This window comes from Tenebrio molitor, chromosome 4, assembly GCF_963966145.1.
Source record: "Tenebrio molitor chromosome 4, icTenMoli1.1, whole genome shotgun sequence".
Lineage (NCBI taxonomy): Eukaryota > Metazoa > Arthropoda > Insecta > Coleoptera > Tenebrionidae > Tenebrio > Tenebrio molitor.
The window spans coordinates 7,766,313-8,053,915 of record NC_091049.1 but is presented as its reverse complement, the minus strand read 5'-3'; the positions used below and the strand labels follow the sequence as shown (position 1 = coordinate 8,053,915).

Here is a 287,603-nt window from a genome sequence, read left to right as displayed (position 1 = left end):
AAAAATACTCAAAATTCCTTGAAATTATCCCAAACACAAATAAATAAAAAAGCCGGATTCCGAATCATTCTCCAATTCCCGCAAAGGTACTTTTGGGGAATTTGTGTTCCTCAAAAGTTCCTTTACGTGATATGCGTTTTAGGAGTATGTTCAATTGGAAATGATGTTACAGACTATGCTGGCCTTTCTGAACTTTTTTAAAAAGACCTAATTATTTTGAAGTCAAAGTTAACATTGAATTGTTATCAACAGGAATCCCGCTGCAACCCCACTCGTAAAAATGTAAAATATGAAACGGAATCGGATGACCCCTCTAGTATTTGGTGAAATATTTTTATAACCGATTTTACTTGATTGGTGATTAAAAAATACTCAAAATTCCTTGAAATTATCCCAAACACAAATAAATAAAAAAGCCGGATTCCGAATCATTCTCCAATTCCCGCAAAGGTACTTTTGGGGAATTTGTGTTCCTCAAAAGTTCCTTTACGTGATATGCGTTTTAGGAGTATGTTCAATTGGAAATGATGTTACAGACTATGCTGGCCTTTCTGAACTTTTTTAAAAAGACCTAATTATTTTGAAGTCAAAGTTAACATTGAATTGTTATCAACAGGAATCCCGCTGCAACCCCACTCGTAAAAATGTAAAATATGAAACGGAATCGGATGACCCCTCTAGTATTTGGTGAAATATTTTTATAACCGATTTTACTTGATTGGTGATTAAAAAATAGTCAAAATTTCTTAAAATTATCCCAAAAACAAATAAATAAAAAAGCCGGATTCCGAATCATTCTTCAATTCCCGCAAAGGTACTTTTGGGGAATTCGTGTTCCTCAAAAGTACCTTTACGTGATATCAATTTTAAGGTTACGTTCTATTTAAAATGATGTTACAGACAATGCTGGCTTTTCTGAACCGTTTTAAAAAGACCTAATTATTTTGAAGACAAGTTTGTCATTAAATTATTATCAATAGGAATCCCACTGCAACCTCATTCGTAAAAATGTAAAATATGAAACGGAACCGGGTGACCCCTCTAGTTTTTGGCGAAATATTTTTATAACCGATTTTACTTGATTTGTGATTAAAAAATACTCAAAATTCCTTGAAATTATCCCAAAAACAAATAAATAAAAAAGCCGGATTCCGAATCATTCTCCAATTCGCGCAAAGGTACTTTTGGGGAATTCGTGTTCCTCAAAAGTACCTTTACGTGATATCAATTTTAAGGTTATGTTCTATTGGAAATTGTGTAACAGACTATGCTGGCCTTTCTGAACCTTTTTAAAAAGACCTAGTTATTTTGAAGTCAAAGTTAACATTGAATTGTTATCAACAGGAATCCCGCTGCAACCCCACTCCTAAAAATGTAAAATATGAGACGGAATCGGGTGACCCCTCTAGTATTTGGCGAAATATTTTTACAACCGATTTTACTTGATTGATGATTAAAAAATACTCAAAATTCCTTGAAATTATCCCAATCACAAACGAACAAACAAGCCGGATTCCGGATCATTCTTCAATTCCCGCAAAGGTACTTTTGGGGAATTCGTGTTCCTCAAAAGTACCTTTACGTGATATCAATTTTAAGGTTACGTTCTATTTAAAATAATGTTACAGACAATGCTGGCCCTTCTGAGCCTTTTTAAAAAGACCTAATTATTTTGAAGACAAAGTCGTCATTAAATTATTATCAATAGGAATCCCGCTGCAACCCCATTCGTAAATATGTAAAATATGAAACGGAATCGGATGACCCCTCTAGTTTTTGGCGAAATATTTTTATAACCGATATTACTTGATTGGTGATTAAAAAATACTCAAAATTCCTTGAAATTATCCCAAACACAAATAAATAAAAAAGCCGGATTCCGAATCATTCTCCAATTCCCGCAAAGGTACTTTTGGGGAATTGGTGTTCCTCAAAAGTACCTTTACGTGATATGCGATTTAGGAGTATGTTCAATTGGAAATGATGTTACAGACTATGCTGGCCTTTCTGAACCTTTTTAAAAAGACCTAATTATTTTGAAGTCAAAGTTAACATTGAATTGTTATCAACAGGAATCCTGCTGCAACCCCACTCTTAAAAATGTAAAATATGAGACGGAATCGGGTGACCCCTCTAGTATTTGGCGAAATATTTTTACAACCGATTTTACTTGATTTGTGATTAAAAAATACTCAAAACTTCTTGAAATTATCCCAAACACAAATAAATAAAAAAGCCGGATTCCGAATCATTCTCCAATTCCCGCAAAGGTACTTTTGGGGAATTCGTGTTCCTCAAAAGTACCTTTACGTGATATGCGTTTTAGGAGTATGTTCAATTGGAAGTGATGTTACAGATTATCCTGGCCCTTCTGAGCCTTTTTAAAAAGACCTAATTATTTTGAAGACAAAGTCGTCATTAAATTATTATCAATAGGAATCCCGCTGCAACCCCATTCGTAAATATGTAAAATATGAAACGGAATCGGATGACCCCTCTAGTTTTTGGCGAAATATTTTTATAACCGATATTACTTGATTGGTGATTAAAAAATACTCAAAATTCCTTGAAATTATCGCAAAAACAAATAAATAAAAAAGCCGGATTCCGGATCATTCTCCAATTCCCGCAAAGGTACTTTTGGGGAATTTGTGTTCCTCAAAAGTACCTTTACGTGATATGCCTTTTAGGAGTATGTTCAATTGGAAATGATGTTACAGACTATGCTGGCCTTTCTGAACCTTTTTAAAAAGCCCTAATTATTTTGAAGTCAAAGTTAACATTGAATTGTTATCAAAAGGAATCCTGCTGCAACCCCACTCTAAAAAATGTAAAATATGAGACGGAATCGGGTGACCCCTCTAGTATTTGGCGAAATATTTTTATAACCGATTTTACTTGATTGATGATTAAAAAATACTCAAAATTCCTTGAAATTATCCCAATCACAAACGAATAAACAAGCCGGATTCCGAATCATTCTTCAATTCCCGCAAAGTTACTTTTGGGGAATTCGTGTTCCTCAAAAGTACCTTTACGTGATATCAATTTTAAGGTTACGTTCTATTTAAAATGATGTTACAGACAATGCTGGCTTTTCTGAACCGTTTTAAAAAGACCTAATTATTTTGAAGACAAGTTTGTCATTAAATTATTATCAATAGGAATCCCACTGCAACCTCATTCGTAAAAATGTAAAATATGAAACGGAACCGGGTGACCCCTCTAGTTTTTGGCGAAATATTTTTATAACCGATTTTACTTGATTGTTGATTAAAAAATACTCAAAATTCCTTGAAATTATCCCAATCACAAACGAATAAACAAGCCGGATTCCGAATCATTCTTCAATTCCTGCAAAGGTACTTTTAGGGAATTCGTGTTCCTCAAAAGTACCTTTACGTGATATCAATTTTAAGGTTACGTTCTATTTAAAATGATGTTACAGGCAATGCTGGCTTTTCTGAACCTTTTTAAAAAACCTAATTATTTTGAAGACAAGTTTGTCATTAAATTATTATCAATAGGAATCCCGCTGCAACCCCATTCGTAAAAATGTAAAATATGAAACGGAATCGGGTGACCCCTCTAGTATTTGGCGAAATATTTTTATAACCGATTTTACATGATTGGTGATTAAAAAATACTCAAAATTCCCTGAAATTATCCCAAAAACAAATAAATAAAAAAGCCGGATTCCGAATCATTCTCCAATTCCCGCAAAGGTACTTTTGGGGAATTTGTGTTCCTCAAAAGTACCTTTACGTGATATGCGTTTTAGGAGTATGTTCAATTGGAAATGATGTTACAAATTATCCTGGCCCTTCTGAGCCTTTTTAAAAAGACCTAATTATTTTGAAGTCAAAGTTAACATTGAATTGTTATCAACAGGAATCCTGCTGCAACCCCACTCTTAAAAATGTAAAATATGAGACGGAATCGGGTGACCCCTCTAGTATTTGGCGAAATATTTTTACAACCGATTTTACTTGATTGGTGATTAAAAAATACTCAAAATTCCTTGAAATTATCCCAAACACAAATAAATAAAAAAGCCGGATTCCGAATCATTCTCCAATTCCCGCAAAGGTACTTTTGGGGAATTCGTGTTCCTCAAAAGTACCTTTACGTGATATGCGTTTTAGGAGTATGTTCAATTGGAAACGATGTTACAGATTATCCTGGCCCTTCTGAGTCTTTTTAAAAAGACCTAATTATTTTGAAGTCAAAGTTAACATTGAATTGTTATCAACAGGAATCCTGCTGCAACCCCACTCTTAAAAATGTAAAATATGAGACGGAATCGGGTGACCCCTCTTGTATTTGGCGAAATATTTTTATAACCGAGTTTACTTGATTGGTGATTAAAAAATACTCAAAATTCCTTGAAATTATGCCAAACACAAATAAATAAAAAAGCCGGATTCCGAATCATTCTCCAATTCCCGCAAAGGTACTTTTGGGGAATTCGTGTTCCTCAAAAGTACCTTTACGTGATATGCGTTTTAGGAGTATGTTCAATTGGAAATGATGTTACAGATTATCCTGGCCCTTCTGAGCCTTTTTAAAAAGACCTAATTATTTTGAAGACAAAGTCGTCATTAAATTATTATCAATAGGAATCCCGCTGCAACCCCATTCGTAAATATGTAAAATATGAAACGGAATCGGATGACCCCTCTAGTTTTTGGCGAAATATTTTTATAACCGATTTTACTTGATTGCTGATTAAAAAATACTCAAAATTCCTTGAAATTATCCCAAAAACAAATAAATAAAAAAGCCGGATTCCGAATCATTCTCCAATTCCCGCAAAGGTACTTTTGGGGAATTTGTGTTCCTCAAAAGTACCTTTACGTGATATGCCTTTTAGGAGTATGTTCAATTGGAAATGATGTTACAGACTATGCTGGCCTTTCTGAACCTTTTTAAAAAGACCTAATTATTTTGAAGTCAAAGTTAACATTTAATTGTTATCAACAGGAATCCTGCTGCAACCCCACTCTTAAAAATGTAAAATATGAGACGGAATCGGGTGACCCCTCTAGTATTTGGCGAAATATTTTTACAACCGATTTTACTTGATTGGTGATTAAAAAATGCTCAAAATTCCTTGAAATTATCCCAAACACAAATAAATAAAAAAGCCGGATTCCGAATCATTCTCCAATTCCCGCAAAGGTACTTTTGGGGAATTCGTGTTCCTCAAAAGTACCTTTACGTGATATGCGTTTTAGGAGTATGTTCAATTGGAAACGATGTTACAGATTATCCTGGCCCTTCTGAGCCTTTTTAAAAAGACCTAATTATTTTGAAGACAAAGTTGTCATTAAATTATTATCCATAGGAATCCCGCTGCAACCCCATTCGTAAATATGTGAAATATGAAACGGAATCGGATGACCCCTCTAGTTTTTGGCGAAATATTTTTATAACCGATTTTACTTGATTGATGATTAAAAAATACTCAAAATTCCTTGAAATTATCCCAAACACAAATAAATAAAAAAGCCGGATTCCGAATCATTCCCCAATTCCCGCAAAGGTACTTTTGGGGAATTTGTGTTCCTCAAAAGTACCTTTACGTGATATGCGTTTTAGGAGTATGTTCAATTGGAAATGATGTTACAGATTATCCTGGCCCTTCTGAGCCTTTTTAAAAAGACCTAATTATTTTGAAGACAAAGTCAAATCCCGCTGCAACCCCATTCGTAAATATGTAAATTATGAAACGGAATCGGATGACCCCTCTATTTTTTTGGCGAAATATTTTTATAACCGATTTTACTTGATTGGTGATTAAAAAATACTCAAAATTCCTTGAAATTATCCCAAACACAAATAAATAAAAAAGCCGGATTCCGAATCATTCTCCAATTCCCGCAAAGGTACTTTTGGGGAATTTGTGTTCCTCAAAAGTTCCTTTACGTGATATGCGTTTTAGGAGTATGTTCAATTGGAAATGATGTTACAGACTATGCTGGCGTTTCTGAACTTTTTTAAAAAGACCTAATTATTTTGAAGTCAAAGTTAACATTGAATTGTTATCAACAGGAATCCTGCTGCAACCCCACTCTTAAAAATGTAAAATATGAGACGGAATCGGGTGACCCCTCTAGTATTTGGCGAAATATTTTTACAACCGATTTTACTTGATTGGTGATTAAAAAATACTCAAAATTCCTTGAAATTATCCCAAACACAAATAAATAAAAAAGCCGGATTCCGAATCATTCTCCAATTCCCGCAAAGGTACTTTTGGGGAATTTGTGTTCCTCAAAAGTACCTTTACGTGATATGCGTTTTAGGAGTATGTTCAATTGGAAATGATGTTACAGATTATCCTGGCCCTTCTGAGCCTTTTTAAAAAGACCTAATTATTTTGAAGACAAAGTCGTCATTAAATTATTATCAATAGGAATCCCGCTGCAACCCCATTCGTAAATATGTAAAATATGAAACGGAATCGGATGACCCCTCTAGTTTTTGGCGAAATATTTTTATAACCGATATTACTTGATTGGTGATTAAAAAATACTCAAAATTCCTTGAAATTATCGCAAAAACAAATAAATAAAAAAGCCGGATTCCGGATCATTCTCCAATTCCCGCAAAGGTACTTTTGTGGAATTTGTGTTCCTCAAAAGTACCTTTACGTGATATGCCTTTTAGGAGTATGTTCAATTGGAAATGATGTTACAGACTATGCTGGCCTTTCTGAACCTTTTTAAAAAGCCCTAATTATTTTGAAGTCAAAGTTAACATTGAATTGTTATCAACAGGAATCCTGCTGCAACCCCACTCTAAAAAATGTAAAATATGAGACGGAATCGGGTGACCCCTCTAGTATTTGGCGAAATATTTTTATAACCGATTTTACTTGATTGATGATTAAAAAATACTCAAAATTCCTTGAAATTATCCCAATCACAAACGAATAAACAAGCCGGATTCCGAATCATTCTTCAATTCCCGCAAAGTTACTTTTGGGGAATTCGTGTTCCTCAAAAGTACCTTTACGTGATATCAATTTTAAGGTTACGTTCTATTTAAAATGATGTTACAGACAATGCTGGCTTTTCTGAACCGTTTTAAAAAGACCTAATTATTTTGAAGACAAGTTTGTCATTAAATTATTATCAATAGGAATCCCACTGCAACCTCATTCGTAAAAATGTAAAATATGAAACGGAACCGGGTGACCCCTCTAGTTTTTGGCGAAATATTTTTATAACCGATTTTACTTGATTGTTGATTAAAAAATACTCAAAATTCCTTGAAATTATCCCAATCACAAACGAATAAACAAGCCGGATTCCGAATCATTCTTCAATTACTGCAAAGGTACTTTTAGGGAATTCGTGTTCCTCAAAAGTACCTTTACGTGATATCAATTTTAAGGTTACGTTCTATTTAAAATGATGTTACAGGCAATGCTGGCTTTTCTGAACCTTTTTAAAAAACCTAATTATTTTGAAGACAAGTTTGTCATTAAATTATTATCAATAGGAATCCCGCTGCAACCCCATTCGTAAAAATGTAAAATATGAAACGGAATCGGGTGACCCCTCTAGTATTTGGCGAAATATTTTTATAACCGATTTTACATGATTGGTGATTAAAAAATACTCAAAATTCCCTGAAATTATCCCAAAAACAAATAAATAAAAAAGCCGGATTCCGAATCATTCTCCAATTCCCGCAAAGGTACTTTTGGGGAATTTGTGTTCCTCAAAAGTACCTTTACGTGATATGCGTTTTAGGAGTATGTTCAATTGGAAATGATGTTACAAATTATCCTGGCCCTTCTGAGCCTTTTTAAAAAGACCTAATTATTTTGAAGTCAAAGTTAACATTGAATTGTTATCAACAGGAATCCTGCTGCAACCCCACTCTTAAAAATGTAAAATATGAGACGGAATCGGGTGACCCCTCTAGTATTTGGCGAAATATTTTTACAACCGATTTTACTTGATTGGTGATTAAAAAATACTCAAAATTCCTTGAAATTATCCCAAACACAAATAAATAAAAAAGCCGGATTCCGAATCATTCTCCAATTCCCGCAAAGGTACTTTTGGGGAATTCGTGTTCCTCAAAAGTACCTTTACGTGATATGCGTTTTAGGAGTATGTTCAATTGGAAACGATGTTACAGATTATCCTGGCCCTTCTGAGTCTTTTTAAAAAGACCTAATTATTTTGAAGTCAAAGTTAACATTGAATTGTTATCAACAGGAATCCTGCTGCAACCCCACTCTTAAAAATGTAAAATATGAGACGGAATCGGGTGACCCCTCTTGTATTTGGCGAAATATTTTTATAACCGAGTTTACTTGATTGGTGATTAAAAAATACTCAAAATTCCTTGAAATTATGCCAAACACAAATAAATAAAAAAGCCGGATTCCGAATCATTCTCCAATTCCCGCAAAGGTACTTTTGGGGAATTCGTGTTCCTCAAAAGTACCTTTACGTGATATGCGTTTTAGGAGTATGTTCAATTGGAAATGATGTTACAGATTATCCTGGCCCTTCTGAGCCTTTTTAAAAAGACCTAATTATTTTGAAGACAAAGTCGTCATTAAATTATTATCAATAGGAATCCCGCTGCAACCCCATTCGTAAATATGTAAAATATGAAACGGAATCGGATGACCCCTCTAGTTTTTGGCGAAATATTTTTATAACCGATTTTACTTGATTGCTGATTAAAAAATACTCAAAATTCCTTGAAATTATCCCAAAAACAAATAAATAAAAAAGCCGGATTCCGAATCATTCTCCAATTCCCGCAAAGGTACTTTTGGGGAATTTGTGTTCCTCAAAAGTACCTTTACGTGATATGCCTTTTAGGAGTATGTTCAATTGGAAATGATGTTACAGACTATGCTGGCCTTTCTGAACCTTTTTAAAAAGACCTAATTATTTTGAAGTCAAAGTTAACATTGAATTGTTATCAACAGGAATCCTGCTGCAACCCCACTCTAAAAAATGTAAAATATGAGACGGAATCGGGTGACCCCTCTAGTATTTGGCGAAATATTTTTATAACCGATTTTACTTGATTGATGATTAAAAAATACTCAAAATTCCTTGAAATTATCCCAATCACAAACGAATAAACAAGCCGGATTCCGAATCATTCTTCAATTCCCGCAAAGTTACTTTTGGGGAATTCGTGTTCCTCAAAAGTACCTTTACGTGATATCAATTTTAAGGTTACGTTCTATTTAAAATGATGTTACAGACAATGCTGGCTTTTCTGAACCGTTTTAAAAAGACCTAATTATTTTGAAGACAAGTTTGTCATTAAATTATTATCAATAGGAATCCCACTGCAACCTCATTCGTAAAAATGTAAAATATGAAACGGAACCGGGTGACCCCTCTAGTTTTTGGCGAAATATTTTTATAACCGATTTTACTTGATTGTTGATTAAAAAATACTCAAAATTCCTTGAAATTATCCCAATCACAAACGAATAAACAAGCCGGATTCCGAATCATTCTTCAATTCCTGCAAAGGTACTTTTAGGGAATTCGTGTTCCTCAAAAGTACCTTTACGTGATATCAATTTTAAGGTTACGTTCTATTTAAAATGATGTTACAGGCAATGCTGGCTTTTCTGAACCTTTTTAAAAAACCTAATTATTTTGAAGACAAGTTTGTCATTAAATTATTATCAATAGGAATCCCGCTGCAACCCCATTCGTAAAAATGTAAAATATGAAACGGAATCGGGTGACCCCTCTAGTATTTGGCGAAATATTTTTATAACCGATTTTACATGATTGGTGATTAAAAAATACTCAAAATTCCCTGAAATTATCCCAAAAACAAATAAATAAAAAAGCCGGATTCCGAATCATTCTCCAATTCCCGCAAAGGTACTTTTGGGGAATTTGTGTTCCTCAAAAGTACCTTTACGTGATATGCGTTTTAGGAGTATGTTCAATTGGAAATGATGTTACAAATTATCCTGGCCCTTCTGAGCCTTTTTAAAAAGACCTAATTATTTTGAAGTCAAAGTTAACATTGAATTGTTATCAACAGGAATCCTGCTGCAACCCCACTCTTAAAAATGTAAAATATGAGACGGAATCGGGTGACCCCTCTAGTATTTGGCGAAATATTTTTACAACCGATTTTACTTGATTGGTGATTAAAAAATACTCAAAATTCCTTGAAATTATCCCAAACACAAATAAATAAAAAAGCCGGATTCCGAATCATTCTCCAATTCCCGCAAAGGTACTTTTGGGGAATTCGTGTTCCTCAAAAGTACCTTTACGTGATATGCGTTTTAGGAGTATGTTCAATTGGAAACGATGTTACAGATTATCCTGGCCCTTCTGAGTCTTTTTAAAAAGACCTAATTATTTTGAAGTCAAAGTTAACATTGAATTGTTATCAACAGGAATCCTGCTGCAACCCCACTCTTAAAAATGTAAAATATGAGACGGAATCGGGTGACCCCTCTTGTATTTGGCGAAATATTTTTATAACCGAGTTTACTTGATTGGTGATTAAAAAATACTCAAAATTCCTTGAAATTATGCCAAACACAAATAAATAAAAAAGCCGGATTCCGAATCATTCTCCAATTCCCGCAAAGGTACTTTTGGGGAATTCGTGTTCCTCAAAAGTACCTTTACGTGATATGCGTTTTAGGAGTATGTTCAATTGGAAATGATGTTACAGATTATCCTGGCCCTTCTGAGCCTTTTTAAAAAGACCTAATTATTTTGAAGACAAAGTCGTCATTAAATTATTATCAATAGGAATCCCGCTGCAACCCCATTCGTAAATATGTAAAATATGAAACGGAATCGGATGACCCCTCTAGTTTTTGGCGAAATATTTTTATAACCGATTTTACTTGATTGCTGATTAAAAAATACTCAAAATTCCTTGAAATTATCCCAAAAACAAATAAATAAAAAAGCCGGATTCCGAATCATTCTCCAATTCCCGCAAAGGTACTTTTGGGGAATTTGTGTTCCTCAAAAGTACCTTTACGTGATATGCCTTTTAGGAGTATGTTCAATTGGAAATGATGTTACAGACTATGCTGGCCTTTCTGAACCTTTTTAAAAAGACCTAATTATTTTGAAGTCAAAGTTAACATTTAATTGTTATCAACAGGAATCCTGCTGCAACCCCACTCTTAAAAATGTAAAATATGAGACGGAATCGGGTGACCCCTCTAGTATTTGGCGAAATATTTTTACAACCGATTTTACTTGATTGGTGATTAAAAAATGCTCAAAATTCCTTGAAATTATCCCAAACACAAATAAATAAAAAAGCCGGATTCCGAATCATTCTCCAATTCCCGCAAAGGTACTTTTGGGGAATTCGTGTTCCTCAAAAGTACCTTTACGTGATATGCGTTTTAGGAGTATGTTCAATTGGAAACGATGTTACAGATTATCCTGGCCCTTCTGAGCCTTTTTAAAAAGACCTAATTATTTTGAAGACAAAGTTGTCATTAAATTATTATCCATAGGAATCCCGCTGCAACCCCATTCGTAAATATGTGAAATATGAAACGGAATCGGATGACCCCTCTAGTTTTTGGCGAAATATTTTTATAACCGATTTTACTTGATTGATGATTAAAAAATACTCAAAATTCCTTGAAATTATCCCAAACACAAATAAATAAAAAAGCCGGATTCCGAATCATTCTCCAATTCCCGCAAAGGTACTTTTGGGGAATTTGTGTTCCTCAAAAGTACCTTTACGTGATATGCGTTTTAGGAGTATGTTCAATTGGAAATGATGTTACAGATTATCCTGGCCCTTCTGAGCCTTTTTAAAAAGACCTAATTATTTTGAAGACAAAGTCAAATCCCGCTGCAACCCCATTCGTAAATATGTAAATTATGAAACGGAATCGGATGACCCCTCTATTTTTTTGGCGAAATATTTTTATAACCGATTTTACTTGATTGGTGATTAAAAAATACTCAAAATTCCTTGAAATTATCCCAAACACAAATAAATAAAAAAGCCGGATTCCGAATCATTCTCCAATTCCCGCAAAGGTACTTTTGGGGAATTTGTGTTCCTCAAAAGTTCCTTTACGTGATATGCGTTTTAGGAGTATGTTCAATTGGAAATGATGTTACAGACTATGCTGGCGTTTCTGAACTTTTTTAAAAAGACCTAATTATTTTGAAGTCAAAGTTAACATTGAATTGTTATCAACAGGAATCCTGCTGCAACCCCACTCTTAAAAATGTAAAATATGAGACGGAATCGGGTGACCCCTCTAGTATTTGGCGAAATATTTTTACAACCGATTTTACTTGATTGGTGATTAAAAAATACTCAAAATTCCTTGAAATTATCCCAAACACAAATAAATAAAAAAGCCGGATTCCGAATCATTCTCCAATTCCCGCAAAGGTACTTTTGGGGAATTTGTGTTCCTCAAAAGTACCTTTACGTGATATGCGTTTTAGGAGTATGTTCAATTGGAAATGATGTTACAGATTATCCTGGCCCTTCTGAGCCTTTTTAAAAAGACCTAATTATTTAGAAGACAAATTTGTCACTAAATTATTACCAATAGGAATCCCGCTGCAACCCCACTCGTAAAAATGTAAAATATGAAACGGAATCGGATGACCCCTCTAGTATTTGGTGAAATATTTTTATAACCGATTTTACTTGATTGGTGATTAAAAAATACTCAAAATTTCTTAAAATTATCCCATTCACAAACGAATAAAAAAGTCGGATTCCGAATCATTCTTCAATTCCCGCAAAGGTACTTTTGGGGAATTCGTGTTCCACAAAAGTACCTTTACGTGATATCAATTTTAAGGTTACGTTCTATTTAAAATGATGTTACAGGCAATGCTGGTTTTTCTGAGCCTTTTTAAAAAGACCTAATTATTTTGAAGACAAGTTTGTCATTAAATTATTATCAATAGGAATCCCACTGCAACCTCATTCGTAAAAATGTAATATATGAAACGGAATTGGGTGACCCCTCTAGTATTTGGCGAAATATTTTTATAACCGATTTTACTTGATTTGTGATTAAAAAATACTCAAAATTCCTTGAAATTATCCCAAAAACAAATAAATAAAAAAGCCGGATTCCGAATCATTCTCCAATTCGCGCAAAGGTACTTTTGGGGAATTCGTGTTCCTCAAAAGTACCTTTACGTGATATCAATTTTAAGGTTATGTTCTATTGGAAATTGTGTAACAGACTATGCTGGCCTTTCTGAACCTTTTTAAAAAGATCTAGTTATTTTGAAGTCAAAGTTAACATTGAATTGTTATCAACAGGAATCCTGCTGCAACCCCACTCCTAAAAATGTAAAATATGAGACGGAATCGGGTGACCCCTCTAGTATTTGGCGAAATATTTTTACAACCGATTTTACTTGATTGATGATTAAAAAATACTCAAAATTCCTTGAAATTATCCCAATCACAAACGAACAAACAAGCCGGATTCCGGATCATTCTTCAATTCCCGCAAAGGTACTTTTGGGGAATTCGTGTTCCTCAAAAGTACCTTTACGTGATATCAATTTTAAGTTTACGTTCTATTTAAAATAATGTTACAGACAATGCTGGCCCTTCTGAGCCTTTTTAAAAAGACCTAATTATTTTGAAGACAAAGTCGTCATTAAATTATTATCAATAGGAATCCCGCTGCAACCCCATTCGTAAATATGTAAAATATGAAACGGAATCGGATGACCCCTCTAGTTTTTGGCGAAATATTTTTATAACCGATATTACTTGATTGGTGATTAAAAAATACTCAAAATTCCTTGAAATTATCCCAAAAACAAATAAATAAAAAAGCCGGATTCCGGATCATTCTCCAATTCCCGCAAAGGTACTTTTGGGGAATTTGTGTTCCTCAAAAGTACCTTTACGTGATATGCCTTTTAGGAGTATGTTCAATTGGAAATGATGTTACAGACTATGCTGGCCTTTCTGAACCTTTTTAAAAAGCCCAAATTATTTTGAAGTCGAAGTTAACATTGAATTGTTATCAACAGGAATCCTGCTGCAACCCCACTCTTAAAAATGTAAAATATGAGACGGAATCGGGTGACCCCTCTAGTATTTGGCGAAATATTTTTATAACCGATTTTACTTGATTGGTGTTTAAAAAATACTCAAAATTCCTTGAAATTATCCCAATCACAAACGAATAAACAAGCCGGATTCCGAATCATTCTTCAATTCCTGCAAAGGTACTTTTAGGGAATTCGTGTTCCTCAAAAGTACCTTTACGTGATATCAATTTTAAGGTTACGTTCTATTTAAAATGATGTTACAGGCAATGCTGGCTTTTCTGAACCTTTTTAAAAAAACCTAATTATTTTGAAGACAAGTTTGTCATTAAATTATTATCAATAGGAATCCCGCTGCAACCCCATTCGTAAAAATGTAAAATATGAAACGGAATCGGGTGACCCCTCTAGTATTTGGCGAAATATTTTTATAACCGATTTTACTTGATTGGTGATTAAAAAATACTCAAAATTCCCTAAAATTATCCCAAAAACAAATAAATAAAAAAGCCGGATTCCGAATCATTCTCCAATTCCCGCAAAGGTACTTTTGGGGAATTTGTGTTCCTCAAAAGTACCTTTACGTGATATGCGTTTTAGGAGTATGTTCAATTGGAAATGATGTTACAAATTATCCTGGCCCTTCTGAGCCTTTTTAAAAAGACCTAATTATTTTGAAGTCAAAGTTAACATTGAATTGTTATCAACAGGAATCCTGCTGCAACCCCACACTTAAAAATGTAAAATATGAGACGGAATCGGGTGACCCCTCTAGTATTTGGCGAAATATTTTTACAACCGATTTTACTTGATTGGTGATTAAAAAATACTCAAAATTCCTTGAAATTATCCCAAACACAAATAAATAAAAAAGCCGGATTCCGAATCATTCTCCAATTCCCGCAAAGGTACTTTTGGGGAATTTGTGTTCCTCAAAAGTACCTTTACGTGATATGCGTTTTAGGAGTATGTTCAATTGGAAATGATGTTACAGATTATCCTGGCCCTTCTGAGCCTTTTTAAAAAGACCTAATTATTTTGAAGACAAATTTGTCATTAAATTATTACCAATAGGAATCCCGCTGCAACCCCACTCGTAAAAATGTAAAATATGAAACGGAATCGGATGACCCCACTAGTATTTGGCGAAATATTTTTACAACCCATTTTTCTTGATTGATGATTAAAAAATACTCAAAATTCCTTGAAATTCTCCCAATCACAAACGAATAAGGAAGCCGGATTCCGAATTTTTTTCAATTCCCGCAAAGGTACTTTTGGGGAATTCGTGTTCCTCAAAAGTACCTTTACGTGATATTAATTTTAAGGTTATGTTCTATTGGAAATGATGTTACAGACAATGCTGGTTTTTCTGAGCCTTTTTAAAAAGACCTAATTATTTTGAAGACAAGTTTGTCATTAAATTATTATCAATAGGAATCCCACTGCAACCTCATTCGTAAAAATGTAAAATATGAAACGGAATTGGGTGACCCCTCTAGTATTTGGCGAAATATTTTTATAACCGATTTTACTTGATTTGTGATTAAAAAATACTCAAAATTCCTTGAAATTATCCCAAACACAAATAAATAAAAAAGCCGGATTCCGAATCATTCTCCAATTCCCGCAAAGGTACTTTTGGGGAATTTGTGTTCCTCAAAAGTACCTTTACGTGATATGCGTTTTAGGAGTATGTTCAATTGGAAATGATGTTACAGACTATGCTGGCCTTTCTGAACCTTTTTAAAAAGACCTAATTATTTTGAAGTCAAAGTTAACATTGAATTGTTATCAACAGGAATCCTGCTGCAACCCCACTCCTAAAAATGTAAAATATGAAACGGAATCGGGTGACCCCACTAGTATTTGGCGAAATATTTTTACAACCCATTTTTCTTGATTGATGATTAAAAAATACTCAAAATTCCTTGAAATTGTCCCAATCACAAACGAATAAAGAAGCCGGATTCCGAATCATTTTTCAATTCCCGCAAAGGTACTTTTGGGGAATTCGTGTTCCTCAAAAGTACCTTTACGTGATATTAATTTTAAGGTTATGTTCTATTGGAAATGATGTTACAGACAATGCTGCCCTTTCTGAGCCTTTTTAAAAAGACCTAATTATTTTGTAGACAAAGTTGTCATTAAATGACAATAGGAATCCCGCTGCAACCCCATTCGTAAAAATGTAAAATATGAAACGGAATCGAGTTACCCCTCTAGTATGTGGCGAAATATTTTTATAACCGATTTTACTTGATTGGTGTTTAAAAAATACTCAAAATCCCTTAAAATTATCCCAGTCGCAAACGAATAAACAAGCCGGATTCCGAATCATTCTTCAATTCCCGCAAAGGTACTTTTAGGGAATTCGTGTTCCTCAAAAGTACCTTTCCGTGATATCAATTTTAAGGTTATGTTCTATTGGAATTGATGTTACAGACAATGCTGGCCTTTCTGAGCCTTTTTAAAAAGAACTAATTATTTTGAAGACAAAGTTGTCATTCAATGACAATAGGAATCCCGCTGCAACCCCGTTCGTAAAAATGTAAAATATGAAACAGAATCGAGTTACCCCTCTAGTATTTGGCGAAATATTTTTACAACCGATTTTACTTGATTGGTGATTAAAAAATTCTCAAAATTCCTTGAAATTATCCCAAACACAAATAAATAAAAAAGCCGGATTCCGAATCATTCTCCAATTCCCGCAAAGGTACTTTTGGGGAATTTGTGTTCCTCAAAAGTACCTTTACGTGATATGCGTTTTAGGAGTATGTTACATTGGAAATGATGTTACAGACTATGCTGGCCTTTCTGAACTTTTTTAAAAAGACCTAATTATTTTGAAGTCAAAGTTAACATTGAATTGTTATCAACAGGAATCCTGCTGCAACCCCACTCTTAAAAATGTAAAATATGAGACGGAATCGGGTGACCCCTCTAGTATTTAGCGAAATATTTTTACAACCGATTTTACTTGATTGGTGATTAAAAAATACTCAAAATTCCTTGAAATTATCCCAAACACAAATAAATAAAAAAGCCGGATTCCGAATCATTCTCCAATTCCCGCAAAGGTACTTTTGGGGAATTCGTGTTCCTCAAAAGTACCTTTACGTGATATGCGTTTTAGGAGTATGTTCAATTGGAAATGATGTTACAGATTATCCTGGCCCTTCTGAGCCTTTTTAAAAAGACCTAATTATTTTGAAGACAAATTTGTCATTAAATTATTACCAATAGGAATCCCGCTGCAACCCCACTCGTAAAAATGTAAAATATGAAACGGAATCGAGTTACCCCTCTAGTATGTGGCGAAATATTTTTATAACCGATTTTACTTGATTGGTGTTTAAAAAATACTCAAAATCCCTTAAAATTATCCCAGTCGCAAACGAATAAACAAGCCGGATTCCGAATCATTCTTCAATTCCCGCAAAGGTACTTTTGGGGAATTCGTGTTCCTCAAAAGTACCTTTACGTGATATCAATTTTAAGGTTACGTTCTATTGGAAATGATGTTACAGACAATGCTGGCCTTTCTGAGCCTTTTTAAAAAGAACTAATTATTTTGAAGACAAAGTTGTCATTCAATGACAATAGGAATCCCGCTGCAACCCCGTTCGTAAAAATGTAAAATATGAAACAGAATCGAGTTACCCCTCTAGTATTTGGCGAAATATTTTTATAACCGATTTTACTTGATTGGTGATTAAAAAAATTTTAAAATTCCTTGAAATTATCCCAATCACAAACGAATAAACAAGCCGGATTCCGAATCATTCTTCAATTCACACAAAGGTACTTTTAGGGAATTCGTGTTCCTCAAAAGTACCTTTACGTGATATCAATTTTAAGGTTATGTTCTATTTAAAATGATGTTAAAGACAATGCTGGCTGTTCTGAGCCTTTTTAAAAAGACCTAATTATTTTGAAGACAAGTTTGTCACTAAATTATTATCAATAGGAATTCCGCTGCAACCCCATTCGTAAAAATGTAAAATATGAAACGGAATCGTGTGACCCCTCTAGTATTTGGCGAAATATTTTTACAACCGATTTTACTTGATTGGTGATTAAAAAATACTCAAAATTCTTTGAAATTATCTCAATCAGAAACGAATAAAAAGCCGGATTCCGGATCATTCTTCAATTCCCGCAAAGGTACTTTTGGGGAATTCGTGTTCTTCAAAAGTACCTTTACGTGATATCACTTTTAAGGTTATGTTCTATTGGAAATGATGTTACAGAGAATGCTGGCATTTCTGAGCTTTCTAAAAAAAGCCTAATATATTGTAATTAGCATGTACAACATCTCTTCGGTGCAGGCGACTTTTTTTTTTTTTTTTCATTGTGTGGATGACAGACAATACTTTTTTTTTTCTTTATCCTCGAACGCTACACTTCCGGATTTGCAATTTTTCAAGTTCGTACATTGTCAAAGTGAAATCCGTTAATTCAGTAATTGAATACATAGGATGCTGCAGTTCCGGATATTTTAATCATTTTACGGAAATATTCAATAAAATTCTGGAAGTACCGCGTTCACGAAGACAAAGTTAACATAAAATTATTGTCAACAAGAATTTCGCTGAAACCCAATCTTAAAATTATTAAATATGAAAGAAAATCGGGTGACCCCTAATTTAAAATATCCTTTTCAGACGACCACTGTGAAATATGACACACTTCACACGGTTTCTCCTTAGTGAAAATTTAAAATTGCAAACGATTTCAACACGAACACGAACGAACAGCCTAACCGTGTACAATGAAAAATTTGAGAAATCTGATTGGCCGGCAGCTGTGTGTTTTTATATTGTACACGGGCCGATGATTAACGATGTCTATCTCCCCGCAACGGCATAATTATTTTGTCCGCAGCTCTGTCGAATGATATTTGAAGTTTGAAGGGATGCCTAATATTAGCGTTTTTTTTTTGTGGTCGTCGGAAAAATATCGTGTATACCACATGTTGAAAATTCGATTTCACACTCGTTTGCTTAAGCCACGCGCCTACGGCTTGTGGCTCAATTCTGCAAACTCGTGTGAAATCTTTCATTTTCAACTCTTGATATACAATATACTATTCAATGGTTAATTATAAGAGAATGCATGTTTTTTGTAACAGCTATTGGCTCCCATTTGCTATTTAAATTCTTTAAAATGAGGGTTGCCAATTGCTTCCTAATGACATTTTAAGGTCAACTTTCTCATTAAAATATGTCTTCTAGAAAATAGAATTTGATCTGTCCGAAGATTGTTTTTCAAAAATTGTTTGTTTGCATTTTTTCGAAATTAATCCACCTTTTATGGGCGCACTATACATCCAACGATACTTTCTACATCTAGGGGTTGCGCAACAAATTTCGAAAATATAATTTTATGTAAAATTTAATATTTTATAAATTGACGGGGGATGGGGTGTGGAACGTGTGCGGTGGAAGTCCTAAAATACTTTTCATTTTGTTCATGTCATCTCCAATTAAACAGTTTATAAGCGTAGTACAAAAATAAATCAAAAATGCTACATCAACGGGAGTGGTAAGAAAAGCGTAAACATCGGGAAAGGCTCCATTTCAAGCGTTCCCACAGCGAAACAAAAAAATCGCGCGGGAAAGTTTTACAACTTCGGCGAAAACTGATCGTTTGATTTAATGACGCCGGCTATACAATATGTACTTATCAGGCCTGGAATGAAGATTACGTTTTTAAGATAAACAGAAAACACGATCTTAATATTACTTGAAGAGCCAATTCTATGCACTAATATTTTTGTCGAATTAATTTAATTAAAAATAAATAAATTAATCCAAACACATTAAAACACAATCTTGTCCGGGTTAATTATACAACTAGTAATACTTCTTATAATAATGAATTAATAATTAATTGAGAACGAAAGACCAACAATTCCACAATTTCAGAAGAATTGGGATAATATCAATACCAAACGAATAATTGCCAATGACTTAAACTTTAAATCACCTAGAGACTTGGCTCGTTATAAAGGCGGCCTTACACCAAGGCAACAATTGGCGACATGTTGCCTGCAACATTTTCTATTAATCTTGCCGGTGATTACTAAAAAATGTTGCGGGCAACATGTTGCCAATTGTTGCCTTGGTTTAAGGCCGCCTTTAGGCTTTGCAATGCCGAAAATCTTGGTTACATGCAATACCTTCTCCTAATATTGGTACTCTTTTAGATAACACTTCCTTCCAAGTTTGTATTCGTTTAATATTGGGTTGTAATCTTTGTACACCTCATATTTGCAAATGCACGAAAGTTGACTAAATTGGCATCCACGGTCTAAGTTGATCAAAAAGCAGTGGTAGATTTTCCTGACACACTGAAATTAATTCTATTATCAACCGAGCTTTGACTTCTATTCATGTTAATTCAACTTTAGAACCAAACGGACTGTCTCGGGATGACGGAAAACGCCCAGATGGGATTAAAGGTTTGGGACGTTACTGTTGTAGATACACTTGCAGATAGTTACGTTTTGAAAACTTCTGAAGTTTGCAAACGCAAACATAGCAAATATAGTTCAATTATTTCATCAAATTATGTATTTAAAGGTTTAGCCTTTGAAACCTTAGACCCTTGGTGCAAAGAAGCCATCGATTTCATTAATGTCATCGGAATCCGCAAAGGTACTTTTGGGGAATTCGTATTCTTCAAAAGTACCTTTACGAGATATCAATTTTAAGGTTATGTTCTATTGGAAATGATGTTACAGAGTATGTTGGCCTTTCTGAACCTTTTTATAAAGACCTAATTATCTTGAAGACAAAGTTGACATTAAATTATTATCAACAGGAATCCCGCTTCAACCTCTCTAGTATTTGACGAAGTATTGCTTACAACCGATCCTACTTGATTAGTGATTAAAAAATACTAAAAATCCCTTGAAATTATCCCAATCACAAACAAATAAATCATTCTTCAGTTCTCGCAAAGGTACTTTTGGGGAATTCGTGTTCTTCAAAAGTACCTTTACGTGATATCAAATTTGAGGTTATGTTCTATTGGAAATGATGTTACATAGTATGTTGCCCTTTGTGAGCCTTTTTAAAAAGACCTAATTATCTTGAAGACAAAGTTGACATTAAATTATTATCAAAATTAATCCCGCTACAGCCCCATTCTTAAAAATGAATGAATGAAAGGGAATCTGACTGGAATAGCATAAACATAACCGGCATAACCAAAAATCTATTTAATGTCATCTCAAGTTAAAAAATCCGGTCAGTGCCAATTACGAGACAAAAAACCACCAGTACTTTTCAACTGTTTCATTGCCAACAGACTAAGAGGTCGATTTCAAGTTGACTTGCAACTTGTATTGTCATGGTAACGGCACAAAATTGCAAATTTGAGAAAGATGACGCATATTAGTAATTAATGTGTACGACAAAGATAGCTACACATTTGCGCTGCACCACCTATTTGACACCCTGACTTGAAATCGGGCTCTCAGTCATTGTTCATCACGTGAAAATAGAAATTGATCTGTCCGAAGATGATTTTTTTTACAAATTGTTTGTTTGCATTTTATCGAATTTAATCCACGGTTTATGGGTGCACTTTACATCGAAAGGAGTCCAGGGGTTCTTACTGTACATTATATAAAATAACACCGAGACTTTTTAATAAAAAAATAAAATAAAAATAACACCCTGTATAAAATAACACACCGATACGTTTTAATTGTTATTATTTAAATAAAACAAAATGCAAATTTTATTTTCAGTAAACAATCAACTGCTTGTAAGAAATACTGCTCAAAACCTAAAAAATTAACATTTATTTCGTCTGAGTACAAGCTCGTTCCTAAAAATCTTGCCCGACTTACTCCTCCTTACAACACCTAATTAGGCCCCACATTTTAAACATAGGCTACATTAAATTTCGATTCTAAATCTATAAATAGTTCATTCTCTCGAAACCAGGGTCAAGCACCGATCAGGTGTTCAACATCGCCGTCCTTGCAATGGCTCGCAAGGTACTTTTGGGGAATTCGTGTTCCTCAAAAGTACCTTCACGTGATATGCGTTTTAGGAGTATGTTCAATTGGAAATGATGTTACAGACTGTGCTGGCCTTTTTGATCCTTTTTAAAAATACCTAATTATCTTGAAGACAAAGTTGACATTAAATTACTATCAACAGGAATCCCGCTGCAATCTCATTCTTACAAGTGTTAAATATGAAAGGGAATCGGGTGACCCCTCTAGTATTTGGCGACAATTTTTTACAACTGATATTACTTGATTAGTGATAAAAAACACTAAAAATGCTTGAAGTTATCCCAATCACAAACGAATAAATAAGCTGGATTCCGAATCATTCTTCAATTCTCGCAAAGGTACTTTTGGGGAACTTACGTTCTTCAAAAGTACCTTTACGTGATATCAATTTTATCGTAATCACAAACGAACAAAAAAGCCGGATTCCGAATCATTCTTCAATTCTCGCAAAGGTACTTTTGGGGAATTCGTGTTTTTCAAAAGTACCTTTACGTGGTGTCAATTTTGAGGTTATATAAGTATGTTCTACTGGAAATGATGTTACAGAGTAGGTATGTCCGCCTCTCTGAGTTTTTTATAAAGACCTAATTATTTTGAATACCAAGTTGACATTAAATTATTATCAACAGGAATGCCGCTGCAACCCCATTCTTAAAAATATTAAATATGACAGGGAATCGGGTGACCCTCTAGTATTTGGGAAATGTTTTTTACAACGGATGTTAATTGATTAGTGAAAAGAAAAATACTTGAAATTATCCCAATCACAAACGAATTTATGTTCTTCAAAAGTACCTTTACGTCATATCAATTTTGAGGTTATATAGGTATGTTCTACTGGAAATGATGTTACAGAGTATGACGGCCTCTCTGAGCCTTTTTAAAAAGACCTAATTATCTTGAAGGCAAAGTTGACATTAAATTATTATCAACAGGAATCCCGCAGTAACCCCATTTAAAAAAAATATTAAATATGAAATGGAATCGAGTGACTCTTCTAGTATTTGGCGAAATATTTTTTACATCCGATTTTACTTCATTAGTGATTATTAAACAGTACTAAAAATACTTGCAATTGTCCAAATCACAAACGAATTAAAAAGCACTGATTCCGAATATACCTTCGATTCTCGTAAAGGTACTTTTGGGGAATTCGTGTTCTTCAAAAGTATCTTTACGTGATATCAATTTTTTAAGGTTATGTTCTATTCGAAATGATGTTACATAAACATGAATTTATATTATTAAAAAAACAAATCTTGAAGACAAAATTGACCCTAAAATGATATTAGAAACTAGAAATTATAAATAGAAAATGGAGTCGACTAACCTTTCGTTTAAAAAGTCTTTTCAAAGTTTTTGATTCAAATCTTTTTTGTAAGTATAGACCACCTGGAGTCTCCTTGACATAGATTAAAGATTGCAAAAGTGGATAAAGTGTCTCTCAATAATTGAAATTTATTTTAATTCTTTACTTGCATTTTTTATTTTCTTAACAGTTTTCACAAAAATAATTTTTAATTTTACAAAATTTACAAAAGGAGTAGTTTTTCAAATGGTTGAACGCAAAACGACAAAAAAATATCCTTTCCCGTAAGGGAACAGAAACTCCTTGAAAGTATCATTAGATACAGTCAATGAAGATTATGTACCTAATGAAACTTTCAGGGAGTTTCTGTTTCTCAAAAGTGCCAATTCGTATGTAGAGGGTTGCGGCACAGATTAGTAAGGCAGTTATGAGGAAAACAAAATTTTTGATTAGCCATTAATGTTGTGACAGTTTTTAAGATGATTGCATCATTTTAAAAAACTTCTACGAGATTTTGGATTTTGAAAAAAAAAGTGGAGGGTGAAACTTGAAAAAAAGTTACTGTTTGTTCGTCATCTGAAATTAGACAGTTAAGGTTTGTAGTATTTTCCTTTTTTGTACATAAAAAAGTTTGGGGGTTGAAAGGGGGTGGGAGGGTATTTTCTTGTCACACTGTTAACATTAAAACTAAGAATTCTTAGTGTGAACAATCAATGCTAAAAACAAAAAAATTATGGAAGCAAATTTACAAAAGGGGGTAGTTTTTCAAAGGGTTGAGCGTAAAACAACAAAAAAATATAATTGCCCTTGGTAATAGAGTTTATGTATCTAATGATACTTTCAAGGAGTTACGGTTTCTCAAAAGTACCAATTCGTGTGTAGGGGGTTGCGGCACAGATTTGTAAATAAGCCAGTTATGAGCAAAACAAAATTTTTGATTAGCCATTAATGTTGTGACAGTTTTTAAGATGATCGCATCATTTTAAAAAACTTCTACGAGATTTTGGATTTTGAAAAAAAAAGTGGAGGGTGAAACTTGAAAAAAAGTTACTGTTTGTTCGTCATCTGAAATTAGACAGTTAAGGTTTGTAGTATTTTCCTTTTTTGTACATAAAAAAGTTTGTGGGTTGAAAGGGGGTGGGAGGGTATTTTCTTGTCACACTGTTAACATTAAAACTAAGAATTCTTAGTGTGAACAATCAATGCTAAAAACAAAAAAATTATGGGAGCAAATTTACAAAAGGGGGTAGTTTTTCAAAGGGTTGAGCGTAAAACAACAAAAAAATATAATTGCCCTTGATAATAGAGTTTATGTATCTAATGATACTTTCAAGGAGTTACGGTTTCTCAAAAGTACCAATTCGTGTGTAGGGGGTTGCGGCACAGATTTGTAAATAAGCCAGTTATGAGCAAAACAAAATTTTTGATTAGCCATTAGTCGTGTTGTGACAGTTTTTAAGATCATCACAACACTTTAAAAAACTTTTACGACATTTAGGAATTGTGAAAGTTAACGCAGGGGGTGAAAATAAAAAAAAATACCGTTGATCATTATCCGAAATTAGACAGTTAACGTTTGTGGTATTTTGCTTTCACAAACATAAAGAAAGGTTGAAGGGTAACTTCTTATCAAAATTGTTAACATTAGAACTAAAAATTCTTGGGGTTAACGAAAAATATTGCAAAAAAATATTGATTATTCATTGGATTTATTTCACAAAAAGAGGTAGTTGTACAAATTGTTGATTAAAACGGGATGAAGGATATGATTGATCATGTGGAAGAACTTATTTAAAGGCAGATTTTTATTATGCCAAAATAAGAATAATAATAATAATTTATAAACATTTTGTCAATTAAAATAAGGGTTGAAAACCAATTTTATGGCAATGAAATAGCTGTCCAAATTTGAAAATAATTTCGTAATGTATTTCACCACCTAGGGGACAATAGCCAAGTTAAACTCATTACAGTGTCGATACAGTGTTAGTTCATGTAGTGGGCAGCACATACCAATGAGATCTTGATACCTCAAAGGTACCTTTCCGTTGCATGGAATTTCGAGGAGCTCCTCGAAATTCCCAAATTCTCCTCGAAAGTACCATTCCGTGCTACAAATCTCCTCAAAAGTATCTTTCCCCATACATATATATATATATATATATATAGGGCCCGGATTTTAGGCAATTAAAAAGTCGGAAATAGGTGCCTAAAATAGTCCCTTAAACTACTGCAAATAGTCCCTTAAAAACTGAAAATAAGCCATACTAGGTCCTTAAAGTTGTGGTTAATTAAATTAAAAAATGTGTTTTTAAAGTTTTAAGTAGGTACACACAACAAGATATTTACTAATTATTTTTTATTAATTAATATACAATACTACAAGTTTGTTAGTTATTTACATTGTTACGTATTTACATTGCATACAAGATATTGCTCTAAATTTTCTACTTTAAAACATTGTCGGTTATCCACCAAAATGGACTTATATTTTGAAAAACTTCTTTCTACCTCGCAAGAGGTAATGGGCGCAAATTTGTAATAAATTTCTTCCATTTTGGTGTCATGTTCCGGCACATCTTCACCTCTAAAAATTCTTGCCAATTCTAGAAGAAATTTGTATCCAGGATTTTTTTCAGTAACATCTTCAAGTTTTTTTAATGCTACTGCTGCTACAGGGCCTGGAGATTTTTTTAGGGAGGTAAATACGTTTTCAACAATTTTGATTGAATCGGTTAAAGGTAACCCATTTTTTTCCAATTGAGTAATACTTTCGCAGATTATTTTAAAATTACTGCGAACATAAATTAATTGGTTTTTTATTCCGGGTTTCTTCATTATAGACTGTGCTTTTTGAATAGCAACAGCAGAACTTCCATCAAAGGACATGACAACCTGTGAGTAGTTAAAAACAGTTTAACAATCAATTAATTTGCTTATCTTTTATATACTTACTTCTTTAATGGAATCAAAGTGTTCGCTGTAAAACATAGCAGCCTGAAGCCATGTTCCCCATCGTGTTAAAATTGGCTGTGGAGGCAGTGGCATTTCTTTTAGTTTTTCTTTGTACATTTCAACTCTCAAAGGTGCCTTAACGAAAATTTTTTTCACGTTCGAAATTAAATTATCCACATCTTCATATTGATAGCGAATTTTTTCAGCCACTAGATTTAAAGCATGCGCTAAGCATGTGACATGCACAATTTTTGGATAAAACACCTTAAGGTGTCTACCAGATTTTATCATATATGGTGCTCCATCCGTTACAAACAAAAGAAACTTTTCAGCAACAACTCTGGTACTCCACAAGATTTCTACGCATAGAAATTTTAAATCAAAATAAATTTAAAAAAGTGAAAAACCCTTACCTAAAGATTGATTTACGAATCTAGCTATTGTCTCATGATTTGTTCTTTCTAATTGTTTAGACGCCAAAAGATAAGATTTTCCAGGTTCATCTTCTGAAAGTTTCCCAACCAGACAATTCGCCACATATCGCCCAAGTGCATCTGTTGTTTCGTCAACTGAAACCCATATGTTAAAAGGATCCAGCTCATTCCGAATGCGGTCAATAGTCTAAAAGTGAAAATAATTTTAAATTAAATATTAAAAGATAGTATGTTCATACATCTTTGTAGCATTTTGGTAAATAATTTTTCCGTAAAGTAGACTCATCCGGAATTTTTCTACCACAATATTTTGTCAGAAAATTCTGAAACGCAGGATTTTGTAGTTTGTGCCATGGTATATTGGCAGCTAAAAAGACGTTACAAAGTTCCATATTGAATGTACTATTTGCCGATTCCTCCAAGTTCTGTGTCAGCAACGTTTGCCGAAGCGGTGTCATAATGTTCTCTTTATGGATGGCCGTTTGCTCATGCTGTTGCAAGTGACATTTTTTTTCGCATATAAACTACAAAAAATAAAATTTTCAAATAAGTAAAAAATATAAAATGACATATTTTTAATTATGCTTAACTTACCAGTTTACCACAAGCTTTACAAAACATTTCTCGGGTTGATTTTATTTCATATAAATCTTTCTTGCTTGTCCACTGTAATATTTTTTCGCGTAAACTAATTTTTTGTTTCGGCATTATGTTCACTTTAAACAGGTTCACAAGAAACACGACCACTGCACGGAGATAAAGTAAACGAGAAATGACAAATTTGTAATGCTTATATTTACGTCTCCCACCAAATTTCAGAGGAGATGGTTAATTTTATATTTCTTAAATTTTTAGAAAATGACACCCTTAAGGTTTCTCTTATTGTTTCACTTCGGGATTTTAATTTTCGTTTTTATGGCAAGGACCATTTTATAAACGTTAAAGCTTCTAACAATACCTAAGTATCAGAAAACATTAGACCGCGTATACCTGCACCCCTTCGAACAGAGGCAAACAGATAAACTCTGTAATTTATGCCAGTCCAGTCTAATGGTTTGTGGTACTTAGGTATTGTCGGAGTATTTACCGCTGACATCATGGTCCCAACCGTAAAAGCGAAAAAGTAATTCCTGTATTGTACTGCACTTTGTACATTTCAGTAATTACATCTCCTTAAATTTTAAAATCATAAAGCATTGTAAATTTTATTGAGGTACCACTTTTACATTTTCAATACCGTAAACTTCCCAGAATTCGAAAATTGGGAAAAAACCGCAAAAATGAAATTGATTTTTGGTCATTTTAGGCATGTTCAGGCAGTTAAAAGGTAAAATAGGTATTTAAAGGGCATTTTAGGCCGAATAGGTAGAATCAAATATGGCTCTAATTACTCTAATTAAGCCAGAAATCATTTATAGACAAGTTTCATACATGTGCCTTAAAAAATAAAAATAGTCCATTTTGCCTAAAATCCGGGCCCTATATATATATATATATACAGGGTGGTCCCGATATAACCTGCCAAAAAAATTCTGGGTCATTAGAAGGATCTAACAAGTCCAAAAAACCCCCCTTCATTAGGTCCAAAATAATGGGGATAAATTAACCCCTATCCACACCCATTCGACGCTGCTGACCACAAAAATACGTACCTACTCAGGAATTAATTGTTGGTGTTTGTAAGGATGACAGTATCTAAGCAACATAGGTACCTGAATCGTTTATGACAAATCTCAAATCTGACAAACTAAATCAAATTAATGACATTTATTGAAAACGCTGTACACTGTGTGCGCTAATTCACCAGCTTATTTAGGTACAAAAGCTGATTTTGTAGACTGCGATGAATGAGTAATAAATAAAGTGGTGTTCCTCAATGTGTAAATAAATGTAGAGGTAGTGTGTGCAAAATTGTGGAAGAACTGTGTAATAAGAGTATCGTGTTAATTGTGGTGAAATAGCCAAAATAATGTATTGAATAAATTTATTTACACTTTTCATATTCGTACTTTCAACTCTAACTAGAATATCTACTAACTAATGAAAGGTAAACTAGACTAGAAACATTATTTTATAACAAATGTTTTGTGTGCCTTCCGTTGGCATTTAAGCACATTTGAGTACGCTGGTACCAATTTTTATAAACAGAATTCAGCATTTCTGGGTTTTTACGAATCTGGTTCGCGGCGTTTGTTACGCGTTTCTGGAGTTGGCCTTTTGTATTTATTTCAACTTCGTATACCAAATCTTTCGTGTGGTCCCAAAAATTAAAATTCAGAGGGGTTAAATGGAGGATCGGGGACGCCATCGTATTGGAATCAGTCAGAACCAATCTCACATAAATGCAGATGTAGCTCCACAAAAGTACAACGAAACGGAAGGACTCCTTCAGGAAAACGCTCGCCGTATGGTCGCCTTGCCGGTCTTGAATTACCACGTGTTTCGCCATAGAGTAAATGCAAATCGGCGTATTCTTGTTCTGTGAATTTCATAACTTTTTGAAGGATTCGCAAATTTTAAATTAAACTTGACAAATGTCATAGGTGTTACAGGTAGCGTTGCTAAAGAAATTGCAGCCAAGTAACCAGAATTACCTTTTTAAAACCTATTAACTCATTAGCGTACAGCAAATTTTGACCAAATTTTCAATTATTTTTATCTCGAAAACGAAAAGACTTTTATTAGAAACTTTTTTTGTGCATGAGTTCTACTCATCGTCACCTATTACTGGATTTCTTCTGGCAGGTTATATCGGGACCACCCTGTATATATATGTATATATAAGCGATTATTCGATGCCGAATTTACGCTACTCCTATGGTGGAGTTTTTCGATTCTGTTTTTCCTGCGGTGAATCACTCCGCCTTGTTCTTCTCTCTTGTTATCGTTAGATTCTGCCTTGCTCCCTGGCTGCTCGTATGTTTTTTTCCCAGCTCTTCCTATCTTGAATCTTGATTCTCCAGTCCTCTATTCCTATCCTTCTAATGTCCTCGTGTATCTGGTCTTCCCACCTTATCCTTGGTCTGCCTCTTGGTCTTCCTTCTACTGGTCTCCAATTTAGGGTTTTTCTTAGTATGTGTTGTGTATCCCTCCTTTGTACGTGTCCGAACCACCGTAGCCTTTGTGCTTTCACAAATCCTACAATATCTTCTCCCTCGATTATGTCCCTTATTTCATGATTCATTAGTATCCTGTATTCCCCTTCTTCTGTTCTTCTTGGCCCTGCAATTTTTCTGAGTACCTTTCTTTCAAATATCCCGAGGTTCTCTTCGTCTGTATTAGTGAGTCGCATTGTTTCCGCTGCATAAGTCGCTACAGGTCTAATTGCTGCCTTATAGATTTTTATCTTTGTTGCTCTGCTAATGTGATGGTCCGTTAGGTATCTGTGATATTTCCAGTAAGCCTTGTTCGCTGCTTGTATTCGCTCTTTGATTTCGGCGCTTCGTTCATTTTTTTCGTTCACGTTCACTCCCAGGTATTTAAAATTTTCTACTTTTTTAAACGTGTAACTCCCTAGGTTTGTTTCTTTAATATGGTCTGTCTTTCTTCTCGAGATTATCATGTATTTAGTCTTATCTTGGTTGAGTTGTAGACCTCTTTTTTCTGTTTCTGTAACTAGCTTTTGCAGCGCCGCTCCCAGACTCTTTTTATCTCTTGTTATAAGTGCTATGTCATCTGCGTAAGCTATTACTTGAGTTGCACTCACCGTAATAGCTCTGTCCAGTCCTGCAGCCTTTGTTGCACCATCGAGTGCGATGTTGAAGAGCGTTGTGGACAGTGCGTCTCCTTGCCTGACTCCTCTTTCTATGTTTATTTCGTTTGTTACACCCTCTGTTGTAGATATTCTTGCTTTTGAGTTGTCCATCGTCATTTTCGTTAGTTTGATTAGTTTCTCCGGTATTTTCATTTGTTGCATTTGCTCTACTAGACTGCGCCTGTTTATGTTGTCGAAGGCTTGTTTGAAGTCTATAAATAATATATGTAACTCTATGTCGTATTCGTAGCTCTTCTCTATTATTTGTGACATAACGTGTATTGCGTCTATGGTTGATTTGCCTTTTCTGAATCCATTCTGATATTCTCCTAGTTTTGTTTCTGTGTGTTCTGCCAGTCTCTTCCTGATAATCGATGTTAGTATTTTGTATGTTGTGTTGAGTAACATGATTCCTCTGTAGTTGTTACATTGTGTAGGATCTCCTTTCTTAAGTAGTGGAATGAGTAGTCCTGTTCTCCATTCTTCTGACATTGTCTCGCTCTGCCATACCGCCACTAGTATTCTATAAACTCTGCTCAGCAGTTCGTGCCCTCCTTGCTTGATTAATTCATTACTAATTTGGTCCGGCCCTGCTGCCTTCTTTGTCTTAAGCTGTGCGATGATCTCCATGTATTCGTCATAAGACGGCGCGTCGTCCTCGTTGTTACTGTCTTCCATTTCCACTTTTTCTTTTTTTCTCCCTGTAATTTCTTTTTCTTCCCTAAAAAGTTCCGTGTAATATGTTTGCCATCTTTTGTTACCTATTCTTTGTGTCTTTTTACTCGTCGAGTTCCAGTGTTTTATCAGTTTATACAGTTTCCTGCTGTCCCTATTGTTGACTTCCACCTCCTGCATAAGCTCCCCAATCCAACTTTCTTTTTTGTGTTTGCAATATTTGGTCGCCTCTTTTCTTTTTTCTTTGTAGTTCTCTAAGTCTTTTAGGTTTCCCGTCTTTAACCATCTGTTTCTGGCTTGGTTCTTCGCCTCCGTTCTTTTTTCGCACTCCTCGTCGAACCATTCCTTTCTTTTTCTTGTTGTTCTTCGTCCAAGCACTGTTTCTGCCGTGTCTATTATGCTTTCTTTTAGGTTCTTCCACTCTTCATCGATGTCTACTTCTTCTTCTCGTGTTTCTAATTTTTTTCTCATCTCTTTTTTGTACTCATCGTTGTGTCTCGTGTGGTTTAGTTTCTCTACGTCCCATCCATTTTTCCTACTGCCTCCTGTTTGTTTGACCACCTTCATCCTCATTTTGGCGACAACCAAGAGATGATCTGAGTCGACATTTGCCCCTCTGTATGTCCTAACATCTTGTATTATTCTTTTCCACTTTTTGGAGATTAGCATGTGGTCTATTTGGTTTCCCTCTGTCCCCCCTGGAATCATCAATGTTTCTTGTGCTCTCTTTTATGTCTGTATTGCGTGCTAACAATGAATGTGTTTGTTGCTGCCGCTAGGTCGCAAATCTTCGCTCCGTTGTCGTTAGTGGTGTCGTGGATTGTCTCTTTCCCTGCTACACCTTCATTGCGTTCCTCCTTCCCTATCTTCGCATTGAAGTCCCCCACTATCATTAAGATGTCGTTTCTTTTTACTTTCTCACATACTTTTTCCAGTTTGTCGTAAAATTTAGTTTTTTCTTCTTCCTTGCTATTCTCTGTTGGCGCATAAGCGTTTATTATTGTTATGTTTGCTTGCTTGTTTTCAATTCTGATCCACGATATTCTTCCATCCACCGCTTCATATTGCATTATCTTGTTTCTTATCCCCCTCCTACTAAAAATGCTGTTCCGTTCTTCCCTTGCTTTTTCTCCCCAGCGTAATATAGTGTGTAGTTGGTTTTGTCTATCTTTCCCTTTCCTGACCATCTTGTTTCCTGTATTGCTAGTATTTCGATTTTGTATCTTCTCATTTCTCTCGCTGTTTCGGACATCTTCCCTGGCGGTAACATTGTTCTTACGTTCCATGTTTATTCGGTTTTTTTGCTCGTTTGCCCGGGTTCGTCGGTTCAGTTTGTTCCTCACGTTTCGTTTGCGTCGTCCTTTCCTTTTGCCTTGTCGTCTTTGTTGTGCCTCCTGTATCGCTTCTCAGTTTTTTGGAGCCTTAATTTCTCCTACTTTCATGAGCTTTTGCTCCTTTTTGTTCCATTTCCAGCTCCTACCGTCAATTTCCACTCCCTGATACTTTACTCTTACTGTGGCTCCATTAATTCTTTCTTTCTTGGCGAAGTCTCTGATCTTTTTCTGAATCTCTCTCTCCGTTAATGTTAATGCGGAATCAATGTAAATCTCTTTTCCTCTAAGTTTTCCTTTTGTCTTTAGGACCATTAATTTTTCATTCCAATTATTCATTTCCACGTTATACCTATCTTGCCCTATCTTGTACACCTTCTTTACTTTCACGTTTAGGCTCAACTCTTTGTTTATCTTTTTTTCCATTGTGTTTCTCAGTAGCTCTTCGTCTTCTGTTTCCATCCGCATTCCTGTCACTATCAAGTTGTTGCGTATCTTGTCCTTTTCGAGTTTTTCTATCTTTTCTTCTGTTTTCGTGATCTTTTCTTCCAGGTCCAGCTTTTCCTTCTCCCAGTTCACCTGCATGGTTCTTACATCCTCTCTGAGGCTCTTCATTTCTTTGTTGTTTTGACTGATGTCGTTTCTCATTTCCTTTACTTCTCTGCTCAACTCCAGCAGTATTTGCTTGATTTCCTCCATGTTTCGGTCCTCTGTTTTTTCTTGTTTTAGCTGTGTTCTGCCCACTTGGGTACCTCCTCGGAATAGTTTCTGTTCTGTTTCTGGTGAAGAGTCGTGATCCGGTTTGTTTCTTTTGTTATTATTCATTAACTTAACTCGATTACACTTTAACCCGTCTGTATTCTGTGTTGCCTACTGGTTTTGTTTATCTTCGTTTTTGCAGACTTTTCTTACCGCGGAGCGATAAGCGCCTCCTTATCGCGGAGCGATAACAGCCTCCTCCGTTTCTGTCTCTCTGCGAGTCGGCTCTTTTTTCCACGATGTTCTAATTTATATGGCTTCTTTTGACTTGCGACTTACGGTTTTTGGTTCTGCGGTGTATCTTGGTCTTCTCCTGACCAGTTACCTGGTTTATTCTTCGTGAGTAACTTGTTTTCCTCGTAAAATCACGGAGCGGTGCACACTCATCCACTCTGTACTACGACTACGATGTAAACTAAAGTCCATTCACGTTGGATTTTCTCTGCCAAATTGTTGTCACGTTGCAAGCCTGTGTCTCCTTTCCTAGTAAATTTTACATTATCGTGTTTTATTCGTGATAGAGCGATTGAGAGCGATTTGACGTCTTTAATTTTGAATGTTAGTTTGACGTGTGAAATAAAGTCACAGATTTTTTAATAAAATTCTATTCCTGGGTGATTTTACCATGGCGAAAAGAAAAAAGGTTGATTTTAAAATTGCGTTAACCTTCCACAACTGACGTAATGTGACGAAACCCGCAAGCTAATACGGACTCAAGAAAAAATAGCTTCAATTCGAAAATTAATTAGTCAGAATCCTTTAATATTTAATGTATTGTATGTATTAACATGATTATAATCTATTTACGACCTTTATTGAGCAGTTTTAACAATACAACGTTATTTTAAAGGTAATGTGTACATCGAAAAAACTTAAATTAGAAAAAAATCATTAAAAATCAAAATACACCTTTCTTTTGTGGTATGCAATTGTAACAATACATTCTTGAAACGTCACAACCACAATCAAAACGTATAAGTGTCTCTGAATAACTGAAATTTTATTGCCAAATTTGTTCCATCATTTAGATGCATTCCTTACTGCCATCGCTTCCAATGAAAGAAACTTCACACAATTTTCTATTGGGTTCATTTTCTATAACTTATTCTGGTTCCTCATCAGTCATCACTGTAGTCATTAAGGGTTTTTTCACTTAATCAACAGCGCAAGCAGAAAAATACAACACCAGTAGGTAGGAGTTAGGTACCTATTGTATGTTCCTAATCCTATCATACCGATTAACAACTGACACTATTTTTAGTGCAAATGATAACAAAATGGATGTATTATTACCTACTGTTATCCTCTAAAAACAATATTTGAAAAATGACTGTTTCTTTGCTGACAGCGAATAACATAACCTCTACAGTCTACGAATGACTTGGTTACTTTATCAGCCCGTATTGGTGACATACACAGCTAAAGCATTTTTGAAGTAAAAATCACACCGCCATAATATTGAATTATTTGACCTTGACTAGGAAAATCCAACGTGAATGGACTTTATGCTTGTTTATTATTTTATAATAAGCTATACAGTGTTTTCGATACCTGCGTGGCCAAAACGCACTGTGGCAGCAGCAAATCTTTTCCCCCGTGGTTTACAGCAAATATTATAAAAATGATAAAATGTAAATGGCAACTGTGGCGTAGCTATAAAAAAAATCGGTCAATCACTAACTATAATAAATTCAAAACAATTAGGGCTGAAGTAAAAAAGAAAGTCAATGCCGCTCACATTGACTATCTCAAAAAAGTTGAAAACGATATAAAGATGGATCCAAAAAAATTTTGGAGCTTTCTAAGTAATATAAAAGGTACCTCTGGTATTCCCAGTCAATTGATCTTTAACGGTGAAACACTCTCTACACCAATCAAAATTGTTGATGCCTTTGCTGATCATTTCAATGTAAATTATATCAAATCTAATTCAAGTCCTAGTCTAACTGATAACTTAATTTATCACATTATCTCTTTTGGCTCAGTTTCCGAAGATCAGGTCCTCTCTGCTTTAAAGAAAATTAAACCGAAATCAACAACTGGTCCTGATGGCATTCCGGCTTTTCTGCTGCCCAATTGTGCCGCTACACTTGCATTTCCTCTCTCAGTCATTTTTAACCTTGCACTAAAAACAAGTGACTTTCCTTCAACATGGAAAAATTCATATATAACCCCAGTTCATAAAAAGGGTGATAAGTATGACGTTAGTAACTACAGACCAATTTCACTTATCTGCAATTTTGCCAAAACATTTGACTTCATTCTGCATGAGTATTTATTTACTAAAGTATGTAACCATTTATCCAACTGTCAACATGGTTTCTTTCTGAAACGCTCTACAATCTCGAATCTTTGCTGCTTTACCCAGTTTTCAGCTGAGTGTATTGATGAAAGAAAACAGGTTGATGTGATCTATACGGATTTCTCAAAAGCCTTTGACAGATTAGATCACAATATTCTTCTCTCTAAATTACACAGTTTTGGGTTTTCTGCTTCTTTGTTAACTTTTTTTAAGTCTTACCTAACTGGAAGGAAGCAGTATGTTTTCTATAAGGGATTCAAATCTAAAGAAATTATTCCAACTTCAGGTGTTCCTCAAGGATCTGTATTGGGACCCCTCTTTTTTTCGATTTTCATCAATGATATAGTCAATGGCTTATCATCTTTGAAACTGCTATTTGCTGACGATTTTAAGTTGTACCGTGAAATCTCTACCATTAGTGACTGTGTGCTTATTCAAGATGACTTACTCAAACTCAGTCGATGGTGTCATGAAAATAAATTACATCTAAATCTGAACAAGTGTACTGTAATGTCCATTACACACAAAATCAACATCATTGAGTTTGAGTATAGAATTAATAACGTGAAATTAGCAAGAGTTCAATCGGTTGTTGATTTAGGTATTACGTTTGACAACAAATTGTCCTTTGTTCCACATATAAACGTTGTCGTTGCACAAGCATTTCAGGCACTTGGCTTTATTATAAGGTGTTCCATGCACTTCAGAAATATTGACACATTAAAACTCTTATATTGTGCATATGTAAGATCAAAACTTGAGTATGGCAGCATCATTTGGGATCCAAGTTATCAGAGATATGTGGATAAAGTCGAAACTATTCAGCGTCGTTTTCTCAAATTCTTAGCATTCAAGACTGATGGTATCTATCCTGAGAGAGGTTATTCTCAACAGAACTTACTCAAAAGATTTGACTTTCTAGACCTTCAGACCAGGAGAAGAAATTTTTCAATGAATTTAAAAAAAAAATTGATCAAATACAAAATTGACTGTCCTGACTTGCTGAGTCAGATTTCTCTTCATGTGCCTAACAAAGGAACTCGCCAGTCGAGAACTTTTTACATATCCACACCCAGAACGAATGTTTTGAAGTTTTCACCTTTACATCAAATGTGCACTTATTATAATGAGTCACAAGACAATGATATTTTCAAGTGATTGCTGAACGCCGTAAAGTTTCCTGCCCCGTAATTGGATTCGTCTGTCGGGCAGTGTATAATAATAATAATAATAATAATAATAATAAATATATTTCAATTCCTATCTGTGTTAAAAGATTTCCAGTGTGAGGTTTATATTAAAATACACACTGCTAACCGTTTTGTAAAAAAAGTACGTAAAGACATAGCTGAGATGCAAAAATTAGTGAACACTAAAATTGCTGCTTGTTATGTACATAATGTTATTACTAAATTCGAATTTATAGAACGTGTATCTTGTAAATTTCAACCACATTAACTTTTCTTGTGAAATTGTTGTATCTTGTCCAGAACCAACAGGTAAAATCCGATCCCCTGGGTAATTAGATAAGTCAGGTAGCGTGGTCCAACCCGTATATGCACTTAATCCCATACCCTTCAGAATACTTAGAAAACACAGGTAACGTGGTCCAACTCACATACGCCCGACCACCTTTCATCTGAAGGAATAGGCGAGCTCGTTTTATTAAATTTTCCCTTGCCAGTCTAAGCATGGACGTAGACGAGTTCCTCCCAGCGGTCAGTTTACACCACAGATGGTCGGTACTTAGCTGTTATCTGTAGACGAGTTGCTCCCGCTTTTTGTAGAAGGATTAAGGAAGGCGGCAGGTATATTTCTACATTTTTGAGTGCAAGATAAACGAATATTTACTAAATATTAAAATAAAATGTTTATTCTCAGGAATATTATTACAACATAGCTTTATTATGATAAGAAATTATTTGTACAGAATTTATTCTAGGGAGTATTCCATTTTCATAATTTTCTATTAATTTTTGTAATGTCTCCTTTTTGTTTCTTACGTCGTTTCCCAAGTTTTTCATTCCTCTGTTTGCAGATTGAATTTTGCTATACGTATATGTTTGAAAACTAACAAGTACATCTAAAAAAGCAAACATGGAAGCATGACTAGAATAATATTATTTTATAAATGTGCAGATGATAATTACCGCCCCTGCAATGCAGTCTAATCCCCAACCCTCCGCTACCTGCATCCAAGATTACGATATTTTCGGTACCGGGAGGAACTCGTCTCCGTCGCTAAGCATATTAGGAACAACAATAGCCAGTGTTTCGTGAATTTGGTCATTTAGTTCTTCTAAAATATTGATAGGTTCGCGGTAAATATAGTTCTTCAAATATACTTCTTCTATCGTCGTCATCAAAGGACTGAAAAACAGCATCTTCAGTCTCTGGCGTTCTAACTTCTCGCGGGGGACCATCAATTTCTTGTCAGGTAGGCAGCAAGGACCCAGTGTCTCGAGCACGGTACACCAACCGTAGAAATACGTTATAATTTGGACGTGGAAAACGTATTGCATATTCCCTTGCATCCTCACGTGCATTGCGCCGGCACTCTTCATAAATTATGAGCATTTCGGCATACTCTGCAGCTGTATACATGATTTCAATACGAAGTTTGACACTTTCGAATCAAATTATAACTTGACGTTGTCAAAATCTTCACAGTTGCCCAAACATTTACTTGAAATTCCATACCATTCTTACTAGAATTATGTTGCTAGGCAATTCAAACCGTTGGTTAAATTTACGTGAAATTCAAATTAACAGTGTCCTTCTGATTGGTCAACTTTAATTATTCGTTACAAAAAATCGATTATACTTTGTCCATTTTTTTAAACGCTATTGCTTTCAGTTATCACCAAGGAAAACGCACTGTAAGTTTGATCCGCGAGTTCTGGGACACCCTGTATATACAGGGTGTTTTCGAAGTTGAGGGGTTCCTCGCAACATGAGATACTATACATTATTCTTAAGAATTTTAGCCTAAATCTTCTTAGTAAAATGTTTGTATTAACGGAGATAATTGATTGTATATTTTTATTGTTTTCTAAAATTTTGAGTCCGGTCCTGTCTATTTCTCCGCAAGTAATAATTAAATGTATACATATAAATCATAAACAATGGACTTCTTCAAGTGGAGTTACATAAGGCAGAGTGCCTAAAATACTTGCAGCATTTCCACGTTGGACCTAACGTTTCGAAAGCTAATGCTTTAAAAATATAATTTGCAGACTTTAAATTTTTATATTTGTCATGTTTTCGTTTACTTGCTTCTTCGGCAGCTGATCCTGCAATTATGGAAGTTTTTCTTATGTAAGAATCAGCTAAAGTGTCAACACATGTTACATCCCATATTAGGCGTTGACCTTTACTCCATGGAATGAGTGTAGCACCATCAGGTCTTTTACCATCGTCTCTCAAGAGGCCACATGGTTCAAGAGAGGAGGAAATGTGGATAGAACTTAAGGCTCGCTGGATAATTTGATTTAAATCTGAATGTCTTGAAAATCTGCCCTTATTTTTAGCACAACTAAGTCCGTGACGGCCATCATTTGAAACTGTAAAGCCGCAGTGGCAAGTATGTTTCTCAAAAATTTCAACACCAAAGCGATTTGCTACACATATTTGTAAAATCTTGTTATCCATAAATGTACCGATGTTTCTGGAGGGAAAGGCATGAAGCCAAGCATTAGATTCCTTTCTTTGTGCGGCAAGAAAACGAGCTGAACCAATTTTATCACAAAGATTAATTTCATTGGCGATGATTCTTGTTGTATTGATTATATCCCAGCCTTTTTGTAAAAATGTTTCCGTTGGAAATGTTTTACCATTTAATTCAATCCATAATCCAATAGCTTCTTCAGCAAAATGAACACTAACCTTTTTGTCCGTTTTTGGTAATATTTGAAAGACTAGGTCGTGAACACCATGTATTGAACCAAGGAAGGCTGGGAGAGAGATATCTTGAATTTTCCTAATACCGAGACCACCATTTGAAATAGGAAGGGAAGCAAGAGTCCATTGATTTTCATTAAACTTTATGTTTAAAAATTTTTGTAAACTGTTACGAATAGCATTGTCTATTGATTTAATACAATTGGGAAATTTCCAAAAGGTAGATGTTCTAAGTAAAAAATTTAATCTTGGAACAAAGAGACAATTTTTTACCAAAAAATGTGTGTGAGTTTAAATTTTCTTGTTCTATATTTTTCAAAAGAAGAAAAACTTTTTCAATTTTCTTTTTGGCAATGAAATCAAAACCATCTTCAAAAATTGGGCTTCCAAGTAATTCTAAATTATTTTTGTTTACTACTAGAATTTCTGATGTTAGCGATTTGAATTTTCTTAAGACATCTTCATCAACAGTATCAGAACAAAAAAAAAGTTCACATTTATTTGGGTTAATATGTAGACCTACTTCCTTGGCCGTGTTGATAATTCTTTTAAAATTTTCAAAAACAATATCAGGAACGTCAGCTATTGTTGCGTCATCTAGATACCAGACGTTTAATTCAGTTGTAATTGATTCAACGATAGGATGAACTGTTAAGCTGAAGGCCATTGGTCCGCAAGGATCTCCTTGTTGGCATCCAACTACTGAAGGTATTATATAGTTTCCAAAGAAAAGGTGTGAAGGTTCTCTATAGCACTGATTCAAAAAAGGAAATAATGAAGGAGTTTTATCCTTTACTTGTTGCAACATACTATCTCTTTCGATAGAGTTAAAGGCATTTGAGAAGTCAATTTTTAAAAGTATTTTTCCAAAATTTTCTGGGTTATGAACATATGTCCTGACAGAATGAATACAGCTTTCACAACCAAGTTTTGTAGCAACTCCAAGTTGATTTGGTGTCAAATAAGAATGTAGATCGCTCTGCAGTTTATAACATCCAATTTTTGCTGCAAGTCTTCGAAAAATGTTACCAATGGCAATAGGGCGAATACCACCATCTTTCTTCTTTAAAGCACAAAGAGAAGCACCGAAGATGAAAGGACACATTTCATTAATTATTTTTCCTGATAATAGAAAGTTACAGAGCAAGGTAATTGAAGATAATGCTCTTTGTCCGGCTTCACCAGCAGAGACAGATATCATATCTTTTAAGAACTGCGGTCTAAAACCATCTATGCCTGCAGCCGACCCACAAGGAAATGAATTAATGGCCTTTTTGACTTCAATTTCATTGACATTTAATATCTGGCAATCAGTAAGGTTTATATTTGGAAATATTAATTTTCGTGACGGTTGTGGATGTTTAGATTTAAGAATTTCCAAGGTTTCATCATCAAATGTCGCTAAAGTGTCGTTAGAGCTGAGTAATCGAACAGAGCCTTTAACATCAAAATCATTCATTTTAGCTTCTATAATTTTTGAAAGAGAAGGTTTGTTAATTTTTTTCTTACCATTTTCTTGCAAATTAAAATTTATCACATTTTCTTTTATAACCGATGTGAGAGATTTTTTTAACGATTTTTCGGAGATATTGAAAACTTTATATGAAAACAGAAGAAGATTAGACCAGGCTGTAATGGAATTTGAATCTAGACACTCTTTAATAATTCTGCAAAGCTTGACCGCTGCAGAATAACGTGCACCTTTCGGGATTCTACGTATGGTTTTAATATGAGATTTTGCATTCGCTAAATTTTCTTTCAGGAGAATTAAAAGTTGTTTACCTTCATAAATCTTCGAATGATCATTTATATTAAGGATTTGAGGGTGTTTCTTCAATATTTCTTCGGGTGATCTTTTGATATCTTCAAATTTATTATTGCCTGTCGAAAAGTATTTTTGAGCTCTATGTATTCTTCCATTATGAATTTTAAGACCTTTTTCACTCTTGAAAGATTTGTCACATTGAGAACATACTTTTTCGAAAGTGTTTTCCTTAACATTTCCAGAAGATACATATTCTTTTGAAGGTCCTGCTTCTATCGAATCTTTTTCGGAAATTTTAAATGATGATATTTTTTCCGCAAATTTTCCACTTGATGGGTATTTTAAAGGTAAATATTCGTCTTCGGAAAAATCAGTGTCTGACATTGACTAGATTAATAACTGACATGGCCCAGGATGGTGTTTTTCTGGAAATCGCTCTGCGTACTCTCTGGACGCCTCAGCTGCATTCTGAATAACGTGAAAACATTGCCCATACATTAGCAACATATCTGTGAGCTCATTATTTTCGTAATGATAAAGCCATTCCGACTAATTAGATGACAACTCTGACAGTATTTTTGATTAAAGTCCACGCTCATTTGCTTTTTTTTTGTCAATTCTAATTTCTAACAAATCAGCGCAAATTTGAACAGGACCGGTTTTAAAATTTTCAAAAAAATTAATTTATTGTATCTTCATTGCCGTACACATTTTACTAAGGTGATTTTGGCTAAAACTCTTTAGAACAACGCATACTATCACATGTTAAAAGGAACGCCTCAACTTCAAAAACACCCTGTATATTATATATATTAATTAAGCGCAGCGCAGTTCAGATTTAGTAGGCCATGGGTATTTCAAAGCCAGTCGATTAATAAAGTACCGACACGATTTGACGTTTACATAAAAGGCAACCGTAACAATATTTTCGCTACAAGAGGCGCTGATATCGCTATTTTGACTGGCTTTGGTGAACATTTGTTCACCAAAGTCCATGGATTTATTAGTAATAATTAGTAATTTATTAGTAATAATTAGTAATTTATTACTAATAAATCCATGCCAAAGCCAGACAAAATAGCGATATCAGCGCCTCTTGTAGAGAAAAAATCGTTACAGTCTTGTAAAACTGGAAAATATGTAACTATATTTAATACATTATTTACATAAAACAATGGAAAAGGAAGAAAACTCGAAAGTAACGTAATTTTAAACAGCATAAAGGAGTGATAACTAAAGAACATACCTAAATGGGTGGATAGGTAGGTAGGTATGTAGGTACCTCTTTGGTAGATACGTAGTGTTATAATTTTAAAACCTTTCCACTTATGGGTTTATTAGCAATTGATTTTCTTTTTATGGAATCAGTTTTTTGTGAACAACTATTATTTAAAAGTGGTTTCATCAATAATTCTATAATAACTTTACAAATTTTGTCTTTATGTGTGTTACAGATAAAGAGGGAATTACGAATTCAATGTGGAAGTAAAATTGTTACGAGTTATCGGTGGACATAAAAAACTGGGACAACATGACAATTGTATAAAGTCAAAAATCACAAATATACATTGCGTAAATGTGGCTTTTTACAAATAAGGTTATAAAATTTATGACATGCTAATGACATATTGTCAGAAACATCAAGTTAGAGTTCAGTTCTTTGATCCGATCTACCATCTCTTAGCTTCAAAGGGTTTCAACGCCCATCTCTGGCTACATTGCACTCCTGTAGTGGTTATGGACGACCATTTTATTAACAGGTTAATGGGACGAAATGTCAGCACCTTCTCTGGTTAGTGGTTAACGAAAATAAGGAAATAGCAGCACGTTTATTGTAACGTTATAAAAAAATAAAACAAGAAAAGACTAGTATTTTGTCATCTCCCCGTTATTATCAATAACACTTTGTAGCCGACGAGGCATAGAAGTAACCAAATTTGTGATATATTCTGGCGTTATTACGTGCCATGCTTCAATAATTTTTTGTTGTAGTTCCTCCGCATTTTGGGGACGGAAATCATTTTTATACATGAATTTTGTCATATATCCCCAAACTTGTTCTATCGGATTTAAATCCGGACTTTTGGAAGGCCATGGTAAAACGTTTACTCTTTGAGCTTCTAAATATTCCCTAACCGCTCTTGCTCGATGAACAGGACAATTATCCTAAAATTTTAGCAATTTATAACATTGAAAAATAAATGATAAATAAAAATTACATGTTGAAATATAAAGTTTTGTTGGCCAAATACAGGTAAGACAGATGGAAGCATAACTTCTTCCAACAGTCTGCGATAGGTAAATAGCACTATTTAATCTCTCCTCCACTATCACACATACTCCAGGACCTCTGCTGCTGATCCATCCCCATATATTTAACGAAAAGCGACCACTTCTATCATAATTTTTAACATATTGTTCATTATATCGAGTTCCTGGCGGTCTGTATACTCGGATACGTCCATTAGTCGTCACTTTTGGACGAGCCGAACCTGGTCTTCTTGCAATTTTCCCATATTCTGCAATTCGTTGCTTTGCTAGTAAGACAGTATTCTTGCTAATACCTAATTCATGGGCAATAGCTCGCATAGATACGCCATCTCGGAGGCGTTGTGCAATAGTCTGCTTTTGCACGTCTGTTAAATTAGACATTTTTTAAATTTGACAAGAGTTAATTTTAAATATTGACTGTTTTTATTTTGAGTGACAGTTCAAAAGTCTGATACACAATAAGTAAATTTTGGATGTCCCAAGTTTTAATGTCCACCGATAGTACCTACACGTATTTTTTTTTATATTGTCTAAAGGCATAGCATAGAGTGCTGAATGCACTCAAATTTGAAAACATTCCTTTAGGAATTTAGTAGGTTTAACACACTGTTTGCTTGGAAAAATTCAGTAGTTAGTTGATCGAAAGCTCATTTTCCTGGTATGAGTGTACAAAAGTGTGTTTGTCATTCTTCGCGTTTATGTGTAAGTGATGCCTCCTAAGTTTTGCCAAAGCAATGTGAAGATTTGGCTCTTGAGGTTGAGATACCCGCTTTTGAATTCAAACTAACCGCCAATAAAAGCTACGGTAGTACCGGGTACCGTCAGCGACCGCTAGGCGCGGGGGTGAAAGTCGACTGGGGATGAACGGCCATGTTTTTTTTTTGGAAACACTTTGGTCCCGACTGCAGAGTAGTACAGAAGTACGGTGTATTTGTCTGTTTTCAAATTGTACGATTTTAGTTTTTTTTTAATTATTGAACTGTGCTAAATGTTGCTGTCCAGCTTCTGTTTTTGGACTAGGTATGTGTTTGGGGTACTAAAATTATCACTGTTTCGCGCGAAATGTTCAAAAATAATAAAGCCCCTGGAGAGAACGGAATAACGGCAGAAATGCTAAAAGTGGGGGGGCAAAACCTGGAAGAAAATATAGTCAAGTTAATAAACAAAGCTTGGGATGAGGAAACAATACTCCAAAGATGGAAAGAAACACTAATATGTCCTCTACATAAGAAAGGAGATAGGTCCAATTGTGAGAACTACAGAGGTATAGCTTTGATGGATACTATATAATTGATTTCATTCATATAAATGTTCATCAAGTGAGCTGTGCATTTGTAAAAGCATCTTTAATTTAGTTACATTACAAAAGTCACATTTATGAAGGTCATGTCCAATAAATCTTTACTTGGTAAAAATACAAAGACAAAAACAAATAAGAATTACTTTAATTTAATCAGTAAAAAGACGTAACATTGCTTTTGAAATCAGCAATGTTAAAATGGACAAAAACTGAAAAATTAATCAAATCGGGTTCGCGCAGAGCAAGCAACTTTGAAAGTCAAAGTCACTAGCTTTAGCTTTAATACCAACAGAAAATCAGATTTTCATGGCTTGCTTAGATGCACATTTATATGAAATTGAGTATATATAAAATAATGGCGGTATCAATAAAAAGTAGAGTAAACGAGGTCGTGGAAAGGAAAATAGGACAGTATCAATGCGGATTCCGCAAGAATAGATCGGTAATGGACCAAGTGTTTGTGCTAAAACAAATTATGGACAACAGCATAGACCAGAACTTGCCTCTTTACATGCTTTTCATAGATTTCAAGCAAGCATACGACACAATAAAAAGAGAAAAAGTGTATGAAGCAATGAGACAGATGGGTATAGGGGAAAAACTTATAAGACTGGTGAAAATGACTCTAAAAGAGACAGAATACAAAGTACTGGCCAATGGACAACTATCTGGAAAATTTAAAGTCAAGAGAGGCCTAAGACAGGGGGACCCACTATCAACAGTGCTGTTTAATGTAACATTGGATACAGCAGTAAAAGAAAGTGAAATACGGGGGAATGGTCTGATATATAATCAGTTAGTACAGGTGATGGCATATGCTGACGACATTGTCGTAATACTCACGAGAACAAAAAACAACCTAGTGCAAGTACTAAGTAAGCTAGAAAAGGCAGCAAGAGACAAGGGATTAAGTTTAACAATAATAAGACACAAATGGGTCGCACGTGGGTTCGTGATATTTTCGCCATGTTTTACAAAATCCACAATTATCTCTACCATCCCCATTACGCTTTTAACACTTATAAGCTTGCGAAGAAGCGTAAGGCAGCTTGGTTCTAGCTTTGGAAATTTTATAAAATTGTACGGATCACGTTTTCTTTTTGTTGTCAAATCAGGTTCCTGGGCAGTCTGTTATTGTCATTTCAAAAAGTGTCAATGTAAATGCACCTTTACCGTCATTATGATTGATATTTTCAAAAAAACTGTTAAATTAACTTAAGCTTGGTTATGAGTAGCTAAGGTATGGTTTAGAAATTTTGACAACTGAATGACACATCTGTCCAGTTTTCCGTGTCCCCAATAGTACACAACACGGCTTCATTTTTTTACAAATTGTCCAAAAGTACTTAAAAATTGAACACAAAATCTACTTGTATTTTTCCACTATCCACTAAATTGCGTCATGCGTTGCAACACTTTTCTGGGAATTACTAGGAAAGTGAATGCGATTGGGGATTTATCCAGGATGACCAACCATAGGAATTACTAAATTGTGTTGGTAGTAGCAAATTTTTTAATTTCATTTTTTTTAAAGTCACTAGATATCTAGTGACTTTAATTTTTTTCTGATCTGAGCGCCATCTTTAGTGGCCGAAAAATATTAAACTTGATTCAAGGTCGTCTAATACATAGACTAGAGATATATAGTCTAATAGAGTGCCCTACCCCTGAGTTCTGTGAGTTCCGTTGCGTTGCGTTGACAGTTGACACACGCGTTGGCTTGTGTTGTTATTAATTTATTAGTGTTTGTTAAATCAAATTGTTTTTAGGGGGTAAGTAATATGTCTTGATATTAATTAAATGTTATAAGTAAAATATAATTCGTCTGCTTTCCGTTCATTTTCAACGGTTTTGTCGAAAATTAAAGTAAACGAAATAACTGAACAGCCACGTGGTACATTGTTATCGTTTTCCAATGTCGTAAAAGAAAAACGTTGCTTTCACGTCCAAAACAATAGTAATTAATAGAATAATTATATTTTTCTACTTTGCGTTCGTACTGATGCTATTACGATACAGTTTTGCGTATCGTAATAGGAAAAGGCGTGATATAATAATAATACTAAAAACAGTGAAATTTAATTTTTTTAATGTTGACGGATACTGTGGTGTCGCGGCCTTTAAAATATGTTGCCAACTGGAGCTAAATTCCCCAGATTTTCAATTTTTTTTTTCATTGAAAAAGTGGCAAAGTAGAAAAAATACTGTATGACATCTCGTTTATAAGGCATTTTATCGCACTTACTCCTTTAGGGCACTCCTCGCTACGCTCGTCGTGCTCTAAACCCGTGCGTGCGATAAAATGCTTCTTATAAGACTCGTATCATAATATACTATTTTGTATTTAAAAATTAAAACAAGGGTGCAAAATCTAAAAAATAACATAAAAAACTTGTTTTATAAGGGCATTGGCGCACTCGTTCCATACAAAACTCCCCTACGGGTCGTTTTCTACACCTAGAACTCGTGCGCCAAATCAACCCTTATAAAACTCGTTCTTTAATATACTATTATTATATTATTACTGTCAAGTTGTAACATGTGTTGAATTGAACCTAAAATTAATTATAGGTTAGGCAATTTTCTGAATTTATGTTTTTGTAAAGGTTTTTTAATATCCCAGAGGAAATATCAACTTAAAGCTGACTCGTACTGTAAGTTGTTTCCGTTAGTTTGCTAGTTTCATAACCCAGAAAAGTTGTCCAAATCACACAATAATACTTGGCTGCAGCTATTTTTTATACTTAGAAGTAAGAGAATAATCTCATTTATCGGAAAAAGGGCATAACCCATATTCAATTTATAAAATTTTCCTCGATAACTACTATCGGCAACGCTGTCTAGTGTAAAATTTGGTGAGATTTGTAATTTTGAGGTTAAATGTCTATTAAGTGTCTTGTTTTTCTGGGCATGTTTAAGTAAAAATAATAAGGATCAATAAATAAATGAAACGTGCTGCTAATAAAACAATATAAACGAAATTCAAAGCAATTGAATTTCATTTTCAATCAAATAAATGTCATAATTTAGGTATAGTTAACCAACATATTTAGTATGAAAAAATATCTGCTTGGGGTTTTTTAAATTTTACCAACCAAAAGCAACAGGTGGTGGTTTTTTGATTTTTGAATGGACTTTAGTTTATTATTCGACTTCGCACTTGTCATCTAGTAATTTCTCACTAGATTTCTCCTCCAAAAAGAAGAAATTACACTGGTATATACCGGGTAATCAAGAAGGACTGTTTAAGTTGGCAGTACAATTAAGAATTTTTTTTAATTCAGTTATTTATAACACTGCAACTGGATATGTTTTGTTGGTTTACTTGACAAATATCTGATATAGGTATAGCATTAACAACGACAAGCCACCAACAACCGGAAGTTACTCCTGTTATACGATTTAAAATACGATCCAGTGTTACCAACTTAAACAGTCCTTCTTGATCACCCCGTATAATCTGTTTCAAAATTAAAAATCCACCAACAGTGCATTCTACCTCGAAAATACAACCGACAACGTCGCCAACTTTTTGTTTTTAGTGTGTCTGCAAGTATCAGAAAAAAGTGGGGTTATTAAATCAAACTGTTGGACAGTCGTTTTGGTCTTAGTTCATCGTGTTTTTTATTCTCATTTTATTATTTCACTCAAAAAGTATGATATGGTAGCTAAAACCTTTTTGTACTTAATAATTATTTTGTGTTTCGTAAATAAACTCAACAGTTCAATGTCAAATTTTGGCGGGAGGTTGACCCAACCCAAAAAAATTAAACTTTTTCTAGGGATTTCTTTTTTTCTGCCAACATAATTCAACAGGTGGTGGATTTTTGATTTTGAAACAGATTATATGTGATTATCATAGCCACACAAAACATACTCAGCTTATTTCATAAAACTATTTCAGATTACCAATTTATTAAACTCAACTTAACAGTAAAGTAGTATTTTGACAGTATAAGTAGCTTGGATAGAAAAAAAATCTCTCACAGTTAGTTGCATTCTAAAAAATTAATATGTAGGTATAATAGCTCCAAAAATTAAAAAACCACCACCTGTTGAATTATGTTGGTGAAAACAAAAAAATCCCCAAAAATTATTTAATGGTTTAGGTTGGTATTGACTGTGTGCATCATTTGAATTTGCAAATTTTATAGTCCAGTGTTTCTCAAATTAAATAATTTTTTTCTTAAATTATTTTGTAAACTCAAACCAGACAAATCAAATGAAATGATAATTCATTTTACCTTCTTCTTTTGAACTGACATATTTGTCACTAGAAAAATTACTAAACAGTGTTGTTAAATTTTCATGCTGTGATGCCGCTTGTGGTTTTTTTTTAATTTTTGGAGCCATTATAAATAGTCTAATTAATATAGAGTTTCAATCACAGAACTAATAATGACAAGTTTGTAATAACGTTATTTAAAAATAATTTGCCAAATAGCTCTGTTGGTGATTTTATACAAATGACCTCGAGCACGACTAAAAAAGTTTTTTTTTTTAAGGACAATTTGTTTTGATTAGGGTATCAACGAGCTCTCTGTTTACGTTGTCATCATCGATTAAATTACTATCATAAAAACATCTCTTTACCACAATTGGATTTATGCGGACTAAAAATATTGTTTATCCACAATTACCTTATAATTGAAGTTTTATCCACACTTATGAACCGTATAAAGTAACACTTTATCTACTAGTGGAATAATGAAATCACTTTATTCCACTAGTGGAATAATGAAAAAATACAATCTTAAATCAATCGCATTCTATTTATTATTAATATTGACATTAACATTTACATTAATAGACATTTCGTTTTTTGTTTTATCATATTTCACTTCGTTTCCATTAATAGCTTGTAGTTGTTATCGGTTCCAGAACGAATAGTAGTTGTAGGAACAATGGACGTCTCTAGTAAGGAACGACTAGTACCAGGAGATCCTTGGATTTTCCTTGAGATATCAAGCTTATTAGATACAGAATCTTCGATATAAGTTTCTGCTATGGCGGAGCTCCTCCACCCACCATGTCGTTTAATTGTTGTAAGATTAGCACCTCCATTGGCCAGTAAAGTTGTTGAAGTGCGCCTCATACAATGGCCGGTATAAGCTTCTGCGTTCGCCAGATTCAAAAACGAAGCAACTATTGAAGGAACTTTCGATAAAGTGTTAATTCCAACAGGTTGCGATGTACAATTTTGCTTAGCGTATCGTAAAAAGAATCTCTCAATGGATAACTTCTTCGGACGTAAGGACATGTATTTCCTACACTTCTCCACAGTGTTGATAGAAAATCCTTCTTCTAGAATTGTGAATTTTCGTGAAACGCCCGTCTTGGTATCTGGTATCGAAACAATCAGGTATGCGCCCCTGTCTTCTACATCACTGATTTTCAAATTTGTCAGCTCACAGCATCGACAGGCACCAGACACCCCCATTATTAATGCAACCTAACATATTCCAAAATTTATTATCACTACAATGTCTATGTAATGACAGAGATTACCTTGATCATCAAATATTCTTTATCGCAAGCCCTTGTCAAAAACTCTTCCACGTGTGTTCTTTCCAATACTTCAGCTTTCTTCGGCTTGTATCCTCTTGACTGATTCTTCAGATAGGCCATGAGCTTACTATATTTTCCAATGTCTATGTTTTTATAGACCTTTATATCGGCCTTCAGCATCGAGTACTTCGACCACATGGATGAAATTGCATACCTCTTCTTCAAATTTAAGAAATACGATAGCAGAACTTCCTCATTTATTGTCATTACCCACCCCCCGTTCTTCTTTCCAATCATTAAATTCTGAAAATACTTTTTCATAATGTTCCCTGGACTTCGCAGGCAATAACTGGCGAGTCGCTTCTTCAGCTTCCTCAAGAATTGTCTCAGGAACAGGATCACTTTCTTCCATTTTCATCAACTTGCACAGCGTTTTGTACAAATGGAGTCATAAACAATCAAAAATAAATAGCGACTATTCAACACCTCCCATGTTTTTTAGTTAATTTCAATGATTTTTGAGGTGACATCCGCTGTCAGAGTGTAATGTCAAATCATTTTTTGATGACATGAGATGAAATTTTGGCGATTCTGATTTTAAATCGCTGTAATTGTGGATAAAACGTTATATTGCATTCGTGTTTTAGTCGCATTTTATCCACTTAAGAATTTAAACGCTCGTGCGTTCGCACTCGCGGTTAAAAATTCTTGCGTGGATAAAATGCTATCTAAAACACTTACACAATAAATAAAATAAATCATATTCAACACTCAATTATAAAAGAAAATTTAGAAAAGCAATTTTATTTAAGAATTAAATCTATTTTAAAATCAAAATTAAACGGTAATAATTTAATTAAAGCAGTTAATACATATGCTCTTCCATTACTGACCTATTCTTTCGGTGTTATAAAATGGTCCAAAACTAATTTACAGAACATAAACATTAAAACTAGAGTTCTTTTTACCAAATTTAGTAAACACCATCCTAAATCTGCTATTGAAAGATTTAATTTACCACGCGAAAACGGTGGTAGGGGTTTTTCAAATCTAGAAATACTGCTAAAAAATCAAATTGCTTCACTAAAAAATTATTTCCTTAATAGAGCTCGTGATAACACCCTTTTCAATGCTTTGGTTTCAGCCGATAAAGGCTACACACCTTTAAATTTAAGTGATAATATAATTTCAGACATTGTTAAGCCAAATATAGCACAATAGCACAATAGCAAATTTAAAACAGAAGTCTTTACATGGGAGATACTTTAAAGAACTGGAACAACCAGAAGTTAATATTCAGGCCTCTCATGCATGGCTTAAGAAATCAAACATTCACCCTGAGACGGAAGGTTTTATATTTGCAATAAAAGATCGTGTAATAAATACAAGAAATTATAAAAAAAGGCTATATTCTGTCTCGTGATTCGGAAGTCACGTTAAGCCATTGGTCCCGGTCTACTGAGTTGGTCATCATGCCCCTCATAGATTTGTAAACCAGTCCTAGACTGTGTAACAAATTTTTTGTTTAGAAAAAATTTCGATTTTACCACTTGTAATTTCAGCAACGGGAATAGTACCGCCATGACCAACTTCATTAAACTATGTTATGGCCATTCCAATTCCATTAAAATGGGCTTCGTATGAAGTATGTCATGGATAGTGATGAAATGGTGCCATCTGTTTGTTAGACATCAAGGTAAAATTGCCGTCAAATTTGAAATTTTGTCAATCAAAAAACTCTGAAAATGCTCATTAAATGCATTATATGTGGTAATTCTGAAAAACCTTTATTTCAATTTCCCAGCGACAGTGGAGTTAGAGCTAAATCGTTTGAGGTTCTTCGGGAAATTTGTGGTACTAGAAAAGAAATTCGTTAACATAGTTCAAGATATCTAGAAAGAATGGTATGTCAACTTATACCTGCAACCATGCAACTACGTGATTCAAAAACGAACGCCAGATGTGACATTTCGGGGACTGTCACTGAACTGTCAAATGTCAAGTGGAACGATAAGAAAGTTAAATAAAATGTTATTTTTTAATAACAATTGATACAATGAGTAAAGTTAAACAAGTTTTGCAAGCTTTGCCTCTTTTTGGCAAGAAAAACACATTCTTGTGATTAAAAACTACATGATTATTGCTTTCGTCAATGGTTTTTCATGTTCAGAATCAGAACATCCCACAGGACTATGAATTTAGTGTTGGTGGATTTTGAACAATAATTTTGTCCGCGCAAAGTTCCACCACCAAATGTCATATCTCAGCGCGGGTTTATTCTGCCAAAGCCCCAGTGTAGTTTTAAATTTTGTCAGTGCATACGTCCCTAGAAGGACACACAAAGGGATGAGACTTACAAGGATCTGGTATGTTAAAATAACGGGATGTTTTCTGTGGAAGGACCCGCACCCAAATGGGGCGTAGGAATGGCATTAGGTGCTAAGGTTCTTCGAATTAAATTTCACTTTAAAATGCTACCATTAATGTATCGGTCACTAATGTAGTTCCACAGGCTTTACTCCACACTTGGAGCTTTTCTAAGTTCTGTAAAGGAGAATTTTTAAAAAATTGGCTTGGTGTTGTCAGAGTGCTGTCAGTTTGACAGTCCCTCGCTACTATGGCGACACCTGGCGACCTGGCACCGGTTTTGAACGGCAAAATGGCGTCGAGTTGCTATACCATTCTTTCTAGATATCTTGACATAGTTTAATGAAGGTGGTCATGTGATGGAGATGAATTGGCGATATCTAGTGAAATTTAGAATAACCACACATTTAAAAAGTTAAATATCAGGTTATGTTATATGCCATTTCATTGTCAAGAACTGTCAGTTTATACTTTTATGACACTATGGCAGGAACATGAAAAATTAGTTAGCGTCTTAGAACCTCGAATTCTGTAATTCTTGCATCGTTTTACTCCGAAATGATCAAGTTCCACGACGAAATTCCCATTCGGAGCGGTTTTGCTGTGATCTTTCATACTTGCTTGTGTAAAAACCTATTTAGAGGAAAGTTAGCGTCTTAAAACCTCGATTTCTGTAATTCTTGCATCGTTTTACTCCGGAATGTTCAAGTTCCACGACGAAATTCCGATTCGGCGTTAGTTTGCTGTGATTAGTCTATGTCTGTGATCCTTCACACTTGCGTGCGTAAAAACGCATTTAGAGGAAAGTTAGCGTCTTAGAACCTCGAATTCTGTAATGCTTGCATCGTTTTACTCCGAAATTATCAAGTTCCACGACGAAAACGTATAAACTGACCGTTTTTGACAATGAAATAGCATATAACATAACCTGATATTTAACTTTTTAAATGTGTGGTTATTCTAAATTTCACTAGATATCGCCACTTCATCTCCATCACAAGGTTGGTAGAACTGACTAATTTGTATAATAGGTTGCCTCGTTTCCATTTAAAGCAATAGTCTGAATTTTTTCCCCCCGCAAAAGTTACTCGTGACGTCACAGTGTACTAAACTTTTACTACAGAGTCTGTCGATCATGCATTAGGTGTTCCTTCGCTAGAATAAATCCCAAAAAGCCACCCAATAAACTCCACGGAGCTTATAAACCTTAGGTTCTATTCGAACACCCAAAATTTCTGGGTTGATTTTACGTCACGAGTTACTTTCCCCCCCGCCCCGCAATTTTCAACGAGGCAACCTATTATACAAATTAGTCAGTTCTACCAACCTTGCTCCATCATCATAGATAAAATAAAATACTATAGAATGAAAAGTTCCTAATAAATTTTTGGAAAATCGTTTAGCGCACCCTCACCAAGAGGGCGCAAATGTTTTAAAAAGTCAAAACTTTAAAATCAAAGTAATCTCAATAATCTAAAAATCAGTCAAAGCAGTGTCAATCTTTATGTCACTATCTTGTAATTCAAAATGAGGCTGTGTCACGTTCACAAATAATGTAGTACCGCTGCTAAGATTGCTAAATTTGTTGTTGAGAAAATCAAGCAAAATTTATATAGAAAACAATCAACAAATTGAAAGAAAAATAATACTTCAAGACCAAGAGATTACACCATTATTTGATACACCCATCTTATTAAAGGAATTAGAAATTATAGGATAACAAAAGATTTGGTTTGGGAAGTAAACGAAGAAATTTTAAGTGTGAAATTGGACCATATAGTGAAGGTTTATCTTTATGATTCAGCGTGGGGCGAATTAAGAGCCCTCCACAGAATTACGGACATGCAGATAAGATCTAAAGATGTCCTATGCAACTCAAGTTTTGAGTCGTCATAATCATGATTAATTCAACTATCACGCTATTAGTTAACTGTGGTAATTTCTAATAACATTGTTGTTAATAATCTAATATATATTTTAACTAACAGGTAGAACAAACCTAAATGATGAAGACTTGGGAACTGCAAAAACAATAACTTTTTTGACAAACTCTTTGATAATAATCTGGAGGGAGGGACATTTCGCCCACGTTGCGAGAAACCTCTTGCTTGTGGAGTTTACAAAAATCCGGGGCAAACAAAATTTTGGCAAGAAGCAGTCCTACACTTACGCAATATGTACCTACTTTGGAAAAATTTTTGAATTAAAAAACAGCACTTCCTTCCATAAAAAAAATTTAATGAAAACATTGGAAGGATTTTTGGATGTATACTAAAATTTAGCAGAAAGTGGCAAGTGTGAGTTTTTTAGAGTTTGTAAAAAATTTTAATAAGTTCATAATATTTTCAAAATTATATTCAGTAACATAATTTCGGCTGATAATATTAAAAGCAAAATTTTAACGGTAATTCAAACAAAAGTACCTAATGTTAATTTTTCGTTCACTTAAAAATAAAATTGAAGATGAAATTACTGGTAAAATAATTCATTTAACCACATTTACATTAAGGGGTAAAATTTAATTTTAAGTGGTCAGATACGAGAACGGTAACATTTAGGAATAATATTTATAAAAATGAAGCACAACTGTATCAAAAACGGTTGAAAATAAAATATCGAAAGTATTGCTGGCGTTTTAATTTGTTGTGAAAATTTGCGATGATAAAAAAAATCAAAGGAAAGGTAAACTCATCCAGTAGGCTGTGATTTTGCACCCTCACCAGGATAAGAGATGGCGGTAAACGCTTTGTGCCCAAAAAATGTATAGGGAGTTTGCGTTCTATATGTTCTTATTTTGTCTATGTCCATCATCGACTTGTCATTTGGTTTAATTTTTTTCGACATTTGGGATGGCCATAACATAGTTTAATGAAGTTGGTCATGGTACCGCAATCTCTTTTTAAAAATTTAAAAATTCTGGATTTAGATAACACATTGGTAGTTGAAATTCAAAAAGGTATATTATTATACTCATGTCACATCGTGAGGAAGTTCCTTAACATTGACACAGAACATAATACACAACAAAGTCAAAATGCGGAGGCGAGACGCCGGTAATTATGTTGATAAGCACTGCACTATTACTTGATAGTAATATCCGTAATAGTGTATGTACTCCGGCAAAATTGCCGTGCCGCCGGGTGGAGGTGGGATAGTATCACTATTATTACCGATTCGATTCTTTGCTATAAAACTATTATACTTACTATATGGTCTTCGGTTAACTTGGTAATTGGTATAATATTCTGCTACAATTTTGTTCTCTTTAGTATTGGTCATTTTTAAATTTATTTAAAAATAGTAGTTTATTTAACGAGTTCGTGTGTAAATTGGGCTTTTTTTGGCATGAGTGGGTCAGTTTAAAACGCGAGTGAAACGAGCGTTTTAAAGGCCCACGAGTGCCAAAAAAGACCCAATTTACAAACGAACGAGTTGAATACAACGTTTTTTTGTTCGACGAGCCCCTTAAAGGCTCCAAATCGCTTAAAATCTTTAAAATTAGCTTGACGTTTCGTTTTGACAAGTTGTCAAATTTATCAAAATCCGTTCACACAGGAGAAAATTGTCAAATTCTGACAGTGTCGAACAAAAAAATTATTAATCATTAAATATAATGTGCCATTGATGTTACAAAGATTAGTACCCGATGGAATAATTTCCATAGATTGGGCGACTCTGTTATGTTTAGTTTAGTACTTATGGTAAAGAGTTAATGATTTTTAAAATGTTGACAAACGAAATCACAATCGGAAAAATCTTCAAAACTCGCAGTTAATACATTTTGTCGATTTTGACTAATTTATCACTTCATCGACAAAATATAATTATTTTTTATTTTATTTGTAAAAACAAAAGGTAATATAAGTCATGATATTATATTTAATTATGATTTTATGCCAATTTTCTCTGAGGAAGGAATTCCTTGTGTTGAAAACGTGAAAACAATTATAAAGAGAATTATCAATTCCTAAAGCTTGTTTTAAATTTGTATTATTGATAGGTAATCTATTCATAAGCCAGATTGCGGACTCTAATTATTCCATGTTCAGTACCGTTGATGTATTCGTATACAAGTACATAAAAAAGCTTCACCGGGGTTGTGGATGCTGGAAAGGTGTTTTTATTGTTATGCTTTTATATGTTGTTATTTGGCGTTTTTTTTTTCATGTGTTGATGTAAATTTCGTATTATGCTGTTTTATTATTTTTAATCTGTTATACATACACTATGCAGTTTATATTGGGACTTGTGTAAGCCAATTATGGCATGACATTAATAAATGTTGATTTTATTTCATTTCATACTTCCCTGACCTTGTGCTTATTAAAAAAATAATACATTTTTTGTATTATGTTTAGGTCTCCAGATTGTTTTACATTATTCTTATTGTTTCTAGCCGATGAGTTATCATCTAGAAAAACGAGCAAGAATGGAAGGAGGAAGTGCAAATGAGGTACAAAGAAAGGCAAGTTTAATAAATGTAGTCTCATACCTGTTTATGTAGCATTTCTGTTCTTGCATAGTTATGTGATATATGTTTTTATCTTTTCAGAGCACATCACCAAAGGAAATATGTATTTTGTCCACACAATCATTTAGTAAAATCATACACGTTGCTGCCTTTGTGGATAAGACGCTATTTATTAAAGCCTTTCTTGAAGCAGATGATGAAGTTGTGGAGTACTTTGTTGGTCCGAAATGAATGAGGCGGCTTGATGCGTGATTTGAGATTAATGTAACAACAATAACAAGTAACGATAACAAAAGATAACAAAATGGTGAACGGCGTGGTTGTTGGTGCCATGGTTGAAGCTGATCGGCGAGAGAGCGAGTCTACGGGATGCGACGTCTTTTATCGCTTCGGTTTGGCTCCCCCTGGTGTCGACACGTACGTGTTGTGGTGCGTCGATAGAGGTCGCCACAGTACTCCCCCCTCAGTGGCTGCGTTCTCTCGAAGATGTGAAGTTGAGCGTCGCGACGGCTGCATCGTGAGGGGACGCAGTCACGAAAGCAGATTGAGGATTTCGTTGGCAGGCGTGTGCGAAGTGGTTCAGGCCCTGGTCGTTGACGAAGCTGAGGGACATGCCGAACCCGCGTGTGCGAAGTGGTTCAGGCCCTGCTTGTTGCGAGACGGAGGGACGTGCCGAACCCGGTGTTGATGGTTTTGTTGGCAGGCGTCTGCGAAATGGTTCAGGCCCTGGTCGTTGACGAAGCGGAGGGACGTGCCGAACCCACGTGTGCGAAGTGGTTCAGGCCCTGCTTGTTGCGAGACGGAGGGACGTGCCGAACCAGGAGATGCAGCGAGCTCCCAAGGTTGATGCGACGGAGGTTGCGTCGATGTTGCTGTGATTCGGCCATACGAAACGATCTGAAACAAACTTAGCAATGGCGCGAATGCGTGGATGAGGTTGTGTTGTCGTTGGCGATGACTCGGTCGTCGGCTTCTTGCTCGATGTTGCGGGCGCGAAAGTCGATGGCCAAGGAGATGCTTCCGGAGCATGAGACGGCGTCGGCGGGAGCGTTCTCAGAGTTTGGTGCGTTTGTACCTGGCGTCTGCGATGGACTGGATTCCAGCGTGCCGGGAAGATGAAGGTGTCTGGTCGCGGTGTACACAGCGTGGTGCTCGCGGTCGTAGACACGGCTTGATGTCGGCGTCCATGTGGGTTGCAGTTGATGTGCCGAGGCGATGGTTGCTTGGTTTGGTTAGCACGTGGCTCGTGCAAAATGTGTTGGCGAGCGCGTTGCTCGTGCCGTTTGTGATGGCGAGCGCGTTGCTCGTGCTGCATGTGTTGGCGAGCGCGTTGCTCGTGCTGAATGTGCTGGCGAGCGCGTTGCTCGTGCTGAATGTGTTGGCGAGCGCGTTGCTCGAGCCGTTTGTGATGGCGAGCGCGTGGCTAGTGCTGATTGTGGTGGCGAGCGCGTGCTCTGCCGTTTGTGATGAGCGGTGGGTACGATGGTCGGTGAGGTCGACGATGTCGTTCCCGTCGCTGTGGTGGTCGTAGCGATTTGTCTGGCGGAGGCTTGCATCCTGCTTGTTGAGATTCGGTGACCCGGGTACTCCACTTCCGACTCACCGAAACGTGGGGTTCACTGCCACGATGAGGGCTCGTGGTCGAGTGGAAGCCGTCTCCAGCGGTCGCACGTGTTGGTTTGCTCTTCGCCGACCGGTGCCATTGTCTGATGTTGTACTCACCAACTTGTGGGGTGCACGTGGTGCTGATTGTTTGCTCCGGATCGTCGGGGGTCAGAAGTTTGTTTTGTTGCTTGCCTCGTGGTCTTCCGGATCGTCGGGGGTGGAAGTTGTTGCCTCGTGGTCTTCCGGATCGTCGGGGTCACCAATTGTGGAGTACTTTGTTGGTCCGGAATGAATGAGGCGGCTTGATGCGTGATTTGAGATTAATGTAACAACAATAACAAGTAACGATAACAAAAGATAACAAAATGGTGAACGGCGTGATTGGTGGTGCCGTGGTTGAAGCTGATCGGCGAGAGAGCGAGTCTAAGGGATGCGACGTCTTTTATCGCTTCGGTTTGGCTCCCCCTGGTGTCGACACGTACGTGTTGTGGTGCGTCGATAGAGGTCGCCACAAAGTGATAGTAGCTTTGGCGCCTCGCCGCTTTGGGAAATCAACAAACATGGACATGGTGAAAGAATTCCTATCAGGGAACAAAAAACTCTTCCAAGACAATCAGTTAAAAATATGGAAAGAGGAAAGGTTTTTTTTTGATAAGTACTGCCAAGAGAATCCTGTCATATACGTGGACTTTAAAAATATCTCTGGTATAACTGAAGATGAACTCCTTCAATCATTAAAGCATCTCATTTGCTGTGCATTTAATGAACATCAATATCTTATAAAAAATATCGATGGAAAATATTCTTGGTCAGATACGAAATTGGAGGTTCTGGGCCCTATTAAAATATATGAGAATTATTGGAGTAATTACAAAAATCTTGATGAAGATGAGGTGATTAAAGGATTGAAGCGCTTATCTCGCTGTTTACATGTGTACCATAACAAACCCGTTTATGTATTAATCGATGAATTCGATTTTCCTATCATGGACATCATCTTCTGGGATTCAACTTCAAAGAATGATGTTCTGGACGAAACCATCGAAGTTATCGGTCGCATCATGTCCATTACGTTCAAAAACAACGAACATATCAAGAAAGGCTTAATAAATGCCTGTGTCCGCGTCGCAGAAGTTTTATCTGGCGACGCGAACAACATCCAGTATTATCAGTTTTTGAGAAAACCTAGTTTTGCTCCTTATTTTGGATTTACAGATACAGAAATGAAGAGTCTGCTTGAAAAAGAAGAATTTACTACTTTTAATAATGACCAAGTAAAAAAGTGGTACAATGGTTATAAAATAGTGGATTGAGGGGACTATGCCATTTATAGCTGTTAAATTACTGGGTTGACTCGGACAGCATCACTCACCTAAAACATCTGTTTGGACATTATCTCATTCGTGAATTCATTGAAGATCTTATTGATGGAGAAGAGATCGAAATAAAGGCCATTCGAAACTTTGCGAAAGAAAACATAATTGCCTTACTAAACTTGGTTCATCAAGAACTTAAATCTATACATAGGTCAGATGTACATTTTTTCCTCCAATTTTTGACCGAAAATGGATACTTGAATGTTTTACGCACTAGCCCTGGGAATCAAAGAATCACCATTCGGATTCCAAATCGAGAAATTAGGACGTTGTTTCAGGAAAAATGTTATGATGTAGAACTGTTTTCAAAGAAACACCAGCTTTTAAATGGAAATATTAAGGGTTATTTGGCTGCATTAGAATCAGTGCTAACAAGAGAAGACAAAAATGTATTTACTGAATATGCAAAGGCTGTCTCTAAATTGTTTGATGGAGCCATAATGCCCCAAAACTCTTTGTTTTGGCATATAATGTTAAATTTTATATAGTTCGCAGTGAACTAAGCATCTCCCGAAGAAAATCTAAAGGAAGACCGCCTCATCTTGATTTGCTTATGATTTTGAATGAAGCTGGCTTGATTGTGGAATTAAAATTTGCCGACCAATCATCAGTGGCCGCTCTTTCTCAAATTAGAACGCGACAGTTTGAATCAAGCTTCGACAACTACAAAAATGTCACAAAGAAAATTCTTGAAGGGAGAGATAGTCTGACTTACACTATTGGCGATTCACCTCCCGAAACTGTTACCAGCCATGAATAGACTTTTGATGGCACAGACGTCTTTTTTTATTTGTATTGCCATTGTATTACCGTTGTTAAATGAATACAATAATTTTAATGGTGTTTTTAGCGTTTAAATTTTTATAAACACAATAGAACTGCATGAGTCTGTGTTGTGAATTTAGCTTTAGGCAACTTTGGGAGTTTCTGGTGTTCCCTAAGTTGGTGGTAAGGTTATTTTTAATATCATAGATAGTGGGTGAAGAGAATTTTATGGATTTAGAGGAATCTTTCGGTTTGTTCGTATTAGGATAATTAATTTTTATTTTTATGGTTTAAATAGAATTATTTATTTTATATATTTTTTTCTTTTTAGGTTTGTTTATTTTTTATTAATTTAGATCGCTTAATTTAGAGCGTAGTACTGAAGATACCAAAGTAATTTTTAATTTCTAAATATTTGTAATTTTTCTTAACTATAAAAATTAGAAATACATATAATCATCTGCTTTTTTTAAGTTGGAGGCTTAATTTTAAAATATTTCTTTAATTGGGATTTTTCCAGTTTTTTTTTATCATTAACAGTGATATACTCGTATATATTTTCACAATAAAAAAAACTACCGATAAGCATTGATATATACCTACATATCTCACATAATAAGCTGATGGGTTTTAAGGTTTTTATGTGGTTTGCCGTTGTTCAGAAATGAAAAATCATTTAGGGATCTCTGGAATTGAGGGCTTTTTTTTTACAAGATTTTGAGTTTTCATGAACGAATTTCGTAATATTCATTTGCTGCGCATTCGAATCCTGATAGAGCGCAAAATCTTTTTCATAGCTATAGAATATTTTCTTATGATTAGTCGCAGACAGGAGTCTACTTCAGCGTGCGAAGCACTAGTCCACTTCGTGGACGCTGACGCCACAGAGCTCTGCATTGCTTTAATCGACCTTCGGTCCTCAGCTGGTTTCACCAGATTGTATGATTTTTAGGTTTGTATAGTTATAAACAAAAACAATATACACAATCGTAGATTGTAATACCTGGTCCAGAAATAAAAAAGCCATTTTGGGAATTTAAAAACAAGAGCTTTTATTTGTTTAATATTATTACCGGTCGCCACTCCGACCGGTGAATTTTTTGCATGTGCTTTCTCCAGAAGTAAAAATCCATTTTGGGGTGTCTCAAAACAAGGAATGCTGTAAGGTTTTTTTGGGTGCTTTGAATGTAATTATGTTTGATTTTGGATGATTTTCAACAGTTTTCCCATGTGCCCATTTTCTGGTGGTCTATTGAGTTTCGAGTATTTTTGGGAGCATAAAAAATTATGATTTTTGAAGGAATTTCATAATATTAGTTTGTAAGGCGCCAAATATACCTCTTTGATTTGGTGTTGTTTTTCTCTTTTTTTTTGTCCAGAAATAAATAGTTATTTTTATATTAAGTGCGTGAAGAGAGTGTTTTTTGTGCATGAAAAGGTCTTTTACGCCGAGACGAAGGTCGAGGCAATATAAGCCTTTGAATGCACAAAAACATCTTCACGCACGAAATATAAACAATATTTTTTCTATAATTGATTCAAAAAATTGAAATTAAAAATTCAAATTTTTGAAGGAACTCTGAAGTTTCAATGCAGTGACCATGTTGCTAGGTAACTAATAAAATACAGTGCGTGAAGTGAAACACAGAAATAGTCGTGTGCGTGAAATCGCATTTCACACACTGTTTTGTATGGTTTCTATGGTTTCGATCTTACTAACAATGCAAAAAGAAATACACGTTAGAAAATGACCCACTTCAGGCACCGATAACTATGCGTGAATTTCAATTTTTTGAATCAATAATAGAAAAAAACATTTATAAGGCTAAGGATTAATTAGCCTTAGCTACTCCAGCCTCCAGCACTCCACTAAACTAACCAAATTGGTTATAAAATCTCAATTGATAAATATAACCTCAAAATAATTACGCATAGTATAAGAAACATTATTTATTCTTTGAAGGTAGAGAAGGTAAGGTAGGTGAATTTGGTATTTTTTAAAAGCGCAAGTCAAGAGAAAGACAATAAAACCACTTTTATTCGATTTTGTTATTTACTTGATTTACTGGTTAATTAACATGTTAAAAATCCGGTAAATTAAGTAAATTATATAATTTACCGGTAAATTTACAACACTAGTCAAAATAATGAAATAATTTAATTTGTGTTTTTTCAAATTTCTGAATCTCCTATTATTCTTTTAAAGTTTTCGTAGTAGGTACCTATTTAATGTCGTGTTAATGTTGTGTAGATGTTAGTCGGGTGTGGTGTTTAGTTTATTTATAAGTGGTATTTGGTTAAGTGCATTGTGAAAACTTGCGGAAGAAGAAGTAATGTTAATGTTACTTTTCAAATTTTTCCAAAGACACCTACTTGATGAAAAAGCTTGTATTTTGCTTTGTATTTTAATAATTTCATTTTTTAATATATTTTTTTAGATGGAATATAATGTTTTATTTCTTTTAATATTGTTTTAAACTTCATTTTGTAAAAAATTTGTAACATGTGTTTTGATTAATCCATGATTTTTGTGATTAACACATGTTGCAGATTTTTTACAAAAAATTAAGAAATTTGCGAAAGTGATGAAATCCAACATTTGAATTTCCCGCAATGCGATACAACTAGCGCTTGTGCGGCATTACCCTGAACCTTAAAGTACAAATTGTGGTGGGGACGCTAGAGTCGCCAATCTATAGCTATATATATATATTTATAATCTATGGGCCCACAGGAACGGCCGCTGTGTCAACACTGTCAACCTATGGTCACAGAATAGAATCAATCAGAAGGCAAAGTCGGCAAAATCGCCTTTGATCTCAGTCAGCCAGCGGCAGCCATTATTATAGAGTAGAATATCAGGTCCGCATTTACAACATGTGAGCCCGAGGTTCAGATCCGGACTTGCATAAATTGTTTTGAGTTATTTGTGCGAAAAGTACATCGAATTACAGCGATAGTTTGCACTAGAGCAAAACGGTCGTCAAGAAATTACCTTAGATACCAGTTCAATGCAAATGTCATGACTGTCAACCACACACAAAATTACGTTTATTTGTACTTACCATGTAAATTTTTCTCAGGAAATAGTCTGCCAAAATTCCTCTCGTGCATGTAAAATTGTCTCATAATTTCCTCTCGTGCGCTTCGCGCACTCGACAAAATTAAATTATCGACAATTTGACATGCACTCGGGATATTATTGTGATAGGCGCTTATAAAAAAGTTTTTCCAGAAATGTTACAAAGTACGGAGTCGAATATGAATATAATTAATTCAATTCAAGAAGTATCAAGGATCACACAAATGGAATAGAACGAGGTTTTAATTATTAATAAAAAATAGAAAATAAATAAATAATACTTAACAACGTAATATTTTGTCATCCATATGTGACAATTTCAGTAAAGCATAATTTAGAGTATTTTTTTATGTGACAGAAAAATTACGTTCAAAAGTTAATGAAAGTATACCTACATAATAGTAGTTTCTTACCTTGCTCGATTATGTTCTTTTGGAAAAGTGAAGAAAGCCAAATTACAGTTGTAGGCTTTGTTTTCAAATTTTTTTGCCGTACAAACCATGCCACCTTTGAGCTTACTCATCTTAATATTATTCATCTATCGCCACCACTGGTAGAAAACCAATTGCGTCAACCGCGGTTATGATACGCTACTGACTTCTACTCTGAACTTATGGCCGCTTCATCTGCGCGGCTTAGATGCGCGGACTTTTCCCGCCCAAGAGAGTTTGTCTTCTGATTGATTCTATTCTGTGCTATGGTGTCAACTCTCAACTGTGTATATTATGTGGTCTACGCAACGGAACCACAACCGACAAGTAAAAATCCAAACTGAATTATCGACCGAAAAAGCGTCACGCTCGATCCTGTAGATGGCGCTAACCATATTATCGTTCACGGCCAACTTCATCTAGCTTCCGCTGCGCTCCATACGGCCGTAACATTATGCCAATTTTCACGCAATTTTCATTGTTGAAATTGATTCTACTAACCTCAAAAAATCGTTTGGTAACTAGCCCCAACTAGCGGAGAAAAAATGTTAATAACAATGATTGACGTTTCCTTCAAAAGTGTCATGAAGTTTCAAAAAGATATGAAAATCAAACGAAAATATGTAATAGTCTTGTAAAACTGGAAAATACATAACTATCCCTCCGCCACCCGGCGGCACGGCAATTTTGCCGGAGTACATACACTATTACGGATATTACTATCAAGTAATTGTGCAGTGCTTATCAACATAATTACCGGCGTCTCGCCTCCGCATTTTGACTTTGTTGTGTATTATGTTCTGTGTCAATGTTAAGGAATTTCCTCACGATATGACATGAGTACAATTATATACCTTTTCCGACGACCACTATGCAATGTGGCACATTTCACACAGTTTTCCCTTAGTGAAAATTTAAAATTGCAAACGATTTCAACACGAACACGAACGAACAGCCTAACCGTGTACAATGAAAAATTTGAGAAATCTGATTGGCCGACAGCTGTGCGTTTTTATATTGTAGGTACACGGGCCGATGATTAACGATGTCTATCTCCGCGCAACGGCATAATTATTTTGTCCGCAGCTCTGTCGAATAATATTTGAAGTTTGAAGGGACGCCGAATATTAGCGTTTTTTTTTTGTGGTCGTCGGAAAAATATCGTGTATACCACGTGTTGAAAATTCGATTTCACACTCGTTTGCTTAAGCCACGCGCCTACGGCTTGTGGCTCAATTCTGCAAACTCGTGTGAAATCTTTCATTTTCAACTCTTGATATACAATATACTATTTTGAATTTCAACTACCAATGTGTTCCCTAAATCCAGAATTTTTAAATTTTTAAAAAGAGATTGCGGTACTATTCCCGTTGCTGAAATTGTAAGTGGTAAAATAGAAATTTTTTCTAAACTCCAAAGATTTCTCATAGCAACGGAGAGCTCTAAATATTTATTAATTTTTGTGTTATATGTCTGTGTTATATTATGGGAATTTGGAACAGCTATATCTAAAAGATATCCTTGCTTTTGTTGTTTATTTAAAATAATAATGTCTAGTCATTTTCCAAACAACTTTCTGGTTTATAAATATAATGTGGTTGTGTATCCTTTAATAAGTTGAATTTAACAGCTAAATTCATGTGTATAATTTTAGCGAATATATCATGACGTTTTTTATATTCGTTTTGAGCCAAAACGGTGAAAGAAGAAATGATGTGTTCAATGGTTTCCCCTTCAGTTCCGCAAATTCTACATTTATCGATGATCGACTGTAAACTAACTAGGTATATTTAATATGTACATTATTTACATAAAACAATGGAAAAGGAACAAAACTCGAAAGTAACTTAATTTTAAACAGCATAAAGGAGTGATAACTAAAGGACATACCTAAATGTGTGGATAGGTATGTAGGTATGTAGGTACAGTTGCGGCCGTTGAAAACTCAGACACTTTGACAACGCCAAATTTTCGGCTTTGTAAATGGGATTGAAAGTGACGTTACTCAAAATGTCACTCAAACATTATCCACATTAATTTCTCTCGCAATGGCTCTTATACTCACACCGTCCCTCAGTCAAACACATTTTTGCAAATCAGATAATTGCGGTATTTCAAAAGTTATAAGGCATTCACGATCTTTTTGGGACCGAGTTGGCTATGACCATCTAGTGATTTTGTTGGCAGTACCTCGGTGATAACTAAATCCCCTAAAGGAAATTGACACTTTTTGTGTTAGGTTAGGTTGTTTTCTGTTTAAGGTTATATTTTCTGAGTAGGTAGGGGAATGCCGGGCAAAACGGGGTACTTAAGGTTTAAGTGACTGTCAAATTTACAATTAACGACTTAAAAGACTTGAATCAATTTGAACAAATGTATTACCTATTCAAGATTACATGTAGAAACACAAAAATAAAATAAAATCACATTCTGAGAAAATGTGGACTAATTCACTCATATGTGCTGTTTGCCCCATTTTGCCCGCCAGCGAGGGCAAAATGGGGTGATACAGTGGCTACACTTCATTCGCAAAATTTACAAACATGTATGGCCTCATCATCTTCACTTTCGGGCCCAGCACAGGAATTATGAGCCCATTTGTGACATACAAAGCAGGAAATCCAACCTTCCGTTGAATTAGAGTATAAGTGTAGCAAGTAAAGACACTCACAATCACTTAAGTCTCCGTTAGAGCTGTCATCGCTGTCTTCTTTTGCAGTTCTCTTCTTCTTCTTTTGTACTTATTTTTTCGTAGCTTTCTTTGAAGTGTTCTCTAAAGAAAACAATTTCTTTTTTCCCTTGACATGGATTTCATTTTCAAAATGGGGCCCCATTTTACCCGCACCCCAAGCTCCCCGTTTTGCCCGAAGTGCACATTTTACAGGTTATATTTTATTTAAACGAAACGATAAGTTTTACACTAACAACAACTACTACAATATGTACAGTGGGGAGCACGGAATTTCGCACACCAATTTGTATGCCATTAAAAAAAAACTATCTAGTCTAAGCTTTATTGTCATTATAATCAATCATGATATACGTGATCATGACTGATGTTTCACCTAAACTGTCACGAAACTGCCGCCAGTACCTCATTTTAATAAAATTATGTCAGTGAAAGGTCCAATGTGTGCGAAATTCCGTGCTCGCCACTGTACTCTAAATATTCTAATTGAGCGTTACAATACAGTAATCATTATTATAATAAGAAAAACACTCTTACTTTGTTCTACAAACAGCAAGAAAAATTACACTAGTTTCGCCGCCGAAGAGTGTGTCACCATGAAATCAAATTTCTACTTACGTCAGCGTCTTCCCGCTTTATGGAATCAAGGAAGAGATTAAAAAAGTACGATTCCTGAAATGCCATATAGATGGTGCCACAAATAAGAAAATGCATGGCCTACTAAATCTGAACTGCGCTACGCTTATTACGGCCGTAACAAACTAGCTGAATGATTGATTCGGCTAACCTCAAAAAATCTACCCTTAACTAGCGCCATCTCTTTAAAGATATTAAACTACAAATCAACTAAATTGCCACAATAATTTATGTTTCCTTGAATTTCATCAAGGTTGAAGTACTAACATGGGAAAATAGTGCGTTGCATGTGGAGAAAATAACAACAGTTATTTTCAAATTCCCAGCAACCTCCAAACCAAATCCAAAATTGATAAAATTATAAAAAAAAACTAAATGAAACATTTCACTGTAATACATGTTTCTTCTTTATTATCTACAGCAACTCCAGGACCCTTGTTACGATTAGTTTGGCTTCAAGACCGTGGGGTCTGTAAATTTGTGGGGCTTTTAAAAGACTTGGCTAATATTGCCACACAAGTTTTATCATATTTAATTCCAAAAAATCCTTGTCAACCACTGGTTACTACTTTGCATCCACATTTAATACAGAATTCCATATTTACCTGTGATAAACACAAAGATAAAATTTGTAAAGTTATTATCCAATTAGTAATTAAACCAATTTTAAACATTTGTTTATAAAAAAAAACAGATTACATAAAAACGAAATCCATTCAGAATAAACTCACAAGTAGGAAGGTTCTAAAATTATAAACTTACGAGAAAGGTATTGTCTTCCTGCAGATAGATAGTTTTACTTTTAATTTTTCTACTGTGCTCTATCCATTTCAGATTTTGCAATTCCATTTTATATATAAATATTATGTTTCATAATTTGATTATTGTAATTATTAGGTATTCTTACGTTCATGAAACGTATTCGTGAAAATTTATTTCGCGTCAAAATGACAAAATAGAAAGTGTTAACCTAACAAAATAAACACGTTACGTGATTGTGATTGGATAATTTCAATTCAAATTACATTTTTCTTTTCTATTTCGCTAACAGATGGAGTTGGTTAAGGGTGAATTCAAGGTTGGTACAACTGACTAATTTGTATAATAGGTTGCCTCGTTTCCATTTAAAGCAATAGTCTGAATTTTTTCCCCCTGCAAAAGTTACTCGTGACGTCACAGTGTACTAAACTTTTACTACAGAGTCTGCGATCATGCATTAGGTGTTCCTTCGCTAGAATAAATCCCAAAAAGCCACCCAATAAACTCCACGGAGCTTATAAACCTTAGGTTCTATTCGAACACCCAAAATTTCTGGGTTGATTTTACGTCACGAGTTACTTTCCCCCCCGCCCCGCAATTTTCAACGAGGCAACCTATTATACAAATTAGTCAGTTCTACCAACCTTGGGTGAATTTTTTGAGGTTAGCGGAATCAATTGCTCCATTGAAAATCCGAGCTTTGTTACGGCCGTAATAAGCGCAGCGCAGTTCAGATTTAGTAGGCCATGGAAAATGAGCATAGACAACACAGTAAACCTATATTAAAATAATAAATATGGCAACGCGGTGGCAAGAAAATGTCGAACAGACACTGACAGAAAAAAAAATTGCATGCGTTGCATCACTGAGTCAGTTAGTCCAACATGAAAAGAAAAAATCATAGCCAACTCGGTCCCAAAAAGATCGTGAATGCCTAATACGCGCGATTCTGCTCTACTATGTCAAATACTGACACTGACTTTATAATCCTTGATGAAAATCCTGTTTGCGCTAATCAAATTTCGGAATTTATACAGAGTGTTTGAATCTTTCCTGTCTGAGATTTCAACGGCCGCAACTGTACCTCTTTGGTAGATACGTAGTATTATAATTTTAAAACCTTTCCACTTATGGGTTTATTAGCAATTGATTTTCTTTTTATGGAATCAGTTTTTTGTGAACAACTATTATTTAAAAGTGGTTTCATCAATAATTCTATAATAACTTTACAAATGTTGTCTTTATGTGTGTTACAGATAAAGAGGGAATTACGAATTCAATGTGGAAGTAAAATTGTTACGAGTTGTTTGCAAATATTTTCTTGGGCCAAATATCATAACATTTCTGTGGTGGCAATATTTGCCAATTCTTTAAAAAAACTTACAAACTGATAATTTGGATAAGTCAAACCGCTACGATTTTGAACATTAATTGAACGTAAAAGAGGATCAGGGGTTGAAAAAGACAATATAGGAGAGAGACAACTGTCGCAGTTATGACCAAAAGTTGGCCAGTGACTGCACCGGGCTCTCAGGGGGTTTTCGGGGCATAGGGTGTGGGTTCAAAAAAATGAAAAATGGGCGCCAGGCAACTTGCTTTTGAGCTTGTTTCAAACTTGTCCAGTTGCCGGAACAAGTGCTCTGATTTTACCCGTCTAGGAAGATAAAATTAAAATTGGTTTATTCGGTCTAAAGCGGAAATCTCACACAAAAATGTTGTGCCGTTTTAGCACTGGTTCACACGAGTGTGATAGCGGTTCGCATGTAACCAAATGAAGAAATATGAAATATGCGGAACCAGTACTTTTAGATGATCTTAGAAATTATGTGGTCTTAACCAGAAAAGCTTTTCGTTTTACAAATGACCGAAATTAACTTAAATTAACAAGATGTTCTAAGACGAGTAATGAATGGTTTTAAAATTATTGAAAGGAGACCCTCCCGAACCTTCAACTTCCTCCTGTAAATGCGAATGAAATGAACCCAAGGTCGAGGCTTAGATTTCAGCTTGACGAGAAATGAAAATTGATTCCTACAGGAAGGGGTGAAGTCGGTTAAGCTCCAAAATTGAAATTGATTGCAAAAAAAACGTTGACAAAAATTCTTACAGTTTTTTAAATACAAAAACATTTTCAACAAGTGCAGAAATTGTTTAACTGAGAAGCGGGAAATTCGAGGCGCTCAAAAATTTGAAATTGTCCGCTATAAAAGTGTGGCGACTTATCTTATGTCAGGTGGTTGCGTGTCCTCGAAGTGCGTTATTTCGGCTTGCGGTACGGTTCTTTACATGAAGGCGTCACGGCGTGACCTTGATGGATTCTTTATTCGAACGGTGTGTGGTCTGGCGATGACCACCCTAAAGAACGACGACTGGCCCTAAGGAACAATGGGGCTCTCGACGACCCTAACGAACGATGTGGCTCTCGACCACCCTAACGAACGATGTGGCTCTCGACCACCCTAACGAACGATGTGGCTCTCGACCACCCTAACGAACGACCCCTAACGAATTGACGTAATTACCTTTCCGCTGAAAGGGGTTGCTCCACGATAAATCGAAGGAGGACCTCCCGGTACCTACTCCTTCACGGTACAGTAACGGTAATTGGCTCGAACTACCCCTAATAGACGAAAGTTAGTGAAGTGAATTCGCTAATGAACGATAATTACCTCTATCTCGCTAGACGACGAGGGGTTTCTCGACCACGGTAAACGGTAACGGTAGCGGTACGGTAACTTTCGGGCTCCTCGACGGCCCCGAAGGCTGGCAGCGCCGGACGATAAGCGCCATGGCGTTCGGCAATCCGCCCTCGGGGATGATTGCGGATCCCGAACGCCACGCACGTGATTCGCAGCTCGCGACTTGCGGCACAGCCGCCCGCTCGGCGGTCGCCGACCGAGTCCCCTGATTTCCGCTCGCGATCGGTTTTTTTGGTTACCCCCGTTTCTAGGAGAGCTCACACGAAAGATCTCGACCTTATTCCGTTGGGCGATAAGGCGTTCCGGTAATTGTACTAACAGCGCATCCCGATGACTACTTCCGGCGGTACTACACTTGCGCGCTAAATGACAGATGGTCGATCATGGCGCCGGTTTGTTTACGTTGGAAATCACCGATCGGAAAATTCAGATGTTGAAGCGGTAACGTGTCGGTGAGTCCGCGGGTAATTCACGATAGACGTTGCTTCCAGAATTTGATTCAAAAACGATATCCGCAGATGATCCCGATGCGCTTAGGACCCGCCGAGATACGACTACGCTTGCGACACCAGGCGCGGCATCACAGCGTGATCCTGACGTGTCCTCACAAAACGGACCATAAGCGAACGACGATATAAAACTGGAAGAACGACGATACGGCTGGCACCAAGACTCTACAAAAAAAAACTCTCAAAAATGAAACCGCGTAAGAAACAAACGAAAACCGAAAGTGAAACTGAAAGTGAACCGATAAACAAAAAATGAACCCTGAACCGATAAACTAAAATTTGTTCTGATTGACGACACAAACAAAATTGAATGATCTCGAAATGAGCGTCCCGAAAAAGGTTACGGCAGTGTGGGCGCGTCGCGACGTCATGTGCCTTGCGTTATCTTGCTAGTTCCTGATTTTCGAACAGCGATCTTATTGTCCCGCGAGCATAAGTAGGACCTCTTGGCCTCCTACCCCGGCCAAAACGAATAGTGGCAATTTGACCTGCTACACAGTGAAATATTTCATTTAATGTTTTTACAATATACCCTGCTATGGAAGCAACAGAAGCTGCATATATGGTGTTACTGCTATTAAAAATAATAATTGGTTTGTTCGATACCTCCCTAGAAAGTGGGTCTGTATCCATGGTTACCAGTGAGTGAAGGTTCCACTTTCGCTCACGCACTTTCGGTCACGCATAATTGAAATTCGATTTTATGAAAAAGAATTTGTATGTAAAAAGTTCGTTGTACTTCTTTTTAGTTATTTTTAATTTGTACTTCGGTACATTTGAATTTGGCGCGCGCGACATGTGACGACAAAGATGGCGGCGTGTCGTTGTTAGCCTGTAACAAGAGAGGGGACCAACCTTCGAGATTGTTCGAAACGAAAGAAAGCGAGTAATAGCTTTAATGCCGTTTCTCTTGTTACAGGTAAGATTGTTTTATATTGTAAATAAATTTGGTGATGGGTAGATTAAGAAAAATTGTTAGGTATCAATAAAAAACTCTTGTTACAGGAGAAACACAATATAGTTTTTATTCGCACTTCACGAAGACCCAGAAAACATTATATGTATATTGAAAATAATTACATACGAATAATAACTAAACGTTATTCACGTGGAGTTGAACATTTCATGGTCAATAACTATTACTTAAATTTCGAAGTTTCTCCAACAGTCGAAAGAGTAGTATCAAGTCCGGTTCACATTTTTCCGTCAAACTGACAAAAAAACACGGTTTCCCCATCAACCCATAAAGATTTATGTTAAAAATTCTGCAACAGATGGGGCTAGTTACCAAACGATTTTTTTTAGGTTAGCTGAATCAACTTTAGACCCTTATTGGGACGGCCGTATGGAGCGCAGCGGAAGCTAGATGAAGTTAGCCATGTATCGTTTATTGCTTTATGGCCCATTGAACCCATTAAATTTTATTACAAAAATGTGTAAGCTTTTTAATATCACAAAATAAAAAAACTCAAATTTAGTAAGTTGTGTTACAAAAACAAATTATACTTAAAACAAATTTTTACGTTCACATCGTTACTTAGGTCTACCCGAGGGTCTACCTAATAATATTTTTAGACAATGTAAAATCGTAACGATTAGGATGTGAATGAAGTTGTGATAACATTATGTCTAGTATTCAATTAGATATGCAAACTAAAAAAAATCAACTAAAAATCTAAAAGTATTGTTAATAATGTAGGTCGACCTTTCATAATAAACTCACACTGGACTTTAAAAAAGCTTTAATAAAAAAATACAAATAATTCTAGACGGTTTTTCATGAAGACAACTAGGTAACAATAATGATTAATGACATTGTTAGTTGCCTACCGTTGAATACTACAATAAGAATAAGAACAATTTCTATAACGGAAAAAAAATGTTTTTATAGTAAATCCGTTTTTTTAAACAGGTAGGCCGATGTGTGAGCGTATTTTTGAAGGATGTTTATAGACCATACCAACGCTCGACCATCGACCGTCTTCTGTTTAATAAAAACGCTCAAAAGTCAAAATGCGTTATTCGTTATTAAATTTAAGCGCTGGTCGAGCGTATTACGTGCGTGTTTATCTTTAAGAAATAAATTTAGATACAATAATTGTTATGTACACCATAATTAAGTTTCATTTTTTTAATCAATACGAAAATTATCATAGACAATACAAAAAAAAATAAAAAACGACTGTATAAAATCCATTATAGGCTTGTTGGTAAGATATTCGCGTTGAATCCAAGTCGTCTCGGGTTCGAATTACTGCGAGAATCGCCCTCAAATGTCAAATGATTTATATTGACAAATCACAACTCCGAATTGTTTGAATAGCAACCAATCACAATTTAATTAAGCGGAAATTTTCCCTAGGGAAAATTTCCGATATAATTGACCTAGGGAAAAAATTTTCGGGCGATTCTCTTCCGAATATACCTCGGGACAGATATATATCGCCAGAAATTTTTTCTTGCAGTCCAACACTCGTGTTTGTCGCTCAAAATTACCCTCGGGCTGGCGCCCTCGTGTAATTTTCTTGCTGCAAACACTCGTGTGTGAGGACTGCTCGAAAAAATTTCCGGCAATATATCTGTCCCTTGGTATATTATATATGAGAATTGCCCTCAAATGTCACATGATTTATATTGACAAATCACAACTCCGAATTGTTTGAATAGCAACCAATCACAATTTAATTAAGCGGAAATTTTCCGATATAATTTACCTAGGGAAAAGTTTTTTCGGGCAATTCTTTTCCGAATATACCTCGGGATAGATATATATCGCCAGAAATTTTTTCTTGCAGTCCAACACTCGTGTTTGTCGCTCAAAATTACCCTCGGGCTGGCGCCCTCGTGTAATTTTCTTGCGACAAACACTCGTGTGTCAGGACTGCTCGAAAAAATTTCCGGCAATATATCTGTCCCTTGGTATATTACGAGGGCAATTTTTTATGTAATCTACCTAGCAATGAATATGAAAAGTTAAAATAAAAATGGTCATTCTGTTAAATAGCTGTGACAAAAATTGTAAATTAAATGGAAAGTACTGTATTCAAGAATTTAAATATATTCAATGAAGAATATCCAAAATTCCGAAAAAAGTTTTCAAGCCTTATTCAACAAGTTAATAAATTAAAAATTATTATTTTTGTTCTTATACAGAGTGTCCCCCAAAAAAAAGACGAGTCCATAGCTCCCTTATTTATCGGAGGATTTTAATTATCTATACACCAAATTAAAGGGTTATTAATAGGCTACAAAACGGCTTAATAAATTCACGTATAGCTCCAAGGGCTTCAAGACTAAACTGTCAAAATATTTTTTTTCAAATGGCATTACATACCTTTTTTTAGTAATTCTGATAGAGATTTTAATTCTGAAAACAACAATGTATCAGAAGTATAACTTCACATAAAAAAAAATAACACTAACTTTTGAAACAAATGACGAGCACCAAGCGAAAAGATATCAAAATGGATTGCGTTACAATGTAATAACCAAATTAAGGTAGCTGGAAAAACAAATGACAAATAATAACATGTGGGATTGCGCAGATATGCCGCCAATGTTTAGCGCAAAATGGAATATAGACGATAGTAGCCTTTTTCTACATTTTTTTTGTGAATTTTTGGTATTTAAATGTATACTTGTGATACACTGTTGTTTTCAGAATAAAAACCTCTATCAGAATTACTAAAAAAAATATGTAATCCCATTTAAAAAAAAAATATTTTGACAGTTTACCCTTGAAACCCATGGGGCTATACTTGAATTTATTAGGCCATTGTGTAGCCTATTAACAACCATTTAATTTGGTGTAATGATAATTAAAATCTTCCGATAAATAACGGAGTTATGGACTCGTCTTCTTTTTTGGGGACACTCTGTATGTATTATGGTAATTGTTATTATTGTTTTCTTAATTTATTACTTCAACACTAATAAAAAATAGCGATTTATTCAACAATTTCCAGAAACTAATACGTGCCCATAAGCTAATGTATCTGTAGAATTAGGTAAAAGGTATCTTTTTTCATCTTTCCAACTTAGAGACTTTTTCTTTACTTCTTCAGTAAATAAATATCGACCAGCAAATGAAGAAATGGGAACATAATCAATACAAATGTTGAATTCCATTCATTTTTACCCAAATGAATACAGAATGAAACCAAAAAAAAGTCAAATTTTTGAACTTAAATAAAATTAAAATTAAAATAAATTAAATGATTTTTGTTTCAATTTCTAATAACGGGTACTTCGTCTTAGTACCTGTATAGCTTATCGAATACGACGTGGGATACTTCGAATTAAGTTCTCAATCTCCTCCTGGGGATCCGTTGCCACAAAATAGGGAGCAACTCACTTAATTCCCGAATATTCTCTGGATAAGACAAATGGTCGGTCAGACCTCAGACCGTTTCCAAGAAGATTCCATTCCAAGGCGTGTTCAATGGGGTTGAGGTCCGGAGATCGTGCAGGTAGCTAAAAATGTTGAATTCCGTGCAAATCTATCGTTTCCAAAACCTATTGTGTTCTGTGCGGACGAGCGTTATCGTCCACATATACGAAGTTTTTACGAATAGCAGCTTGAAATTGTGGCAAAATATTGTCAACAATATCGTTACCATACATGTTTTCCGTCATAGTCCTTCGGCAAACATAGAGATCAGTGCGCCCTCCAACACAGACGCCTACATACACCATACGAGACCCATCCCGAAAAGGTGCTCTAGTTTCCATAAATCGTTGTATACTCCGTACTCTGATAGATTGCACGTTTTTTGACAGAATACAGACACAGAAACTGGTTTGGCGGGAATTAATCTGCAGGGATACAACGGTTTTCTGCATAACGTGAAACAATTGAGATGGAGAGTTTAGTATTTTTCACTGCTTTATGTTTTGGAACTAGAATTTAAAAACGTGCAATCTATCACCGTACGGAGTATACCTAAATACCGTTCATTTGATCTCCCCCAACCTCGTCAGTGACGGCTCGTGTTCCGCGAATATGGGTCGGCCGAACATGGGTAGATCGGTAAAGCTCTAGGAGGCACTCGAACTGCGCACAGAACAGATAGTCAGGTTATCAGAAGGGTTATCAGTACTTATGCAGGTATACTTACTAAATAGATGGTTTTGTTGTTTCCTTCGCCGTTGCCTCCTGTGGATTTTGCCTATCCCTCTACGATTTTGCCACAGGATAGCGACAAAGAGACGCCAAATGTCGGGATTTTCCCAATTATTTGAGCGGCAATCGAAGTATTATGAATATTATTATGAATTTCCAAAAACTATCTGGGGGTCAAAAGATTAAAATAGTTGTTCATTGAGCATTCAGATAGGAGAACCGAGAAGGGCGATGGCCAATAATCATTTTCAGAAAACGTTTACTGGGGGCTGGAAGGAGTGGTAAGAAGTTGAGAAAAAATTATAAATAAGTGAGTTATAAGTAACCAAGTTATTTGTGAATATTGAAATAAATAATTTGATTTGTGAGGGAAAACGAATTTTAATCAATGGTTACTTGACCATCTCTCTAATCCTTTTGGATACTGAGCGCAGTTCAGGTGTTTGTAAAGAGTCAGTCCAGGTAGAAAACAAACAATGTGTAAAGTCCTCGTCGAAAAATAGTCAATTTTGACTTAAATTGTAAATCATTTTACAATAGGAGAGAAAATCGTCTTATAACTACCATAAATAATTCCATAAATAAATAGGGGCTGTTACTTTACCTGATGTTTGCTCTTCCTTGAGTCGGCACTGCACAACAAAGGGGCAATAAAGTTAGAGGGTATTATGGTAGTTATAAGACGGTTTGCTATCCTATTGTGAAATGATTTACAATTTAAGTCAAAATTGACTATTTCTAGACGAGGACTTTATGTTCTTTAGATATTTCGTGTTTAACTAAAGCGCGATGAATTTCTTTTAAATTGTCGTACCCTACCGAATTGTAAGGATTTTTATTTACCGAAAAGAGTACACAATAGGGCAGTCCAAGAACCAAGACTATATGCTCCGCACGTTCAAAATGGCCGATGGGAGGCAAACATTGTCCTGTGTTTCATTTGTTTACGTTGAACCGAACGGTGTGGAGCGAGTTTTTTAAAAATTGTGCTTTTTTCTGAGCATTTAATCTAAGTAGCAAGGTTTATTTAGCTCTAGTAAATAAGTACCATCAGTATTATTACAGATTGATTTTGTGTGGATTCTGTTATTTCTTGGATCTTTTCCAACATTCTACAGAAGTACGTGATCGGTACAATTTCTCTTGAAATTGTGCATTTTCTGAATATTTATTACGGTAAGTATAGTCCAATTTTTACCCTTTTGCGATGACGTCATTATCTAGTAACTTTACGTATGTTTGAGCTAGGATCAGAAACAAATTTGAACTGATCATAAATAACTATAAATGTGTCAAATTTGTTGACAATTGCTTCGAAAGGTTATGTTTGTAATCAATATAATATGTGAAAGAAATTAAAAATTGTCAAATTGACAGAAGCATAAAATAACCTCAAAGTGACCATCAATAAATAAACGTGCTTTTTTTTGTTTTTTTTTTTTTTTCTGTTTCTGTCGTTTCAATAAAGAGAAAGCGAGGAAGGAAATCGTGACGTCACCTCAAAAGGGTAAAAATTGGACTATAGCAAGGTTTACTTATTGATTAAGCTGTAGTAGCAAGGTTTATTTGGCTTTAGTAAATAAGTCCCAGTATTATTACAGATATGTAGATTTCGTGGGATTTTGGTATTTTCTCTCAACCATACAATGAGCGACTATTTTAAGTCAGTTGTGGTTGAACACCCTGATGTTGCTGAACGATACCAAGAGAAAATTTCAAAAATAAATGGTATCGTTCCATTTTCTGTGAAAGATTCAGAACTAACGTACAAACCAGAGACTTTTCCACCTGTAGCAAACATGGACATTGTTAGTTATTTGGTACTGACTACAAGTTTTTATACTAGCTGTCAAATGAAAGCATACAAAAGTTTAAACGCTTTTAAAAGTTTTCAAGCTGGATTTGTGCATAATTGTGGTGCAATAAAAATGAATGACTACATTGTAGTCGTAGGACGTGTAAGTTTTTTGTTCTTATTTCATGTTATTGTTTTTGTTTTATATACTTTAGGTCAAACATTCACGAAGAATGAATGAACGCCCACTTCTAGTGTGGATTTTATGCCGAGATGATGCCAGCTTCAGCTTTCCTACAAAATATTCAATTGAAGTCCTTATTTCTATATAATACCAATACAAATTACTTGATATAAAATGTTTAGAACACAAACGGGCATTTTTTACCATTTCTTCACTGAAATCTTTACGTCTGATAGCGTTTATCCATTTTTGTCGTCTAAGAGCGGAAAGTTCATTTAGCTTCACTTTATGTTTAAAGTGCAAAATTGATGGTATGCGATAAAATTGGACATTATCGCGGTTACTTCTACTAGCACAATTTACCACACAACAGAAATGAGGCATATTTCAGCAGTACAAACGTTTATTTTTTGATTTTTTTAACCGGCTTGTATCCTAAACACACGATCCATCAGCCTCCCAGCGGCCATATTGATTTTACTTTGACAGCTCGTTGGACTGCCCTATACCAGCAAAACAATTTATTACGAACCTGGCTGCGCGTTAACCATATATGTTTCTGGTACAGAGTTTTAGAAAACGCGCGATTATGACCACTTTTCGATTGTATTAAATCAATTTCTTCACAAATATTTTGTCATCATAAGACAATGTATGAAATTTATTTACCAATAAATAGTTAACCAAATCGGCATTGGTACTCACTACATCTTTTACATTTGCCGTTGTCGGTGTCTTTACCTACTTACCACTTACGGCCGGTTTCATAATGTATTTTTTCTACTTTGCGTTCGTACTGATGCTATTACGATACTGTTTTGCGTATCGTAATAGGAAAAGGCATGATATATGTAATAGTAAAACTTAAAATAGTGAAATTTAATTTTTTAATTTTGACGGATACTGTGGTATCGCGGCAGACCGCAGACGTGACCTTGGGTGGAATCCTTCAACTTTAACGGTTTTAAATTTTAAATTATTTTCTTTCATTGAAAAAGTGGAAAAGTACCTAGAAAAAAATACTGTATGACATCTCGTTTATAAGGCATTTTATCGCACTTACTCCTTTTAGGGCACTCCTCGCAAGCTCGTCGTGCTCTAAAACCGTGCGTGCGATAAAATGCTTCTTATAAGACTCGTATCATAATATTCTATTAAAAGCGGTTTTAAATTTAAAACTACCTTTAACTAAAAATTGTGTTTCATATTCATTAACGGTGTCTTTAAATCCTTAAAACCCCCTTTAACTTTAAAAGCTCGTTGTCGGTCTTTTATCTCGTTAAAGGTGGATTTAAATGGGGATCATAACCTCAATTATTAGGCATTCACGTTCTTTTTGGGACCGAGTTGGCTATGATTTTTTCTTTTCATGTTGGACTAACTGATTCAGTGATGCAACGGATGCAATTTTTTTTCTGTCAGTGTCTGTTCGACATTTTCTTGCCACCGGATTGGTCATTTTAATATTCGTAAGAAACTAAATGATTTGTTAAGCGTGTAAAAATAATTTAAATTTCCGTCAAAGGAACAGTCAAAATTGCCAAAATAATTTTATTACGATAAAAAATGTCTATTAAACGATTTAATTTAATTAAAAAAGGACAGACCATATTTAAGAGATCCGGCAACAATGTACCTATTCAGAAAATATAACCCTAAATTGAGAACAACCTAACCTAACACAAAAAGTGTCAATTTCCTTTAGGGAATTTAGTTATCACCGAGGTACTGCCAACAAAATCACTAGATGGTGTAGCAGGTCAAAGTGCCACTATTCGTTTTGGCCGGGGTAGGAGGCCAAGAGGTCCTACTTATGCTCGCGGGACAATAAGATCGCTGTTCGAAGATCAGGAACAAGCAACACAACGCACGGCATATGACGTCGCGACGCGCCCACCCTGCCGTAACCTTTTTTGGGGACGCTCATTTCGAAATAATTCAGTTTGTTTGTGCCGTCAGTCAATTCATTTTGAGTTTATCGGTTCAGGGTTCATTTTTGTTTATCGGATCACTTTCAGTTTTATTTCGGTTTTGCTTTCAGTTTCACTTTCGGTTTTCGTTTTTTCCTGTCGCGTTTCATTTACAGTCCATTTTGTAGAGTCTGGGTGCCAGCCGTATCGTCGTTCTTCCAGTTTCGTACCGTCGTTCGCAGGTGGTCCGTTTTGTGGGGACACGTCAGGATCACGCTGTGATGCCGCGCCTGGTGTCGCCAGCGTAGTAGTATCTCGGCGGGCCCCAAGCGCATCGGGATCATCTGCGGATATCGTTTTTGGGATCGAATTCTGGAAGCAACATCTATCGTGTGTTACGCGTGGACTCACCGACACATTACCGCTTCGACATCCGGATTTTTCGATCGGTGAAGTCCAACGTAAACAAACCGGCGCCATGTTCGACCATCTGTCATTTAGCGTGCAAGTGTAGGATCGCCGGAAGTTGTCATCAAGATGCGCGGTCAGTACAATAACCGGGACGCCTTATCGCCCAACGGAATAAGGTCCAGATCTTTCGGGTTGATCTCCTAGAGCCGGGGGTAGCCAAAAAAAAAAAAACCGATCGCGAGCGGAAATTAAAGGGACTCGGTCGGCGACCGCCGAGCGGGCGGCAGGTGCCGCAAGTCGCGAGCTGCGAATCACGTGCGTGGCGTTCGGGATCCGCAATCATCCCTGTGGGTGGATTGCCGAACGCCATGGCGCTTATCGTCCGGCGCTGCCAGCCTTCGGGGCCGTCGAGGAGCCCGAAGATTTACCGTTTTACCGTTTACCGTTTTGCCGTGGTCGAGAAACCCCTCGTCATCTAGCGAGATAGAGGTAATTATCCTTCATTAGCGAATTCACTTCACTAATTTTCGTCCGTTAGGGGTAGTTCGAGCCAGATTACCGTTACCGTACCGCGAAGGAGAACCGGAAAGTCCTCCTTCGAATTATCGAGAAGCAACCCCTTTCAGCGGAAAGGTAATTACCGAATCGATTGAGTTCCGCAACACTAACGACAATTCGTTAGGGGTTGTTCTTTAGGGTCAGCCGGACCAGGAACGTTGTTCTTTAGGGTCAGCCGGACCAGTCATCGTTATTTGGGGCGATAGTTCGGACCAGGAACGTTATTCTTTAGGGTCATTCGTCGCCGCGTCGCTTTTAGGGTGATTGTTCACCAGGACTATCGTTATATGGGGTGATCGTCGCCACATCGTTCGTCAGAGTGGTCGTCGCCAGACCGCAAACCGTCCATTAAGGTCATCGGACCACGTACCGTTTCACCAAGGACTAAAGAAAATCGTCAAGGTCACACCACGTTACCGGCGTAAGATAAGTCGCACAATTTAATTGCGGATTTGCGAAAAATCAAAGAACGCCTCAAATATCCCGCTTCTCAATATTTAGAACCGTTTCAATTTGTAAAAATCTCGCATTTCAATAATTTCAAATTTTTAGAAAGACTTCACAAAGCTCAAGTTTTCAAATTTCACATTTCAATTATTAGTAGCGGTTCCTCTACTTCCAGTAAATTTGCAATTTTTTCAATTATAGAATCGATGTTAAATTAACGTTGTAAATTTATGAAAGCAGAAGACTGCGCTTCATTCTTGTTTCACGCATGCAACAGATTTTCCTTTCGTTTTTTTTTCATCGGAGTTGTATTAATTTTAAGTTTATTCACAAATAAGTTACAAGGTCACCTGTAAAGGAAAGCTTTCTTGATAAGACCAGAATAAGGTATTGAATAAGATCATTAATGTGAACTGGTTCGAAATTTCAATTAACAAAATTACGTAGAGTAACGTTGCCAATTCCACGGACCAGTGCACACTTAAGTAAGCATTTCGAATTTCCTGGACTGTTGGACAAAAATTGAATAAACCAATTATTTAATTCGCAAGGAATTAAGTTCTTTCGTATTGACTCCGAAGCATCCGAGAAACTGAGCACTTGTCCCGGCAGCTGGACAAGCTTAACAACCAGCTCAAGACAATAGCTGCCTGGCGCCCATTTTTTTATAATCCGAACCCACGCCCTATGCCCCGAAAACCCCCTGAGAGCCCGGAGCTGTCACTGGCCACTTTTTGGTCACACAAATTTTGGCGCCCAACGTGGGGCCCGATTTCCCGACTTTTTGGAGCAACCACAAATTTTCGTTTATCGCTCATCTTCATTTTCGCGAAATTTGTAAACCAATTTGGGCCTCGAGGGCTCGCTTGCATTTGACAGCCACAAATTTTGACGCTTGGATTTTCGAGGGCCTGTCAAGTCAATCGAGCCGCCACAAATTTTGACGCGATTTGTTAGGGGTGTGATTTGTCAACTTTGTAGCAGTCACAAATTTTGACGATTTTGCTTCCTCGTTTGAATTCCGCAAATTTGGTCAGTTTGGCTCATTCAGCTTTGTTTATCGTGTTTGTGACTCAACTACAGATTTGGCAAGATCACAGATTTTTCATTGTTCAACAATCGGAGCTTTGGGTTTGGGTTTCAGAGAAATTTCAGTTTTCAATTTTTTTACCGTGTAAGAGAAGCAGGAATTTTGCAGAGAAAATTAGCGGATTGTATTCAGTCTTATCTCGTGTCTTCACAGATAAGAAATTTTTTGAGAACGTTATCGCGCTGCGAAACACTTTTTCGGGTGACATGTTTGTTTGAGTTCCATCCTTGTCGCACAATCGGAGAAACGGTGGACATTTCGCCAATGTCAAGGTCAGACACTCGAAGACCTCCAAGTGTCTCTATGAGCGATTTTTTTGCGGATGACGTTCCGTGGAATCGTGGAAAACGCTTCGTCGCATTTTCACTTTCCGTTTTCGAGCGCTGCAGCGAAAATTGCGTTGCATTTTTTTTCGTCGAATTTTTTGAAATGATCGAGACCAAAAATTTTACCGTGGAGTTTGTTCAGGAAAAGTTTATTTGAAAAACCCCATTTGTGACATATCCCGAATTCGACTTACATCATACCGCAGTACTCAAGTACTAATTGACATTGAGATTCAGTTTTCAATCGTTTGATACGCGCAGATATCAACTAGCCATTTTGTGGCGGAATCAAAACTTTTCCATTGAACAAATTTTGACGTTTTTGAGAAGACTTCATCTTCGTTTTGTGTAAAAAGAAAAAGGCAACCGCGTTACCTTTTCTTTTTTCTTTTTGAGGAGGGGGGTAGTGTAGCAGGTCAAAGTGCCACTATTCGTTTTGGCCGGGGTAGGAGGCCAAGAGGTCCTACTTATGCTCGCGGGACAATAAGATCGCTGTTCGAAGATCAGGAACAAGCAACACAACGCACGGCATATGACGTCGCGACGCGCCCACCCTGCCGTAACCTTTTTTGGGGACGCTCATTTCGAAATAATTCAGTTTGTTTGTGCCGTCAGTCAATTCATTTTGAGTTTATCGGTTCAGGGTTCATTTTTGTTTATCGGATCACTTTCAGTTTTATTTCGGTTTTGCTTTCAGTTTCACTTTCGGTTTTCGTTTTTTCCTGTCGCGTTTCATTTACAGTCCATTTTGTAGAGTCTGGGTGCCAGCCGTATCGTCGTTCTTCCAGTTTCGTACCGTCGTTCGCAGGTGGTCCGTTTTGTGGGGACACGTCAGGATCACGCTGTGATGCCGCGCCTGGTGTCGCCAGCGTAGTAGTATCTCGGCGGGCCCCAAGCGCATCGGGATCATCTGCGGATATCGTTTTTGGGATCGAATTCTGGAAGCAACATCTATCGTGTGTTACGCGTGGACTCACCGACACATTACCGCTTCGACATCCGGATTTTTCGATCGGTGAAGTCCAACGTAAACAAACCGGCGCCATGTTCGACCATCTGTCATTTAGCGTGCAAGTGTAGGATCGCCGGAAGTTGTCATCAAGATGCGCGGTCAGTACAATAACCGGGACGCCTTATCGCCCAACGGAATAAGGTCCAGATCTTTCGGGTTGATCTCCTAGAGCCGGGGGTAGCCAAAAAAAAAAAAACCGATCGCGAGCGGAAATTAAAGGGACTCGGTCGGCGACCGCCGAGCGGGCGGCAGGTGCCGCAAGTCGCGAGCTGCGAATCACGTGCGTGGCGTTCGGGATCCGCAATCATCCCTGTGGGTGGATTGCCGAACGCCATGGCGCTTATCGTCCGGCGCTGCCAGCCTTCGGGGCCGTCGAGGAGCCCGAAGATTTACCGTTTTACCGTTTACCGTTTTGCCGTGGTCGAGAAACCCCTCGTCATCTAGCGAGATAGAGGTAATTATCCTTCATTAGCGAATTCACTTCACTAATTTTCGTCCGTTAGGGGTAGTTCGAGCCAGATTACCGTTACCGTACCGCGAAGGAGAACCGGAAAGTCCTCCTTCGAATTATCGAGAAGCAACCCCTTTCAGCGGAAAGGTAATTACCGAATCGATTGAGTTCCGCAACACTAACGACAATTCGTTAGGGGTTGTTCTTTAGGGTCAGCCGGACCAGGAACGTTGTTCTTTAGGGTCAGCCGGACCAGTCATCGTTATTTGGGGCGATAGTTCGGACCAGGAACGTTATTCTTTAGGGTCATTCGTCGCCGCGTCGCTTTTAGGGTGATTGTTCACCAGGACTATCGTTATATGGGGTGATCGTCGCCACATCGTTCGTCAGAGTGGTCGTCGCCAGACCGCAAACCGTCCATTAAGGTCATCGGACCACGTACCGTTTCACCAAGGACTAAAGAAAATCGTCAAGGTCACACCACGTTACCGGCGTAAGATAAGTCGCACAATTTAATTGCGGATTTGCGAAAAATCAAAGAACGCCTCAAATATCCCGCTTCTCAATATTTAGAACCGTTTCAATTTGTAAAAATCTCGCATTTCAATAATTTCAAATTTTTAGAAAGACTTCACAAAGCTCAAGTTTTCAAATTTCACATTTCAATTATTAGTAGCGGTTCCTCTACTTCCAGTAAATTTGCAATTTTTTCAATTATAGAATCGATGTTAAATTAACGTTGTAAATTTATGAAAGCAGAAGACTGCGCTTCATTCTTGTTTCACGCATGCAACAGATTTTCCTTTCGTTTTTTTTTCATCGGAGTTGTATTAATTTTAAGTTTATTCACAAATAAGTTACAAGGTCACCTGTAAAGGAAAGCTTTCTTGATAAGACCAGAATAAGGTATTGAATAAGATCATTAATGTGAACTGGTTCGAAATTTCAATTAACAAAATTACGTAGAGTAACGTTGCCAATTCCACGGACCAGTGCACACTTAAGTAAGCATTTCGAATTTCCTGGACTGTTGGACAAAAATTGAATAAACCAATTATTTAATTCGCAAGGAATTAAGTTCTTTCGTATTGACTCCGAAGCATCCGAGAAACTGAGCACTTGTCCCGGCAGCTGGACAAGCTTAACAACCAGCTCAAGACAATAGCTGCCTGGCGCCCATTTTTTTATAATCCGAACCCACGCCCTATGCCCCGAAAACCCCCTGAGAGCCCGGAGCTGTCACTGGCCACTTTTTGGTCATAATGGTCATAGCCAACTCGGTCCCAAAAAGATCGTGAATGCCTTATACATGACAAGTGACATTTCGCTAGTATGTACATTGCAACAAATTGCTGCTTTTTTTGTGAATTAGTAGGTACCCAATAATTCAATTGATTATAAATCAACATTTCGGAAACTTATAGGTCCTATTTAGAAAATAAAGATATTCCATGAATTCATTAGTTTTTATTGCTCAATTGTTTTCTTGCTAATTGAATCTGTAAGTCTAATATTTTTCCTTTCATGTTCTTCTCTTTTCTCTTTAAGTGTAGGATGTTATTTTATACAACTTTTGTTTTAGATTTATAAAATTATTCCTTCACTTGAAAGGTTGGATTTGGCTTTTTTGTTCGCAATCTTTTATTAATCGGATGTTTTAATTTGGCGCTGCTCCACTAGCAAAATGTAAAATTCAGACTGTAAACAAAAATTAAAATACTCGAAATATATTTCAAAGTCCGAGGGAAACAGTTGCGAGTTACCAAAACTTTCAAACGTTTACTGTAAAATTCCCTAGGAAAATGACCACGTAAACACGGTGGATGATTCGTTTTCGAACTAATGCAAATTTTAACTAATGTTTCGATATTCCGCGTTTATGAAATGCAGTCTCCTTTATTTTAGCTTTAATGTCGCATTTACCTTAAAGGCGCATTTTAATAAAGGAGACTTTAGGGTCGGATTATGAAACCGGCCGTTACACTCACAATTTAAATAATACCATAGTAATTAATAACAGATTAAACGCACAAAACAGAAACAAAAGACGATACATTAAACGGTTAGGAGCAGACGAGCATTTGAAATAGACTATTTCTTTAAGTGAATGCCCAGTAGCAAACTCCGCCTATTTTCATACAACTCATAAAGTATCAATTCTATTATGACTAACACAGTCGGCAAAAACACAATGTTTAACTGCACCGTAATACTTTGCCTTAACTTTACCCATTTTAAACAGTTTTGAAGACTTTATTATCATTATTTTTATTATTAATATTGTGAGGTTAGGTCACAAGCTGATATGTATCTGACAGGAGTTGTATGAAAAATGGCGCATGCGTGTTCTAAACCTGCGCCGTGAAATACCCTATTAAGGAATTAAACTACGCAAACGCAAACTCTTGACTCCTTCTGGCAAACTCTAAAGTCCCTAGATATATATATATATCTAGGGACTTTAGCAAACTCAGTCTAGCAGCGCTGCAGGCTGGAGCGGTCACCGGCCAAATTAACTCTGGCCGGGTTTCTGTGAAACGAGCTAAGCTATCCGTTACAACCATATAACTATAAAAAAGAGATATAATGCGCCTTGTGCCCAATTTTTCTTGCCAACATTATGAGACAAAAAACATATCGCTGTACTGCACTACTCATGCGCATTTGTGGGCAATCTCAAAGAGTAAGATCACACTTGTGTTTTGTTTCACTTAGATGGCTATAACTTAAATTATTTTCTTGCTCATGCGCATTTGTGGACAGTCTCAAAGAGTGAGATGACACTTGTGTTTTGTTTCACTTAGATGGCAAGACCGCAAGACTTTCTACGCATAGGGAAGGTATAGTTTATTTTTTAATCAAAGAACCACAACACCGCAATTCACACCCAAAATAGAGCTGACAACATTGTACACTTTTGACATAGGGTGAAAAATCTCATCATATAAAAATTGAGGTTATTAGAGATATTAGTAGCGCAGCATGTTAATAAAGTTAATAACGACTAATAACAACTAATTTGAGAGTTTAATAAATGTCTTACTTTGCTAAGCATGTTTAATAACACGTTTAAACTTTAGCTGCGAGTTTGCGTACTTTCAAGGACATTAAAAATGACAGACATTGGCTGGTATAGCCAATAGATATCATTAAATTCCCTAAATTTAGTAAAATTTTATATTTACAAACCTAAATCAACAGGTCGTGGTTCTTTGATTAAAAAATAGACTATAGCTAAGGCGCATTATATTTCTTTATAATTATATGGTTACAACAACATAAGTTAAGATTGGTGAGACGAGACAGCTGGACGTATTTCTGAATGTATTCATCGTTTCAAAACCGCACTCTGTGTTGCACTCGGCAAATCCGTCACTGGCCGAATCAGAGCCGAACGTAGAGGGAGCCGAATGATTTCTTCGAATGCGCTTAAAAATATTTCTCATATACATCGTAAATGTATTTATTATTTAATAAACATTTGCCGCAGGAGCCTAGGAAGGGCTTTGTCTATTATTGTCAATATGTGTACATATTTACAGAAGATACCGTACACAGTACAATGTAATTAGGTACGAGACAGACATGTAAATTGTAATTTAAGTTGTTATTTGGGTTTGAAGAAAAATAACGTAAACATTTTTTTATCAGAAAATATGAAAATAAAATTCGTAATTTTGTGTGGTACGGCCCGGCCGACTCTGCCGCCCCTAACGAGCCGTCACTGAACCTCGTACAGGACCACTATCGCTATGAAGACCAAATCGTGATTAATCTCCAACCAGAACAAAGTCCCATTCCACTACCCAATTTTTATGTTTTCTTGTCCACTCTAAACACGCTGCATGATCAGCTAGTGTTAATAGAGGTGCTATGTATGGACAAAAATTGTCTAAACCAAATCCTTTTGATCGATTTCTTACTGTTTGAACGTGAATTGTTGGTCCACCAGCATGTCGCAAGGCATTTCATACTTGTAACGCTCGATAGAAAGGATGCCTTCTCTTGTTAGAAGCAGATAACGATCGTGTGGAGCTGTTGTACTTCGCAGTCTTTCACTTCTGGGCCGTTATCTACCAGAATTTGTCTCAGCAAACCGATTCCACAGTTTACTTACAATACTCTGGCTAACCCCAAAATTTTGGGCTACTTCTGCTTGGCGGGACCGTCTTCAAGCATTCCAATAGCCCTATTCACTTCAAATTCACTTAAATGCAATCTTCTTTCCATATTTGGCAAAAACAATACGGTACAACCGTACAGTACACACAAATTGAGATAAATGATTATTCTGTTAAGATCAACATTTTATCGAAAAAGAATTCAGTAAAAAGTGTAACAAAAAAAGAAGTTCTTTTACGCAGATTTGGTACAGAAAACTACCATGATGACGTTGTTATGATTTTTTTTTAATTTTTCTCAATATTTGCTTGAAGGATATATTTCAAATTTTACGCGCGCTAGGTACTACTTTCTCTGCGTAGAATTTAGTGATTTTTATGTCAACCAATCTCTCGCTGGACAAACTATACCAACTTTTTTCATTCGTTGTTTAGCTAAACTCCATCCATTTTCAATATACACAACTAAATCTAGTGATTTTAGTAACTTTTGTGGTGTAATAGGATACAACTTTTTTCTACTGTAAACGCAATGTCAGATAATAATTCAGGTTAGGTATGTATATTTTGAAGGTTATAATGTACGATTATTGTCATTTTTTACAAATCTCTAATCGAGTCCCGCAATCAAGCAAAGTAAACTAGTTTTGAATATTTTACTTAAAATATGGTATTCTACAGGTTAATATTAAATACCGGCATTGAAACCAACAAGTAGGTAACGAAAAGATTTCAGAGCAGGACACAGAGTGGAAGCATGATACATTCAAAATTAATAGTGCTCAGGAGCAGACCCTCTCAAGTCAAGCCTGAAGACCGGCGGTCTTGTAATTAAAAAAAGCGCACAACGGCGCAAATATTTCTTCACTGTTCCATCGTGCGTCGTTTCCATTCTGTGCCTGTGCCCCCGATCCACAAATTACTCCGTATTTTTCCTTCAGATATCTGTAGGAGACTGAAGCTAACATTTTAAATAGATCAATTTAAATTAAAAGTGGATTTATCACCTTACGGCAAAAATTTCCTCAACCATTCGGTAAACTGGCATCTTCCCCAAATTTGGACCATTTACTTCCCAAATGTTTTTAAAACACCGGTGAACACTTTGTTTTATTTCTAAAGTGAAGCATTTTCTCTTTAAAACCCTGCCTGTGGCCTCCATGATATCGCTACTTGATCGTATTTTTTTCAATAATTATAATGTGACAGTGTCAAATATTTTGACAAATTCAAAACGTCCGCTTTGAATGTTCAATATTAGAAAAAATAAAACACTTTCATTGCAATACAAAAAAAAAAAAAATCCCTAACAGTAATGTACAGCGTGATCAACAATGACTGAGTCTGTTGGCAATGAAACAATTGAAAAATATTGGCGTTTTTCTGTTTCGTAATTGGCACTGACCGGATGTTTTAAGTTGACACGACATTTAAAAAAAATTAGGTTATGTCGGGTATGTTTATGCTACCGCCGCGCCGTCTTGATGGTTTAATGCCTGTGATCTCCACGGCGCCACTTTAGGGGGGAATGTCATTAAATAATCATAACCTCACAAACAAATGTAATGAATTCAGTGAAGTTGTCAAAGTGCAATGTCAAGAGCCTCACAGTTTAAAAGTAACTTTAATAACAAAAATGTTATTAATTTAGTTGATGCTACTTCTGCTTGGTGTTTCTGGTTTTTAGTATTTTGCTGTTAGTGTTTAAAGTGGCTTTTTTATCATATTAGAACTGATATTGCGGTAAATGCAGCAACAACAAGTTCCGTTAGTTGTAAACCTATTTCTGGAATAATATTAAAATTATAATCTCAATCTTGGATTTGCAGTGGGTACATTATTTCCTAAACGGGTCATTTCAGATGAAGATGGGTCCATAACAAAACAATTATATTTGCTTAATTAATCCGTGCCATTCTTGGTGGACATGAGTGGTAAGTATACTTTAAGTTTTGTACAGTTTTGAATGTAATTATATAATTTTGGACAATTATTATTCTATGAATTTGTACTCGCCACTGACCAAGATATTTTCAAAAAACGCGGCGCCGAAACTTTGTCCCTTCCGCAAAACCAAACCAATGGACCAGTGCGCAACATCTTGCTTCTGCCAATTTAGAATATCCAAAATGTAATTACAATTAAAGTAAAGTATCATTTATCACGGGACAACTACGTATGACTGCATGCATCATGCAGATACATGAGTGTGGAGTGTGGACTGCATGTCTAAATTGTCACGATGCACATGACGTTGTCACACATTTGATAGCATGACAGTTAGTTGCTAACAGCAACCCCCGAAAACAACCCCAAATGTGAGAATCATGAGAACAATAGGATTTTTCGCTCTATGCCCAGGCCGCTATAGACACTCGGACTATCTAGCAGGTCGTGATTTAAACCAACCTGAATTAACCCAAGATACCTACCTTGTCCGTGTTAACCCACATAAGTCGTCTTCTAATTCTCACAAATAGTAAATATAATTTCCAACATAAAAACACATGCCCTTTCAAACGGTAAAGTCAAATTTCCATGTTCCCTTATTATTTTTTCGACCTACCCTCACCCTCTTCCACCCCCCGTGATCCGATTGACACCAAAAGCTTTTCAACTCGAGAGACCATGGGTAAGTTTGTGTTGGTCAAATTTGAAAGCAATCGGTCAAAGCGTTTTTGAGTAATCGTGGGAGAACGAAAAGTGGGACAGACAGACATCATTCTAAAAACTTCATAAACGTGTTCAGGGGACCTCAAAACGCAAAGATCTGATGAAATTAGTAATTCGAAATTTTGGACCGATCACAATAACTTACCCACCTTTGGTCGGGTAAGTTAAAAATGGAAAAATCCCAATTAAAGAAATATTTTAAAATTAAGCCTATGATTATATTTCTAATTTTTATAGTTGAGAAAAATTAAAAATCTTTAGAAATTAAAAACCACTTTGGTATCTTCAGTACTACGCTCTAAATTAAGCAATCTAAATTAATAAAAAATAAACAAACCAAAAAAGAAAAAAATAATTCTATTTAAACCATAAAAATAAAAATTAATTATCCTAATACGAACAAACCGAAAGATTCCTCTAAATCCATAAAATTCTCTTCACCCACTATCTATGATATTAAAAATAACCTTACCACGAACTAAAGGAACACCAGAAACTCCCAAAGTTGCCTAAAGCTAAATTCACAACACAGACTCATGCAGTTCTATTGTTTATAAAAATTGAAACGCTAAAAAACACCATTAAAATTATTGTATTCATTTAACAACGGTAATACAATGACAATACAAATAAAAAAAGACGTCTGTGCCATCAAAAGTCTATTCATGGCTGGTAACAGTTTCTGGAGGTGAATCGCCAATAGTGTAAGTCAGACTAACTTTCCCTTCTTTAGTCATATGCAAACCCATAAGAATTTTCTTTGTGACATTTTTGTAGTTGTCGAAGCTTGATTCATACTGTCGCGTTCTAATTTGAGAAAGAGCGGCCGCTGATGATTGGTCAGCAAATTTTAATTCCACAATCAAGCCAGCTTCATTCAAAATCATAAGCAAATCAAGATGAGGCGGTCTTCCTTTAGATTTTCTTCGGGAGATGCTTAGTTCACTGCGAACTATATAAAATTTAACATTATATGCCAAAACAAAGAGAATACAATAAAATTCGTCCTCGTTTTGGGGCATTATGGCTCCATCAAACAATTTAGAGACAGCCTTTGCATATTCAGTAAATACATTTTTGTCTTCTCTTGTTAGCACTGATTCTAATGCAGCCAAATAACCCTCAATATTTTCATCTAAAAGCTGGTGTTTCTTTGAAAACAATTCTACATCATAACATTTTTCCTGAAACAACGTCCTAATTTCTTGATTTGGAATCCGAATGGTGATTCTTCGATTCTCAGGGCTAGTGCGTAAAACATTCAAGTATCCATTTTCGGTCAACAATTGGAGGAAAAGATGTGCATCTGACATATGTATAGATTTAAGTTCTTGATGAACCAAGTTTAGTAAGGCAATTATGTTTTCTTTCGAAAATTTTTGAATGGCCTTTATTTCGATCTCTTCTCCATCAATAAGATCTTCAATCAATTCACGAATCCAATAATGTCCAAACAGATGTTTTAGGTGAGTGATGCTGTCCGAGTCAACCCAGTAATTGTCAAAGCATGGTTTCTTCATTTCGTGACTTGTGCTCAAATATTTTAAAACTGAATAACAGCTATAAATGGCGTAGTCCCCTTCATCATCCACTAATTTATAACCATTGTACCACTTTTTTACTTGGTCATTATTAAAAGCAACAAATTCTTCTTTTTCAAACAGACTCTTCACTTCTATATCTGTAAATCCAAAATAAGGAGAAAAACTGGGGTCACTCAAAAACTGATAATACTCGATGTTGTTCGCGTCGCTAGATAAAACTTGTTCTGCGACGGGGACACAGGCATTTATTAACCCTCTGTTGAGATGTTCGTTGTTTTTGAACGTAATGGACATGATGCGACCGATAACATAGATGGTTTCGTCCAGAACATCATTCTTTGAAGTTGATTGCTTGACGATGATGTTCATGAAAGGAGAATCGAATTCATCGATTAATACATAAACGAGTTTGTTATGGTACACATGTAAACAGCGAGATAAGAGCTTCAATCCCTGAATCACATTATTTCGACTTAAATTTTCAAAATTATTCCAATACTTCTCAAATAATTCAATAGGGCCCACCACCTCCAATTTCGTATCTGACCAAGAATATTTTCCATCGATCTTTTTCACAAGATACTGATGTTCATTAAATGCACAGTAAATGAGATGCTTTAATGATTGAAGGAGTTCATCTTCAGTTATACCAGAGATATTTTTAAAGTCCACGTATATGACAGGATTCTCTTGGCAGTACTTATCAAAAAAAAACCTTTTCTCTTTCCATATTTTTAACTGATTGTCTTGGAAGAGTTTTTTGTTCCCTGTTAGGAATTCTTTCACCATGTCCATGTTTGTTGATTTCCCAAAGCGGCGAGGCGCCAAAGCTACTACCACTTTATCTGCTTCAAGAAAGGCTTTAATAAATAGCGTCTTATCCACAAAGGCAGCAACGTGTATGATTTCACTAAATGATTGTGTGGACAAATTACATATTTTCTTTGGTGATGTGCTCTGAAAAGATAAAAACATATATCACATAACCATGCAAGAACAGAAATGCTACATAAACAGGTATGAGACTACATTTATTAAACTTGCCTTTCTTTGTACCTCATTTGCACTTCCTCCTTCCATTCTTGCTCGTTTTTCTAGATGATAACTCATCGGCTAGAAACAATAAGAATAATGTAAAACAATCTGGAGACCTAAACATAATACAAAAAATGTACAGTTGGTTGCAGAAAAAACGGAAAATGAAATTTTTTTTATAGTGTGAACAAAATCTGATGACATTGACAGTTTTCAAAAAATTAATGTAATTTTTTTTTTTACCACAATGCTTCATTTATCTGAAACAGACAGAGCTATCATCGCCGGCCATTTAGAAAATGATAGAAAAATTACGGATCTAGATGCAGAATTTGGAGTAGTAAAAAGTACAGTGACAAGAAATTCTAACCTCGCCGACCTGTCGACAGTTTTACATTAACAAAATTTTAAGGAAAAACGTCAACATAGTTTTTGACATTTTCCGTTTTTTTTTGCAACCAACTGTATTATTTTTTTAATAAGCACAAGGTCAGGGAAGTATGAAATAAAATCAACATTTATTAATGTCATGCCATTTTGGGCTTACATAAGTCCTAATATAAACTGTATAGTGTGGGTATAACAGCATAATACGTAATTTACATCAACACATGAACAAAAAAACGCCAAATAACAACAGACAAAAGCTTAACAATAAAAACACCTTTCCAGCATCCACAACCCCGGTGAAGCTTTTTTTATATACTTGTATACATCAACGGTACTGAACATGGAATAATTAGAGTCCGCAATCTGGCTTATGAATAGATTACCTATCAATAATACAAATTTAAAACAAGCTTTAGGAATTGATAATTCTCTTTATAATTGTTTTCACGTTTTTTTTTTTATTTTTTTTTCAACACAAGGAATTCCTTCCTCAGAGAAAATTGGCATAAAATCATAATTAAATTTAATAACCTTTTGTTTTTACAAATAAAGTGAAAAACATGTTATTCATATCATTTACTCCCTCATTACAATTATGTTTTTTTCTTATATTGTTTTTGCTTTTTTTTAGTAAATCAGGCATAATTTCTCGATTTATTAAATTAGAATAATTATATTTTGTCCATGAAGTGATAAATTAGTCAAAATCGACAAAATGGATTAACTGCCAGTTAATAATTGTCAGTTTTGAAGATTTTTCCGATTGTGATTTCGTTTGTCAACATTTTAAAAATCATTAACTCTTTACCATACTAAACTAAACATAACAGAGTCGCCCAATAACATCAATGGCACATTATATTTAATGATTAATATTTTTTTTTAATAAATTTAAAAATGACCAATACTAAAGAGAACAAAATTGTAGCAGAATATTATACACACTTTAAAAATAGTTACAAATCTTTTACTCAAGACTTATTTATTTGTATTTAATAAGAGAAAATTCACAATTAAGATCACGTGACGGCAATTTTAATTATACCATTATACTTTGTGCAGTAGCCCCTCTACCACCCACTGTTCCTAAACAAAATTAATAAAAGCTAGTGTTGTGAGGTCCGGTAATTGACTTAGTCAATGACCCATTTGACCGGTCAATAATTGTCAATGACTTGACGAATTTGACCAGTCATTTTTAAAATTTAAATTTCCCGCTTATAATGTTGAAGATTATAGGATATGATGACTGTTTGACTGATGAGATGAGGTTATGTTGGGTTGTCTGATTTCATTTACGTAGCTGCTGACAATGAAGAAATGGATTATGACAATAAATAAGTAAATTATGACAAAGAAAAATTTAAAACTTTAATAAAGAACATTGTGGAAAACGATTATTAAGCTTTTTATCTATTAGGAAGAAGTGGTTTTTGTTTTTCAATCGTTTGTGTGTCTTCTTAACAAGACACAATATATTTTTATTTTCATAAAATACTTACCTACTTTTTTAAATTCTAAACGAATGTTTAAGTATTTTAAAAGAAACTAAAAATCTGAAAATACACACACAGTTGTGTTGAAAGTTTTAAAGCGTTTTAAATTAACAAAAAGTTCAAGTTCAAGCAAATATGTTAAAGAAAAAACAAAGTAGAGGTAAAGTCAAAACGAAACATGACATCACGTGGTTTGCGCAGAAGACGAATGTAGATCAGTTGAATCCAGCTTACGTATATGACAGCGGCGGAGTCAAAAAATTTCTTTTGTTTACGCTATACAGAGTATGTTAAGAGAATGTTATGAAGATGAAGATAGTTTTTATTATTCTCTTAAAGGTTCTACAACAAAAGTAGATGACCTCGGTGTAGAATTTCTTTCATCAGATGGAGAAAATTGGGTTTTGGTTAAGTTTTTGCCCCTAAACTGACGACTGTATGATACGCCCCTGTCAGCGGTAAATTGGAGACCGCGCATCCTAAGCTCCGCCCTGTCATGTTTCGTTTTGACTTTAGCTTTGTAACTTCAAACAATTCAAACTCAACCTCACTTATACAATTTTATAACAATAATTTATCGATCAATAAATCTTATAAAATTATTTGGTATTAAAATAATCCTTGACATTGAAAGAATCATTTTGTGATGTTTAACTAGTTCCTACTTTTTGACCAATAATGACTGGTAATTGACCGATCAAGGACCGGTCAACTTTGACCAAAAATAAATGACCGGCCATTTATCCATCACTAATAAAAGCACCAAACACAAACTAAACCAGAGAAACAGATCAATTAACAAACGTATTGGAATCATATACATACATCACCATATCACCATTAATATCTGGCAACAATGCAGAGCATTACATCAACGGGGCTGCGCGTGTGAGATGCGCAGTTTGGGCGACGTAAACTACAAGATTACCCGATTTTAATAATTGTAACCAAGGTTTTAAGCTCTCTTTAATTTTAAACTACGACGGTGAGATTGGCCATTACAGTCCTTTTTTTTTCATAAACAGAAAAAATCAGAAAAAAATTTCGTTGTATGGCGTTAACAAGCGTTTATTGAAGAATTTTATGAACACGGTGTATTGCTCACCTCAAATTGGGGTACGCGGTACGTAATGTAGATCTAATTTCTTAATTTTCCATTTTAAAGCGATACGAACTACTTTTATACCCGATTTTGACACTGACAATTGTTTAGGTATAGTGAAATTTTTTTAATAAACAATTGTCAGTGTCAAAATGAAGTAAAAAACCATACTGTACCACCCTAAAATTTGGACATATGGACCAGCTGTATAACAATTTGACACCAAATCATGGTTAAGGTTATGTTCACTTCACTTCCCATACCTTTCTTCCGTGAATTCATTTTCAAAACAAATTTAATGAGAAATCAGGATAAACCTTTTCGAATTTGAAATAAACTCTCGCTCGTTAGGGCGCAGGCTCAGTTACATAAAAAAATGTTGACACTCAATGTGACCAATCGTATTATCATGAAAATCACAGTTTGGCTCATACCAACAAGACAACGTTTTGACAATTGTTTATTAAAAAAATTCAACTATATAATAGGTATATTATAATTCAGAATAAGTGGCATCGCGGTAGGCCTTGGAAATTCAAATTTACGTTGGCAGCAAGACCCTTGCTAATAATACCCTAGTTTCGATGCTGTTGGTAACCTTCGCTTTTAATTTGGCCTTGATATTATCATTGGAATCGTTTTGTGTTTATTTTCTTGTTATAAGTATTTGGAATTTCCTTCTTTCATTTATGAAAAATGTATTATTTGTCTGGAGGTTATCTCTGCTGTGGGTGAAAACCATGTCAAAATTATGTAATGCATAACCTCAGAATAAAGTAATGACGGTTTCACATGTTTACTAAATTTTTTGACATAATATAAAGCTCACTTTAGAGACTCAACGCCTACCGCGATGCCACTTATTCTGAATTATACTAGACTTTAATTTTCGACACAACCTTTGAAAATGAACGGAAAGCAGACAAATTATATTTTACTTATAACATTTAATAAATATCAAGACATTTACTTACCCGTTAAAAACAATTTGATGTACCAAACAGCAAACGCTATTAAAACATTAATAAATAACAACACACGCCACAGGCCGCTTGCTGCACAGAACGGCCCACACAGGGGGTATTCGCTCTTTAAAAAATATCGGGAGTAGGGATAATAGTTGAGAGTAATGCCGCTGAAGCGCTGGCAAGCAATAATAAATAAGGTTCTCGATGATAAATAAGGTAACGACAACGGTTGCGACGAATATTGCTATCTCACTTAATTTGGAGTTAATGTCTGAGTAGAGATCGGGTTCATGTCGGTAAAAACTCCACCACGTACACTATTCAAAAATTGTTTTTGCGACTCGTATTGCAATATTTGTAACTGCTTTCTGGTTTATTTACAAAATGCTCCAACAATTTAAATCGAATAAATTTTATCTATTTCATTCATTACCAAATTAATAACTAGTTAATGCACTGAAAAAAAAACATATGCACACCTCTAACTAATGTCAACAAAACTGAGAACTTCAAATCGCCCAAGGTTATTTTGTGCTGTGTCCAGTTTTCGATTTTAAAATTACGTTGATAGACATTTTCGTTATATTTTGTGTTCGTGTTCTTTCATAGTTAGTCGTTTTTGTTAAGAATTTGTTGTTTTAGTTTAATTTTGATATTTACATTTTCTTGCCATAGTTTGTAGATCCGTTTATTTTCAGTCTGTTAATTAGGTAAGCACTTGGTTCGTTTTGAGTTTTCATTGTTTTACGACAGTGATGTGCTTGCTCAGGTTGAAAATGGTCTGTACTTGCTGTGTACCAAAATGTACAAACACCACGCAAAAAGGATTCAAGCTCTTCAGAGTACCCACTGGTAAAATCATTAGGAGGCAGTATTAATACGTTTATTTTGTGATTAATACTGTTTTAGGTGCAACAAACTTGTTGAAGAGACAAAAATGGTTGAGTTTATTGGGCAGATCTAAAAGCTTCGTTAAAGGAATGAGAGTGTGTTGCGTATGTTAGTGAAATAAAGCACAACAATGTTTTAGCTAATTACCCATTTTTAGAAACACTTCTGTCAAAATGATTTTGAAGTGTGTCCACGACTTGGTTTAGGAAGGGAGGTAAGATTGAAGCCTGATGCTTTACCTCATTTATATTTAGGTATGAAAACCGAGGCTGTATGTAATTGCAATTCTGGTGAGTAAAATGTTACAATGGGTACTATTCCTACTACCAAACATGTTTTCTGTATTTCATTGTACGAAAATACTGCACATCTGGAGGATCCAACACTCTACACACACCTACATCACACCACTGATTACAAAAATACGTGCGAGAACTGTTATTTTTCCCTTAAGGTGTGTACAGACATCCAATAGAGCATCGTAACGTAACATCAACGCGTATCAAGTCTGGACGGCACTCAGTAACATTACAGGGTCGCATCAAAAAAAATGTTACGCACTCATGTTGCACCACATGTGTGCAAGTCTGGACTAAAGGGCGTAAGAAAGTAGCGTTTATAAGTCTAGGACTCTAGGGTCAGTCAGTAGTCAACGACTGATATGTTCGCGCCCATGATACGCGCTATGTTACTTAACCTCGAGAACACAGTATCTTCGAGGCGCAACAAAAAATTGTTACGTTACGATGTTTTGTTGCATGTCTGCATTCACCTTAAGATGAGTTTTATCCAACATTGGTACTGAATTAGTTTTAAGTGAGCATTTTAACATTACATATATATGTATATATATTATTACGATATGTACATATTGAAAACAATAAAAATAGTAGTTGAGTGAATGAATATCTTTGGTTGACGAGATTTTTCATTTCTTTATTTTTTGCCTAGATCCTCTGCAAGAAATTCAACCTACTCCTACTACAAGTTCTGTTGAATTCCCAAATTCCGCAACCACTATGCTGCCTAATTTTTTACCTGATAAACCTGACCCTGCAAATACTCCTTCCGATATTGGCAGTCCATCACCTCTCCCGACTAACACTAACGATGATGATATATTCAGACGCAATGCATACGTTAGGAGATTGGAAAAACAAGTAGCTAGGTACAAACGCAAAATTATTTTGTTGCGAAATCAAAACAAAAAGCTACGAACGGAACAAAATAAAATCAAAGAGAATCTACCTCTGCTTCTCAACGACGACCAAAAATGTTCTTTAAGTAGGCAAACTATGAGGGGTATCAAATGGTCCGATGCCACAATGATGAAAGCCTACAAGTTGCGACTAGCATGTGGTACAATTGGATATGACGTTCTCAGAGAAATCGGTCAACCTTTACCAACGCACCGTACTCTTCAAAGAAGGATAGAGCATCTGAAATTTTGCCCCGGGTTGCTTAATGAGGTATTAGCAGCTATGGAACCAAAAGTTGTGCTGATGGCTGCAGAAGAGAAACATTGTGCTATTTTAATTGACGAAATGGCAATAACGGCTAAATTAGACTTTGACCCCAGCACGAGCTCAATTCTAGGAAAACCAACGCTGCCTTCCTCGACTAAGCAGTATGAAGATATTGCCACACATGGATTAGTGTATATGCTAGCTGGTGTAACATCTAGGTGGAAGCAAGTTGTTGGCTACCATTTTACGGGCAAATCTTTCGATGCAAATAGTGTCAAAACCGATATTGATAGCCTTATTTCAAAGGCAGAGCACATGGGACTGCAGGTGGATGCTATAATAAGCGACATGGGTGGTCAAAATCAAGCCATCTGGAGGCTTTATAACATCCACGCTGGAAGACATGAGGTTATCAAAAATTCAACCCCGCACCCAGTTGACCCTTCCAGGAAATTATATTTTCACCCCGATCCCCCACATATTTTTAAAAATTTAAGAGGTCATTTAACAAATGGGCAACAAATCATTATTCCTGAATCATTTGTCGAAGCATATTGCCTACCAACAAACGTGGTCGACATAAGTCATATTAAATGTTTGTTGCACATAGATTATGGTGATTTAAAGCTTGCTCCATCATTGACAGAGTCTTGCGTTAAGCCGTCACATTTTGACAAAATGAAAGTTGGTCTGGCAGTAAGACTCCTGAATCACGATACAGCAGCTGCTCTGAGATACTGTGTGGAACGAGATCTACTCCACAAAGAAGCCATTACGACAGCATGGTTTTGCGAAACAATGCATACATGGTTTAAATTAGTGACTAGTCGTAGGAGAACTTTGGCGCTTGGGAGAGATAATGAAGTAAATTATACGAACGCTATAGAATTTTTACAACAGACAATTTACCTGTTTGAAAATATCAAGATTGGACCTCTAGGAGTGTGGAAACCAGTTCAAACGGGAGTACTTTTGGCATCCACCAATGCTATAGAATTGGCAAAATTTTACTTGGAAACAAAAAATTTTAATTTTCTATATTTAGGCCGTTTTACGCAAGATGCGTTAGAGAATCTATTTTCGATGGTAAGGTTCATTAACCCAGTTCCAAGCCCAAAGTTCTTTAAAATGGCTTTAAGAATCATCTCAGTAGCACAGTTTTTCAAACCGATCAGGTCAGGCAATTACGCTGCTGATGATTCTTCATATTTAATAGACTTTTTGAATACCAAACCCATTGAAAGAATCGAAGAGGAACCCATTCCGATAAATGACGAGGAAATAGAGGAAACTAGTGATGAAGAAATACAGAGCCTTTATTATTTAACAGGCAGAACCGTTCATCAGCTGATAGTGAATGCTGGTTTGGAATGTACAATCTGCTTAGAAAGTCTTAAAACTACATCCAGTGACCCTCAAATAGCAGAATTCAAAAGACTCACCGAACTAAAGGCACTATCTAATAAAATAACGTATCCCTCACGGTAATTATTTAATTTTTAATCACTCTACTATTAGGGATTATATTATACTTAATTTATTTTGCAGACAAGTGTTTGATTTGTTGCAAGGAGCAGAGCAACATTATAGAAAATTCAAACATGCGCTAATTAACAGGGCGACTGTCCTTAAAGCGATCAGTGACACCTACTTAAGTTTGAACACCCAAAACTTCCCTGCCTGCCATAACATAAGAGCAAAATTAGTCAATTTATATCTCAAGTCCAGAATTTATTTTACACTTAGGCGCTTAAATAAGAAATATGAGCAACAAGAAAATGAACCAAAATGTGGCAGCAAAAGTATTGGTATGCGCTTAGCTGTAAAACGCATATATTAAAATTAATGAAATAGGGGAATCACCCATTGAATGAATAATTTGAACAATTATGGATGACTCACACTTTGAACAGCAAAATTAGTATTTTTTTTAAACAATTATATTTAATACATATCTTACAAATACATTAAAAATTCTGAAATTTTACCCATTACACAACTAAACTAAATTTCAAAATAAATAAAAAACTTGAGCTTTTGGCGACAATTCGTCTTTAACCATACCATGTACTAGACTCATCGCCAAAAATAGTGACATATTTCTATGTGGTTTAAATAAAAAAGTTCTCTAATTTTATGAGGCAAATTGATAGTAATACAGAAGGGTGTCCCAGAACTCGCTCCCCAGAGAAAAGAGGAAAAATCTCCAAAAAAAATGGACAAATAAATAATCCAGAAGAAAAATGTTTCTAGCTTGAACGGTATTCAAGAAAAGAACCAATCAAAGCGTTTTAAGCCATCCAGGTGTATTTCCCGTAATTGTTGTTAGGTTGCATATTTTATTACGTTTTCAATAAACTGACCAACTATAAAACTTTTGGGAAACGTCAGTGTCAAAATTTCATTCAAATCCCGTCAGTACAGCCGTTGTAGTCAACCATGCTCTTTCATCATGTACTCTGCAGCGGATTATGTGGAAATATTGATAATTTACGGAAAATGTGGAGGGAATGCTAGAGAGACAGCAAGGGTTTATGCCCAACGTTTTCCTAACAGGAATCATCCCGACCACAAAACGAGTGTTATTGCACGAACAGTCGAGACAGATAAAATTCCTATGACTGTACGCACTGTTGAGAACGAATAGGCTATTTTAGATGCCTTTGAAGAAAATACCGAAAGCATTAAAGACGTTGATCAGGAATTGAATATTTTGAAAACTTCTGTAGTATATCTAGTGATGAAGACTGAACGACGACGTCCATACCATTATACGCGTGTGCAGCATTTGCAGGCAGAAGATTACCCTGCCAGACGGGAATTCTGTACGTGGCTTTTAAATCTAGAAGAAAACAATCCTAATTTTGTTTTACAGATTTTGTTTTCTGATGAATCAATTTTCGGCAGACGCGGATGTTAAAATGCGCATAATTGGCACATCTGGGTGGAAGAAAATCTACATGACCTATTTTCAAGAGCATTTCTGGAACGATTTTATATAAATTTGTGGGCTGGTCTATTAGGCAATCATGTGGTATGTCTTTAATAGAAATTACTTTACATGTCATCTAACTTCTCTCCTTAGATAGGACCTTTTGAATTTCCTGCATGGTTAGAGGAAGATATTTATGCAGAATTTTTGAATGCAGAACTTCCCAGTTTGCGTGAAGACATTCCACTTCTTTTTTGTGCTAACAACTGGTTTCAAATGACGGCGTACTACCACACTTCAGTTGACAAGTTTGAGAAATTTTGAATCAACAGTATGCTCATCGATGGATAGGTCATGGCGGTTCACGACACTGGCCTGCATGATCCCCCAATTTAAATCCTCTGGATTTCTTTCTTACAAATGTAGTATTTAGGAGCCATATCCCTACCGAAGAACAACTCAGGAGTTGCTTCCTCTTTTTTACTCCCTTTGTGTGGCTTTGTTGAAAACTTACTGAAAATCACATCATAATCATATTTAACAGTTCAGACTTACAGTGCTTCACTAACATGTAAACTACCCAAAAATCAATAGGGAATTCGATAATTTCCAGTTACTTCAGAATCAGTTCAATTAAAAATAATTGTACATAAGAGTTTTGAGAGTGAAACATCCCAGCTCAATACACAGACCCCCATTAGGTCTATCTATCTGCAACTGTGTCTTTACACCTGTAAGTGTTGCTGTATATTGGTCATAGTAAAAATATTTTAAGATAGTACTCACTATATTAGTTTCCTTTCCTTGTTCCAAACTAAAAAACCTAATTAGTAAGGTATATTTCTATCTCCACAAGCCTAAACTTGTTCAGTTTTGGAGGAACTTTGCATTTCACAGGTCTTAAAATTTACAGAAGAAACTCGTCACTTTATCGTTTTTCCTGTAACCAAATTTTTAGACTTAAAATTGTGTAAAAAGGTATAAGAAAATCCATAATGCGATTCCGACACAATTAAAAATTAATGTGTAATCATATTTTATTCTTACCTGAGACAGAATAATTACATCGTGGCGTATAAACTTAAGATGCAGTTTTTTCAGCTGCGCTATTGTTGAACAAGATGAACATGTGAACATTTCTTGCAAAAGTAAAGATGAAAGACTGTACGTTTTAGCTATTGCGATTTCAAATATTGCAGCATAAAAAATATTGCAGTAAATCAGAGATTAAATATATCGTGAATAAATCTGAATCTGTCATAGCTGTCAAGCTGTCTGAGACATACAATTTCAAGTTAGTTCTACTGGTTCTACAAAACTCCCTGACATATTCTATCTTTGTCACACTCACGGCATTTGTCGATATGTCCTCTCTTTTAATTTGGCGTCTCAAAAACGAACAATGAGTTGTCGCTACCTTATTTATCATCGAGAACCTTAATAATAAAGAGATGTAACATATTGCTGTCTCGTTACTCTCAATCGTTCAAAAGTTTTGTTGTTTGCGCATGTGTATTGTGATTGTGTAGCCATGGTAGCCAACGAACAGCCAGCGAAATTAACGAAAGCACGTGTCAAAATTAGTGTTATAAGGAAGATAATAATCCGGTTATTAACCGGTCAATTGTCCAGTTAATAACGTCAAGTAAATTATCGTTATTAACCAGTTGGTTATTTATTTCAAATTTGCCGCCCGCGCCAATAGTTGAAACTGTACTTTCTTGTTCTGACACTTCTGACTTGACAGTTGGACAGTTCCAGACACAGACCATCAACAGAATTTAAGACTTTCAAAACCCGTATAAAACATAGGAGACACTGACAACACTAGCGCTGCTCTAGCGTTAGGCCAAACTAAATTACCGAATTTACTCGTTAATCCGATCGGGAATTTCCGTTTAAAAAGAAGGTTGATTTGAATATTAATTAATAATGTCATCAGTAATTTTGAATTTTCTAATTTCTGTCAAGGTTTAGTCAATAAATTTTATAAATTGTTCTACAAAATAAATTACTCCAAACCAGTATCTTCAGATTATTTTTCGTTATGTTTTTATTTGGTAAGTTATCTTTTTCTTTTTGAAAAAGTACGAAATATGGTTTTTCAGATCACAATTTTTATTTTATTTATTTGGATATGGGAAAAATTAAACTTAAATTATGCTTTGTAAACAACAAGATCGGCGATTTTAAATTTCCAAAATTAGAAGAACAAAGGAAACGAAGGTAAATGTTGCACCACCCTTCAAAACAGATAATGCCTTTATTTGCCAGAAACATTTTACCAACAATTTCTTTACTCAAAAAACAAAACTCTATAAATACGCCCGGCCGTCGATTTTTCTTCGTGAAGACAAGCAAACTTCAACAAACAATGTTAGACCAGCTGAACAAATTGAAAATTCTACGATTACTGAAATTCCCACTGTAGAGAATCTAATCCTTCCTGTTATGCCCAAGGCCCAAAATAGACACCCAACAAAATCTTCTAGTGTGTTGCAAGTACTTAAATGCAAGAAAGTTAGTAGTCTTATCAGCGAAAAACAATTTCAAAATTAAAAAATCTTTTGCACGATTCTAAAATTATCTCCAGAAATTTTAAAAGTTAACGCAAAATCAAATTATTGAACTAGATCTACCCTTCAGTTCAGTTTCACTCGCCTTTTAAACTAGCCCACTCATGCCCAAAAAATCCCAATTTACACACAAACTCGTTTAATGAACTACTAATTTGTTGTATATGTTAGAATTTGTATTAAAATGTTTAATACTTAATTTGTCGTTTTTATTTTTTTTAAATAAGTATCAATTTAAATCAAATTGAAAAAAAAAATAGGCAACTAGGTATACAGAAACTAGTCAGATATGCAACTTGTTATACATTAGTTTGGCCTAACGCTCGGGCAGCGCCACTTGAGCGCGTCTCCGAAAATGTAATCCCATTTGACAGTCTTACTATAGTTTAATTGTCTGTGGTTCCAGATATAGTACCTTAATAACAAGTCGTGTCAATCGCTCAAAACTCTGCGTCCGGAAAAAAGTCAAAATATCGGTAGATGTCACCACCTCGCGCGTTATGGGAAACTGTAATAGTATTACAGAAATTACAGAAGGAAAAATTTATTCAAATTGTCAAAATTTAAATGTCTAGCTGTTTCTAGCGAATACAAATTGATATCACAAAATGATTTGCATTATTGTCATTGAAGTTCTTATTGTATTTATTATTTTGACAATCAATGACAATTGATACTTATTCGAGTTTCAAACCCTTTTTATGTCTAGCTGTTTCTCGCGAACACAAATTAATATTACAAAATGATTTGCACCGATTATGATTGAAGTTCTTATTGTATTTATTGTTATTTTGATAATCAATGACGAATTAATGGTTGACATTTATTCTAGTTGTAAACCTTCCGTAGTTATTACAGTTTCCATTCATTCGCGATCCAACTGATCCAAGTGCCTCTGGTGGCCATTTCACATCGAATGGCACGACTTGTTATTATCGGCGCGGACGACGCAAAATACAATCAGTTTAGATAATTCCGAGAAATGTTTTTCAAAGCAGGAGCAGGTTAGGAAATTTGTGTAGTTTGCACTGCAGCATCAGCATGCCACGACCTAATGGCCTTATTTGGAAATATTTCACCCCACATAGAAAAGGAAAGTACAAGTCTGGTGTTTGCAAATTTTGCGGCGATGCATACATTACTAATGCAACGCGAATGCGCAATCATATCACAAATAAATGCCAGAAAGTGCCAGATAATGTTAAGAAAATTGTTTCAAAATCAAAATTGCCTTTAGTTCCTGCTGTATCGGAACTGGAACCAACAAGACTGAGAGAACTGAGCTTGAATAATGCAAAGACTTATGGTGAAGAATATTCTGAAATTGAGCAGGAGGATGATGATAATATGACCCAGTCTGAAATTGATGGGGTAAATTTTATTTTGATTTTATTGTTTTAAATATAGATGATTTTATTATTTTAGTATTCATTAGCATCAACCTCGAAAAGCTCTGATTTGACAACTTTCTTGGATGTTTGTACCCCACAAGAAAAAGCAAAATTAGATGTTCTTTTCCATATTGTAGAAAATCATTATTGGATTGAGTTTTTCCGACATTTAAGACCAGCATACAAATTACCAAGTCGCCATTGCATTTCAAATCCACTACTTAATAAGGAATATGAACTCATGCAGGAGGAAGTCAACATAAAAATGCAAGCAGCTGATGCCTTAACCCTCGTATCTGATGGATGGACAGACAATACCGGAAATTCTATCATAAACGTCTTATTTTGCACACCAAAACCCTTCTTTTTTAAGTCTGTCACATCAAACTGTGAATCACATACTGGTGAATATATTTCAAATATTTTAATTGGTGCTATAGACTCTGTAGGACATAAAAAGATTTGTGCTGTTGTAACTGATAACGCAGCAAACATGAAAAATTCGTGGAAGATATTACAAGAAAAATATCCATACTTAATAATTTTTGGTTGCTTGGCCCATGGCATAAATTTGCTAATCAAAGATATTCTTGGTATCCATGGTTTTGAGATAATACTTAAAGATGTGAAAGATATAATAAAATTTTTCAAAAATAGACAACTACCAAGAGAAATGTTAAAACAAAATCAAATAGAAAATGGGGGAAAGCCAATTGCACTAAGTTTGGCTGTTGATACTTGATGGGGTTCCAATGCCAAAATGTTAGAATCTTTATTAAAATGCTGAAATCAAATTGAAGCTGTTACAGTTAATAAAGATATTACAATAATGCCCACAATTTTAAGAAGAACCATACTTGATGTCAATTTTTGGTTTTCAGTAGAAAATATTCAACAATTACTGAAAGTACCTTCGGATGTTATTACAAATTTGGAAGGAGACTCAGCTAATTTGAGTTGTGTACATGATACTTTGAATCAAATGGAGAAGGACCTAAGAGAACGAGTTCATTTTCTAGAAGAAAGTTATCAAGATCAAATAATGATTTTTTTGAAAAACAGGCGAGAATTTATTTCTCATCCATCGCAATTGGCAGCACGTTATTTAAATTGTAAGTTGCGGAAAAACCCACTTACTGAAGAAGAAGAAAATGAGGCAATTGATTTTATCATAGACTTGGGGCAAAAACTGAATTTAAATGTTGAAAAGCTCTATGCAGATATCGGGGAATATAACGCTAAAGTGTCGCTTTGGGGGAAAGACTCCCTAATGAAAGCAGCTGATTCAATGGACCCTACAACATGGTGGAAAGGTTTGTGTGGCAGAAGAGAACTATCAAAAATAGCAGTCATTTTGTTAAGCATTCCAGCTACAGCTGCAGCGAGCGAAAGAAATTGGAGCTGTTTTGGGAACATAAAAACTCAAAAAAGAAACCGACTTACAAAAGACACTCTAATGAAATTGGTATTTATAAAATTTAACTTGAATATTTGCAAAGACATGGTTAAGCTACACAGTGCAAAAGATAAGCGCTACAAGAAACAAACAATGGGCACTACTACCACAAATTCAAATACTACTACAACCGATACTGATACTACTGATAGCAACAGCAATGAAGTTTTGCATCATGATGAGACTGATGAAATTCAATCTATCGGTTCCACCGTTTCCACATCTGAAGTAGAAGAAATTTTCTTGCAATTTGATTCAGGGGCTTCAGATAGTGATGAATAACTAATAAGTTACCAAAGATTAAGTTTTCATTTATTTTATGCTTTATTGTTGTGTTTTTTGATGTTACAGTTTACAGTTCAATAGTTTATTTTTTTTTAACAATAAACATTTAATTTTTATAATTAGCCTATTAGTTCTGAGTTTCTGACAGCTGTATCTTCCTAACTTGTATTGTATAAGGCTAAGGATTAGCCGTAGCTACTCCAGCCTCCAGCACTCCACTAAACTAACCAAATTGGTTATAAAATCTCAATTGATAAATATAACCTCAAAATAATTACGCATAGTATAAGAAACATTATTTATTCTTTGAAGGTAGAGAAGGTAAGGTAGGTGAATTTGGTATTTTTTAAAAGCGCAAGTCAAGAGAAAGACAATAAAACCACTTTTATTCGATTTTGTTATTTACTTGATTTACTGGTTAATTAACATGTTAAAAATCCGGTAAATTAAGTAAATTATATAATTTACCGGTAAATTTACAACACGAGAATAGTTATTTAAGATATAAGTGTAAAAAGTTATTGCACGAACGGGTTTAAAATACGACCGAGGTACGAGGGAGTATTTTAAAGAATGTGAGTGCAACAAAGGAACTTTTCACACGTATGTCTTACAACATTTTATCTACGATCATAACCTTTTACTTTTAGTAATTATTTTATTTGTGATTTTTTAAATTGTGACAATGTGACAACTACATCAGCTTGCGTTGATCGCCACGTGCTACCTGCGTTGTTTAGCACCCAGTTTGTAAACAAAGTGTACGAATTTAAGACGCCATTTGTAAAGTGGAAACAAATTTTTGAAAAAATGTGTGAAAACAATGAAGAAAATATTCCCCCGGAAGTATTTGAAACTGCACGTAAAGCTACTTTAAATTTACTACCCCAAAAGTCTCGCCAACAGTACGAACTGGGGTGCGTTCAGAAATGTGCTGTGGGAATAGGTAATGGTAAGGTAATGGTACACCCAAGGATTATGACGTCATTGCCGAGATGTGCCGCGGCAACATCACATTTGTGAACGGTTTGTTGCAATTTTGTGGTACTGGTAGGAGTGGGAGTTGTTCTAGTCTATGGTTTGTGGTTATGTACAATTGTACATACGTATAAAATAAAATGTGGACATTGTCAATTGCGTTAGCTGCAGACTTTATTTTAAATTTAGCATTTGAAAGCGAAGAAGAAAGTAGTAATGATGATGAAGAAATAATAGCAACATTAGCAACTGTCATTGTGAGAAAAAAATACAAAACGAAACCTGCAAGAGTGCAGAACTATTTAGACACTGTGTCCAATTACAATGCAAAACAATTCCAGCAACACTTTCGTATTATTATTTTAAGTACTTAGTAACACAGTTCTTGACTTGTTTTTGTTCGTTATAAAATTTATTTTTTCCAACTTTATTTTTTTTTCTCAAAAATTTCCTTATGTAAGGTAACAAAATTTTTATACTGGCGTTTAGACAATTAAAAGGGCTATCAGAATTAAGAAAAAAAATTGGGGGTTTCCATTTAAAAAAACTATCGATGATGTCATAACTCGGAAACAAATGACTGCTTGGAATTTTATTTTGTATTAAAATATGTATTTTTATAAACTAAAATTGACCTGTCCAAAGATTTTTTTGAAAACATTTTGTTTCATTTTTAATGAATTTATTCCATACTTTTGCCGGTCACTGTATAAGCCTTTTAAAACAAATATAAACTGAAGAAAATTATATAAATCAAATAAACTTTTTAAAACAAATACATATTACATTATTTTACTCCGTTCAACCTATATAATCAGCAAATTGGCAATACATAGTCCTTAGCGACTTAGCCAGCCCCAGCTTATTATTGAGGCGCCAAAATGACGGTGAATTGACAGTTTATTATTATTATTGCGCATGTGCGGCAATTCTTCCCACACTCATGGAGCATGGTAACTTGGGAACACCGTCAGGCAATCACCCAAACAATTCTGAACGCATGACAGATGACCATGTCTGCATTACCGGCAATTTACGAACGGCGCATGGCGACCTAGGTGCACCTGGGTACGATTTCTGAACGCACCCCTGGTGTTCAAGAAGGAACAAGGTCGAAATGAATGTAACGGAAAATGTGTGTCTAGCTTATTTTGCTGACAGGGCTAAACATGTAAAACCATCAAGTCTTTGGTCGGAATACTCTATGGTAAAGTCTTCGCTGCTGATAAAAAAAAAACATCGACCTTAAACATTTTTTTAAATTAACTGCGTTTATGAAACGGCAATCGGCAGGCTATCAATGTAAGAAGTCTAAAGTATTCAGCAAGGACCAAATTTACAAATTTATTAATGAAGCACCAGACGAAACATACTTGATGATGAAGGTAAATAACTTCATTGTAATTATTTTCAATTAATTATAATATTCTAAAACTGCAGGTCGTGTCTATTTTTGGAATTGCAGGCGCGTGTAGAAGGGAAGAGTTTCTCAAGATGAGCACTAAAGATATAGAAGACACTGGTTCTATCTTAGTAGTGAAAATACGTGACACGAAAACCAATAAACCCCGAACTTTTGTCATTGATGGAAGAGATCATGACATCAAAAATATGGTTGAAATTTATAGAAGATATGTCTCCCTTAGACCTTCACATACAAAACATGAGCGATTATTTGTTTTTTATCGAAATGGAAAATGTTCCACCCAACCAGTCGGGATTTAATACCTTTGGAAAAATACCTAGTGACATTGCTAAATATCTTGGCTTGACAAATCCACATGAGTATAGTGGTCACACTTTTAGAAGGTAATTATTATAAACTCGTATATTATACACTCATATATTATTTACTATTATCAATAGATCCTCTGCCACCTTGTCCTTGTCGATGCTGGAGGAGACATATTATCTCTAAAGAGGCATGGAGGATGGAAGAGTACGACCGTGGCAGAGTCATATGTGGAGGAATCCATAGCAAATAAGATTTCCATTTCCAATAAAATTTTGGGGATAGGAGAAAATCAGCCTAGTACTTCTTCTACTACTCGTGCGGAAAATGAAATGGGTACATCTTCTCAACTGCCAAGCACTGCCAAATCCTCACAGCCTCAAGTACCAAACTCTTTACCGAAGATTATTGTTAAAAATTGCACCAACTGTAAAATGGATGTAAAGTCCATTCATTTTGTATTGAACTTTTCAAGGTCAAATAATTTTATTTTTTGACTCTGTAATTATGTTTTGTAAATAATGACATGCAGGTAAACACCGTAAACGTTGAATTGAGCATTGCTCAATCACATTATGTTGGTTAGATGCATGTCACTATTTACAAAACATAATTACAGAGCCAAAATTTAAATTATTTGACCTTGAAAAGTTCAATACAAAATGAATGGACTTTACATATAGGGAAGAATTAATTCTTTTAATAGTAAATATGTATCTATGTTTTGTTAATACCAACACTCTGTATATTAAATCACTGATCTCTAGAGGTCAGTGATATTAAATAAATATAAAAATCCACAGACAATTAAACTATAGTAAGACTGTCAAGTGGGATTACATTTTCGGGGACGCGCTCAAGTGGCGCTGCCCGAGCGTTAGGCCAAACTAATGTATAACAAGTTGCATATCTGACTTTCTGTATACCTAGTTGCCTATTTTTTTTTTAATTTGATTTAAATTGATACTTATTTAAAAAAAATAGAAACGACTAAATAAGTATTAAACATTTTAATACAAATTCTAACATATACAACAAATTAGTAGTTCATTAAACGAGTTTGTGTATAAATTGGGATTTTTTGGGCATGAGTGGGCTAGTTTAAGGCGAGTGAAACTGAATTGAAGGGTAGATCTAGTTCAATAATTTGATCTTGCGTTAACTTCTAAAATTTCTGGAGATAATTTTAGATTCGTGCAAAAGATTTTTTAATTTTGAAATTGTTTTTCGCTGATATCGGTCCATATAATAAATGTTTCTACCTTTTGAAGTACGACTACTAACTTTCTTGCATTCAAGTACTTGCAACACACTAGAAGATTTTGTTGGGTGTCTATTTTGGGCCTTGGGCATAACAGGAAGGATTAGATTCTGTACAGTGGGATTTTCAGTAATCCTAGAATTTTCTATTTGTTCAGCTGGTCTAACATTATTTATTGAAGTTTGTTTGTCTTCACGAAGAAAAATCGACGGCAGGGCGTATTTATGGAGTTTTGTTTTTTGAGTAAAGAAATTGTTGCTAAAATGTTTCTCGCAAATAAAGGCATTATCTGTTTTGAAGGGTGGTGCAACATTTACCTAAAGCTTCTATCCATCGTTTCCTTTGTTCTTCTAATTTTGGATATTTAAAATGTTTATGTTTATCGTACTTTTTCAAAAAGAAAAAGATAACTTACCAAATAAAGAGATAACGAAAAATTATCTCAAGAGACTGGTTTGGAGTAATTTATTTTGTAGAACAATTTATAAAATTTATTGACTAAACCTTGACAGAAATTAGAAAATTCAAAATTACTGATGACATTATTAATTAATATTCAAATCAATCTTCTTTTTAAACGGAAATTCCCGATCGGATTAACGAGTAAATTCGGTAATTTAGTTTGGCCTAACGCTAGAGCAGCGCTAGTGTTGTCAGTGTCTCCCATGTTTTATACGGGTTTTGAAAGTCTTAATTCTGTTGATGGTCTGTGTAAAAATCGTTATTACAGATTTCTTCTTTTTTGACATAATCGTGCACTAAAAATTTTATAACACTATTTTCTTGTTTGACATAATCGTGGACTAAAAGTTTTATGGCACGATTCCGTCAATTCACTAAACGTCAACTTTGGCAACGATTTTTAGTGCAAAAAGTGCCTACTTTTTACATGATCGTAGATAAATAAAACATTATATTCCATCTAAAAATAGTATATTATGATACAAGTTTATAAGGAAGCCTTTAAAGCACGCGCGACGAGTTTAAGAGCACGACGCGTAGCGGAGTGCTTTTAACGTCGCAAGTGCTTTAAAGGCCCTTATAAACGTGTATCATACGCTATTTTTTATTATACCTGGACTACAATCTGAAAATTATAATAAAAAAAGTAAATTGAAATACCTTTTTCGAAGTAATCTGTGTCATTAATCGTTGATATAGAAATGATCAATTGTTGTTGTTTCGTTGCTATCATAAATTTTCTATAAATGTTTATTTATCATTGTTCAAAATGTAGGTGAATTTGTTGTTACCTAAGCAACGTTTAAAGCTCGGCGTGCTTGAATCGCCTGTTTTCGCACGCTCAGGCGTGCTTAAAACGGCGATTCTGATGCAGGTATAATAAAAAATATATTAAAAAATGAAATTATTAAAATACAAAGCAAAATACAAGCTTTTTCATCAAGTAGGTGTAAAGCATGTCTTTGGAAAAATTTGAAAAGTAACATTAACATTACTTCTTCCGCAAGTTTTCACAATGCACTTAACCAAATACCACTTATAAATAAACTAAACACCACACCCGACTAACATCTACACAACGTTAACACTACATTAAATAGGTACCTACTACGAAAACTTTAAAAGAATAATAGGAGATTCAGAAATTTGAAAAAACAAGATAAATTATTTCATTATTTTGATTTTTGACACGTGCTTTCGTTAATTTCGCTGGCTGTTCGTTGGCTACCATGGCTACACAATCACAATACACATGCGCAAACAACAAAACTTTTGAACGATTGAGAGTAACGAGACAGCAATATGTTACATCTCTTTATTTTTATTATTAAGTTTATTATTGCTTGCCCCAGCGCTTCAGCGGCATTACTCTCAACTATTATCCCTACTCCCGATATTTTTTAAAGAGTAAATACCCCCTGGGATAAACACCGCTCGACATAACCTCACTTGAGTCGGTAAGGGATCACCAATTCCATAAATATCTCCATTTCAGCGATGTGTCAGTTTTAGGGCCCCCATTAATATGTTCCCTATTTTAAGAAACATAATAGGTGTGGTACAGAAATGCCCCCTTGTACTCAGCTTCGCCTCAAACTACCACATTTTATCACCAACAAACTTGTTACCAAATCGTCTTTTAGCACCAGTAGTGCACGATATAACCCCCAGTTGTGGTTTCAAAGTGAAGGGTAGAGTTAGGCGTAGATGTAAAGACTGTTACATGGTGATGCGCGAGCAGCGCATGTACGTGTTATGCAAAACCCATCCGAGGCACAAACAGATGACTTTAGCTAAAGATCCTAAGAACACCTGGATTTTATCTCACGCAACTCAAGGCAAAGTGCGTCCCTGGTGACATACAAAACACAAGCAAATTGAGGGGTGTTTTTTATTGGGACTATAGTTGTTGGTTGTTTGTAGAGTGGGCCATCTCGACATAAGTATTGTACAACATTATAAGCAAATAAAAATATGCTAATATACTGAAGATGTCGTTTATTATGTATAAAAAGGAGATGGCGTCTTCTCTGGCGTTGCGGGTCTTGTACTCTAGGTAGTTGTAGTTTATCATGACAAAGTGAAAGATCAGGGTTGAAAACGAGAGATAAACGGTTGCAGGGAGATAGTTACACTTTTCCCACACTATCGCGTACATGAATATTATCGATGCGACTAGAAGCAGCAACATGAGAAATACAGCGAAGAACAGGGTTTGGCGGCTGCGGCTGTGCACAGTGAAGGGGGTGAGACAAGCCATTTGAATCACGAATAACAAGGCGACGCCGCATTTTAAAGGGCAGCAACAGCAGCACCTTCTCAAACACATCGTCGTCGCAAGTTTCTGGAAGTTTATCCGTTTTATTCGGTACGTTTTTACTTTATTTACGAAATTTGTGAGGTGTTTCATGACAGTTTGAAAATGGCGCCGTTCCGCCATTTTAAACTGTCGATCACAGACTACTGCACGACTACTGTCGATCACAATCTAGGGATCACAGAACACCTAAGATAACGTAGTGCTCCGTGGTTGAATTGTTATTAGAGGTAAGTCAAATGTGTTGATATTTATTAAATGTTATAAGTAAAATTTAATTCCTCTGAGATTCTGTTCATTTTCAACGGTTGTGCCTAAAATTAAAATAAATCAAATAACTGAATCCTGACCCACGAACGTGGTACATTGTTATCGTTTTTCAATGTCGTAAAATACAGAAAATCATTGCTTTCACGTCCAAAACATGAATAACAAAACAATTAGAATAATTATATTTATTATAGGTACTATTACTGGGAAATTGTAACATGTGTTGCACTTAACCTAAAATTAGGTACAGGTTAGGCAATTTTTTGAATTTGTTTTTGTAAAGGTTTTTAAATATCAGAGGAAATATCTGCTTAAAGCTGACTCGTACTGTAAGTTGTTTCTATTCTTAGTTTGCTAGTATTAGTATAATAATCCAGAAAAGTTGTCCAAATCACACAATACTTGCCTGCAGCTATTTTTTTTATACTTGGACGTAAGTGAATAATCAAGGGCATACCTATACATATTCAGAATACCAATTCATTAAACTCAACTTGCTTGTTATAAAGTTAACAGTATTTTGACAGTATAAGTATAGTTGACTCAAGTTGCAAAAAACCACTTGTCATTTGCAACAGCATTTTTTTCATATTTTTGAACCAAATAGAGGCACAAAGGGACCAGAAAATCATAGTTTGGGTTGAATATTTTCCATATAAGTACAGTTTTAAAGTAATTTCAAATGACCAATGCCATAAAAGTGCTGTTGCAAATGCAAAGTGGTTTTTTGCAACTTGCGTCAACTTTAGCTAGGATACTTTAAGGCGCGTCCAGAGTATATAACAAAACATGTTATACATGTGTCCCAAAAATGGCGTACTAACTACTTACTACCGTATCGAGGATGTTGAAATGTACACGAAAAAAATATGGAAAAGATTTTTCAGACAAAAAAATTAATTTTTATTATTATTATTATTAATGGTAATACAATGTAAACAAAGATGTACTCGTACAACATTACCATGCAACGTTACCGTAGTGGATTTAAAATAATTTTTTCGATTTCCAAAGCTTCTAAATTCTCTATTATGCAGGATTAGATATTGGTAGTGAGTAATCTTGTACTTTGTGATAATATGTACGATTAGAAGTAGCTGTCATGACAATTTAATAAATATATTTTGAAATAATTTACCTGTTAAATGCCACTTTCAAAGACTTCTAAATCAGCAAATAAGTCCAATAGAATTTTTTTAACATTTTTCTGACGTTTACGGTACGGTCTCTTCTACACCGTAGTGCACCGTTAGTACGCCATTTTTGGGACACCTGTGTAGCAAAGTTATACAACTTGTTAGAAAAACGAAAGAAAAAATGTTATATAACGCAGTGTTTTATAACATTTTTCTTGTTTTATAACATGTTTTATGTTATCCATCAGTTGTCGGTAAAGATAAAACGATGTTTTAAAACACTGTTTTATAACATGTTCAGACTTGTCCACACTGGACAACATGTTATTGAAACATTTCTTCGGCGTTTGCGTCATTCTTATAAAGTTTTTGAAACTACCATCGCACTGAATTTCACCTGTTAATGGGTCCACATCATCTTTTGCAAGATCCCCCAAAAGATCTGTGCCACTATATCGTTTTCGCGCTGTTAAAGATGGTCGTACCCAAAATCTTCGTGTGGACTTAACGCGCGGTCTAGACAATAATATATAGGCTGCTTCTGCTGCCAAAATTGCATCCTCTGCATTTAGTGCTATTTTACGTACTGAGCTGCGGTACATTTTGTTATAAAAATCCTGTTATATAATTTAGATGCTCATGTAAGAAAACATAAAATTCTAACAAGTTACACAGCATAGTTTAGCATAGAATAGTATAAACACAACCTGCATAACCAAGAATGTTTTTAACGTCATCTCAAGTTAAAAAATCCGGTCATGCGTGGTCAGTGCCAATTACTAGACAAAAATCACCAGTACATACTTTCAATTGTTTCATTGCCAACAGACTAAGTCATTGTTGATCACGCTGTAGCATACTTTACAGGCAAATAAACTTGACCGTAGATAAACTTACTCATTCTATCAACACCACACAATTTCTCTCAAAGTTAGTTGCATTCCAAAATAAAAAATACTCCTATGTAAGTAATCTAATTAATTTATAGTTTCAATCACAGAACTAATAATGACAAGTTTTGAACAACGTTATTTAAAAATATTTTTGCTAAATTGCTCTGCTGGTGTTTTTATACGAATGACCTCGGGCACGACTGAAAAAGTTTTTTTTAGGACAATTTGTTTTGCTTAGAATATCAAAGATGAGTTTTCCGTTTATGTTGTCATCATCGACTAAATTATCATAAAAACATCTCTTTACCACAATTGAATTTATGCGGACTAAAAATATTGTTTATTACCGATTCTTTGCCATAAAAGTATTATACTATATGGTCTTTGGTTAACTTGGTAATATTTTTGACCATCTCTCTTAATTTCAGATTTTCGTTCTTGAGCTGGTCTATTTCTAATGATTTTATTTCGTATTTTTTTTATTTTTTCTTGGTTTATATTGTGTTCCAAAATATATTTTGAATAGTCATAAAATATTTCTTCTAACGTTACACAGGGTGTTAGGGAATGGTCTCTCAAGAATTTCAGGGTGAGTTTATCAGGGAAAATGTGGGCGAAAACCTTTATACGGCTTTTGGATAAATTAAACCGTTTTCTGAAAATAAAATTGTTCCCTGCTGTTTTGGGACTGCTGAAATATTGCTTTGTGCACGAAAAAAAATCTTATAAATTTCGACTTATAAATGATTGCTTGGTAACGATTCGAAATTTACTACTGTCAAAGTTTACATTTTAATTTGATCTAGAGATATTTTCATATTTGGTGGCGGAAACAAAAGACTGAGAAATGTCACAAATTTGTATTGTCAGTGTCAAATTTCTCAAAGACGTTCGTGATTTCAACAGAAATGCAGCAAATTGGCAATAAGAAAGTTATTAATCGTCGAACTAGAGAAATAATTTGTAATACGTTTGATTATATGATAATAACTTTTCCTTTTGAAGCACTGACAAAAACTGGTTTCCTTAGAATTTGTTTTTTCAATCTATTTAGCGAAAATTTAAATTTACGTAGACATTCCTTTTTACGGCGTTTATGAGAAATTTGACACTGACAATACATTTTTGTGACATTTCTCAGTCTTTTGTTTCCGCCACCAAATATGAAAATACTTCTATCTTTTATCCGTCGCCTGCGAAGACTACAATCGTTTACAATGCCCGAATATTCTATCGAGGAGTATGCAGATATGTATTTTGTGTATGGGAATATAGCGGAAAGGCTACTGTTGCTGTCCGAAGGTATGCTAATGCTTGTATTAGGGCAAACGGAGGACATTTTCAACATTTATTATGATTTTTTTCAATACAAATACAAATAATAGTAGTTTATTTGACGAGTTTGTGTGTAAATTGGGTCTTTTTTGGCACGTGTGGGCCATTTTAAAACGCGAGTGAAACGAGCGTTTTAAAGGCCCACGAGTGCCAAAAAAGGCCCAATTTACACACGAACGAGTTGAATACAACGTTTTTTGGTTCGACGAGCCCCTTAAAAGCTCCAAATCGTTTAAAATCTTTAAATTAGCTTGACGTTTCGTTTTGACAAGTTGTGACATTTATCAAAATCCGTTCACATAGGAGAAAATTCTCAAATTCTGACAGTGTCGAACCAAAAATAAAGTTACACCAAAATTAACGAATCTTATTAGTAGTATTAGGTGGTTAGTGCTCGATTTCAAATCCCTTTAGGGGTTGATCGAGATGTGGTATCACAAATAAAGCTGTAGAAATAATTTCAGTTTATTGCAGCAATAAAAAAGGACTTACTTCAAGGTTGCGGTGAATCTAGATAAATATTTCGAATGAATTATTGATTTTGACCTTAAAAAAATGCAATCCTGGTGGTTTTTGATGAGATATTATCCAAGGGAAGTATTCAAAACCGAAACGTCATTGTGACAATAGGTAGGTACTCGATAAAATCTGACAAAGGCATTGTTGTCTTTTAGTTGCTAAGCAATTAACTTTCATTTCAGAACTTTAACTATTTATTTAATTATTACAACAATAAAATGGTGCAAGAGCTCCCAAACAGTGAGGCACCATTTAATATTTTTATCTTTGAGAAAACCATTCATGTTGGGAAAAAGTGGTATTAAGGTTTTCTTCGACCATATTTTCCCTCAGAAACTCACCCTGACATTCTTGGGAGACCATTCCCTAACACCCTGTATAATATTCCCTAATTTCTTGAGCCGTTTTTGTATTTAATCAAATTATTAGGGATTTAAAATTACCAACGCTTAATAAGATCCATGTTGTTTTTTTTAAGTATTCGGTGAAACATGATAATATCTTTTGCTATTAAATTTTCATAATATGATAATTCATTTTTAATTTTATCGCAATTTATTATCTGATATTCTATTTTATAGTTTTCTAAAATTTTCTTTAAATCTTTCTTATATCTTCTTAAATTCAGCGATGGATGATCATCAGTCACTGGATTTTCACACCCTTTATGTATAAATTTTATCATTTCTTTTGTGATTAAAATCACGTTTTTTTATCTTTCTATAAATCCCATAAATTAAAACAAGTAATTTGTAATCAATATTTCTTTCTTTTTTTGCAAAAGAACCCATATTTATTAAAAATACGACCTCGTCTTGTAAGGGGTCTTTAGACTCGAATATTTATTATCTGACAGAGCAAGACTATCAATTTTCTCTCAAAACCAACACCTACGTCTTCACTTATAGCATTTTTGATTTTTCATAATCATAACCCAATATTGCTGCTACATCTTTACCTTTAAACTAGGGTGATTATCATTATCTAATATGAAAAATACAACAAATAATAGTATTATCTATAGTCCATTTTTTTATTATAGTCTGATGAGCTTAGTCCGAATCAAGAAGTCGACATGACCTGCGTCTGCTTTCGACATTTGACAGCAGTGCATGGTTCTACCAATATTTGAAAATTTATTTAGGCCACATGAGACAGATATTGTGTTCTTTCGTGCTTTCTTGGTTTTTCTGCAAATTTATTCCTCGGTTTTAATTTTGTCTTTCAAAAAACCGCTCCGTTCAGAACTCTTTTGATAACTATTTACATATCAACTAATAGGTCAGATATATTAAAAATTGTTGAAAACAGCACAAAACAACCACGTTTAGGCTGTCTTTCTTTCTTCCTAGATTTTGTTTCGACAACGCCATGAACACAGAACAACTCTCTATGAATTAGTTTACCCCCTTACCTGTTAACTTCCTGTCTTGCAAGTTTCCGCGCAATTCCAATATTATTTTTGCAATTTACAAATTCTGTAAATGAATCTGTCCACATGCTTTTCGTTGGCATTATACGGAGAACATTTCAAGCAAAATTAAACAAAATTATCACAAATAATGTGGTTAAAACGTAACCTAAAAATTTGACGTCGCTAATGTAATAAACGTACAACTCGTGTCTTGCTCGAATCACACATGCTAAAGCGAGATGCATAGTGGGACACGCTTAATACAATACGTACTATTGCGGGCAAAACAAGTGGGACATCAAATTTCTGTCAGTTTTGAAAAATTTGATGTAGTTCAAGCTTTATTGTCATTTTTTGACACTATTCCAATTGACAGTTTAAAAATTGATTTTATACTCCTATTTTCCTTTTCCAAATGCCCTCTTTTTTTGATAAAGGTATATTTTGATTGGAACTTTGCATTAAATAAATATTCACTACGTGCTTACTTACACTCATTCCCTACAACCTACAATACTTAATGACAACGTCAATCAATTCAAAGTAGGGTTAGAATCAGATAAGGTTTATTTCACATTAAAAGTCAAGACAATGACGTTGATGTCCCACTTTTTTTGCCCGCAATAGTACTATTGCGGGCAAAAAAAGTGGCACATCAACGTCATTGTCTCGTCTTTTAATGTGAAATAACCCTACTTTCAATTGATTGACGTTGTCATTACGTATTGTAGGTTGTAGGGAATCATTGTAAGTAAGCACGTAGTGAATATTTATTTAATGCAAAGTTCCAATCAAAATCTACCTTTATCAAAACAAGAGGGCATTTGGAAAAGGAAAATAGGAGTATAAAATAAATTTTTAAACTGTCAGCTGGAATAGTGTCAAAAAAATGACGATAAAGCTTGAACTACATTGAATTTTTCAAAACTGACAGAAATTTGATGTCCCACTTTTTTTGCCCGCAATAGTACAAGAATCCAATAATTTGTTTACATTATGTTGAAAAGAGATAGCAATATGACAGTTGTTCTGCTTTTTAATTGATACATCGGACTATAATTAAAAAATGGACTATATGTCAATAATTTAATTTATTTTTTATTATTGGGTGACAATATTTGTCTTCCTGGGTTATAGATACATACTTCAAAATAATCATATGTAGACTCCAGCCGTTTACTGAGGATACATTAGGTGGGGGAAACCTGCGCGGTCCAAATATTCCAGTGCCGTAGATAAACCAGTGCGTCCCATAGAAGTGGTTTATAGAAAAACATGTAATTAAACAATTTATACTAAGTTTGATGCACAATGAAGTATTGTATTCGTTGCTATTGATTTAAAAACGGGTGATATAAATAATAATTATTGTTTAGAACGTAAATTAATGAGTGTTAGCAGAAAAATAAAACAAATTGAATTCAAAATACGTACCTAGGGAGCATTTTCATTAAAAACTGAAAAAAGGGCATTTAATTTAAAGTTGTACATGTGGCAGCACATTGCCTATATACCCCCATAATACCAATTTCTTTTTCCAGATAGGTATCTGATATTACTGTCTACAGAATTATCCAATCACACCTGAGAGGCGAAATCCTTCAAGATTCCAAAACTGGCGCCAATCCTTTGATTTTGTAATTTCCTTATTCATTGATTAAAATTCTTTGAGTTTCCCTTGGGTTTTACCTTCCACCTTCCAGCAGGAACACTAACCACGACAGATAACCACGCTAAAAACCACTCACTCACATTTGTAGTGGTAGGACTCGCAGGCGTAAAATTTTTAGATTTCTATTGACATTTATATTAAATTATTAATTATTATATATATTAAGAATGCACGATGCGTCGACGAGATAAATAATTGCTAAATGTGTAGTTAGATCATTGATTTAACAATTTATCATACTTATTTTGACAGTGATTTGCTTTGACGTTTTAGGAACTAGAAAATGTCAAAATTTCAAATTTCTCACTAAAAGCCGTTTTACAACCAACCGAACCTGTTACACATTGCTAAATTTTAGGAAAAATCCAACAGGTGGTGTTTCAATAGAAATGGCAGAGCCTATAGTAGTTATTTACTTTTTTTTTAATCCACGACATAATCCGTTTTATTTCAATGCGAAAACTTAAGACATTACATTAACTACTATATTTATTTAAATTACGAATTCGATTTTTCTTTTCTTTTTCGCAAATACGAGTAGATACATATATCGATGATCTCATCAATGTCATAGATTGAAACATTAAAGTATATTCGAGATTAATTGTGTGGACGTTTTTGCAAAATGTTGGATAGATTATGAAAATTTTTTGAGTGATTTTTCGGTAGATTTTATGCGAATTCGGTAGATCTACCCAAAATTCGGTAGATCTGGGAACGCTGCGACTGTTCTTTTATCTCTTACATTTTCAAAGCTGTTTTAAAAACGCCTGTTTCTAGTTTTACGCTGAAAAGAGAAGCCGGAAACGCCCAGATAATAAATCTACCCCCTAATGATGATAGTACAATACACCACAAGTGTCTGCTGATCGGTTGTGACGGGCTTCGTTGGTGTTCTCCCAAGGACCCGGCGTTTCCGAAGAAAATTATTTGATTGAGACGTAAAAACGGACCGGGTAAAATAAGAATTTACTCGATTTGACGATTGTCGACCGTCCAAAAGGGTTATGGTCATGACCATTCTGACCATATGGGTGTATCCGCCACTGTTGTGGGTTCTTGTAAAAAAGCATCTATAGTCTATTTTTTCCTGGTAGGCGCGTGCGTGCGCATTTACAAAATCCTGCAACGAAATGCGACTTTCCTATTGGTTACTTTATTTTTCTACTTACACTAGAGAAATGTGCAATATTGCAGTGTTCTGTACTGTCAATCAGGTCCAAGCGGCCATTTTTGTTTCATCGTGTTTTGTGTCTGTTTTGTGTTGTGTCCGTTTATTTATTAAAAAAAAACAGTTCTTAGAGGTTAGGTTAAGAAGTTTTTGTATGTCAACAAGATGTCTCAATTTCGATCACCAAATAAACTGCGTAAGTTGGATTTATACTAACAGCAAGTAACATTTTTTTATTAATGAATATTTATAGCAAATTTCTCACAAGCCGAGAAAAAAATGATCGTTAAAATATTTCGTGGGATCTCCAAGGATTTTGCCGAGTTAACCAAGACGGCTCAAATGGAAAAAAACTGCAGATTATACTGGTATTGATTTCTGAGTTTTTTTTTTGTTGTATCACAGCTTAATTACTTTGTGTTGTAGGTTGTGGATTTAGAAACATTCAACGATACTTGGCGGAAGAAAAGAAGTGTGGGCAATTACAGGCACCGAAGAAACCTGATAGGAAATGTATGATTCAATTGGATGAACATCAAAAATATCTCATTTGAAAAACAGTGCACTCATTTTTCTCTGCAAACAGAATTCCTACAATTGATGCTGTGTACAGGGAAGTGCAAAACAATGAAGAAATTCCAAACATCAGTCGTTCTAAGCTTTATAATGTTTTACACGAATTAAAATTCAAGTAACTACATACATTGTTTTCAATTAACCGTAAACATTGAGTAGTAGAAAAAATACCCAATTCCTCTTGGAAGAAAGTAAATATTCAAAATTGGTTAAAATCAAAACAAATTGTTTTTGATAAAACCTTTGTAAAAGCAGAGTTACTGCAGTTGGTAAAAATTCACAAACTAATTTATAATAAGCATGTTGTGGATTTGTTAGCAGAAATGAAGTCTAGAATCACTGCCTATATGTATAAAATTAAGCCTTTTCCTTTTCTCTTGCAAGATACATGGTTATTATAAATGATTGTAGTTGAAGCAGGCCATGTCCATGTTATGAAATTTTTGCCAATTTCATATGAACTGTCAATTTTTGTCGATGTCACTTTTTTTTTTTAGGTGAAAAGTGCGGTGATGATTATTTTGTTTTAATTTTTTTTTTAAATTAACGATTGAATCCAAAAGTATCGAGTTGTTTTGTACCCAATTTAACTCCTGTATGTATAAAATAATAATAAAAAAATGTTGTACATACATATAATATTTGTTATCAATTTTTCCACGAGTTTATTCATAAAATTTTTTGTTTACATTTTACAAATTATACAAAAATTAAATCATAAACATGGGTTTTAATGTGCAACCACAAATACTGATCCCCTAGATAATATGCAACCAAAAATACTAACAATTCCTGCATCCTGCTAAAAATCTTAGCTATGTGATTCTACCTTTCGGAGATGCGCACGCACGCGCCTACCAGGAAAAAATATACTTTAGCACCATTTCTTCCGCTTCAGGTGTTCTTGCTGTACGTGGCACGCCAACAAGACCTTTTTTTTGCGGCATTAAAGATCCAGTTGTTCCAGCACGTGCGATCAAACGCAGAAATGCATTTGACGAAGGGTGATTCCGTTGGGGAAATCGTATGGCATACTGCCTCGTTCCCTCATTGGCATTTCTATTGCATTCGCCGTACATAATTACCATTTCAAGGTATTCATTAGGAGCAAACATTTTCACCAACACTATTTAGACCACGAGAATGGAAAAAACACTCTAAATAATAACGGACAAATACAAGTGACGTTTCTCGTGACAATTTATGTGACACTGACACTTGACTAGTTGACCAGATATTTTTTCAAAGAAACCCAAACTTTCAATTTTTGCGTTTAACTTGGCAACGTAACTTATACCTAAGAAATTAATTAGAAAATCCCTCACGATTGGCCAATTTAAAATGTTAATCATTTAAATTCTATTTGAGATCGAAATTATTTTCTTTCAAATACGCCATTATACTTCGCAGAAGAATCTGCAATCCTCGGCTCCTACACTTTTTCTGGGACACCCTGTATATACAGGGTCAAATTTACAGTGCGTTTTCCTTGGTGATAACTGAAAGCAATAGCGTTTAAAAAAAAGGACAGGGTATAATCGATTTTTTGTAATGAATAATTCAAGTTGACCAATCAGAAGGACGCTGTTAATTTGAATTTCACGAAAATTTAACCAAAGGTTTGAATTGCCTAGCAACATAATTCTAGTAAGAATGGTATGGAATTTCAAGTAAATGTTTGGGCAACTGTGAAGATTTTGACAACGTCAAGTTATAATTTGATTCGAAATTGTCAAACTTCGTATTGAAATCATGTATACAGCTGCAGAGTATGCCGAAATGCTCATAATTTATGGAGAGTGCCGGCGCAATGCACGTGAGGATGCAAGGGAATATGCAATACCTACGTTTTCCACGACGTTTGCCATATCCAAATTATAACGTATTTCTATGGTTGGTGTACCGTGCTCGAGACACTGGGTCCTTGGTGCCTACCTGACAAGAAATTGGTCCTCCCCCGCGAGAAGTTAGAACGCCAGAGACTAAAGATGCTGTTCTTCAGTCCTTTGATGACGACGGTAGAAGAAGTATATTTGAAAAACTATATTTACCGCGAACCTATCAATATTTTAGAAGAACTAAATGACCAAATTCACGAAACACTGGCTACTGTTATTCCTAATGTGCTTAGACTGGCAAGGGAAAATTTAATAAAACGAGCTCGCCTCTATTCCTTCAGATGAAAGGTGTTTACCTTGAGGGGAATTCGTATGCAGAATTAAAGGGCCTACGTCCAAGCCCAGGTATAAAATATTAGGTAGAATCTGGTAATTTTTTATTCATTATACAGACTGTCTATAAAAGAATGTGGGATCGCAGAGGGCTCTGGAATTTAAATTTGCCAACCCCTTCAAATTCGTCAACTACTAACCGCCAAATTGTCAAATATATTCACAGGCTGTCAACACGAAATCAACTTAACCTCATTTACGCTTCGAATCCCTGTTTTATTGTTTCTTGCGTTCCTGGTCTGCTTATTGTTTAAAAAAACTTTTTTCAAAGCTAGATAACTTCCGGTGGTGTTACAAAGGTATTGTCTTTAGGTATCTGTTTTTATATTGAAAATCAGAATAATTTTATAACCTCACAAATAGTTTAGAAGTAATTGCTAAAATAGTCTTCACGCTTGAACAAAATAAGTTTCTTATGATGTCTTATTACTGCAACTGTGTTAAAAGAGATGAGGAATGAACATACAGCGTTCAAGCTTGCAAAGAAGAATTTTTAGCTAAGTACCTGCACCAAAATGTTTTAGAAAAGTGCCTCACAGCTCACATACATACATCGAATTTTTAATCGTTTTGTTACTACCGGTAGTGTTGAAAAGGGGAAATAGTCAGGTCGTCCCAAGGTGATGGAAAATGTAGTTGAAAATATACGAGATCATTTAGAAGCACATCCGAGAACTTACCTACTATAGTCTATTTTTTCCTGGTAGGCGCGTGCGTGCGCATTTACAAAATCCTGCAACGAAATGCGACTTTCCTATTGGCTACTTTATTTTTCTACTTACACCAGAGAAATGTGCAATATTGCAGTGTTCTGTACTGTCAATCAGGGAATCAGGTCCAAGCTGCCATTTTTGTTTCATCGTGTCTTAATTTTCATTTGTGTGTGTTTTTTGTTTGTTTTGTGTTGTGTCCATTTATTTATTAAAAAAACAGTTCTTAGAGGTTAAGAAGTTCTTATATGTCAACAAGATGTCTCAATTTCGATCACCAAATCAACGGCGTAAGTTGGATTTATGCTAACAGCAAGTAACAGTTTTTTATTAATGCATATTTATAGCAAATTTCTCACAACCCGAGAAAGAAATGATCGTTAAAGTATTTCGTGGGATCTCCAAGGATTTTGCCGAGTTAACCAAGACGGCTCAAATGGAAAAAACTGCAAATTATACTGGTATTGTTTTCTGATTTTTTTTTTGTTGTATCACAGCTTAATTACTTTGTGTTGAAGGTTGTGGATTTAGAACCATTCAACGATACTTGGCGGAAGAAATGAAGTGTGGGCAATTACAGGCACCGAAGAAACCTGATAGGAAATGTATGATGAACATCAAAAATATTTCATTCGAAAAACAGTGCACTCATTTTTCTCTGCAAACAGAATTCCTACAATCGATGCTGTGTAAATTAAGCCTTTTCCTTTTCTCTTGCAAGATACATGGTTATTATAAATTATTGTAGTCGAAGCAGGCCATGTCCATGTTATGAAATTTTTGCCGCTTTCATGTGAACTGTCAATTTTTGTCGATGTCACTGTAATTATTTTTAGGTGAAAAGTGCGGTGATGATTATTTTATTTTATTTTATGTGAAATTAACGATTGAATCCAAAAGTATGGAGTTGTTTTGTACCCAATTTAACTCCTGTATGTATTAAATAAAAATAAAAAATGTACATTTAATATTTGTTATCAATTTTTCCACGAGTTTATTCATAAACTTTTTTGTTTACATTTTACAAATTATACAAAAATTAAATCATGAACATGAGTTTTAATGTGCAACCACAAATACTGACCCCCTAGATAATATGCAACCAAAAATACTAACAATTCCTGCATCCTGCTAAAAATCTTAGCTATGTGATTCTACCTTTCGGAGATGCGCACGCACGCGCCTACCAGGAAAAAATAGACTTTAGACTGTCTCATCAAATTGCAGTACTTACATGCCAGAAAGTTGTTAGAGGAGAACATGCATTTACATCCATACAACTATACAATAGCTCAGGTACAGGTCAATTTGAACACATGTTATAAATTATTCTTTTTATTTTGCATGTTTCTTATTTCATTTGTTGCATTCTACATCGTTTAGTTATAAAATTTGATCTTAAATTTTTACTAATAATGATGCTAAAATAAATAGGTTAGTTCAATCCAGTTTTGTCTTCTTTCTTTCAGAACTGCCACTATGCTTGATTTGTTGCTCAAAACCTACGTGTAACTCCAGCTTTTTTAGCAATGTCAAGAATGTTCCTAAAAGTCTTTTCTTTCATTTCGACGATGACTCGTCCCGGTCGTGTAGCTGCGATAATACGTTGCAGATGCAGAGTGTATGCACAGGAGTCAGGATAAATTTCTTGTGATTCCGATTCACTTCACAGGCACTGCATATTTCACTTTTTACTAAGATTTTTAAGGTAGTAATATGTATTACTCACTTGACGCTACGTCGCCATTTTACCTTCCATCAACAAAGGTTCAATTCATCATATCCCTCCCGTCAATTTCCCATACCCCTCAAGGTTACAATTGCTCTGGAAATTTTCGCTCATAACAAACCATATTTCATTCATTGTCGGAAGAAGAAACTTCTTGCGTTCCCTGATTTAGATTCTATACAATTATTCACCTGCCTTTGGCGCAATTATCCCATTTTTGGTTATTTCAAAAGTAGCTGTCACTTTTGACGTCTGTTTCGACAAGTTGACCAGATAAATATTGAAAATAGGCAGAATATAGCCTAAGGGAGTCCGTTTCGGCTCAGGGACGCGAGGGTCGCGGGTTCGATTCCGACCCAGGGCGAAATTTAAAATATTAATAATAAAAAAAAAGGGCTATATTCTGTCTCGTGATTCGGAAGTCACGTTAAGCCATTGGTCCCGGTCTATTGAGTTGGTCATCATGCCCCTCATAGATTTGTAAACCAGTCCTAGACTGTGTAACAAATTTTTTTTTTTTTATTATTATTCATCGAATTATACGTTGCTTGGCAATTGAGGGAAGGTACTCAATTTTCTCATAAAGGGAAAATTAGATCGAGCTCTATTGGTCAATTTGATTAATTCATAACTAAAAAGCTGTTGCACCCTGAATATTTTTCTAAACGTTTTTTAGCTTCATTACCATCAAGGAATATACAGTTTCAATTTGATCCGCGAGTTCTGGGACCCCCTGTATATATACCGGGTGTAGAATTGGCTTACGAGACATAGGATTTTACATGTAAAAGTAAAGAGTTTCAATTATTGGCTCCCCTAATAATTTTACGGCAAAATAGTTAAAATGAAAGTTGGAGAGAATTAAAATTGCTGTCTAATTTTAGTCTTACTTTTTTTCTAACATCTTGTGGTACTGAAAGAAAGGTAAGAAAAAAGTTGACACAAAACAGTAAAAAGTACTACTAAGCATGAAATTGTATTTATTTCTTTAAATGTTATTATGGAGGATATTTTTTAAGCAACTTCCAAGCAACATTTGCTTCAGGTTTTCCAGACCGATCAATTCCTGCCACAGAAACAATTGGAAGAATTTTAGAGAAGTTTGAGCATTTAATGGAAGATACCTTTTCATTCATCCTGTAGTCCTGTACGACTTCATTTGAAGGGCAAATTAAAAGACAATTAAATAATAGAGAAACCATCTGACAAATACATAGTATTTTAAAAGTCAAATTTCGTGGCTAGTGCTACTTTTTAGTATTTTTGTGTTAACTCTTTTCTTGCTTTTCTTTCAGTACCACAAGATGTTAGAAAAAAACAAAGAGTGGAATTAGACAGTATTTTTAATTCTCTCTAACTTTCATTTTAACTATTTTGGCATAAAATTATTAGGGGAGCCAATAATTGAAACTCTTTATTTTCACATGTAAAATCCTATGTCTCGTAAACCAATTCTACACCCGGTATATTAAATTCTAATATAATTGCTCTCTTTTCTCTTGAACCTACGTTGATATCTAGCTTTTCATTCATTTTATGTAGACTTTTTATAATACGTAGGTCTCATATTGCCTCGCATATTGCACTAGATCGCTTTTATTAGAAGTATTTTTTTTTCGACAATTAATTAATATATTTATAATCATTAAATTGATCACCTCCATATACAACACATATTTTTGAATCCTGAGGCTTCTCACAGTTTTACCTAAACAGGGACTGTGTGTTTTAGCACGCACTGTTTATGGATAATAAAAAAAAATGTAATAAATTAAATGTATCGCTTACATAACGATGACCAAGAAGCATGGCAAATGTTTCAAAAAAAATTGAACGATATGAGAAGCAAATCAAATATGTAATGACTTTGAACGATTAGTATTTAAAAATATGCATAATCAATTTAAAATGTATGGAAATAACGTATTAACCTTGGCAAAACTAGATTTCCTTAAAATTCGCTTTCCTAATCTTCAATCAAAAATGAACAGTTACAGAACTGAAACGTCTGTTTCGAAAAAATTAAAAGGTATCAAGAAAGCAGTAATGAAGAAAGAAATAAGTTTTGAAGATTACAAAAATTGCTTGTTTAATCAAAAAGAATACTTCCATAGACAGAAAGTGATCAGGAGTCATAAACATGATATATTTACTAAAGAAGTAAAGAAAAAGTCTCTAAGTTGGAAAGATGATAAAAGATACCTTTTACCTAATTCTACAGATACATTAGCTTATGGACACGTATTAGTTTATGGAAATTGTTGAATAAATCGCTATTTTTTATTAGTGTTGAAGTAATAAATTAAGAAAACAATAATAACAATTACCATAATACGTATAAGAACAAAAATAATAATTTTTAATTTATTAACTTGTTGAATAAGACTTGAAAACTTTTTTCGGAATTTTGGATATTCTTTATTGAATATATTTAAATTCTTGAATACAGTACTTTCCATTTAATTTACAATTTTTGAGTCTTTTCATTTATTGCTCTCATATTTTTAGTATGTCTTTCAAGTATTTTAAAAGTTCTTTTCTTTACATCATCGATGTTTGATGGTATTACTACTGTTTTGTTTCTTAATTCTGCTAGTTTTTTTAGGATCGTAATTATTGTAGTTATCTAATTTATATTCCAATTCATCTATTTTATTATTAGCGGACTCTAGTTCACAGTCAGTCATAATTAATTGTTCAAGGAATAAATTAGCTGTTTTTCTTCCAATATATTTATCTGCAACTTCTTGTTTGAAACCAACTATTTTTGCTCCATCTTCTAATCTGTCTATTTCAATAATAATAGGTTTTAAATCTTTTTTCCATTTTTCTTTCTCATCGTTGGGAATGTATGAAACTACAGTCCATTCCATTTAAGAATGCAGTAGATGTCGCTTCGAATGGAGAACGTTTCACACTAACGAACGCGGCAAATTTGAAAACATACATTCCAAGCAAAATTAACAAAAAAAAAGTCATAAAGGAACTTACGACAGTGGTATTCTAATAAAAAAAATTGTAGTTTAATGATCCGTTTGATACAAAAACTCGATCAATTTGACACTAATAACCAAAAAATCTATCAAATATCAAAATTTGACAGTAGTATCAAAAATCGAACGTTGCCTAGTGTAAACTTTTCTCTCATTTTGACCAATCAACAACGGGAAAATAGTCCCTATGCTATTCTACACTGCATACTTAAATGGAATGGACTGTAGTTTGTCCATTTATGACTGAAAAGTTTCTAAAGATTTACTAATTAATTTATCTGCTTCTTCATCTAAACTTATATTTTTACGACTACCTGCTGTATGTTCTACATTATCGAATATTTTTTTATTTTTTATTTTATTTTTTCTCTCTTGTTCCCAATTGTTCCGATTTGTTCTCTTTTGTTCTCGTTTTACATGCAATCTTAATTCCAACTGAATTTAGTCCCATATTTAGGGAATTTCTGGAAATATTTTTAGATCTGCAAAAACCTGTTTTTGTTAGTTTTTTATTTACGGTCGAGTTACTTCATTGATATTTTTTGGTATATTTAATTTTTCATCTTAAGTAAAAGATTTGTAACTATTTTTTTGTGCTGCCGTAGTTGCAATTGGCATTTTAAGTGGACGATTAGCGTGCGGCAATGGAAATGAAAAAACTCTAGTGCTGCAATGGACAAACAAGAAATCTAAGGCAAGAAAAAATAAACTAATTGTGGCAAATCAAGTCTTACTGAAAGACAATTATGTCTCTAATGTTATAAAACAAAAGGTGCTCCGTAAATATTTAAAAAATGCTAAAATGTGATAATTTTAGTTTTGGGTTTTTTTTAAATAAAAATTTCGGTTGGTGACCTTGCAAGCTATAAAGTTGCGTTTGAATTTGAAATTCGAGCACTGACAGATTGACATTTGACATATTTAGTGCTAAATTGAATACCAACATAATTTTGTTTATGTAATATTTATTATTTAATATTTATTATGTTAATGATTCAAAAATATGTTTTATTACAAAAGGCAGCACAAAAAATATTGTATGGTACTCTTGTGAAAACTCCATTGCTTTACTCACTCACATACAGCGCTCGACTGCGTCTCGCGCCATATTACCGTTCGTAAAGCAATGGATCGTTTTCAACACTTGTAACATAAATAACTATTAAATTGTTGTAGTTCAGATGGTTGTCTTGTTTTTAATGGTGTATAATATTCTACTACAATTTTGTTCTCTTTAGTATTGGTCATTTTTAAATTTATTAAAAAAAAAATATTAATCATTAAATATAGTGTGCCATTGATGTTACAAAGATTAGTACCCGATGGAGTAATTTCCATAGATTGGGCGACTCTGTTATGTTTAGTTTAGTATGGTAAAGGGTTAATGATTTTTAAAATGTTGACAAACGAAATCACAATCGGAAAAATCTTCAAAACTCGCAGTTAATACATTTTGTCGATTTTGACTAATTTATCACTTGATCGACAAAATATAATTATTCAAATTTAATAAATCGAGAAATTATGCATGATTTACTAAAAAAAAAAGCAAAAACAATATAAGAAAAAAACATAATTGTAATGAGGGAGTAAATGAAATGAATAACATGTTTTTTACTTTATTTGTAAAGACAAAAGGTAATATAAGTCATGATATTAAATTTAATTATGATTTTAAGCCAATTTTCTCTGAGGAAGAATTCCTTGTGTTGAAAACGTGAAAACAATTTCATTAATGATAAAGTTCATTATAAAGAGAATTAGCAATTCCTAAAGCTTGTTTCAAATTTGTATTATTGATAGGTAATCTATTCATAAGCCAGATTGCGGACTCTTAATTATTCCATGTTCAGTACCGTTGATGTATACAAGTATATAAAAAAGCTTCACCGGGGTTGTGGATGCTGGAAAGGTGTTTTTATTGTTATGCTTTTATCTGTTGTTATTTGGCGTTTTTTTTTTGTTGATGTGTTGATGTAAATTACGTATTATGCTGTTATACCCACACTATACAGTTTATATTAGGACTTATGTAAGCCCAAAATGGCATAAAATTAATAAATGTTGATTTTATTTCATACTTCCCTGATTTTGTGCTTATTAAAAAAATAATACAGTTGGTTGCAAAAAAAAAACGGAAAATGTCAAAAACTATGTTGACGTTTTTCCTTAAAATTTTGTTAATGTAAAACTGGCGACAGGTCGGCGAGGTTAGAATTTCTTGTCACTGTACTTTTTACCACTCCAAATTCTGCATCTAGATCCGTAATTTTTCTATCATTTTCTAAATGGCCGGCGATGATAGCTCTGTCTGTTTCAGATAAATGAAGCATTTTGGTAAAAAAAAAAATACATAAATTTTTTGAAAACTGTCAATGTCATCAGATTTTGTTCACACCATAAAGAAATTTATTTTCCGTTTTTTCTGTAACCAACTGTACATTTTTTGTATTATGTTTAGGTCTCCAGATTGTTTTACATTATTCTTATTGTTTCTAGCCGATGAGTTATCATCTAGAAAAACGAGCAAGAATGGAAGGAGGAAGTGCAAATGAGGTACAAAGAAAGGCAAGTTTAATAAATGTAATCTCATACCTGTTTATGTAGCATTTCTGTTCTTGCATAGTTATGTGATATATGTTTTTATCTTTTCAGAGCACATCACCAAAGAAAATATGTAGTTTGTCCACACAATCATTTAGTGAAATCATACACGTTGCTGCCTTTGTGGATAAGACGCTATTTATTAAAGACTTTCTTGAAGCAGATGATGAAGTGATAGTAGCTTTGGCGCCGCGCCGCTTTGGGAAATCAACAAACATGGACATGGTGAAAGAATTCCTAACAGGGAACAAAAAACTCTTCCAAGACAATCAGTTAAAAATATGGAAAGAGGAAAGGTTTTTTTTTGATAAGTACTGCCAAGAGAATCCTGTCATATACGTGGACTTTAAAAATATCACTGCTAGAACTACAGATGGACTCCTTCAATCATTAAAGAAGCTCATTCACTGGGCATTTAATGAACATCAGTATCTTATAAAAAAAATAGATGGAAAATATTCTTGGTCAGATACGAAATTGGAGGTTCTGGGCTCTATTGAAGAATTTGAGAAGTATTGGAAACCTTCTAAACATTTAAGTCGAGGTGATGTGATCGATGGATTGAAGCTCTTATCTCACTGTTTACATGTGTACCATAACAAACCCGTTTATGTATTAATCGATGAATTCGATTCTCCTATCATGTACATCATGTTCCGGTATTCAACTTCAAAGAATGATGTTCTGGACGAAACCATCGAAGTTATCGGTCGCATCATGTCCATTACGTTCAAAAACAACGAACATATCAAGAAAGGCTTAATAAATGCCTGTGTCCGCGTCGCAGAAGTTTTATCTGGCGACGCGAACAACATCCAGTATTATCAGTTTTTGAGAAAACCTAGATTTGCTCCTTATTTTGGATTTACAGATACAGAAGTGAAGAGTCTGCTTGAAAAAGAAGAATTTGCTCCTTTTAATAATGAGGACGTAAAAAAGTGGTACAATGGTTATAAATTAACGACTTCAGATGACTCCACCATTTATAGCTGTTTATCAGTTTTAAAATATTTGTGGACAAGTCACGGAATGAAGGAACCATGCTTTGAAGATTACTGGGTTGACTCGGGCAGCATCACTTACCTAGAACATCTGTTTGGACATTATCTGATTCATGAATTGATTGAAGATCTTATTGATGGAGAAGAGATCGAAATAAAGGCCATTCAAAAATTTGCGAAAGAAAACATAATTGCCTTACAAAACTTGATTCATCAAGAACTTAAATCTATAGATATGTCACATGCACATCTTTTCCTCCAATTTTTGACCGAAAATGGATACTTGAATGTTTTACGCACTAGCACTGAGAATGAAACAATCACCATTCGGATTCCAAATCACGAAATTAGGACGTTGTTGCGGGGAAAATGTTATGATGTAGGATTGTTTTCACAGAAACACCAGCTTTCAGGTAAAAATATTGAGGGTTATTTGGTTGCATTAGAATCAGTGCTAACAAGAGAAGACAAAAATGTATTTAAAGAATATGCAAAGGCTGTCTCTAAATTGTTTGATGGAGCCATAATGCCCCAAAACGAGGACGAATTTCATTGTATTCTCTTTGTTTTGACATATAATGTTAAAGATTATATAGTTCGCAGTGAACTAAGCATCTCCCGAACAAAACCTAAAGGAAGACCTCCTCATCTTGATTTGTTTATGATTTTGAATGAAGCTGGCTTGATTGTGGAATTAAAATCATCAGTGGCCGCTCTTTCTCAAATTAGAACGCGACAGTATGAATCAAGCTTCAACAACTACAAAAATGTCACAAAGAAAATTTTTATGGGTTTGCATATGACTAAAGAAGGGAAAGTTAGTCTGACTTACACTATTGGCGATTCACCTCCAGAAACTGTTACCAGCCATGAATAGACTCTTCATGGCACAGACGTCTTTTTTTATTTGTATTTCCATTGTATTACCGTTGTTAAATGAATACAATAATTTTAATGGTGTTTTTAGCGTTTAAATTTTTATAAACACAATAGAACTGCATGAGTCTGTGTTGTGAATTTAGCTTTAGGCAACTTTGGGAGTTTCTGGTGTTCCTTTAGTTCGTGGTAAGGTTATTTTTAATATCATAGTGGGTGAAGAGAATTTTATGGATTTAGAAGAATCTTTCGGTTTGTTCGTATTAGGATAATTAATTTTTATTTTTATGGTTTAAATAGATTTTTTTTTTCTATTTTGGTTTGTTTATTTTTTATTAATTTAGATCGCTTAATTTAGAGCGTACTACTGAAGATACCAAAGTAATTTTTAATTTCTAAATATTTTTAATTTTTCTCAACTATAAAAATTAGAAATATGATCATCTGCTTTTTTTAAGTTGGAGGCTTAATTTAAAAATATTTCTTTAATTGGGATTTTTCCATTTTTTTAACCATTAACAGTGATATATATATATATATATATATATATATATATATATATTCCCAGTGTACAAAGTGAGCCCCAGCTGTAGGTAAACTGCGTTTGAAGTGAGGTCCGGTACAAAGTGAGGACCAATATACGGTCCTCACTTTGACAATCCTGTGTAATTCAGTCTAGGCCCTCTCCCACCACTACATATGCAATATCTGTTGAAATTAGCTGGACCTCATTTTGATCATACCATGGTCCAAATTGTATATTATAGTTCAACACTTTTGTGAGTGGTGGCGCTCTCTGCGGTGTATAAATTCTAGACGAATACTTTTCAGATCGTGGTCATTAACAAGTGAGGTCCGATAATGTGGCAAACGCGCAAGGGGCTCACTTACCGCATAGTATATGTTCCAGACGGTGAATTGGCGGAAACGATTTCTTTATATTTATTTTTAAGCGTTCTTGTGTCACTACTCTGTTTCGATGCATGAATATTCATGAATCGCTGTACTCTTTATTTAGCAGTTTCGCTGTAAGGATCCGCGTAATAAATTGGCAATTTGCAAAATACTACATGGGTTTTAGGTTGTAATAAAAATATGAATTGTTTTATTAATTCCCTTTTTAATACATGATAAATATTGCAATTGCATACGGAATTTACAAATATTTATTATAAAAATTTTATTTACTTATTTTTATTATAAAAATGTGAATAACACTAAATTGTGTTAATTAATTATTTTATTATTAGTACACTGACCGCCACAAAAAGCGACTCATTATGACTTTAAATAAATAATCATGAAATGAATAATCATGAAAAACCCTTGGTCACGCCGCTAACACCGGAAAAATCGTTAATTTTCTCAGCCGTTGGGTCGGAAAAATAAATAACGTAACATACCTATTAGGTACAAAAAATAAATAACAATGTTATAACATCTGGTTTCGAAACCTAACTTTTTTCTGACTATAGCTAACGCTTTGAATGCATACCTATACGATGAAAATTGTTGAATTTTTATAGAGATTTAAATCCAATGAAACAATAAAGCAACACAAAAAAGTCAACAACAACCTAAACTCTTATGGCCGATTTCACCCACGTTCCTTAATTTTAAACTAAGCTTAGAAACGATTGTTGCTACAATTTTAATGATTGTAACCAAGTTTTTAAGCTCTCCTTAATTTTACACTACGACGGTGAGATTGGCCATTAATCTTTTAAATGTTCAGTGAGGTTTTAAAAATGTATTGTCATATATAATTTAGTCGAATTAAACAAGTCTCCAATTCAGGAAATGTACAATTCGTGCCTACAATTAATTTTTGCCGGAGAGATAGGGGAGGTGCGGGAGTCAAGAAAGACCAGAAGAAAGTCGGACAGGACGCACCCTTGATGCCGAAAGATAATCCCCGGAGTTGAACCGGGGAGATTGGTGCATGACGGATTTCCCCTCCACAGAAAAAACTATAGCCTGGGTAAATAAAACAACAGTTTTTTAACTAAAAGAATTGTCACATAATTTCATTAACTTAATAGGAATCGTTTTCACATAAAAACAATATGACAAGTTTCTTTAAATAAATTGTTACTTAATAAAGTTGAGAGATACCATTAGGAACATTACCTCAAACACTCAAACGTAATATAATATTATAATAAAAAGATTTTTTAAATAAACATAAGTGCAATAACTTCAGTTTATGCTTTTTTGTTGTAAGTGTTAACAATAAAAATTTTAATTTTTTCCCAGCTTTTGTTAGAAAAGAGCTCTCCATTTTGATTGATCAGTTCAAGAGTCTCGTTCTTTTTTGGCGGAATTTTCTTTAGCAAATGCTTTTTAAAGTAGGCTAGAGCTACTTCCTTTTGGGCTTCTGTCCAAGGTTGAAGAACTCGTTTAGGTTTTTTTGCAGATTTGCTTACGTAGGATACCCCCTAAAATAAAACAAATACATGAAATTTTATAATACCTAAGAGATTGTTAGAAATAGTAACCTCGTCACTTGAATTCTTATTTTTGTCAAGCTTAGGGCCCAACATATCTGAGTTTCCTTCCTTACTCCCTCCTGTATCATCGTGTTCATTAACAATTCTGCTAATATTGTCGTCATCGAAATCCCCATCATCTGAATCTTCATTTTCTGATGCATCCAAATTTATATTAATTTCATCCAAAGTTTTTCCTTTATATTTAGACGCCTCCCCTTTCTCGTTAAGTAAGAGTAACTTTGAGACTTTTGCCATTTGGTAAACATCATTTGGTAACCTATAATAGGTTTTATGGATTTCTGATGTGTGTCCCATGAAGGTGGCTAATTGTTCCAAATCTTGTGGCGATAAGTTAATTAATTGGGACATTGTCGCAAGATGTTTACGTAGTTTTGTCGATGTTAATGCTGCTGCATTTTTTACTCCAGCGGCTCTCACATGCTTGTAAATAGCTTTTGTTCCACTTATGCTTGTTGTAGATCTAATATTTGGAAATAAATGTGGATTTGATTTTTTGACAAAATTGTCTCGCAAATTAACTAATAGATCCGTATTGCTGACCATATCCTTTGTAAACAATACTGGAACTCCTCGACCTCGTTTTCCCCTAATGATGATTCTTTTGAAAGAATTCATCAATACTTTTTCACTTTCAGTAATGCACTTATCAAACTCACCACCGTTCGTGTTGTTAATATTGGTCGTGTAAGAAACTAAAGTCATTCTCTGCAGCTCACCGACTCTTCTCCTATTTAAAAGAAGCAGTTGAACATATGTTATTTCCAATAACTGTGTAAATGCCTTTCTGTCGTGTGGATTTTGTTCTAGAACACTTCTATATTTTAGGCCTTCCGAAAGTAAGTAACTTTTTAGAGTAGTCAGATCCTCCGCCAGTGGAATCAGAGAAGGCTTGTTCCACATTTTTTGCTGTAGATCATTATTTGCGATAGTGGAAACTTCATATCGCCATTCATTAATGATTAGTTCTTTTAAATTACTTAATCTGTTATTGATTTCACTGCCCAGAGTTCCCTTTTTAAGTGTCATATTATGTGCTACATCAATACAGTCTTTCAACTCGGTCCCCATGTGCAGCGCCAATGATGGGGCCCCGTAACTTTCCGTCTCCGGATTGAATCGGGCAATTTTTTAGTACTTTCTACAATAATATCAAAATTCGATGAATCCAAGGCACTTAACAAACTTTTGACTTTGACTTTTTTTTTTATTTCTATAAGTAAATGTGCCAGCTGTCGCATTTTTCTAGAAGCAACCATCCAGAATTGTTTTTCACGATGACTTTTTAGATATCGCCTTGCCACAGCACAAATCAGAGGATCTGTTTTTGCCACAAACGATATTTCGTCAGCACGCATCGTTGGAAAAATATCTTTCCGTAAAACGTCATTTTCTCTGTAGGTAGAAAAAAGAGATTGTCCCTCACTTTGGGCATTTACCCTTTCAGATTTATCATCGTTGTTAAGCGGACACCTTTTCATGTGTCTACATAGATACTTCTTTTTATAAAACCCCCTACAATATTTGCAAGGCAAATATGTGGATGGAGATGGTTTGTCTAAATTTTTATATGCTGGTTTTCTCACTGGTACTACATCTGCAGAGATTGTACTTTTCAAAAAATTTCCTCTATTTCGCAATTTTTGAAATAGTATTCTCCTACGCTTATCTTTTACATTCAACGCTAAAATTTCCTGAACTTCTATTTCTGATTGATGATGTCTTAAAACATGACGGGAAAATTTTAAAACGTCAAGATCGCAGAAATAACAGTGGTCCCTTTTATCCCAGACGCGCTTACGTTTTGTTACTGCGTCAAGTACCTTGAAAAAAAAAATTAAAAGCAGGATTTAAAAAATTACTATTCACCACTTTATTATCGACGTTCAAAATTTCACTTGCCTCTGTTGGATCATTACTCTGCATCTGCTGGAAAAATATACAGTTTAATTTGAAAGTAAGTGTTGAGTGTTTTCATAGTTAATAATTTACTATTGCTTTACCAAGTTTACTTGACAAATATTTAAGAAATGTTTAGTTTTGTACTGTTTTTAAGCCGTAAAAATATTCCAATAGAAAAACAAAAACATCACAAAATAAAAAATTATTATTTTTTTTAAACAACATTTCGTGTATTTTATTCTAAATAAGAGCGAAATTTGTCGTTGTAGTCTACTTGACGAATTGAATCACCTCACATAGAAAATACTCTGTGTCTGAAACCTTTTTTAATTACCAGCTTACCTTATTCAATTCTCCCTTGCTGCCTATGTTTTTCTTATTTTTCTCATGTGTGTCTGCATCTTTTAAAGAAAAAGGGCTCTCACTAATATCGATCTTATTCAATTTTCTCTTGCTGCCTATGTTTTTCTTATTTTTCTTATGTGTGTCGGCATCTTTTAAAGAAAAAGGGCTCTCACTAATATCGATCTTATTCAATTTTCTCTTGCTGCCTATGTTTTTCTTATTTTTCTTATGTGTGTCGGCATCTTTTAAAGAAAAAGGGCTCTCACTAATCTCGCTGTTATCCGAATCACTTTCGGAAATTTCTTCCGGCTTGTACTCATCACCACTATCTACGTATGGTTCCGAGTCCGATTCCACAACACTTGATGTGACAGTGTCTACATCTAAGTGAGAATATTCACTAGCGTCTGAATTGCAGAACAAGTTTCTTTTAGCACCGGTTGTAATAAAAAATCTCGTTATTGGTCTCTTTTCGGTTGATGTTACTTCACAGATTTGAACATTACTTTTTACTACATTAAATAACTGATGTTGAACTGAAAAAAATAGTTCTTTAATATCGTTGCGTTCATTTAAATTTATCCTCAAAGTTGGCGTTGGAGAGTCGATTGAGAACGCACCGCTCATGTAAAAGCATAGATTTAAACAGCTGATTTGTGATCATTTATCCGTATTTACAGTCGAGTCTTCAACGCCTACTTTGAGGATAAATTTAAATACACGCACGATACATCATATTCGTAAAAAGAACTTGGTTAGTTTATCGATAATTTGATCTTTTTAACAAGACGAAAATTGCTTACCTTGTAGAAGAAGATCAATTTCTGTCGCTTCTAAGCCTTTTGTTGTTTCATATTTAGGAATGTCTAACATTCTCCCTATTTCTTCATCTACTTTACTTTTAGCTTTTGCCATTGATAACATTCGCTCACTTCTTTTCATTCTAAAAAGGCAAAATCGAATCTTTTTAAAGTAAAAAGTGAATATATATCAATACATCAATCAATACAATGCCAATGCTAAAATGATGCTTGATTAATTATTCATTTAGTGATTTTTTTTTTTATATTGATCCTTTGTAAAAATTTACGAATTATGTTACACCCTGTATCCTATAAAATAAAGTAAGTAGCAAATACATTTATTCCAGCGGCCAAAAAATTGCAGAATAATATTCTTAATATTAAAACTTTTAATTTTACAACTTTTTGCAATCTGAGTCAGGCGTCATGTGAATTCTTACAAGTAATAAATCTCAGTCACAAATAAAAGTCAGATTGATTTGTTTGCACAACTCTCATCTATTATTCCCTGTTATCAAATGATTGCAAAAATTAATGTATCATCTAGGCTGGGAATCGTATTCGAATTATTCGAATAATCATATGTAGGTAATACGATGAGTAGTCACTGTTATGCCGAATATTTTTGCGGTGGTGCTACCTATGTCAACGGCGCTGTGATATGAATTCGACGAGTGCGCAGCACGAGCGCCGTTGATATGAGTAACACCACTGCAAAAATGATCTGCATCATATTGACTACGAATCGTATTTGGAGGACTATTTAATTAATCAAATTCCTCACCTTTTTTTTAGTTTTTTCAAATTGTACGTTTCAATTTGTTTGAAAATAATATTTGTGTTCATTTTTCGATGCAAAAAAAAAATTAATAAAGATTTTCATTTGTTTAAAATATTCAGTTATCACGTTTAGTGAGATACCAAGCATAATGGCAACCTCTTTGGATTTACCACACCTATCGATGTACACCGGCCTCTGCTTGCGCAGATCTTCAGCTACTTTGCTGGCAGACTTAGAGGCGGATATCACCACTATCAAACGACATGAGAGCTGGAAATCAATCGCGGTGGCTGAGGGGTATATACAAGACTCCGTTCAAAAGACAGCAAACCAGGTATGTACTACAAGCCGGGACTTCGACCAACAGTACAAACCAGACAAACCAAGGAACTATAAACTTAACGTCCAAAAGTTTTGGATGATTTGCCAATTTGTTTTATTGACTATAGTGAATTAGTGATGATAAAACTATTCCACATTCATAAATATATCTAGTTTTGAAAATAAATTACTTGTTGGCTTTTATTTGTATCTAACTTACACTTTTTGTACTGTCGCGAGCAAAAAAAACTGGTCGTCAAAGTCATGCTTTGACGCAAACGAAAATGGTCCATTGTAAAACGATCGGAACTGTCATAACTAGACTTAGGCGAAAAATAGTGAGAGCGTCAAGAATACCTCCCACCATCACGATCCAGTGCAGCGCGCTCGATCCACGGTTTACGCTCGCAGCGAAAAAGATAGCGGTGCGGCGCTGGAGCAGACTGGTGGGGGGCGCCAACTATTTTTCGCCTAAGTCTAGTCATAACCTATCATCATATTGTATTGATGTTAAGTGGCATTTTTGTCTCATTTTTCTGACACTTTGTTGACATAGGCATGATCAGACAGGGATTTTTTTTTAATTTGTGACAACCCAACCATAATTTTGAAATAACATTGACGATTAGAATTTCTTCTCGCGACAGTACTTATCGTAGACTTTTGTCACAACTGTCAAAAAAATGAACATGTTTTACTTCTGCCACGACGTTGACGTCCGAGAAGTTGATTTCTACTATAGTCGTTTTCAGTGACATCCGTGCTGTCAAAATGACAGTATGTTGGCATTACTTGCTGTTTCAGTTTAGTAATTTTGAATTTCCTAATTTGACAATTTACCTTCGCGCGGCAAATTCCCACAAATCAAAGAAAATATGTTGTCTGATTCAGATTCCGAGGATGACTTGGTTTAACCATGTTTTATACCATGTTGAAGATTGAGTTTTATTGTTTGTTGCTGCTGTTTTACAAAATATAAATTTTCTTATTACCATAACCTCAATGCTTTGTTTGACACTTTTTTAACTAGGATTTGCTTATACTTTGAATAAAGGTTATAAATTTGTGTGTACAATCTGCAGCAACATATTAAAAATGACACTGACAGCACGGATGTCATTGAAAACGACTATACCGATCGTGAAAAAAGTAAATTAAGGATAGATTGGATATTTCAAGGTCAAGTAATTTTATTTTTTGGTTATGTGGTTATGTCTTGTAAGTAGTGAGATGCGGGGAACCAACATAATGCAAATTTACCAATGCTCAATACCAAAATACAAGAAAGTCCCAGCCTTCATTAAAATACATCTGACGTTAAAAAATTCTAAGAAATCTCAGTTTTCTTAAGTTATTTACCTTGACGTACCTATTACTTACCTGAAGTATTCGACTTAGCCTTAGTACTTATTATTTGATAACCAATTATGTACTTACTTGCGTTTAATGTCAGTTGCCTCCAATAATGTTTTCACCAAATCTAACCCATCCAACCTACAACACTCACCGACAGCTTGACAACGTCGCACGGTCCTCTCTTTGATCATTTGATGAACATATACACAGAAATTGGTGCTCACAAGATACAGAGACTGAAACATAAATATACGGTGCTCACTTTGATAAGGGGACGGCGCAGACCTCACTTTAACACGATATACGCTAAAAAAATATTTCCGCCATCTACAAGTTTTTAAGTGTATACTCGCGGGGAATCTATGAAATGTAATGCAGGAAACTGCAATCAGGTACGCGCATCACTGTATATGTGTTCCTTCTGGTGGTCCTCACTTTATACGGGCTACGGTGGGTCCTCACATTGATAACTGGCCGTATATATATATATATATATATATATATTCACAATAAAAAAACTACTGATAAGCATTGATATATACATATCTATAGTGATGAAACGATTACGATTATGATTAATCGTAACCGCCGATTATCGCGAATTTTACGATTAATCGTAATCGCAGATTACGCATACGATTATTGTAGGACGAGTTCCTACAAGTTTAGTAATTATTGCGCAATGCAATCGACAGGCAAATGCAAGTAGCAGTGTGTTTTAAGAACAGTGAAGCGTTCTCAGTGAATTTAGTTAAGTTTGGTGGTTTTATTTACAATAAAATTGAAGAAAAAATATTTACAATGTCTGGAAAAGTAAAACGTACAGAAACTAGTGTAGGACAACGAAATATGAAACACATTTTTTTCCCCTGTTTTCGTCTTTTGCAAATGTCTAAGTCACGTCCAAAGGTTAGATGGATTTATAGACTTGTTTTGGACCTTCAGGAATTTCGATAAATAGTTGAAGACAAACAAAACAGTACCGAGACTTTATTTACAACCCTCTCGCACAACCCCGATAGTGCGAGAGGCCAGACCGTCACAAATCTGTCAGCGTCAGACCATGAGACCCATTTCGTGATTGTTGGATACTTATTATTAGGGTATTTAAAGGGCGGACTAGGTCAGTCGAAGACGAACTGTGACAGAGTGCAGAGCAAAGAATCCAATTAGAATATCTTATTAAAGTTTATGCAAAAGTGAGTTTGTGAAAGGTGTAGTTAATTTACACAAGGTGAGTGTATCACTGAGTAACCTGTTTCTGTTGGTGATGTGGTGAGTTTACCTATTTTAATAATTGATATTGATCATGATCATGGCCATAATTAAATACAACTAGCATGGTGAGTCTTTGAATGATTTATAATAATTAATTGAGAGTATTGAGAGTCGATGACTGAGATCAGGGCTGCTCGTGACTGCTAATTAATTGAGGGTCGCTGACTGAGATCAGGACCGCTCGTGATTAATAATTAATCGAGAGTCGCTGACAGGGATCAGGACTGCTCGTGAGTTATAATTAATTGAGATGATATTGTTTTCACCATCGAGGGTGATTATGTTTTTGATTTGATCAAAGTCATAACAGTTTGATGCAATTGCTAATTTTGATATGATTGAGCCCCGACATGTCGAGCTAATTAATTACACTGTCCAACCTTCCTTTGTTCCGGCAACTATACGCTAGCAGAGACCGTGGAGCTGCTAGCGGTGTGAAATTGATTGTGATTACATGGACTGCAGAGACCGGGGAGCTGTCAGTAGACGAATCGAGTGAGTCGCTGAGTGTTATCAGGGCTGCTCATTTGTTTATCGGGCGGGGCGAGTACTCGTACTCATTGCACAACTCCGTCGCGATTGGTGATCACAATTGATTGAGGGTCGCTGAGTGTTATCAGGGCGCCTCGTTTGATTGCAGTTGTTTATTGAGATGAGGACTGAGTCCTAGAGGGTTCTGTAGGAACCCTTCCCATTTCTCCTAATAACCCCGGACAGAGCTCAATAAGTTAATAATAATTGATAATGACATTAATAAAGCGGCCTGTAGATATTGCAAAGCTGTAATTTCTCTAGGAGGGAAAACGCAGCATCAAAAGGACTACCACTAATATGTGGGCCCACGTAAACGGTTCCACCCGGAAGTTCTAGAAAAAGTCACCCTTGGCGAGGAATGTTTGACAGATATGGAAGGCCCTTTTCCAGCGAAAAAACAAGCAACAATTACAGAAGTATTTTCACGATCTGCTTCATACAGCTCGGACCATCCTCGAGCAAAAGAGATAACAAAGTTAATTGTTGAAGAAATGTGCCTTGACATGGAACCCTTGGATCATGTAAATAAAAAAGGCTTATGAAAAACATTTGTCCCAAATATGAAATGGTATCAAGAATACATATAACACAATAGTAGTTTTTGTAATTTGCCTCCATTTTGATTCTCTAATAGACATATTAACGAACGCGACGTCATCATCTGGGATGTCCATATAGCCATTATTTCACGGAACATTTTACGAAAATTTTTAGGTTGGCAAAGCTTGATCCGTCATGCGTGTCAGTTAAAATTACAAAATGTAACAAAGAATTATTTATCAGGATTTATCAGGCAACAAATTCGCGACCGTATTTTTGGCAATTTCACGTACTTTTCAGCGGGCGTACATGAAAGATTATCTTCCATATTCGTGTTTTGTGACAGAATTTGGATAAAACAAAAGGCGACTTTGAAGACTTGATAAAATTTTCACTTTTAAAATTAAGACATTACCAACCGCCACAAAAATCCCTAAATCGAGGAAACTAAACATTTTTGTTTAAAAACATCTTAAAAAGGGCATATTACAAAAAATAGTATAAAAAACTCGTTTCATAAGACCTTGAAGCACTCATTCTTTAAAATAACTCGTGGCTAGGCCACTCGTTTTTTAATCTTGCATTCGTGCTTCAAGACTGGTCTTATGAAACTTGTCTTTTAATATACTATTATTTGACGAGTTTGTTTGTTAATTGGGCCTTTTTTGGCACGCGTGGCCCATTTTAAAACGCGAGTGATGTGCCGATTGTCATTTGTTTATAAAAAATCTAGGAGAAGATAAAAGTCAATTTGTGACGGGGTTCTTGGATTTTCTCTGGGGCTCGATGAGAAATCACTCACACACTTTATCGCAGAAATCGTATATTTACAATATGTACAAAGATGTAACGTACTAAACACTTTGGAACGGAGCAGCAGGTTCTCTTTCCAGGGAGTCGTCCACGCAAGGGAGCAACTGTGTCGGAGCGGAGAAACGCTGGTCACTTTTCTGTCCTAGGTAGTCGTCCTCACAAGGGAGCAACTGAGGACTATGGCAATTTACACAGGGGGGCGCTGCTGAGGCTTGAGGCCTTTTCAGCGCTGGGATTATTTTAATTACAGTGTTATGCTTAATATTAGACAGTGATTTGGGTACAATACAATATGAATACAGTAGAGCGGAAAAAACAAAGAAGAATACCTACAATGGAAGTTAAATAATGTTTTAATGGTAACAGTGAACTTATATACTAGGTGAGGCAGATGGGGCTGGGGGGTACAGATGGTGTCCTGGGCGTCCTTGAGGTTCCTGTGGATGGATGGTTCTGCTACTGGGTTGTTCTTTTTTCTTCTGGGTCCTGTTGTTCACGTATCTGGAATGGAGAAAGAAGAGCAGAAAGAGAACAAGGGAGGTTAGAAGGGCTTACCGGGGTAGATGTCCTGAATCCCGGTAGTCCTGGCGTCTTCGACGGCTACCGCATGGTCAAGGGGGTTGAGTCCACAAGCTCCTGGAGGTCGTCTGGTAGGTCGGTGTAGGCTGGTGAGAGGAGAGCTGTTGGCGGGTGTTTTAGCTTGCGCTTGGGAATTTTCGGGATTCTGTTGAGGAGGCGGCCGTCTCGTGACGGGTATTTAAACGAGGTGGACAGGGTTTGGATGGCGAGGGCGTTGTTGGAGTTTAGGGTGCGTGTCACGTAGCGGCTCTGGAGTTCTTTGAGGCGGGATTGTGTTGGTTTCCTGGTGGAAGTTGTCGGAGGGGAACCTGTCGGGGAGTCGAAAGATCCTGCGGAGATTTGGCGGAGGAGGGCCGGGTATAGGGTGGCGTAGATGGGGGCGCGGTATTCGATGACGGGACGGATGAAGGATTTGTAGGTGTGGTACAGGGTTTTCGGATCGCCCCCACGGATGCGCCCTCGAATTCTGTACAGGAGGTTGACGCCGAGGTAGCGGATGTGTTGAAGTTTGGGGATGGCCTGGTTGTTGAGTAGGAGATGGGGGGCTTGGTGGCGGGACCTGGCTCGGGAGTAGGACATTAAGATGGACTGGGATTTGAGAGGGTTTGGCTTGATTCTCCAGGTGTGTGTCCAGGTGGTGATGTCGTTCAGATGGCCCTGTAGGATCCTGGCGGCGATCGCGGGGTTTCTCTGGCTTGTCCACACGGCGGTGTCGTCGGCGAAGAGTCTGGTCTTCGTCCGGGGGGCATCTGTAACAGGAAAATCTCTGCAGTATACAATGTAGAGAAGGGGGGGAAAGGATGGAACCCTGAGGGACCCCTGCTTGAAGAACGATTGGGCGGGACTTGATGTTCTGGATTTTGACGCTGCAGGTCATCTAAAAGGAAGTGTGTTTTTAATGGGACGTGATCGGAAGTGACGGTTGTTCCTATGCTGCAATGGGGGTACAAGAAGGGGACGAAGTTTTCTGTTGAGAGGATGTGATCTGTGATGGAACAACCTGTGTGACTTAAAAAAGTGTGATCGGTGTTGTGCAGACGGCACAGCGGAAGAGTGGTTATAAGGGAGTTCAGTGACCTGCCGTTGGGGTTCGTTCGAGTGTCACCGCAGTCTGTGTGACGAGCGTTAAAATCTCCGAGGACGATTGCAAAGTTATGTTGGGCCGCGTAGCGAAGCAGATTAGCGGAAACTCTGTCTTGGGGGCGGTTGTAGTAGGAGATGATTAGGATGGACATGTTTTGGAGGTGGAGGTTGACTGCGACGGCTTCTAGATGGTTGAGGTGGTTAGGGAGTGTGTGGGACGTCGCGGATGACCACCGAGAAGGTGGGTTTTTTGGAGGCAGACGAGAGGCCGGCGGTTTTGCGGTTGATGGGGGCATAATTTATGGAGGTGCTGTTGGCGGCGACCTGAAGGGTCTTGAGAAAATTGGGGGCGCGGGGGGTGTTTGTGATTAGAGCGCGGTTTTGTTGTAATTGACTCGCAGCCGCACCGATTTTAGACCGAGAGTGGTGACTACAAAGTTGTAAAAGGCCTTCTGTTGGCTGGGATTTCTTTAACGGTATATTTATAATCGGGGGCGGGTTGACTAGTTTGGGTTCGCGGGGTGTTGCTTGTTGTGGATAATGCCGGGGATGAGGCCCTCGAGGATGAGGGTGATTCCTCGGGGGTTGGGGAGCGTTTAGTTTTAGTGGGTTTGGACTCACCGGATCGTTGAAGGGTCCTCGACCTGGTTGTGGGGGTTTTGGGGGCCTCAGCGGTGGTCCTCGGCTTAATCTCTTCGGATGTTTGGGGCACTTTGTTTGAGGTTGGTGAATCAATTAAAGTTACTTTAACTTTCTGTTTTCGGCGGCGCGAGGAGCTTCGAGCTTCCATGCTCGCCCGACACTATTACCGTAAGGACACTTCACTGCACTTTCACTCCGACACACGTCCGACACGTTCGGGTGTTCAAGGTAGAATGATTCTCTTCTCTGGGGTTGGAACTCATGGTCTTATACTTTTCCCGTCGGGAGGTCTCGGTTCTTGTCGGCCGGTACTGCTTGTTCCGGGGGTAGTTCAAGAGGGGGTGATGCGTGGGCCGGTGAGGGTGGCGCGACTGGAGCGCTACTCTGGTGGACGCTCGGATTATAAATTGAAATTAATACCTAATAACGAAGAGAAGTATATTTCCTTCAGTAAAATTTTAAGAATGGATGATAATGGATATATCGAATTGAGATTTATCGATTCATTTAGATTTTTAGCAAGTGGCCTAGACAATTTGTTATCTAATCTAGAATCAAGTCAATTGACATAAATAATTAAATACTTTTCAAATCATAAATTAGATATGTTATTTAGGAGAGAAAAAAGCAAGATAATTAGAAAAGGAATATATCCCTATGAATACATGGATTCTCTTGAGAAATTTTCTTCCATCAATAGATAAATTTTATTCTTCGCTCACAAAAGAAGGAATTTCTCAAGAAGAATTCAAACATGCAATGAAAGTATGGAAATATTTTTAAATTAAAAACTTGGGTGAATGGCATGATTTATACTTAAAACTAGATGTTTTGCTTTTAACTGATGTATTTGAAAATTTTAGGGATTTATGTTTGGAAAAGAGTTATGGACTGGATCCTGTTTGGTATTATATCCTGTGATTCAAAAAACCTGTCATCAAAGCGTGCCATGAAAAAAATTACGTAAACTCCATCCATTTTCAATATACACAACTAAATCTAGTGATTTTAGTAACTTTTGTGGTGTAATAGGATACAACTTTTTTCTACTGTAAATGCAATGTCAGATAATAATTCAGGTTATGTGTATTTTGAAGAGGTTATAATGTACGATTATTGTCATTTTTGACAAATCTCTAATCGAACCCCGCAATCCAAGCAAAGCAAACTAGTTTTGAATATTTTACTTAAAATATGGTATCTACAGGTTAATATTAAATACCGGCATTGAAACCAGCAAGTAGGTGTACCTTAATAAACATAATTAGATTTTAACGAAAAGATTTCAGAGCAGGACACAGAGGGGAAACATGATACATTCAAAATAAATAGTGCTCAGGAGCAAACCCTCTCAAGTCAAGCCTGAAGGCCGGCGGTCTTGTAATTAAAAAAAGCGCACAACGGCGCAAATATTTCTTCACTGTTCCATCGTGCGTCGTTTCCATTCTGTGCCTGTGCCCCCGATCCAGAAATTACCCCGTATTTTTCCTTCAGATATCTGTAGGAGATTGAAGCTAACATTTTAAACAGATCAATTTAAATTAAAAGTGGATTCATCAACTTTCGGCAAAAATTTACCCAACCATTCGGTAAACTGGCATCCTCCCCAAATTTGGACCATTCACGTCCCAAATGTTTTGAAAACACCGGTGAACGCTTTGTTTTATCTCTAAAGTGAGGCATTTTCTCTTTATAACCTTGACTGTGGCCTCCATGATATCGCTACTTAATCGTATTTTTTTCAATAATTATAATCTGGCAGTGTCAAATTTTTTGACAAATTCAAAACGTCCGTTTTGAATGTTCAATATTAGAAAAAATAAAACACTTTCATTGCAATACAAAAAAAGAAAATTCCCTAACAGTAATGTATATTGAAAATGGATGGAGTTTATGTCTAATCATAACGTTCGAACTTTGTTTAGGGACCCTAGAACTACGAACGCATTCTTGAATCTTGAACTACTGAGAACTCGGTAGGTAGTTAAAAAAAACAGATTTCAATTTAATAAAAGGGCTTTTCTATGGAAACAAATGTACTTCATTGATTTAATAGATATTTATACACCAAGTGAGTTAAACCAATGTTTATTCAAGAGAAGAATGTTTAGCTCAAGAGCGCGAAGCGCGAGTGAGCTAATTCTTCGAATGAATAAACATTCGTTTAACTCACGCGGTTTATACAATATTTTATTCAATTTTGCGACAGACACTTTCAATTCACGAATTATTATGAATTATGCAAAATACTGCAACAAAAATCAAGTCTGTGACAGTGGCAACACTTCCGTGACAACCATTTTGCTATAAACAATTATTTTTGTGTCAATAATTTTCGTGAAAAATGTCGGAGTCAGAAATATGCGACGAAACGAGATTTTTGTTCCGGAGCATGTAATGAATGAAGCACTAGAAGCAGTAGGCAAAGTAGTGCCAGTAAAATGTAAAATATTGTACGAAAAAGAGTATAATTGTTTGTGTAATTGGAGAAATAAGAAGAACGACCCCCCGGTCGACGTGAAGATAATTTTGGCTTATATTTCGGAGCGATCAAAAACTGTAAAATCGTCTTAATTGTGGTCATACCGTTCACAGCTGACGAAAATGTTATTGATTAAGGAAAATGTCGATATAAACAGGTTTGTGGATAATGTTTAACTATAGAATTTGTGCTAAATTAAGGTTTGTAGATTCCATCAAGTAGAAACATTTTTGAAGCAGCATTCTGTAGGACACAGGGCAAAGAAGTAGAAGGCTTTGACACGGGAAGAACAAGTTCTACATACATATACATACGAGTACATTATATATCTGTTTTTTAACAAAGAGTGAATTAAATTTTTTTTATCTAATCCCGTGGGATAAATGACACTTATCCCACTCATTTGAGTGGAATAAGGAACTTCATTACCGGACGCATTTCATTACTCCACTCAGTGGGATAAGTGAGCTTCATTACCCCACTCAGTGGGATAAGTATGTTATTATTCCACTGAGTGGTGTAATGAAACTGGCGGAAATAAATAAGATTTACCTTTTTTTTTTGATTCGGGGCGGTCTTAGATAAAATTTTGTACATAACACGTGGGCTAAAGCATATTACAGGAAACTCGTGTGATTACAGATTACACTCGAGTCCTGTAATATTGCTTTTATCCCACTAATTGTGTAAATAACTATTAAATCGCTAGTGAGTTAATTTTTTTTTAACTCACTCTACCGAATAAACAATTGTTTACCTTGGTTGTTATGAAGTTGATAAATACGGTTTAAAACGTCAGAATTGAATAAAAATAATTATTAATAACATTCATAAATAAAACTTAGATGATGTGTTATGTGACCACCACGTTCACGGGTTCACGCATGCATAACCTAACTTTTTTTTTAATGGTGTCAACAACATTTTCCAACATCGCAACATCCACAGCGAATTATTGATTCATTCAAGTTTGTTAGCTATGATTTGCCGAAGATCATCCATATCAACCACAGGTGCACTGAAAATTGAATGTATGGCTACAAAAAGAAGTCACATGGGGTTAGATCACAAAACGTGGGAGGCCACTCATGTGGCATATTTAAACTAATAAGGTGGTTGTCATAAAATTTCATTAAAACACGATTAAACACTGAAGAATGTTTTTTCCACTACATATTGCACTATTGTTATGAAAATTCTCCATAAACCACTAACAGAATTATTGTTGTGTTCAAAGTCGATCATTTGGATGTATAATTGTCCGTTTCCTCTAAGGTTATATTGGGGCCGTAGAATTATCCCCATTGTGTAAAAGTCGATTTGTCTACAATAGAAAACATTTTGTGGTTGTAAACAAGCAGGTAAACCCGGCTGGCTGTTTCGTTCAAAGTGGGACTGGGGCAAATTTGTCGAAATATGAATTCCAATTTATAAATTTTAGTTTGTAGAGATTATGTTGAAAAATAAGCTTGTTTTCTTGTTGTAGTGGTAATGTTTATGATTATTCTTGGAACCCGGGATTATCAGCTTTCTCTACTTGTGAGAGATGGCATTTTGTGATTACCTGTGGAGATAATTACTGTTAATAGGTCACCTCCCTTAGCCCCTTCTGTTTTTTTTCCAAGAAAACTTTCTCGAAATAATATTTAAATCCCAATATTTGCTTCAACCCTCTCATTTTGACTAAAAATTCTCTAGTGGTTGTTTGTGAGTGAATATATAAAAATTTGTGATGGAAGCAATATTTCGTCCTTGGGAGTGTGAAGCTAGTACCAGTGCTCCACCACAAGCTGCTGCCAATGTGGATCATGTTGAAGAAAATGATGGAAGAAAACGGGTTCATCTGCTTCCCGAATCTAAACAAATTGTTTACAACGTGTATGAAGGTCTAGTCGCAAGGGGGTGCTCTAATCCTATTAAGGAGACCAGCGAATTAACCAGGGTACCATATACTTCGGTTCAGAAGATAATAACAACTCCAAACTTTGAAAAAAAGGAGAGAAAGATCAAGAAGTTTCGGCGGATTAGCGAAAATCTAGGAGTGGAAATTAAAAATATTATTTATGAATCCTACAAGAATAATGTGGTTCCAACAACTAAAAATCTAATGGGAAAGCTTGAAGAGAAAGGATTTGAAATTCGTTACTGTGAAGACACATTTAGATTATATTTAAGAAGTATAGGATTTTTTTATCGGATGTTGGATCGACGTCTAGCAATTATGGAGACATCCCGCCTTAAAAAACTCAGATTTGAGTATATTCATCAAATTCGAAAATTTAGAGCAGAAGGCCGTTCCATAATTGTCCTGGATGAAACATGGTACGATTCCCACGACGTACTGAAAAAAGGCATTACCGATGGCTCCAGCAAGTGCGTCTTGAATACTCCTCCATCTCGTGGAAAACGAATTATAATTCTTGCTGCCGGAAGTGAAAATGGTTGGGTAGAAGGCTCGTTATTGTTATCTGCCAAAAATATCAAGGACTGCTCGGCCGACTATCACCAGGACATGGATGGGGCTCTTTTTGAAAGTTGGTTTCAAAACCAGTTGTTGCCAAACATACCGCAAAACTCAGTAATAGTAATGGACAATGCGAAGTACCACTCAAGGCATCTTATTAAAAAACCGTCGCAGGCAACGCGAAAAGATGAGATTTTAAATTTTATGGCAAGTCACAACATCGCAGTTCCACAGAAAAATACTAAAAAAGACTTACTGGAGATATTAAAAAACCATGACATTCCGCAACAGTACGTTGTGGATGAAACTGCAAAAGAGAGAGGACACACTGTTTTGAGACTACCGCCATACTATTGCGTGCTGAATCCAATAGAATTAATATGGAGTAGTTTGAAAAGAGGCATTCGGCAAAGTAACGTAGCCCCAAATTTAAGTGCAGCTGTTGTGGAGTTGATAAGACAGGAGGTGAAAAAGATTGACTCAAACCTCTGGAGAAATTGTTTTCGCCACGTAATCAACGTGGAAAATTTTTATTTGTCCCCCACAATGCCCGAATTAATCATAAATTTAGCTAAAGATAGTGACGACGACGAAACTTTATATTTTGAAAATAGTGATATTTTACATATAGGTATATGTATATAGACCTGTAAATATTTCTTTTTATAAAACTTTTTTTTTCCAAGCGTTTTCTTTAATTCTCCCTTAAACCCGCCCTTGTACATCCACCCCAACCGCTTTTAAAATTTGATTTATTGCAGCGGCGCGTGGCTTCTGAAACCCACACAAAAGGGCAGCTTATTAGGAGGTAACTACTTTTACGGCCCCAATACAACCTTAGAGGAAACGGACAATTACTTCATGGACTAGTTGTGGATGATAAGGATGTAAATGATCTTGATCTTGTTTCAGAATACGCTGACAAGTGGTATAGCCCATAGGACAGATTGAATTGTAAATTGAACTATTTCTATTTGTCTGTTCCTCAATTACTTGTCGTACTGTTTCACTGTTTTCTTCATTTCCCACCTTTGAACTCCCATTACCTTCTTTACGTCCTACACTTCCAGTTTCCTTGTAAAGTGCACAAGACGATGTACTTTTCTGTTAAATCTATCAAAATGTCGATCACTTCTACAAAAGTTTCCTGGAAATCTTCAAAAGCATTACGTGTTGAATAAACCCACTGCCCATCCATTTTTATGCCGTTTCTAAAATAAGTTTCCAACATTCAGCGTTTTTGGTGGTCGGTGAAAGCCATAACGTTCAAATTTTACAATAATAAATTAATAACCTATAAGATTCACAATCTTAAATCTGTCAGAATTGACGCAAGCTACGACATGCCTGTCATATCTATCTTTGTCTTCCATGACATACTTTGATGAAGGTTTTTTTGAATCACACGTTACAACTCCGGAGTTAGCTTGGGACTGTTTGCTCAAATATACTTCAGTGGAATTGGAATTATTAACTGATTATGAAATGTACCTATTTGTTTTTTGAAAACGGAATTAGAGGAGGTATTTCACAGTGTGGTAACAGGTATTCGCAAGCAGATGAAAATACTCAGATTATCTATACCGGGTGTCCACTCTCAAAGTCGAACATAGGCAATTAACACTGCATTCAGTTTATAGATATTATGCCATTATTTCGATACATCAATATTTTTAAGGAATTAAATTATAATATTAAAGTAATTAACAGTTTAAGCAGTTTTTGTTATAAATTCTTTGAAAAAATTACAATTACAATTAATTTGCTGAATTTAAATTTCCCTTTATTTCAAATGTTATTAAAAATTCCAGCCCAGATATGAATCTTTTGAGGATACCGAGTTCTAGTAGGAATATTTACTCGAAGGTTTTCTTGAGCCCAATATCGCGAGTTTGGTACATTTGGTTCGTTATTTAGTGTAAAAGTAGATTCGTCTGTGAAGCAAATTGTCGACAGAAAGCGACGATCATTAGCACGCTCCTGTATTTCATAACAGGTTTCACTCTTACTTTCTTCATCAACAGCAAAAATCTGTTGATGACACTGTGTCTTATAGGGATGATATTTGTACTTCCTGAGGATATTCAGTATCCGCGATTTACATAAACTTACTTCAAGAGAAATTTAATTGTATGGAGTATGTATTCATTTTTCCGTAAATAATTTTGACAGTAATTTACCAAAATTCACTGACTTAACTCAACAAATTACTAAATTTTTTGACAAATGCTGTCCAATTTGAAAATCATGGCATGTCATATTTAAAAATCGCCAAGTTTTAAATTAGTATTTTAAAATAAAAATAGCACCTTTAATCTTATTATTAGTATCATTTCAAGCGCAATAATTTTATCTTTCTATTGATACCATTACCTTACCTGTAAGTTCAATTGGCGAGCAGGAATCAGCAAAAACGTTCAATACAATGTTAATTGCCTATGTTTGAATTTGAGAATGCACAGACTATATAGATGCTAATAATTTATATAAAAGACTTTAAATGGTTGACTTGTGATGAAATTAAAAATGTTGACGGTATATTGTTATCAGATAGTGATACGGGTTATGTTTTAGAAGTTGATTTAGCATTCCCTGTAGACTTGGCTAGTCATAACAAATTCAATGACTTGCCTTTGACTCCGGAAAATAGAATTCCTCCGGGCGGAAAAGTAGAAAAACTGCTTTGTCATTTCTATGATAAGAAAAATTATATAATTCATTACAACTTTACAAAAGCTTAGGTATTAGAATAACAAAGGTTCACAGAGGTATAAAATTTACTGAGTCAAATTTCATAGCACCATATGTAAAATTTAATACTGAACACAGACAAACGGCAAAAAATGATTTTGAAAAAGATTTCTGGAAATTAATGGTTAATGCCCCATATGGTAAGTCTATGCAATCTGTCAGAAACCAACAAAATATTAAATTATATTGTGATGAAGAAAAATTACAAAAAGCGATAAACAAACCTAATTTTAAACACACAACTATAATTAGCAAGCACCTGGCAGCAGTTCATAATTATAAAACAAAGTATTGTTTAATAAACCAATTTACATTGGGCAAGCTGTACTAGATTTATCAAAATTGTTAATGTATAACTTCCATTACAATGTAATTAAAATAGTATAGTAGGTATGTTATGAGGAGCAAAAATGAAGTTTTATGTGCCGCGGCTGGTAGATTGGCTGCCGAACGCAGTGAGGCAGACAAACCAGCCAAAGCACATAAAACCATTTTTGCTCCGAATAACATATACTATGTATTTTTTCTTCAAACCTTCATAACAAATTATTTAAGACATGTTAAAAAACCTGGTAGGAATTTCAAATGATTTAGCTATAGTGAAATTTTTTTAATAAACAATTGTCAGTGTCAAAATGAAGTAAAAAACCATACTGTACCACCCTAAAATTTGGACATATGGACCAGCTGTATAACAATTTGACACCAAATCATGGTTAAGGTTATGTTCACTTCACTTCCCGTACTTTTCTTCCGTGAATTCATTTTCAAAACAAATTTAATGAGAAATCAGGAGAAACCTTTTCGAATTTGAAATACACTCTCGCTCGTTAGGGCGCAGGCTCAGTTACATAAAAAAATGTTGACACTCAATGTGACCAATCGTATTATCATGAAAATCACAGTTTGGCTCATACCAACAAGACAACGTTTTGACAATTGTTTATTAAAAAAATTCAACTATAGTTTACTTTACTGCCACTCGTCAGCGGAGATAATAACTTCACGGACGCCCTCAGCGGAGATAATAACTTTATCTGCGGCTCTCAGCGGGGATAATAACTTTATCTGCCGCTCGTTAGCTCGTTAGATGCCATGACAATGAAGTGACACTTTAGCATTATCAATGCAGCAAGATAATGTCACAATTTACGGACGTTTGAAGAAAAAAGAATTTAATAAAAGCATAAAACTTCTTTATGGAGATACCGATAGTTTTGTATATGAGATTAAAAAGGCAGATTTCTATGAATTTATGAAAAACAATTCCGACTGTTTTGATACATCTGATTATCCAAAGGATCATCCATTATATTCTGATAAAAATAAGAAAGTAATAGGAAAATTTAAAGATGAATTGAACCGTATTAAGATATTAGAGTACATAGGTTTAAGATCAAAAATGTACAGTTACAGAACCGAAAATTCTGTTTCGAAAAAATTAAAAGGTATCAAGAAAGCAGTATTGAAGAAAGAAATAAGTTTTGAAGATTACAAAAATTGCTTGTTTAATCAAAAAGAATACTTCCATAGACAGAAAGTGATCAGGAGTCATACCTAAACATGATATATTTACTGAAGAAGTAAAGAAAAAGTCTCTAAGTTGGAAAGATGATAAAAGATACCTTTTAATTCTACAGATACATTAGCTTATGGGCACGTATTAGTTTCTGGAAATTGTTGAATAAATCGCTATTTTTTTATTAGTGTTGAAATAATAAATTACCATAATACATATGTATAAGAACAAAAATAATAATTTTTAATTTATTAACTTGTTGAATAAGACTTGAAAACTTTTTTCGAAATTTTGGATATTCCTCATTGAATATACAGGGCAAGTCACATAAGGCTTATTTCTGAATTTATTTTGTACGCAACCAAAAATACCTACTAATGACGCTGACCACTTGATACCGTTTATAATATAATTTAATTTAGTAATCAACGTAGGTAGGTATGTAATTTGGCTAAAAATGTCAAAATGACGTTATCCTGTCCTGATTAATGAAATCAAAAATTAAATTCAGCAACTGTCATTTTGACATTTTTAGCCAAATTACATACCTACGTTGATTACTAAATTAAATCACATTATAAACGGTATCAAGTAGTCAGCGTCATTAGTATTTTTGGTTGCGTACAAAATAAATTCAGAAATAAGCCTTATGTGACTTGCCCTGTATTTAAATTCTTGAATATAACGTGCCTTCAAATAAATTTATATTTAGAGCAACCTATGGAAGTTAAATTGTTTGCAACATTTTTACAGCGTAGAAAATGACACAAGAATCGTCTGGTCTGACATTTAACGAAATAAAATTAGGTTAGAAAATATTTTTAATTTTTGTAGTGCATTCATCTCAGATAATTGAAATTCACATTAATAAATAATCCAAACATTATTCCAATCACAAATTATTTGTTAACTAATGGCTTTTCGCCAATATACGGAAGATGATGTTTCAGCTTTTTGAAATCTTTGTGAGGCAGTGTTGCAAATTTTAATTAATCTTCGGGAGAAAAATACCCCAAATTCGAACGTCGAATAAGATCGCAAAATTTCAAAAGCACCAAAGTCAAGTAACTGTTAACATAAAGAGAACAAGTAAATGGGATGTTACACGGTTAGTTCATATTCTCCGTTCGGTTTCAGTATTTATATTGAACGAAAATTGAAACTGAACATGGAACTAAACAGACAGTCTGAAAGTACCCACCTTAAGCAAATTGACAAATAGTTAGTCGTATCAATTCATTTATTTCTTTAAACCATAAAAGAGAACATAATATTAACAATGCTGTGAATAAGAATTGTAAATTAAGTATTGCACATAACCTCACACAATAGGAGATAACAATTTTATACATAAGTTAGAGTATGTGTTGAAAATGTGCACCCTGTTCTTGTAAACACAACCTAGTCCTTCATCTAATTGCATTAGTGACATTTTCTAAAACAATAGGTTCGATTCCGACCCAGGGCGAAATTAAAAAATGAAAAAAAAAAAAAAAGGCTATATTCTGTCTCGTGATTCGGAAGTCACGTTAAGCCATTGGTCCCGGTCTATTGAGTTGGTCATCCTGCCCCTCATAGATTTGTAAACCAGTCCTAGACTGTGTAACACATTTTTTTTTTATTTATTTTTTTTTTTATTAATTTCATTAATTTTCTGTTATCCTATTTCGTAGTCAAAATTTCATTTCTGTATCTTGCAGCATTGATATTTCCTAAAAAACATTGATTATTATTTAATTACTAAAACATTATTACAATTGTTACCTTCAAAAAAGATTGGACCAATAATTCTGGGTTGGCTAATAGCAGCCCAAATGCCTACTTTCTGGGGGTGGGTACTGGAGTGTTTCAATGAAAAAATGTGAATTTTCTGAACTCCACATTCTTGTATTTTGAGAGTTGACATATCCACTAAGTAGGCTTCATCAGTGTAAAAGATTTTATCAAGGTGAACATCTAAAGTATTCAGAAACCATTGACAATATTCTAATCTCTTGGGGGAGATCAGCTGGATGTAATTCTTGAACAGATGTGATGTGAGACCAACAGACACACCAAGTTGTTGTGATAAATGTTCAATTGAAGTGCCTGGGGCTTCTTCCATTGCTTAGTCTCGCCTCTTCAATCACTTCTGGAGTTCTTTTTTTTTGGCCTGCCGCTTCCAGGTTTTCATCCCACAGATCCATTTTCTTGGAAATTCTTTAAGGAAATGTTTAAAGTTTGTCGAAACTGCGTATATTCCACTGCAATGTCTGGGAATTCTTCTCCAAACTCTTCCATACATAACGCAAGGGAATACTGCCCAACTCCATCGATTTTCACACCATTTCCAAATAAGACATTACCATGAAGACTTTATGTTGTTCAGTGAAAGCCATTGTTCACAAAAATGTCGGAAAACAGTAAAACACTGACGCAGATTTCGTTTTAGTTCTGACAAGAACTGATTTTTTGTACGCAAGACGAGGAATAAAACGAATAAAATCACAAATACAGCTCAATCTGAAAACGGGAAAGAGAACGAATGTCAAATGTCAAAATTTTAATATGAAATTGAGAATAATTGGTTGCTTACGAAATTATCTCCACTGTTAACGGAATTAAAACGTCGTCAACGCCTACTCTAAATATAATTATTTTTGAAGGCACGATAGTACTTTCCATTTAATTTACAATTTTTGAGTCTTTTCATTTATTGCTCTCATATTTTTAGTATGTCTTTCAAATATTTTCAGAGTTCTTTTCTTTACATCATCAATGTTTGATGGTATTACTACTGTTTTGTTTCTTAATTCTGCTAGTTTCTTAGGAATTATTGTAGTTATCCTCTACGGTAGTTATCTAATTTATATTCCAATTCATCTATTTTATTATTAGCGGACTCTAGTTCACAGTCAGTCATAATTAATTGTTCAAGGAATAAATTAGCTGTTTTTCTTGCAATAAAGGGTGTTTTTTTTTAATTTGGCGTCGAAGTAGGCGTTGGAGAGTCGATTGAGATCGCACCACTCGTGTAAAAGCGTAAGATTTAAACAGCTGATCCGTGATCCGTGATCCGTAATAGTCAAGGACGATACATTAAGAAACGCAATGTGAGGATACATTAAGAAACGCAATGTGCCGTTTGGTGCCGACCAATAAACAAGAAAGGGCTTGTGCTATTTGAAACAAACATAGATTTCAATGTTTACAGTTAATTGAAAACAATGTATGTACTTAGTTGAATTTTAAATTTTAATTCGTGTAAAACATTATAAAGCTTAGAACGACTGATGTTTGGAATTTCTTCATTATTTCGCACTTCCCTGTACACAGCATCAATTGTAGGAATTCTGTTTGCAGAGGAAAATGAGTGCACTGTTTTTCGAATGAGATATTTTTGATGTTCATCCAACTGAATCATTTCCTATCATGGTGGTAAGAGTTTATTTTGTTTGTAAGTAGAATATAATATAACAGGGGGTCTGTGTTAAATTATAAATTTGTTAAACTAGTCCTAGACTAATAACAACAGCCTTTATTAACAGGGACCCCTTCTACATCAATTAGTATAAAAGAGAATAACTTAATTATAAATTAACCAAAGATCATTGAAATTAACTAATACAATTAATAAGGAAAATCAGTAAATCATTGACATGGACATAGAATTATACATGGTATGTAAAGCAAAGTTCTACAAAAAATATCTCTTAACTTAAATCTAAAACTTCTCAGTGACAAACCAAAAATCTCAATCTTATGCAAATTAACTTCACAAGTGATACAATTATAAGTGTGTAAATATAATTGTTCTCCTTTCTTTTTTAGGCAAACTTTTTTGTTCCCTATTATGACGTTTTAATGTATGAAAGATACGTAATCTTACATACAATGACACAAGATAATCTTTTGGAAAATGTTGACAAGGATGTTGGAATTCTAGATGGATCATATCATTTTTCATATTTAACCCGGGCTGGGCAAGTATTGCAATATTTGGAAATTTGGTGATGAATATGTTCTCAAGTTGTGCCACGTAATGAGCAAAAGATTCATGTGGCATTTTCAACTGGCCAAAAGGTATGTCATCATCATAAGCTTTAAAATAACAAAAAAGAGTGTCCTGCGATAAGTTTCCGCAAGCAGTGGCATACTCAAAACAAACAGCGCAATTATGTTTATGCAAACATTTACCTATTAAGTAGCCACAAATATATCGTAAAATATTCTGCATCGATATGTCCCAATTTCGGTATTCTGTTGAATCAATTGCCACAGGCTGGTATAATGGTTTGTGAAATTTTATTATATTGACTAATTGACGAGATTCATCTATATTGGAGAAACCTTCAATGGCACTCAATACAGAGACCAAATCAGCAGCACAATTACCAGCAGGATTATGCTGACAATATCTTAAACAAAAATTTTTTTTAAAGGCTCTTGTAAGACTTGATTTTTGCCCAAGGGCGTTATCCCTCAATATTTGATAATTAATCGATCAGACTCATCGGTACACATTAAATTAGACAATCTCAGCTACAGTCATACGATAATCTACAATCGGACTCACCTCCACCTCATTCAGTCATTCAAAGGGTAAAGCACAGGTCCGGACTCGGGTTTGCTCAATGGGACGGTACAAACATGTAAATGATAAACACCTGACACATCTGTCGCGAATCAAGGTCATACAGTGACTCACCCGGGGGATTCCTCCCCCTAGCTTCTATCATGATGAGGGGCTTGAACCACGGGCGTCGTCTTCAGAGCGCTACGTTCCGGGATTGCGTTGGATGTTCTAGTAGCACCTGTAATAGCCCCGTGTGCAGTTTGGGGTGCACAGCCCGCCCGCAGTCTCCACAGAGGAAGACCGCCACGGCCAGAGTATGAGCCTACAACCCACTTCCATACGTTACTATGCCCCCTCAGTACCTGGGGGCCGGGATGACCTCATAACCTTTTAATCAAGCACGTATGATCGGTGCATTTGGTTGCCACCACCAGCCGTCCCTACGAGACGCGCCCGGTCAACGGCCTAGCCGTGTCATGAGCTAAAGGTGCCCCACCCGGACATCCGGTGCTCAGGAATCATACCATGGTATAGGGAGGTTTTACGCACTAAGGTACTGATCTATAGCCCAGGTTGCCCAAACCTGCTATCACCCAGTTACCAACACACCTGGTAACTGTATCTCTATTCACTACACCACTTCCGGATCACAATTATTCACCTGCCGTCACTCTCGTACTCGTACCTTGGACAGCCCGTCGGTTTCAGCTGCCAAGCCCACACTGACTCTCTCGCCTGTGGAACTGTTAAAAATCACCCCCGAGTGAAGGACCTTTCAGAACATAATTTATGAGCCACGTGTTTGGGGTGGAAGAGGTAGTTTTTCTGTTGCGTTTTTAAAATTCTCTTACACTCTTTTAAATTGTATGGGTGTTGGATTATAACGATTACCACTTTGTTTGCGAATAGCCCCAAAGAAATTTTCAATGATGTCTTGATTGAACCGTCTGGTTATTAAAGGTTTTTTTAAAAAATTGTGAATAGATATTAAGCTGTTAATTGTTATTTTCCAGCACCATAATGATTTTATTCTTTTAGTGACATCAGCCCCAGATGCATGTACTGTAACTAAGTCAAAGAAGTGTAACATATTTTCAATAAGTTCCATTTGCTTTCCAGTACCTGAGAAAATTGCTTTGTATGACATTTCATTAACTATGTGTCCTGTTGAATTTAGTATGTCAAACAAATTATTAATATTAGAAATAAATTCTATTGTGGCTTTAGCTGATTGTGGTAAAATATTGAGTGCCATTTCAGCCTCCATGCCAGCAGCAACTGAGTGGCTAAATAATTGAGCTGCCAATTGAACTTTTAATTTATCAAATGGTCCCGGACAAATATGGGTTCTCGTCAATTTAGGGGCAAATCGCAAACTGCGTTTAAAATCGCGTTCACAAAATTGGATTAAATAGCTTCTGTCAATCGCTTCTCCATTTTCAAGCAAAAAAATGTATTTTAAAAAATTATTTCTGAGAGCCTTTAGCAAATGGCAAGGATCAAATATGTAAAAAAATTTATTTTCATCTAGCAAATCTGAATCGGCATAGAAAAAAGGATGCTCTGGCGAAATATTTAAAATATTTGAAAATTTTACAAAATTGGATCCCACGTCGGAGATGAATGCTCGCACTTTAAAGTTTATTTTGCGTAATTCCCCTACAGCATCAAAAATAAGTTTTTTTAATTCATTTGAATTGCAGGTTGTATTGACATAAACATAAGCGATTGGTTGCTTCCAATTTTAAAAAATACCACGAGCCATTATGGCGAGAACATTATTCGCTGGAAGAAACTCTTTTTTGTCACCCACCTGATGAAAACCTATAACTTCATCTGCCCCAATGTCATAATAAAGATTGGACTCTATGCTCATTTCGTCAGCACAAATTACGCATTCTAGGGCCTCACTTGAAAAATGTTTGGCTTTTAACTTCATTATATTAAAAACAATTGCATTAATGCCCGGATTAATAACAACTTTTTCCGTCAACCTTTGTAATGTTCTAATGGTTGGCAAGAAAAAGGTTGTTCTAAGAAAACGATATGCCATTGGTGACAAAAAGAAAAGCTGTAACGCAAATTGTTTATATTCATTTGAATATCTCAATTGACTTTTGTTTTGCTGATTTAATGCAACTTGTGTCTTAACAATTGTAGCTAAATTAGGGGGTAATAATTTTTCGCTGAGATTATTAAATTGCATTACCATTTCCTCCATTGACTCTTCTTTTTGGCTTGATTTTTCTTTTTGCTTTTGCAGTTCCCGACGTAATCGTTGCTTTCGTGGTGTCCTGGCAGAAAGGGTTAATCCTGTTTGAGACGCAGTTGTCCCATAGTGTAAGACTTGGTTTTTGCCCAAGGGCGTTATCCCTCAATATTTGATAATTAATCGATCAGACTCATCGGTACACATTAAATTAGACAATCTCAGCTACAGTCATACGATAATCTACAATCGGACTCACCTCCACCTCATTCAGTCATTCAAGCGGTAAAGCACAGGTCCGGACTCGGGTTTGCTCAATGGGACGGTACAAACATGGAAATGATAAACACCTGACACATCTGTCGCGAATCAAGGTCATACAGTGACTCACCCGGGGGATTCCTCCCCCTAGCTTCTAACATGATGAGGGGCTCGAACCACTGGCGTCGTCTTCAGAGCGCTACGTTGCGGGTTTGCGTTGAATGGTCTGGTAGTACCTGTAACAGCCCCGTGTGCAGTTTGGGATGCACGGCCCGCCCGCGGTCTCCACAGAAGAAGACCGCCACGGCCAGCGTGTGAGCCTACAACCCACTTCCATACGATACTGTGCTCCCTCAGTACAGGAGAGCCGGGGTTACCTGCCAACCGTTCATCAAGCACGTATGATCTGTTACATTTGGTTGTCACCACTGGCCGTCCCGCTAAGACGCGCCCAGTCAACGGCCGAGCCGTGTCATGAGCCAAAGATGCCTCACCCGGACATCCGGTGCTCAGGAATTATACCATGGTATCTGCTCGAGGTTTTACGCATTGAGGTACTGATCTATAGCCCAGGTTGCCCAACCTGCTATCACCAAGTTACCGACACACCTGGTAACTGTATCTCTATTACCGGCTATCACTAGCCTAATTCACTACACCACTTCCGGGCCACAACTATTCACCTGCCGTCACTCTCGTACTCGTACCTTGGACAGCCCGTCGGTTTCAGCTGCTAAGCCCACACGGTCCCTGTCTCGCCTGTCGAACTCTTAAAAATCACCCCCGAGTCAAGGACCTTTCAGAACATAATTTATGAGCCACATGTTTGGGGTGGAAGAGGTAGTTTTCCTGTTGCGTTTTAAAAATTCTCTTACAATAGGAAGGATGGCTTACGCCGGAAGAACTTGCGGGGATTTCCAAATATATTTGTTTTGAAGTTGAAGGAATGGCACGGACTTCTTCGGCAAATATTGCAGACGTTACTGTGGAGGGTTTCTCACCAGGAGGCTGCACAGTTACTTCAGTCTGACTGAAAGTCGACAAAGTATCTCCAAGTGGTTTTTTTGGCGTTGCATCCAAACGTAGTCGACTTTTTTGCGAATTCGTAAACATTTCGTTGTCAAAATGTGCAGCACAAAGTCTATAATTCTCAGGATTAGCATATAGATTGTTTACTAAATCTCTTCGACCACAAGCGAGGGCCCATGTTTTGAATCTATAAAGCAAAGAACAATGTATGTATTAAAGAAATGTATTGAGTGCAGGGAGGGGAGTTACAATGAAGTCTTTTATTGAACTTTAGCAGTGAATTTCCATAAATCATGTTTTTTAAACATTTAGTGCGATTCTGTTTCAAAATTTAGCAAGATTGTTATTGAACAACCAATCAACAGCTTCATATCATAGCAACTGCAACATTGTTATATAGCAATGTTTGTAAATTTTAAAACACAATCGCACCAATTATTTCATTTTCCGTTATCTGTTTTAGAAAATTTATTCAAGATACCAAAGCCGTTGCATTTTCTAACAAATAAGTTGTTAAATCTTACCTTGATATATCACTTGGAAATCTAAAGAAACTATAGCTACTTGTGATTGTATGTATTATTATTACACTGACGGGCAGCACAGTATTTAGGTTTGGTTTTTTTACTTTTATTGTCACTCATTGTCTCTACACCTATCTAAAAGTCGTCTCACTTAACACTAAACTAACTTTAATTTGATACACAAAACTAACTCTAATTTGATACACTAAACTAACTCTAATTTGATACACTGTTGAAAATATAGAATTAATTTAATAAAAATGAGAACAAACAACCACAAGCGATGAAGACTGATCTTGAAATGAACTTCGTTGTTGGTTTCATTTCAATTTTGTTGTAAACAGACCATGAAGCAGTTATTTCAAGTGTTTTATTTTTCTCATACGATATTAAATTTTTATTTGATACCTACCCACTTCTTTGCCCACTTGGTGCTGAAACGAACTTCGTTGTTGATTTCATTTCAATGTTATTCTAAATAAACGATGAGGCAGTTATTCAAGTGTTTTATTTTTCTCAGACGATATTGAGATCTTTATTTGTACTTAATGTTAAAATAGTGAAACGCTTTTATGGGGAAATATTTATACTTTAAGCGAAAGAAAACCTTGCACTGTCAACAAACTCTTTATTCTTCGGCTGTGTGTTACAGAAGTGAATCAAGAATTATAATATTATTAAATGTTTATGCAGGAACTCGAGAATTATGACCCAGCTGGGGCACTCCACAAGGCGACACTTCATGATCCAGCTGCTTGCTCTTCACACGTCTACATGAAATATTGACGATATATTGTATACAATCTAACTAACCAGAGTAAATAAATTCTAAACATTTACTGAAGTCCATAAAATGTTGATAAATTATTCAAAATATAATAATTAACTAGAGCAAATAAATTCTGAACATCTAAAGCACATAAAATATTTTCGATACTTTATATGTACATATTTCTATTTATGTACAGTACACGCTATGAGAACCAATTTTACATTGACTTTGGTACCTACCTACTTGAAATATTGTTTTGTTTAGTTTCACAGGGATGCTTACGCCGATTTAAATTGTTTTTAGGCTGTTTTTTGTAGATTGTAAATTCTGTCATTATTTTCTTAAAAACTGATAATGATCAATGGATATTCTTGTAACAAAAGCCAAAAAATTAATAAAAGGTACCGAGTTTAGGTATTTAATACTCTTTAATAGTGTTTTGAATATTTACTGTTAATACTTGTTCAATTACTTTCTTGGTATTTAGTCTGAAAAAAAAATGTACAGGACGCTGTGGATAATAGTACATTATTAAATTTGGCGCAAATAAAAGTTCGTTGAGGGAGTACTATGACGTCATGTCAATAAAGGTGGTTTTGGCAAATCAAGCGAAGTGTCACTTCTCTGTATTCTCTGGTTTAACCTTCCTGTCTTTTGGTGTTGGCCGAATCACATCTGGGTATTTGCGCAGCAGTTGCTGGAACTGAGTGTCTGTGTCACCGAAAATGGCGCGAATACCGATGTCGTTTGAGTTTTTTGTCCGACACTGAATTGATAATTGAAAGAGAAGTTCACGGGTCACAGAGTTTGCGATTTTTTATGTCCACAGTCAACTCGAAATTGTCTAGGCACCGATGATAGCGTCCGTTACACTTGCCACTATGAATGTCCACAAAAATGGCCGTCTTAAACCTAAATTTAAACTGAGGGTTCGTTGTCCGAACACTTTGATTGCGGAACCGTCCCTCCTGTCCGTTTTTTGAGTACGCACATGGTTTGACGTACTTGTTGGCTTTTTCACCAAACTTGTGGTGGTACCAACAATTTTCGAATTTTTCGCTGCGACTTCTGCTTCGGCTCCTGGTCCGGTTTTCATTTTGTTTGGCTTCGTACTTCTCCATTCTGCTGGTTAACTGCTCCATTTTTGTCAGTAGTTTCAGCATGATGTCCGCCGTGTCTGCTGTTTCGCCATTCTTTTTTGGAGGTGGTTGATGTGTGGTGGTTGATGCTACTGCTGCCGAAGGGGTAGTCTCCAGGATTTTGTCGGCGATTTCCGCTAGTTCTTTTAGCCCCAACGTCGTCAGAGAGATGAGAATTGGTTTGATGTCCGGTGGCATTTGTTGAAGGAAAAGTTCTCGTAGCACCTGTTCGTTGACGGAGTTCGAACTTTCAACGAGCGATTTCATATGTCGTAGGAGCTGCGAGGGTTTCCGCGATCCTAGTTCTTGCCCGGAGAGAAGCTGTTTTAGTTTTTGCGTTTCCGACAACGAGAGGCGTTCTATGATGGCTTCTTTTAGCCGTGTGTATGGTTCGGTGGAGTCTGGGGTTGTGATGACGTCTGCAACCTCAGCAGCTATCTCTGGTGAGAGTACCGTTAGCACATGGTAGAACTTTGTCTCCTCCTTTGTGATTCGCGTTGACGCCAAGTTGAATTTCGCTTCTGCCATGGAGAACCACAACTCGGGTCGATTTCCCCAGAACGGTGGTAGTGCAGTGCTCGACACCGAAGTCTCTGCTTGAGGTGTGATTTGGTTTTCCTCACCTGGAGCCATGTTGCAGTGGTTTGTTGCTGATTGATGCGTCCACGTGGTCGTCGACGATTCCCAAAAATCCGCTTGATTTTGTTTTTTCTCGGGGTCACCACTTTAGCGGTTTGGGTACTTGGTGAACCAATGATTTCCAACGATAACAACGTTTTATTCAACAACAATATTAATAACAACTTTGAACTTTCAAGAGTAAAAAATAAAAATGGCTTAAAGTTAGGATGTGGGTGCAGCGATGTTGGCCCAGTCGAGTCTTCGGGGTAAGAGAGCGAGATCCCATCATTTTCCACCCTCGTACCGTCGGCTCTCCTTGGAGGGGGTGGTATCGGGGTGCGTTCCACTTGGTGCTTGTTTCGTGGCGTTTGTAGCGCCATACATTCCTAGAACTAGATTGTATAAAATCTTGTACCTACTTATTAAGCCTTACTTTATTCCAATCTTTCTGCAAAATATTTACACACCCGTCTATGACAAAAAAGAACAAAACTATTCAACTTCCATAATTTCATTAGAAAATTCTGAATCATCATTACCTGCTTCAAAATCCCAATCAAATTCCGAGTCAGGTTCTCCTAATGAAATTATTAAACGAAAAACGTTTTCAAATGAAAGATTTCACATTAATTTTGCCCAATCTTCCGAAATAAGTTCTTCACAATATCTACAAAAATATTGGCAAATTTCAGGAGTACATTTCAAAATAGACTCAAGCCATAAATTCACAACTCTATCGGGAAGTTATAATAGGTCTTACAAAACCCCTGTGCCATTTCAATTGTGTCGTTGTTTCTTCCTTCACTATCCGTGTTACATTTTTTTCTTGTACTCACCTACGATTCAATTTATACACAAAAAAAAAACTTGACTTTATTGTAACTTACTGAAAATATGTTCTGCAGTCTAATACAAAAACACCATCAATACGTCTTAAAGTCGCTTAATTATGATTACGGTAAATTCGGCAACATGTTACGTTCATTTTGATAGGTCCGCATGTCAGGCACTTTAGTGACAGCAGAGATGACAGAAATCAAACATGCATCCAACGTTAAAAAATGAAATCATAGCCTCCCCTTATGCCAAAACATCGTGAATGGTATATATGTTAATAAAGAATTCTTACAATAATTGTATAATTATGTCAGAAGGTTATTTAAATGAAATTACCTAAATGAGGAACAAATTATTTTTTATTACTTTCCCCACTAGTGAGGGAAGTGATTTACTTTCCTCACATGTGATGCAAACGCCTACTTTCCTCTTTAAATTGAGTGATGGAAATGTCATTTTCAGACTTGACGTTGGAGAAATAATTTTTTTCTTAAATTATTTTGTATTCTCAAACCAGACAAATCAAATGAAATGATAATTCATTTTACCTTCTTTTTTTGAAGTGACATATTTGTCACTAGAAAAATTACTAAACAGTGTTGTCGGTTAAATTATCATGCTGTGATGCCGCTTGTGTGTTTTTTTTTTTTTAATTTTTGGAGCCATTATAAATAGTCATAAAAACATCTCTTTACCACAATTATTTATGCGGACTAAAAATATTGTTTATTACCGATTCTTTGCTATAAAACTATGTATTATAGTTTTGGTCTTTGGTTAACTTGGTAATTGGTATAATATTCTGCTACAATTTTGTTCTCTTTAGTATTGGTCATTTTTAAATTTATTTAAAAAAAAATATTAATCATTAAATATAGTGTGCCATTGATGTTACAAAGATTAGTACCCGATGGAATAATTTCCATAGATTGGGCGACTCTGTTATGTTTAGTTTAGTACTTATGGTAAAGAGTTAATGATTTTTAAAATGTTGACAAACGAAATCACAATCGGAAAAATCTTCAAAACTCGCAGTTAATACATTTTGTCGATTTTGACTAATTTATCACTTCATCGACAAAATATAATTATTCTAATTTAATAAATCGAGAAATTATGCATGATTTACTAAAAAAAAAGCAAAAACAATATAAGAAAAAAACATAATTTTACTTTATTTGTAAAAACAAAAGGTAATATAAGTCATGATATTAAATTTAATTATGATTTTATGCCAATTTTCTCTGAGGAAGGAATTCCTTGTGTTGAAAACGTGAAAACAATAATTATAAAGAGAATTATCAATTCCTAAAGCTTGTTTTAAATTTGTATTATTGATAGGTAATCTATTCATAAGCCAGATTGCGGACTCTAATTATTCCATGTTCAGTACCGTTGATGTATACAAGTATATAAAAAAGCTTCACCGGGGTTGTGGATGCTGGAAAGGTGTTTTTATTGTTATGCTTTTATCTCTTGTTATGTGGCGTTTTTTTTTGTTCATGTGTTGATGTAAATTACGTATTATGCTGTTTTATTATTTTTAATCTCTTATACATACACTATGCAGTTTATATTGGGACTTATGTAAGCCAATTATGGCATGACATTAATAAATGTTGATTTTATTTCATTTCATACTTTCATGACCTTGTGCTTATTAAAAAAATAATACATTTTTTGTATTATGTTTAGGTCTCCAGATTGTTTTACATTATTCTTATTGTTTCTAGCCGATGAGTTATCATCTAGAAAAACGAGCAAGAATGGAAGGAGGAAGTGCAAATGAGGTACAAAGAAAGGCAAGTTTAATAAATGTAGTCTCATACCTGTTTATGTAGCATTTCTGTTCTTGCACAGTTATGTGATATATGTTTTTATCTTTTCAGAGCACATCACCAAAGAAAATATGTATTTTGTCCACACAATCATTTAGTAAAATCATACACATTGCTGCGTTTGTGGATAAGACGCTATTTATTAAAGCGTTTCTTGAAGCAGATGATGAAGTGATAGTAGCTTTGGCGCCTCGCCGCTTTGGGAAATCAACAAACATGGACATGGTGAAAGAATTCCTAACACGGAACAAAAAACTCTTCCAAGACAATCAGTTAAAAATATGGAAAGAGGAAAGGTTTTTTTTTGATATGTACTGCCAAGAGAATCCTGTCATATACGTGGACTTTAAAAATATCACTGGTAGAACTACAGATGGACTCCTTCAATCATTAAAGGAACTCATTTACTGTGCATTTAATGAACATCAGTATCTTATAAAAAATATCGATGGAAAATATTCTTGGTCAGATACGAAATTGGAGGTTCTGGGCCCTATTAAAATATATGAGAATTATTGGAATAATTAAAAAAATCTTGATGAAGATGAGGTGATTAAAGGATTGAAGCGCTTATCTCGCTGTTTACATGTGTACCATAACAAACCCGTTTATGTATTAATCGATGAATTCGATTTTCCTATCATGGACATCATCTTCTGGGATTCAACTTCAAAGAATGATGTTCTGGACGAAACCATCGAAGTTATCGGTCGCATCATGTCCATTACGTTCAAAAACAACGAACATATCAAGAAAGGCTTAATAAATGCCTGTGTCCGCGTCGCAGAAGTTTTATCTGGCGACGCGAACAACATCCAGTATTATCAGTTTTTGAGAAAACCTAGATTTGCTCCTTATTTTGGATTTACAGATACAGAAGTGAAGAGTCTGCTTGAAAAAGAAGAATTTACTACTTTTAATAATGACCAAGTAAAAAAGTGGTACAATGGTTATAAAATAGTGGATTGAGGGGACTATGCCATTTATAGCTGTTAAATTACTGGGTTGACTCGGACAGCATCACTCACCTAAAACATCTGTTTGGACATTATCTCATTCGTGAATTCATTGAAGATCTTATTGATGGAGAAGAGATCGAAATAAAGGCCATTCGAAACTTTGCGAAAGAAAACATAATTGCCTTACTAAACTTAGTTCATCAAGAACTTAAATCTATACATAGGTCAGATGTACATTTTTTCCTCCAATTTTTGACCGAAAATGGATACTTGAATGTTTTACGCACTAGCCCTGGGATTCCAAATCGAGAAATTAGGACGTTGTTTCAGGAAAAATGTTATGATGTAGAACTGTTTTCAAAGAAACACCAGCTTTTAAATGAAAATATTAAGGGTTATTTGGCTGCATTAGAATCAGTGCTAACAAGAGAAGACAAAAATGATTTACTGAATATGCAAAGGCTGTCTCTAAATTGTTTGATGGAGCCATAATGCCCCAAAACGAGGACGAATTTCATTGTATTCTCTTTGTTTTGGCATATAATGTTAAATTTTATATAGTTCGCAGTGAACTAAGCATCTCCCGAAGAAAATCTAAAGGAAGACCGCCTCATCTTGATTTGCTTATGATTTTGAATGAAGCTGGCTTGATTGTGGAATTAAAATTTGCCGACCAATCATCAGTGGCCGCTCTTTCTCAAATTAGAACGCGACAGTTTGAATCAAGCTTCGACAACTAAAAAAATGTCACAAAGAAAATTCTTATGGGTTTGCATATGACTAAAGAAGGGAGAGTTAGTCTGACTTACACTATTGAGTTAGTCTGACTTACACTATTGGCGATTCACCTCCCGAAACTGTTACCAGCCATGAATAGACTTTTGATGGCACAGACGTCTTTTTTTATTTGTATTGCCATTGTATTACCGTTGTTAAATAAATACAATAATTTTAATGGTGTTTTTAGCGTTTAAATTTTTATAAACACAATAGAACTGCATGAGTCTGTGTTGTGAATTTAGCTTTAGGCAACTTTGGGAGTTTCTGGTGTTCCTTTAGTTGGTGGTAAGGTTATTTTTAATATCATAGATAGTGGGTGAAGAGAATTTTATGGATTTAGAGGAATCTTTCGGTTTGTTCGTATTAGGATAATTAATTTTTATTTTTATGGTTTAAATAGAATTATTTATTTTATATATTTTTTTCTTTTTTGGTTTGTTTATTTTTTATTAATTTAGATCGCTTAATTTAGAGCGTAGTACTGAAGATACCAAAGTAATTTTTAATTTCTAAATATTTGTAATTTTTCTTAACTATAAAAATTAGAAATACATATAATCATCTGCTTTTTTTAAGTTGGAGGCTTAATTTTAAAATATTTCTTTAATTGGGATTTTTCCAGTTTTTTTTATCATTAACAGTGATATACTCGTATATATTTTCACAATAAAAAAAACTACCGATAAGCATTGATATATACCTACATATCTCACATAATAAGCTGATGGGTTTTAAGGTTTTTATGTGGTTTGCCGTTGTTCAGAAATGAAAAATCATTTAGGGATCTCTGGAATTGAGGGCTTTTTTTTTACAAGATTTTGAGTTTTCATGAACGAATTTCGTAATATTCATTTGCTGCGCATTCGAATCCTGATAGAGCGCAAAATCTTTTTCATAGCTATAGAATATTTTCTTATGATTAGTCGCAGACAGGAGTCTACTTCAGCGTGCGAAGCACTAGTCCACTTCGTGGACGCTGACGCCACAGAGCTCTGCATTGCTTTAATCGACCTTCGGTCCTCAGCTGGTTTCACCAGATTGTATGATTTTTAGGTTTGTATAGTTATAAACAAAAACAATATACACAATCGTAGATTGTAATACCTGGTCCAGAAATAAAAAAGCCATTTTGGGAATTTAAAAACAAGAGCTTTTATTTGTTTAATATTATTACCGGTCGCCACTCCGACCGGTGAATTTTTTGCATGTGCCAATGCTTTCTCCAGAAGTAAAAATCCATTTTGGGGTGTCTCAAAACAAGGAATGCTGTAAGGTTTTTTTGGGTGCTTTGAATGTAATTATGTTTGATTTTCAACAGTTTTCCCATGTGCCCATTTTCTGGTGGTCTATTGAGTTTCGAGTATTTTTGGGAGCATAAAAAATTATGATTTTTGAAGGAATTTCATAATATTAGTTTGTAAGGCGCCAAATATACCTCTTTGATTTGGTGTTGTTTTTCTCTTTTTTTTGCATGCGCCAATTGGTCTGGTCCAGAAATAAAAAGCCATTTTGGAGTGTCTAAAAACACGGTATGTTGTAAGTTTTTTAGAGTGCTCGTGAGATAAATTTGCATGATTTTGGGTGATTTTCAACGGTTTTTTCATGTGCCCAATTTTTTTCGAAAAAACCATGAACCCCTACCTTCTATCGAATTTGCACCCAGAAAAAAAACATTTAAACGGCCATAGCTCCCTTATTAAACATAATGTGACAATGAATTATACACCGCTGGATTCCTCTTTTCAATGCGCTTCTTTCTCGGAAGCGAAAAACGGGAAAATGAAGCGACTGGGATTCTCCACAAGTCGACTAATTTACATTGCGACCTTGAATATAGGGAAGGTGATCCGGGTGATCAAAGTGGAAGTGGACAAATGGTACTATCGTCATTCAACATCTCTAGATTGTGACAACAGTGAACTAAGAGTTAGGAAAAAAGAGTCATTGCGTTCTTTATTTCGTTTTAATTAACATCATATATATTTTGTAAGTAATCGTGTCTTCAGTTCAGCGTACTTTCCACAATACGATATCATTTGATAACCGGTTGATGCACACACGATAAACGTGCAAACTTGGTAATTCCGATTGGGTTCATAGACTTGTCTTGGTTGTCCGAAGATATATTACAGGTTGTGCATAAAATTAACGGTTATTTAGTAGCTGTCCGACTCCAACAGAAGAACAACACAATAAAAAAATCCCAAATTGTACAATGAGTTTTCGGTAATTTGTGTAAAGTGATTTGAGATAAACGAGAAAATCTGTTTTATGGATCACTTCAAAGTGAAGATGTTTGTGATGAAATTATCACTCTTGTTGTATTTCTTTGGTGAGTCAAGAGAAAATGTAGTACTATGTTTGGTAAACAAATTTCTTTCTAGTTTCGCAAGAAGTTGTCATTGTAAGGTACGTATTTTTAAAATGAATTGGTTGTCAAATCGAGCAAAGCTTGGAGATACATCAGTTACCAAGAGATTGACTGGTTGAGTTGTTTAAGGGGTGATTGTCCTTTACCTCCACATCCCTATTTTGGATGGTGGTCAACATGGAACAACAAATCTGAAGGAATGACGGTGTCTGAAAGTACAGTCCTGAAAATAAATTGCAACGACAATTACGTTTTAGACGGTTGCACAATCGTAGCTTGTTTCAACGGAAAGTGGACTCCAAACATTGGAAAATGCTTGAGTAATTGTCTTAAGGGAAAGCCTCGAGGAACGAAACTTAAAATTCTCTTGTAGGAACGTGTCAATCGATACACTCCACAGCCATGATGACAGTCAAATGTACAGTAAAAGATAAAGAAATGGTGAACTGCACTGACCCTCTCGAAGGTACCATAGCACAGTTCAAGTGCGCTTCGTACTACGAAGACTCGAGAGTGTCCAGACCCAAAGCAATTTGCATCGACGGGAGGTGGAGCGAGAGCGTTCCAGGTTGGACCTGACCGAAATGGTTGATCGAGGTAGTTCTTTGATGTGTTGTAGTGTGCGGCAAGGTACGACCAAAGAGGGATCCTATGTTGATTGTAGGTGGGAAAGTCGCCGGAAAAAGATATTTCCCCTGGCAAGCTGCTTTGTACGACGCCAGAAATCAGAAGTTCCTTTGCGGAGGAAACTTGTTAAACGAAAGAATTATTTTGACGGGTGAATATCCTTCATTTATATGTGTTGCAAGTGTAAAACATCTTGTGCGTTTGGTAGACGACAAGTCATTGTTTTTTTGCAAACTTCCACGTTAAAAATTATTGATGATTTTTTTTATTTGTTAGCTGCGCATTGTATAACAGACGAAGACGGAAACCTATTTCCCAAAGAATTTTACGTGGTGGCAGTTGGAAAACGCTTTCGTAAGTACTCAGACTCTCGCGACTCAGCTCACACTCAAACGTCTCAAGTAAGTTGAACACGAAAGAGTTGCTTCACGCTACCCATTCTTCATTTAGATACACAGAATGTTTGTTCCTGACGCGTACGAAGGAGACACTCAAAATTACTTGGCCGACATAGCGATACTAGTCGCTGTGAAAACTTTCACGCTTTCTACTAGAATCCAACCTGTTTGCGTCGACTGGACCAGGGACTATGACGTGAGATATTAAATTCCAAAGGAGGACGAAAAGGATTTGTAAGACTTTCCACCAATCAAATGTATTGCTTCTAATGGAGACTGTAGGTGGCTGGCTGGGGCAATACTGTTGAAACTGGACAAGCGTCCGACGTCCTTCGACAGTTGAGTGTTCCTTCTGTTCCTCAACAGACGTGCAAAAAAGAACTGCCGGTAGACTACAAGGCATACCTTACGCACGACAAGTTGTGCGCGGGCTATTTGAACAATGGTACTTAAACTAGTCACTTCCCACAAAACTTATTTCATCCTGAAACTGGATGCAGGTTCTTCGGTTTGCAACGGAGACAGCGGAGGAGGTTTGGTCTTCAAATATTCTAACAGATTTTTTGTTGCCGGCGTTGTCAGTTTAGCTCCTGTGGCTAAGACAGCGGAAGGAGGATGCGACAGTCAACAATACGGTCTCTACACGGTAGTCTACAAATATTCTGACAATTTCATTTTAAGAAATTTGGTTCGATTCAAACCGTGAGTCCAATCAATATGACCGACCAACGCGAGTACCGTAAAATTTCAGATACGATAACGACGACGATTCTGAATATTTCACCACTCCCTTTCCAGACACGACTGAAATTTCACTTACTGAACCTTCATTTGCTGAACCACCTATGCCACCAAAGTAAGTACCAACTGAATTAAAAATATAACATTGAGTACTCGATTTGGTTCAGTGAGGGATGCGTTTTGCCAGCCTACCCAGACTCAGGTCGTTGGATTCCTGTTGGAAACTCTTCTGAATCTCTTTATCCTGGAGACTCCGTCGGAAATTTCACTGTTTTGAAATTAGAGTGTGACAAGGGTCACGTACTGATTGGGTAGATGTTTCTTCTATGCAACAATGACATCTGGATGCAAAAAATGGGAAAATGTTCAAGTAATATCTGAATTAGTAGAGGTAGATCGCACTACTCGCTCCTATTCTTTCAGAGACTTGCCCATCTATTAACAATACTTCGACTAGATCGGTAACTTACGAGCACAAGAGCACCCATATTGGAAATTCGATTCCCATCGATGGTACCATCGCGAGGTTCACTTGTGCCCCCTACTACGAAAAGAACAGTGTAGAGCAGCGTCCGTTTGTCTGCTTGGATGGTACCAGGTCCGAACCTGCTCCTAAGTGTATTGCATGTGAGTCCAACAAAAACCAGATGAACAGATTTTAAAAAAATATTTCTTAAACAATTTTTAGTGAGTGGTCAAAGAGCGCGTGAAAACACAGACAAAATTATTGGTGGAAATTCCACAAGACAAGGACTGTTTTCTTGGCACGTGGCCATTTACCTGAACGATGTTATAATTTGTGGTGGAAGTTTACTCAGCGAAAGAGTCATACTGACAGGTGAGTCTCCCACAATCGTAAAATGTTCGCTTAAAAACAGTATTTCTAGCTGCACAGTGTGTAACACATTCTGATGGTCAACTACACCCAAAAGAAAATTACACAATAGCTGTTGGGAAATATTTCAGCAAGATTTGGAACAACATCGCAGTTTTCAAAAGTTTCTTTGTTTTCCACCAATTTACACATCATTGTTGTTGTCTTCTTTACAGATAGAAGAAATATTTGTGGCTCCGGAGTACAGTACTCAAAACCATTTTACTGATATTGCTGTAATCGTGACAGACAGAGCTTTCAAGCTTTCCCCCACAGTCCAACCTGTCGCTGTTGATTGGGCAAAAGCACACGTAGATAAAGTATTGCGTCCAAGCAGACAATTTGGATACGTAAGCTTCGAATTATGCTTCATACTCCCATTCTTCATTTAAATCTTGTTGATTGTAGATCAGTGGTTGGAATGATTCTGCACAACATGGAAATTATTCAACTCCCCTCGCTACCATCAGAGTTGCCTTCATAAATCATACAATTTGTTTTTTGGATGTTCCGGAAAGTTACGAAAAGTATTTAACATCCGACAAGATGTGTACTACTTTTGGCATCAGTAAATATTTTTAAATAAAAAAAAAATCAATACACGTTGGTATGTTTTGTAGGACATAATGGAATTTGCATGGGCGATCGTGGAGCGGGACTTGTGGCAGAACATAACAACAAATATTACATTTTTGGTGTTTTGAGTTTCTTTCCCGGAAAATGTGATATCGGCCAATATGGACTTTACACTCGAGTTGACCCCTATGTCGACAACTTCATATTAGAAAAGGTGGCTCGATATAACACTGTTTAAATACTTAGTTATTTGGATCACTAGTCCAGAAAATGATATTTTGCGAGTGTGAGTGGCATTGCGTAGCCAAGGCGCCAAGCCGAGGCGGAAACACGAGGACTCGCAAAACATTTTCTGGACGTGTAATCCACAACATTTTTCATACCGACAAATTTAAATCATTTTTAAAAAGTAAAAAATTATGAATTAATTCAACGAAAGTAACTTCTATGTCAAACTTTGTTGACATTTAAGAATCAATGCTGTCAGCCCATTCTCTAGTAAATTTTTAACCAAGGACACTTTTGTAAGTACTAGGCCGGGAATTTAACGTTCCCGGCGGATTTTTAATCATGCAAAACTGTAGATAATAATGGCCGGCAGCATGAAAAATGTATTTCACGTAATATGTATAAATAAAATAGAATTTTGATTATTTGTTTTTTTATTATTTATTTAGGTGATAAAATTAACTTACTGTAAGAGAATTTTTAAAAACGCAACAGAAAAACTACCTCTTCCACCCAAACATGTGGCTCATAGATTATGTTCTGAAAGGTCCTTGACTCGGGGGTGATTTTTACGAGTCCCACAGGCGAGACAGGGACAGTGTAGCTTTGGCAGCTGGAACCGACGGGCTGTCCAAGGTACGAGTACGAGAGTGACGGCAGGTGAATAGTCTGTGACCCGGGAGTGGTGCAGTGAATTAGGCTTGTGCTAGGCGGTGATACAGTTACCAGGTGTGTCGGTAACTGGGTGATAGCAGGTTTGGGCAACCTGGGCTATGATGTCAGTACCACCAATGCGCTAAAACCTCTGGCAGATACCATGGTATAATTCCTGAGCACCGGATGTCCGGGTGAGGCATCTTTGGCTCATGACACGGCACGGCCGTTGACTGGGAGCGTCTTGTCGAGACGGCCAGTGGTGACAACCAAATGTAACAGATCATACGTGCTTGATTAACGGTTGGGAGGTAACCCCGGCTCTCCTGTACTGAGGGAGCACAGTATCGTATGGAAGTGGGTTGTAGGCTCACACGCTGGCCGTGGCGGTCTTCTTCTGTGGAGATCGCGGGCGGGCCGTGCATCCCAAACTGCACACGGGGCTGTTACAGGTGCTACCAGACCATCCAACGCAACCCCGGAACGTAGCGCTCTGAAGACGACGCCTGTGATTGGAGCCCCTCGTCATGATCGGGCTAGGGGGAGGAATCCCCCGGGTGAGTCACTGTATGACCTTGATTCGCGACAGATGTGTCAGGTGTTTATCATTTACATGTTTGTACCGTCCCATTGAGCAAACCCGAGTCCGGACCTGTGCTTTACCCTTTGAATGACTGAATGAGGTGGAGGTGAGTCCGATTGTAGATTATCGTATGACTGTAGCTGAGATTGTCTAATTTAATGTGTACCGATGAGTCTGATCGATTAATTATCAAATATTGAGGGATAACGCCCTTGGGCAAAAATCAAGTCTTACATTACTAAGTAATAAAATGCAATATCAAGAATGCCATGGAAATTTTTGTTGAACGTCATGCATGATAATAAACCAAACAATTTTTATATTAAACATTTTTTTCATAATGTTTCAAATAAATATAAAAATTGTTTGGTTTATTATCATGCATGACGTTAAACAAAAATTGTCAAATTTCCATGGCATTCTTGATATTGCATTTTATTACTTAGTAAGTTAATTTTATCACCTTTTTTTTAAATTTTATTCTTTTTCCCCATAATGGCAAAACTGTATTTATGAATACAGAAAGATACGCTTGTTTGAAAATCACACAAAAAATGTATGGGTGCTATTTAAAAAAACAAAGTTGGTTGCCATAGCAGCGAAACAAAAGAAGATAGGAACAAAGTAGAAAGACCAGATGATGCAGGATTATACACCAATCAACTTTTATATTAAACATTTTTTCATAAATTGTCAAATTAAAAAGTTACAGCCAATATTTGATTCTTTTGTTCCAGCCTGTATATTATTATTTGTATATAATCACGTTGTCACAGGCAACAGCAGTACGCAAATGTTTCTAAATAGTTTCCTGAAAACGATTGGACAATTTTTGTTCGCAAAACGGAAACATTTCCAACGATATTGAGAGATCTTGCCGACGTACAACAGCTTTTTCATAATCAATGCTTTAAAAATCCCACGACTACTAATTTTCAATTTGAATTCAGTGCAGCCCATCAATACATATTTTATGTTGTGCATTTGCACGTTTTTTCCATATAGACTTTGCATAAGGTCATTAGCCATTCAAAACAAACAATTTTTCTAATTTTAAAATGATAGGTTATCAGTTTCGATGATAAAAAATGACCCCCAAGATAAAATTAAAACTCCTTAAACATTCAGTTTCTCCGCAAAGAGATCGTACAGAGTTCCACTTTAACTTTCATGCCTTATTGATGCAGCAGAATCAGAATCAAAAAACTGTTGGACTTGTATTGTAAAATACTGTCGCTTTCATCTAACTAGTTGTGTGTTAAGAGATGCACAACACAGGATAATTTATAACATTTGTTTTATTTGTTTTTTATTGGGTGAGTATAAAAAATGAAATAATTCTTGTATTTCTTTTTAGTTGTACAATCAATGTTCGGTACTTATTGTCACAAATAATATTTTGAAGTTCACCCACCTAAATGGCCAATTTGTTTAAAGGGTGATTGTTTTTTACCTGCACACCCTTTTTTCGGACGATGATCAATAGTCAACTACATCGATTCTTAGAGTGGTGGTGTCTGAAATTAAAGAGAGTCAAATGTATTGACAACTGCAGAGAAAGATTCAACTGTACTAGTGCTTTCGAAGACTCAAGACTCTTTACCTAAATGAGACATGGAGCGAAAACGAAAACTTTCAAATTTGGAAAAAAAGCGAATTTTTTATACCTAGTATCTGACAAGATACGCTCGGCAAAAAATTCTTCATTGATTGTTAAGAGAAGAGTGGCCAATATAGAAGAAGAATAGAGTGAATATTGATATAAATATAAATAAAATATACAGGGTGTTTGGGGTATAAGGTAACAAACTTCTCCTGTGTAAAGAAATAGACAAAATAAAACTTTTATTCTAGCAACATTTATTAGTATGTGTTATAATTTTCTAGTAATCATTTTTTCAATTTGAAGAACTGCTGTGTGAGATCCACCGGATTTCTAAATTATAAAGGCGGCAGCTAACGCATATTCCTTTACAAATCTTTATTAGCTTGGTATTAATAATTACAAATACGAACAGTAGCTCTCAAACAGTGGAAACAGAGTTTAGTCAGTTTAGTTCAGCATAATAATAAAAGCAAATTGAAAAAAATGTCACTAAGAAAAGTTGTTCATTTAACCTAGCTGTGCATCTCAGAAAAGATTGTTATCACGATTTGTGAATTAGTATATTTTTTTGACGTTTTGAAATATGTGGCCGAGATACTTTACGCGAATCATTGTTAATTTGACGTAAAAACTACCACAACATCGAAATGAATAATAAAGGAGAGTCGAACTTAGAAGAAGACGATAATCTTGCCGTTTGAGAGTAAAATTACTGTTAAATTTAAAAATTGCTATCAGTTTTGGAATTACCGCGAAATTGACCTCACAACCAGTGATAACGCCATCTTCATTTTTTTGCTCAGTTGCGAAATGTTTCTTCTCTAGCTATAACAACAACTATTGTCGTTTTGTGTTCACTTTATAAAGATACTGCAAGAGCGTGACGTAATTTCCAACGAAAATGTATTGCACAAGTTTGAAAATGATCTTTCTTTTATGTCTTCTTGGTGAGTATACAACGAATGCATTTATTTTTGTTGCTAATATGTGATGTTTCAAAACAAGAAATAATTTATGTTCGGTAAGTATACTCGTATATTCAAGTAAATAAAAAATCAAATCCTTCACACAACCACTTCCATATGAATGTACCATCTGAAAGGAGTGACTGCGTTTTACCACCACATCCAGATTTCGGTTTTTGGAAAATAGCAAATAAAAACCACGAGTCAACGAACACCGGAACGGTGTTGGAATATACAATTCTGCGAATATTTTGCAACGAGACTCACATCTTGGCAGGTCCCAGTATTGTAGCGTGTCTTGGTGGAAAATGGACACCAACCATTGGACGCTGCCTCAGTAATCAATTTCTTATTTAATCGTTACCCCCTAGATTAAGTTTTTTTTCTAGAAACGTGTCCAGCAATATATTCTACACCGATCATGACTGTCAAATGTACCACCAACGGAAAAGAAGCGGTCAACTGTACTGACGCCATTCATGGTACCATGGCACGGTTCAGCTGTGCCTCTTTCTATGAAAATTCGCGACGTTCCATGCTCCCAGCCATTTGCCTTGATGGGAGATGGAGTGAGGAGGCTCCTAGCTGCATTCCAAGTTAGTGAAAAAACTCTAATCTGGAGGGATTTTATTGTTGCTTTTAGCGTGTGGTAAGACGTCGGCTTTGAGAGATCCTACATTGATTATTAACGGACAAGATGCCACGTTAGAAGATTTTCCATGGCAGGTGGCCTTGTATCGACTCAAAGATAAGGAGTTGCTCTGCGGGGGAAGTTTGTTGAACGCAAGAATGATCTTGACAGGTCTGTCAGTTCTATCAGTTCTTTTTTCAACACCATTTGCATCCTTCTTCCATCCAAAATTTTCCAACAACAAATCTTTTTGTGTTTTTCACTGATTTTATTTCCGACCCCAAAGCCTTTTCTAAGTCCATGAAACTGAAACAATCATCCTCCACTCCCTCGACCTTTCAATAATTGTAACGTTTATTCTTTTCCTTCAATTCTTCTCCCGAATTCAATATCCTTTCCCTATTTTGATTGTTCTCTTTTTTCAACAGCTGCACACTGCATAACGGACAGCCAAGGACATCTCCTTCCTAAAGAAGATTACGTCGTAGCCGTTGGAAAAAAATACCGAAATTTCGACGACTCTCGAGACTCTAGCCACAAGCAAACCTCTTCTGTAAGTTTGGTGTCAAGAATCAGCAAACAACTTTTCTTTTCCGATTTAGATCCACGAAATATTTGTTCCTGAACAATATCAAGGTTTCGATCAGAATTACCTAGCCGACATAGCTCTAATAGCTACTGTGAAATTTTTCAAACTGACGGCTTGGGTCCAACCTGTATGTATAGACTGGCAGAAAAATTATGACAGGTTAATTTTGGACGAAAAGAAAAAAGGAGTGGTAAATCTGTAGAATTTCATTTTTGGTGTTGTCTAGATCTTGACGGTGTAGGTTAGTGGTTGGGGTTATACTCGAGAAACAGGAAACTTTTCAGAGGCCCTTCGAAAGTTAGAGGTTTCAGTTGTTCCCAAGAAAAAATGTAAAAAGGAAGTACCCGAAGATTTCGCAAGATATGTCACATATGATAAGTTATGTGCGGGGTACTTGAACCACAGTAATTACGCTTCAGTGAAGCGCTTCAACAATAAGAAATGTTGACATTTCAGGTACTTCAGTCTGCCTCGGGGACAGTGGTGGAGGTTTGGTTTTTAAATATCAGGACAGGTACTACATTGGCGGTGTTGTCAGCTCGTCTCCTATCACCGACACACCAGACAGAGGATGCAATAGTCAGCAATACAGCCTTTACACTTTCGTATACAATTACTCTGACAGTTTCATCCTAAGGAATATGCTCCGATTCGAGTCGTAAGTTTTAGCAAAGTTGTTAAATTTGATAATTATTGTCATATAAGGTCTGATGTCAACTGCGATGGCTGCTCACCAGAGTAAGTAAAAACCAGAATTATGAAACAAAGTAATACCTACTTAAAGCAAATCAAGGAAAGGTTGCACTTTGCCGAAAGATTTAGCCACAAAGATCGCCAACGGGAGTGTGGTACAGGAACAAAATCCTTGGCAAAATGCCGCATACAGGCATTCGCATGTGGCAGGAATACCCACGAGTATTTTCTGCAGCGGAGTCTTGCTGAACGAGAAAGTTCTTCTGACAAGTAGTTTTTCCACAAGTGTGACCAATTGAAAATTGTTGTTATTTTAGTGAGGATTTGTGTGCTTCGTGGATCACGAAAAGAAGATTACAAGATTAAAAGAGATCTTTTCAACCCCTACAAGGCCGACTATACTGATGTAAGTACAAATCGAGAATATGTATATTGTCATCGAGCGAAGAAGAAAAGAGAAATTATAAATTTGCGAGAAACGTGTCAAACATTCCTCCAAAGAGATGTTTGTGTATCTTCGTTACTTATATTGTTATTATTTTTAAGTTGGGTGATATTTTGGTAATTGAAGACACTGCGTTTATAGTAGTAAAGAAGACCTTCAAGACTGCGCTTAGTCTTGGAAAGACATGTGACTGGATAAAGATATATCCGAGAGGAACTCTAAATCAGCTTAAATACTATGTAAGTTATTTGTTTCGTTTTGTCAAGTCTAAATTTTTGAAAACTGAAATTTTATACTTATTGTGAAATTATGGAGAACAATTTACAAAACAAAGTTGCACGAATGGAAGAGTCTAGATTAGATTTAATTTTGAATGTTCTAGGTTTTCATTTCGAATTACGTCGATAAAGATGGAAAATCGTGGGATATGCTTCAAGGGAAACAGGTTACATTCGAATTGACATACAGTGGAGCCCCGACATGGTGAACTTGAAAAATGCATGAAAATTGGTTCACTATATCCGAGGTTCACTAAAAACGAAAATAAAATTTCTCATGTTGATTATAGGTTTAACGTACAGTTGGTTACGAAAAAAACGGGAAAGGAATTTTTTCCTAATGTAAATTTGGTTTTGTCCATTTGTCAATTAACTGGCTAGTTGACCATATCTATCAAATAATTTTTAAAAACGTTATTGAATTTTGACCATAATTCTAACCTATCTGTGTCAGTTTTATTCTGACAGTTCCCGTTTTTTTGCAACCAACTGTACAGAGTATTTTTCAAATGCGTGTACAAATTTTCACCACGAGCTACTGGCTTGGAAAAAATATTTTTTTGTTCGACACTGTCACAATTTGAAAATTTTCTCCTGTGTGAACGGATTTTGATAAAGCTAATTTTAAAGATTTTAAGCGATTTTGAGCCTTTAAGTGTCTCGTCGAACAAAAAAACGTTGTGTTCAACTCGTTCTTGTGTAAATTGGGCGTTTTAAACTGGCCCACGCGATGAGATACGCATAAGCACGTACGTTACAGTAGGGGAATTACCCGGGGAACCCCCGGAAAGTTTACTATAAACGGAAATTTTAAACCTTAAGTTTATAAAATTCGGTTCACTTTATCCCGAAGTTCATTATAAGCGGGTTCATTATAACCGGATAAAAAATGTATTAGTCTTATGGGAAAACATTGGGATACCTAAAGTAGCGTTCACTATAGCCGGAAGTTCACTAAAATCGGGTTCATTATATCCGGAGTCTACTGTATTATGTGAATTTGGAACACCTATATCTAATAGATATGCTTGCCTTTGTTGTTTATTTAAAATAATAATCTGTGCGATTCCATTTACACATTGTTATGATTTAGCGATCGTTATTTTAACGATCGATTTTTTAAAATGATTTTTAAAGAGCTTGCTGATTTCTTAAAGCAAGTTGATGACCTCTACAAGTATATATTTGCTAAATTAACTTGATTTTTTTAAATTTTGATTCGGAAGTGATTTTCTAATTTTTAAAAAAATATTTAAAACAACCAATTTTCAATGTAACGATCGATATTATACCTATTTGGAAACAGAATCGCACTGAATGTCTGGTCTGTTGTGCTTAATATAAATGTCAATTAAAACTGTTCGATCAAAATATAATTTGTAATTGTCATTTTCCAAACAACTTTCTGATTTATAACTATAATGTGGTTGTGTATTCTTTAATAAATGTAATTTAATAGCTAAATTCATGCGTATAATTTTAGCGAATATATCATGACGTTTCTTATATTCGCTTTGAGCCAAAACGGTGCAAGAAGAAATGATGTGTTCAATTGTTTCCCCTTCAGTTCCGCAAATCCTACATTTATCAATTATCAATTGCAAACCGCATATGTGTTTTTTTATAATTTCTTGTATTTATAACACGATCTTGTATTGCAAATATAAAACCCTGCGTCTCATGGTGAATATTTGATTTCTTAAGCCATGCATGAGAAGCCTGAATATTAATTTCTAGTTGTTCCAGTTCTTTAAAGTATCTCCCATGTAAAGACTTCTGTTTTATATTTGCTATAGTGTCAGGTATATTTGGCTCAACAATATCTGAAATTATTTTATCACTTAAATTTAAAGGTGTGTAACCTTTATCGGCTGAAACCAAAGCATTAAAAAAGGTGTTATCACGAGCTCTATTGAGGAAATAATTTTTTAGTGAAGCAATTTGATTGTGTTGCAGTATTTCTAGATTTGAATAACCCCTACCACCGTTTTCGCGTGGTAAATTAAATCTTTCAATAGCAGATTTAGGGTGATGTCTACTAAATTTGGTAAAAATTATAAAATTTGTTTCACAGTCTAGGACTGGTTTACAAATCTATGAGGGGCATGATGGCCAACTCAATGTTAACGTGACTTCCGAATCACGAGATAGAATATAGTTTTTTTTTTTAAATTTCGCCCTGGGTCGGAATCGAACCCGCGATCCTCGCGTCCCTGAGCTGAAACGGACTCCCTCAGGCTATATTCTGTCTAAAAAAAAATATATATATTATTATTATTATGTATTTATAGAGTTACTATAGTATTTTGTCTGATGGCGCCATCTCGTGTTCAATAGCAAAAAGTATTAAGGTAGAACTCGGTAAATATGTTTTCGGCTGTGGTTTTCCGTAAATTATTTGAATTGTCTGTTTAAAATTACGGACTCGGACTTCCCCTAGAAAATGTTTCGCTCGAATTTGTAAAAGCTTTGCATCAGGTGGTGGTTGCATTATTTTTATAGTATTGTATTTTGTGAACAGTGTGTTCCAGTTAAAATGGCAAGTACAAGTGGCCCCTTAGGAGGAGAAACTCTTCACATTCTCCGAAACGGAAGAGAGGATAAGAGTATACAAAATTGGCCGTAGAAGCGTGCAAAAATTTAGAACGGAGTAGAAATCTAATCCTAATTTTAGTGCCTGGCTCGAAGAAGTGAAAGGTTTGTACCTACACGTATTTTTTTTTATATTGTCTAAAGGCATAATAGTACTGAATGCACTCAAATTTGAAAACATTCCTTTAGGAATTTAGTAGGTTTAACACACTGTTTGCTTGGAAAAATTCAGTAGTTAGTTGATCGAAAGCTCATTTTCCTGGTATGAGGGTACAAAAGTGTGTTTGTCATTCTTCGCGTTTATGTGTAAGTGAATCCCCCTAAGTTTTGCCAAAGCAATGTAAAGATTTGGCTCTTGAGGTGTATAACTTTTTTAAAACAGTTCCAAAAGGCAGGCTCATTCGCAGAATTTCAGCAGTTTTGTAATGTAGAATTTAATTATTTTTTTGTGTACTCAATGGAAAACAGTCATTTTACTAGGTAGAAATCAATAAAGAAAAGTGCCACTTTACTCGTTAGCAACACTTTACTCATTAGCGACGCAGTAACAAATTTTAATCGATTTATTTTCGCAATTAATGATAATGGTACAGTATCAATGGAAAGGAAGTCTTTCGTTGATGTGTTGTCCGAAGTGTTGACGCTTAAAGTTGACGAAATGTTCTCTTCATTCAGGCTGCTACAAGCAACGAAAACCTCCTCATTGGGAAGTAACGTGATTGCTGATATTCTTCACTTCATCTCTACTTTTACCTTCCAGCACAGGATGCACAGCAGGTGCATCAAATTCATGGAACAGATAAGTACACTTTTCTCTTAAGGTAAGTATGAAAGTACTCGATCAATAATTGCAGGTCATCTATTGCATCCTCAGTTTTATACCTTTTGAATGGAAGTAAACCCTGTGACCCAGATATTTTCTTCTTATTTTTCCTGGAACAAGGATATGGCGCACGTGTCTTTGGTCAACATGAAAATGTTCGTCGTGATGAGATTATTCGTGTGAAAAATCCCAATGTGCAGCAAAAGATTACAAACTTCTTGTTGGATTCTAATGCGATCCCTGTGGCCCAGCATCATTGGAATTTCTATTCTTTCCCTTTCACTTAAACGCATTTTATTTGGATTTTAACGTAAAGATTTTCCTAAAAAAATGGAAACACCACTGTCTGCGTCAGGCAAGTAACTAAACGCTTGATAATTGTCATGAGACTTGTAGATTTTTGTGCACTTTTTTGCATCAACAATAATCAAACACGAACAAAAAATTAATTTAGAAAAATCCTGTTTGTTTTATTTCATTCCCTGTTGATTAATAATTTCTTCAAGTCCAAATGATACTGACCTAATAGCAGTGCTCTTCGCTAATAACTAGTTAATAAATTAATCATTAATAAAGAAAATAATTTAAGAAAAAATAATTTTCAACAACATTTTTCTCAAGTTTTTTTAAATGCAAGGGGTTAAAAAAATTTATCTTCAAGCGGTCTCCCTTGAGACGGTTAAAGTTTCATTTTTTTTCTGAGCAAAGTAGAAGTGTCTCAGAGGTGGCTCGACCGAGTCAAATGTAAGGTCATTTGAAGTATCTGTCAGGATTTATTTATTAATTACAATACTACTATCCCACCGGCGGCACGGCAATTTTGCCGGAGTACATACACTATTACGGATATTACTATCAAGTAATAGTGCAGTGCTTATCAACATAATTACCGGCGTCTCGCCTCCGCATTTTGACTTTTAAAAATTTGTTACACAGTCTAGGACTGGTTTACAAATCTATGAGGGGCATGGTGACCAACTCAATAGACCGGGACCAATGGCTTAACGTGACTTCCGAATCACGAGACAGAATATAGTCTTTTTTTTTAAATTATTTTAAATTTCGCCCTGGGTCGGAATCGAACCCGCGACCCTCGCGTCCCTGAGTCGAAACGGACTCCCTTAGGCTATATTCTGCCTTAAAAAAAAAAAAAAAAAGTACACGAAATATGTAATAATTAAATTATCCCTATTAAAGAAAATCCTCTAAAAAAGCGAAATAACGAAATTATTGCCCAATATTTAACCGCTTCCCCTATGGTCTATCACGAGCCGCCGTTTGTAGGCCCGTTGTGGGCGTGTCCACGGCGTGGATATAGATGTCAGATGCCATGGAGTCATAATTAAAAAATAACGCAAGATAACCGCACAATGTTAAAAAGTAAACAGCTGTAAATTGTAATCGTTTGCTATTCACGTTTTGATAATTTTTGTTATATTTAGCGGTTAACTGACGTCCGGTGCCTATACGGATTCCGCGCCATGAGAATTGACGCAGATCGCGGCAAACTATGTAGGATCTAGTCCCACCAAAGTCCCGAAAAGTGTATGATTAAATTGTGTATCTATAATAATCAATGATCTTACAATTTACTCTAGATGCGCCGTAGCTGGGTCGGGCAATGCGATGAAGTGATTTCAACCATAAGAGTGAGAAGGAGCATATGAATGAATAACAGGTTTAACAAAGAGAGGCTGACTGGTACCACGTGACTGTTGGCAACTTTCTGAACTTATACATTGGCTCTTATGGGGAAATTAATAAGAATTCTTACTAATTTGTAATAAAACAACTACTATTGAAATTGAATCAAGTTTATTAGTACATTATGAAAGGATTAATAAATTATTAATACTTCTTAGTGGCAGAAACGTTTATTTTTTAGAGTAAAATAACAAACATTTAAGAATATAATTATAATATACATTTTGCTGATGCTGAAACAAAATTGACTTTGAATAGTGATGTCTGATACGTTTTTTAACCTCATTGGTTTGCATATTCTTATGATGTATTCTGATAGTAAAATAATATTTACTTTAACATTAAATTCAATAAGTGTAATAAATTATTATTGAACTGATCTTGGTCTAAAATATGAACATTTAATTCAGGAAAGCATATTTCTACAACAGAGACAAACAGTTTAATTAAACCTCCCCGATCTTTTCGACTTATTAGTCTGGAAATTGAATTTTGGTTTACTAGTTGAGAACATTCTGCACAATTAATTTTATTTTTCAGATTAGTAAATATAATTAATCAACTTAATAAGTACATACATAACATTTTTGTTTTACAATACAAAAATCTCCGATAATAATGCAGAATCTGGAAAAGTGCCCCGAATGCTTGTAGCGTTTTAATTTTTTAATTTTCTTGCTATGTAGCCACAAATGTAGGTAATAACATCGTCAGTATAGTCAGCGTATTCTGAAGTCCTTTTGACCTAATTGCGCAAAAAAAGGTTTCAATATGATCTTCACTTAATTTGTACGTTAATAAATACAAAAAAAATATATTTTTTTTCGATTATACGAGTACCTACCTTTCAATAATGAATTCTACTGAAAGTATGTTAATTATTATTAGTCCAATAAAGCCAGTTTTTCTCTTACTAAAAATCATTTTTCCACCCGACAGATTTTTCAAATTTATGATGCAGTTTTCAACTTCGGCAAAGAATGCCTTAATAATTTGTAGAAGAAATATTCACCTCTGAAAGAGATTTTTTGAAAGGATTCGTACTGAGTGAATTTCGCGTAGGTACCTATTATGTACTATGGCGGCCAAAAAATTTCGGCCGTCATTTTTCCGTCATTTCAAAAAAATCGGTGTAGTCCATTCCTTATTGTCATTATGATTGATGTTTTTACTTGTCACTTTTGAAAGTCAAGCAAAATGCCATCGGTATCAAATTTTAATAAAATCAAAATAGTAACTCTTGCACAAAGAGGAATGTCCCAAGCTCAGATTTCGATGGACCTTCGTATACCTAAAAGTACAATTTCGTCCATTCTTCAGAAATGGAGACAAAATGGAATGGAACTATTGAAAGACGCCAAGGCTCAGGGAGGCCTAGCATATTTACTGCAGAAGAAGATAATATGCTTCTCCATAGATTACGCAATAGCCCTTTTATGACGGCTGTTGAAGGGGTAAATACAAGCAAATACAACGGAAAGGAGCGGTCGATTTTCGGCAAACATATGGGCATGGATTTTAGTAGATAGACCTGGGCTAATGTTGTCTCTAGAAGATCAGCTCAACAGTGATGTTTATGTTAGAGTTCTTGAAGACGTGATGATGCCTTTAGTTTCAAGAATTTTTCCGAATTTTAACTTCATATTTCAACAAGACAATTGTTCAATGCATTCAGCACATAGGGTAGCAGAATGGTAGCATAAACGTTCTTGATTGGCCAAGTCGCAGTGCAGATTTTTGGTTCGTAATTTGCAACAACGACAAGTAATTCGGAATAGGGCAGAACTTTTAACTGCGATTACTAATGCATGGCAATCATTACATAGGAATTATCACAGAGATTTATGCCTCTCCATCTCGCGTCGTGTAAGACGAGTTATTGACGCCAATGGAGCAATGACCAAGTATTGATTTTAAACTTCATTCATTTTATCTTTTGATTTAGCTAAGTACTTAAACAAAAATAAATGTTTCATTTCCTTGTCTTTGCCTTAATGTTTTTTGTTTGATTTTTTAAAAACTACGGCATAGTCGTGTAATTTCCACGGTTCTCTGTTTGGTACTTTAATCCAAAAATTACCGCAAGTCTGCCTCTAGTCTCTAGTGCCACTAGCGACTAGCGGTCGTGTGGTAATTGTGTAAGAGTGGAACTTGTCCTTTGTATTCACAAAATTTGAACTGATGGACTGAATGACAGATTGTCAAAATGACAATAACGATAACAAAACGAGGTTATTGGTGCTTAAGGGTAGTTTACACTTCATGTCAGGGCCTTGAAAGTGACGGACGAAATTTTTTGGCCGCAATAGTACCTAGGTAGGGCCGGATTCACCAACGCCAGTTAAAGTTAACTGTGGGTTAAAATATACGAAAACATTGTTATAACAATAGGTAACTAAAGGAACGAAGCATTTAAATCTACATTTAACTTTAACTAGCGTTGGTGAATCCGCCCCGACGCCCGAATAATTTATCTATTGTGCGGCAAAAGTTTACTGTTGCATCTGTATTATTTCTAAAAGATGGGTGTTTTACTGTTAAAGCGATTACAATGCTTATTACACCTCGATAAGAATAAGGAACACGCAGTTACTGCAGAAGTGCAGAATGTTTTGCCAACAGTCAGCTGACTTTTATTCGCTGTCTCACTTCTATGTAGAAGTCAATGCCTCTCACTCTACGGCGCGTCTAGTTAGATATAACGTCATTGATAATAATGCTCATGAATCATGATGAAAAGTATCTGGCTAAAAAGGTAACATTTCTGAGTTCCTTAGAGGAAGAATTATAAAGTATTATTGTAGGTTATGCTACCCGGCGCGTTTGATGCGATAAATTCATCAATTTGACAAAGAGAGATATCGAAGATTTGGGCTCTGCTATCGTAGTAAAAGTTCAGGATACTGAAAATTACAAATCGCGATCATTCTCCATTTTGGGAAAGTTTAACGTGCAAATTTGTAGAAAGTACATCGGATAGATTGGACAGCATTGTAGACTTTACTAATATTATCGAAAGTTCAAGTACCAATAACAAGGGAAGTAGAAATTACTAGTGCCTTAAAAATTGAAGATTGTAACTGCAGGAAAAGAAAAATAAATAAGTGAGTTCATGTTCGATTTTTTTTTTGTGATTCGCTTAAAGATAAAAAAGTATATATCATTCAGAGTAGAAGCTCTTTTTGTGCTTCGCCCAGTTGACGACCTCAATTGCGTTTCGGTCTTCAATCTCTGGGGTCACCACAAAAAGAGACACTTCTACTCTTAATGATATAATATAAAGGGTGTTTTTTTTTTTTAATTTGGCGTCGAAGTAGGCGTTGGAGAGTCGATTGAGATCGCACCACTCGTGTAAAAGCGTAAGATTTAAACAGCTGATCCGTGATCCGTAACCTGTATAGTGCGTTCACAATCGACAGTTCAACGCCTACTTCGACGCCTAATTTTAAAAAACACCCGTTACTATCGCGCGTTCAAATGAAATTCTGGGCTGGGAAGGCGTTGGAAACCGTCAATTGTTGTGCTTTCTTAAAGCGTAGATTAATTGGAGCATGTTGACAGCTAACCTAAAATTTAGAGCCAAAAAATTTTACTTTTTTTCTTTCTTTGCAATGTTTTACGTTAAAAATTGAATAACGTAACGATTCCTATTCTCGAACCAAATATCTAAGGGCACCCTTTGCTGAAAACAAACATGTTCAATTATGTCCCGATTAAACATAAACAAATGTCATTCGTGTCAAACGGCGGGAAATTCAAACTTTACACTGTTCTAAACGGTTTAATTTTTCCAACGCCTACTCAGCTCAGGATTTCATTTGAACGCCCGATATTACAGGGTTATTACAGATTTACATAGATTACATTTTAAGTGTCCCAGTTTTATTTGTCCACCGACCGTACCTATTACTTTCTCTGTGTAGAATTTAGTGATTTAATGTCAACCAAAGAATATACCAAGACAAGAAGGTACAAGCCTATGCTAAAATCGTAGACGTCGGTGAGCGCCATCTGAGAATGTATCTCCATACTAAATGCATGGTGGGTTGCATAATACTGTTAGAATTAATATTCCAATTCCACCAGAAATGTGAAATAGTTCGTTTGTATTAATATTTTCATACATAAAGATAACAACTAACAATATAAATTACATACCGCCTACCATTCATAATGAACCAAACAGGTGTATCATAGGTACCTATCTACATACATAACAAGTAATATACAATATACCTATCTAAAACTAGACTAAATGCAGTAACCACCTACCGTTTACGATATAATAATTTTTAAGATAGCTGTCAAGGGAAGGATAACTTCTCAAATCTTCTCAAGCCAACCGACAATAATGTTTGTAAATGTAATACTTGAAACTCGATACTCGTATGTGTTGAAAACCAATTTGAAAACGAACACTAAACATTTAAACTACAAACTACACATAAATCAAACTATATAACACTAAACTAAAATATACTAAATAAAAACTAAGAAACAATTACCAATTTAAAAAAAAGTGTGTTTGAAACGTTCGTGTTGTTGCGATGCTGTGAAATACGGCAAATTAGAGAAAGACATGGCTACAAAAGTATGCCACATGTTAACCGTACGTGACTTTACGTACGTGTAAGGTAACTAGATCAACACAGTACGTATAAAGGTACCGCCATCAGTGATTTTTTATGCCTGTCCTTGTCGCACAATCCACTCAAACTGGGGATAAAAAAAACACCATCTAAAAATGATTTGACGTAATTTGACAAAAACTAGTGTCATTATTCTGCTGCATATTTAATAATCCTAGTTCATTTATTTCTTTGTTCTCGTTACATCTTTTAACTTGGTTCAGTTACTTGCGTTTATTTTAATACTTTAACATGGTCAGTAACAAGTGTTGCGTTAGCTAGTGTTAGCGGCTGTTCAAGTTCTAAAAAAAATGGATTTAAATTCTTTTATGTTTCAAACGGTAAGACACCCGTTACATATACTTATATACAGTAACAAGCAATTTCATATTAGGAGTCAAAAACAGAGTACGGAGGGAACAGTGGCTAAAATAATTTAGACTGTCTGTGAGTTCGTGCTCCAACCGTGAACTACAAATCTGCTGTGTAAGTATCTACATACATAATAAAGTAAAGATTTAGTTTTTCCATGGCCAACTGTATCAAAACGCTAAGCGCTTATTATGGCCGTCCCACTCGATGATTTCTCCGTAAGAAAAATTGTTCTTGACATTTAAAAAAATCGTACGTACAGTAGAGACTTCAAGTGACGATTATTTGAATTAAAAGACAACGGATGACAGAAACGTCTCTTTTTTCTGTAATTGGTTATGTCCTATTCTTGGTTATGTCCATGTTAAATATTTATAAATAACTGCAAGTGTTAATTGCATGCAGTAACAAAATAATAAAAATAGTAAAAGTGTAAAATAAGAAACATATAATAGGTAAGGTGTTGTGTCAATAGCTTAAAAACCATAAAAAAAGAAACTTCAATTGCTTCAAAATATCAGACATAACCTTAAATTGTTTTAATTCGAATTTAGTATTTTTCTGAATACATTGTGTTGTTGGATAATGTGACCCGTGTCAGCATTAGAATAAGTGAGCACATCAAAAAGATTATCACCTATGAAAAAAATTCAACAAGACAATGGTACCTAAATTTCCTAGAATGGAACAAAATTTTCATGGTTGCAGAGGATAACCCAAATGGACTTAATAAATATAAAGATTCGCCGACTCAGCTAGCAGATAAGTTACCAGGAGCCAACAGTCGTTTACCAAAAAGAAACATTCAGTTTAAAGGAAAATGCATATGGGAGGAACACACAGGATGAGATCCTAAATTTGTAATAAAAGCTTTAAAAATGTATCGACACGTTTATTTACCTTTAAATGTACACTTTTCTATGAAAATAAAAAGATTTTTCAGTATTAAAATGGTGTTTGGAAATAGCGACCTACGGTTATAACGACCGAATTCCACCGGTCCCTTCCACATCGTTATAAACGATATATACTGTATATGGTTTGGATAATACCAAATCTAAAACCATTGGTGAAAGACCTCGCACAGCCAACAAAATGCTCTGCTATGTTATCCACGGGTTATCAACTAGATACACACTTGCTGCAGGGTACTTTTTCCATTCAACATTAACAACGGCACAATTTTCACAGATTATGGTTTCATTGTTCTTTTGCTTGTTACTGACAATCATGCATCAAATGTAGCTTAATTAAAAAAAATTTGCAGCGGAACGTTAAAAAATCATATTGACCTTTTTTTCCACTATTTCTAAGTTTTGATTAGGTACTAGGTGCGTTCGGATACTACCTCGGAGATGCAAGCACAAATTTAATAGACTTGAACAGCTGATTGGAGATCAATCAGAAATAAACGAACGAAAATAGGGTAGATAATTGTTCACTTTAGCTCCCGGTCGAATTTTCGCGTTTTTTCTGGCCAGATACCTTTAGGGCGTCCTCCTACATCGTTTTCCACCTCTCAAACCTTGTGCAAATGCCCTTGTTTTTCTCTCTTGTTCCACATACCACATAAACATAACCAGATAATAACCCTACTGTTGTGACAGGCGCCAAAATCTCAACATCCTAGCAAATCGAACTTCCTCTAATGACTCTGACGTCTAATATCCGAACGATTTTGATTTACATCAATTTGCTCATTTTACAATAACCGAACGATTTTGACGTAAATTATCATAAAAATGATATAAACGAACGCAGCTACTGTCAATACTGTCATTGTGACGAATTTTGTTTTCAAATCAGTTCCTAATGTTAATTTAGGGGGCGCCACTGTACGTACGCTCCAGGGCCTACTCGACGGGAACACTTTTTCAAACCAAGTGGGACGGCCATAATAAGCGCCTAGCGTTTTGATACAGTTGGCCATGGTTTTTCTTATATTAGGTGATATAAGTAAAGGGTGTTTTTTTAAATTTGGCGTCGAAGTAGGCGTTGGAGAGTCGATTGAGATCGCACCACTCGTGTAAAGCGTAGGATTTAAACAGCTGATCCGTGATCCGTAACCTGTGTAGTGCGTTCACAATCGACCGTTCAACGCCTACTTCGACGCCAAATTTAAAAAAACACCCGTTATGTGGCTATAGTACTCGTATACTTAATATTATTTTAATTTGCAGAAACATTTTAGTAAAGATGACTTCTTTTGGACTGAAGATTTTCAGCGATTGAAACCTGAAAGATCCGCAAAATGTGACAGTAAAAATATGGGAATGAGAAGAGCAGTTCAAAATATATTTTGATATTGTATTTTTAAACGATTAAAAATTTGGTAACTTGTTTGGGTTTTATTAGTAGTGTTTTTGTAAATTTTAATTAAAAAGATATCTGCAACCAGTAAAACATTTCAGTTAAAAAATTTTGATTAATAATGGGCGACATAACCTAACATATTTTTGACATTGTAGTAATGCCATTATTTAATTTAAAAAATCCCCAAAACTATTGTCTTCCTTATTTCACTTGTGAAATTTGCATTTGATATCTTTATCTTACAATCCACTCTCGCGAGGAATGGAATGGCGGTACCTCTATACGTAGTGTGTTGATCTAGTACCTTACGTACGTGAGGTTTGTAGCGACCTCTGCGAACGTATCTCCAAAACATTTTGTCACCTGACCAGCGTTTAAATTTTCCCATAAGAATGTCCAGGGCCTGATGTCAACCAATCTCTCGCTGGAAAAACTACGAGTATATCGTATATCAGTGCTGAAAGTTGTATACGCCGGCGAAACAATAAAATAAAAGGAACTAGGAGACAAAGCGAAGACGCACGAAGATCATCGAGGAGTTCGGACTGTTGATTTTCCACGTGCTCGGAAGCTCCAATTTGTTATTGCAGTTCTTCATCAATGATAAGTATCTTTAGGGATATTTATAAATCAGGAAAATTGGATTCACTTTTCCACATTTGCCCAAAAGATGGAACTACAATAAAAAATGAAATAGAATTGCTGGTAACATTGTTTTTCTTTTACGTAACTATGCTTTGAAAAAATATTGGTTGTAACCGATTAGGATCTGTTGCAAGCTAATGATCCTGCACTCTTACAACTCCGGCAAAAAATTTCATCCACAACTGTCATTCCACACACCCACACACGTATGCTGTAAAGCAGCCTTTAGGAACGAATAACCTCACTTCACATGTTAACATATGTCAATTAAATTGTGTCTATATTCTTAAAATTAAATTAAATTTCAAATTTTAATTTGCAAACGTCAATTATAATGACAATAAAGGTTAAACTACACGCAATTTTTATGAAATGACAGGAAATGAGTGGACGAAATTTTTTGGCCACATTAGTAGGTACTTATTCGCTGCTAAATATTGACATTCATAATTTTAAATTGGCAGTGACATTGACAGTGACAATTGCACGAAATATTGAATTCGATGTTGCCATTGAATTAAATATATTTTTTTGATCCTCAAATTTTTTGTGTTGCCACATTAGCTACATTGTAGCTAAATCTGGCAATTTTGATGAGGAAATTATAATTTTACCTAAAATACGACAACTCGAATTCCTAGCTATTTGGAGTCGTTTTCAGCTACATTTATAGCAACTTTACAAACTCTAATTTATACAGTGTCTCAGCTAAGACTTTCGAGCCTAATATCTTGGTTATTTGCCAATGGATTTTTATGAAATTTAAAATGCAGATATTTTAGACCGTGAAGGTTCAATTAGTAATAATAAAATTACCTCAAGTTAAAAAATATAATTTTAACACATGTTTCCCTTATCGAAAATTATGCGCGATTATTATTAGATTGTTAAACATTAAAAAATAGGAAAAAAATTTTGCCTATGGAGAGTATCGTACCTAAGAACTTCAATGACACAGTCCGTTTTCCAGTGGAACACTATCCAAATGTAGGCTTTACAGAATGTAAGGTTAAGAGAGTCGTCAATTTATTTGAAGACACAGGAAGCGTGCGTGAACTAAATTACCTTGCTAAAATATCCCAATCGTGTTTTAGTGCTTTATGGAAGAATTAAAGCATCCAGTATAATAAATTACGTCCAAATGTTGTCTTTAACTTTGTAAGTGTTTGTAAGGTTAGCAAGATAAACGTCAAATATGTCACCTGCGCTTCTGCGAAAAGGGATGACCAAAATTCTGCAAAATTGCGCGTTTGTTTCATACACGTCTACGTTTTTGCATTTGCAGCCACGTTTAACACGGTTTTTTGCTTTTTTCTTGCATACCAGACGTCTTTCAAGGACGAGTTTTTCCCTACAGCATTTTTATTGACGATCAATTTTTTATGTAAATCTTTATTGATTCAACATTTAAAAAAAGCATGTAAAAATTACGTTTTTAAGACGTGGGTTTTGGGCTATTTCATTAATGGGATTTCATTCTTCACCGTCTAAAATATCTGCATTTTAAATTTCACAAAAATCCGCTGGAAAATAACTGAGTTATTAGACTCGAAAGTCTTAGCTGAGACACCCTGTATATTCATGGTTTAGTTGTTCAACCAAACGACAACTGGAATATTCACAAATATACCAATTATTGAACGATGATGAAAAGCCATTAACATTTCCTAAAAATGCAGAAACAAGGTGGATATCCATTGAATCGGCTATTTCCAAATTATTGCAATAATGGGATGAATTAAAATTACATTTTGAATTGCCAAGAAAAAACTGCTATTCTGCTGAAATGATTTATAATATGTTAAATGATCACACTAATTACTGTTATTTTATTTATTTAAAAAGTGTTCAAAAAGTTATGAAGAGTTTTGAAGGCGAGAATGTGGATCCAACTAAACTAATAGAAGATTTCGTGCATTTAATTCGGTCTTTGTCGAGCCGGATAGTAAATCTCACTGCTGGAGTTGACATATTTGCTGATAACATCGATAGTTACTTGGATCCACAACCATTTCTCAGCTACGAATTAAATAAAAAATTGCAAGATTGTAAATTAAACCACGCTAAAAAGCAAAATATACGCAGCAGATGTATCAATTTCACAGTCAAACTGTTTAAAGAAATTAGAGGCAGATTACCAGATAATTTTTCCATATTGCAAAAAATGAGCATGTTTTCACTTGAAAACTGTTTAAATCCCATGAAGGCATCGATTGTGGAATTAGCCGGAAGGCATCGATTGTGCAACTAGCCGAATTGATGGGATGTTCTCCAAGTGAGATTGACAAATTTGTTGACCAATGGAATAACATTAACATTGTAAATTGGAGCGCCAAAGCTAACACCTACGATTTTTGGATAGAAGTTTTGTCATATTGCGATGCAAGTGGCATGAATCCATATAGAGAAGTTGCCGATTTAGCAACAAAATTATTGGTGGTTCCCCATTCAAATGCCGAGGTAGAGCGCCTTCTAGCCAGATGACATTAGTTAAAAACAAAATAAGAAATCGGGCTTACGTAGGACAAATGAAACGTGCAGCACCTATGAGTTTTCGACAGAAATGTTAAAAATCATTGGTACGAATCAGTCATACCAATCGGCAACAACTGTTGAAGAGGATAACACAGATGATGATATTCTACTACATGAATTTCTCGAATAGTTTTTTTAATGTAAATAATGATAGGTATATGTATACATAAATTAAAATAAATATTAGGAGTGTTAATTATAAAAAAAATTTTTACATAATATGTACAGGGCATTATCTATATAGTGTGGAAATTACTTATGGAATAAATCCAGTAATTTCAAAACCGATGATATTTGCCAAAAACGCTAAAACAGTCAATTTTTGTTTTTAATAATGTTTATTTTAAGTTACTTCAGTTGTTCATGACGTCATCCATTTTTGAGCTATGACGTCATCACTAATTTTTTTAAATGACAACCCCCACTTTTTTCTTCCCTTTCTGATAGACTTTCCTACTACCTAAACGATGACTGAAAAAAATTGGTACCTTACATAACAATTTTTTTGAGAAAATAACAAATTTTATTTCAAAAATTTAATTTAATTTTTAATGTACTTATTTTTTTTTCTATGTGGTTTTTTAAAATCGAGGGTTTACTTTAATAGACCAAACAATTTAGAAGATTTATGACAGAGAATTCGCCCTGAAATGGAACAAATCAGCCCTGACATTATTGAGCGCGGTGTACAGTGCCAAAAGTTGGCGGGGGGTAATTTCAACATTTGCGTTACATTTTCTTGTCAACCTTAGATGTTTGTTTGTTTCTGTTTAAGGTCAATTAAAATTTTACATTAAAAATTAAATTAAATTTTTGAAGTAAAATTTGTCATTTTCTCAAAAAAATTGTTATGTAAGGTACCAATTTTTTTCATTAATCATTTAGGCAGTAGTAAGGTCTATCAGAAAAAGAAGAAAAAAGTCAGTGTTGTCATTTAAAAAAAATGGTGATGACCTCATAGCTCAAAAATGGATGACGTCATGAACAAGTGAAGCAACTTAGAATAAGCATCATGAGAAATAAAAATCGACCTGTTTCAGCGTTTTTGACAAATGTCATTAGTTTTGAAATTACTGAATTTATTCCATAAGTGGTTTCCACACTGTATATTAATACGTGAAGGCAAACCTTTGTACCCCTTTTTAAGCAAATTGCGCGCACGGAGGAGTGTGAGATTTGGCATAGTTAAAGTTTATGTGGAGAAGGAGTGGAGAAAGATAAAATTTATGTATAATATATAGGGCGTCCCCAAAAAAAGAGACAAATTCATAGCTCCCTCATTTATGGAAGGATTTTAATTATCTATACACCAAATTAAATGGTTGTGAATAAGCTACAAAATGGCATACTAAATTCACGTAAAACCCAAAATACTTCAAGGTTAAACTGTCAAAATATTTTTTTCAAATACGGACACATACTTTTTTTAGTAATTCTGATAGAGATTTTTATTCTGAAAACAACAATGTATGACATGTGTAACCTCATATAAGAAAAAAAATTAAAAAAAATAACTACATTTTGAAACAAATGAAAAGCTCGAGAAGCTATCAAAATTCATTGCGTTACAATGTAATAAATTAACCAAATTAAGTTAGTTGGAAAAACAAATGACAAATATGTAATAACATTTGGGATTGCACGTACAGAGCGCAGTTTAAGCATCGACGATAGTAGCATTTTTTATTTTTTTTTTGTATTTTGGGTAGGTAAGTGTACACTTGTGATACACTGTTCTTTTAAGAATAAAAATCTCTATCAGGAGTGTTAAAAAAATTATGTGTTCGCATTTGAAAAAAAATATTTTGACAATTTAGCCCTGAAGCCCTTGGACCTATATGTGAATTTTTTAGGGCTTTTTGTAGCCTATTTAAAGCCATTTAATTTGGTGCATTGGTTGTTACAAATATCAAAATATTCATACACTGTAAAAAATTAGCGGAGTAAAAGCGGAGTAAATTTGGTAATTTGGAGCGAATGCGGAGTGGATGATTTGTAATTGATTTAATCCCCCCGCAGTGAAATCCACTCCAAGAGGCAGTTTATTTAGATTATTCATAAAAAAAAACTCTTCGGAGTGAAATACAAAATTCTTTGACTATTAGTGGTTTGCCACCACATAAGTTAGTATTGAAAGTTAATTGCACGTTTTACTGATCAGAAACTTAAATACAAAGGAAGCATTAGTTTATGAAACAAGAATACGCATCAAGTTGATGCATCGCAATGCTATTGATTGCGAAGTTTTAACTGGAACCGAACGCAATAAGAGAATTTTGATTCCACGTATAAAATTAACATATTCAGGTATTATTTTACCATTTAATTTTCAAAGAAGTCAATTTGCAATTATAGCTGCATTTGCGATGACAATAAATAAGTCTCAAAAACAAACATTCGAAAAAATTGCAATTTTATTGAGGCAGCCAGTTTTCGATTGTACGTCGCAGCAAGTAGAGTTCGATCATTCAATGGTTTGAGATTTTATATTTCCGAATATAACGGCCAAGGGCATTTAGCAAACGATGAAATTTTATTTTAAGTTCAACAAGACATTTTATTTTTTTAACTGCCCGGTTTTTTGTTTCAATAAAAAATATAGGTATTAAAAATACGAAACACATGTTATTTATTGTTTTTAAATATGGCATAGCCAAACTATACCTCATTTTTCCTATCGTTCGTATTTTTCAAATAAGTCGAAAATTAGTGCAAAGCGCGACACTACATTTGGGAGGTCCCGGGTTCTAACCCCGGTGCCGCCTGAGCAGGTGTGGGTTTTTTTCAGAGGTTTCCCCACACCATCACATTGTGGTATGTCTCATATCACAGATAAGGCGTATGCTGGGTCAGTATCAACCTCTCAGTACCTGCCACCTTCCTTCCTCAGCGTACACATCCCGAATCTTCCCGTCAGTGTGGCTGAAACGGCTCTGAAAAGCCTCAGCAGTCCACCCCCTTTCGGGGGGGGGAATGAAAAATGTATCCCATCCTTTCCTAAGGCACCTGTTCCCTGTTCCGCGAATTTTGGGGCACCCAGTATTAGAGCTTGAAGGAAGACCAATATACTTAGCTGTAAGTCTATTTTCATTAACAAATAATTGAGTGTGCCTCAATTGGGTTGAAATAAAAATACAAAAATAATCAGCACTATTTGTCAGTTTATTTGGAGACTTACATGCACAAAAAAAAAACATGGGGTTATGAATTTTTTACGTACCAATCGTGGGTACAGTCGGTTGTACATATAAGTGGTTCACGAGTAGTGTAAGGAGAACTCGATGCTGTAAAATATTTAAGAGATAGATAATTGCCAACAAATACAATACTTATATGTAAAATAATCACCTGAGACGGTAGTAGCAATAATTGCTACCAGCATAACCAATACAAACATCATTTTCGCGTACATGTTGATGATTTGTTTGTTAACTGCCATCTTTCTGCAGAGTCTATATAGTGCACATATCTGATAAGTGATAATAGGATATCATTAAACATGAACAATATTTTTACAACTGCAATTAGAATTTTTTTTTTAATTTACGGCATATTGATTACTTATTATTGGTTCTGCATAATATATTTTTTACAACATCATTAAAAAGCACGGTGTGAAATAATAGAATATTATTTAACGAGTTCGTGTGCAAGTTCAATTTTTACTTTTCTTAAAATTAATGTTATTCCTTTGATTTGTCATTTGTATGTGGCAATCATTTTTTGGCCAATTATCTAGAGAAAAAAATTATAAATCAATATGTGAATTCTTTGTGAAATTGCTACGCTTCTACACATGACAATTTTATACAAACTTTCGGAAGCTAATTTGAGGTAAATAGTTAAAGTTTAAATTACCAGGTCGTATGCATTGGGATGAGACCACATTTTTACACAACAATAAAGTTCAGTAACTGTAAAAATTGGATACTACACTTATGTAGCTCTAAATTAAGTCGAAAAACCATGTCACCAAGTGTATCATTCGTTACTCAACAAGCAAATAATAACACCGTAGAAAGTTCTGTTTCTGTATCAATAAAGACAAAGAAATGGGTGTGTATTGGTATGAATTACGATTTGGCTGTTGGTGGAACAAGAGAAAAATAGAATTTTGAATTACAAAAAAAACTAGCAGGAAGACACGAATCATTAAACGTGAACAATATTTTTAGAACGGCAATTAATTTTTTTTAAATTTACGGCATATTGGTTATTTATTGGTTGCGCAAAAAAACACATTTACATGTATCTATTATTTTTCCGATAAATGTTTTTTTTAATTGACTAATAAATGGCTAATAATGATAAGGAAAATACAACCTATCGAGTTGGCAGCTCTGTATGTCAAAAAGTTTGACATTTGTTGTTTCATAAAAATCTGCAAAAGAGCAAAATAAAACATCCAGTCAGCCGGAAAGTCTAATACAAGTGTCGTGCGGTAGGTATTTTACATCGCTCCAACTAATCAGGCAATCGGCTTTGCCTCGTGCCTGAGACCTAATTGTCGCGCTGTAAAATACACCTACCCCACTCTAATGTAAATAACTTTATACTGAATGACAACATCAAAATAATCTGTTCTTTTTTTTAATTTAATTTAAATAATCCTCTTGGTTTTTTATTTTGATTTTTTACTTTTTTTGAAATTGACTCATTTGTTTAACTGTCATTTGTATAAGATCAACTAAAGATATTTCTAAAATTATTTCCACAAAATGAATGTAGCACTACACTTAGCTGTAAGTGTATTTTCATTAATAAATAATTGAGTGTGCTTCAATTGGATTGAAATAAAAATACAAAAATAATCGGCACCATTTGTCAGTTTATTTGGAGACATTACATACATCAAAAAATAAACATCGGTTTATGGCTTTAAGATACTAATCATAATCTCCTCTCGAAGGCCAACGTGATGTCCTTGCTGTAAAAGATTTAAGAGATAGGTAATTACCAATAAAACTATAACGCATACAATATAATACAGGGTTATTATAAATGATGGTCCCATCGCAGTGTTAGACTAGTCTCATCATAAAAACATCATTTTCGCGTACATGTTGATGATTTGGTTGTGAACTGCCATCTTTCTGAAGAGTTTATATAGTGCGCATATCTGATGACAGGAAAAATACAAAAAAGCTAGCAGGAAGACACGAATCATTAAACATGAACAATATTTCTAGAACTGCAATTAGACATTTTTTTGAAATTTAAGCATATTGGTTACTTATTGGTTGCGCATAATTTACTTTTTACGCTACCATTAAAAAACCACTTCACAACGTGAAATTCAAAACATTTGCACGGCCACTGCATAAAGCGTTATTGTGGTCCCGCAAAAGAAAGTGTAAAGGGGCATTTTTGACCCTTGGGAGTAAAAGTAAGTACAATACAAAATGCTCCAAAAATATTTTATATTTTATCATTTTAGAAAGAATTCGTATGTGATTAGTTAATCACAAAGTGGTTTGCGATTGTTGGAAAGAAAAAAATATAACAACAACCTTTTTTTCTAGAGTATGTAGGTACCTAAAATGCCAGCATCAAAGAAATATGCCTTGTGGGTTATAGTCGCGTTTGCGGTCATATTTTTGGGTATAATCCTCTAGTAAGTCCCACTATTTGTTTTTCTTCAACTAAATCTGAAATCTTCCAGTTTTACCTTGACCCCCAAAGATTCTCAAACATTTATGCACAAGAAAAGACCACACATTATTGTCATAATCGCTGATGACCTAGTAAGTACAAAAACGAGATTTATTCCAGTTTATCACAAACGCATTAAAAAGTCCACAAAAAACTTGTTTTTATCTCTACTAAATATGAAAGAATCGGTTGTATAAAACTGGATTTATGAAATTTATAACAGTGTACAATCGACAACATAAGCAAACTGACACTATTTGACTATTTCTGCAATCCAGGGCCGCAACGATGTCGGTTTCCATGGCTCGAATCAAATCCCCACCCCCAACTTGGACGCCCTCGCCTACAACGGCATCATCCTTGACAGACACTACACCCAATACTGTTGCACCCCTTCCCGAGCGGCCTTCCTCACCGGGAATTACCCCATCCGATCGGGGATGCACGGCTATCCCCTCAAACCGGGCGAGAACCGCTCCATACCGACAGACACTCCGACAATGCCCGAACGGCTCAAAAAACTCGGCTACAAGACCCACCTGGTAGGGAAATGGCATCTAGGGGCGGCCTACAGAAAGAACACGCCTACAGGGCGGGGCTTCGACACGCATTTCGGCTACTGGAACGGTTTTGTAAGCTACTTCGACTACCTGTTATACATGAAGTTGCCCAATGGCAGTGTAAGTACTGTACAAGTGTCACGATTGGGAATTGATCAGTGAATTCAGTTGCTGCAAGGATTTGACCTGCACGATGGGTTCAAGTCGGTCTGGGAGGGGCAAGGCAAGTATGCCACTGCGCTCTTCACGGAGAAGTCGATCGAAGTTATTGAGAAGCACGCAGTTGAGGAACCGTTGTTTTTGGTTGTGAGTCATCTGGCTCCACATACTGGGAAAAATGGAAACGAATTGGAAGTACCAGATGCAACTGTCACTGACACGAAGTACCATTACATTGAGGAACCACTGAGAAGGAATTATGCGGGTAAAAATGAAATGCTTTGTTGTATGAGTATTACCTAATAGAAAATTAAGATGTTGTTAACCTGATGGACGACTCCGTGGGTCAGATTGTTAAGAAGTTGTCAGATAAGAACATGTTGGACAACTCCATTATATTGTTTTTCTCCGATAATGGCGCCCAAACGGTTGGACTGTATCAAAACTCTGGTTCCAATTGGCCTCTGAGAGGGGTATGACACGTTGCTCTGTCATTACCCCCTTAACGTATCATTTCAGGTGAAATTTACCGAATTTGAGGGCGGGGTTAGAGTCGCAGCCGCCATTTTTAGTCCCTTGTTCAAAAAGAGAGGTTATGTCAACACAGATCTGATCCATCTGGTAGACTGGTTGCCCACATTTTATGCAATCGCAGGTGAGTCTACTCTTCTTCGTAATCTTCTTTTTCAAAATATTTGTATCCAGGGGGAGACCTTCATGACTTGGGTAAAATAGACGGAATCAACCAATGGGACACGCTCTCTCGGAATCTTCGCACAAACCGTTCAGAGATTTTATTAAACGTGAATGAAGTCGACAATGCATCGGCCATCATCAGCACGTTAAACAATAGAGTTTTCAAGCTCTTGAAAGGTACTTACGAGTCAGGATTCTACGACGAGCACTACGGCGAAAGTGGTCGCGGCCCTGAAGTACCCCTTTACAACGTAAGCTCGATCCTTCACAGCAGTACCAATCAAGCTATAGAAACCGCCACCGGGAGTACTACCACGAAGGACACAATCGAAAAGTTGAGACATTCAACTGATCTGTCTTGGTGCAGAAGTACCAACACAAATGTCAACTGTACGCAAGGTTGTTTGTTCGACTTGGAAACCAACCCCTGTGAGACCACCAACGAGATCAAATCTAACCCGGATGTGGCAGCAAGGTTATACCGAAGACTCGAAGAGTTCGCAGCGGAGTTGGTACCGCAGACGAACCGAGAGCCGGACCCCGCGTCCGATCCCGCTTTCTACAACAACACGTGGTGCACGTGGCTCGATGACGAGTTGTGTGTCAAGACCAACAAGGTTAGCAGCTGACCTCAGTGAGACGCATCCACTAGTAGCGCCCCCAAGACCCGACTTTTGTAAAAACTACGTATTTTATTGTGATGATAGCTGATGTCAATAAAAATTATAATATATATATCTAGTGACTTTATTTTAAACTATAGCCCCTCGACTTACGAATAGTACCGCCATCCTTTGATGTTGCCGCTGGGGCAAAATAATGTTGGTGTCGCTGAAAGTCCGTAACTGCGTTGCCCCGTTGCCCTACAATTTCCATTCAAGGCCGGTTTTCAAACTTGAACTTGACCTTCAATCGTATAATTCTGTAAGTTCTGTAAGTAAAGTTAAAATTCCGGACTGTCGTGTTAGTAATTGTACTAATAGTGGCAGAAAGGGTTTTCAATTGTTTGGAATACCACGAAACGAAAAGAGAAAAAAAGTTTGGTTAAGTTTGGTGAAAATATTTAAAACGTTTCTGTATTTGGTTCTATTTTTACTAACCTTTTTTACCAGAATGTATGCCTAAATTCCATAAATGTTGATAAATGATATTTCAATTTAACAGACTGGCTAAAATAACTTGGACTTTTAACCGATAAATTAAATAACAGCATTTATCAGTAGACTCCTATTGTCGTATTAAACTGTAAAGGACCTGAGGGCGGAGGTTAGGTGCACAGCCTGTGACACGTCAGTAGCGGAGGGAAAATGAGAATCGCTGGGAGCCACAACAGTGGCGCATCATGCAATGGGAAATTTTCACCGTAAAAAAAAAGTTTGAGCAGTTTGGGATTTTTGACATATTTGAGAGCGAAGTCTAGCATTGTTATTTTATAACTAATGTAATTTATGCGTGCAGAATTGTGGATAAATAACTATAACACGTAAAATCAACTTTTTAATTGTATAATTTATTGATACTGTTACCACCGGCCCTCGAGGTGTCATCGGGACCGGTGTCGTTTTGTTGACCGATGCCTCTGTTTCGTCGGAACGACTCCCACAAGAGCCGATTCGTCCCGTTTCTCGAAGCGTTCTTCCGTCGAAGAAGATCGCCGTCTCGTAGCCCAGCTCACTTTTACCAGAGCCAGGCTCTGAAAAGAGCCGCAGTCTCGTTTTTTGGGGAGAGGAGTGAAATGACACGACGCTTTTTTTTTAAATGTAAAAACCAACTTGACTTTTCTCCGCCGGCGCCACCTATTTTTTAGAGAAGTTGGGACTAAGCTGCACTAGCAAAACCGAAACGCAAACGGTGCCCGGTGACACTACATACAGGGTGATTCTGAAATAAGTTTGGAAAAAAATGCGGAGTATCCTTAACACAAAATAATTCTGCGTAAATGACTTTTGGAGGCGAAATCAAAAGGATGTAAATTACCCTGTATCCTTGTATTTCCAACGCCTATGAATAGGGAAAATTTGTCCGAATTTGTTCACTTCATTAGCAACCATTGTTACATCAACTCCACAATAAAGTCGTAGGTGCAAGCACACTGCTTTGTAAATGTTTCTATGGAAATGATCGAGAGGAATAAGGTTGCGTTTGTGACTGACGGGCACCTTTGATTATTATTGTTGCTAAACTATCAAGATAATCAGGTAATCACCTTTAACTCAGCAGCGTACTAGCAACTTTGACCAAATTTTCAATCATTTGTATCTCGAAAACGAAAAAACTTTTATAAGATTTTTTTTTGTCAATGACTTCTCATCATCACCAATTACCGTTTTTTTTCCAAACTTATTTCAGAATCACCCTATATTTTAACTGGCAACTGATTTCTTTACACATTTGCTACTTCCATCAGTCCAAGAGTGATTTGGTAAATGTGTAGTGTGGACATAGCTCTCATCTGTGTAGAAAATTAGTCGACCTTCGTCTCTGTATTTTAAAATCTGCTTCAAATACTTTATCCTGAGCAGTCGTATGTCATAGGACTCCATTAGTACTTTTCTGTTGTCCTCAGTTTTGTGCCATCTAGAAAAAGTTAATTTTTATATAGACTTTCTTAACTGTAAAAGTACATACTTAAATCCCAGCTCCTTAATTAATCCTAGCAAAGTGGATTCGCTACCAGAGAATGGAATTTCCATATCATCTTGCTTTCGATATAAAATCCCTTTCACGGTAGTTCGCTTTTCCGTAACATGAAACTGATAGATTATTTCTCTAACAGCATGTCTCTCAGCTTACACTAATTCATGTCGTTTTTGCTGTGGTCGCTTCTTTCTTGGGGTTGAAAAAGAAGTGGAAGTTCCAGCAGGTTTTGATTCTTTTACAATCGTTTTGTACATCTTCTCAGATATACCAGTGGACGCTATAACTCGGTGTTTGTAATTGACGATTGGAATAGTCAATTCCTGATGGTTGCTAACACACTCTGATTCATGTCTCATGAATGCGACAACGTTGGCGATAATTTCGCGAGCTTGACTGTGTAAAATTTTCCCACGCTGGCCAAAAGCGAGGTGGGAAGGCATGCCAATCAGCTACTAAAAAGTTAAGTTTTCATTTCATTTCATTTGCAAGTCAAATGTTTGTTGCTAAAAAACTTGACAATATTACATACCAATCAAATAATGTTTTTTGTTCGACACGGATTTTGATAAATGTCACAACTTGTCAAAACGAAACGTCAAGCTAATTTTAAAGGTTTTAAGCGATTTGGAACCTTTAAGGAGCTCGTCGAACAAAAAAAACGTTGTATTCAACTCGTTCGTGTGTAAATTGGACTCCCACTGGACTCCCCCAATTGGATTCCCACTCGTGGGAATGACCTGACCCAATTTACACACAAACTCGTCAAATAAACTACTATTTTAAATGTCATTGAATTTTGACCATAATTTGATGCGGCGATACTGGCTTACCAATTTTCTGGTACTCTCTCACAGGTGTGCGATTGCCGATTCTCGACGAAACGTTTAAATAATGACGTAACAGAACCTACAGAATAGTCAAAACATTCTCCTGGAGTTTTACATTCCCTCAATTGCTCGATTAGTAAGTATTTTATCCAAAAAAGCAGTATCTCCGGTTAGAAAAATGATTTGGCTCTTGAAGAAGTTTTTGATTTTGCTCGGTTCTGTCGTCCTTGTTGCACCAACACTGTAGTTTGGCGCTGATCTACTACCATACAGTTGCGGAATTAAAATTTCGGGCACTATTTTTCTGTCACTTCAACAAAATCTCTGTAAAGTACCTTCTACTGTCATCATGACTGACATTCAAAAATTAGACTTTTCTGTGTCTGTCACCCAATCAATTTTGAATTTTGAGATTTCAGTTAATTGCACTGAGTGTAATTAAATCATCGCTTTGATATGTTGCCTACCCGTTATTATGCCACAAATGACAATTTTTGAATGCCAAAAAGACAAAAACATGACAAGAGTAAAAAAATAAGGTTATTAACGTCAAGGTTGTTTCAGAGTTTATATCATGACATTGACAATACTGCCCGAAATTTTAATTTTGCAACTGTACATATTGTTTCGTGGTTCAAAGATCATGCTCCCGTGCACGTATCCACGTGATTCTAAACTGTTTTTCTAATTTCAATTAGAAGAAAAAAGAAAAAGAAATGTCCCAGAACTTCTTTCATTTACCAAGAAAGAACAGTTTTTCATAACTACCTTTTTTTCTCTCATTGGCTTGCACATGGTCCAAATGAAATCTCATGAAACTAGTTTACTAATTCTAAATGACAAATGTTTTCAAGATTTCATTTTTAAGCAGTACTGAAAAATAAACATATTCATAGCGGAAGTGAAGGTCAGATCACGACAAAAATAAGATTTTTTTTTATTTGTTGCTCATTCACATTTTTGACGCAGCTAATTCAGTTTTAGTAAAAGTTTCCATAGAAAGAACTCGCAACAAACATCAGAAACTTGTAGAGCAAGTACCAGAAAAACGCAACAACTGCATAATGAACAAAAAACATGATTTTAAGTTTCTTCTTTGCTCTAGGAATCGTGTCTGGTGTTTCTTTAAGTAAGTACATTCTAGCACCTAAGATATTATTTCGAATGTATTCGACCCAATCTGTATCTTCCATACTAAACTTGAACATTTTCTTATCATCCTTTCCCATCTGGTCCCACAATTCCAAAACATTATCCTGCTCGAAGGTCCACCTGCGAGTCGAGAAATACGAGATCAAGTCCATCATATTGTTCAGTCGCCGGTAATTCTTGACGGCTCTGAGAAAAATAATTGTCAATCGAAATACAACTTCCAACAGTTACAAATTACATGGTTGCCCTTCCCACACAGATGAGTACGAAATCGATAAAATACGCCACCATTGTTTGCAAGAAAAAGACACATATCTTGTGCCAGAGCTCATTTTCTCTGATTTTGAAACGGAAGTACCACAGGAATTTTTCCGACGGGAACTCCCAACATGCCGGATTTATGATTTCCACGAATCTCCCTGAAAACAATTGTGAGTGGGTTTCGATCGACCATTCAAACAGAGTAGTACCCCAAGTCATTATATTTTTGTTGTGACCGATGTAGTTGTATATTGCGGTGGTACCGGATCGGTGTGCCTTCCACGCAGCTGCCAAAACGCAGTTCGCAACATAATCAACCGGTACTACATGAGCTGGATAGCTCTTTTTCGCGTGCATACTTCGCAAGATCCCCAAAGCTGCGACTAGTGCTATTCCAATCACCCCGTACACATTGTCAACCCATCCGGGTACCGGTTCTTCGATAGTACTGATCACTAGAACAAATGGGTACCAGATTTTGGGAGTGGTGTGGTTGAAAATTACCGATAGCTGGACGCACTATCGCCTTTGGTACTTGCAGATTGGTCTTCACCAAGTCCTCGGTGATGCACTTGGTGTAAATGTATGTGTTCGGGTACTCGCCCAGCAATCTAGAAAGTAGGAATTGAAAAAAGTGTGACAGGTTGGATCGCTAGAACCGACTTGGGTGTGATTGCTTGGAGAGTGTGGTCGTCGAGATCGTCCACCAAAGCCAACAAATTCTCAGGTTTCATGGGTGGGGTGTAGAAACGTTCCTCGATGTGCGAGTGGACACAATTGGAAAACGCGGTCGAAACGTGTACAAAAACCTTGAATTGGTACTACAAGAACAGTTGAAGCGTTTTCGAACTTACCTTCAAATTTGGCATGTGTTTTGCCAACTCCAAGACATCTCTAGTTGCTCTGACATTGTGAGAGGCTGCTTTGAGAGTCTGGTCGAACTTGACGTTAGCTGCGGCGTGGATGACACAAGTCGTTTCTTTCTTCAGAAGCTCCGCATCCTGGACGCCGAGGCCCAGGAACGGTTTCTGAATGTCGCCACTGATCAAGAACACTTTCTCGGACAAGTTTTTACACTTGATCAGGTCGAAACACTTGAAGGGGAGAATTAACCGGAGCTAGAACTCGACAAGACACTTACGGCATACTGGAAGAGTTCCTCGAAACGATCTTCTGGAGATTTGCCCTTTTTGGGTCGCACCAACACATAGATTTTGTTGAGGTCCCAACATTGTCTCAACAGTTTTTCGATCAGGATTTTCCCCAAGAAGCCTGTTCCTCCCGTCAGGAAGATGGTCTGGTCCTTGTAGAATTCTTTGATTTGGGCGTCCCTGGACATTGTTGACGTACCACCGAAATACGATCAAATGACATTGTAATACAAAAACAATGTATTTAAGTTATTGAAATTGATTTAATTAGCAAAACGCGTGTGAAACGAAAATGTATATTTAGACTTTGACGACTGACCTACCTAAGGTTAAGAAATTAAAACTCTGCAATTTACATTTTCTTTTATTTTTTTGTTCCATTATCGTACCTATTACACAATAATGTAATTTAGGCAACTTTTTAAAAACCCAAAAAATAGTTTAGAAAAGAAGCAAAAGAACAGAATCTGAGTATAAATTACAAAAGAGTCACACAGAAAATAAAAGAATAGGGGCGGAATACAAAGTGATTAGTAATGGAAGGGGACAATATGGAGAATTTAGTTTTACTTATTAGTTACTGTTCAGAATCTAGTTTTTTTTATTTGATTTGAGAGAATTTTATTTTTGATGCATGATGCAGAGTTTATTTTTTGTTGTGAATTTTTTGTTAAGTTGTTCAACATAATTTATTTTTTGATTTTATTTTATTTTTTGATTTTATACATATTACGCTTACTAATTTAAAAAAATACCAGTATCTCATCCTGGCAAGAGTTCACCCTAGACCTTCACGTTGGTTCTTTTATATTCTTAGGATCTTAGGTTTATTTTTTTAATAAAAAATTAATTGACTAACTTAGGGTTAATAGTCTAAATTAATGACAAAGAAAATGTGCATAATATGTACGGTGCGATCAATTAAAAAATAAATCAAGTCGGCGTGTCACCTATGGCAACCCATGCTATAGCATAGGCTCCAAAGCAAACTCGATTTATTGTTTAAATGATCACTCGGTATAATGGTATAGATTAATCCTTAGGCAGGGCCTAAGTGCTTACCCAGATTTTTTTAGTACGAGCCGCCACTGATCCTGTGTAAATACTTTGCCTTTAAAATATTCAAATATTACAAAATTGCAAATAGGCCAACGCTAAATAAGTTCCATAGTCATTATCAATTGTCGTCATTTGGAAGGAAATATTGAATAAATGCATCCTGTTTAATTGTATGTTATGTAACAAGGTTTATAAACGCCTTTTTAGTGACGAGTTTTATTAGGCACGAGCGTAGCGAATGTTTATTTAATAAAACGCGTGACTGGAAAGTTTATAGCCAAATTACCAACTTGATATGTGTCCAAAAAATTCAAGTCGTGTTTACAGAAACTTCGAGCATGTTTAATATCCAAATGGGCATCAAATCGTGACTAATAAACAGTCGTATTTAAAGTGACGTTTTATACACTACTTATTTGTCAGTGCAAAATGTGGCACTTTAGAGAACTGTGTCCCAGAACTGGCTCCCCAGAGAAAAAAGGGAGCCTTAGGGCGAATATATTAACGTGTATTTTAAAGAAAAAAAGTCCTATCTCAAATGATAACCGAGAAAAGACATTCTGAAGTTGACCAATTAGAGTTGAGCATCATTAAGGTGGAATAATCGCAATTTTGCGTTGCCTAGGTTTCCTTTTTATCCGTAAACCTCTATAATTCTGTCCATTTGATTTGGTCCACTACATTTATTAGAATGATTGTTTACGTCAGTTTGACATTTGTTATAGAATTTCGCTGCGATATTTAATTCAGGTGTATCATTTAACATGTATTCTTTCTCTGAGTACGTAGATATGATTCTTACTTTTGCGCGATGTGGGAACAATGCACGTGAAGCAGTAAGGTTGTACCGTGACAATTTCCACAAAGACAAAACAATCCTGAAATTAATCGCTCGGGGTCGAGAAACGGGTCAGATGCAGCCAGTTCGAAGAAGAAGTTAGGGGTGCTCCAAGAAATGTAAGGACTGTCGAACACGAGGAAGCCGTATTGAATGTCTTTGAGGAAGACCGCACCCGGAGTATTCGAACAGTTTCTCGTGAAATGGGTTTATCCAAGAGTTCGGTGCAGAGAGTTCTAGCTGATAATAGGAGACATCCATACCACTATACACGAGTACAACATCTTCTGCCAGAGGATTATCCAATTAGGCGAGACTTTTATCTATGGTTAATAAACCAAAACGATGCTTCACACTTCTTGTCACGGATACTGTTTTCTGATGAGTCGCTATTTTGCCGGTAAGGTTGTTCCAATTATCACAACCTTCATATTCATATCTGGGCAGAGGAAAATCCAAGAGAATAATTTCTCAGAGGTTTTCAACATAGGTTTTCTGTTAATTTGTGGACTGGGCTATTGGGCGATCGTTTGGCAAGTATAAGCGTGGTGGATCCTCCCATTTGTTAAAATTCCGAATCCCCGGCTCTAGATTGGACCGTTTGAATTCCCCTCAAGATTAACGGGGGCAAGATATGCTCAGTTCATTGGAACGGAGCTACCTGATTTACTTGAAATTGTACCTCTTGCTTATCGCATAAATGACTGGTTCCAACATTTTAGCAGAAACGTTCGGGAAATTTTTGATAACCAATATCCACAGCGCTGGATCGGTCGAGGAGGACCGCATCATTGGCCTGCCAGGTCTCCAGATCTGAATCATTTATCGGCGGCCCATAAATTCAGAGGCTGATCTGAGAGTTTGAATTCAGGAGGCTTTGTTTCAGTTACTGAAGAAATGATAACTAACGCTACTACAAGAAGTTTGTTATGTAGAGCACAATTGTGCATATAAATGAATGGTGGTCATTTCGAACATCTGCTTTAACATTGTTACCTATTTAAATAAATGGTTCTTTTTAGAATCGCCATTTTATATTGTTTTATTTCGAATTTTGCAATTGTCAAGTCTTGATGTTGATGACAGATAAACGTCAACGAATTTTTATATCGGAAAACGTCAAAATTCCAGTTGCCCAAACATTTTATTGATTTGTGCGATATCAGAGATTTTTTGTTGTTGTTTAGCAACCGATCGGATTTTTTAGTAATACCTGAGGACGAGCTTCCAGGATTGGTGAAATTAAAAACTTTGTAACTCGGTAATTTGAGCTAGCAGAAAATTTATTTTAGTCAATTTAGAGTCTTTTTTGTTGTCGGCACATGCCTGTTTTCTCTGGGGAGCCAGTTCTGGGACACCCTGTATAATTAAGAGTAGAAGTGAACCTTTTTGTGCTAAGCCCAGAGATTGAAGATCGAGACGAAGTCGCGGTCGCAACTGGGCGAACCACAAAGAGACTCGGTAAGGTTCGATAAGACATTGCAAATTCAAAACCATGACAAATGACATTGTTGAAGCATTGTATTTGCCGTTTCGTTAACGATTTGCAAATTTGCAAAGTTTCGTGAATCTACCCGCTACTCTGAATGATATACAGAGTGTTATTGAAAGTTGTACAGATATTTTAACCACGAGCTACTGGCTGCATGTAGAACTCGCAAAAAATATCTAAAAAATTCTATGTCAAAAAATAAAATGACATTTATTTTTTGAGCTACAATTTTTTTTAATTGCTTTTAGTCTTCTACGTTGTCAAACAACCTCCTAGGTAAAATTTTGGCACATTTTAAAAATATACCCTGTATATCATACTTTATAAAACGTACACCAATGCGGTTTCCTTGTTTTAAAGCATATTTCCTATAGTTACTTGGCATTGGCGTACATTTTATGAAACATGATATACAGGGTGTCTCAGCTAAGACTGTCGAGCCTAATAACTCGGTTATTTTCCAGCGGATTTTTGTGAAATTTAAAATGCAGATATTTTAGACGGTGAAGAATAAAATCCCATTAATGCAATTACCCAACTCTTAAAAACGTAATTTTTACATGCCTTTTTAAAATGTCGAATCACTTAAGATTTACATCAAAAAATTGATCGTCAATAAAAAATGCTGTAGGGAGAAACTCGTCCTCGAAAGACGTCTGGTTTGCAAGAAAAAAGCAAAAAACTGTGTTAAACGTAGCTGCAAATGCAAAAACGTAGACGCGTATTAAATAAACGCGCAATTTTGCAGAATTTTGGTCATCCCTTTTCGCACAAACGCAGGTGACATATTTGACGTTTATCTTGCTAACCTTACAAACATTTACAAAGTTAAAGACAACATTTGGACGTAATTGATTATACTGGATGCTTTAATTCTTCCATCAAGGACTAAAACATGATCGGGATATCTTAGCAAGGTAATTTAGTTGACGTACGCTTCCCGTGTCTTCAAATAAATTGACGACTCTCTTAACCTTACATTTTGTAAAGCCTACATTTGGATAGTGTTCCACGAGAAAACGAACTGTGTCATTGAAGTTCTTACGACACTCTCCGTACGTAAAAATGATTTCTTTTTTCAACAATATTGAAATTTCTGCCGCTGTAGTCTATTTTTAGAGTATTTTCAATAAATTTACACAATTTTACGTTTCTAATAAGGCGCGTCCAATTTTGTTAGATTTTAAAGGTGTACAAAATGTTGCTTGGCAATCTTTCATCAATTGTTTCAAAAGGTAACTTCTCAAATACCTTCAAATTTTACATTAAATTTTTAACAACAAAATCTAATCTTTTCGTTGAATCAGACGAGTGATTTAGTTAGTTGTTTGTGTAGACCCCTATTTTTTTAATGCTTAACAATCTAATAATAATCGCGCCTAATTTTCAATAAAGGAAGCATGTGTTAAAATTACATTTTTTAACTTGAGGTTATTTTATTATTACTAATTGAACCTTCGCCATCTAAAATATCTGCATTTTAAATTTCATAAAAATCCGTTGGCAAATAACCCGAGATAATCTCGAATCTCGAACCTCGAAAATCTTATTTTTAAAATGTGCCGAAATTTTACCTACGGGGTTGTAGGACAACGTAGAAAACTAAAAGCAATTCAAAAAAATTGTAGATCAAAAAATAAATGTCATTTTATTTTCATTAATGTCATCGGAGACCGACTTATCGCGGAATCGGGGGATTCAAAATCTAAGAAATTCCTTTTTGAGAGGATTTCCCTTGCCATCCAACGTGGAAATGCTGCAAGCATTCGGGGCACTTTTCCAGATTCCGCATTATTATCGGAAATTTTCGCATTGTAAATTAAAAATGTTATGTAATAATTAAATTAGATTACATTTCGTAATTAAATTTTATTTTTTGACAGGATTTTTTAAATATTTTTTCCGAGTTCTACATGAAGCCAGTAGCTCGTGGTGAAAATATCTGTACAACTTTCAATAACACCCTGTATATCTACCATTTTATCTTCAAGTGGATCACGAAAAAAATCGGACATGAACCCACTTATTTATTTTTCTTTTCCTACAGTTACATTAAAAGTAGATACAATCTTCAAATTTGCTGTTTTTATTATAAAACAAATAAGAATACAAATAATTCAAAAAGGTAAGAGTAATAATAACAGGGCCCTGAAAATAACTATTTTTGTTTTTCAAGTGAAGAGAAAGAATATTTGTTCAAGATGTTGTGTGGTCTCAGAAGACGCCAGCGACGCTTTAAATTTTAATAATCTAGTAATCAAGTAATTAGCGCAGAAGGTACTACCTACCAACCCAATAGCAAAAAGTTAATATGTAATGTTAAATTCTTTGCATTTTTAAATTTTATTTTTAAATATTTTTGAGTCATTTGTTACAAAAAATATTGTACCTAACGTTTGGGGTCAGAAATTTCCCTCGTTCACACTAATTCAGCACTCTATGCGGTCGTGCCGCAAACAAAGTGCTCACGCGGGAAATTTCACTTCCCGAATACGTTAGGTAACAGCAAGGCGATCTTCATTTCCAGAGCCAGTGTGCTATGGAATGGCCTACCACAGTCTGTCAACATTGCTTCACCAACATTTAGTGAAAAAATTCGAGATCCACTAAACCTGTCATTGTATTTGCATTTGTCAAATATCAGTTATCTAATTTTACGTCAGTTCAAAAATGCGTTATCGCAATCTAATACATAGTTTAAAACGACCTTGGAGTCAGAAAAATAACGGTAATCATTACTGATAATATTTTGGGTGCTCTGCTGTGTTCCGGCCTATTGAAAAAAGTGGGTATTTCTACGGCTAGGAAAGTGTTCCAAAATGATCGTGGTATCGTAGTAGGTTTTGACAATTTAAGTGCTTTGAATTTTGACACATTGTAGAATAATGATACCAGCCGTCAAAACGACAGAGATACCTAATAGAGGTTAAGTTTACCAATCTAAAAATATTTATGAAATCCGACTAGGACGTGGTGCTTAGAGAGTGTTGTTGTGGAGATTGTCCAGCAAAGCCAACACAGTCTTAGATTGGAAAACGCGGCGGAAACATGTATACTCCATTTTTTATCTTGGGAAATTTTCAGCCGTCAAGTTGAATTTAGGGATTTTTGATGGAAAAGTGCGTTGGTACTTGTTGAAAAATATTCAAATATTACAATAATGTACTGGTTGGGAGCATAAAAAGTGGGACATCAAATTTTTATCAGTTTTGAAAAATTCGATGTAGTTCAAGCTTTATTGTCATTTTTTTGACACTACTCTAGCTGACAGTTTAAAAATTTATTTTATACTCCTATTTCCTTTTCCAAATGCCCTCTTCTTTTGATAAAGGTAGATTTTGATTGGGACTTTGCATTAAATAAATAATCACTACGTGCTTACTTATAAATTATAATCATTCCCTACAACACTTAATGACAACGTTAATCAATTCACAGTAGGGTTAGAATCAGATAAAGGTTATTTCACATTAAAAGTCAAGACAATGACGTTGATGTCCCACTTTTTTTGCCCGCAATAGTACCTACAGTTGCGGCCAAATAAAATCGACCACTAAATTGACATTTTATGTCATCTCGGAGAAGACTTGATGAAGTCAAAACACTTGAAGGAGGTACTTAACACAGGATATAATTTCACACAGGTACCTACGAGATAGTCAAAAAGTTCTCCAAAACGTTCTTCTAGAGTTTTCATCAATACTTTCTTAATTAGTACTTTATCCAAAATATCAGTACCCTCGGTTAGAAAAATTTACTAATCTTAATTTCAATTAGAAGAAAACAGAAAAAGAAATGTTCCAGAACTTCTTTCACTTACCAAAAAAGAACAGCCTTTTGCTTTTTCTCTCATTCATTAGGACATGGTCCAAGTGAGATTTCATGAAACTAGTTTAATAATTCTAAAGGGCCCTATACACCTAGCGTTTTATTTGCAGTACTTGTATGCGCATTCATGTTTCCAATACATATGATGATTACATACTACAGGATTTGATAAAACACATGTGTACTACAAACATTCTATTCATGCATGCTGTCAAGTGTGTGACTAATATATGTTCTTGTATTTATTATTTTGTATGGGAAGACAACTAGATTTTTTATTATTAAAATCTCGACCACACACCCAAAGTTAAGCCACACCGCAAAAATATCAAACACGTTTGATAGACTTATACTTGTATGAACATCCATCACGGCCGACAAAAATTGGTCACTCACTGTGATTTTACTAAATTTTGTTTGAGCAAACCGTGTGCTGTCATACAAATTTTCATTCGGTTGTGGACAAGACTTGTGTCTCACACGAATTTACGAAAACAAGTTTGACAAACATGCCAGAAAGTGTGTGTTTCTGATAAACTTGTATCACATACTTGCATGCGCAAGCAAATCCTGCAAACAAAACGCTAGGTGTATAGGTCCCTTAAGTCACAAATTTTGTAAGACTTTATTTTTAAGCAGTACGGACAAATAAAAATATTCATAGCGGAAGTGAAGGTCAGATCACGACAAAAATAAGAATTTTTTTTATTTGTCACTCGTTCACATTTTTGACGCAGCTAATGCACGTTTCCTAAAAGTTTTTATACAAATAACTCGCAACAAACATGAGAAACTTGTAGAGCAAGTACCAGAACAACGCAACAACTGCATAATGAACAACAAACATGATTTTAAGTTTCTTCTTTCCTTTAGGAATCGTGTCTAGTGTTTCTTTAAGTAAGTACATTCTAGCACCTGAGATACTATCTCGAGCGTATTTGACCCAATCTGTATCTTCCATACTAAATTTGAACATTTTCTTATCTTCCTTTCCCATCTGGTCCCACAATTCCAAAACATTATCCTGCTCGAAGGACCAACTGCGCATCGAGAAATACGAGATCAAGTCCATCATCTTGTCGAGTCGCCGATAATTCTTGACAGCTCTGAGAAAAAGATTTGTCAAACGAAAGACAACTTCTAACAGTTACAAATTACATCGTTGCCCTTCCCACACAGATGAGGACGAAATCGGCAAAATACGCCGCCACTGTATGCAAGAAAAATACACAAATCTTGTGCCAGAGCTCATTCTCTCTGAGTTTGAAACAGAAGTACCACACAATTTTTTCCGTCGGGAAATCCCAACACTGCCCATCAATGATTTCCATGTATTCCCCTAAAAACAATTGTGAACGTGTTTCGACAGTTCAAACAAAGTAGTACCCCAAGTTATCATGTTTTTGGTGTCACCGGTGTAGTTGTATATTGCGGTGGTACCGGATCGGTGCGTCTTCCACGCAGCTGCCAAGATGCAGTTCGCAACATAATCAACCGGTACTAACCGAGCTCGATTGTTCTTTTTCGCGTGCATACTTCGCAAGATCCCCAAAGCTGCGGCCAGTGTTATTCCAATCACCCCGTACAGATTGTCAACCCATCCGGGTACCGGTTCTTGGATAGTACTGGTCACTAGAACAAATGGGTACCAGATTTTGGGAGTGGTGGGGTTGAAAATTACCGATAGCTGGACGCACTATCGCCTTTGGTACTTGCAGATTGGTCTTCACCAAGTCCTCGGTGATGCACTTGGTGTAAATGTAGGTGTTCGGGTACTCGCCTAGCAATCTAGAAAGTTGCAATTGAAAAAAGTGTGACAGGTTGGATCTCTAAAACTGACTTGGGTGTAATCGCTTGGAGAGTGTTGTCGTCGAGATCATCCACCAAAGCCAACAAATTCACAGATTTCATGGGTGGAGTGTAGAAGCGCTCCTCGATGTGCGAGTGAACACAATTGGAAAATGCGGTCGAAACGTGTACAAAAACCTTGAATTGGTACTACAAGAATAGTTAAAACGCTTTCGAACTTACCTTCAAATTTGGCATGTGTTTTGCCAATTCCAAAACATCCCTAGGTGCTCTGACATTGTGAGACGCTTCTTTGAGGGTTTGGTCGAACTTAACGTTAGCTGCGGCGTGGATGACACAAGTCGTTTCTTTCTTCAGAAGCTCCGCGTCCTGGACGCGGAGGCCTAAGAAAGGTTTCTGAATGTCGCCACTGATCAAGAACACTTTCTCGGACAAGTTTTTACACTTGATCCGGTCGAAACACTTGAAGAGGGGATTTAACAGAAGCCAGAACTCCACAAGATACTTACGGGATACTCGAAGAGTTCCTCGAAACGTTCTTCGGGGGATTTGTCCTTTTTGGGTCGTACCAAAACATAGATTTTGTTGAGGTCCCAACATTGTCTCAACAGTTTTTCGATCAGGATTTTCCCCAAGAAGCCTGTTCCTCCCGTCAGGAAGATGGTCTGTTCCTTGTAGAACTCTTCGATTTGGGCGTGCGTGGACATTGTTGACGTACCACCGAAATACGATCAAATGCCATTGTAATACAAAAACAAAGTATTTAAGTTGACTTAATTTTGGTGACCCGTGTGTAAGCAAAACGTATATTTAGACTTTGTCGATTGACCTAAGGTTAAGCATTTAAAACTCTACAATTTAGATTTCCTTCGTCGTCATTTATAGTTTCATTATCGAATGTATCTACCACACAATAATGTAATTTAGGCAACTTTTTTAAAATTTAGAAAAAAGAAGCATAAACAACAAATCATCAAAGAATGAGAAAGAGCAGAATCTGAGTATGAATTACCAAATAGCCACACAGAAAATAAAAGAGTAGGGGGCGGAATACAAAGTGATTAGTAATGGAAGGGGATCGTGGCCGGTCATTCGCATAGAAAACGAAAAAAATATATTAAATATTCAGCAAAGGGTCACAAAAGAACTGATGAGACTGAATTAAATGGAATGAATCGGAACCGTTAGCAACATTGACAGGTCGCTGATAGCTATTCACGTCATGAAGAGATCATGACCCGACATCATCCCCACCCCTAGTTTCTTTCCCAGCTTTGAAATCGGTCGCGGTAAGCGAGTTCGCATTTAATATTGCAACATCGATTTGTCGCTTTCTGTTTATTTCGTGTCTTCAACATTCCGTCTAGACTGACATGAGCGAACTGTTCCTTCTGGACGGTCACATTCTGAACTAAAAGGTCACCCATCGAGACCACAACCGACATATTCTGATGCAGACGTGGTGGAAGATACCAACTCGCGGCTCTTCCATTACAACTTATTGGCTTCGCGAGTTGTCAAAATGGCTGTGTTGCTGCCCGCCGGTGTTACCGAGTTGGGCCACCATCCCTAAAGTGTGTAAATCCGGTGGTCGAGTTTCACCAACCGCCACCAAAGAGATTAAGATCTTCCAGGTAATGACCAGGGCCAAGAAGATTACATTTTTTAGGTAGTGTCCCAGGGTTCATTCTAATAGTTTGGGGGTTGAAAAAGTAAGTGTTTGCATCTTGAAGGGTGCAATTGATGGGTTTATTTAGTTTTGTGTTGGATACCTACCGTGGGATCGAAAATAAAAAAATCGAGATAGCCATGATTAATACACTTCAGTTGGCAGCCCGTAAAAATTTAATTCAAATGTCATTACAATGGTAATTGTCATCATTAATTATTGACTATTTAAATTTACTATTACAATATGTTCACTTTAGAGCAACAAATTTTCATTGTCCAGTGTTTCGTCAGCAATGGAGCAAGGCTTGGTCTTATTCGACACCTCGCGTTTTTGAGGAATTTCAACAAAAGTTTCCTGACTTTCAAGGCATTTAACCAACAACTTGCCCAGAAAGTCTACAAATGCGTAAAAATGTTTTTGGAAACAGGTAGTGTTCTGCACAAAAAAGGCAGTAGACGACCGATAAAAAATCGCTAAAGCTCGCCTGTACATTTCTTCTTTCAGCCTGGAAAAATGTCACTTTACCGCCTAGGTCTACAATATACTATTGTACTCATAGCCTCAAAATAGGTATTTCCCGGTTGTCCTCGGAGTGCGGAAACAAGGATTTCCTGCACGCGGTGTTTTTTACTTTGCAGCAGAAACTAGGGGAAATTGCATTGTAAGATTGGTGTTTAATGACGTAGACAGACGGAAAAATCAATTCATTTTAAACAAAATGGACGTTTCGTCACATTTGCGATTGTAAAATTAATTTTTAACGGCACAATAAACAAGTAATTTTATTATAAAACAAATAAGAATACAAATAATTCGAAAAGGTAAGAGTAATAACAGGGCCCTGAAAATAACTATTTTTGTTTTTCAAGTGAAGAGAAAGAATTTGTTCAATATATTCTGTGATTTCAGAAGACGCCAGCGACGCTTTTAACTTTAATAATCTAGTAATCAAATAATCAGCGCAGAAGGTACTACCAACCCAATAGCAAAAAGTTAATAATGTTAAATTATTTGCTTTTTTTAAATTTTATTTTTAAATATTTTTGAGTTATTTGTTACAAAAAATATTGTACCTAACTTTTGGGGCAGAAATTTCCCGCGTTCACACTAATTCAGCACTCTCTGCGGTTGTGCCGCAAACAAAGTGCTCACGCGGGAAATTTCACTTCCCGCATACGTTAGGTAAATAACTATTATAATTCTTCCTCTAGGGAAGTACCCAGATACTTTTTATCAGGAGCATTATGTAGAAATCATACACTTTTCTGGACTTTGGTGGGACTACATCTTACATTGAGTTTGCCGCGATCTGCGTCAATTCTGGTGCGGTGCAATGCATTTCGTTTTCAATGGCATCAGACGTAATTCAGATATTCGCTAAATATAACAAAAATTATCAAAACGTGGCTAGCAAATGATTACAAGTTACAACTGCTTACTTTTTAATACTGAGTGGTCATCTTGCGCTATTTTTGATTTTGAAATCTGACATCGACATCGAATCATCGATACCATGGACACGCCCAGAACGAGCGACTCGTGTTTTCACGATAATAATAATAATTTTGTATTCGTGTTAATAACATTATGTTTTACACAAGTCAAAATTGAGCGTATACATACATACATTGATAGGTGACATATCAGCCACGGCCGTTATTAAAAATGTATCAGGTCAAGGCCGTTATTTTTGCTACCGTTGCTACGGTTACGGCACAGATGCAAACAACAGACTCGATTGATTATAAAATCTTGGCTCTGCCTCGATTTTACAAATTTAAATCTTGTCTGTTATTTGCTACATATCGGCCTTATGACGTTAATAACTATTAATTTTATATTTTTTTATTTTATGGTGTAATTATAATAATGTCATGGCTCACTTGATAGAAAGACTTTTGGATCGCTCGGTATTATCCTAAACTGTCACAAAATACAATTTTACTGTCTTTGCAGAGAGGAGAAAGTGGGTATTTCTACGGCTAGAAAAATGATTTTTATTTACTAATCTTAATTTCAATTAGAAGAAAACAGAAAAAGAAATGTTCCAGAACTTCTTTCACTTACTAAAAAAGAACAGTTTTTTTACAACTGCCTTTTCTCTCATTCATTAGGACATGGTCCAAGTGAAATCTCATGAAACTAGTTTACTAATTCTAAATGACAAATGTTTGCAAGATTTCATTTTTAAGCAGTAGTGAAAAATAAACATATTCATAGCGGAAGTGAAGGTCAGATCACGACAAAAATAAGAATTTCCATTTATTTGTTACTCGTTCACATTTTTGACGTAGCTAATGCACTTTTCCTAAAAATTTCCATACAAGGAACTCGCAACAAACATCAGGAACTTATAGAGCGAATACCAAAACAAAGCAACAACTGCATAATGGATAACAAACAAGATTTTAAGTTTCTTCTTTCCTTTAGGAATCGTGTCTAGTGTTTCTTTAAGTAAGTACATTCTACCACCTAAGATACTATCTCGTGTGTATTTGACCCAATCTGTATCTTCCATACTAAATTTGAACATTTTCTTATCGTCCTTTCCCATCTGGTCCCACAGTTCCAAAACATTATCCTGCTCGAAGGTCCAACTGCGAGTCGAGAAATACGAGATCAAGTCCATCATCTTGTCGAGTCGCCGATAATTCTTGACAGCTCTGAGAAAAAGATTTGTCAAACGGAAGACAACTTCTAACAGTTACAAATTACATCGTTGTTCTTCCCACACAGATGAGGACGAAATCGGCAAAATACGCAGCCACTGTATGCAAGAAAAACACACAAATTTTGTGCCAGAGCTCATTCTCTCTGAGTTTGAAACAGAAGTACCACACAATTTTTTCCGTCGGGAAATCCCAACACTGCCCATCAATGAGTTCCATGAATTCCCCTAAAAACAATTGTGAACGTGTTTCGACAGTTCAAACAAAGTAGTACCCCAAGTTATCATGTTTTTGGTGTCACCGGTGTAGTTGTATATTGTGGTAGTACCGGATCGGTGCGCCTTCCACGCAGCTGCCAAGATGCAGTTCGCAACATAATCAACCGGTACTAAATGAGATAAATTGCTCTTTTTCGCGTGCAGACTTCGCAAGACCCCCAAAGCTGCGGCGAGAACTATTCCAATCGCCCCGTACAGATTGTCAACCCATCCGGGTACCGGTTCTTCGATAGTACCAATCACTAGAATAAATGGGTACCAGATTTGAGGAGTGGGGGGATTGAAAATTACCGATAGCTGGACGCACTATTGCCTTTGGTACTTGCAGATTGGTCTTCACCAAGTCCTCGGTGATGCACTTGGTGTAAATGTAGGTGTTCGGGTACTCGCCTAGTAATCTAGAAAGTTGGAATTGAAAAAAGTGTGACAGTTTGGATTTCTATAACCGACTTAGGTGTGATCGCTTGCAGAGTATTGTCGTCAAGATCGTCCACCAAACCCAAGAAAGTCTCAGATTTCATTGGTGGGGTGTAGAAACGTTCTTCGATGTGTGAGTGGACACAATTGGAAAACGCGGTAGAAACGTGTACAAAAACCTTGAAATAGTACTTCATGAACAGTTGAAGCGTTTTCGAACTTACCTTCAAATTTGGCATCTGTTTTGCCAATTCCAAGACATCCCTAGTGGCTCTGACATTATGCGAGGCTTCTTTGAGGGTCTGGTCGAACTTGACGTTAGCTGCGGCGTGGATGACACAAGTCGTTTCTTTCTTCAGGAGCTCCGCATCCTGGACGCCGAGGCCCAGGAACGGTTTCTGAATGTCGCCACTGATCAAGAACACTTTCTCGGACAAGTTTTTACACTTGATCAGGTCGAAACACTTGAAGGGGGGATTTAACAGAAGCCAGAACTCCACAAGGCACTTACGGCATACTCGAAGAATTCCTTGAAACGTTCTTTGGAAGATTTGCCCTTTTTGGGTCGCACCAACACGTAGATTTTGTTGAGGTCCCAACATTGTCTCAACAGTTTTTCAATCAGGATTTTTCCCAAGAAGCCTGTTCCTCCCGTCAGGAAGATGGTCTGTTCCTTGTAGAACTCTTCGATTTGGGCGTCCGTGGACATTGTTGACGTACCACCGAAATACGATCAAATGCCATCGTAATAGAGAAACAAAGTATTTAAGTTATTGAAGTTGACTTAATTTTGGTGACCCGTGTCCAAGGAAATCGCATATTTAGGCTTTGACGATTGACCTAAGGTTAAGCATTTAAAACTCTACAATTTAAATTTCCTTCGTCGTCATTTTATTTTATGACCCAAAATGGGCCAGGGACAGCACCGGGCTCTCAGGGGCTTTTCGGGGCAAAGGGCGTGGGTTCTAAAATGAGCGCCAGGCAACTTTTTGGAGCTGGTGTAGTCTTTTCTTCAGTTGCCGGTCATACAAATTTTGGCGCTAACAACGTGGGGCTTGCTTGTCAAAAGTGAGCAGCCACAAATTTTGAAACCCAAAACTGGGACACGGCGTGATTTGTCAATTTTGTAGCAGCCACAAATTTTTGACGGTTTTGTTTGCTTGTTTGGATTTCGCAAATTTGGTCAGTTTGGCTTGTTTGGCTTTGTTTGTCGTGTTTGTGGCTCACAAATTTGGCAAGATTACTGATTTTTCGTTGTTCAATCGTCGAAGCTTTGGGCTTGGGTTTTGGAGAAACTTCAGTTTTCAATTTTTTTACCGTGTGAGAGAAGCAGGAATTTTGCAGAGAAAATTAGCGTGTTGTAGTCAGTCTTATCTTGTGCCTTCGCCGATAAGAAATTTTTTGAGAACGTTATCGCGCTGCGAGACAGTTTTTCGGTTGACATGTTTGTTTGAGTTCCATCCTTGTCGCACAATCGGAGAAACGATGGACATTTCGACAATGTCAAAGTCAGACACTTGCACGTCTACGAGTTGTTTTTTTTGCGGATGAGGTATCGTGGAATCGTGGAAAACGCTTCGTCGCATTTTCACTTTCCATTTTCGAGCGCTGCAACGAAAGTTGCGTTGCATTTTTTTGTCGATTTTTTTGAAATGATCGCGACCGAAAATTTTATCGTGGAATTTGATTAGGAGAAGTTTCGTTTGAAAACCGCAAATTTTTGTGACAATCCCGGATTTGACTTCCATCACACTACAGTGCTCAAGCACTAATTGACGTTGAAATTCAGTTTTTGACCGTTTGATACGCGCAGATATCGAAATGCCAATTTAAGGCGGAACCGAAGTTTTTCCGAAGATCAAATTTTGACGCATGTAAGGAAGATTTCGTCTCCATTTGTTTAAAAAGAAAAAGGCAACCGCGTTACCTTTTCTTTTTTCTTTTTGAGGAGGGGGGTAGTGTAGCATGTCAAAATGCCACTATTCTTTTGGCTGGTGTAGGAGGCCCAAGAGATCCTACTATTGCTCTCGGGAAAATTACATCGCTGCTCAAACAGCTGGAGCTAGCAAGAAAAAGCACGACGTTACACTGACGACGCGACGCGCCCACCCTGCCGTAACCGTTTTCGGGACGCTCATTTCGAGATCATTCAGTTTTGTTTGTTTGTTTCGTCAGTCAGTTCATTTTTTTGTTTATCGTTTCAGCATTCAGTTTTTTTAATCGTTTCGCTTTCAGTTTCACTTTCAGTTTTCTTTCGCGGTTTTCTTTTGAGTTTTCTTTTGTGGAGCCATTTCGGGGCGGCTGGAACAACACGCGTTGGCCCCAAAATTTAAGGCTGAGGTGGCTTTACGCCTCTAGGATGTCTAGGTGCGGCCTATCTTTTTATCGTTCTCTTTTTTCTTCTTTCTCCTTTCCTTTTCCCCCAATTCCTCTTTTCTTCTTCTCAGCTTCGGTAACCGTACGGCAAAGTCAGTTCCGATTCCCTTTTGTTCCCGTGACGTGCCGGAACGTTATCTTCTTCTCTTCTTTTCCCCAACCTTTTTCCTTTGTTCTTGTGTGTCCAACCTTCGAGATCCTTTTTTTTTTCTCTTTTTCGTTTCGTGAATATATTAAAAAGTGACAATTTGCAGTTTAACAGTGTTGCCAATGTGCTCTGATTGCACCCTACAAATTGTATAATGACAAAAGTAAGTACTATACATAATTAATAATTAAACAACGTCTTTCACGTACGTACCTAAGACTGTAACTTGAGGGTTTTTAGATTTCCCCCTTGTTCACACATTTGCGAAAAGGCTCCCAACGATTGTGTTAGTTAGGGATGTCCAAACTTACAATTTATCATTTTTAATCAATCTAGTTTCCATTGCCAAATGTATTTTGTGTTGCGTTTAGGCTTTGTCAGGCTCTTACTCTTACGTGAAACACGTTGTATAAGTTAATTTAAAGTATTTCATCACTAAATAATTTTTTTTAACAAAATAATGAATTTACTTATGATTTTTAGAATATTTTTTGTGAAACAACATTTAGTGGCAATCATGCAACACTGAATTTTTTTCATGTACAGTGTCAGTAATGATAGCAAACCAGTTGGATAATGTTGGACAAAAGGCGTAGACAATTTGTGGTCTCAAACGCTGCTTTATAATAAATAATACTTATCTCATGAATTTTAGATTCTGGAATTATAATTGTGGATTTTATTATTATTGTCTGATAATGGAGAAAATTTATAAAATAAACAAGAATAACATTTTACATTCGTTAGAATGGGTAATTTATCAGCTTTATTGCCAAACGCGAAGCCACTGGTAAGCAGATTTTTCGCAGAAATGTCAAATAAACATCAACGATGTGTTGTTGTTAACCTTGAAAACAATTTTTCGATTTCGGCAAAGTTTACAGACGTTTACTGTAATTGTAAGCAATAATAATTCCAGAATAAGTGGTAAAATAGGTTTTACCATCAAAGAAAAAAAGATGAATTCGTCACTATGATAAAGTCATGATCAAATTTAATAAGTATGTCGTAATACATCTCATTGTCTTTAAAATATGCAAATATTACACAATTATAAATAGGTCAACACTAAATAATTCACTCGTCATTGTCAAAAATTTTAACCACGAAACATTAGAATAAATGCATCCTGTTTAATAGTATATTATGTAACAAGGTTTATAAATGCGTTTGTAGCCACGAGTTTTATTAAGCTTAATGTACTCAATGCCCCCTCTAATGTTATTGTTATCAACATTATAGGTATTATTCTTTATTTTCAAGGTTTATTGTGGGTTCTTTTAAGTCTGGTATAATCAAAATTCGTTTGTAAATTCTTACCTGATGGGTAAACATGGAAACAAAAATTAAGTAAATTTACACAGCCAAAAAATTGCAAAAATTTCTCTCAAGACTTGTATGCTTTTGCCGTGAACAGAAATGTACGACTGCGCATCCAAATTTCAGAGAAAGAGGGAAATAAAAGGAGGCTCAGTTTCCTCTCTCTGAAATTTTCTTATCGGCCCTTCCACAATAAATAACGTCAGAAGAAGGATAGCGACAGCCTTCTCTTTATTGCTCTCTCTTTTTAGGCTTTTTCACTCGCGCAGCCTACATTAGCAGTCCATATCTACATTTTTATCCGTAAACCTCTATAATTCTGTCCATTAGATTTGGTCCACTACATTTATTAGAATGATTGTTTACGTCAGTTTGACATTTGTTATACAATTTCGCTGCGATATTTAATTCAAGTGTATCATTTAACATGTATTCTTCCTCTGAGTACGTAGATATGATTCTTACTTTTGCGCGATGTGGGAAGCAGTAAGGTTGTACCGTGAACAATTTCCACAAAGACAAAGTCATCCGGATCATAAAACAATCCTGAAATTAATCGCTCGGGGTCGAGAAACGGGTCAAATGCAGCCAGTTCGAAGAAGAACACCCGGAGTATTCGAACAGTTTCTCGTGAAATGGGTTTATCCAAGAGTTCGGTGCAGAGAGTTCTAGCTGATAATAGGAGACATCCGTACCACTATACAGGAGTACAACATCTTCTGCCAGAGGATTATCCAATTAGGCGAGAGTTTTATCTATGGTTAATAAACCAAAACGATGTTCCACACTTCTTGTCACGGATACTGTTTTCTGATGAGTCGCCATTTTGCCGGTAAGGTTGTTCCAATTATGACAACCTTCATATCTGGGCAGAGGAAAATCCAAGAGAATTATTTCCCAGAGGTTTTCCACCTAGGTTTTCTGTTAATTTGTGGACTGGGCTATTGGGCGATCGTTTGGCAAGTATAAGCGTGGTGGATCCTTCCATTTGTTAAAATTCCGAATACCCGGCTCTAGATTGGACCGTTTGAATTCCCCGCAAGATTAACGGGGGCAAGATATGCTCAGTTCATTGGCACAGAGCTACCTGATTTATTTGAAATTGTACCTCTTGCTTATCGCATAAATGACTGGTTCCAACATTTTAGCAGAAACGTTCGGGAAATTTTGGATAACCAATATCCACAGCGCTGGATCGGTCGAGGAGGACCGCATCATTGGCCTGCCAGGTCTCCAGATCTGAATCATTTATCGGCGGCCCATAAATTCAGAGGCTGATCTGAGAGTTTGAATTCAGGAGGCTTTGTTTCAGTTACTGAAGAAATGATAACTAACGCTACTACAAGAAGTTTGTTACGTAGAGCACAATTGTGCATATAAATGAATGGTGGTCATTTCGAACTTCTGCTTTAACATTGTTACCTATTTAAATAAATGGTTCTTTTTAGAATCGCCATTTTTATTGTTTTATTTTGAATTTTGCAATTGTCAAGTCTTGATGTTGATGACAGATAAACGTCAACGAATGTTTATATCGGAAAACGTCAAAATTCCAGTTGCCCAAACATTTTATTGATTTGTGCGATATCAGAGATTTTTTGTTGTTGTTTAGCAACCGATCGGATTTTTTAGTAATACTTGAGGACGAGCTTCCGGGATTGGTGAAATTAAAAACTTTATAACTCGGTAATTTGAGCTAGCAGAAAATTTATTTTATTCAATTTAGAGTCTCTTTTGTTGTCGGCACATGCCTGTTTTCTCTGGGGAGCCAGTTCTGGGACACCTGTATATGTCGATGTGTCTAATATGCCGAAAACCCCCGAACGGGCATCAAGTCGTGACTAATGGACAGTCGTCGTTTTATACACTATTTGTAGTGCAAAATGTGGCACTTTAGAGAAGGGAGAGAAAATAGTGTTTTTAGACACCCATAATGAAAACGGTAATTTTACGTACTCAGAAGCGGACGAAAAGTAACTCTTTTTCTGACGTTGACTGTGGCGCCATCTGTTGGTCTGTTTAGTAAGTTAGCACCGAAACCGACAAAACCGATAATTATTATTGTCCTGTCACAATAAATTATGTAAATAAGTAATTGTATTGCAAATAGTAAATTTCTCGTTTTGTTGGCAAGCTGATAACAAATACATACTTATAAAAAAAAGAGTTAATGTATTAATAAATGTATTTATTTGAAAAAGGGATACATACAAAATCGTAGTACAAGATACATTTGTAAATTTTCCAATAATGTCCTTTTCAACAAATTTTTGTGAAATTTAAAATGCAGATATTTTATTGAAGAGTAAAATCCCATTAATGCAATAACCCAAGTCATAAAAACGTAATTTTTACATGCCTTTTTAACCCTTTCGGTCACTCATGTGGGTACAACGTGTCCGACTGACGTTTTGCGCGCTTAAAAAACCAAGTAGTATAACCTCACTAACAATAACAACACGTGGTTGACAGGTATGTTGTTTCGCTTTGGTTAGTCCGATAATGCACGGGGGAACTAAGAATTTGGGGGTGTGGGGAAATTCTCTGGGTATCGACGAGTAGCGTGAGGTACGTATGGGCTCGGGGGCGATGTAAATACGGAGAAGGGGAGTCCATTATTTCGGGAACAGCCATCCATTTGCCACAAGGAAAACCGTGAGCACGTGTTTGGCCAAAGTTAGGTTGTTGACGCGGGGGCAGATTAACCACGTGGAAATGAAAGACGAGAGCCCACTAGGGGGGCCGACGTGGAGTTGCCGTTGTGGTAGCCACAGGACTTCGCCCTGACGGACGCCCTGGTGGACGGACCACTGTAAATGAAAACGAGAATGTATTTATCCGTGTATACATAAAATAAATATAGGCGTTCTCCCACCGACTTATTCATTTTTATAATCGCTTTAGAACCGGTCATGGAAAATGCAATAATATGCTGTTTCACTGGAACATTCGTGAAAACGCCTCTCGTGAACGCGATGCAGAAAAAGAAACCATCCAACACATTGTAGAAGAATGTCTCCTTACTAAATTCCAGCAAGGTTTCTCCGAACATCATATACTTACAGAAGACGCCCTAAATTGGCTACAACAAATTAAAAACATATAATTTACTATTATTATTTTATGATTTTCGAGTTATAATTGTATACAGGGTGTTAGGGAATAGTCTCCCAAGAATTTCAGGGTGAGTTTATCAGGGAAAATGTGGTCGAAAACCTTTATACGGTTTTTGGATAAATTAAACCGTTTTCTGAAAATAAAATTGTTCCCTGCTGTTTTGGGACTGCTGAAATATTGCTTTGTGCACGAAAAAAATCTTATAAATTTCGACTTATAAATGATTGCTTGGTAACGATTTGAAATTTACTACTGTCAAAGTTTACATTTTAATTTGATCTATCTTTTATCCGTCGCCTGCGAAGACTACAATCGTTTACAATGCCCTAATATTCTATCGAGGAGTATGCAGATATGTATTTTGTGTAAGGGAATATAGTGGAAAGGCTACTGCTGCTGTCCGAAGGTATGCTAATGCTTGTATTAGGACAAACGGAGGACATTTTGAACATTTATGATGATTTTTTTCAATGCAAATACAAATAAATAAAGTTACACCAAAATTAACGAATCTTATTAGTAGTATTAGGTGGTTAGTGCTCGATTTCAAATCCCTTTAGAGGTTGATCGATGATCGAGATGTGGTATCACAAATAAAGCTGCAGACATAATTTCAGTTTATTGCAGCAATAAAACAGGACTTACTTCAAGATTGCAGTGAATCTAGATAAATATTTCGAATGAATTATTGATTTTGACCTTTCAGAACTTTAACTATTTATTTAATTATTACAACAATAAAATGGTGCAAGAGCTCCCAAACAGTGGGGCACCATTTTAAATTTTTATCTTTGAGAAAACCATTCATGTTGGGAAAAATGGTATTAAGGTTGTCGACCATATTTTCCCTCAGAAACTCACCCTGACATTCTTGGGAGACCATTTCCTAACACCCTGTAGAACTGTTGGTAAAATAAAGACAGCGAATAGCCCTCTTGTGACGAATTATCTACGTAGGTATCCCATTTAATAAATATTGAAAAATTTAACTTACGAATTAACTAAGATGCTCCCAAAAAATTAAAAACACGTGATGGCGGAAATGGTGAAAATAAAAATAACAAAATATGTGAAATAACCGAAAGTGGTGAAAGTCGAACCAATCTCAACGACAGCCATCAGCACAATACACATAAATGTTGACGCGTTGTGCGTTGACGGGAACGGAGTGAGGCCTACGCCTAAAGCTACGGTTTCTTAGAAAAGTACGCGACGCACAACTCACAGTGCGCTCAAGTCAACGACTGCGTCCAAATCAAGTCGAAACTGATTACGACGTACACCACCCAACTCATACGCCAACAATGCGTTCAGCTGAACTTTTCCTAAGAAAACGTTGTGCGCGGCGCACGACTTACCGTGAGTTGTGCGCGGCGTACTTCTCCAAGAAACCGTAGCTTTACCTTGAGTTGTGCGCCGGGTACTTCTCTCAGAAACCGTAGCTTTAGAGTGAACGATGTCTACTTGAGTAAAACGCAACAAAATGGGGAATTTCTTCGCACCCTCTGTATTAATTTCATTACTAGAGTCAGTCCCACTATTTTCTACCCTATGTTACAGAACTGAATGAAATAATGTAAGTTGTTTTCTGATCAGGCACTATTTCTACTTGGGTGTAAACGAAGACAAGTTGTGGAGTTGTGTAATGTCGTAGCTACATCGTAGGATTAATTGTCATAAATGTAATTTGAAAAACTGAACCATCGATTGGCGATTGTTTTGTTTTTACTCATTTATCTACAGGAAGCTATTTTTATGTCGAATCATCAAGTTCGAAAGTGTCAAGGGGTCAAATTGTCTGGTATGGAAATTGTATTGCTGCTCAGGGCCATTACTAAGAAGTCAAAGGAAGTCAAAAAAAAAGAGAACAAATTGACTGGCAACAAAGGAAATGTAAATTATTGTAGATTATCAGACTTTTATATGTTTAACCTTAGGTCAATCCTGTAGGTGTAAAAATGCGTTTTTGTTTCACACGGGTCAACCAACTCAAGTCAACTTCAATAACATAAATACTTTGTTATTGGATTAGAATGGCACTTGGTCGTTTTTCGGTGGTACGTCAACAATGTCCTCGGAGGCCCAAATTGGAGAGTTCTACAAGGAACAGACGATCTTCCTGACGGGAGGAACAGGATTTTTGGGAAAAATCCTGATAGAAAAACTGTTGAGACAATGTTGGGACCTCAACAAAATCTACGTTTTGGTACGACCCAAAAAGGACAAATCTTCCGAAGAACGTTTCGAGGAACTCTTCGAGTATCCCGTAAGTATCTTGTGGAGTTCTGTCTCCTGTTAAATTTCCCCTTCAAGTGTTTCGACCTGATCAAGCGTAAAAACTTGTCCGAGAAAGTGTTCTTGATCAGTGGCGACATTCAAAAACCGTTCTTGGGCCTCGGCGTCCAGGATGTGGAGCTTCTGAAGAAAGAAACGACTTGTGTCATCCACGCCGCAGCTAACGTCAAGTTCGATCAGACTCTCAAAGCAGCTTCTCACAATGTCAGAGCAACTAGGGATGTCTTGGAGTTGGCAAAACAGATGCAAAATTTGAAGGTAAGTTCGAAAACGCTTCAACTATTTTGTAGTACCAATTCAAGGTTTTTGTACACGTTTCGACCGCATTTTCCAATTGTGTCCACTCGCACATCGAGGAGCGCTTCTACGCTCCACCAATGAAATCTGAGAATTTGTTGGCTTTGGTGGACGATCTCGACGACAACACTCTCCAAGCGATTACACCCAAGTCGGTTCTAGCCATGCAAACTGTCACACTTCTTTCAATTCCAACTTTCTAGATTGCTAGGCGAGTACCCGAACACCTACATTTACACCAAATGCATCACCGAAGACTTGGTGAAGACCTGTCTCCAAGTACCAAAAGCGATAGTGCGTCCAGCTATCGGTAATTTTCAACCCCACCACTCCCAAAATTTGGTACCCATTTGTTCTAGTGACCAGTACTATCGAAGAACCGGTACCTGGGTGGGTTGACAATCTGTACGGGGTGATTGGAATAGCACTAACCGCAGCTTTGGGAATCTTGCGAAGTATGCATGCCAAAAAGAACAATCGAGCTCCGTTAGTACCAGTTGATTACGTTGCGAATTGCATCTTGGCAGCTGCGTGGAAGGCGCATCGATCCGGTACCACCACAATATACAACTACACCGGTCACAACAAAAACATGATTACTTGGGGTACTACTTTGTTTGAACTGTCGAAACGCATACACAATTGTTTTCAGGGAGATTCATGGAAATTGTTGAAACGCCGTGTTGGGAGTTCCCGACGGAAAAAATCGTGTGGTTCTTTTGTTTCAAATTGAGAGAGAATCAACTCTGGCACAAGATTTGTGTATTTTTCTTGCACACAATGGTGGCGTATTTTGCCGATTTCGTCCTCATCTGTGTGGGAAGGGCAACGATGTATTTTGTAACTGTTAGAAGTTGTCTTTCGTTTGACAATTCTTTTTTTCAGCGCTGTCAAGAATTATCGGCGACTGAACAAGATGATGGACTTGATCTCGTATTTCTCGATGCGCAGTTGGTCCTTCGAGCAGGATAATGTTTTGGAATTGTGGGACCAGATGGGAAATGAAGATAAGAAAATGTTCAAGTTTAGTATGGAAGATACAGATTGGGTCAAATACAGTCGAGGTAGTATCTTAGGTGCTAGAATGTACTTACTTAAAGAAACACTAGACACGATTCCTAAAGGAAAGAAGAAACTTAAAATCATGTTTGTTGTTCATTATGCAGTTGTTGCGTTGTTCTGGTACTTGCTCTACAAGTTCCTGATGTTTGTTGCGAGTTCCTTGTATGAAAATTTTTAGGAAAAGTGCATTAGCTACGTCAAAAATGTGAACGAGTAACAAATAAATGGAAATTTTTATTTTTGTCGTGATCTGACCTTCACTTCCGCTATGAATATGTTTATTTTTCAGTAAGGCCCTCCCGAATCCCCATGGCATGCTGCATTGCCCTTGCTACTCGTGCAAATTGGGCGCACTCGAATTCCCGTCTGACTTATTTCTTATCATAAAGTAATATAAGAATTCCCGTCAAGGGTAAAAGTGCGCTTCATCCCTTACTTACCTACCTCTTTAGCCGTCGTCAGGTACCATTGTTGTTTACCATTACGTGGATTAAAAAAAATGTTTCAAACATTATACAGTTACAAATACCGTGTGATCAACAATTATGCACTTAGATAAGGGGCGGCTGTGAGTTTGACAGTGTCAGATTTTTCGTATCTTTGCTAATAAACGCCAAACAACTGTCACTATTAACCAAATTTTAACGCAAAAATGGTTTTTCTTTCAGAACATAACAGATTCATCATTGAATCTTGCTTTCCTAATAGTGCTTTCAATATCGGAGATTTTTTTTCTGACGAGAATTCGGGTCTAGAATTTGAGGTACATTTTTAGTAATTTTTACCTTGAGAGGAATTCGTATGCAGAATTAAAGGGCCTACGTCCAAGCCCAGGTATAAAATATTAGGTAGAATCTGGTAATTTTTTATTCATTATACAGACTGTCTATAAAAGAATGTGGGATCGCAGAGGGCTCTGGAATTTAAATTTGCCAACCCCTTCAAATTCGTCAACTACTAACCGCCAAATTGTCAAATATATTCACAGGCTGTCAACACGAAATCAACTTAACCTCATTTACGCTTCGAATCCCTGTTTTATTGTTTCTTGCGGTCTGCTTATTGTTTAAAAAAACTTTTTTCAAAGCTAGATAACTTCCGGTGGTGTTACAAAGGTATTGTCTTTAGGTATCTGTTTTTATATTGAAAATCAGAATAATTTTATAACCTCACAAATAGTTTAGAAGTAATTGCTAAAATAGTCTTCACACTTGAACAAAATAAGTTTCTTATGATGTCTTATTACTGCAACTGTGTTAAAAGAGATGAGGAATGAACATACAGCGTTCAAGCTTGCAAAGAAGAATTGTTAGCTAAGTACCTGCACCAAAATGTTTTAGAAAAGTGCCTCACAGCTCACATACATACATCGAATTTTTAATCGTTTTGTTACTACCGGTAGTGTTGAAAAGGGGAAATAGTCAGGTCGTCCCAAGGTGATGGAAAATGTAGTTGAAAATATACGAGATCATTTAGAAGCACATCCGAGAACTTACCTACTATAGTCTATTTTTTCCTGGTAGGCGCGTGCGTGCGCATTTACAAAATCCTGCAACGAAATGCGACTTTCCTATTGGCTCCTTTATTTTTCTACTTACACCAGAGAAATGTGCAATATTGCAGTGTTCTGTACTGTCAATCAGGGAATCAGGTCCAAGCTGCCATTTTTGTTTCATCGTGTCTTAATTTTCATTTGTGTGTGTTTTTTGTTTGTTTTGTGTTGTGTCCATTTATTTATTAAAAAAACAGTTCTTAGAGGTTAAGAAGTTCTTATATGTCAACAAGATGTCTCAATTTCGATCACCAAATCAACGGCGTAAGTTGGATTTATGCTAACAGCAAGTAACAGTTTTTTATTAATGCATATTTATAGCAAATTTCTCACAACCCGAGAAAGAAATGATCGTTAAAGTATTTCGTGGGATCTCCAAGGTTTTTGCCGAGTTAACCAAGACGGCTCAAATGGAAAAAACTGCAAATTATACTGGTATTGTTTTCTGATTTTTTTTTTGTTGTATCACAGCTTAATTACTTTGTGTTGAAGGTTGTGGATTTAGAACCATTCAACGATACTTGGCGGAAGAAATGAAGTGTGGGCAATTACAGGCACCGAAGAAACCTGATAGGAAATGTATGATTCAATTGGATGAACATCAAAAATATTTCATTCGAAAAACAGTGCACTCATTTTTCTCTGCAAACAGAATTCCTACAATCGATGCTGTGTAAATTAAGCCTTTTCCTTTTCTCTTGCAAGATACATGGTTATTATAAATGATTGTAGTCGAAGCAGGCCATGTCCATGTTATGAAATTTTTGCCGCTTTCATGTGAACTGTCAATTTTTGTCGATGTCACTGTAATTATTTTTAGGTGAAAAGTGCGGTGATGATTATTTTATTTTATTTTATGTGAAATTAACGATTGAATCCAAAAGTATGGAGTTGTTTTGTACCCAATTTAACTCCTGTATGTATTAAATAAAAATAAAAAATGTACATTTAATATTTGTTATCAATTTTTCCACGAGTTTATTCATAAACTTTTTTGTTTACATTTTACAAATTATACAAAAATTAAATCATGAACATGAGTTTTAATGTGCAACCACAAATACTGACCCCTTAGATAATATGCAACCAAAAATACTAACAATTCCTGCATCCTGCTAAAAATCTTAGCTATGTGATTCTACCTTTCGGAGATGCGCACGCACGCGCCTACCAGGAAAAAATAGACTTTAGACTGTCTCATCAAATTGCAGTACTTACATGCCAGAAAGTTGTTAGAGGAGAACATGCATTTACATCCATACAACTATACAATAGCTCAGTACAGGCTGGTACAGGAGGGGCAGATGGGCAATGCCCCCCCAAAACAAATTGTAAAATAAGGATGACAATAAATATAAAAATCGTTATATAGTCTATTCAAATATTTAAATTGTAATAAGTTCGAATCGCCTTTGTAATGTGACAATGGGTGCATTTTGTATTTTGCGCGCCGCTCAGCGTCATTTGGATCTTGCGTTACAAAAGCGCCTCGCGGCGTAGGCAAGCACTAGGGGAGTCACCGTGTTCGACCACGATCCCAAATTTGTGTTAATCTGATGGTCGAGTTCGGCCACCGACCGCTACCAAAGGGATTAAGATTTTCCAGGTACTGACGGGGGGCCAAAGAGATCAAATTCACTCTATTAGCTTGGAGGTTGAAAAAATAAGTAGTGGGACGTTGACATATTTAAATGTAGAAGCAATGACTGATTTTATTTAGTTTTGTATTAGATATGCCAATCATTTCATTCGAAATTTAATGAATGCTTTTATAACACTCATCCAAATATATTTCAATTCCTATCTGTGTTAAAAGATTTCCAGTGTGAGGTTTATATTAAAATACACACTGCTAACCGTTTTGTAAAAAAAGTACGTAAAGACATAGCTGAGAAGCAAAAATTAGTAAACACTAAAATTGCTGCTTGTTATGTACATAATGTTATTACTAAATTCGATTTTATAGAATGTGTATCTTGTAAATTTCAACCAGATTAACTTTTCTGGTGAAATTGTTGTATCTTGTCCAGAACCAACAGGTAAAATCCGATCCCCTGGGTAATTAGATAAGTCAGGTAGCGTGGTCCAACCCGTATATGCACTTAATCCCATACCCTTCAGAATACTTAGAAAACACAGGTAACGTGGTCCAACTCACATACGCCCAGCACTAGCTTGCCCCGCTTCGTTTATTTTCCCCTACGACGTACGACGCTTCTACAAGTTCTCCGAGAACATCATGTTAAAAAATTCCTATGACGCCGATGCCCATCTTTGTGGGCAAGGGCGATTTTGCCCACAGCGAATAAGAACACATAATTTACCGGACTTCATCGAACGTTGAATTGTTTTTAGCTCGATTGCATCCGAAGTTATGAATTTCAAATTTTAACGAGATCAACGAGATTTCAACTGATATGCAAGTTCGCATATGTCGTCTAATTCTTAATCAAACGTGTGTTTAGCGCTTTTATTTTCTGCTTTCATTCTGCATTAATAGTAACATTAGGTTTCAGTCGTGCTCTACGCAGTCGTGCTATTTACGAATATTATCATGAATTCCGTTCAATCAATTAAAAATTTAAAAACCGCCGTTGGACATGGATTTGAAGAGCGGAAAGAAATTAAACAGTTGGGTCCACCTCGTCCAAACCTGAAAATTTGTAAACAAAATTTGATCAAGGGTAAAATTGTGGTAAGAAATTTTAACAGAAGTATGTACAATAATGCTAGTTGGTTATGTGCTTGCGATGTACGAGTAAGTAACTCATTTTATTGTTTCGTGTGTTTGGTAATGGGATCCGCTGATTGCGATCCTGCCTGGGTTCAGACCGGTGTTACAGATTTAAAACATTTGGGCCAAAAAGTTAAAAAGCATGCAATAAGCCAAAAACATTTATTTTATTCAGTCGAGTTTGGAATTTTGGGCAACACGGACCTCCGTAACCAGCTGAGGGGGAGTGAAACAAAATCGATATATTTTAAGAAAACTTATTGACGCGATAAAATTTTGCGGGGCATTTGAGTTAGCATTACGTGGACATGATGAAGGGGTTGAGAGCAATAACCCAGGCATTTTTCGAGGATTGATAAATTTAATTGCCGAAATTGACGATATTTTAAAATTACACGTAGATCAATCTAAAAACACCGTGTTCACTGGCACTGACATGGATATAGACAGCAATAAAAAAGTATTGGGTACAATCCGAATTGATCCAAGTGTGCCCTCCCTTTCAATTTGGTCACGAGCCGCCACTGCAATAGCTGCTCCTTAATGATCCTGAAAGCTGCATAAATTATTGTAATTGGTTTCAGAATAACCTGTTCACCTGACTTTTCTGTGTTCAGCTATGTGAAAAATGAAGTGTATAAATGAGAAATTAATAATTTAAACGAGTTAATAGAAGAGATTACCATCTGTTGTCGTAACATCAAGAGAGTGAGAAGATATTCAGAGCAAAATGGAGGACACTTCGAACCATTCCTTTATTTTTATTATAATTATTTATGTCCGATCGGGCGAATTTTGCCTACTTATGGACTAGTTTTTAGGGCGTAATTCAGTATATTATAGCCCCGGGCTGTAAACGTTTTTATGGCCCTTGTTTAAGCCGTTACTACAGTAATAACAATAACTGGCTTATTCCACCTTAATGATTTTTGTGTCGTTATTTTAAAATTGAATCTACCTAAATTATTATAAAATTCAAAACTTCGACCGGACATAAAATTTTGTAGATATGTACCACGGGCATAATTGGCGTTTGTGGCCCTTACCGTGTTATGGCCCTCGACTGTCGTCTCGGGCCCCAATGTCACGCCGCGGGCCACAAACGCCTTCATTACGCCCTTAATACATAAATAACTATTATATTGTTACTTTTTTAACTGAATCACTGATGTTATTCACCTTCTTAAGTGTTTAATAAATACATAATTTGTTGAGAGTGTTGAGATTTATCAATAATGCATTTCATTAATTTATTTTTATTTAATTTTTTTGCAAGCATTAATTTTGTCAAGCTACGCAATAGGCAACCAGTAAAACCAGTTTGTTCTGGGGTTGCACATCGTAGATCAGGCTAATATTATTCGATTTCTGGTGAAAGAGTCGGCACACAATCAAAGCCTACTTGGATGCCACAATTATTTATAGACACTCTGTACTTCTTATCACATTATCTTTATTTTCTTATTTTATTTATCTGAAGCGAGGAAGAAGCCTGAGGACCTCCCCACTAGTGTGGGGGCGGCGGCGTAGCGGTATTAGCGCTCGTCGCAAGAATCGCTCATCCTTCCCTTACTTTTCTTTTGTTTTCATTTTCCTTTTACTCAAATTTACCTTTTTTTTGCGGATCGCGGACTTGGAGAAGGACCCTTCAGGCGTTAGTATTAATTGTTAGATCCTTTCGGATCCTGTCAGGGTTATTATACTTTCCCCATTTTTTTTGAGTGAATAAACATTTTGTTTATGATACCATTTTGTATCATTCTCCTGAGCTCCCGGCAGTCCGCCTTCTTTACCAAATAGGTCGCTGCGCTCTCGAGGTAACAACTGTATGACCGACGCGAAGCCAAAGAACAAAATAGAAATCGTTATTAAATTTGTAGCGTACCTGGGAACGGGGAAAAAATAATAACGTAACATCCGCTGAACATGATAGGGGTGCAACCCTTGCTATTTAAAAGTGCGACATGCTATCACAAACTGAGAAACCTGAAATCCACGAGCTAACTGCCCGGTACAACAAAAAAACATTGAAACTCCATGGGGTAAGAGTTGATTGCAAAGATGTGATGTCAATGTGACAATAGTTAATCTGACAAAGCGAAAGTTTGATACTGTAACAGTCCGAATAGGTTCGATACACAACACAAAGATAACAGTTTTCATGGGAAAAGAAACATTGCAAAATTTACTCGTTCGACAATTTGGGGAGTCCAGTTAAAATCAGGGCATAATTGAATTAATGAATTTGATGTTAGCTGGTTTCAAATTGAGAGAACCACAAAATTAATGTTCATTAGGTTAATTGACTTTTTTTAGCATTCTCAAATTTGTGGCATATTTGTAATTAAAGGGCGAGAATTAGAAACAGAGCGCTTTATCGTAGAAAATAACTAGAATCGTTTGCACTTTTAGTTAGAAAAACAACAAGGCAAAGTAGAAAGGGAGTCGGTAGGACCGGATAACGGTCAAGCCAGGTAGTCGTAGAAATCAGAGTTGTGAGTGAGAGAGAGAGAGAATGAAAATTACGAATTAATTATTAATTTGAACAGTTTTGGGGAATCAAACCAATGTAGAACAATTTTTAGAAGTAGCAGATCAACGGAATTTAGTTGCATGACATGACACTTACGTAACAGCGTTGCAAGCCCAATTTAGGTTTCAAAATAAGCTTAATTTGTTTCATTTTAATTCTGTTTGTTTCATTTAATTCTGTTTGTTTTATTTTAATTCTGTCTAATTCTTGGTGCTGATTTTTGTTATTGTATAGAGTCAGTAATTTAGTGTTCTTTTTCAGAGTTCTAATTCAACAACAAATTATGTACATTCGGTTTGGTCCTAACAAAAGTCTAAATTTAAACATTTAAAATAATGGCACAGACAATTAAACTATAGTAAGACACTTCAATCCCATATAATAATCGCATATAATAATGTTGGAATAGCTTCGACGGTGCTGCTCCGCACGCATTTGCCCAAAACAGTCCGTCGTATTTATTCGTAAAATTTTGATTATTACCGTTGTATTTAAAACAGTCAAAAAATATTTGTCAAATGTGACGCCTTTCTGAAAAAAATAAAAATGTATTAAAGATATAAGACTTTCTATGAATAAAAAGGTAGGAATTAGTGCAATTTATTAAATGAAAGTAATTACAATAGCTAACGTTTTCAGTATTGAGAAATTGTCAATAAGAAAACAATAAAGAAAGGAAAAAATAACATTTACTACTTTTTGGGCAATTTGTGAATCTGCTAGGTAATTTAGTAAGGTAAAAACTTAAGTGGTGAAACTGACTTCTTATTAAAGTTATACATTCAGTTTCAATTCAAGACAAAAAGAAACCAAACAATAGTGTGCGCCCCCGGTACCTATTCTTTTAAGGAGCATGACAAGTTAAAATTGAAACTAAAATACACAGTGGGCCGAAAAAAACGGTACAAATTTTGTTCGCTCATATGTTCCTGAGTTATTAAATTTTTTAAATGATTAATATTCCAGTGAAAACCCCAATATTTATAGCAAAGATGAAGGCCTCTTGCTGTGCAGAGGCCTTGTGCGTCATAACATGAAGGGTAGATCCGGCACCTTCCGGTGAGTCCGGGGACGACCTGGACTGGCAGGACTCGACGAGATCCTGATTCGCAAAAGCGTTCGGTCTAGAACCTTCCTTGATCCGCTTGGCGATTTGGGCGGTGGTACTTAGACGAATCGTCTCCAACGGCGCTCGTGAACTCCACTACGTCGTCTCGTCGGCCCTGCTAATTCACCTGATCACTGTCCCCTTGACTCTCCCTAGGCACTCACAACACCACGAATAACCGTGAAGCCGTGAACTTCTCTCTTTGTCTCTGGTTCCCCCAATTTATAACTTTCGCCCCCTCTATGCGCAGATTTTTCGGCGGAAGTCCGTGTACGTTTTCGTCGCGATGGGTTCTAGAACATTCTAGAAAAATCGCGAAGATTTACAAGCGCGCGGCGATTTAAATCGTAACAGTACTCTGCATATATATTGAAGAATTGGAAATCTTCTTTTAACTTGTCCGAAGCAACGTTCGATTATAACTCGTTCTCTTTTAAATAATCTGTTAAATGTTTGTTGTTCATCATTCGCTGGATTGCGAAAAGGGGTCATCAACCAGGGCCGCGTTGCACAATCATTTTATTAGTAATAATATTAGTCTTGTAACTTGTAACTAGTAAAATTATGTTGCACCATCTCATCTCTAGTAATTTCAAGTACAAGTTGTAAAATGAAAAATATGAGTGTATTTTACACTGATTTTACTAGTAGCTGTTGCACAATAGCAGACACATATCAATTAATATATTAGTCTTGTAGTTTTTAATGTCAAATTTTCACAAGCAAAACGTCGCTAATAAATATTGATATCCGAATTTACAAGTTGAAATAATTTTCTTCAAAATGATAGATTACTTATTCTATGAATCAGACAGTGAAGACGAAGCATTTCCAAATCGAATAAGGTAGCATAGGGGTAAAAATTTTCACCCTTGAATTAATTTTTCATTTGAATTAAGAATAGAGTTTTTGGAGCAATTTAGAATGCCGCAGAAAAAATGAAATTGTTAGAACAAATAGGTTACAGGATTCAACATAATAGTAATAGTTGAAGAAGTGGGGCTATTAGCTATTACTGCTAAACAATAATAATGTACCTACATATAGCTCTTCACTGGTTTGGAATGGTTGCCAATATCACACCATTTCTGATAGGCATGGGGTGAAAAAATAACAGTACCCATGTCGTGTTATAAAAAAATGTAGTGAATAGAACTTTATTTAATGTGTTGTGTCATGGGCAGAAAATATTCAAGAGGAAATTAGAAAGTTTTATTGAATTGCTAATTTTCTTCACGATGTGGGGTTGTAGATGATATTACATATTTTATTTATACATAATAGTTTTATTTTAAAATATTAAAAATTTCTTCCAAATCGGGTGATTGGGGGATCGGGGGATTGGGAATTGTCCCGAGAACTGATGCAGCATTTTATTTTTTTTTTTTTTTTGGTTAAAATGCACAATAACAACTTGCGTTGGTCATCGCGTTTACCCCCATTTATAATTTTGCTTTGTGATTTATGGAAATAACAAATTAAATTACAAAAATTTAACGTGACAGGCGCAACATTAGATTGTGACAAGTAAAAATAAATCAAAGCTGACTACACTAGTAATTTCATTTTTTTTTCTAATAAAATTTAGCAGAATTTACAACTGTAACTAAAATAATTGTGCAACACAATCTATTGGTACTAATAACTAATAACTTGTAACTTGTATTTTGTAACTTGTAAATTCTTAAATATTGTGCAACGGGCCCCAGGGCTCTAAACCATATCCACTATCTCCCAACAAAACAGCATTATTATATCTTCTACTGAATTGTTCACGGATTTCTGAATTTCTCCAGATTCTTGAATCGTGTACAGAACCAGGCCACGAAGCATCAATGCTTGTAAATATTTCTTCATTGCAAGTTGCCTGTACATTTAAACTAGCAAACATCTTTCTGTTGACATATTCATCATCATGTATAGAAGGTTTTAAAATACGTACAGCCGCCCGCAAAAGAATCGAGCCGACCCTCTGCAAGGAAATAATCACCAATCCATATTTCGACAAAGGGACCTGACGACTGTCGTAAACTCATAAATCTAATCTCCAACATTTTCAGGCATTTCGATATACGAGGACAGTACCATTAGTTTTTGTCCATTATTTAAACGGTGTTGACTGACAAATGAAAAACTGTAGAGTTTTTATTGTGCATTTCAACGTTAAATGACGAATATAATTCGGTTGCATTTTTTTTAAATTGTTATACAATGACGTTTATTGGTTAAAAAATCGTATGATTACGAATAACAAATAAACAAAAATGAATACGCTAAAAAGATTTTCACTTATAATCTCCCAAGTGAGTAGACTTATTATCGAAAAAAAATTCCAGTTATTAATCTACTCACAAGGGTTGAATCGATAAGAAAATCGCACGACACAAAGAAAAATTTAACAAAAACCATACAATTTTCCTTATATCAAAATCACAAATTTTCTATAGTCGTCTTTGGAATGTGTTCTGTCAACCGCATAAACAATAAATTGTAAAATGTGTCATTCAGGTTTTGGAGATTACAGTGTTTAAAAATTATGGGGTGTTCATTTAAATTTCCGATCAAAGTTGGCGTAAAGAATTGATTGTGAACGCACCATTGGTATAAAAACACAAACAACGGTAAGATTTAAACAACTGATTTGTGATTCGTAATCCGTAGTGCGTTCACAATCGACTCTTCTACGACAAATTTGACCGGAAATTTAAATGAAGATAGATGAAATTCAAACAAAAAATACAAAACGAAGCAAGGCCAATGTGTGGTGCCAGTTTCAACAGTTCTTAAAAGAGCGCAATGTCAAGTTGGATAGTTCCTTGATTCCACTTTGCTGTTGAAGGGGTGGTCTGGAAACATGAAACGCAAAAATGGGGCAATTATGAAGAGGCTGTTATAAAACTAATGTGGAAATCCACAGCGAAACTGTTAAAAGAAAAATTATCAAAAAATTACCGCTTATTAATTTTGCTTGGGTATGTAACATGTAAAATATCAGAACATTTTTGAGTTGCTAGGCAGTTATTAAAAGTTCTAATTCATTCATTGGCTGATTTTGAGTGCCGTGCGATTTTCTATTGCAATATTAAAATAAAGAAACTCCAGCTAGATTGCAAACTATGACATTAAACTTGAGTTTTTTTTTTTTAAGTAATAGAGAAATTTGCTATAAATAAACCTATGTACAAAAAAGTAAAAATTAAATTAGATTACCACCAAAATAAATAGTAATACATAGTAGATATTAACAGCAAACTAAACATTCTTCCTGGTGAAATCTAAAGCTTGTTTGACACGATGCTAAATTTCGTAGTAAATTTGTTAGAAAATGAGAGAGACCCTCGACAGGACCAATGAACGATCAGGATCACAGTCTGTCTTTGTCAAATCCTGATCGTTCATTGGTCCTCTCTCATTTACTAGTAAATTTTCTCAAAAATTTAGTATCGTGTCAAACAAGCTTAATACAACTATCCATTTTACCCAAGACTGTAAAATCTTGCCTGGCTGAACCGGGGATTTCCGTTAGCGACAAATAATGGTTGTCTTGTTAAAATTACCTGTATTCTGTATTCTAAAAATCTGGATTTTCAAAAATTTAATTTTTTGTTCGACACTGTCAGAATTTGAGAAATTTCTCCTGTGCGAGCGGATTTTGATAAAGGTCACAACTTGTCAAAACAAAATGTCAAGCTAATTTTAAAGATTTTAAGCGATTTTGAGCCTTTAAGGGGCTCGTCGAACAAAAAAACGTTGTATTAAACTACTATTTTACATTATACCGGGTGCCCCAAAATTCACGGAACAGCTTAGCAGTACGTTGTTAAGTAGTCATTAAAATACATATCAGGTAGAAATGTAAAAAAAAAATCAATCTTCTTTTTCCAAGAAGAAATGGACCTATTCGTTACAGTAAATGTGGCAATATTTTTTAATATGTAGTATGTAGTTTATTTAACGAGTTCGTGTGTAAATTGGCCTTTTTTTGGTATGAGTGGGCCCACAATTGAAAAGTTGTGACATTTATCAAAATCCGTTCACACAGGAGAAAATAATTCTCAAACAAAAAAAAAATTCTGTATCCCAATAGTCTGCAAATATTTCATTTATGTTGTATCCATGGCTATGAGAGAGAAAAATCAAAGCCATGTTTCCATACGTTATTTGAGGTAAAACGAACAAAAAATTACTACTTGAAAATGCTGGAAATAATAAAGAAAATAATTGTAAACCTGATTACAGTCGTTCAGAATTATTGCCACTTGCTAGTAAAAGACAAATAGTCGAAATCTTTTTTAATATTTAAAATAAACGATGGGATGTAACATACAGAATAGAAACCGAGAGGACTAATTGATTTCTATTTATTTTATTCGAACAACTTAACAACCACACCTTTCAGCTGAAGAACAAGAAAACAAACAATATCAAAAACAAAACAGCAATAAAACAAACAAAAAAGAATCATCACACAATTAAATCCATGTGATTTCAATTGAATAAATGATTTGTTATCTAACTGCATTTATATTTATTTCATTCATACATAACCAAATTTAGCAATAGCGAAGCATTGCCCGGTGCTAGCAATTTATAAAAAAATACCTAGAGACCAGGCCCGCGCTAAAGGGCAAATCGACGATTTTCGGTAAGGAAAATTTTTCTGCCTGGGAATTCCATTATAAAACAACTTGTCACAGGTAGTTCGGGGAAGGGTTTAGTTACCTACATATTTACAAATTGTTTCTTGTAGTAATTTTAGCTCAGTTCAGTGTGGTTTGCTTTGTTGAATAAAATTATGTTTTAAAATCCGCTTTTGGTGCTTTTATTTTCGCTAATAAGAACACAAGTAGTGTAAGATACCAATAAGTTTCATTAAAAATTAAATGGCACAATTGTTCACTATTTCTGTTGCGTTTCTTTAATATTGATCTTAATCAATTTTCGATCGTTACACATGAATTATCATTACATGGGATAAAATACTTGTAGTTAAAAAATAAATAAGACTTAGATAAAAGCAGACATTCACTATTTTGTAATCGGTATACCAAAATTTACAACTCTGTCATAAAACCCTCGATGGTATGAAAGCAAGACTCTCCGTTTACGGCACCTAACAGCTAGAACTTGTTCAAACAGTAAAAGAAACATAAGCCCTGATTAATTTATTATACCTGACGATTATTTCACGATTATTGAGATTCTTATTTACGTCTGAAAATTTTATTGAAAATATGTTTGGCCATTTTAACCTCCCCGCCCCAATGTTGTTTTAGTTTTGTTTAATAAAGATACTTTACCTCTGCAAATTTACCCAGAATTTTCTTAAATATTGTAACGATCTATTTTATTACGTTCATTATTACAATAATTTTGATTTTAGTTACATATTTATTTTTTCTATTAAGCACACCGGTTATTTCGATTGTGTATCATTTTATTGAAGATTCAACTCATCATATTAAAATCAAAAATTTCGTTAACGTCTATCCATCACTGTAACTCTTTCTCTAAAATAAATTGCTGATTATTTTTGAAAGCAAACTCTTTATAGTAACTAATAAATACGTTTCACATTTTTTAAAATCATGCGAATTGTGTCAATTTGTTGTAAAAATGCATAAATCGGGATTGGGAATGGCATCACCTTTGCAAATCAATGCGATGTTCAAGTCAATTGTTATATGTATTACTACTTACTGATAATTATTTTATTTTATTAGCTCTATAATTCAATTTTTTGGAGACATGGTTTCTATTATCTGTTACAAAACTAAAAAAAAAACACCAACACTGGATTCTACGTAGAAAATACAATCTACAACGTTGTATGCTTATAGTTGATTTTTGACATAGGGGAAATAGAAATATTTGGTTACAGTGATGTCAATGATACCTTATGAAAACTATACATAAAAATTCGATTTGTTGTAATCTTGTGTTATTTAAAAGATTTCATTGTTTTTACGGCACTCACTTTTTGACATAATAAACAGATCGATCAAAAGGTCTAGCTGGCATCCTAGTAATATAAAAGTTATCATTTGGACATTTAGGCCCGGTTTATTCACCTTCAAGTAAATTTATCTGGCCAGTAGTTGCCATGATTTAGAATCTGCTATTGGTAGATCCACGGTAATTATCAAATAAAGTTACTTGAAGGTGAATAAACTGGGCCTTAGTGTAATTTTAATTTTACCAACTTAATTCAACAGGTGGTAGTTTTTAAATTTCAGCAGCGCTAATACACATATTTTTATAGTTTTACTAAACGTCGGCCGTTACAAATCACATTTATTGCAATCGAATTAAATCAATAATTTTTAAATATAGAGACAGACAAACTCTAGAGATATCTAAGAAAAGAAACATTTTTAATTCAGAAACGTCTAAGTAATGACCAAAAATTAATGAAACAACCCTCGTATACCAAACTGTCCGAAATAGTTGCAGGCTAGATTTACGAGTTTATGAGAGGTGATTATTCCCTTGCAGCCGGGTAGGCTCGATTCTTTTGCGTACAATCTAAAGTACCAATTGCAGCTGGAAAATGGTACCTTTCCTGCCATTGTTGCTTTGCTTCGTTAATGGAATCATTTGTAAATGGAAATTTAATCCACTCGTTGGAATTTTCCAGAATTCTTATCAAGACGTCTGATATAGTTTTTGAAACTGTACTTTGATGAACCCCTACCTCTTCTCCAATTCCTGTTTGAAATCCGGGATCTGCCATATTTCTCAGAAAAATTCTCATTTTCTGTTCCGCAGAAAGAGCACCACCTCGTGTTTCAACATGGTCCCTCCCAAGAAAGTACACGGCCAGAGCGTGAACATTATCGCGATCAAAACGATATAATGTTTTAAACTCAGTGTTTAATGGCTCGTGTCTTATTTTATACCTTTTAACATTTCTGGCGCGAACAAAATCTGCCATCTTTTGAAGTGAAAACTTCTTTAGGCGCGCCACATACATAATAAATACCTACCTATTAGGTATTTCCCAGATCGCTAATAACGACAAAGGATATGTAAATTGTATATTTTCGGACTATTACGTGCTTAACCTTAGGTCAGTGTAAGTGTAAGTATAAAAATACATTTTCGTTTCACTCGGGTCAACCAACTCAAGTCCACTTGAATACCATAAATACCTCGTTGTTGGATTACAATGGCACTTGGTCGTCTTTCGGTGGTACGTCAACAATGTCCTCGGACGCCCAAATCGGAGAGTTCTACAAGGAGCAGACGATCTTCCTGACGGGAGGAACAGGTTTCTTGGGGAAAATCTTGATCGAAAAACTGTTAAGACAATGTTGGGACCTCAACAAAATCTACGTTTTGGTAAGACCCAAAAAAGACAAATCTCCCGAAGAACGTTTCGAGGAACTCTTCGAGTATCCCGTAAGTATCTTGTGGAGTTCTAGCTCCTGTTAAATTTCCCCTTCAAGTGTTTCGACCTGATCAAGTGTAAAAACTTGTCCAAGAAAGTATTCTTGATCAGTGGCGACTGTCAAAAACCGCTCTTGGGCCTCGGCGTCCAGGACGCGGACCTTCTGAAGAAAGAAACGACTTGTATCATCCACGCAGCAGCTAACGTCAAGTTCGACCAGTCCCTCAAAGAAGCCTCGCACAATGTCAGAGCAACTAGGGATGTCTTGGAGTTGGCAAAACAGATGCAAAATTTGAAGGTAAGGTCGAAAACGTTTCAACTGTTCTTGTAGTACCAATTCAAGGTTTTTGTACACGTTTCGACCGCATTTTCCAATTGTGTCCACTCGCACATCGAGGAGCGCTTCTACGCTCCACCAATGAAATCTGAGAATTTGTTGGCTTTGGTGGACGATCTCGACGACAACACTCTCCAAGCGATTACACCCAAGTCGGTTCTAGCCATGCAAACTGTCACACTTCTTTCAATTCCAACTTTCTAGATTGCTAGGCGAGTACCCGAACACCTACATTTACACCAAATGCATCACCGAAGACTTGGTGAAGACCTGTCTCCAAGTACCAAAGGCGATAGTGCGTCCAGCCATCGGTAATTTTCAACCCCACTACTCCCAAAATCTGGTACCCATTTATTCTAGTTATCAGTACAATCGAAGAACCGGTAGCCGGATGGGTTGACAATTTGTACGGGGTGATTGGAATAGCACTAGTCGCAGCTTTGGGAATCTTGCGAAGTATGTATGCGAAAAAGAACAATCCAGCTCCGTTAGTACCGGTTGATTACGTTGCGAACTGCACCTTGGCTGTTGCGTGGAAGGCGCACCGATCCGGTACCACCACAATATACAACTACACCGGTCACAGAAAAAATATGTTAACTTGGGGTACTACTCTGTTTGAACTATTGCAATCCACTCACAACTGTTTTCAGGGAGATTCATGGAAATCGTGGAACCAGCATGTTGGGAGGTACCTTCGAAAAAAATCGTGTGGTACTTCTGTTTCAAAATCAGAGAAAATCAGCTCTGGCACAAGATTTGCGTCTTTTTTTTGCACACAATGGTGGCGTATTTTGTCGATTTCGTCCTCATCTGTGTGGGAAGGCCGACGATGTAATTTGTAACTGTTAGAAGTTGTCTTTCGTTTGACAATTTTTTTTCTCAGAGCTGTCAAGAATTACCGGCGACTGAACAAGATGATGGACTTGATCTCGTATTTCTCGATTCGCAGTTGGTCCTTCGAGCAGGATAATGTTTTGGAACTGTGGGACCAGATGGGAAAGGAAGATAAGAAAATGTTCAAATTTAGTATGGAAGATACAGATTGGGTCAAATACGCTCGAGATAGTATCTCAGGTGCTAGAATGTACTTACTTAAAGAGACACTCGACACGATTCCTAAAGGGCAGAAGAAAGTTAAAATAATGTTTGTTGTTCATTATGCAGTTGTTGCGTTGTTCTGGTACTTGCTCTACAAGTTTCTGATCTTTGTCGCGAGTTCCTTGTGTGGAAACTTTTAAGAAAAAAAAATACATCAGCTACGTCGAAAATGTGAATGACTGACAAATAAATGGAAATTCTTATTTTTGTGGTGATTTGACCTTCATTTTCGCTATGAATACTTATTTTATGTTTATTTTTCAGCGCGTCCCACTATGTGTCTCGCATGTGCGATTAGAGCAAGACGCGATTTGTACGTTTATTAGTTATTACTGTACATTAACGACGTCAAATTTTTAGATTAGGTTTTAATCACATTTGTGATACTTTTGTTTAATCTTACTTGAAATTTCGACCATATTAAGCCAAGGAAAAGCTACGCAACAAGTGGACAGATTCATTTGCAGAATTTGTAATTACAAAAATAATATTGGAATTGCGCAGAAATTTACAAGAGTGGAAGTTAGCGTGTAAGAGGATAAACTAATTCGTGGCATTGCCGAAACAAAATCTAGAAAGAAAGAATTTGAGAATAAATTAACGGTGTGTGCAACATTGTTCCCATACTTCACCAGAAATTTTCCTTCGGGAAATCGCAGTTCCCTTGACCTAAAGTGCAAGGTAAAGGTGTGTTTTCCAGTTAGGGAGGTCGAAAATGAAAAGACAATCTAAACCTGGTTGTTTAGTGTTGTTTTCACAATTTTTAATATATCTTACCTATTATTAGTTGATAAATTGTTATCAAAAGAGTTCTGACAAGAACTGTTTTTTGGAAGACAAAATGAAAACGAAGGAATGAATTTGCAAAAAAACCAAGAAAGCATGAAATAACTCAACTCAAAGTTTCAAAAATTGTAATTTGTAAAGAGTAATGACATCTCTCTCATGTTCTCTACATAAATTTTGAAATATTGGTAGCACCATGCACTATTGTGAAATGTCAAAAGTAGGCGCAGGTCATGTCGACTTCTTGATTCGGACTAACCTCATGACTATAATTTAAAAATGGACTGTACTATTTCTATTTTTCGTTTATAACAAAGCTAATTAAGCAGTCTAAAGAGTGCGTTAATAAGCTGATCTAAGTGCTGTAATAGACCAGTAGAATTTACATTTTCAAGGTCGGTAACTTTCAATGTCAATGTCATCAAATGCCAAACGTCAAATCACGCTAAACAAACGATATAACAAACTTCAAATTGAACTTTCAAATGGTGCACTGTAACATACAGGTCTCCAGTAAATGGCGCACTAACTACTTACTACCTTATCGAGGATGTTTAAATGTACATGAAAAAAATATGGAAAACATTTTTCAGACAAAAAACGAATTATTGCAAAAATTATAGTACAATGTAAACAATAGTATATTGTATATCAAGAGTTGAAAATGAAAGATTTCACAAGAGTTTGCAGAATTGAGCCACAAGCCGTAGGCGCGTGGCTTAAGCAAACGAGTGTGAAATCGAATTTTCAACACGTGGTATACACGATATTTTTCCGACGACCACAAAAAAACGCTAATATTCGGCATCCCTTCAAACTTCAAATATTATTCGACAGAGCTGCGGACAAAACATACATTGGTGGCCATGGTTACTACAACTGTGTGCAATCATTTCATTGCGCACAGGCTAAAAGGTATCTGATTGGCTAACCAGTTTCATTGCACACGGGTTCGCTATTTGCATGCAATAGCCAACTTTCAATAGTAGTTATTTGTGCGAATTTACGCATTTTTCATAGTGGTCGTCGGAAAAGATATATTCGTACATCACTACGTGGCAGTGTTGCCGCAGTGGATTTAAGATAATTTTTACGATTGCCTAAACTTCTAAATTCTCTATTATGCAGGATCGGATATGGGTAATGAGTGATCTTGTACTTTGTGATAATATAATACGATTATAGGTATCGGGCCTTCAAATAAATACAGGGTGTTAGGGAATGGTCTCCCAAGAATGTCAGGGTGAGTTTCTGAGGGAAAATATGGTCGAAAACCTTAATACCATTTTTTCCCAACATTAATTGTTTTCTCAATTATAATATAACAAGACCTCCCTTTTTTTCGGAAAATTTTGGTCATATGACGAAAAGTTTGTTGCTTGGCAACAATCACGAGACCCCGAATTAGACTTTGAGTCTAATATGTTCAAAATTTTCCAAAAAAAACGGAGGTCGAGTTATATTCATCTAGACAAATTCCCGAATGAACAATTCAAACAAAAATAGAGCTTTATTTATCTAAAAGTACAATTATTAAATACACAGTTAACAAACTTGGAATCAGATTCGGAACTTCACAAAGCGGATTAAAGGTTAGTTTGTACTCACCATGGTACTTTTCCTGCAACAATTTAGCTGTTGTGTTCCAAATTGTTTTCACACTGTAGTCAATATCACTGCTGGAGTCGTTTCCGAAACGATTTTTAAATCCATTTCGGAAAACGTCAAAATAATTTTCTGACATTTCGTTTATTAATTTGAAACAAAAGCCTTGTCAACGGGATTTTTCGCCGGAAGGGAGAATTTTGTCACAGGAAGACGCATTTTCTGACCACGACTAGATTTTTTCGCGATATTCGGCACACTATTGGTCAATATCAACTGTTTTCATTACATGAGGGAATTTGTCAAAGATAAAAATTTAAAATGGTGCCCCACTGTTTGGGAGCTCTTGCACCATTTTATTGTTGTAATAATTAAATAAATAGTTAAAGTTCTGAAATGAAAGTTAATTGCTTAGCAACTAAAAGACAACAATGCCTTTGTCAGATTTTATCGAGTACCTACCTATTGTCACAATGACGTTTCGGTTTTGAATACTTCCCTTAGATAATATCTCATCAAAAACTACCAGGATTGCATTTTTTTAAGGTCAAAATCAATAATTCATTCGAAATATTTATCTAGATTCACCGCAACCTTGAAGTAAGTCCTTTTTTATTGCTGCAATAAACTGAAATTATTTCTACAGCTTTATTTGTGATACCACATCTCGATCAACCTCTAAAGGGATTTGAAATCGAACACTAACCACCTAATACTACTAATAAGATTCGTTAATTTTGGTGTAACTTTATTTCTTTGTATTTGTATTGAAAAAAATCATAGCCTTTCCGCTATATTCCCATACACAAAATACATATCTGCATACTCCTCGATAGAATATTCGGGCATTGTAAACGATTGTAGTCTTCGCAGGCGACGGCTAAAAGATAGATCAAATTAAAATGTAAACTTTGACAGTTGTAAATTTCGAATCGTTACCAAGCAATCATTTTTTATAAGTCGAAATTTATATAGTACATATACAGGGTGATGAAAAAAAAGTGCCCGTGCTAACCTGCACGTTATAAAGTATTTTTAACTAAACACGAATTCGAAATCCAAAATTAAATTTGTCCACTCTTCGCCAAGATATAAGATTTCCTTTGTAGACAATAGAAATCTATATGATTAACCGTTTACTAATAATTTTATTGTTGAAGTCTAGATTTTGGTCGAGTTGATAATGTTCTTAAGTAAAAAATGCAAAAAGTCTATCGGAACCAACGTTATTAAAGATGTTAGAGTACCATTTCTTGGGTCCAAAGAAAATTCGTCAATGTTACAACATTGCAAAGCTCCTAAGATACAGAAACATGTAATTTTTGAAAACGATAGCAACAATAATTCAATTTTTAATATTAATGGTTTTGTCAAATTTAACCTGTCAATTTTCCAAAAAGTCTGAAAAAATGGCATACAATTTTAACGAATATGTAGACATGTTACTCTGCTTGGGTGCATCAAATGATAACGCATCTGAAGCAGCAAGAGACTATGCAAGACTGTACCCTCAACGACGTCATCCAGATGCTAAGGTAATAAGAAGATTGATGCAGCGATTAAGAGAAAACGGCCAAATAATGCCTCTTTATGTAAATCGTGGAAGGCCTCGTGAAGTTCGAACACCAGCTTTGGAGGAAGCTATTTTGGAAGCAATTGAAAATGCGCCAGGACGAAGTATACGAGGATTGGCGCGAGAGTTTCACGTAGACTATCGCACGGTATAAGGTATCCTGGCTGACGAACATTATCATCCTTATCACGATGTTAAAGTGCAAGCTCTTCGTCCAGGTGATTATCCCCTCAGAGTAGAATTTTGTGAATGGCTACTTGGACGTCACAGAATCGATCCTAGGTTTATTCAAAACATTTTATGGACAGATGAATCATATTTTTCTCAAGACGGCATTTTTAATCAACATAATAATCATATCTGGGCAACTGAAAATCCTTTCGCTGTGCATCCTCGTGCACATCAGCACCGCTTCGGAATTAATTTGTGGGCTGGGGTCATTGATAATAACCTCGTAGAACCTTTTACGCTACCTGCCAGAGTGAATGCAGAACATTTTCTACAATTTTTACAAAATGACTTTCAAGTTTTGCTTGAAGATTTGCCCCTTGCAATTTTGAGGCAAATGTGGCTACAAATGGATGGTGCTCCTCCACATTTTGGTAGGATAGTACGGGATTGGTGTGACGAGACTTATCCAAATAGATGGATTGGTAGAGGTGGCGCGATTGCTGGCCCCCCCCCCCGGTCACCTGACCTTAATCCTTGTGATTTCTTCCTCTGGGGTCACCTCCAAAATTTTGTATATGCTACGCCGATTACTAATTTAGAGGAATTAACAGAAAGAATCAACGCAGCAGTTAATACCATAAATGTTCCTATGCTTCAAAGGGTTCAAGAGAACATTGTTCGAAGAGCAGCATTGTGCATTGAAGTTGGTGGGAGAAATTTCGAACAGCTATTATAAGATTTAATTGAAACATTTAACTTTTTGTTCAATTTATTGTAAATTAAAATTTTGTTTCATATCCACATGACAGCTTTATTTTTATGCAGGTGACAGAATCTGTCATCAGCATTGGTTTCTTAGATACGGCGAAGTATGTGAATATAATATTTTTTAGAAAAAAAAGTGCAATATTGCCAATTTGTACTGTTAGGAAAGCTGTTTAATTTTTAAAAGAATGTTTTTAGACCATTTTTGTGTTGATTTTCACAATACTTCGACAGAAAAGGACATTTAAGTTTCAGTCGTGGGCACTTTTTTTTCATCACCCTGTATAACGGTATTAGGCCGATATGGGTTATATAACAGATGAGGTTGAGATATTGTAAAATCCAGGCGGAGCCGAGATTTTATAATCAACCGAGTCTGTTATATCCATATCGGCCATATACCAATAATACTTAACATTTAGCGATGATTTATTTGTAAGACTGACATTTCTCTTTACTTCAAAAATTAAATTTAGTTGTCATTTGTGCCGTAACCGTAGCAACGGCAGCAAAAATAACGGCCTCGGTCTGATAATTTTGAATAACGGCCTATAATTTTGAATAACGGCCTAGTCTGTTATAGGTGTCATATCAATCAAGCATTGAGTACTGATAAATCCTAATAACAGTATGGTATAAAGAAAAGATTTTTTTTCGTGCACAAAGCAATATTTCAGCAGTCCCAAAACAGCAGGGAACAATTTTATTTTCAGAAAACGGTTTAATTTATCCAAAAACCCTATAAAGGTTTTCGCCCACATTTTCCCTGATACCCTGAAATTCTTGGGAGACCATTCCCTAACACCCTGTATATATTTAGAGTAGGCGTAGGCGACATTCTAATTCTGTTAACAGTGTAAAGTAATTTTTGTAGATAACCAATTATTCTCCGGAGTTACACAGGTTACATAATAAGTTTTTTGCAATTTCATATTGTCATATTCCGTGGAGGGGGAATAGGGAGAATGCAGTACAAAAATTTAAAATATTTTCTAACCTAATTTTGTTTCGTTAAAATGTCAGACGTTTCTTGTGTCATTTTCTACACTGGAAAAACAATTGAATTTCCATAGGTTGCTCTAAATATAAATTTATTTGCAGGCCCGTTAGTTTTCATGACAATTGGTGCGATTCTGTTTTAAAATTTACCAATATTGGCTATATAACAAGGTTGCAGTTGCTATGATATGAAGCTGTTGATTGGTTAAATCTATGCAAAATCAATGTTGTTATTGTTGTTCAATAACAATATTGCTAAATTTTGAAACACAATCGCACTAATTTGAATACATTTATTTCGAAATAATTAATAATAATAGGCAGAATATAGCCTAAGGGAGTCCGTTTCGGCTCAGGAACGCGAGGGTCGCGGGTTTGATTCCGACCCAGGGTGAAAAAAAAGGAAAATCGAATGGACCATTAAATTTCGCAAAATTGCAACAACATATGTATAAGAACCGAGATTGTCATTATTTCCCCTCATACCTGGTTAAAATATTTTGAATGTTCACTCGTCATTGTCTAAAATTAAATTAATTACTAATTTTAATTTCAATTAGAAAAAAACAGAAAAAGAAGTGTTCCACAACTTCTTTCATTTGCCAAGAAAGAACAGTTTTTCTTTAACAACTGCGTTTTCTGTAATTCATTAACACATGGTCCAAGTGGTAGCTCATGAAACTAGTTTCTAATTCTAACATGTTACATGTATCTATTTATTTTGTAAGAGGAAGACTGTAAATTATATAATTTAAGAAGTGAGAAATGTTTGCAAGACTTTACTTTTTAAGCAGTACTAAAAGATAAACATACTCATAGGGGAAATGAGGGTTACACCACGACAAAATAAGAATTTCTTTTTATTTGTCACTCATTCACATTTTTGACGCAGCTAATGCGCTTTTTCTAAAAGTTTCCATACAAAGAACTTGCAACAAACATCAGAAACTTGTAGAGCAAGTACCAGAACAACGCAACAACTGCATAATGAACAACAAACATGATTTTAAGTTTCCTCTTTCCTTTAGGAAGCGTGTCCAGTGTTTCTTTAAGTAAGTACATTCTAGCACCTAAGATACTATCTCGAGCGTATTTGATCCAATCTGTATCTTCCATACTAAATTTGAACATTTTCTTATCTTCATTTCCCATCTGGTCCCACAATTCCAAAACATTATCCTGCTCGAAGGTCCAACTGCGAATCGAGAAATACGAAATCAAGTCCATCATCTTGTCGAGTCGCCGATAATTCTTGACAGCTCTGAGAAAAAGAATTGTCAAACGAAAGACAATTTTAAGCAGTAACAGTTTACATCGTTGCTCTTCCCACACAGATGAGGACGAAATCGGCAAAATAAGCCACCATTGTGTGCAAGAAAAAGACACAAATCTTGTGCCAGATCTGATTCTCTCTGATTTTAAAACAGAAGAGCCACACGATTTTTTCCGTCGGAAACTGCCAGCCTGGCGGTTCCACGATTTCCATAAATCTCCCTGAAAAAAAACGTGAGTGGGTTTTGATAATTCAAACAGAATAGTACCCCAAGTTATCATGTTTTTGTTGTGACCGGCGTAGTTGTAAATTGCGGTGGTACCGCATCGGTGCGCCTTCCACGCAGCTGCCAAGATGCAGTTCACAACGTAATCAACCGGTACTACCGGAGCTAGACTGTTCTTTTTCGCGTACATACTTCGCAAGATCCCTAAAGCTGCGACTAGTGCTATTCCAATCACCCCGTTTACATTGTCAACCCATCCGGGTACCGGTTCTTCGATAGTACTGATAACTAGAATAAATGGATATCAAATTTTTGGAGTAGAGGGTTTCAAAATTACCGATAGCTGGACGCATTATCGCCTTTGGTACTTGCAGACTGGTCTTCACCAAGTCCTCGGTGATGCACTTGGTGAAAATGTAAGTGTTGGGGTACTCGCCTAGCAATCTAGAAACTTGGAATTGAAAAAGTGTGACAGTTTGGATCGCTAGAACCGACTTTGGTGTGATCGCTTGCAGAGTATTGTCGTCAAGATCGTCCACCAAACCCAAGAAAGTCTCAGATTTCATGGGTGGAGTGTAGAAGCGTTCCTCGATGTGTGAGTGGACACAATTGGAAAACGCGGTAGAAACGTGTACAAAAACCTTGAATTGGTACTACAAGAACAGTTGAAACGTTTTCGACCTTACCTTCAAATTTTGCATCTCCTTTGCCAACTCCAAGACATCCCTAGTTGCTCTGACATTGTGTGAGGCTTCTTTGAGGGTTTGATCGAACTTGACGTTAGCTGCGGCGTGGATGACACAAGTCGTTTCATTCTTCAGAAGCTCCGCGTCCTGGACGCCGAGGCCCAAGAACGGTTTTTGAATGTCGCCACTGATCAAGAACACTCTCTCGGACAAATTTTTACACTTGATCAGGTCGAAACACTTGAAGGGAAGATTTAACCGAAGCTATAACTTCACAACACACTTACGGGATATTCAAAGAGTTCCTCGAAACGTTCTTTGGCAGATTTGCCCTTTTTGGGTCGCAGCAAAAGGTAGATTTTGTTGAGGTCCCAACATTGTCTCAACAGTTTTTCAATCAAGATTTTCCCCAAGAATCCTGTTCCTCCCGTCAGGAAGATAGTCTGTTCCTTGTAGAATTCTCCGATTTGGGCGTCTGACGACATAGTTGATCCACCACTGAAAGACGATCAAGTGCTATTGTAATCCAAAAACAAAGGATTTATTCAATTTGGTTGACCTTATGCAAGGAAAACGTATTTTTGGACATTGACGACTGACCAAGGTTAAATGTATAAAACTCTGACAATCTACAATGGCTTTTTCGGCAATCAATTTGTTGTAAATTTTTTGACTTCTTAATAGAACTGAGCAGTAATAACATTTCCATTTGAGACAAGGTGACTCTTTGACACCTTTCATCCTGATGGTGATGATTCAACACAAAAATGGCTTGGTGTGGATAAAATGCAGTGTCATCTTCGATTTGTTAATTAAGAGTGAGAAACCATAATTCTTGGAATGTGCCAGGTAAGAGATAGTACTTGTAAGCAGAAAATCCGAAATTGCCCTTTATAAGCAACAACGCCTTCCCGTCAAGAAATCTTTTCGACGCATTGAAATCTCTCAGTGCTTCGGTCGTTTTATGGCTTAGCGGCATCGAACTGAGAAACAGAGTACCTATATCAAACATTCGGCTTGGATACAACTGTTAACTTGCCGTTTCATATTTTGCATTGAATCTTGAAGTGTCATAAAGTCATAGCCTACATTAATTATAAATTTAAATGATCTCAGGGTACATTTCCTTGATGAACTCAGTATGTCCGGGTTACAAAAACAATTGGTGGCAGTAGCAGCTAAACACAACGCTTCTGAACATATTGCAATTTTTTGGAATTTCGAAACGGGTGGCAAATTGGCAGATTGTAGACAAATTTGACACTTGTAACAATTTCAATAAAGCATGATTTAAAGTATTTTTTTTATGTGACAAAACAGTGATGTCCAATATTTAGTGATCGTAATAGTACCTATAAACCATTCACGATTATTTCAAATTCGGACTATCTATGAAAATTTGACATTTTAGTTGGCAGCATTGTGATTTGTTTTAATAAATCTATTTTAGGTTATAATTCAACCGAACACTGCTCCCAAGTTGTTACATTTTTTAAATAATTGAACGCATTAGGAACAATAATCGTAAAATTGTAATTGAAATGAAACATACATATTTGTAAGGCAGTTCTGGGTAAATTCTTATTAACTAAATTATTGACGGAATTGACAACAATGCGAATATTTAAAAACGAAACGTCATATGACAGGACCTGACGCCAATCTAACAAAAAAATATCGCGGCCTCCTGCGTGTTTAAAATAATCGTGAACGGCATATATTTCCATTTGTTTTATTGTCATTATTGACAACAGACATAAATTTCAAATTCAAACGTCTTGGCTTTTGTCATCTTTTATTGATTAAATGGTTTTCTCGTTAGAACATGACATAAAAGTACCTAGATTGATTGCCAACTTAAACAATAATTGTTTCTCACGCAGTACAAAATCATCAAAAAGAAAACAAATCAGAGCAGGCGTTGCAAATTATTATCAATCATGTCGTAGCGGATCATATGCAAATACCCGTTCAATGCAAAGGCGTAGACAATTTGTGGTCTCAAACGCTACTATAATAAATCATACCTCAAGAATTTTAGACGTTATAGAACTGATAAGTAGATTTTTCGGTGAAATGTCAAACAAACGTCAGTTTTAAAGCAACGGTACTGATGTTAACCTTGAAAATAGTTTTCGATTTCGGCAAAGTTTACAGACTATTGAAGATAATGCATTAATGATTAACAATTAATTAATAATAAATTTTTTGAGAGGTAGACAATCAATAAAACAACTGTGTATAACAAGTATACATATGTGATATGTGTAGGTAGGTACGATTAACCTAAGAGAAACGTTTTGATAAAACAAAATATGAGGTTGCAGTCTTGATTTGTTTTCTTGTTGATCACTCAATATAATGGGCATTATATTCCATTGGCATTTCGAAATGAATTTGAAGTTCCACCCTGAAGAAATTCGAAAAATCAATTCACAACGCCGCCGCCGTCAAAATTGTATGGAATGAAGTCCAAATAATAGGCTGTCGATTTAATATTAGTCGAGCATAATGGAGGAAATTTCAAAAGTTGGGACTATCTAAATATTATAAGGGGAGAACCAAAGCTGGAAAATAAATTGGATACTGTTTTGGCCTTATTTTTTTGGGTAAGAAAATTTCTTATTACTTCATTTTGTACAATTTTATTTCACTAAGATATATTTTTTAAAGTGTTGGTTGACTGTTTAGTATTTGAGTAGAATGAGATCAGGTCACGTAACCAGCAACCAGAAAAATTCCTAGGTTATTTGGTCGAAACTTATACTTATATTGAAGATGATGCTTTCCATTTCCACCAAAAATCTGGACTTCGAAATCAGCTTGCAGCAGAAGAACCACAAACGCATGCGAATCATTGCTCACTTGAATAAATGTTTCAATTTTAGCCACCCCAATATATTTGTATTTTTTAAAACCATTCAAAATTATCAATGTGAAATTTATACTGGGTGTCCCAAAATTCGCGGAACAACTCTGTGGGGCAATGTCAAATTATGTTAGAGAATTATGAAAAAAATTATAAAAAAATTCTACGTCTTATAGATTTGAAGATACGGGGGCTCAAAAGGTGCAGCTTTGATCTCGTTTATTTTAAAGGTTAAAAAAGATTTTGCCTATTTGTTTTTTACTAGCCAATGCCGTAATTATTATCACCTTTTCCAAGAAATGATTTTATGTCGGTTTTGTCTCAAATAACGTATGGCAACATGGCTTCGATTTTTCTTTCTTATTTCCATGGATACAACAAAAATGAAATATTTGCAGACTATTAGGATACATACAGGGTGATTCATATAGTATCATACAAAATTTAACGGGTGGTAGATTCCAACCTCTAAACACTCTTACAAAAATGTCTAGGTTCTAAGGTTAAAATTGTTGAAGATAAAGCATGTTGAAGAGTATATACTTGGTCCAGGGAAAATAAGTCTCCCCCCCCCCCCGCCAATGTTTTCTTTTTCTGTTACGGAAATGCGACCAAGGATGCACGCGCTCGACAAGTCAAACGGCCAATTATTTTTTCAACGGTGACACATTTATTCTATTTACCTGGTTAATTTGGTCAGTTGGATTTAAAACTGGTATTGTTTTCATACTTTAATTTTGTCGCGTGTCATTCTCACAGAGTCGGATTCAGAATCAGGCATTAGTGCGAGTCGGTATATATTATGTATATCTCGTAATTCTCGTATGTATCTCGTTTATCGGTTTATCATTCCGAATGATGTTAGGAATAGTTATTTGTGCAACGAGATAGGAAAAGTGACTTTTTTCCGTACGAGATGCGGGATTTTTAATAGTCGAGTTTAGTAGTCGAGATTAAAAACGCGTCGAGTATGGAAAAAAACACTTTTCCTTCGTGTTGCACACATAATTTTTTCTAATGAGGTAGAGAAAACCCTTACCTCTTGAGGATTTATTGAAAATTTTGGATACAAAATTCGAATAATCGAGTAGCTCATTTTGGTCGTTATGGAATCAATGTAAACACAAATTTTCACATTAGAAAAATTTGCGAGTTCGTTTAGTTGTGAGTGTATTTGCGATTAAAAATGTCCGAAGATGCTGAATTTGTTAGCTCGGACGTAGAAGAATCAGCAGCATTAGCAGTCAATGAGTTATTACCCGTGAAATCGCGGAAAAAATATGATAAAGCTTACCAACAATTTGAGGATTGGTGCCGTGAAAAGCGAGTGCGTGATATTACTGAAGAAGTTCTACTGGCCTATTTTGAGCAAAAATCAAGAAAACTCAAAGGCTCGACATTATGGAGCCTTTTCTCGATGCTGAGGTCTACAATCCAATTAAAGAAAAATATAGAAATCAAGAAATATGCAAGCCTGATAACGTTCATCAAAAGAAAATCAACCGGTCAGGTTTCGAAAAAATCCAACATTTTTACCAAGCAGGAGATAGAAAAGTTCCTAAGGGAAGCGGATAATGGCACTTATTTAATGATGAAGGTAAAGGTGACTTTTATGTAATTCAAAAAATAACTGTTTTACTCTTTAAAGGTGATGTTGATAATCGGGATCAGCGGGGCATGCCGTCGCGAGGAATTGACTTTTCTTGACGTGAAGAACATTACAGACAAGGGGTCTTATATCATTATCCAGATTCCAGACACTAAAACAAACGTCAGGCGAGAATTTACAATATCACCAGGTAATTTTGAAGGTTTGGATTTATTAGAAATATTCAGGACATACTTTGTTACTTTGTTTGTTAAAAGAATGCAATAATGTTGTAATACATATTTATAATAAATAATATAATTGCTGGTTTTCATTTGTTTTACTTTTCCTAACTAGGTAGGAAAAGTAGTACTTTTCCTAACCGAAATGAATGTGGAAATGTAACAGTTTTCGATACCGAATTAGAAAAATGATATTTCCAAAGTATAATCGACTGATCGATTATTTGGTTGTAATAATGTTTAAATTATTATTAGCTTAAACCAATAAAAAAAAAAGTGGTTCATAAGCTAAATCAGTGGTTCCCTAGACTTCAGTTCATTATTGTAGTTAGTCAGTGATGGAGTGATGTGCAAATGCATGTTGACGTACAGAAAACTGAATAGGTCGTGCATATAGCTTTTTTCTAACACTAATATCTTATACTGTTTCTATGGTGCATTTGAGCTCACACCTTATGTTTCCCATAAAATACGCTTTTCTCTATAAGACACGTCGTCAATAGCGACGTATCTTATAGAGTCATAAAATACGCTCACACATATTATTCAAGTAACGTTTTATTCATCATTTTTACAGTAATTATCACAAAAGTGAAAAGTACAATTATTAAATTGGAACTACCACATTAGCTTCGTGCTTTTGTTCCTAACACCTTCTTCTTTAACTTCTGCTGTTTCATCCAGTGCAAGTGCCTGGCCATCGAAAACTGGGAATCTTTACATTTTCTTCAAATGATTCTTGCCGTAATGTGAATTAACTTTTAATGGAGTTCTGCACACTTACCTCATATGGGACGAGTGCGCCAATGCTCTTATAAAACGAGTTTTTTATGTTATTTTTTCGAATTTGCACCCTTGTTTTAATTTTTAAATAAAAAAATTAAAATTCCAAATTCTAGGGAATTTTGTATTAATTGGTAATTCAAGGTAACGGATGGAACTACATCTGCAGCAGATGTTAAAAAGTAGAGTTTGAACGTTAATATTGGAAGTTTTTTGGTGTAAATGACAATAATACACTGGAATATTGATAAAAAAATTCTTAGAGATCTATTGAACTACGAGTGCTTTAATAGATAGCCATAAACGACTTCAAATTAAATACAATAATAGACCTATTAGAGACGCAAATTCTAAAAAAATATTTTCGCGTCCCCCTTCACTTTTTTCCCAGGCTTAGGACTGGCAGAAAAAAAATATTTGCTGGCATGTTTCTCCCCACCGTTTTCTGCACATCATGAAATTCAATACTAGGATTATTAGGTATATTCAGATTCTTTAAAAGTATCGAATGATCAAAAAGTCTTTTGCCGTGGAACTAACAAGCTGTTTATGAAATCATTTATTTCAATTAAGTACTTTTGACATTTACTTGACAACTTTCAAGTTAGCAGGTTATAATTCAAAATATTTCAAAGAGAACATAAAATCATACTGCAGTAAGGGAAATCGTGGTGAAAATGGTAATTGGGTTTATTGGCCTCGTTTAGTTTAAATGAGTTCCGTGCGTCCGTGACAGATTAGTGCTACTTTGAAGTACAATAAAAACTACGGGCATTAGAAGTAAATACTTCTATAGATGGTTTTTACATTTCATTGCTATCGAGATCCAAAGACTTTTTAATCGTACGATACTTCAAAATTTTTCAATTGTTTTAAGGATGCTATAGGGTTTCTTATGCGCTGTCTTAGTTCTTCAGTACTATTAGGCAAGTCTTCACTATAAACAACGTACTTTAGGCGGCCCCACAAGTAGAACTCCAAAATTGTTAAATCTGCAGTCTGCACTCCTCGGGGGCCAAATTTCTCCCAGTCCAGTTTTCACCAAATTGAAGATTCAGCCAGTTGGTAACAATCCTAAAGTCCGGCCAACGAACAGATATACATAGTAATAAAAAAAAGGGGATGTGGTCTAGTTGCGCAGAACAATATAGGCCGAAACCTGTTTCACAATGAAGCAGGTTCTTTGCCATTTGTCATTGTTACAAGAATGTGATATAGTTAATAGACTGAGAAAAATGTAGCATTAATTGACGTGCACATCTTCTCCAAACATGAACACGTGGTCAAACTGCCCAAGCGAGTTTAAAACTAATGAAATGCCGTCAAGTAATTTTTGTGGATGTACATCAGGCTTTCAAAAATCTGCACACGTTTTGAATAAGCCAATTTGAAACTGCTATTTAAAATACGCGAGCACTAGGGGGCGGTAACCGAGTACTGTGGCCAAGCGCCTAGCGCGCCACTTTACATTCGGGAGGTCCCGGGTTCTAACCCCGGTGCCGCCTGACCAGGTGTGGGTTTTTTTCAGAGGTTTCCCCACACCATCACATCGTGGTATGTCTCATATCACAGATAAGGCGAATGCTGGGTCAGTATCAACCTCTCAGTACCTACCACCTTCCTTCCGCACCCATCCTCACCGTACCCATCCCGAATCTTCCCGTCAGTGTGGCTGAAAAGGCTCTAGAAAGCCTCAGCAGCCTTTCGGGGGGGAATAAAAGATGTACCGTTTCCTTTTTTTTCCTAGGGGGCGGTAGCAGTGTGCCGGGCAACATCTTGCTGAAAATACATGGTTTCCAGACATGCCCTTGGTAAACCATCAAGGCTATCGTTCAAAAAAAAATCCAGCCTATCTAAGTAAAGTCTGTTTCAATTCTAAATTTCCACCACTTGTTGAATTATGTTGGCAAAATAAAAATATTTCTAAATTGGGGATTGTTATAACCAAAGTTGGCAATATAATTATTTTATAAACATGATTCGAAAACAACGTAATTTACTTGACGCTAAAATGAAAAATGTCCTAGTAAAATGTTTAGAAGGAATAAAAAGGTTGGCACCCGAGTTGAAATATCTTGAGTTGTAAAAACGGAAATTGAGCGACCCACAGTGGGACGAATGGCCTATTTCGCTGGCCAAAACTCGAAAACTGAATGTATCGCTCTGAAAATATGTACTGTAAAATTTTCGGGGTTTCTGATTACGAGTTTGATATCAGATTTATCTGATTCAAAATGGCGGATGTATTTTGAAAAAAAATTAAGTTATTGTCGTGAAAGGATATACTGTAAGCTTTTCGAGGTCACTGATTGATTACGAATGTGATATTAGATTTATCAAATTCAAAATGGCGGACCCAAAATGGCGGATATATTAAAAAAAAATTAAGTTATTGTCATAAAAGTATGTACTATAAGCTTTTCGGGGTCGCTGATTACGAACTTGATATCAGATTTGTCAAATTCAAAATGGCAGACCCAAAATGGCGGACTTATTGTGAAAAAAAAATGTTATTGTCCTGAAAGCATGTACTATAAGCTTTTCGGAGTCGCTGCTTACAAATCTGATATCAAATTTATCAAATTCAAGATGGCGGATCCAAAATGGCGGACGTATTTTGAAAAAAAAATAGTTATGCCTCTGAAAGTATGTAGATACTACATGGTTTTCGGGGTCGCTGATTACGAATTTGAGATCAAATTTATCAAATTCAAAATGGAATCGTATTTATTAATAACCAGTGAACAATTTTAAATGAAAACGAAAATAATAGAAGCGAAATAAACATGTGCTAACTTCGATAGAGACGTTTTGTTCAAGTCATTTTTAATTTTTTGTGTAAAAAACATGCAGAGTTCGAGGAGCATTATTCCATCTCATCTCATTTTCATTTTCGATATAAGAGGCTGCAACAATTTGTCCTTTGAGTTTTGGGAAATCAAGAAACGACCTTTTATTTTTGAAAATTTATTTTCAAGAATTTCTAGTTGTTTTTTAATGTAGAACTCCATTTATCAGGTACGGAGATTATAACCATGAGGTTTACCTAGACCCATGGCGGTAATCATAGAGCTGACGGAGCAGGCCAATGTTTGCCGCCCAAGACTGTAACTTTTAAATAGGCAACTTTAGGCAATGCGCACTTTAATATTAAAAAAATATACACTTTAATGAACATGTGCATGTAAAATGTATCCCGGCATGAAACAAACAAATGGATGTGAATTGCAGTCCTACAGTTAGCGTTGATCTTGCTGATCGATTTCCGTTTTATAAAATCAAAATCGTCCACGTTGTTTTTACACCATGATCACTTGAATTTTATGTTAGAAACACGGCAGCGGGTGTCGCGCTATGCCTCTATGCCTCTACCAACGCAAAACAGTACTAAACAGTAGAATTTCTGCACTGGACCACCGCACAAAAACGTGCTAGCAATATCCCACCGTACAGAACGGCCGCTCCCGATAATACGGTGGCATATTTTCACGAAGCGGTAAGGCCTAACGTTCTGGAGGAAAATACTGGCATTTAGAAGCACGCCCCCGTTTTTTTATGATGTCATTTGCCGTCAAATTACGGCCGCTATTTTACGGTACCGTTTTGTAGGAAACCGAAGCTTAAGGGGACCCTTTTTAACGCCTACTCAGCCGGTCGCAAACGAGTTCCTCCACGCGGTCAAATTTTTGCAGGGCTCTACCTTTTTGATCCTTATCGGCAAACGAATTCCTCCAAGTACCTGTAATCGGATTAGAGACCGGCGGCGACGGTCCATCTGGACTGGCCATTAGCCACCAGTTAAGATTTAGTAAAATGTTTAATTTTTTCCAATATTTTCAATAAGGTAGGTACCCCTACCCACCCCACTTAAAATTAAGGATAAGTATATAACACTTAGTATCAATTTTTCTTGTGACAAGTTAACATTCTGTCTCTGCGAACAATGAATGTTCAAAAAATTATTTACAGTGAAAAAGGAAACCCTTTATTGGTTATTAATGGTGCAAAATTTGTTAAAGCTAGTGTGATAAAAGATGGAAAAACACGCTGGAGGTGCACAGAAAAGTTTTGAGAAAGAATAAATACTTTGAAGTGTACCTGCTTTGCCATGTCATTTTCCTGAAATTAGCCCGTCCCTGATAATCCTCTACATTTCGCTACCTGTCCTGACATCCACCTTCGTACCTGCATTTGGAGGAACTCGTTTGCCCCGACTCAGCCCAGGATTTCATTTGAACGCATGATACAACCTGACTCATTTTTTAACCAGTGTTGCCAGTTCTATTTCTAACGAAGAATGCAGTGTTCATGGAAATTTAGAATTGAGACAGACGATTTGCTGGAAACTCCCCGGGTATTACGGCCACCGTATACAATTAGCGAGCGGACATAGGGGCAATATTCCAGTGCAGGATATTAGATTTAGGGCGTAGTTTTTTTTTTGGGTAAAGCAGTAAGGTGGTGGAAGATTAAGACAGTTTTTAGATTTAGTTTCTAGATTTAAGCGGATAATTTTTAGGCTAAGGTTAGCGAGAGTGTAGTTTTAGGCCACTAGAAGTTGGGAGGGGGTACATGATCAGGTGGTTAATGGTAGCGATAATTTAGATTTAGATTGTTCAACGTAGGGTATATTAGCAGTGGTGTTAATAGGTGTAAATATGTTGTCTATTTAGTTTAATTTTCTCTATCTCTGGACGCGGCAATACTGGCTGACCAATTCCCTGGGTGTGCGGTTGTCGGTTCTTGACGAAACGTTTGAATAGTACCTACAGAAGAGTCAAAAACTATCCCAAAACGTTCTGCTAGAGTTTTGCATTCCCTCAATTACTTCTCGATTAGTACTATGTATATCCAAAAAACCAGTACCTCCGGTTAGAAAAATGATTCGGTGCTTGAAGAAGATTTTGATTTTATTCTGTTCTGTCGTCCCAGTTACACCAACAATGTAGTTTAGGGCTGATTCACTGCTATACATATTGTTCCGTGGTTCAAAGATCATGCTCCTGTACACGTAGACATGTGATTTTAAATTGTTTACTACATATCTCTAATTTCACTCAGAAGAAAACTGAAGAGAAGTGTTCCAGAACTTCTTTCATTTAACGAGAAAGATTTTTTTTACAACAGCCTTTTCCCTCATTCATTAACACATGGTTCAATTGACATCTCATAAAACCATAATAGTTTACTACATAATTCTAAGTGACAAATATTTTGCAAGACTTTATTTTTAAGCAGTACTGAAATATAAACAAATTCATAGCGGAAGTGAAGGTCGGATCACGACAAAAATAAGAATTTCTTTTTATTTGTCAGTCATTCCATTTTTGACGCAGCTGCACGTTTCCTAAAAGTTTCCATGCAAAGAACTGGCAACATACATCATAAACTTGTAGAGCGAGTACCAGAACAACGCAACAACTGCATAATGGACAACAAACATGATTTTAAGTTTCTTCTTTGCTTTAGGAATCGTGTCTGGTGTTTCTTTAAGTAAGTACATTCTAGCACCCAAGGTACTATCTTGACCGTATTTGACCCAATCTACATCTTCCATACTAAATTTGAACATTTTCTTATCTTCCTTTCCCATCTGGTCCCACAATTCCAAAACATTATCCTGCTCGAAGGACCAACTGCCCATCGAGAAATACGAGAGCAAATCCATCGTTTTGTCCAGTCGCCGATAATTCTTGGCAGCTCTGAGAAAAATCACTGTCAAACGAAAGACAAGTTTTAACAGTTACAAATTACATAGTTGCTTTTCCCACACAGACGAGGACAAAATCGACAAAATACGCCACCACAGTGTGCAAGAAAAATACACAAATCTTGTGCCAGAGCTCATTCTCTCTAAATTTGAAACACAGGTACCACACGATTTTTTCCGACGGGAACTCCCAATAAGGCGGTTCCATGATTTCCAAGAATCTCCCTGAAAAAAATTGTGAGTGGGTTTCGACAGTTCAAACAGAGTAGTACCCCAAGTTATCATGTTTTTGTTGTGACCGGTGTAGTTGTATATTGTGGTAGTACCGGATCGGTGCGCCTTCCACGCAGCTGCCAAGATGCAGTTTGCAACATAATCAACCGGTACAAACTGAGCTCGATTGTTCTTTTTGGCGTGCATACTTCGCAAGATCCCCAAACCTGCTATTAGTGCTAACCCAGTCACCCCGTTCACATTGTCAATCCATCCAGGTACCGGTTCTTCGATAGTACTGGTCACTAGAACACATGGATAACAGATTTTTAGAGTGGAGGGTTTGAAAATTACCGATAGCTGGACGCACTATCGCCTTGGGTACTTGCAGACTGGTCTTCACCAAGTCCTCGGTGATGCACTTGGTGTAAACGTAAGTGTTCGGGTACTCGCCTAGCAATCTAGAAAGTTGGAATTAAAAAAGTGTGACAGCTTGGATCGCTAGAACCGACTTGGGTGTAATCGCTTGCAGAGTATTGTCGTCAAGATCGTCTACCAAAGCCAACAAATTCTCAGATTTCATGGGTGGAGTGTAGAAGCGCTCCTCGATGTGCGAGTTGACACAATTGGAAAACACGGTAGAAACGTGTACAAAAACCTTGAATTGGTACTACAAGAACAGTTGAAACGTTTTCGAACTTACCTTCAAATTTTGCATCTCCTTTGCCAACTCCAAGACATCCCTAGTTGCTCTAACATTGTGCAAGGCTTCTTTGAGGGTTTGATCGAACTTGACGTTAGCTGCGGCGTGGATGACACAAGTAGTTTCTTTCTTCAGAAGCTCCGCATCCTGGATGCCGAGGTCCAAGTGTGGTTTTTGACAGTCTCCACTGATCAAGAACACTTTCTCGGACAAGTTTTTACTCTTGATCAGGTCGAAACACTTGAAGGAGGGATTTAACCGGAGCTAGAACTCCACAAGACACTTACGGCATATTCGAAGAGTTCCTCCAAACGTTCTTTGGCAGATTTGTCCTTTTTGGGTCGCACCAAAACGTAGATTTTGTTGAGGTCCCAACATCGTCTCAACAGTTTTTCTATCAGGATTTTCCCCAAGAAACCCGTTTCTCCCGTCAGGAAGATCGTCAGGTCCTTGTAGAACTCTCCAATTTGGGCTTCCGACGACATTGTTGACCTACCACTGAAAGACGATCAAGTGCCATTCTAACCGAAAAACAAAGGATTTATGCAATTGAACTTTACGTAATTTGGTCGACCGTGTGCAAGGAAAACATATTTTTCGACTTTGACGACTGACCTAAGGGTTAAGCATATAAAACTGTGACAATCTATAATTTACAATAGCTTTGTTGGTAGTTAATTTGTTGTAAATTTTTTGACTTCTTAATAGACCTGAGCAGCAATAACATTTCCATACGAGACAAGGTGACTCTTTGACACTTTTTAACCTAATGTTTCAACACAAAAATGGTTTCGTCTGGATAAAATACAGTGTCATCTTCGATTTGTTAATTACGAGTGAGAGACTGATGTTTGCAATGTGCCAGGTAAGGGATAGTACTTTAAAGCAGAAAATCTGAAAATATCATGTAGGCTAAATTGCGCTCTATAAGCAACAACGCCTTCCCGCCATGAAATCTTTTGGACGAACTGGAATCTGTCAGCGCTTCCACGTTAACTTTGCAAATGTATTGTGGGTTGCGTTTTCAATTCCGTGGGGCACATTATCGCTCGTGAAATACTCTATATAAAATACGGTTTTTCTATTTTCATTGCAAACCCTGTCCGTCGACATATCTTAATTTGAGTAGAAATAAGTACAGTTAGGGGGTTTTAAGGAACAAGTAATTAAAACAATTCTCCGTACCAAACTGTATCTACCCGAATATTTTGTCATTGTCGAAAATTTTAATAACGAAACATACAATAAATACATCATGTAAAGGAATAAATCATTGTCATTGTTGCGAAAGTGTTTATACATATTTGAATGTAAACAGTTTGTTTGCTACTTATGCAGTTAGAACAGCAACTAATATCTTGCTCGAAACAGTCTTTAAAACAACTCCTTTATATTTTTAATTAACTGGGAGCTACTTAATTAACACTTTGAAAAATGGAAAACATGGATTGAATTGCAAAGTTACAAATGTGTCAAATGTCACATTTACAAGTCCAGAAGAGACCTCAAATCAATACATATACCATTAATCAAAACAGAGTACTACAGTCGCGGACAGAAAAAGTAGGACGTCTTTTTAAGAAATTTAGCTAAAATTGAGTTGAGTAAACCGGGCTTACTATGATAAATAAATAAATATTACATTAGCGAAAAAAAATTGTCCTAATTTTTTCTGACCGCGACTGTACCTCAAGTAAGTTTGCTTTTATGTTGATCATGGTAATTATACATCGTTGCGGTACCAACGTAATCAACCGATACTAACGGGGCAGGATTATTTTTCTTCGCGTACATACAGTACAGTCATTATAAATTATTGTCCCATCGTAGTAGGCGTCGGTGCCGCAAGCTTCATAACATGACGGTGACTAGCATCGCGATAGGTAGCGCTGCTGGCGGTAGTAGAAATTTGTCAACTAGTTTGTCTAACGCTGCGAAGCTAGCGGCACATCCAAAATTTGTGTGGGTTTTCAAAGCCAACTACGATGGGACAATCATTTATAATGATCCTGTATTTCGAAGGATTGCCTAAACTGCCACTAATACTATTCCAATCACTCCGTACAAATTGCCTACCCATTAAGGAACCAGTTTTTAGATGGTAGTACCAATCACTAAACCAAATTAGTTTCAGCTTTTGGGAGCGGTCTTCATTAATTTCTCAATGGTGCATCCATTTGGTGTAGATATATGTAGGTAAAATTGGAATTGCGTAACAATTATTGCTAGAATCGACTGAGACGTGATCGCTTAGAAAGTGTTGTTGTGGAAATCGTTCACTAAAGCCAACAAATTCTTAGATACGAGAACAATTCAAGCGTTTTTGAACTTACTTTCAAATTTTCCCTCTGGTTTGCCAACGCCAAGACGACTCCAATTGTTCTGACGTTCTTTGATGCTTCCTTGAGATTTTGATCGATCTGATGTTAGCTGCGCGGATGACCCAAATGTTTTTCTTTTCAATTCTTCCCCACCGAACGGTGTGCTTCCGGAACCCCACGCCAGGGGTAGGAAAAAGGAGGAAAAAGAGGATGAGGGTGGGGATTAAGAGAAGAGGCGATGGTGCACGGGCGAGGCGGTTTGGAGACCCCACATACGGTAGGTTTTTTTTGCCATTCAACGTTTAACTTTCCGTTAAAAATAAAGCAATAGGGTCAATAAAAAACTGCGAACAAGAGATTCCTGAAGATGTCGGGATGGTCGCAGAGGATGCGAGCTCATTGTTGTTGCTTGTGAAATCGCGCATCAGGTACGATAAAGCATATGCTGATTTCACATCAGGAGAATCTTAAAGGATAAGTCGATAAGTGATCCTTGCGCATGTTCAGGAGTTATCACAATCCTCTGCGCCGTCTTCCTTGTCGACCATTGTGTCGATGTTCAAAGCTTCCTTGCAAATAAAGGAAAAATTGACATTTCTCTGCACGTGACACTGATTAATATACATATAATCTACAGTGTGGAAACTACTTATGGAATAAATTCAGTAATTTCAAAACTAATGACATTTGTCGAAAACGTTGAATGCTTATTTTAAGTAGCTTCACTTGTTCATGAAGTTATCCATTTTTGAGCTATGACGTCACACAATTTTTTTTTAAATGACAACCCCTACTTTTTTCTTCTCTTTCTGATAGACCTTCTTACTAGCTAAACGATGAATGAAAAAAATTGGTACCTAACATATCAATTTTTTTTGAAAAAATGACAAATTTTACTTCAAAAATTTATTTATTTTTTTTTTTTTTTTTCAAACGTGAAAAGTATATTATAACATAATTACATAAACATTTTTGTTTTATAATACAAAAATTTCCGATAATATTGCGGAATCTGGAAAAGTGCCCCGAATGCTTGCAGCGTTTCCACGTTGAATGGCAAGGGAAATCCTCTCGAAAAGGAATTTCTTTGATTTTGAATCGCCTGATTCCGCGATAAGTCGGTTTCCGATGACATTAATGAAATCGATGGCTTCTTTGCACCAAGGGCCTAAGGTTTCAAATGCTAAACCTTTAAACACGTAGTTTGACGAAATGATTGAACTATATTTGCTATGTTTGCGTTTGCAAGCCATTTCAGCGGCAAAACCTGAGACTTCAGATGATTTCAATACGTAACTGTCTGCAAGTGTATCTACAACAGTAACGTCCCAAACCAAAGGTTGACCTTTAATCCACGGTACTAAAGTCATCCCATCTGGGCGTTTTCCGTCATCCCGAGACAGTCCGTTTGGTTCTAAAGTTGAATTCACATGAATTGAAGTTAAAGACCGATTGATAATGGAATTAATTTCAGTGTGTCTTGAAAATCTACCACTGCTTTTGAAACAACTTAGACCGTGGGTGCCAATTTCGTCAACTTTGCAAATATGAGGTGTACAAAGATTACAACCCAATCTTAAACCAATACAAACTTGGAAGGAAGTGTTATCTAAAAGAGTACCAATATTAGGAGAAGGTATTGCATGTAACCAAGATCCTGATTCTCTGCATTGCAAAGCTTTAAAACGAGCCAAGTCTCTAGATGAATTAAAGATTAAGTCATTGGCAATTATTCCTTTGATATTAATATTATCCCAATTCTTCTGAAATTGTGGAATTGTTGGTATTTCGTTCTCATTTGCTACACCCCAGGCTGCTAAAGCTTCATCATAATGGTGAATATTAAGCTCATTATCCTTTGAGTTTAGTAATAAAGAAACAAGCTTTTTAACCCCATTAACTGAAGATAGGAAAGCAGGGAGGCAAATATCGGAAATGCGACGAATTCCCAGACCACCAAATCTAATCGGTAAAGTGGACTGACGCCATTGTAAATCAGTTAAACGTAAATTAAGTATTCTCTCTAAACAAGACTTTAAAGAAGAATCAATTGAATTAACATAATTAGAAAATTTCCAAAATGGAGTTGTTCTTAATAAAAAATTAAATTTTGGTATGAAAAGACAGTTTTTGATTAAAGTATAAGCCACGTGTCTGTTAAGGAGTTCAGCTTTGTTTAAAAGATTTTCAACTGTAATTAAAGTTTTTTCGACGGTGTTTTTGAAACCTTGGTCAAAGATTGGAGAGCCTAAAAGAGATAAACTTTCTCGGTCACAGATTTTAATGCCTGGTGCTAAATTTTGAAATTCCTTTATGACTTTTAAATCTGTGTCTCCAGAACAGCAAAAGATCTCGCATTTGTTAAAGTTTAATTCAAGGCCAATTTCCTGAGATAAATTTATAACTTTCTTAAAGTCGGATAAAACTACTTCTGGGTAATCCGCTAAGGTTCCATCATCTAAATACCATATATTCATTTGAGAATCCAAAGATAAAATAATTGGTTGAATGGCAAGACTAAAAATCATGGGACCGCAGGGATCTCCTTGCTGAGCTCCAACAGAAGAAGAAATTAAATGATCACCAAAAAATAAAGTTGAAGGATTCCTATAGCATTGATAAAGATAAGCGTAAAGAAGTGGGGTATGACATTGGACTTCTTTCAGAATACAATCCCGTTCGACTGAGTTAAAGGCATTTTTGAAATCTAATTTAAGAAGAACTTTGCCACGGTTTTGATCGTTATTAACAAAGGTTCGTGTGGTATGAATTGCTGCTTCGCATCCTAGTTTAGTTGCAACTCCAAGTTGGTGTGGAGATAAATACGAATTTACAATATTTCGACTTTGAAAACAGGCTAGCTTTGAGGTCAATCTTCGCAAACAGTTTCCGATAGCGATCGGTCTAATTCCTCCATCTTTTTTGTTAAGGGCACATAAAGACGCACCATACAATAAATGGCAGATTTCTGAAGGAAGTTGCCCAGATAATAAAAAATTGGACAGTTTGGTTAAAGCTCTTAGTGCCTTCTGACCTGCTTCACCCGCTGACAAAGATATGATATCTTTCAAGTATTGTGGTCTCATGCCATCTAAACCTGGTGAAGAACCGGCAGGAAATGAATTGACAGCTTCTCGAACGTTTTGCTCATTGACTATTAAACTAATGTCTCCTGGTTTGAAAGGGTCTGGGAAAAAAAGTTCGCGAGATGGTGAAGGATGTTTTTTTTTAAGTTCTTCAGCAACATCTTCGTTGAATGAAGCTAATGAGTCATCCGAGGACAATAATTTAACAGCTCCTCTGATATCAAAATCGGCTACTTTTGCTTCTACTTTCTTAGCTAATGATAAATTTGTACGTTTCTTAGAACCAGTTCGTATTTGAGGTACTTCAAAATTAGAAAGATTTTCTTTTATATGCTTATTCAACGACTTATCAGATTTCTCTGCTACATTGAAAGCTCTATACGAAAAAAGCAAAAGATTCTCAAAGGATGATAATGATTTGGTCGAAAGACAATTATTAATAATGGAACTTAATTTATCTGCAGCTAAATGTCTGCAAGCTTTTGGAATTCTTCTAATAGTTGGTAACTGAAGTTTCAAATTAATTAGCAATTTTGTTATTGAATCGGTTGAAGAAGAAGTAGAAAAAGTTGATAGATTATTATCGACTTGATACTTATCTACGTGAATTTTCAATCTGTTGTTATCCTTAAATGATTTTCCAGGACATAGAGTACAACGTAATCGTTGAGATCCATCAGGTTGACTATCTTGTGATCCGGATTGTTTCTCATAGTCCATGGAAGTAGGTAGAGATTGATGGATTGTTTCATTTTTCTTTCTTGTTTTATCAATTTTTGAGGAAAATGATTCACACAAAAAAGATTGTCCCATTAGTCCATGGATTCTTGTTCTATGAATTTTAAGACCCTTTTCATTTTTAAGGTTCCTGTTGCACTCTTCACATTGAAAAACTAATTTATCTTCATAAATTGTATTTTGACATTTCTTGACATTTCCGAATTTTTCGTCAAGATTTATATTAACGTTCGAAGGACCTGCGTCGGTTAAATCTTTATCAATAATTTTCCAGTGGGTAGTTCGTAAACGAAATCTTGAGTCTTGAGGATATTTAAATTAAAAAAAACTATCATTTTCGTCAAGAGAAATATTAGATGATGTTGACATAGGCATAATTTAAAAATTATTTTATATGGGTTTATTTAAAATAGAAGATTTATTTGACTAGACCAAACAATTTTGAATATTTACGGCAGAGAATTTGCGCTGAAATAGTACAAATCAGCCCTAAAATTATTGAGCGCAGTGTACAGTGTCGGTGAGCGCCAAATAGTTGGCGGGGGACAAATTCAACATTTGCGTTACATTTTATTGTTAACCTTAGATGTTTGTTTGTTTTTGTTTGAGGTCAGTTAAAATTTTTACATCAAAATTTAAATCAAATTTTTGAAGTAAAATTTGTCGTTTTCTCAAAAAAATTGTTATGTAAGGTACCAATTTTTCTCATTCATCGTTTAGGTAGTAGGAAGGTCTATCAGAAACAGAAGAAAAAAGTAGGGGTTTCCATTTAAAAAAATTGGTGATGACGTCATAACTCAAAAATGGATGACGTCATGAACAAGTGAAGTAACTTAGAATAAGCACTATGAGAAATAAAAATTGACCTGTTTCAGCGTTTTCTACAAATATCATTTGTTTCGACATTACTGAATTTATTCCATAAGTAGTTTCCACACTGTATATAAAAATGAATCGCCGTTCGTTAGTGTCGCTAAAAGTCAAAAACGGCTTGACCGATTTGAATATTTATTTTTTTCTTTTGTTCGTTTTAGTTCAGGGGTGGTTTAAAAAGAAAAAAAAAATCGGAAAAGTTGCCCGGAAAATTGGAAAATTCGGGAAAAACTGAAAGTGCTTTTTTCTGTGGGAACGGCTGGAACGATTTGGCTATTTTTTTTTAATGTTCGTAATAATCCGTATGAGGTCTTTATGTAAAGAAAAATTGGAAAAGTTACCCGGAAAATTGGAAAATTCGGGAAAAACTGAAAGTGCTTTTTTGTGATGGATATGCATATTTTTTTGTTTTTGTTTTGTTCGTTATAGTCGTGAAAAAGTTTTCAGGAAAAAAAAAACGGGACAATTACAAAGGAAATTCGAAAAATTCGGGCAAACTGCAAAAATTATAATTTTTGTACGGTTTCTCGATCATAACTGACGATAGGAACGACATATTTGATTAATTCTTTTTTTTTTTTGTTCGATATGCCCCGGGAAATAACTCAATTGAATGTTAGCAATAGAAAAAAAATTCTGGACGATTTGGAGAAAAATCTGGAAAAACTAAATTAAAATAATTCGGGGAAAACTGAAAGTGCTTTTTTATATGAACTCAAGACCATAACTGAGGATTCGAACGATATGCGGATATGCGTAATTCTTTTTTGGTTTTGTTTGTTAGGGTTTTGGATAAGTTTTCGGAAAAAAAATTCGGGACAATTAAAGGAAAGTCGGAAAATTCGGACAAATTTCAAAAATTATAATTTTTGTATGCACTCTCGATCATCATAACTGACAATAGGAGCTACAGCGTGATCAACAAGGACTGAAGCTGTTGGCAGCAAATGACAGCAAAATATTCCCAAAGTATGAAAATTTTTTGTGCGCCAGTGTTGGCACCCGCTGCAAGTTGTGAATGTCAAAAAATTTAGGTTATGTTACAGGTTGGTACATATATATATATATATAAACTACTATATAGGTAACGTGGATACGAGAGTGAAGCAAAGATCTCGAGATACAAAACGCAGTCCACTTATGCGCAGGCTCGTTTTCTGGAGCAACTGATTGGCGGAGGGTGGAGCTGTTTTTCCCACAATCCGCAGCGCGCAGCAGCAACATCCTATACTTAAATTCCTGCCATGCGCACATTATACAGGTGTCTCAAAAATGGCGCCCAATCTCCTAAGGGTCTTAAAGAATAGAAGTCAGGGAAGGTAAATCTCAATACAAAATTTGATCGGACCAACAGATTTAGTATAACTTGCTCTTAAATATGGTAATTTCAAAGAGATGTATCTCCTTTATTACCAAATTTTACAGCTGAATTATAAATTACTTTACAATGTTATTTTTTCCAAGACCCCTTTTGGTAGTGGAACAACACCGAAGGCCTTCTTTTTAGAGTAATGACCTACCAAAATACGCAAAAATAACAGTGGCAACATTGACCTCAAAGGAGAATTGGTTTAGTTGATTGTGCATACCAACCGATGTTGCCAAATTTGCTTATTTTAAAATGTGTATAACTTAGAAAATAGTCAAAGGAAAAAAAAATTCACAACGAAATTGAACTCAACTCTTCAAATAGTTTAACCCCTCAAGAGATTGGGCGCCATTTTTGAGACACCTGTATATATGGGTTGGTAGTTTTAAAACACGATACGTACAAAACGACCAAAAACAGTATTTATAATTAAGTAATTAGCCATACTTAATTAAATGACCCACTGTTTCGATATTCATAAAACCGACAGGCCGTGCCCGCATGCCCCTCCTGAGAAACAGAAACATGTTTTACTCTCGTGTCAAAAATGGATTACTCCCTAGAATTCGAACTTTTATGGAAATAACGTTTTTCATGTTGTGTGCAACTAGAATTTTCAAAAGTAATTTTGAATGCCTAAGGTTGGTTACTCTGAATTGAGAGATTAAATCCAAATAAATATGCTGCCAGTAACCAAAATTGATTATGAAACGAAAAATCATCTATTACTTAGAGAGAAATTAGTCATTTGCAACTGTTACAATTAACTTGCTGCCTTACATTTTTGGGATATCTTTTGTTTGTCACCAGAAACCACATAGCCTCCAACCTGACCAAATTTATGGCAACCTAGTAACGAATATCCCTAAATCCTAGGGAGTAATCAATTTTTGACACGAGAGTATGTGTTATTATTTTCGAGCTGAAAGGAAAGTCTGCGGGATGCAGGGATTGGATCCGGGAAAATTTGTAAGGGTGGAACTTTAATTTCTTCTTTAAAATGGTTAGGCAACTTCCATGTTACAAGCCTGTAAAGTAAGGAAAAGGAATGACGGGATTTTTAATGGTAAGAATTATTAGGCCCTGCATTAAACGTGCCCAACAAAGAACTTTGGATGCGTGTGTTTTAAATAA

General features: G+C 35.7%; 15 protein-coding genes, 19 long non-coding RNA genes and 1 pseudogene across 54 annotated transcripts; 16 read left to right on the top strand and 19 right to left on the bottom strand.

Moving 5' to 3' along the window:
• Nucleotides 1–32,631: 32,631 nt before the first annotated feature.
• On the bottom strand, nucleotides 32,632–33,255 carry LOC138128271 (ribonuclease Y-like). The gene is made up of 2 exons (XM_069044458.1): nucleotides 32,941–33,255; nucleotides 32,632–32,787 (listed from the first exon to the last, which is right to left on the bottom strand). The coding sequence occupies exons 1-2, from the start codon at nucleotides 33,253–33,255 to the stop codon at nucleotides 32,632–32,634; spliced, it is 471 nt and encodes a 156-aa protein (XP_068900559.1).
• Nucleotides 33,256–34,098: 843 nt separating this feature from the next.
• On the bottom strand, nucleotides 34,099–34,815 carry LOC138128137 (uncharacterized). Its single transcript, XR_011158559.1, has 2 exons — nucleotides 34,609–34,815; nucleotides 34,099–34,443 (listed from the first exon to the last, which is right to left on the bottom strand). It is a non-coding gene; the product is annotated as an uncharacterized lncRNA (long non-coding RNA).
• Nucleotides 34,816–54,148: 19,333 nt separating this feature from the next.
• On the top strand, nucleotides 54,149–55,352 carry LOC138128520 (uncharacterized). Its single transcript, XR_011158740.1, has 2 exons — nucleotides 54,149–54,663; nucleotides 54,717–55,352. It is a non-coding gene; the product is annotated as an uncharacterized lncRNA (long non-coding RNA).
• An 11,466-nt stretch (nucleotides 55,353–66,818) lies between these two features.
• LOC138128518 (uncharacterized) lies at nucleotides 66,819–71,352 on the bottom strand. Its single transcript, XR_011158737.1, has 3 exons — nucleotides 71,212–71,352; nucleotides 68,546–71,162; nucleotides 66,819–68,388 (listed from the first exon to the last, which is right to left on the bottom strand). It is a non-coding gene; the product is annotated as an uncharacterized lncRNA (long non-coding RNA).
• A 249-nt stretch (nucleotides 71,353–71,601) lies between these two features.
• Nucleotides 71,602–73,183, top strand: LOC138128519 (uncharacterized). Of its 2 annotated transcripts, none has more exons than XR_011158739.1 (3): nucleotides 71,602–71,693; nucleotides 71,760–72,669; nucleotides 73,056–73,183. It is a non-coding gene; the product is annotated as an uncharacterized lncRNA (long non-coding RNA). The 2 variants fall into 2 exon arrangements; XR_011158738.1 differs by having other exon boundaries at nucleotides 72,756–73,183.
• Nucleotides 73,184–75,080: 1,897 nt separating this feature from the next.
• Nucleotides 75,081–79,140, bottom strand: LOC138128514 (uncharacterized). Its single transcript, XR_011158733.1, has 3 exons — nucleotides 79,016–79,140; nucleotides 76,868–78,961; nucleotides 75,081–76,803 (listed from the first exon to the last, which is right to left on the bottom strand). It is a non-coding gene; the product is annotated as an uncharacterized lncRNA (long non-coding RNA).
• Nucleotides 78,691–79,555, top strand: LOC138128512 (uncharacterized). Its single transcript, XR_011158731.1, has 2 exons — nucleotides 78,691–78,830; nucleotides 78,883–79,555. It is a non-coding gene; the product is annotated as an uncharacterized lncRNA (long non-coding RNA).
• A 2,155-nt stretch (nucleotides 79,556–81,710) lies between these two features.
• Nucleotides 81,711–86,129, top strand: LOC138128509 (uncharacterized). The gene is made up of 3 exons (XR_011158726.1): nucleotides 81,711–81,805; nucleotides 81,855–85,203; nucleotides 85,253–86,129. It is a non-coding gene; the product is annotated as an uncharacterized lncRNA (long non-coding RNA).
• Nucleotides 86,130–90,723: 4,594 nt separating this feature from the next.
• Nucleotides 90,724–93,136, top strand: LOC138128513 (uncharacterized). The gene is made up of 2 exons (XR_011158732.1): nucleotides 90,724–90,951; nucleotides 91,007–93,136. It is a non-coding gene; the product is annotated as an uncharacterized lncRNA (long non-coding RNA).
• Nucleotides 92,427–98,517, bottom strand: LOC138128501 (uncharacterized). Of its 3 annotated transcripts, none has more exons than XM_069044706.1 (3): nucleotides 98,392–98,517; nucleotides 94,439–94,507; nucleotides 92,427–94,351 (listed from the first exon to the last, which is right to left on the bottom strand). In XM_069044706.1, the coding sequence occupies exons 2-3, from the start codon at nucleotides 94,502–94,504 to the stop codon at nucleotides 92,510–92,512; spliced, it is 1,908 nt and encodes a 635-aa protein (XP_068900807.1). In that variant the 5' UTR covers nucleotides 94,505–94,507; nucleotides 98,392–98,517; the 3' UTR covers nucleotides 92,427–92,509. The 3 variants fall into 3 exon arrangements, with proteins under 3 accessions (XP_068900807.1, XP_068900808.1, XP_068900806.1); XM_069044707.1 differs by lacking the exon at nucleotides 98,392–98,517 and adding an exon at nucleotides 97,421–97,498; XM_069044705.1 differs by lacking the exon at nucleotides 98,392–98,517 and adding an exon at nucleotides 96,981–97,070.
• A 70-nt stretch (nucleotides 98,518–98,587) lies between these two features.
• LOC138128511 (uncharacterized) lies at nucleotides 98,588–104,455 on the top strand. 2 transcript variants are annotated; one of them, XR_011158729.1, is made up of 5 exons: nucleotides 98,588–99,095; nucleotides 99,155–99,237; nucleotides 99,295–99,380; nucleotides 99,434–103,567; nucleotides 103,618–104,455. It is a non-coding gene; the product is annotated as an uncharacterized lncRNA (long non-coding RNA). The 2 variants fall into 2 exon arrangements; XR_011158730.1 differs by having other exon boundaries at nucleotides 99,434–103,776; nucleotides 103,828–104,455.
• LOC138128510 (uncharacterized) lies at nucleotides 103,760–104,959 on the bottom strand. 2 transcript variants are annotated; one of them, XR_011158728.1, is made up of 4 exons: nucleotides 104,722–104,959; nucleotides 104,461–104,614; nucleotides 104,244–104,417; nucleotides 103,760–104,187 (listed from the first exon to the last, which is right to left on the bottom strand). It is a non-coding gene; the product is annotated as an uncharacterized lncRNA (long non-coding RNA). The 2 variants fall into 2 exon arrangements; XR_011158727.1 differs by having other exon boundaries at nucleotides 104,244–104,405; nucleotides 104,722–104,951.
• Nucleotides 104,960–105,168: 209 nt separating this feature from the next.
• LOC138128515 (uncharacterized) lies at nucleotides 105,169–106,449 on the top strand. The gene is made up of 2 exons (XR_011158734.1): nucleotides 105,169–105,734; nucleotides 105,783–106,449. It is a non-coding gene; the product is annotated as an uncharacterized lncRNA (long non-coding RNA).
• Nucleotides 106,450–109,387: 2,938 nt separating this feature from the next.
• Nucleotides 109,388–116,295, bottom strand: LOC138128516 (uncharacterized). The gene is made up of 2 exons (XR_011158735.1): nucleotides 112,827–116,295; nucleotides 109,388–112,519 (listed from the first exon to the last, which is right to left on the bottom strand). It is a non-coding gene; the product is annotated as an uncharacterized lncRNA (long non-coding RNA).
• Nucleotides 116,296–116,301: 6 nt separating this feature from the next.
• On the top strand, nucleotides 116,302–137,576 carry LOC138128502 (uncharacterized). Of its 5 annotated transcripts, XR_011158724.1 has the most exons (4): nucleotides 116,305–116,362; nucleotides 124,152–124,738; nucleotides 124,796–124,910; nucleotides 124,969–125,840. XR_011158724.1 is itself a non-coding variant. In XM_069044709.1 (3 exons), the coding sequence occupies exons 2-3, from the start codon at nucleotides 135,284–135,286 to the stop codon at nucleotides 137,261–137,263; spliced, it is 1,893 nt and encodes a 630-aa protein (XP_068900810.1). In that variant the 5' UTR covers nucleotides 116,302–116,362; nucleotides 135,281–135,283; the 3' UTR covers nucleotides 137,264–137,576. The 5 variants fall into 5 exon arrangements, 3 of the variants coding, with proteins under 3 accessions (XP_068900810.1, XP_068900809.1, XP_068900811.1); XM_069044709.1 differs by lacking the exons at nucleotides 124,152–124,738; nucleotides 124,796–124,910; nucleotides 124,969–125,840 and adding exons at nucleotides 135,281–135,349; nucleotides 135,437–137,576 and having other exon boundaries at nucleotides 116,302–116,362; XR_011158723.1 differs by having other exon boundaries at nucleotides 124,152–124,910.
• On the bottom strand, nucleotides 129,379–130,573 carry LOC138128517 (uncharacterized). Its single transcript, XR_011158736.1, has 2 exons — nucleotides 129,789–130,573; nucleotides 129,379–129,734 (listed from the first exon to the last, which is right to left on the bottom strand). It is a non-coding gene; the product is annotated as an uncharacterized lncRNA (long non-coding RNA).
• Nucleotides 137,577–137,808: 232 nt separating the features above from the next.
• Nucleotides 137,809–145,757, bottom strand: LOC138128505 (uncharacterized). Of its 8 annotated transcripts, none has more exons than XM_069044714.1 (7): nucleotides 145,362–145,753; nucleotides 142,823–142,962; nucleotides 142,017–142,555; nucleotides 141,645–141,701; nucleotides 140,432–141,595; nucleotides 139,761–140,373; nucleotides 137,809–139,700 (listed from the first exon to the last, which is right to left on the bottom strand). In XM_069044714.1, exons 1-5 carry the CDS (start codon nucleotides 145,523–145,525, stop codon nucleotides 140,828–140,830), a joined length of 1,668 nt encoding a protein of 555 aa, XP_068900815.1. In that variant the 5' UTR covers nucleotides 145,526–145,753; the 3' UTR covers nucleotides 137,809–139,700; nucleotides 139,761–140,373; nucleotides 140,432–140,827. The 8 variants fall into 8 exon arrangements, with proteins under 8 accessions (XP_068900815.1, XP_068900819.1, XP_068900817.1 ...); XM_069044718.1 differs by having other exon boundaries at nucleotides 139,761–141,595; nucleotides 145,362–145,516; nucleotides 145,571–145,753; XM_069044716.1 differs by having other exon boundaries at nucleotides 139,761–141,595; nucleotides 141,675–141,701; nucleotides 145,362–145,755.
• Nucleotides 145,758–145,803: 46 nt separating this feature from the next.
• LOC138128508 (transmembrane protease serine 9-like) lies at nucleotides 145,804–181,729 on the top strand (annotated as a pseudogene).
• LOC138128507 (uncharacterized) lies at nucleotides 148,439–168,460 on the bottom strand. The gene is made up of 2 exons (XM_069044722.1): nucleotides 164,521–168,460; nucleotides 148,439–151,169 (listed from the first exon to the last, which is right to left on the bottom strand). Exon 2 carries the CDS (start codon nucleotides 149,601–149,603, stop codon nucleotides 149,046–149,048), a length of 558 nt encoding a protein of 185 aa, XP_068900823.1. The 5' UTR covers nucleotides 149,604–151,169; nucleotides 164,521–168,460; the 3' UTR covers nucleotides 148,439–149,045.
• Nucleotides 170,107–171,087, bottom strand: LOC138128265 (uncharacterized). Its single transcript, XM_069044452.1, has one exon. It carries the CDS (start codon nucleotides 171,085–171,087, stop codon nucleotides 170,107–170,109), a length of 981 nt encoding a protein of 326 aa, XP_068900553.1.
• A 1,933-nt stretch (nucleotides 181,730–183,662) lies between the features above and the next one.
• LOC138128504 (modular serine protease-like) lies at nucleotides 183,663–189,212 on the top strand. 2 transcript variants are annotated; one of them, XM_069044711.1, is made up of 15 exons: nucleotides 183,663–183,857; nucleotides 183,979–185,094; nucleotides 185,153–185,168; nucleotides 185,250–185,449; nucleotides 185,502–185,708; nucleotides 185,756–185,914; nucleotides 186,172–186,296; nucleotides 186,346–186,522; nucleotides 186,574–186,736; nucleotides 186,789–186,990; nucleotides 187,038–187,070; nucleotides 187,117–187,295; nucleotides 187,343–187,431; nucleotides 187,572–187,709; nucleotides 187,853–189,212. In XM_069044711.1, exons 2-15 carry the CDS (start codon nucleotides 185,049–185,051, stop codon nucleotides 187,955–187,957), a joined length of 1,839 nt encoding a protein of 612 aa, XP_068900812.1. In that variant the 5' UTR covers nucleotides 183,663–183,857; nucleotides 183,979–185,048; the 3' UTR covers nucleotides 187,958–189,212. The 2 variants fall into 2 exon arrangements, with proteins under 2 accessions (XP_068900812.1, XP_068900813.1); XM_069044712.1 differs by having other exon boundaries at nucleotides 183,663–185,094; nucleotides 187,126–187,295.
• Nucleotides 189,213–195,181: 5,969 nt separating this feature from the next.
• On the top strand, nucleotides 195,182–200,207 carry LOC138128802 (uncharacterized). The gene is made up of 2 exons (XR_011158919.1): nucleotides 195,182–195,622; nucleotides 195,672–200,207. It is a non-coding gene; the product is annotated as an uncharacterized lncRNA (long non-coding RNA).
• Nucleotides 200,208–206,501: 6,294 nt separating this feature from the next.
• On the bottom strand, nucleotides 206,502–207,233 carry LOC138128865 (uncharacterized). Its single transcript, XR_011158941.1, has 3 exons — nucleotides 207,219–207,233; nucleotides 206,709–206,829; nucleotides 206,502–206,644 (listed from the first exon to the last, which is right to left on the bottom strand). It is a non-coding gene; the product is annotated as an uncharacterized lncRNA (long non-coding RNA).
• Nucleotides 207,234–208,168: 935 nt separating this feature from the next.
• On the bottom strand, nucleotides 208,169–210,160 carry LOC138128866 (uncharacterized). The gene is made up of 2 exons (XR_011158942.1): nucleotides 210,031–210,160; nucleotides 208,169–209,977 (listed from the first exon to the last, which is right to left on the bottom strand). It is a non-coding gene; the product is annotated as an uncharacterized lncRNA (long non-coding RNA).
• LOC138128864 (arylsulfatase B-like) lies at nucleotides 208,884–211,056 on the top strand. The gene is made up of 7 exons (XM_069045074.1): nucleotides 208,884–208,974; nucleotides 209,023–209,104; nucleotides 209,291–209,692; nucleotides 209,741–209,996; nucleotides 210,047–210,204; nucleotides 210,251–210,386; nucleotides 210,437–211,056. The coding sequence occupies exons 1-7, from the start codon at nucleotides 208,901–208,903 to the stop codon at nucleotides 211,054–211,056; spliced, it is 1,728 nt and encodes a 575-aa protein (XP_068901175.1). The 5' UTR covers nucleotides 208,884–208,900.
• A 3,751-nt stretch (nucleotides 211,057–214,807) lies between these two features.
• Nucleotides 214,808–216,685, bottom strand: LOC138128868 (fatty acyl-CoA reductase wat-like). Its single transcript, XM_069045075.1, has 7 exons — nucleotides 216,449–216,685; nucleotides 216,162–216,401; nucleotides 215,971–216,116; nucleotides 215,812–215,918; nucleotides 215,517–215,762; nucleotides 215,285–215,465; nucleotides 214,808–215,232 (listed from the first exon to the last, which is right to left on the bottom strand). Exons 1-7 carry the CDS (start codon nucleotides 216,644–216,646, stop codon nucleotides 214,875–214,877), a joined length of 1,476 nt encoding a protein of 491 aa, XP_068901176.1. The 5' UTR covers nucleotides 216,647–216,685; the 3' UTR covers nucleotides 214,808–214,874.
• A 7,601-nt stretch (nucleotides 216,686–224,286) lies between these two features.
• On the bottom strand, nucleotides 224,287–226,235 carry LOC138129141 (fatty acyl-CoA reductase wat-like). Its single transcript, XM_069045404.1, has 7 exons — nucleotides 225,994–226,235; nucleotides 225,707–225,946; nucleotides 225,516–225,661; nucleotides 225,357–225,463; nucleotides 225,062–225,307; nucleotides 224,834–225,014; nucleotides 224,287–224,781 (listed from the first exon to the last, which is right to left on the bottom strand). The coding sequence occupies exons 1-7, from the start codon at nucleotides 226,189–226,191 to the stop codon at nucleotides 224,427–224,429; spliced, it is 1,473 nt and encodes a 490-aa protein (XP_068901505.1). The 5' UTR covers nucleotides 226,192–226,235; the 3' UTR covers nucleotides 224,287–224,426.
• Nucleotides 226,236–229,395: 3,160 nt separating this feature from the next.
• LOC138129106 (fatty acyl-CoA reductase wat-like) lies at nucleotides 229,396–231,274 on the bottom strand. 2 transcript variants are annotated; one of them, XM_069045355.1, is made up of 7 exons: nucleotides 231,032–231,273; nucleotides 230,745–230,984; nucleotides 230,554–230,699; nucleotides 230,395–230,501; nucleotides 230,100–230,345; nucleotides 229,872–230,052; nucleotides 229,396–229,819 (listed from the first exon to the last, which is right to left on the bottom strand). In XM_069045355.1, exons 1-7 carry the CDS (start codon nucleotides 231,227–231,229, stop codon nucleotides 229,465–229,467), a joined length of 1,473 nt encoding a protein of 490 aa, XP_068901456.1. In that variant the 5' UTR covers nucleotides 231,230–231,273; the 3' UTR covers nucleotides 229,396–229,464. The 2 variants fall into 2 exon arrangements, with proteins under 2 accessions (XP_068901456.1, XP_068901455.1); XM_069045354.1 differs by having other exon boundaries at nucleotides 230,554–230,984; nucleotides 231,032–231,274.
• A 5,263-nt stretch (nucleotides 231,275–236,537) lies between these two features.
• Nucleotides 236,538–239,184, bottom strand: LOC138129105 (uncharacterized). 3 transcript variants are annotated; one of them, XR_011159085.1, is made up of 2 exons: nucleotides 238,840–239,184; nucleotides 236,538–237,174 (listed from the first exon to the last, which is right to left on the bottom strand). It is a non-coding gene; the product is annotated as an uncharacterized lncRNA (long non-coding RNA). The 3 variants fall into 3 exon arrangements; XR_011159084.1 differs by lacking the exon at nucleotides 238,840–239,184 and adding an exon at nucleotides 237,240–238,794; XR_011159086.1 differs by lacking the exon at nucleotides 238,840–239,184 and adding an exon at nucleotides 238,476–238,794.
• Nucleotides 239,185–239,454: 270 nt separating this feature from the next.
• Nucleotides 239,455–241,384, top strand: LOC138129104 (fatty acyl-CoA reductase wat-like). The gene is made up of 7 exons (XM_069045353.1): nucleotides 239,455–239,747; nucleotides 239,795–240,034; nucleotides 240,079–240,224; nucleotides 240,277–240,383; nucleotides 240,433–240,678; nucleotides 240,726–240,906; nucleotides 240,959–241,384. The coding sequence occupies exons 1-7, from the start codon at nucleotides 239,550–239,552 to the stop codon at nucleotides 241,311–241,313; spliced, it is 1,473 nt and encodes a 490-aa protein (XP_068901454.1). The 5' UTR covers nucleotides 239,455–239,549; the 3' UTR covers nucleotides 241,314–241,384.
• Nucleotides 241,385–242,215: 831 nt separating this feature from the next.
• LOC138129323 (uncharacterized) lies at nucleotides 242,216–284,057 on the top strand. The gene is made up of 5 exons (XR_011159188.1): nucleotides 242,216–242,263; nucleotides 242,320–242,951; nucleotides 243,009–243,122; nucleotides 243,180–243,881; nucleotides 284,047–284,057. It is a non-coding gene; the product is annotated as an uncharacterized lncRNA (long non-coding RNA).
• LOC138129351 (fatty acyl-CoA reductase wat-like) lies at nucleotides 256,225–258,105 on the top strand. The gene is made up of 7 exons (XM_069045643.1): nucleotides 256,225–256,463; nucleotides 256,511–256,750; nucleotides 256,796–256,941; nucleotides 256,994–257,100; nucleotides 257,150–257,395; nucleotides 257,443–257,623; nucleotides 257,676–258,105. Exons 1-7 carry the CDS (start codon nucleotides 256,266–256,268, stop codon nucleotides 258,028–258,030), a joined length of 1,473 nt encoding a protein of 490 aa, XP_068901744.1. The 5' UTR covers nucleotides 256,225–256,265; the 3' UTR covers nucleotides 258,031–258,105.
• On the bottom strand, nucleotides 264,630–266,504 carry LOC138129422 (fatty acyl-CoA reductase wat-like). Its single transcript, XM_069045714.1, has 7 exons — nucleotides 266,262–266,504; nucleotides 265,975–266,214; nucleotides 265,784–265,929; nucleotides 265,626–265,732; nucleotides 265,331–265,576; nucleotides 265,103–265,283; nucleotides 264,630–265,050 (listed from the first exon to the last, which is right to left on the bottom strand). The coding sequence occupies exons 1-7, from the start codon at nucleotides 266,457–266,459 to the stop codon at nucleotides 264,696–264,698; spliced, it is 1,473 nt and encodes a 490-aa protein (XP_068901815.1). The 5' UTR covers nucleotides 266,460–266,504; the 3' UTR covers nucleotides 264,630–264,695.
• LOC138129807 (uncharacterized) lies at nucleotides 269,436–270,761 on the top strand. The gene is made up of 2 exons (XR_011159394.1): nucleotides 269,436–270,440; nucleotides 270,492–270,761. It is a non-coding gene; the product is annotated as an uncharacterized lncRNA (long non-coding RNA).
• Nucleotides 276,528–279,288, bottom strand: LOC138129866 (fatty acyl-CoA reductase wat-like). The gene is made up of 7 exons (XM_069046173.1): nucleotides 278,370–279,288; nucleotides 278,083–278,322; nucleotides 277,892–278,037; nucleotides 277,734–277,840; nucleotides 277,439–277,684; nucleotides 277,211–277,391; nucleotides 276,528–277,158 (listed from the first exon to the last, which is right to left on the bottom strand). The coding sequence occupies exons 1-7, from the start codon at nucleotides 278,565–278,567 to the stop codon at nucleotides 276,804–276,806; spliced, it is 1,473 nt and encodes a 490-aa protein (XP_068902274.1). The 5' UTR covers nucleotides 278,568–279,288; the 3' UTR covers nucleotides 276,528–276,803.
• Nucleotides 284,058–287,603: the final 3,546 nt, after the last annotated feature.

Bases quoted from the DNA above. Each gene is read 5' to 3' on its own strand.
- LOC138128271 (XM_069044458.1), bottom strand. From the start codon at position 33,255: ATGGAGGAAATCAAGCAAATACTGCTGGAGTTGAGCAGAGAAGTAAAG. The intron at 32,788-32,940 runs GTAAAGAAGGTG...AGAGAGATTCAG, and splicing joins AGTTGAGCCTAAACGTGAAA to AAAAAGATCAGAGACTTCGC.
- LOC138128501 (XM_069044705.1), bottom strand. From the start codon at position 97,055: ATGGCCGGTCATTTATTTTTGGTCAAAGTTGACCGGTCCTTGATCGGT. The intron at 94,508-96,980 runs GTAGGAACTAGT...TATTGTTTCTAG, and splicing joins CAGTCATTATTGGTCAAAAA to CCGATGAGTTATCATCTAGA. The intron at 94,352-94,438 runs GCAAGTTTAATA...TTATCTTTTCAG, and splicing joins CAAATGAGGTACAAAGAAAG to AGCACATCACCAAAGAAAAT.
- LOC138128502 (XM_069044708.1), top strand. From the start codon at position 129,320: ATGCATTTACATCCATACAACTATACAATAGCTCAG. The intron at 129,356-135,280 runs GTACAGGTCAAT...TATTGTTTCTAG, and splicing joins ACAACTATACAATAGCTCAG to CCGATGAGTTATCATCTAGA. The intron at 135,350-135,436 runs GCAAGTTTAATA...TTATCTTTTCAG, and splicing joins CAAATGAGGTACAAAGAAAG to AGCACATCACCAAAGAAAAT.
- LOC138128505 (XM_069044713.1), bottom strand. From the start codon at position 145,525: ATGTTTCAGTCTCTGTATCTTGTGAGCACCAATTTCTGTGTATATGTT. The intron at 142,556-142,822 runs GTAAGCAATTTT...TATTTTTTTCAG, and splicing joins AATTGATCTTCTTCTACAAG to TTCAACATCAGTTATTTAAT. The intron at 141,596-141,644 runs GTGGTGAATAGT...TTTTTTTTCAAG, and splicing joins TTTTGAACGTCGATAATAAA to GTACTTGACGCAGTAACAAA.
- LOC138128507 (XM_069044722.1), bottom strand. From the start codon at position 149,603: ATGTCCTACTCCCGAGCCAGGTCCCGCCACCAAGCCCCCCATCTCCTA.
- LOC138128265 (XM_069044452.1), bottom strand. From the start codon at position 171,087: ATGGCTCCAGGTGAGGAAAACCAAATCACACCTCAAGCAGAGACTTCG.
- LOC138128504 (XM_069044711.1), top strand. From the start codon at position 185,049: ATGTATTGCACAAGTTTGAAAATGATCTTTCTTTTATGTCTTCTTG. The intron at 185,915-186,171 runs GTCTGTCAGTTC...TTTTTTCAACAG, and splicing joins CGCAAGAATGATCTTGACAG to CTGCACACTGCATAACGGAC. The intron at 187,296-187,342 runs GTAGTTTTTCCA...TTGTTATTTTAG, and splicing joins CGAGAAAGTTCTTCTGACAA to TGAGGATTTGTGTGCTTCGT.
- LOC138128864 (XM_069045074.1), top strand. From the start codon at position 208,901: ATGCCAGCATCAAAGAAATATGCCTTGTGGGTTATAGTCGCGTTTGCG. The intron at 208,975-209,022 runs GTAAGTCCCACT...GAAATCTTCCAG, and splicing joins TTTTTGGGTATAATCCTCTA to TTTTACCTTGACCCCCAAAG. The intron at 209,693-209,740 runs GTAAGTACTGTA...CAGTGAATTCAG, and splicing joins TGAAGTTGCCCAATGGCAGT to TTGCTGCAAGGATTTGACCT.
- LOC138128868 (XM_069045075.1), bottom strand. From the start codon at position 216,646: ATGTCCAGGGACGCCCAAATCAAAGAATTCTACAAGGACCAGACCATC. The intron at 215,919-215,970 runs GTCGGTTCTAGC...CCTACTTTCTAG, and splicing joins CTCCAAGCAATCACACCCAA to ATTGCTGGGCGAGTACCCGA. The intron at 215,233-215,284 runs GTAATTTGTAAC...TATTTTTCTCAG, and splicing joins TGTGTGGGAAGGGCAACCAT to AGCCGTCAAGAATTACCGGC.
- LOC138129141 (XM_069045404.1), bottom strand. From the start codon at position 226,191: ATGTCCACGCACGCCCAAATCGAAGAGTTCTACAAGGAACAGACCATC. The intron at 225,947-225,993 runs GTAAGTATCTTG...CCCCTCTTCAAG, and splicing joins AGGAACTCTTCGAGTATCCC to TGTTTCGACCGGATCAAGTG. The intron at 224,782-224,833 runs GTAATTTGTAAC...TCTTTTTCTCAG, and splicing joins TGTGTGGGAAGGGCAACGAT to AGCTGTCAAGAATTATCGGC.
- LOC138129106 (XM_069045354.1), bottom strand. From the start codon at position 231,229: ATGTCCACGGACGCCCAAATCGAAGAGTTCTACAAGGAACAGACCATC. The intron at 230,985-231,031 runs GTAAGTGCCTTG...CCCCCCTTCAAG, and splicing joins AGGAATTCTTCGAGTATGCC to TGTTTCGACCTGATCAAGTG. The intron at 229,820-229,871 runs GTAATTTGTAAC...TCTTTTTCTCAG, and splicing joins TGTGTGGGAAGAACAACGAT to AGCTGTCAAGAATTATCGGC.
- LOC138129104 (XM_069045353.1), top strand. From the start codon at position 239,550: ATGTCCTCGGAGGCCCAAATTGGAGAGTTCTACAAGGAACAGACGATC. The intron at 239,748-239,794 runs GTAAGTATCTTG...TTCCCCTTCAAG, and splicing joins AGGAACTCTTCGAGTATCCC to TGTTTCGACCTGATCAAGCG. The intron at 240,225-240,276 runs GTCGGTTCTAGC...CCAACTTTCTAG, and splicing joins CTCCAAGCGATTACACCCAA to ATTGCTAGGCGAGTACCCGA.
- LOC138129351 (XM_069045643.1), top strand. From the start codon at position 256,266: ATGTCCTCGGACGCCCAAATCGGAGAGTTCTACAAGGAGCAGACGATC. The intron at 256,751-256,795 runs GTAAGGTCGAAA...TACCAATTCAAG, and splicing joins AACAGATGCAAAATTTGAAG to GTTTTTGTACACGTTTCGAC. The intron at 257,101-257,149 runs GTAATTTTCAAC...CATTTATTCTAG, and splicing joins GATAGTGCGTCCAGCCATCG to TTATCAGTACAATCGAAGAA.
- LOC138129422 (XM_069045714.1), bottom strand. From the start codon at position 266,459: ATGTCGTCAGACGCCCAAATCGGAGAATTCTACAAGGAACAGACTATC. The intron at 266,215-266,261 runs GTAAGTGTGTTG...CTTCCCTTCAAG, and splicing joins AGGAACTCTTTGAATATCCC to TGTTTCGACCTGATCAAGTG. The intron at 265,284-265,330 runs GTACTATTCTGT...GTTTTTTTTCAG, and splicing joins CAAAAACATGATAACTTGGG to GGAGATTTATGGAAATCGTG.
- LOC138129866 (XM_069046173.1), bottom strand. From the start codon at position 278,567: ATGTCGTCGGAAGCCCAAATTGGAGAGTTCTACAAGGACCTGACGATC. The intron at 277,841-277,891 runs GTCGGTTCTAGC...CCAACTTTCTAG, and splicing joins CTGCAAGCGATTACACCCAA to ATTGCTAGGCGAGTACCCGA. The intron at 277,392-277,438 runs GTACTACTCTGT...AATTTTTTTCAG, and splicing joins CAAAAACATGATAACTTGGG to GGAGATTCTTGGAAATCATG.